Here is a 288,358-nt window from a genome sequence, read left to right as displayed (position 1 = left end):
ACAAGACCTTCATTTTTGGGTTTTGCTTTTTACTCCATTTACCTGTGCAGGACAGACATAAGCACTCCCTCCTCCCTCTCAATTTCCATATTTATTTCCTGAAACTCATTTCCCATGCCTTGTGTTTTTTACCCTTAAAGAGCTGAAACAGCCATGAGAAAGGAGACACTAATTAAGACATCCTGACTTCCAAGACCTTCCCGAAACAGAGCGCACTTGTTCAGGTCCCTCTGTTTCGGGAGGCCTTGCTCAGCATGACAATGGTCAGGCACATTTCTGAGCCTCTCCGGAAAACTGGATTAGAATCAAAGCCCAAGATCCCAAGTTTAAATGATGACAAAAGTAAATGCCTCAGCATTTGTGGACACCTTTGGTACAAAACAATTCTGTTGCCAGATCAACACAGAAACTGCTGAGCTTCTCTGGCAGATTAACATGTGTCTCTTCACTATTATTCTCAATGTTCATTATTACCTTCTAATGTCAAAGACAAAAGTGAGCAGACCCTGTAGACAGAACAACAAAAAAATCTTAAATTTTGAAGGGCATCTACTGTTAGAGGAGTCTGAAAAGGGCATATGGACTACAAAAGCACAGAAATCCCAGTGGTTGGCACATTCGTGTCCTGATTTTTGTTGGACATGCTGCAACACAGAGACACAGGGTCCTAAAATCTGTGGTTACCATCGTCCTGAAGTGGGGCATCCAGCCTGTTCCCTGTTTGGTCCAGGACAGCCACCAGAAATGGTGACAAATGCAAACAAGCTGAACTAATTGTCCCATCCCCATCCTGGTTTCCAGCACAGCCTTCTCCAGAATGATCAGAGTTTATAGGAATTGTTGTGTGCTTGCGTGGTAGAAGGTCGGTGTTCCTCTCAATTACCTGGTCAACCACAGCACTGAAGTGGACCCCATTAAAAAGGAAACAAGAAGAAAGTTTGGCCAGCTACAAATAACCTGCCAGTCCTGGTTCATCACTGGGTAGAGTATAATTAAGAAATGAAATGGACGAGAATAATTAAGAGATAAAGAAGATGAAATGTGGTTTTGTGACACTCCTCTGGGCACATTGTCCTTGCACTGCATCCCACAGCACTGGACAGAGCCACCTAAGAATCACAACTCCTATTAGGTAATGAAGACAAAGGAAGATGTGGACAACATGGAAGAGAACAGATAAATGGGTGAATCTTGGACTGCAAAATCAAAATAGGGCAGCAAAAGACCTCTTTCCCCAGTCCTATCTCACTCTTAAGCAAGCTGTGGAGGGCAGCATGTTTAATAAGATATGAAGAAAAAGCAGAAGTGAGATTTATTTGTCCTTGCAAGCTGTCAATCACCTCAACAAAAAAAAAAAAAAAAAAAAAAGGGGTTTCTCTTCTCTGTAGAGGACTCTGGTTCAACAGGCACAGTTTGACAAAACCTGCATCTAGCCCAAGGGGAAGTAAGGGTTGCAGGGCTTCAAAAGAGACCAGAGGATGGACTGAGTTAGGCTTTCGAAGCTTTTCTGACAAAGGAAAGGAAGTCAGAATATAAAAAATACATTATGAAAAATGACTTCTTTTCCATATTCTTCTACCTTTTAAACATACTTAATGCTGCTGTTCTATTAACTTCTTCTGAACTGCAGACTTCTGATTTGTTGAAATAAAGATGCTGCTGTACCCCCACTGCTATTGCAATATATGATAAAAGCCAGTAGTTCTCATAAAAAACCCTGCTGAAATCATTAGCAGTCTCCCAGGGTAAGGACTGTGTCAGGTAGTGACAAATCCTTTTTAAAAGGGAGCTTGAAATGAAAACAACTTTTTTTTTTTTTTTTAAATATGTCCATATGTCTGTGCACTAGAAGGAGAGAAATATTCTCTGCTGGAAACATTTTTAACTGGACGAGACTAAGATAGAAAGCAAACAAATAATAAGGAGAAAGGGGGAAAATGTTATTTACGGGAAGTTGGTGAGGAAAACACTGCACTGCTCTCACTCCTGCTCTGAATGTGTCTCCCTCGTGTGTGTCCCCAGCCCTCAGCACGGTCCCTGTGAGCCCCTCAGCCCCGGCTGGGTGAGGCTGGGGGTGTGTGGTGCTCCCACCGCCCTGGCCTGGGAGCTGCTGCCCTGCTGACCTTGGCAGCTGAAGGACCCAGATGCCCAGCTCCAGGAGGAATCTCTGCAGCAGTGTCACGGGGTGTCAGCTCATCTTCCCTGCCCTGCTCCTCGGCGCTGCTGACAGACCTGCCTGTGGGGTCTGGTGTGGGGTCAGCCGCCGCTGTGCTGCTCTGTCCTCCTTGAAGTCACTTTCCTTTGATTTCTGAGCATGAGGTGCGTTCTCTTGACAAGATGCATCTGCAGTGTCTGATTAGGGTAAAAGAACCGTGTGTGGGGAATATTCCCTATACTTTTATATGTAACTGCATGCTGGCTGCCAGCAGCCCAACTGGTCTGCAAGTGACAGATGAAACTTTGAGCCTTCTAGGAAGCTGAGAGGCAAAATATTCAAGAATAACTGTACATAGATCTTTATTTTACCGAGGGTAAAATAGCCAGCTTTTCACATTTCATGATTTAATCTACCTACTGGAAATAGCATAATGGAAACGTTAAATAAAAACTAATAGGCTAATAAAAGCCAAGCAGGACAGAGATATGTCTGTTTATTATTAAAAACACCATTACTAAAACCCAGCTTATTTTTCTACTTCTATTTGCAACAGTAAATTTAAGACTAGAAAAAAATTATACAACTGCTTCATGGAGCTTTCTTTGTATCTGAAGGGTCTATAAATATAAAAGCGTATCAGGGCCAAATCCAGAAGGTCTTACTCAAGCAAAACTGATTTTAGTGGAAATAAAGCCTGATGGACTAAAGGATTTGGTCAGTAATTTATGGGACCCTTATCTCTGATCCACCTTCTAGGAATGCTAGCTTGTGGTACAGAGCAATGTAATATGCTTAAATATCTATGATTAATTCGGGTAATCTGGTTTATAGAGCCCGCTTATGTAAATGAAAAGGATTTACCTTTATGTCTGAGATGAAAAAATTATACATCAGATACAGCAAACCACACATTACAGAAAATGGCCTGGCTGAATTGTATTAATGTCTCTAAAATGTTGAGAAATGCTGTATCTTCTCCTTAAGCCAGTAATCATAGTACCTACAAATTGCATATCTTATCCTACTTTACACATATGCAGAAGTGGGCAGCGGCTGTTTTGAAGGCAGCATATCTCTCATTTGTACTCCTTACAACACGCTTTTCAAAGCCTAACAGAGAACTGTGGCTAAAGACTTTCAAAATGAGGAGAGGGCTGTGAGGGATTAATGCTTTACCTGGGAAATGGAGCGGAAGTCAACTATCAAAGCAAAACAGCAACATTCCCGCGGGCCTGGTCTTAAGGACAGAAGGTTTTCATGTGATGAAGTGGTAATTCAGTTCAAAGTCTCAGGGAGAACTCCCTTTGTATGTCTGTAGAACAAGAACTACAAATTTACAGATAATAAGTAGAGGAGGGACCAGTGTGATCATCTTGTCTGAGACTCTCCAAAGCACAGTTCTCTGAGCTTGCTCTGGCTTGAGAAACAGGCTGTCTCGTGGTTCGAAATCCCTCTTCCACTTCCACTGACATCTAGGGATAATTCCCTGTGCTTCAGCGGAGCAGCTCTGAAGACACAGATCCTTGATAAATAATTCCCACTGGACTGACAGCTGTCCAAATTCAACAGCAAGGAATTCTCTGAATCACCCTTTCTCTGATATTTTCAGCATATGGAACAGCTCCATCTTTGGTAGCAGAGCACCACTAAAGAGCCTTCGAGGCATGTGCAACATGGAACAAACTTCAGGACAACTCTTCCTTTTCCCTGCTTCAGCAGGGAAAGTTTCTTAATGTTATATTATAGAATCAGAGAATGGTTTGAGCTGGAAAGGACCTTAGAGATCATCCAGTTTCAACCACCTGTACCATGGGCAGGGACACCTTCCATTAGACCAGGTTGCTCCAAACCCCATCTAACCAGGCCTTGAACACTTTCAGGAATGGGAATTTTCTATAACTAAAGCCACTTCCCAGCTCTAGAAGAAAAACCTGGTCATTTGCAATGGGTAATACTGATTTTAACATTAGCTAACACTATATAACATGCAGTCATTTCTCAAAAAGAGAAAAGCAGATGTGGTTTTGAAGAAAAATTGCAAATTCTGCATCTTCAGATGAAATCAGGAGAGAGAAATGAGGGGCAGGGTTTCTAGATCCAGCCTAGACAAGATGGAAGCTGTTTTATTCTACCTAGCATTAGTTGACAGGTAACAGCACCACAGTATTTCTGAGACGAACAAGATAACATGGTTGAATGGAGTTAGACTAAAACAGACTTCAGCAAAAGAAAGTTTAACATAATATTTTTTCCTCAGTACATCTTATTATATCTACCACACTGTGCAATGCAACCCCTGTACGCAATCCCCACAGCCAAAATCAGCTTAGTAAAATCAGGTTTAGTAAAACAATGTAAATAAGAGAAGACATACCAAAAAAACCCCTCTGACTTCATATTAAAGTGAAATCAACACCCTCAACCAATGCAGACATTCATAAAGAGATAAAACATCTCAAAGCAAAGCATCTGTGTTTGTGCTGCTATTTCATGTCAAGGCAATTACAGTGATGTTATTAGGAAAGATCAGGAAGGGAGCAGTGTTGTCATATAGGGAGAAGAGAAAACAAACCGTTAAGCAATCATGTAGAACATCTTAAAGCTGGTGAGGGAACAAAGCTTAGCACTGTCAGGGTATTGATCTGTTCCAGAATGTGCAGAGTTCTGCACCACTGTGATTGCCTTCCCTGCTGGGTTTAGAGAGGGCTGAAAGAATACAGTATTGATCTGGCCCAGTTCCTGAGAAGTAACTTAGTGATAAACACCGACTCCAGTCCACGGCTCTGACAGCAAACTGTTCCAAAACAGCAGAGCTCTGCTGTGCTCACGGCTCCTGTTTTGCAGATAATACCTGAGCAACACCACTGCCCACTGCATTTCCAGTGGGAAAGTAGTGCTGTCCAGCAGCAAGAACATAACATCTGAAGACTCCGTTACTGTTCCCATTCTTTTCACTCAAGTATGACAAGGTTTCTGAGGAATGCAGGGTATTTTATTATTTATTCCACATCCAGAATATATAAGGAGGCTTCACCTTAGCTGGAGCCTAGTAGAAAATAAAGCTAAAGTTCTGCATTTAACAAAATAGTTTTTCCTCTGTTTCTTGCCTTTCACTGTAATGCTGTGGGAAGACAGAAAAACACTCTCCTCATTTATTTTCTTGCCTATCAGTGAAATCTTGTCATTCTGTAACAACTGGGCACTCCAGAGAAAGCACTTCTACTCTTAACAGCAACAATGCTGTCCTACAGAGAGGTAAAATGCAGAGGTAAAACTCATGTTAGTAATTGCAGCCTGCACTTCAAAGCTCTTGGGCTGCAGTTACATCCCCTTTCTGGTGGCATCAATCCTCATTGGCACTAGAAAGCAGCAGACACAAGCAGGGAGAGAAGGAAGAGATTTTAAGCCCTGACGAATGAGACCACAAACTTCAGGCAGTTAAAACTACAGACACGATGGGTGTGGTTCAGGGCAGCTCTAGGAAGTGTTACAAAGCCTAAGTGTAGGGGCGAAAAGAAACCTGTCCCATGGAATCCTCAGCAGTTGACTTCTGTCCTCTCTCAGGCCCACCTGGAGAAGTCCATCAGCAAAGATGAACTGAACTACCTTCTGTGAGATGCTGTTGGCTTGCTCTGACTTATGGGGTATTTCTGTGTTAGTGCTGAAGACTTCTGGGAATTCCTTGAACTTTTATTGCCTTAAGCCCAAATCTTTTCATGGCCAGTGCTGATCATCAGCTTGACCTCAGGAACAACAAGAGCCTGAGGATTTCCCTGCGTGTAGATGCCAGACCTCGCCCCTGGGAGCCCAGGCTTCCATCTCTGTGTTTTTATGCACAGCTGAGAACCACAGTCACTGGGTCAAATTTTCACAAATCGTGAAGGCACTGAATTTCCAACGGGATTGCTGTGGGCTGCACATGCCCACTCCCAGAAGGCCCCTGGGAGAGCAATTGCTTGTTTTCTCTCTGTGCTGCACAGGTGCATAACCTCACCTGTGCTCCCCAGCTCTTCACACTGAAAGAATTTCCCCTCCACGCTCTGTCAGGTCTGCTGAAAGATGCTCCATCTTTCTGCTAAGCAGACATAGATCTTTTATCACATCAGTTCTGCAAAGAGCGCACATACATTTTTTATTTTAGGGTTTGTTTTTTTTCTCTTTTTCTTTTTTTTTTCCTTTTTTTTTTCTTCACAGCTCAGCACTGAGAACAAAAGAAAACTGTTTACCAGACACAGGCACCTGGTTTGGGTTTTGTTTTCCTCTGTTAGTCTCTGAATTCAACTCTGTTTTTAAATAAAGAGACGCAGAAGAAGCAGGAGACCTCCTGGGTCAGCCGGGTCAGCCTCCTCTATCGAGCAGGATTTTCCCATACACTCTGACCCCCTCAAGGATTTTATCTGGCCTGTTTTTTGAACACCTCTAATGATGGTGACTCAGCTACCTCACTAGGCAGCTTATTCATCTGTCTAGCCTAATTGCTCTTAGCTTCATTTTGTCTTCCTTTGTATGCAATGTGAAATTTTCCTTTTTTTTTTTTTTTAATTTTATTTTTGGACCATTTCTTTATCAACGGGGGAGGAGGGTATGTGTGTGTTAACAAAAATTTTGTCATCCTCAAAATAACCCCGCAATTTCTTCCAATCTGAAAATATCTGTAAAGTACGGCAACACTATTGTCATGTCTAATTTATTAACCTATGTGTAAGCTGGAAATGGTTTATTCAGTGAATGGGTTAATAACAGTAACAGCTGAAGAAGTCCTGGCACCCCTTTTTTTCCTGCAGGAGTAGGGATGGTATCATCAAGATAACTTCACCTAGATAGAGGAATGGAGTCCCTACTAGTCAGAACTCCATGTCTTGAAGAACAAGACTGGGAATGACAATCAAGCATCATCAGGGCAAGCAGACACTACTTCAGTAATGGTGGATCAGCTCTTCAGACCTTCCCCAAGGGGAAAACACTCACTTTCTTTAGTTCTTCAATCCAGGGAGCAGCATCAGCTCAGTATCTGGCAAAAAAGACTTTGGGATACTGGGGCAGAATGCGGGTGAGAACAACTCACTTGTCCCACAAGTGGAGATGTCACTCACCTCAGAATGCAACGCAACCTAAAGACTGTTAAAGGATTAACAGGGCACAGCAAAAGCTCCTCATCCAAATGTGAGTCACTCTGTCAGACCAAGAATTGCAAACTGATATCCCAAAATGGTAATTGGGTTGCAATCAGCTGGGACTCCCAGAGCAAGAGTCAGTGCCCTGAAGCCTGGCAGGGACATAAAGTGACATCAGGTGGAGGCAGCTCTGGCTGGCACCTGCAGCATTTTGAGGGATTCATTCGCAGCAGATTCCCAACTCACCCCTGCTTTTCAATTCAGGAAGAGCCAGGCGATGCTGCCTCATACAAGAATGCAACCCACATCCAGTGACCTTCTCTCGGTGAGTTTAAACACTAGTTTGAAATGAAAGTGCAGTTTGGGCCATGATCTTTACAAGAGTTCACATTGCTGGCTTACAACACTGAATAGCATCAAGGTAGAAAGCTGCAGAAGATCCAGCTAAAGAGAGGCATTGATGAGTATTTTAATTTTGTTTATCATTCTATTTTTCAGTTCATTTTGATTTAATCCTAAATTTTATTCAAATGCTTAAAACTAGGCTTGGGCAAGATAATTCTTCCTCTTTAAAAACAAAACAAAAACAAAACAACCAAAAAAAGACAAAGAAAACAAAATCATGGCTTGAAAAATTGAGTTAACTTGTAAATATTACTGGGTTCTGTTCCAGTCTAGAGAACCCACAAAGGATAAAAACAGAAAGGATGAATTGATCAAGAGATGGGGGAAAGAAGAAAAGGTGAAAAATGAAGCCAGATGGCAAAGGAACAACAAAGAGATGGTGGCTGTGGACAGAGGAAAATGCTCAGGTTAAGAAATGTGTCCTAGTGCCCAGAAGTGGTCAGCACAGCCACTCACACATCTCGTGTTTCTTGTCACCCAAACCACCTGAACAGCTTATTTCAGCACATGCCTTGTTTTCAGCTATCAGTCCTTCTGGAGTCAATTAGATAGGCTCACACTTAAACACCCTACAGAACCAAAGCTGCAGAGCAGGGCCTTTCCTCCAGTTAAGAGATCAGTCTGAAAATGCCCTTGACCAAAGCATGCAGATAAATTGGTAGGTGTTAGACTGGGAGATGTAAGTGCTACTGAAATGGAAGACTCATGGGGAAAAGCATGTTCTGCCATCTCCTATACTCCCCTACAAAATCAAACTCGGAGAGGTTTGTGAAAGCTGTAGGAAAAGGACCAGAAGATTCTTCTGACCTTAACTTATTTTGTGTTAAAAAGGTGGTAGATCAAGAGACTGCTTTACATGAACCAAGAGGATGCTCTACTCTCTCTGCCATCTATACAGGAATGTATGTACAAACAATGCCTTATAAAAGAACACTGCCAAGGGGTTGATTACTTTCTTATTAATTTCTTCATAAAATGAAACTTATTTTCCTAGTCTTGGCATGCAATGAATGTATTTAAAGGCCCTAAAGGAAAAAGAGGCAAAGGGAAGAATAGGCTTTTCCACGGCCACTAAATGAGAGGAGGGGCAGAGTTGCAGCAGAGTTACTGAAGTGAACAACCTTGATCTGACCAAAAAGAGTCATCTAATTTTAGGTACTCCCCAAAGGTTTTATTCCTCTTGGCCGCCAGGCCAGAAATGTCAGGCATGTTGAGATGGGGCACCCTGGAAAGTGCCGAGCCTGAAAGGCAGCAAACAGGTTCCGCATGACTGCTGTTAGGTCTGGGAGCCTCCACGGAGAGCTGAACCCTTTGACCAGATAGGTGTGAACCAAAGAGGGGACTGGGTCATTTCTTTTCAAAGTTTTCTTTGCTTTACAAAGGCTTAAAGAATTTTTTTTTTAATTCCAAGAAGCTCCAAACCTTCAGTTTCAAAGGAGGAAAAAAAAAAAAAATTAAAAATTGAAGCACTTTCTTTTTACAAATAAATGACACAACGGGGAGAAACCCAGCAGGGGAATTAAAGCTCTTTTTTGGACTGATCCAGCAGCATTTTTCTGGGCATTAGCTAGACTTAAAACAATAATGAAGTTTGTCACTATGTATGTCATAGAGCAGATCTCTCTAAACCTCAAGGTTTCTAAACTGTAATATCTGTCTGTGGGGAAAGAAATGCCTTCTGCTTTGGATATACATAGCACCAAGTACAACAAGGTCTAGCTCTTGACAAAGGTCTCCAGCTGATGTTGAAATACAAATAAGTAATGGAACAAGATGGAAATTGTGCTCTAATCCTCCCAGTGGCTATTGTATAATGAAATGAATGGGGACCTTGGGAGAAAAGGAACAGAATCGTACCCTGTGAACACACAGCTGCAGATTCAGTGGCTGGGTACTGCCAGTGTAGGTCCAGCCCCACATCCAATAAAACAAATGTACAAAAATGCTTGAACTTTCTTCACTAACTTGAGAAAACCATGAAAATTTCTTTTTGAAATGCATGGGTTACCAGTATGCATGAAGGCAGACCTGGTGACCATGTCTGTCCCAGCACAGGACCCCTCAATGTCTGCTGTCCACGATCCTCTGTGCATTTGTTCACAACCAGTGACTGCCAGGGCCAGGAGTTACTAAGGAAGCAAGGATTTTTGCTGATCCCAATCCCAAATGAGTGTGTATCACCAAAAGTTAGCATGCTGACAAGGTAAGCTGTTAACACATTAGCAATTGCACAAAGTGTCTTCCTAAAATTCCACAGGAAAGGGAGAATAATCCAGCCAATGGAACACTGTTCCATGATGGCTGAAACTGAAAAGTGTTACAGCTCCTTCATAGTCATACAAACCTATAAATAATGCTTACAAATTCACTTTTAATTTCAGCCAAATCCACATGGCTTTCTCAAAAACTCATGGAACTTTTATTGTGTGTTTGCCCTGCAAACAACTGCTTTATCTTTACACATGGCTTGACCCAAAATCTGCAATAAGACATAATTTTCCTGACCTACAGGTTGCAATTTTCACGTGGCCAAGTGCCACAAGACATATGCCATGACTCCCAGAGCCAGAGGCAGCTTTGGGAATGCCTCAGGAAGTGACGACAGCAGCTGCCACAGATGCCACCATTCCTTGGTGGTTGCAGCTGTGTACAAAGGTGACTTGACACTGTCTGGATAGTTACAGGCTGAGCCCACCACGTGTATTAAGCAGCATCTGCCTCAGCCCTGCTTTGCTACCAAATTCATGAGAACCCAAGTGCTGGAAAAGTATTTGAATTGTTCACAGATTGCCTTGAACAGTAATCAGTGTAGCATCTTCCATTTCCTTTATACACATTTGATAGACCAGTTTTGCAGAATTAGCAACGTTTGCTGCACATTTTCAGCACCTTGGCTTATTTCTATTAAAACTGAATTGCCATCACATTTCTGAATACCTACATGAAAGAGGAAAAAGCCAGCACAGCAGGCATCTAATGCAAAGGGTACTGAGATCGTCCAAGCTCAGTCTTGAATGTGCAGTTAATAAATTCTTTAAAAAAAAAATTCTTGCCCAGCCACAAGTACTTTCATGAAACACTCCTGGATTAAAATGCTAAATTTTCTCCTTTGAACTTTGTTTATAAGTGACTTGATTGTGCAAGATGCAGAGTTGCAAACTGCCACTGATTTGTACGAAAATCAGAGTATTTATCCTTTGCAAATCCGCCAGCTTTTAGCTGACAGAACAACTTGAGTGCTTCTAGTAACTTTCAAGAGTTCTTGTTAGTCCCTTCTGATAGAAACACTGTAAAAAGTCAGTTTGGAAGGGGAACAGCAATTCTTTACAGGGTTGAAAGAGCAGCAATCAATGGTCAATTGCCAGTTTTGCCACAAACTTTGTATATAATCTTCAACAGGTCATTTAATTTCCCCATACCTTGACTTACTAATGAACTAAAGGTTGTATCTACCTTTTCCCTCTATCCTTTGCTTACAGAGACTAAAAGCATTTTAGGTCAGAGCTGGGACTCCCATGTACCACACCATAATCAGACAAAACACATAGCTCAGAGAACTTACTGAATGCAGTATTTTAATAGAGCTGTAGGGGATGCCTACAGCTCAGTTCTGAGCACATGTTTTCATTCCTGGGAAAAATATACACATTAAACAGGAGTGGGAGGAGTGGAAGGAAAGAGATTCCAATTATCAGGTAGTGGGAGCAGAGTCAATCAGGAGGAGCCATTCTCCCTCCCTTCCCCAAAACAATGTAGGTGGTAGTGCATCAAATCTTCAGATTGCACTACGGGATGCAGAGCCACAGTTCAGCTTTCAATGTTACTAATAAAAGGTTAAGGTTTCAAGCTATTTTTTAATTTAGATCTGTTGTTTGGTAATTGGAATAAACATTCAAATTTGAGCATCAAATTTCTCATTAGTTTCACATCAATACCTGTGCTGAAACTATGGATCAGTGAACTGAGTTTCTCACTGCCCAAGTGAATTCATTAATCATTCTCTCCTAAGATGGGCACATAAGCAGACAGCTGTTCTAAGCAGCTGTCTTCTGATAAAACTCCTAACGTGGATACTGCTAAAAAAACCAAAAAAAAGAACAAACCACACACACACACAAAATCTACCTTTTCAACAGTCTGCTGCTGTCTTAACTCAGAGATCTACCTGCATGGGCAGAGAAAGGAACTGGATCCCCACTCAACAATGCATTCCAATTTGTAAATGGTCACTTTATGGTTACAGACAGAAAGTTTTAAAACCATTAAGACTTAGTTACCACTTCTTATCTGGGGTATCATGAGGAAGGAGAAATACAAAACCAGACACTGATGACTGTATTCAGTGGACAGGTATAATCTTAAACCAGATCCAGTTAATTTTTTTTTTCTGTCTATGGCCACATAGCTTCAATTCTTCATCCACTATTCCCATTCTTCTAATAGATATTTAGATTTATTTTCATATACCTTGATGGGCTGGGACAAGATAGCCATTATGGCACACGTTAGTCTCCTGTTTTCCATTACAGCCAAAACAAGTGCTTAGGTAACTGGAGCTTATCCTATTTAAATATATGCAATCAGGAAATTTGAGATTGCCTTGATGGACCATATAATATTTCCTTTAGAAGCTCCCTGATATGCCATCGTCTACAAGTTCATCCATACAGCAAATGGTCTCACTGGGTAACCTTTCCCCAGTTGCATCACTCACACCAAAGAAAGATGAGACCATTGAAAAATGTATAAACAAGGACTTTGGAACTGACTTTGTCCAAGAGACAGGAAAAGATTGTATAAACACACCTTTTAATACCCAGAAGCACTACAAAATCTTTGCTGTATGTTAAAATGGATGCTTTATATGTTTGGAATAACGCAAAGTTTAATGAAAATGTTTTCTTATTTTATAAATTGCCAACGTTTTACTTGGCAAAATTGTAGATTTATTGAAAATTGCATTAGCAGATGCGTTCAAACATATCTAGAAAGAGAGAGTGGGTTTTTTTGTTGAAAAATTAGCTTCCTGGCTGCATGCAGGACCATCAGACAAAAAAAATAAAGAAGTAAAATGAAACTAAGAGTCCATGTAAGCACCTAAGTCAGTTTTAACTTTAATAGAAATTTGCACCGAATTTTTATTCAGTTAGTCCATTTGGAAAACTCACCCTGACCACTGTACTGAGGGAGATTTCACATGCTCCTTTGTGTTTCACCAGAAAGCTCCAGAATGTGACAACAGAGGCACTAATCAAACATGTAGATGTGGCACCTGGGGACATGGTTTAGTGGTGAAGGTGGCAGTGCTGGACTCAATGATCTTAAAGGTCTTTTCCAACCTAACCTTCTATGATTCCACAGTGGAGGAGCTGGGCTGATGCAATAGCCCAGTGTGGTTCCCAAAACAGTTTGCTATCAAATACTTCTTGTTACTTGGAATTGAAAAAAAAAGGATAATCTTTAAGAAGGCAGTGTGTGTATAGCGACAAAAGGAGCCATTTTAGTTTCCTCTGCTTAAGTTACTATGGCAAAGTTTGTGGGAAGCAACAAAGTCTTTGATCTCTCTCCTTGCAAACCGTGCCCTGATCATATCTTCAGCCAGGCACTACCATGGTAACTTTACCAGTAAGTTACAATGAGCCCCTGAGTCTGGAGAAGCCATGGCCACCTGTCAGTGAAAAGCATGGGGGGACTGTTGAGAAATTTGTTTCTGGTTCTAAACTGTGTCAGTAAGACAAGAGAAGGATAACCATGAATTGCTTCCTTAGGATAGTTTACCTGAGTAAAATCAACATGATTCAGACCACTTCTGATGTGAATAACAAAATAAGCTCCGTTAGTGTCTTGCACTAAAATACTTGTGCTTCACAAGGCTTTCAAAACACTTTGACAAACAAGAATTACTTCATCCATCCCCCTTTCCAGGACATCAACATTTTATAGCAATTTATAGCCAATTCCCAGCTCAGTTGTGAATGAGAGCTTTGCCTGACTGCATACAGAAAGAGACTGAAAACAAAGTATTATATTTCATATCCCCTGAAATAATCAACCCTCCTTCTCTTACACGTAGAAGAAATTTGGACCTTGTGACATCCCTAATAATATTTTCATCCCCCCGATTCATAATGGCTATAGAAGGATCAGCATGACTTAAAATACATAAATAAAGAGATGTTCAGAAATTGGTAATTTTCTTTTTTCTTCTTTTGTATTAATGATTTTTTTTTTCAACTTATTGTAGGAAATCTGCATTAGAAAATGAACTCTAAAAGTAAACACTAGCTTACAAAAGCCCTATTAATTTAACACTGGGGTTTGTGACAGAGTGGAAGATCCAGGAGAAATGATGAAGAATTATGAGGAATTCTGCAGGACCTGTCCTGAACCGAGCAATAGTGTGCTATGCTTGGTATGAAGCCTACTAAGCTCAACTGTGGTTTCCAGATGATCAAAGAACAATTTCTCATCTCCAATGGCGTCACTAGGAAAGCTCATATCAGCTTCAAAAGGCCAAATTCTGATAGCTTTACTCACACTGAATCTTTATTTCATGTGTATTCCACTGACATCAGTAAAAGCAGGGATGAAGTAAGGGCTACTGAATCAGAATACAGATATCAGAATTTGACGCAAAGCAATTAAGTTGGGATACTTGTATCACTTTCTGACTCAATTCCTAGGTACTACTGGGGGAGATAAAGCTAATTTTATTCCATTTTCTAAGTTACAATATTATCTTAATTTCAGCATTTAACATGTTTCCTTCCTAAAAGGAAATGCACCTGTCCTTAAATGCTGATACTCAGACAATTAGCTCTTGACAAATCACCTGGAGATTTACTTTTTTTAAGAAACAATAATTCACTCCTCATCTAATTCCCATTAAAGTAATAATTTGTAAAAATGAGAATTACTTTGATAGCTTGACCAAAGCTTGTATCTATGGTTAAATATGTACAGCAGCTTCCTGAATGAGGTAATTGATCAAAATAGTTTTCAAGGGCTTTGGCTTTAAAGAAAAATGCCAATATCAAAGGATACAGTGAAATCATACACAACAGTTAAAAATAACTCTGTCTCCTGTTGAGGCAGTAACACTGCTGCACTTGGACTGTTTACCCCTTTGGCTTGGTACCACCCTAAGCATCAAAGGACACAGCATAAGGATGAAGAATAATCTGTCCTGACCTCTTCCTAGCCCCAAAATTCTACCAATTCTAATCATTTTATATGGTACAGTTAAGATTTATAAAATTTTATTTGTAAAATTTATATGGTCTTCCAGGTCCCACCTTCCTCCCTGTCATTTCTTTTCATCTCTTGTACAAAATGGGTTAAGCTTTGAGGTTACTGTTGTATTAACAAAATTTCAGAAACTTTCACCAGGGATCTATGGCCAATGTGTCACATACAGCACAAATAGGAAGAACATCCTGTGCAGGAGTTTTCAACCTAAACAGCAAAAACAGACAAGAAGTAACAACAAGGAAGACTTACTGTCCCATTTTAGAGATGGGCAGCTAAAGACTGGATACATGGAACTGTGCAAGGACATAGAAAACACCAGAGACAGCAAAAGAAATTAAGCAAAACATTTCCCACACAAAGTGTGGATAAATTCTTTATTAAGAATTTGTCTCCTACCAAGACTTTTCATGGGATCCCAACCAAGTGACACTGCTCTAAACTGATCTTTTTTAAAAACTTCCTAAAGGTGAGTATCTCCTTGGGCAAAGTGCAGACAACAGTGAAACAGTGCATGTGTAGGCTCAGACATAAAGGATCCTGGGAATGAGAGAGGTGAAGAGAAGAATGGATTTATTTTTATTGCTCAAACTAATGGAGTTTACAACTTAGGAAATGAAAATAAGTACAGCATATAAACCCATATTTTGAAAAGGATACAAAGTGTATCATAGCGATATACTAATCCTGTAATTCCTCAGAGAGGCAAATAACCTTTTCTCTTGATATAGGCATCAGGCATTGATCTGTCACACTGTTTGTTCTAGCAGAGCTCCCAGAGGTGCATTCAGTTTGAAACGTTAAGGCTAGTTCATTAGCCGTCCCTAGCTCGTTTCTCTGAGAGAATCAAGATAATACTGTGGTTAGTTAATGGCTTTCTCTTGTTTCCCCCAGAGCCTGCCTGTCTGAAGCCTGCAGGCCCAAGCAGCTTTCTTTTTTCCTCCCTTCCCTTCACTATTAGTCACAGCTGGTAAAGCTTGCAGGAGCCTGGCTTGTTTGGGAACAGCCAGATCTCACAAATGGTTGAGTCTCTGTTGCAAACAACCACCTTGGCCCCAGCTGCCAGAGAGGAGGGCTCCTGCCTGCACAGCAGGCAGGTGGGGAATGAGGGATGGAGGGAAGGGGAACTCCTCATCATCATGCTACAAATAGGTCTCCTTCAGAAAAATGCCAAAATTATGAAAATAAAGAAAATTCTTTTCTCAGGGAGCTACTGAGATCAACTATTCCTAAATAAAACTGACTTTTACAGGGAACTGCTATCTCCAGAATCAGGAAATGTCACCTGCCTTGCTCTCGGATTCTGTTGTTTACCATCACAGTTTGGAGGCTGGGTAGTCACAGACAAGAATCTCTCCCAAAAGCCATACCACTAACAGCTCCTTATGGATGGGCAACATTCCCTGTACTTTTGCTTTCTGCTTAACACATTCTGTCCCTCGTCATCCTCGCGTAAATGCTGAAGCAAGTCACCCACCTGGAGAGGTTCCAGCAGTGCTGTGAGCATGACAAGACTAAATGCGACAGCTTAAAAATGTGTTTATCTCTCATTTTTAGCTTGCATTTAGGCTTTGTAAAATTAATATCTGATTCCCATGAAAGCAAGACAATGGCAATATTGATGAGTGTCAGATATCTGCAGGCAGAGGCGGTAGAAGTTCCCTTTGCAGGCAGTAATTCTATCAGTGTACCTCAGTGCTGATCTGCAGTGTCCCTGCTATTCCGGTGCCTCACTCTTTTATCTACACATTCAGCACTCATTGCTGTGTTACCAGACACTGCCAGTCATGAAAGGCTGCATGATGATTTTATCTGCCTCCCAGTATATTACCCATTGGGGAAAAAACTTAGACTTGTAAATGTTTTCTCTTACAAGTGTTCTAATCCAGACATTTAGAGCTGCTTTTGCTCACCAAGCAAATAGCACCAAGCTATTTACAGAAATCCTGCTGAAGTTAGCAGTAGGCAGGGTGGTGACTATCAGATAAAACCCAGTCTGAAAGAAAACTCTTTCATATTGCCACAGGATTTTTTTGTTTGGAACACTAAGTACACACCCCCCCAACAAAATATAACGAAACATAAAAGCTGCTCTTCAGGACACAGGTTTATGATACTGCTGCATGAGCCTAAGTGTGAACTGCCACCGAAAGAAATGATGCCTCCCCATCACTCCCCTTCTCTACACAGAGAGTGATGGCTGTTTTTGCACTGTCTTAAAGAAGGAGTCCAGCAGAAAGTTACTTACTCCTTTAGCTGGGAGAGATTTTCCCTCATCTAGTTCCCTGAACCAACGCTGCAGGACCCACTGAGACCTATGCTGATCCAAGAAAAGCAGCAGCTCACTGTGAGACTGACTCAACCACAGGTAAAACTGATAAAACTATGTCAGTCACACAAGCATCTAACACCTGTCCCCCAAAATGTCACGGAACATGTACTATAGCCATGAAAACAGACAGACCAAGAGCAACATCTGACCCAATCACAAAATCAAGGCATCTCTTAGGCATTCACCAAAATTTATGTGAAAGCTGAATGCTAACAAAGAGAAAGAAAAGGTTTCCTGAAAAAATATTGGTACTTGATCAGAACAGAATTAGAAAAATAAAATTTGAAATAATGAACATGGTGGGTCCTTTTTCCAAATGCTCCAAATATTGTCCTTCCACTGGCTCCACAGTATGATGCTGGAATATTTTTGTTATGTCCAGAAATGAAAGGGCATAGCAAAAGCACATGAAACAAGATGGGAATGCCTGTGCTTCCCAAAACACAACCAAAACCAGTATTGAAGTCAACAAGGAAAGAAGAATGGAAAAAGAAAGTGTTGTTTCATCTGTGGAGAACATTCAGGTTCTTTAGAAACACACACCAGAGTGAGTTTTCATGAGCTTATAAATCTACCATCAAAAATGCAAAGCAGAAGCTGGTGGGGCAAATGTGTAACTAGAACTTGTCCTACATTCTCAATTTCATGATTACCTCAAATATAAATGCCGTGATTGACATCAGCCCACGACCCCTCAATCAACTTCACAAGGAACAATCTCTTCCTTCCATGCCCCACTCAAGAAATCCATTCCCAAAGCCAGCATTTTATCCACAGTTAAAGTCTCCCAATTGGTCTGCAAAGAAACTACTCGGCCTACAAGGTCTTAGAGGATTGAGAATATTCCTTATGAATTCAACAGGCCACAGATCTACTTGGATTTCTCCAATTCTTGCATTAACTTCAGCGTCTCTTTCACAACGCATTCAGTCACTGACTGAACAGTGAATTTGGTTGTATCAGTGGTGTTCCTTTCTTCACAGAAGGACTGTGACTTTCTCTCAAATGTCTACTTGACTCAAGCATTGTTTTTGTCAAAAGCCAATTTTCAGAAAGAAATAGAGAAATTTTGGTATAACTAGACTACTACTTTCAAGGTGAGATAGAGTTGGCTTCTATTTATCAAACCTCTGTTAAACGAAGGAGATGTATTAAGGAAACGGACAGGGCTATTTAGTCATCTTTGCTAAGAGCTCCATTTTCTGTGGAAGAAACATGCTATTTAATGATTAACTATTATTATTTTTATATCCTATTTTATGACACCATGTCTTGCTATAACACCTGTGATACAAAAAATGATAAATAATTATTGTAAAGGTTAACTAACCAAGTACCAAAATAACCGGAAAAGCACTATTTAACAAAATAGTACACAACAGGTCTTCCTATTCCTGTAGATATCTGACTGTTCATCATTCATTTAGAACATTTTTGGGGGTGCAATTTGGTAAATCACATCTGTGAATACTGAAAATGATGTAAATATGAAATAAAATGTTGTCAGGAAATTTGTGCACCTTTCAGAATAAAACCAGAACATCCTTTCATTTGCTGTAAGGGACATGCCAAAACATGGCATTTTTTCCTGCAGAGTCTGTGATGAAGATGTTTTTTAGAAGATCTGAATTTGTGACAAAATTAGGAAAGAGAAAAGTTCAGAACATTCAAGTCACTCGGCAATTCATTTTCAGATTTGATCTCTTTTTGTGTTTTAATGAATGTTGAAATTTAGCTGAAGTCACTAGAAAGGACACGAGCTGACGCTTCCTCGCAAGAAGGCCTTCTAGCAGAATCCGAGCTCATGACTTCTTTCTGTGAAGTCCTAATTGGTTAGGACAGAAGATTTTTTTTTTTTTGTTATTTCCCAAAGCAAAACTTGTTTCCCCAAGTGCTCCAAGAACAGTCACTAAAAAAGAAATTAACATGTAAAACTGTAACATTTCTAACACTCCTACATGACCAAAAGGATGCAATTTTAGAACTGTGATTTGGAACCTACAAACATTTTAAACATTTGTCTTGTGGTTTATTTGTAAACTAATGAGTCTTGATGCTGCTCCCTATGCTCATGCTGCAATCTGTTGTTGGCCTTTTTGCAGCTTTAAGATCTACACTTTGGAGAATCACAGGGGGTGTTGGAAAAATAAGCCAACAGAAGCAGCATGATTAAATTTCGCTTTTAACTTTTGAGGAACTAACATTAAGTACCATGTGTTTTTAATGCATGAAAACACCCTCGAAACCGGGGCACTACAAGTTGGATTAAGATCAGCATTTCCTTTTCCTCAAGACCTTGCTAGATAAAATAGCCTGGGCTTTTTTTTTTTTTCTTTCTTTTTCCTAAATGGCAGGTTGCCAGCAGCTAATTTAAACGTAACAATGGAAATAATCATTCTCACAAATTCAAGAATTTGTGTCTCTGCATCTATGGCAAACACATTTAAGCGTATTGCTAATTACTTTTACTTACAGAAGGCAAGAACCAACAGGATTCTCAGGCACATGTATAAGCAGGCAAGCCTAATGATGTGCTGTAGGATTGAAGGCTGGATGTGCTCATGTACTAAAATCACAAACTTCAAAGGGTTACATGAGGGAGGCTAATTGAAGAGCTTTTTTATATAATCTCGTACAGTGTATTTCCTTTTGCTTTTTGGGATGTAGATGGTGCAGCAGTGTATGCAAACTTGTAAAATAAAACTTGTAGTGTCTGTAAGAACTTCATTTCACATATGACCTTTTACAGTAATTGGATCTGAATTATAATCAGTCACCTGAGTCCTGAAATAGATAAAATAGTTTTTTAATGTTAAAAAGTTTTAGCCCTTCGTTGATTATCTATCAGTGCTTACAGTCCTGTGAAAATAAGATAAATGAGAAATTTGGTCTCTAATTAGACTTCACTAGATTTACAGCTTTTAATTTATACGCCAATGCAACTCAGGCCGGCACTAACACAGATAGAGATGGAGCCACAGTTTTCAATTGATTTAACAATTTAATTGCAGCATTAACATCCATTAACATTTAACTAACCTTTTAAACTAACCTCAGGCACAACCTTAAAGACTAAATGAAGTAAAATTGCATATAAAAAGGTACTAACATACAGCTGTAAGAAGCCAGAGTGAATCTTTAGGGAGATTTAGCATTGCTACTCCACATCAGCAGGAGGGAGTCTGTTTTCCTTCTTGCAAAATTCAGTAGGAAAGCATGCTCTAATTTATAGGAAAAGGAAATAGACACATTTGATGGTTATTAACTCTCATTTATATCTTCTTGTCTATACGTGATGTTTAAAAGACACAATATCCTTTACTCTGTTCATGCACTAAAGAACAATTTTATTACTCAGAGAAACAATATTCCTGGATTATCTGTGATAAAATGTGATGTAAGGGAATATAAAATAAGCCACTGAAGTTTGATATGAAAGAGAAACCTCATATTTTAGAAACAATGGACAAATAGGGCTCCTGTTTATTGGGTATAAATCTAAAGCAAATACACTGAACCTGCTGGAATTCCTTCAGGTTTACCCCTGTGGTACCACAAGAGAAAGTCATAGAAAATAAGCACGGGAAGTGCTTGATTTATATCTCTGGTGAGCACCCCAAAACTACTTCAAAGCAGCAGTAGCCATAGGTGTTTGGGGCTTCAGCAGGGAAGTCCTGAGAGCCAGACCTGCAGCTGTGCATCTTTGTTCCCCCAGCTCTGTTGCAGTGCAGGGCTGTTGAGGGGCTGACTCAAACACTGGGGGAGCACAGTGCACAGAGGCCATAAATCTGCATTCCAGCATTTACCACTGCACGTGCCCATAGACCACCAATAGGGCTGGGTCAGGATTTAAAGGTCTTTTGTTTCTCACATGGATGACAAACGGGAGTTTTGGGGACCTTTTAAAATGTCATTTAGGCATTCAGGACCCGTGTGGTGTCAGATCTGACATAATTCTCTGTGCCATCTGTGTAATGCACAGATACTGTAAAAATTCGTAATGCATTGGGGGGGTTGGTAGCACAGCACAATGTTTGGTATTTCCAGCTATTATCTAGCCCAGTTTCTTTTGGATTGAACCACTGCTTGCACAAATTATTTCAGTGTGTTCAGTAGGTGACTGTGTAAATGCTTATCAGCGCTGCTGAGTTTCACACTCAAGTTCTCAGCTAACTGTGCGTGTGCTGTTACCAGTTCTCTCTGTCTAAACGGGATTGAGTATTAGCCAGGGAATACCAAAACATTAGGATGGCAACTTGGAAACTATCACAACCTTGTGTCTTTTGGTGGCAGGCCTGGGCATCACACACACAAGGTTTGTGGTCTGTGTTGGCCTGCAATGGTTACATGGAGTGTAATACTGCTGTTCCAAGGATTAAGAGTCTCCTAGCAGTACATGTTGACACCATTATGTTGTAATGACTCCTCTGGAATTATTAGTCATTCCAATCAGCTCTCTGCTTACTGTTTGACCACATACACCATAAATGTATGAGGTCAACGATCTGGTTATTAGAAGCACTGATAAAACAGAACATGCCACTTGGATGGGTTTTTCAAGCACCTTGTTTGAATTCACATTGCCACACTCGAGAAATGCATCATATGTATGCAAGCCCCTAAAAAGCCTTTGTTTTCAGCTCCTCAAACTCCAGAGAGTAAACTGTAGGTTGGTACATAAAGTCAACACATTTATTGAAGCAGTTCTAGTAAACTCTGGATTATGACCCCTTAAGAAGCCATGTAATTCCAAGACAAACGTGTGTGGTGGTACCATCCTTTCTTGCTCCATTAAGACAAATACCATGATAGAAAGTCATAGGCAAGTTCAAACAAAATTTAAACACAAGCATCCACAATGGTATGAGTACTTTAGAGAAAACCTGAATCCCCAGAGGTAGCCCTGCTCTATCGTCTACCAACTACTTCTCTAAGGTTAAAGATTATTTTGCTGTGTATATCTGTGAATACTTTACCACATTCATAATATTTGGTTTCTTCTTTTACTGAAAAAGTAACCTTTTGAACTATAACATGTAGATTCATTGATCAGTGTTCATATAGAAAAAATAATCCCCCAAGCATCAATAAAACTTTTTAAGCTGCCACAGCTCCCTCTATACATCCAGAGGAGGTCAAACTTCCAAGATATGCACGTAACCCATCTGCCTCTTGTTTCTCAGATTCATCACTTCAGTACTGCAGCTTCTGCCATCAAAAGTAGGACTTCCATTTCTTTCTGCCTCTGCCTCTCCACAGCTCAAGTGTGGATGAAAACTCCTCCATGCATATTCTTTCCTCCTGTTTTGAAGCACTGTTTAACAATGTCATTATATTCTTTCTAAAATAAGGTGTTTGAGTCCATCACTGGCAAAATGCTGCTATATAAAACAAGAAAGTTTTGCTTTTAAGTTTCAGAAATATGAACCAGTATTCACATAGGTAACTGAAATCCAAGCACCAAAATATTATCTAAGATTGACATGGAAAATTGGTTAAATTAAATGTTTTACAGGAGTAAATGACAGATCAACATACCAAAAAAACCCCCAAAAAACAACCAACCAAAACCAAACCAAACCCAAAAAAACCCCCATCAAAACACACAAGTATAAAGAACTGTAAGGCAATAAACCTCATGTGTGTGCTAACAGGAAGATCAATACGAACTTACAGCTTTTAAAAGTGACAGTAACCTACAGGAACCTACAAGATGATTTTTCAGATTTCCTTCTTTTAAAAAAATCATTACATATTATTTACTTCAAATCCTCCCCTACATTAAAACCATCTTAATATCCTTTCAATATCCTGCTATGCAGAGTCTCTTTGATGGAAGGCTGCTGTGTGCCTTCCATCTTCTCTGTAGCTGGTTCAAGGGAGGCAATCAAAGGATGCAGTTAAGGGATGAGGTCAGAACCAGCCTGTGTTCTATAAACTGGAAATTATCAGCTGGTATAATAACATTCATCTAAATACAACCCTCGGGCTCTCCAGCAGTTCCTAGGAGATTGCACTCAGAGTGGGAAACACAGAAATGGTCTTGGGCCTCCTTTTCAGCTCTCAGGGTAGCACAGACTCTGGTTTGATTCAGATTCCAACTAGAGCCATCTAATGATATTTGAAGATACTCTGGATTTCACATCTGGCCTTCACATGTGACTCCTCTTCATATGACAGGAGTGTGTAATTCCTATAGGTTCCACGTTGCATTTTCCAGCTCCTTCAGGTCTTTAGTACCCCATAGCACCTCTACAAGTTCCCCTTTCTTTGACAACTGGAATATGAGTCCTGGCTCATCAGAATCACTGAATCGTAACACTCAATGACAAATGAGGTGGGACAGCAAACAAGTCTTTAATCACCCTCCCGATTTTGCAAAGCACCAGCATTTGGAAGTGGGATGTGTTACACCAGGATAAAATCCTGGATAAAAAAAGGCAAAACGCATCCTCCATATATAAATACACATATATATATACACACAATGCAAACTGGCAGCCAACTAACAAAATACTAGGGAATGACTCACTGAATCAGACATGACATCAGAGATGGAGAGGCCTATTATCTCATATATCCACTCTTCTGAATAGCCTTTGCATTGCTTTATTTAATTCTTTGTTCTCTTTGCCATTAAATATCCCTGCTGATTAGGTTTGCTCAATCTATCTCAATTAGATTTACCTCACTTTCCTAGTCAATTCAGTGCTTAGTCTAGGTTTATATAAATGAATTCTGGCCATGCAGCAATTGCTTTTGGAATTAACTAAATATAATTATACTGTAATTTTCAGACTGCAATAACAGTGTAGTTACATGTAATCATTGTATAAAGTTATGAGTAACTGCATAAAATTTATGTTCTTTTTGATTAACATATTAACACTTTTTCTTTTTTTAAATCATAAATTGTGTGGACTATATTTGGAAATTACTACAAATCTCCCATGCCTCAAAGTAGCATTTAAGACTCAATCCTCACATTACCAGCAATGAAGGACACCCTATAGGCAAAGACACCACTCTCAAATTTCCCAGTAGCTTCCATGGTGTCACACCACAGATTCCACTCTGAAGTGGGTTTTTTTCAACTTTGGCAGCAGTGCTTACTGGAAGATTGAGAAAATATGGAAAATATGTTCATAAAAATCACACAGATATAATTTAGAGTGATAGCATGATTCAGGCTTAATGCTCTGTTTTGGCCAAAATAAGCTTTCTCATTCAGAAATGGATTTTCCTTCTTTGTTCATGTTGTGCTAAACACAACAGGATTCATCCCTCAGCTGAAGAATTTAAGTAATGTAGAAATACAAATAATTAATAATAATTATTAAAAACTCCCTAATTTTAGATTGCAGACGTGCTATAACGTCTTTGAGCTTACAATCAGTGAGCTACAACATCATTTCCCACACTTTTGTTTTCTACACAGAAAAAAAAAAAGAGAAACAAAAAATAAAGAATGAATTTGACAGGAAACATGAAGTTAATTAACTGTATGCCCTCAATCTGATGCTTTTTAAAAGTTTCCAGAAAGAATTCCATTTTTTCCTAGAAAAGATGTGCAAAAATGACTTGTCTGCAAATCCAATTAAAGTTGATAAATAATTCAGTTCAGGTAGCTCAATATTCAAATTGAAAGCCAGCATCCAATTTGAGGGGGGAAATAAGCATTAAAAAAACATCTTGAACACATTGTATTACATTGATACTTTGCAGCACAAGCTGGACTTTAAATGAAATGCACTCTTTTTATTCAGATGACAAATTGCTCTAAACTCTAGTATTTAATAAATAATATTATAAAACATTAATAGGAATATAAATACTTAAATATTTATAACAATGAAGACCACAGATTCAAGATAGAGAACTAAAGGCAGACACAGTTCAGAGTATTTATATCTCAAGAACAGGCCCCCATCTTGCAGTGAGCTCCATGCTGTCACCTCTATTTGCCTTGCATAAGGGGCCTTCTTCAGCAAGTTGAGGGGCCTTGCATTAAGTTTTCAGGATCTTTTCTCTTTTCAAGATGCCCTAAATCCAAGCACTAAACAAGGCTGAAGAAAATTACTTCTGGGATTAGAAACTATTAAATACTATTGTAAGAATAAACCAAACTCCAGAAGGATCATTCTGTGTTACAGAATATGCAAATATCTCAAAGACTCAGGACAGAGATGACAAAGGCAGTAGGACATCAATTGATCCCAGAAATATTTTATAATTGGGTTTATGACAGAAGATACGAAAGAATTATCTTGATGACAGTTGTAACTCTGGAATGGAGTCTACAGATTGACTGAAGGTAAACTGGTGCTTCCAATTATCTGTATGAGCAATTGTGGTTGTTGTTATTGTGCACACAAATACAGCGTTCAGCTCCATCCATCTTATTACAAAATTTACACCCAAATGCATTATGAGTCTTCAATTACTGTAAGAGTTTCCTTTACTGTGTGCTTTCAATCCAGGTGAGCTTGCCTAATGAGCAATTAACTTCCAGCTCTGGAAGAAGGCAGAGGTACATCCAACATCACACAGCAAACTCCTTGAGTTTTGGAACAAGTCTGGGAAACTTCTGGGGTGTGTTCTTAAAGACATGCATGCCTCAGCCTCAAGAGAGTGGAGTATCCTACTAATATTTTATGACCTCAGGGAGAAGAAGGGGCTCAATTAAAAAATTCCAAGTGCAAGGCTTTGTGGGAATTAACAAGGATCTCTACTGGAAATTCATTCTCCGTAGCTGGAAATGAATAAGGAGAAGGAACTCCATGTTCTTGCTGGGAATCGTCAACAATCTGCCCAGGTGCAAAAGAATTCTTTTCTATTCAGCAGGTTAGATTTCTCTAGTGAAGGTGAGGATGTGCTAATTCCATGATTCCAGTTCCTACTGAGTCATTATCTAGCTTATGTTGCACACATTTGATCACTGATGTCCAAGAAAGAGTATTTCAATTCGGAAGGAAGGACCTGCTGATGGGAAGAAATGAGCCCATCTTTCAAGAGATGACTAAACAGGCTTGGTCAATTGAGCCTTACAAAATAAGAGGGAGATGATTGCTGGAGGACAAATACAAAATGAGACTGGGCCAGGTAAATAGAGAAGAAATAAAAATCATGGACAGTGCTGAGATAAGAAAAAATGGTGTTGGTGGGCAACATATCTACTCAGGAATGAGGAGGATGTTTCTAACAGTCTAAGCAGTGCTAAATGCAGCAGATGACTTTTAAGACAGAGCTCAATCATTTGATGAAAGGAATTCTATGATGAGGCAGCCTGCAATGACAGAGGACTGGACTTGGTGACCCAGGTACTTCCTTCCAGTAAGATGTTCCTGTGTCACCTTCAGCTCTCTAGCTCCTGGGAAGACACTGGAGAGGCCCCGAGCGCTTCAAATCTGTTCAAGATCATAAGATGAGGATTCATGACAACGTGACTGTGGTGGGAACTGCAGGAGTTTCAGAATCTAGACCCAAATGCATTATGATTGTTTGCAGAGAGCACACACTCTGGGAGCTGGTGTGTCACATGGTTCACTACCTGCCCTCCAGGAAAGCCAAGCTGGCATGTGCTTCTGATGGAGTATGTAATACACATGAGCCAAACCAACAGACACAGATAAAATAAACAAGATGCAATGCATGCAAATAAGATATATTTTATGCCATCATTATACTTACATTTTAATGGTATTTTAGTTTTGTTGTAGGATTTGCTTTAAGAATGTGTGTAAAAGAGTAGAACAAAGAAAGAACAGTGCAATTATAATAATGCATTATATATTTCTACTTGCTTCTTCAAGTTTCCCTACAGAAGCAAAATATGAAAAAGTCTCTAAGAAAAACCTTACATTATGTAGGACCACAATGAAGCAGAAAGAATTACATTTAGTGTGTAGAAATAACACACCACACCAGTATTCCTTAGCTGTTGAGATCCATATAGGATTTTTTTCTGGGTGGTGATTCATATTATCCTATCAATGCATTAGGGGGGATTTAAATTCTTAACACCCACCATCGCACCAAAGGCAGAATAGACTACTTAATATGAATAACAAGCACCAGAAGAAAAACACTCCACCCCATGTTTCTTCTGCAACTTTAAATTGGACAAAAAGAGGAGGAGAGGGGGGAAAAAAAGAGAGCAGAATAACAGGGAATTAATAATGGAGAAACCTGATTAGAATATAATTTGTCCTCATTAGTACAGCATTCCTGACATAAGGCCGCTCCTTGAATCCTGTTTACTTTGAAACTCCAAAGAAAGAAACCTATATAGTTGTTAACACTCGGCTTTTCAAGGATTGCTCCGTAATGAGGGTGGAGTGTATATGAGCCGGTTGGTTCTTTACCATCAGAGAACACTGAAAACACATCTGTGCAGTGAAGCATTATTGGGCCTTTCAAACAACCTCTGCGGCCGCTGCCTATAAATCTCTTCCCCTGTCATGTTTAACTAAAACCCAATACCCATTCAACATGAAATCCATCAACGTTATACAGAAAACAATGACAAAGCACTCTCCTTTGTGTCAGGAAAAACAAATAATTCTGCAGGAAAAAGAGGGAAACCTTTTTTTGGCAAGCTTCTACAAGGGTACAGGGATAGAAAGTGGCAGCTTTCTTTTAAAGCAACATATACCCAGCTACAAAAATAATTTTCAAGGCCAAATCTACACTGGGCATTATGGTGCCTGTTCCAGAAAATACACAATGCCTCAGAAGGATCTGTGTTGAGGCTTTTTATCTGAAGTATGTTTGTCATGAGAACAAAGTCAGCTTTTGCCACCCAGCTGCACAATCCTGTTAATAACAAACTGGGGGTTTTGCATTTTTGAAGCAAAATATGTATCAAATCTTTTCTTCTGCTGCTTCTAGTTCCATAGAAGTGCACACATGTGCAAGTATAAACTCATACAGAATGTGTTCACAGGGTGGATTTAGCAGGTTTTTTTAATTCTTCTAAATTCAACAGGGGGACGCAGGAACAATACAGGGAATAAGGAGGGCAGACACCTTCCATGAGGATTCACTAGTCAGTGTTTCATGAAAGCTAATTCTGGGAAACCAGTGTTGAATGGGAAAGACTGAGTCTCTAGGTAGGTGGTTGAACACAACTGGACATGAATGAAAGTAAACCAGACAACCTAGACCAGAATCAATCCCAATCAAGCCCTTAGACCTAGTATGAAAATAGAACTGGCAGAAATATCATTTTAAAATAATATATTCAGTGCCACATAAACAAGGAGGGTTTTGGGTGATAATTTTTGTTTACCACAAATTTCATCCAAAGCACATGAGCCTATAGTAAAAAAGTGACTCCCTGACAGCCTGTCCTGTCGATGGAGATGGATACCTACCCTGCACTGAACCTCTTCAACTCAGCTATAGGTGCAACACTTAACACTGCCTCTGTCTTTTAAGCATCCCATTACTGTAAAGACATTAGCCACTGAACTTAATTAACAAAATCAATCATAATTAATTCTTTCAGTGTTCACAGAGTCATCACAGACATTTCCTTTAGAGTTTTACTGTAATTTGCCATTAATGGAGAGCCAAAATAGTCAAATGATTTAGAATATATATAGAATAATGTACACCCACTGTACATAATAAGATGGCATTTTCATTGAGGAGGTGACAGAAGCATCATAAAGCAAAAAGTGCAGAGCTTGGATAGTTTGTCACTGTCAGAAAAGCTGCATGAGTGCTTCATCTGCTCCCTTTCAGGCTATTTTGCTCTTTGCTCTCATTAAATTTAGACTCAAAACCACCTGGTACTTATGAACGAAGAACTTTCTGTACACGACTTGGGCCTTCATTTTAAATGTCACGTGTAATGCATGTGGTGGAGAACTTTTCCTTGATTATAATAAAGGATCCTCCAAAGACACTCCTTCTGTGATCAGACACAAAGCCTGCTGTGTCCCTGTAAAAACACATGTCCCTGAGGTCACCATTCACTACTTTTGCATGTTTAATTTCAGATTTTCTCATTTTCCCAACAATCACACTTACTTATGGCACACTTTACAGTGAAAGTTTAATCTCAAACTTAACTAAGAAAATGCAATATTGAAACTGGGGATCACTCACAATTCTCCATAGCATTTCCTTACACCCAGATTATAGATCCTGATACTATGCATTCCTCTTCAAATGGCAAAAGGTCGACTTTTGGCTGGAAATGCCACTTTTGCCTCCAGGAGAACTTGCAAGACTAATCACCAAGTAGCTGAGCTTCTGTCCTTTCATTTAATCTGCTTCTGTTATGATGGTAGAATTAATTTCATTTTTCTAAAGCCATCCCTGATCAATTGGGCTTGAATTGTGCCCTGACAACTCTTCTGAGGAAAATTCCATGAGCTCTTTCTGTTGCTTGTCACATTTCATCATTCTCCCTCGATCCAATGATCTCAGCTATATTTTTGTCAAACCCAAGCAACTGTTCTGACTGGGGGACTTTACCTGGTGTTACTGGTGTTCCCTGGGAGAGCTACACATTGCTACTTAAGAACTGCATGAAATAGAAAGGGTTAACTTGAGTGATGGTTATTTACTTGATGAGACAGAGAGGATACATTTTTAAGTATATTGTATGTGGAAACATATTTACATGCTATTATTTTTAAAGATTTACTTAGGATAATGTGATTAAGCTGGATTTTTCCTCTTTTCCTTTTTTTTTCTTTCCTGAACAGCAGTCATTTTATTAGATACTTTTCTGCATTAGTGAAAACACAAATTAGTGAGTTCTACAAGCTGAACTTTAAATGAGCCATGTTACAGCACTATGGGTATCAAGGCTTTAAAAAAATGTGTCAAATAACCCATCAGGACAATTCCTACCTCCTCTTCTGAATGCAAGGAACAACCCACGATAGCTATCTCTCTGGTCTTCCTCCATCAATCAATATAATCCTATAAGAGTCCAAACTTAACACTAGGTACATGAGAGCTACTGAATTAGATAAACTCAATCATCACTGGTGATGAAATGATTATTTAATTACTGTCAGCAGTGCTTCCAATAGCACAGAGAGGAAATCCAAGAACATTGACAGTCAATGGTAATTTATTAATCAATTAAACAGTACTGCTTGGGTAAGCGTAAGTTGCACAATAAAAATTGAATTAAGTGCTTAAGTAAAAGGGGTGGCTTTTCTAACATTAGAGGTTATGACATACAGCAAAGGACTGCTTATTCAAAGTTTAATGCTCTACTTTCTAATCTCAGTAAAAAGAAAAACAAAAGGCTGGTGAGGCTGAGGAAGATGGGCCTGGCATTGCTTACACAGCAGTAACCACAGTGCACTGGTAACTCCAGTACCTTCTACGGGGTATTTTTTAAGTTTACAAGTCTAGGAAAGGTCAGTATCAGTCTCAGGATGTTTGTTCTGTGCTGGTAGTCAAGGCCATCCCCAGTACTTAGCTTGGAATGATGTTAACAGAAATTCCCTGTTTCTCAAGAGAAAAGATTCTCCAGAACTAAACTATTCTCCAATTCCGATGTAAACAGGGAAGATCCCAATCACAAACTGACTGATTGTTCTCAGAACATGGCAGTTCTTGCTGTCAGTCCTACAGTGCAGCACTGCACTCACAAACTCACTGCCTTCTCTGTGGGCTGCTTGTGCAATTATCCTTGAGAGGTCTTCTGCACCCATCTCTGGATCTCACTTGGCTCAGAGAGACTGTCGATTTATTACTTTCATGTCCTGAAGGCATGAAGTGGATGGATGACATCCGCACTCCTGCTAATTTGATTTCTTAATTACAGAACAAATGTATATTGCTCCACTTGAAGTCGAGAGTCCCTTCAGCTAGGCACTATTAGAAACTGCTAATAAAGAACAGGTCAGGGAAAAAAAAAATTAAAAACCAGAGCTTGAGAAGTCTGGTATGACTGGCACAAGTTCCCACGATGTATCTGTGATCAAGTGAGGCCTAGATCTGATTTTAGGGCTCTCACCAATCCCCTCTCTCACCCAAAGCTTTCCCTCACTGCCGCTGCCCTCAAGTGAGAATTGCCCATCTCCCATCTACTTTAATGTTATTAATAATACCATTATTAATACCGACCAGGAAATCAAAATATACCCACTGACCTAATATCCTTGATAGGTTAAACCGTTGAGTTTGGGCCTTTCTACCACCCTAAACTGAGTTTCTCTCTCAAACTAAATTATCTTCTCCTTGAAGTTAGTCCATTACATCTGGGGGGTTCTACGAAGTGACTTTAGATTTAAGGCTGGACAAAAGAGAGCAGAACTGTGTCTAGCCAGATCCTCACAAGATACCATCTTTACAGTCCTTTTCAGTGTTCATCCTCACTGGCTGCTGTTGATCTTTCACTTTGTCTTGCTTATCTAAAACCAATACCTATTCAAACTCCAATCAATCAATACTACATACAGAACGATGAAAAAAGACATCCAATTCTCTTGTTTAACAACTTGTTTAACATCTATTGCTTAGAGACCTTTCAGCATCCACGCCTCCTTACTTCATGGCTATCAGCCTTTTGAATTTAAAAGAAATTAATGAGAATTTACAAGAAATAAGCGGTAGGAGCCACCAACTTCGGCATTCCTGAGAGCAGGGGTCATGACAGAATCACCTTTAACCCTATGAAAATTTCAGTTACTTGATTATCACTGCAAGCAAAGCTTCCTTTAGCTATAGCGGGCTAGTCTGAGGTCTGCCACTCCATACATTATATGGAACTGCTGCCCTGTTTTTATTTTGCACAGTAGCTGAATTAATAGGAATTTTAAGAGAGACCAGAACTTTGTCTCACAAGATTGCTGAAAATCAAAGCACTGATACTGCTCTGCTGCAGCCTTGGTAGGAAATTAATTGCAATACAAAGAGGAAAAGTTCCAACAGAGCAATACCAGGTGGAACAGGCTAATTTTATCGTCTAATAAATGTCATACAGCAGAACAGTCTCAATCCAGTGAAAGTAAACTCTATCTAACAGGCCTGATTTTATTTATACACACAATAGTACTATTTTTAATAGTGCTTTACAGTCAGGCTAGCATAGATTTATACAACCAGGCCAGATCCTACATTCTCTTTGAGAGTTTACACTCCTATAAAGTTCCACTGGAGTTTAGTTACATAAAAGTCTTCTCAGACACAGGCCTAAGTGCAAAGCAGAAGACAATTTAGTAATGAGATTCAGGACTTGCTTCATATGCCTGAGGCTTCGGATAATTTTGCAAGTAGGTTTTGGATTTTCGTTCTTTTAAAGCAAATTAGAGAACATTGGCAAAATTCGCACTCAGGCTTTTCCCTAAATATGCAGGTTTCAACCTAGTATCTCTGTCCATAAGATCTGATCTTTTTTTCATGATCAGAGCCAGGTCTCAAGATCTTAAAAATGGCATCCCAATTAACAGAACAGCCATCATGGCTTGAAAACCTTGTTATTAAAAAACAAAAACAACCCAGTTCCCAAGTGCTGACGGCTTTAAAGTGGCTGTCACCAGCAAAGGAACTTAGATATGGATATAAAATAAAAGCACCTACAATTTCTTTCCTCCTTTTCATGGATACATTAATACTGTGCTGGAGGCTGATCTGGCTAACAAGTTCTGAGCTAGGAACTGAGGTTATAAATGTCACTGTTAAGATTTTTTTTTATATTGAATCCGATCTGTCTTATATCCAAGAGTGTTTTTTTATTGAAAAATCTACTCATCGAATTAAATGGGCTGTGACTGAAAATGAGGGGAGGCAAGTTGTGTTTTAAAATAAAAAGTGAACACATTTTGTGACCAGATACTACTTAATTTGCAATGTGTACTCTAGAACCATATGTTGTCTGATACAGTCAACATTCCTTGCCAAGCAGCATTTGTATCCCTGATCAAACACTCCTGTTCAATAGCAAAAAGATAGAAAACTCTAAACTGTTACCCTCCTGCATATGCATAAGATGCTTTTCTGTCCCTTCCAAGGTGCCTTAATCGATATAATTATTTTCATGTTGTGAAAAAAATATTGCATAATGACTCAGTCTAAGCTGGGACCTGGTCCTCCAAACACTTGCTGGTTGCTCATACGTATGAAATGCTGTTGTAAGTATGTCCTGCATCTTCCCTGGGCTGGCCAAATGCCTCATGTGGGGAATTTGCCCATGTGACCATGATAACTACATGGATATAAAAGTGATGTTTACATCCAAGCCAAAATTTAGTAGATTTAAATAGAGATAGGAGAACGATTTGGGACTTTTGCAATTTGGCTCATGAAAGCTCACAAACAGGTAGGCAAGAAAGGAGAAAGCAAATGTTAATCTCACAGGTTTCAAAATCCTTTGCAGGCTAAGGGAAATTAGGTTGTGCTGTAAAAGATGCCTGCTCTGAGTTTGTGCAGTTGCACCTACATGGAAATGCAATTTTTCACATGGCTTTTGAGGTCTGACATTATGAAAATTTAAGTAACTCAGGTTTAAATTTGAGCTCTCCAAAAACTACCAGAAAAATGAGGAGAATAGAGTGCCCTCTGTGCTCCACGCAGTGATGCCCACAAATGCCATTTATTTACCTCTGCTTCCTAAAATGATATTTTCACTCATGGAAATTTTCATAATTAAGCTTGTGACAGCTCCTGCTATGCGGTTCATCAGCAAGGAGGACATAAAGAACACAGAGCACTCATTACACACTGAGCAAACTTAACTCATTAACAGTACTTGGAGTGAGCAATCTCAGACCATTACTTTTAATGGGATTAGCCTTTCTTGTGTACAAAAGGCAGCACAGCTCCGTCTACTTAAAATCATTTCCATACTCTAACGACATGGGCTACATTCATGCTAACAGGGAAGTGTTCATTCTGGCTTTGCTCCTCATTGTCAGCGTGGCACTGAGCACCTCACCAGCAAGAGGAACAATAACTGAGTTATTCTCAGTTTATTTTTGTCACTCTGGTCTGTGCGTTTTTCTTTTCTCATTTTACAAGGCCCTACCTTTGATCATCAGTGAGGAACAGGATTAGCTTGCTAATTCTGTATTACTGTCAGCAAGATGGCATAGACTCAGTCCTCCACATTAAAGGGAAAAGAGAATCCTTAGAGGATATAAGGATGAAGAGTTTCCATGAGCTCCGAAAACCCGGCTAGCTCTATACGTCAACATCAGTGTGATATCACTGAAAAATTGCCTCTGCATCCATGCAGCACATTCCCAACCTGAACAGTCAGACATCACTGACACTTGTTAGACCTGCTTATGCAGTGGCAGAGGGAAGTATTGGTGCTAATGATCCAATCCCTTATTGCAAGCTGGGGTGGTGGTACTCCTGAGGTCAGGCAAACCCAAAAATCAGGAATTAAAATGACTGCCATACACATGGCAACACTACAACATGTTCCACTTCCAGCAGACTCATAAGAATCACTGTTTTTCATGTAGCATTAACTTTGATAACCCATTGCCAAGCCCTTTTACGATGCCATCTTTGTAAGGCCAGTAATGAGGCATTGCTACCCCATGGTGTGTATAAATAACTCTGCCCAGCACATGCACATCTGGCTAGACACAGAGAAGCGCCTTTAAATTCTCTCAAAATCAGAACCATTGAGACTCCAGAGCTATGTTTTTCTGCTACACAATGCTTGGTCTTGAATGAGTGTTCAATATGTAAAGAAATAAGTAGCATTTAAAACTCAAAATCATACCAGTATAGGAGTGTCGAAGGAGTATCTGAGGGGGCAAGAGGAGTGAAGACAAGGCATTCAAACCTAGTAAAGTATAAGCATATTTGGGAGGGAAATGCAACATAAACAAGGGCATTGACAGGCTCCCTATAGCATCCAGGTGCTTACCAACTCCCACATGCCACGTCTTAGGCTGGTCACTCACAGGAAGAGACTTTCAGCCAATATTTGACATAAATAAATATCATAAGTATTACACACATGCTCCACTTCTTGAGAGATCTACCCTCTATTCTATGTTACCTACTTGTGTCTTCTCCTATGCATGGTAGACACGGGTTTCTAAAAATATCCCAACTATTCTGAATAGCAAATGCAGAGATGAAAGAATGAGTTGCAAGCTAAAAGAAGAATCAGTCAGCTGCAGCAGGAGCTAAACTGCATCCTCTGCTCACACAGGTGTTGTAGCTGGTTCAATGCACCATGTAAATGCTTCCCCCAGGCTCAGCCAGAAGCTCCCCTTTAGGACACACTTCCCCTCACCAATATGAAAAGGAGGAATTAGTGGTACTCTGGAATTTAGTAGCAGCTCCCCAACATATTCAGAATATCACTTGTAGCACTATCAACCTGCAAGGTGAAGAACATCATTAACACCCATAAAAGAGGGAGTTTGAACCTCAGGACAAGGACCTTTTAGTACAAGATCTGAAACCCAGACACTTAATGACTAAAACAAAAAAGCAAATCATGGATTAATTTTTGGGGTAAAGTTGGATGAAATAAAGTTTCCTGTTGTCTTTCCATTGCTGGCCTAATAGCTTTCTCTGCCTCTAATGAGACTAGATTGCAGCACCCCACACAGAGTCAGAGATGGAATCGTTTTTAGAAAGGATTTCCACTCACAAAATGAAAGCCTTAGGAGTTCAGTTCAGAGACAAGATACCAATAGAGACATTATTAACATCACTGACATGCACACAAAGGAAGCCTGAGGCTCAGAGCTCTGCCTCTGTGTGGTTAAAAATGTAGGCACTTAGCAGGGAATGAAAATTACACTGGTCCAAGGTCCGGGACTTGCCATGTTTAGTCCTGGAGTGGCGCCAAAATAAGCATTGCTAGACTGGATGATCAGTGAGAGAAAGAGATTTCAAGTCTGATAGCATCAGGATTGAAAACTAACTCTTGTAAGATACTGGGGATGCAAACAGGACAAGGAGTTTCAAAAGAACAGAGAATTTCCTCCTAGAGCTGATACATTGGATCTACAGATCATACTTCACCTGCTTTCCTGCTTCTTTTTGGTCAGCAATGCAATCATTCATTTAGGGAAACTGACTATGGCTGAATTTTGGGGGGTTTATTTTGGGTTTTTTAATATCTGTTGTAAAACTGGCTGATGCTTTTTCCTACCCGTCTGATTTAATCAGCTGATCTCATCTTCTTGGACACAGAATTCGGATATTTTGCAGCAGCTCTGAAATTGGTTGTATTCATCTTTGAGCTGTGAGTGCCTTTGCTTTGATGATTGGGACACAGATGCTTGTGGATTATCTTGTAATCTTTTATGGTAAAATAGAGAAACTACCTTTTGACAACACTGGTCTCCTCTGTTACTCTTGAAAGCTTGAAATACTAGATGGGCCAAAGTCAGCCTTTCCCCTTCTTAATCAATGTTCTTTTTCACAAGGTGAAACAGATTCTTTTAGGGGAGAAAAAAATAATGTTGGGAGTACTTCAGTTCTTGAATAAGGACAGTCCATGGATCCACCATCTGTCAGGAAGAAAATTAAGCTAAACCTGAGGTTTCTGCACCTGCAAATATATAAGGACTATTAATACCTGGTCTATCAGGCAGAGATACACTCTTTCTAGTCTTTCCTCCTCCTTCCTGAAAGTAATGCAAATCACTACATTTGAAAAATGTGACCTTGGGCTGCCCGAAGCATGTCTCCCAACCAGAAACCCACTGGGAGTACAGGTGGAAAAATGTAGATCCTAAAGGGATTTTGGTGTGATGCTGAGTCCCTGCTCACAAAACATCTCTGATGTCACTCGTCTGTCACTTAGGATAGTGACTTTTGAAAACCTAGCTCATTTATTACCAAGTAAGTAGGGTACTCTCCACATTTTTATGGCTTCGGTTTAATGGCCCACAGAGTATTAAAAACAAACAAACAACGCTATTTTACACAGATGTTAAAAGATGTAGGAATCTTGCAAAGGGTTAAAGCAGTTAAATAGAAAGATATATGTTTTAACGGAGTTGTGCTTTAAAATTACTTCTAATTTATCCACTTACGAGACATGTATGGAGGTAAAATGATCAGTGGTAATGTGCAACAGAAAGATATATACTTTTTTAATTGTAGCCAAGAGGAATAAAACAGCATGGAATAACTTAATCGTTGCTAATTATAATATCACTGAGGTAATTACAATAGATTTTGATTGTCTCATTTTCACACCAGAGGAGGGCACAATACTGGCTTTTCTCTTAATACATATTTGTTTTTAGAGAAGAGCTGACAATTACACTAATTGTAGTCACAGCGTGAAACTTTGTTTTTAAAGAAAAATTTGTCTACGTGTCATATGAAATAAATGCATGCTTTTTGTTTTGTTAGGTGTAAATTAAAGACATATTAATTGCTTTGTTCACTGTAACAATACAGAGATCTTCTCATGCAAGCACGACTAATTCTGACAGTCACATCACTTGGAAAGTGTGTGACACCCCAAGTGAAAGTGGCAAGAATGAACCACCACTTCCCAGTTGTTAATATGGATTTGTTTGAATAGAATATTGTCACCTGGAAGGCAACATCCAGCAGCTGTTCTTCCTCTGTGGAAACCACTTGGATAAAGTAGCAAGAACCAAGATAACTGGGTCAGACTCACAAGTCTAAGTTGTGTAAACTTCTCTGACTTCACTTGGACTCTCTCCAACAGCTTCCAAACTCCATCAGACCTAAGGCTCAGCATCCTTTGTCTGGCCATGTCCAAACTTTTAATGGTCCAGTGCCAGATACATGAGATGTGAGGGTTTGCAGTACCAGCCACAGCCCTGCCCTGAGCACAGGAGGGGATATAACCACCTCTGAAAGTCATGTCATGCCATGTGCACCATGAGGAACCACCAAAGGAAAACAGCTAACTCACCTTATCAAAAGTCTGTACTTGGTAAGTAGCATGATTTATCTTTTGCGATATTGCCACCCTCCGAGCAAAGATTAAGGTATAATCTGTGGTTTAACCTCACAAAGTTACCCTTTTCCCTTACAAAAGCCAAGTTTATCAGGCTCTCTTGTTTAGATCAGCAAGGCACTACACTTTCCATTCCAAGTCTTTGAAGCTGAGGAGCAGTGCTCTGAGAACAGGACTTGCATCCACTCTGTCACACACCTGCCCTATCACGTGTGACACCTGCCCTGCCACCTGAGGAGTCTGCAAAGCAACACAGACAAGCAAGACAAGAAATGCAGTGTGTGCCACGTTTAAATAACCACAGTAGAATGTCTTAATACATCTGCCAGTCCCACAGAGGTGTGAAAGCAGGCTAGATAGGTACATTCTCCTAGCTCTAATGTCAAGAGGACTTAGAGATGCACTAATGTACTCACAGCAGATCCCAAGAATCTGAACAAGAACATTTTGAAATGACAATACGACAATTTTGCTTTTGTACTATTTAACATTTTGAGTAAGAGGAACATGATTTGCTGCTGTAACACACCATGACATCAATGTCACTTATGGAACCTCCCCACCTCACCCACTTACACGGTGTCAAAACACTACACACCTTTCAAAGGGGTGTTCGCTTGTTTTCTGATGCAAAACTCACTCTCAGTTAACATGCAGGCTACTTCAGATGAAATATCCCATCAGACTAGGCCATAACCACAGATATTTGCACCCTTCTGGTCATAACCTTTGGTCTTTCTTCCACTGTTCCCAGACCAAAAGCAAGAACAACAGTTGGAGATTGTCCTTTCTTTATTCCAACAGCTCCAATGAACACACTCCACACGGGTGGAATGGCTTTAAACTGAAAAAAGAGTAGATTCAGATCAGCTATCAAGAAGAAATTCTTCCCTGTGAGGGTGGTGAGGCCCTGGCACAGGTTTCCCAGAGAAGCTGTGGCTGCTCCATCCCTGGACATGTTCAAGGCCAGGTTGGATGGGGCTTGGAATACCCAGGCCCTAAATTTTAATTTAATAACTGCTATGGATTAGCACAAGCAAGGCAATGCTAACTCATTTCTCTCGTCAAAAACAAAACCCTTTTATCTTTTAATCGATGTATGTAAAATATATATGACCAGAGTCCATGACAAAGATATCCTGTTACACCACCTCAAATGTGTTCTGCAGGAGTCATTTTCCTTACTGCACAAGACTCTCATACTGAGAAGATAAGAAATAAAGTAGATTTGAACTTCTTGCCACTTTAGGAAACCTCTGCCTATATATTAAGAATTAATTTTTGACTTTTATATCTGTGTTACATATTCATATTTGCCACCAAAGACCAGCTAAAAGCAGAGAGTAGCTACAGATTTTACATACCAAGTTAATTAGCAATTCTTACCAAACAGAGTGTATCTTTTTGTCTTAGGGTTCAGCTTGGTCTCTATTAGACATATTTACGGGAAAAGTCAATGGATAAGACATTAGAGGCCAACCTCAAAGTCAGAATAAAGCAACCATAGACCTTAGAGAAGTGCTTTATTAGTCAAGAATTGGTTGGTTATTGATCTCGGTCTCTGTCTCTGGTCACAATAGCACTTACCCTAATTTTTCTAGTGTAAATATAAGTAAATTTGAATGGGTGTTGTTGAAAACAATCTGTAAATCTACATTTTGTGGTTTATGTTGTAATTGTAGTTACGGGAAGGTTCAATATCTGGAGCATGGTAAGGAGACAAGGCTGTGGCATGGCAACCTCAGCTCTGCAAATATGTCCTGAAGCACTTTCTCAGAGGTTATTAAAATGACTGGAGCTATCACTCTGCTAAGAAGCAGAGAAACCACATGGGTACTCATAAGAAAGGAACTGAGAAAAAACACTGTAAAGAGAAATGTTATGCATTTAACTTCATCTTTTCTTTTCACTGAGGTCAACCAGATAATTAAGCAAAACAGATATGCAGAGTTTCTTTACTTTTCTGCAGACAAACATTAATAAATTACTGCTTGTCTCAGCACTACCATGCTTTCTTTACTTTATTGTGCTTTTTCATTTAGTTTCATCTTTAAGATTTATTTGGAGATCATTTTCAACTTACTTCATGGCCTACTGCATAAGACCTCTCTACTATTTGTCCTATTGGGAGCACCTGTCTTGATCATACTTCTATAGGGTTAATGAGGGTTAATGACTGTTGTATTGCAGATTGATATTACCAAGCAAATTTCAAGTGGAAATACCAAAATAAGGGATAGCTGAATCTGCTGCAGCACTTTTCTCCATTTAGGTTAACACTGAATGGACTATAAGATACTGCTTTAGAAAACTGCACACAGACTGCAACATAAAACTGGAATTTTCACTATTGCTAAGTGTTCTTTCCTTCCAAAGTTCCCATTGTTGCTCAGAATCCATAAGGCTTTTATTCACATCACAACACATTGAGAGAGAGGCAAATCTCTGTCTTCAGTTCAGGCATATCATAGAAAACAGGACTTAAAAACGGGGTGGAACTTTAACTTTGTTGTTCCACTGCCTCCCAGGAGCAAAGGGAATGTCCTTTTCAGTTCTAGACTGGCCTGCAACATTGATTCTCCCTGACAGAACAAAACCATGAGCTGAGACTCTCCCTTGTCAAAAACATAAACTGAAGCAATGAGTTACCACTCCAGTGCCTACAACTAAGCACCACCACTGCTCACGTAGTCTGGACAAAATTAAATCCTGTCTAAAACAGACTGAGTTAGAAACCAGTTATCTGTTTAACTGACACATGATATGTCTAAGTCAGCTCAGGGGTCTGTTTTCTGTTCCTGCACCACACTTTCTCCATTGACTTGATAATTTCCATCCTACTCACGACTGCTATGTTCTATTGAAGCTTTTGTTTAACTGGAGGCTGACTGTGCAGGAGACAGGGTTTTCCCAGCAGCTCCAAGTGGGACCTGAAAACCAGGATTCACTTCAGGGAAACATAACACAGATTCTCAGAGTCAAATTCAATACTCAGCACCACTGCCTATGTCTTCCTCTGCCAAGCTCATCTGTCTCAAACATAACTGCAAACTAATTAAAAGATTTCTCTTACAGGTGATCTGATATGACAGGGATGAACAGTGGGAAGACCACCCAGAGGATGTCACACCAGTGCCAGAGAAGAACCAGAAGCAAGTGTGCTTTACATTCTGAACACAAAACAGCCTTTCACTCCTCCCCACCTGCTTCCACATAAACCACAACTAGAAACCACCAGCAGCAGCTGAAGTGGCTCAGACTTGCACATGCATCTATGTTGTCATTAAAAATATTGCCTTAACTTTATGAAAAATTGCAGTGATATTTTGCTTTGAGTTGTGGATCCTTATCACTGGCATTTTTTTTTTTTTTTCATTTGTTTTCCGGAATGAGCTCTTCATTACTTATCAACAGGATATGCAGTTCCTTCAGAGTCTATAACCTAGGCAAGGAACAACTTCTGCATAACCTCAGTAGACTGTAAATCAGGTTGTAATGAGAAGATACCACAGTCCATGACATGTGCACAATTCCAACTTTGTATTATTAAAAAAACCCCACAAAACAACCAAACAAACAAATACACCCCCCCCCCATAAAAAAATTGCAACTTTAAGTGCATTCAACAACCCTCAAGGCCTCTCTAATTAGGCACTGAATTTCTTCTCCATTTCATTGCTATGAATGATTCAATGGAAGAGCTGGTTTAAGAGAATTCTACCCCATTCTCCTGCTCTCCCAGCTGTTTTTCCTGCTATGCACTGGTTCATAAAGACCTTAACTGTTCCAGAAAAGACCAAAAGTGACTTAAACCATCAAAAGATTTGTAAGGTGGAACCTCACCTTGAGCAATTTGAGAGCTGAAGTAATTAGGGCCTGTTATGGAGCTGCACTAAAACACTTTGTAACTTTAGTGATCATCATTATTATTGTTCCTCTGCATCTTGCAGTGTAGTGAAAAACCATCTGGTCTTGGGAACTGTTAATGCCAGTGAATCCAAGAGGAATGAAGGGGGCTTAATATCTCACAAATGGGGCTGTTAGTACCCAGAATATGCTACGACATTGCATCACTAGCAGATATTGTTGACAAGTTACAAAATAGTATTTATATTTATTCATGCAATGCAAAGGCAGAGCTCTTTCTCTGTCTGCATCTCTAATGGCTGTTAGGAGGCTATGGATGAGAATAATCACAAAACCTGAATGGAGATAATAAAACCAATAGTGTTCAAGTGCTGAAACAAAGAGAATCCCCAGTGGGGCAGCGATCTTCTGAATGACTCAAGTAGTTCTGCACAAGCCTTTGAATTTCACTTTGACATTTAAATGAAGAAAGGGAGAGAAAAGCACAAGCCAATTTCATTGATTGGTGTAACTCAGGAATCTAACATAAAAGCATTGAGATGACTCACAATACATGCAACATCTGAAACCAAACTCCATTCTCTTCTATTCCCATTTCATTAAAATAACCTTCTCTTTTCTTCTGTCATAATATCTGGCTTGAAAAACCCCTTGCAGGAGGTTCAAGCAGAGCTTTTTTATGGAGCTCGTTGGGAGGGGAGCTGGCTGCAGTGTCCTAATGCACTTTAATTTTTTTTTTAAGAAACCATTTTCAGCTGAGAATTTACCATGTATCAGTTTTAAAAGTTCACAAACTCACAGCTTCCTCCCTGAAAATCAAAAAAAAATAGCCAAAGCATACCGTCAGTCTACTCACATAAGGACAAATTCTGTCATCAACTCCTTTTCCAATCATGCAGCCAAGGTCAATAAAACTATCCCAGCTCTTCAGAGGAAGTATCTCTGTCACAGATAGGCAGTGCAACTTACTCCTGCCCTTCTCCTACACATTTTGTACAGGTGAAGCTACACTGGTGAAGGCAAAGCTGTGGCCTGAGTGGCTGTGCAGAGCCAGGCATGGTCTGGACTCCACCTGGTCACGTTCTCAGTGCCACAGATGAACCACAGGACTGATTCTTTAGAGGCTTTTAAGATTTAGCAGAACAGATTGTAGACCAGAGCCAGAAATTACTTAGTGAGGAACTTTCCCTACACAGCACATTAATTGTTTTAATCTATTAAGCGTATATACGTTTGACTTCCACACGCAGTAAATCCAAGAGCATTACAGTCCTCCTGCATTAAGTCTGATACCCCCATGCACTTTTCTCCAGTAAAGTTTACACCTGCCTTTTCTAACACACACACATCTGTATTTGGAAGACCTTGTTTATGCTGTTTCACGTGCAAACAACAGCAGTTTCAGTGGAAGGAACAGCCCATTCCTGCCCAGAGAAGCAGATGGACCAGTCACCACAGTGCCTTGGCTACTTCTGTTGTTTAAAAAGTGGCTTATAGGATCTGAGACAAGCTGCAGGATTGTTTCTCAGCAGACAATCCATTCAAAAGAGTGCGCTGCATTAACTTATGGAAGGTCCAGACTATGAAACCATTACGGCAAATATCTTTGCTTTACTTTTTGACTGATAACCTTCATCATTAAAATTAATGCCAGTGTAAAGTCAGAATTGTACCTATTAATACAACTCTAATTGATACTATAAGCAGACAAAATCTCACTATGAATACAATCAATTCTGCACAGATCCTGTTCTTTATTGACTACTTGGTTCACCAGGGATAGTATGTTTTAGCATCATTTTTATTATTTTTCAGCAGTGATGCCACCATATAGGTCTGAGGCCCGGGGGTATTTGGAGATTTCATTTTGACTTCCTGTGACTTTCCCAACATACAGAACCAATATAGGAGGATGCTGTTAGTACACAGTCCCCTTGGGTAGCTAGTTATGAAACTTGAATTGCTGCACTTAAGCAAGCCTGTCAGAATGCTTGGCCTCCTAGACACCATGGCTCCGGCTCCATCTACAAAACTTTAAGTGGCACTTGCTAAAAGTATGGAAAAAACCCATATCCTGTCTTTGCATATACAGAACAACACTACTAATGGTGTTCTGTAAGAGTGTGTGTAGGCTGGGCGAGGAAAAATGGGAGTATTTTTCAGACAAGAGCTCATTTCTTGGATTCATACAAAAAAAAGCTGACGTTACGGGTGGGCCAACTGAATTATAAAATTTGTTGTAAAAGCTCATCTGTAAATTAACTCATCTTTGCAGACGAAATTACTCCAGAATTTTTTTTAGTTCTCATCTATTTTGGAAAATTTCCTTACAACCTGCATGACTTCTACAGAGAGTGTACCTGTACTTTTGCAAATACTGGTGTCATAAAGTAGTAACTGGAACAAAGGATTTCTGCTGGTCCTTTGAATTATGCCCTTCAACAACACTGAAAGGAACTTGGGTGTGTAGCAAATTTCTCCAGTAGCAAATAACATTCTTTTCTTTCCAGTTCTTACCTCCTTAAACAAAGCACCAAAACACCAGCCAACTGTTTTGAACCCTGCTAATTAACGAGGCAAATTTTCAGAGGTGGCAGGACCTTAGCAGATGCCTCAGCTGGGCCTGTCCCAAAGACACGTGGTCAGGAAACCACAAGAATGGGGTCAGTCTTGAAATGTTCCAGTTCTTGTAGTCACTGAAAATTCAGAAGGCATAATGAAAACAAGTGCTGTTATCACAACGATGGCTAAATGCAGGGCACTCATCACTGTGGCACCGAGCTGCGTCTACTGGAACCTGAATTGTCATTGTTCTGAGGAGATTGAAAGCACACCAGTCCTCCTGATCTGGGCTGCAGGGAGAACCAGTTCCCAGAGCTCAACTGATGATGAGATTCACACTTCAGTGTACATACACAGCGAGCCAATTTCAAAGGCGTGGGTCTGCTAATGAGATTGCCCTGCTGCCAGCATCTGCAAAGCTGTGCCCTCAGGAAGGGAGCGGGAGCTTTCCAGAGGAGCACAGGTTACCTGGTGGAACGGAGATGGTGCTAAGGCTCTTAGGAAGAGTGTCAGGGATTCATTAATAACCACCAGCACACAAGCATTTCATCTTAGAATAAAAGTGCCTCCAGCAGCAAACAGTCATCCTGTGTTTTGGCCTAGTGCTGAGGCAAAGGAAAGTGCTACCAAGTGACTCAACCAAGCTTCTGTTCTCTCTTCTGTGTTTTTGGAGATTTCACATTGGAGAACTGAGCTTATCAGTGCTGCTCAGACCATAATATCTGACATGTCTGATTGCAGCTCGCTGTGATAAGGCTACAGAGGAAGGAGATATTTGGAGTTTGATATCTACATATTTTTAACAACTTTTAAAAATTATTATTAATGCACATATCACTTAGCAGACTCAACTGCTTGCCTGAAATCTTTATTAACTGAAAGAATGCTTAACCACGTATTTTTTTCCTTGCTACCCAAGAGCCAGTCACAACCAAAGCACTTGAGCAAGCAGAATGTGCCTGTTGGGTCTTTCTTCTCATGCCATTTCCCCCTTCTCCAAGTCCCCTCCTCATTACTTTTCCATGATCCAGTAACCAAGTTGCCAAATTCTTTTTAAATTTATGCTTGCTTAATCAATAGCTCTATTAATGTCTGTGGACCTATGAGTTTTAACATCATTTTCAATGCTACTCACATCAATAAATTTGACAAAATGCATCCATGAGACATTTTGGAAGTGTATTTTAGAATCTACTGCCTTCAAACAATAAGCTGATAATCAGAAAAAACAAGTCTTTTTGAGAGATGCATGTGCACACATACACTTCAGGAGCTAAATATAAGGACATGTAAAGTCAGATTTTCAGCTGGTACAAATCAGCACACTCTCCTAATTTACACTGGCTAAGGATTTGACCCTTAAAATATTTTCCTGACACTTTTGATAAAGAAAGAACATTACATTTCACTTTATAATTGGACCCTATAGTTAAAAATAGCCAGATTCTTTCCTGATTAAAGAGACAGGAAGATATAAACCAGATTTATTGTCTATTAGATTTTATGTTCCATTTTCTCTTGTCACAAGAGAAGTAATTTTGTGTATATAGCCTGTCCAGCACAAAGTCATTTGTTCTCTCAGATACACTAATTCAAGCATAAATACATAGATCCATATTAATAAGCCACACATCCCCCAATCATACAGTTAGGGATCCTGCCTAAATGTTTTCATATTCTCTGGATTTGCGCTGTTCTGCACTGAAGTTCTGACTGAAGTTACCTTTTCTTTTTCCCGATGAAGTCAATATCCAACTGTAAAATATTTGCGGAGAAGACCGTTTTATATAGTTAGATTTTGTTAAAATATTTAACAATATCTTCTTAGTATTTTTTTTTTTAAAAACAACTGCTTTCACTAAAGTCAAAAAATACATTTTCTTTTTCTTTTGGGGATGAAAACTCCTTTTTTTTCTTCGGTGCACATGTGGGGAAGAATCCCATCCAGCTTTATGAATTATGACAGCCAAAATGAATTACAAGTTGGTCTTAACAAACATGTTCTCAAATACATTACCCCACTCCTCACTCAGCCCTCTATGTAAGTGCTAAGCAGTGGCAGGCAGCAGCAGCCCTGCCTGCAATCTCTGTAATTAAACATTCAAACACATGCCTGCATCTCTGCAAATGGGCCCCCCAACTTCCCCTTGCTGAACACTTTCTTCAGAAGGAAATCTCACACAGCTGTTGGAAGAACACTGCATGACATCTGCAAAATGTCTATTGTACAGACCAGGGTAAAACACCAACAAGCTGGATCTGACCACTAATTGAAGCCATTGTTTAGGAAAATTACTCGCGTGTGGTCTAACAACTCATCTGAAATTAGTGATTGCTGCAAATGAAAAAGCAGAATCACACACCACCCCCCATCCCCCACCTCTCCCAAAGGGAATTGTGCTAGAAACAAACATTTACCATCACATACAAATATAATGCTGGTTTATGTTGTGTATTTTTTGGTGTGTTTTTTAAACTGCATCAGATGCCAGTAAGCTGAATTCCAATGCATATTACTGATACTGTCAACAAATATTAAATAGATTTTTTTTTTTTGTAGTTTGTGAGATAATCAGAAATGTGTCCCTCGTTTCTGTTTTCCACCCAGTAGGTTTAAATAGAATAAGCCATTTGTAGCTTACTGTCTATCTTACACCTTATTTACACTGAATTTTTATCTTCCACTGCATCTTATTTTTTGTTGGCATTCCCCACCATGCAGTTTACATGGTGATGAAGAAATAGCCTTGCAGGCATTGAAAAAGAGATACAACATGTTAAGACATAATTCCCTGCAGGGCATTCGAGGCTGAATTTGCTGTCACAATGAGTCCAAGCTTCCATAACTATCCATGTTTTATGTGGATTTGAAACATAAAATTAGATTCATCTTAATCTTCTGAAACAGCAATCTTCCCATGAAAGCTGAGAGACAACAGCACATGAAAATTATAAGAGAGAGAGAGAGAGAGGACAGAGGGAAGACAAGAACTGAATAAAATGAGATGCTGCACTGTTCTAGTAAAGGAAGTGAAGTTCCCTTATGGGTAATAATATATCATGAAAACTTTGCTGAAAGGGATTGAGCTGCTGCCAAATTCCTTGTTTACATACAAGCAATCCCTACCGAGGCTCCTCGGCGAGCCAAGAACGCAGGAGCACCGGGGAAGGCAGCAGCAGAATAGAAATCACTGCTGTGGAGAGGAAGGTTTGTGACACGCTGCATTCCGTGAGCGAGGTCAGATTTATGGACATGGCCTCCCTTCACCTAGGCAGGGACACAGAGAACCAACCCAAGAGAGCTGAAGTTCAAAACAATAAATCTCAAGTTTCTTTGGTCAGTCCAAGAGCAGAGTTTAAGGAATACACTGCCCTAGTTTTCTGGGATCAGGCTTTGCAGCTGGAGTAACTTCAACTTTTTTTTTTCCTTGAGGGGCTTCAGATTTGTCAGCTCTGTCATATTCTTCTGCTGCCCTTGGGGCACTTAACTGGTTTTTAAAAAAATGTTCTCCAGAGTCAAAACTACTTTGCTCTTATTTGTATTCTTCATATTTAAATAATCAAAGAATATTTTATGGCATGTAACTTAAAAAAAAAAAATCACAAAAGCTGAAAAAATAAATGTAATGGTTTGAAGATTCAAACTGACAAAGGAAACACACTAATTGATATCTTCCCAAATAATATGGGACTAGACTGTAACTCTTTTTGTACTTAATTTAAATCATCTGCAGGTTGTTCTTTTAGTGCAATTACTTCCGACTTACACCAGCATGAATACAGTCTTACTTTTTTTTCCTCAAAATCAATGAAACACACAATAATTTTTTCCAAAGGGTTCAAATTCATTTATTTTCCTGCTTCACTCATCTACCTCACTGCTCTTAAAAACATAAAATATTCTGTACATTCTCACAGTAATCAGCTACTGACTTGCAATTTTCAACCATGTAATGTTCTAAATTTTAGAGAGAAAAGTAAGAACTAGCTAGGCATACAGGGCATTAGGACACAAAAAATAAGAATTTTCACAACTATCACACTGGCTACATTGCACATCTTTTTGGTAACACGGTCCTAAAACTGAGTTTTCTGTGGCATCACATTTTTTTGTTATTTAATTAAGACTGTCTCTGCCAAATCCAGTACCATATTTGGCCTAATTGACTTTCCTGCAAATAAGGCAGGTAAACTTATTTTCCAAGTGTTTTTGATGTAGTTAAATAAAACAAACCCAGGAAAGGCACTTAAGGACACTCTTAACTTTGACTTCTTGACTTTCACAGAAACAGTTTGTGTGGAATTGAAAATCAACCACAAAACATCAGGTGTTTGTGTGGACTGGGTTTATGAAGCCCAACACCGATTGTCCCCCCTGCTGTGGCTCCCTGGATGATGCTTCAGTGACAGGGACAAGAAATGAACATGTACTCCTTGCCTTGGGCCAGATCTGGCCACACCAGTGTGACAGGAAAAGCTGCCACTTATTTGAGAATCCAACCTCTTGCAGATGTGATATTTTCAGCAGAATATTCATGCCCACCACCATGATGTCCTACGTCACTTCCCTCTGGTACAAAAACAGGTTCCTTGCAGAGGGACTGTGAGGTGAGAACCCTTTTTCCTCTCCAGGCCATGAGGTGACAACCCTTCTTCCTCTCCAGCCACAGATTCTCTGGTTATCACTAAATCCTTGCACTGCCACAACCCTTCCAACTCCACTACACAAGTTATTTGCAGTGCCAGAAGCCACTTTCCTGAATCTCCCTTGCCTTCCAAGCTAGGATCCATCACATCCTTAGGAAGCAGTGCCTTGGGGATCAGGAAGCCCCACATCCCTTCTCTCCCCTGTTTCACACAGACACAAGTCCCAGAGGGCAAGGGACAGGGAGATAATGTTCTTCTCCATAGCAAACATCTCGACCCTAAAGAGCAGCGTATGTAAGTATAAGCAAAAGTACAGAACAACACTTATTGCTCTGTTTTTAGAAGGAAAAAAAAGTCAACTCATCAACTAAATTAGGAATAATTGGTGAAATGATTATGCATAAAACACACAGAGGCACTCCTCTAGGTAATCAGTTCTGCTGACTATTTCTCCTGGCTATTCCATTTGATATTCTCCATATCTAAGTTCTGCAGCCTCAGACCCAAAACTGTAATGAAATGCAGTGCTCTATTATTAACTGCTGCTATCCTAAGATCCCAAAGGAAGGAAATACTTCATTTAATTGTGTTTATGTTAGCCCACAATACATGCAGGGAAAGAGAGGCTGGCATAGGTATGCTGCAGGAGTCTTCATACACAACTTGCAGTGCTTTGGGTTTTCTTACATCGTATTTCAGAGAATAAAATCAGTGAACAATATTTTCCTATGAGATTTCAGCTTAGCTGTAGGGATAATACAGTACTATGTTTCATTAAAGTTACAGGTTCAACAAATGCTGACTGCACTACTCTATGATCTTTATTGGGGCCATATCATCAAAATAATTAGAACTGATCAAAATGGGTGAGGTAGAGTGAAGAGGGGTATGAAATTTTACATTTTCATAAATGCTCTTCTTTTTCATCAAGGTAATTCAGCCACACTATGCAAGTACTAACACAAGATTGTGAAATATGTGACTAAGAAATATTTAATTCAGTAAAAATAATGTATATGAAAATAGTTTCCTGTTACTGTGTTAAGCTACCTTTAACTGAATTCAGAATTCTTAGGCTTAGAGTTTGGTTTTGTGTTCTGGGAAAAAATAAGGACTACTGAACACTACAGTGAGATCTAAAACTTACCTGGAGGAAATCCAGATTCACTGATGTGAACAGGCTTTTTGATTTCTAGTTGTGTCTTTTTGGTTTTCTGCTCCTACAAAGTTTACCCCAAATTATTCAGGTGTATCTTAAGTCTTCTGTAATGAGAAGCACTGAAAAGAAAGCTGGAATTTTCTATATTTGTGCACAGTTGTCATGAAAATTGAAATCTGAACATTCAACACTGCTTTAGAAAATTGAATTTCAATACAAACCTGTTTGGTCTGATTTACTCTCCATGGTAAATACTCAAATATCTTACTAAAAAATTCCTTTAGCATACTCTGCATAAAAAAATTTCATTTCAAAGGCAAGAAATTGGTAAGATGGAGAGATCCCTAAACATTTATTTTCTGTTTAATTTTTAAGTTTGCACTGAATCTGACATAGCAAATATACAAATTCTGGGTCCTTCTGGAGGAACCAAAGCAACTGTAAACCTCTTTCACTATTTTTGGACACTCAAGATTTTCACCAAAACAAAAAAAACCCCACCCAAATCAACTTGTCTTGTAATTTCTGCTTCTTTTAGTTTCCAGATAAAATATTAACTGGTTTTCCAAATCAAACAGAAAATAGTGCAAAGCTAGTATTTCCGGAGATTTCAGTTTAAAAAAACCTCCATGCCTAACAACTTCAGGAGACTCTAAAATGTATGAAGACTCTAAAAAGAAAAAAAACTCTAAAACTAATTAAGATTTAAGACAAATGTGGGCAGTTTAAACTTTCACATGTGGAGACCATGCAAAATAGAACTTTTCATAAGCTTCTGTGAAAACCTTACTGGATTTAACCACAACTTGCTTTGCATTTTTGAGTGTTGCCCAGACAAGAATGTCAAAGTGAGGCTAAGTTTTGCACAAAAGAATTGATGGATTTGGTACAGCTCGTGCAAGTTGCTTTGTTAGTCAGGCTGATTGCTCTCTTTTTTTCAGAGATATACATAGAAAGAACTGGAGTAAGTGACCTCAAAAAAGAACCATTTAACCTTATCCTTGATGTAAACATCTCACACTGATAGCGCGATGTAGGTAAAGGAAAACATGGCAATTTACCAGAACAAGGTCAATACCACAATAAGGTAGATGCTTCCTTCTTAAGGTTAACTTCTAAGGGGATTAAAGCATTCCTTTCTAACATAAGTAACAAAATGGCACATACTACAAAGGTTTGCCTCTTAAAAATCAAACAGGGCAGTCACAGTAATTGATCAGTTTTGAAAGAGAAAGGTGTGCCCAGTTGTAAACTGTTCTAAAAAGTATGTCACTTATATTTGAAATTAATTAAGCAATGAACCATAGCTGTGTAAATGTTGCTTCTTTCTCAATCGTATGTGAACATGATACAGTACACATAGGTACACATTTATACATGTGCTTGCACACAGAACCAGAGGGAAAAGGTTAAGCATATACACAAATAGGCATAACAAAAACTGTGTTCTGGATATTCCTCTGTTAATGCACTAGAAAATTTTAGAATCATTAAGGGAAAATAGAACCATGACCACCCTTGGAAAACAAGTGTCATAGGAATTGTTCATAGGCAGTACCCCAAGCACATGTGTTACTACAATCTAGCACATATTGAGGAACCCTACTGCACACAGAAATTACCAGAGAACACTTAATTTTTGCATTCCGCATTTATGCAATTAATTAGAGAACACTTAACATTCTCTCTGACTTCAAGCTCTGCATGATCATGTTTGATCATGAGGGAATTTAAAATCATTTATGTAGCCTAGATTTAAGCACGAGAAGAAACGGAGATGGCGATGGTTAGAAAGGGAAGCTCGAATACATTAAGTGACAGGCCGAGCTATACAGAAATAAGAAAGCCAATACAGACACAACCTAATGAAAAGGGACGTTGATATATACTAAAAAAAGCCAAAAAGGCAATTTTTATTTATATAGGAAATATGCAGAGATATAGTTACATGTTAGGGGACTTTGCTGCATCAGAGAAGAAGACACAAGAGGTGAACAAATTTAGGAGATGTGATGAGTATTTAAAAGAGTAAGTGATACACCACAATAGCACTGAAACCAGCACAGGTTTTGTGGGCTTGGACAATGTTTTTAAGTACATCTCCCTGCTCTGGGATTTGGGGAGAAATGTCCATATCCCTGCCTGTCAAGCAAATGCTATGGTTAGAGGGGTCACAGCATCTGCAGTTTGTCAGAATTTGTTCACCAGCAACAAAAGTTCCTGGTATCACGCTGACTTTCCCTCCAATGTTTGTGGCACCATCCATTACCCACCTTCCCTGAGGGTTCTCTCCCTAGGACCTTACAGGGGTCTGCAGTGTGTGCCTCAGGCAGCCAGAGCTGTCTCTGCTGCCCCAGAGCATGGTACCCCCGGTGAATCCATCGATCAGGTGAGCCACCTTGCAGGCAGAGCCCCGAGCTTGGAGCACACACAGCAGGCTTAGCCACAGGATAAAGAAGGTCTTTAATATGCAAGTTTACTGTCCAGAGGGAACTGAGGGAGACATTTAAGGCCACGTTTTAAAGACTGATTTTGAAGAGACTAATGAGGACTCAGTTTAAAAGGTGCTCAGAGCCCCCACAACAGTTCTAAACCACATCAAATGAACCCGTTTCTAATTGAGCTACAATGGACATTATTTCTAACCCTGCTGCTGTACTGAACTCCTCACCCCTCGCAGGTACTTGGTGCCATCTTTCCCCGTATCCCTTTGGATACTCAGTGCAATCCAGACTGGATCTTGGCATTTCTACCACGACCACTCACTTGAGAGCTAAATAGCCCCAGTGCTCAGAAAGGAACTGGACAGGGATAATTCAAATGATGGTAATGGCCACATTGAGAAACATTACTGTAATGAATCTTTCTTTGAATCCCCAAACACATAGTCCAGAACGAATCCTCAGCTAGGCTAGACTGAGGAAGCAATACCAATTTCCACTGGCCCAGAATGCTTGTAATCAAATATATCCATTTATTATCTGTGACAAGGTTGGAAATGTTAGGAAAATTACTTTATTATTCTGCAAAAATACCAGCTTGTCATTAACATTAGCCTGTGTCTTTAAAACTGGAATTATAAGCAGCTTCTTCATCTTACTACATCATGCTATAATCCAAAGTGCCCTATTAGGAGATGTAATATTTAAGGTCTTTTAGCTGGTACCTCTACATCCTGATTATCCTTTAGAAATTAAATGCCTTCAATATACATTTGTAAGACAGACTAACAATTTCCTGCCACTTGAAGGATGAAGATGGTAAATGATGGCTGGGGTGGGGGCGGGTTTGTTGTTTCGATGCTGCCAGGCAGGCTGATAACTTTATATTCTGCGTCCATGGCTCAATGACCCACAAATCTCCTTTGATATGCCAGGCAGCAGAGAGAACCAAGCTGAACGGATCAGGAGAAAAGTGAAAACGCTTCAGCAAGGGGCCCCCGATGAAGCCATCATGTGACAGGAATCCTAAGACTCTGCTATGGAGGGGAGAGGCGAGAGCGGGAGAGAAAGAGAAAAAAAAGGGAATAGGGCATTGTGGTGGCACAGGCTGATAGAGACGTCAGAGACGCTTCAGTAATCTCACGACGCTTTGGCCCAGTGTGGGGGCAAACGAGGCCCATATTCAGCATGGCGTGACGGGTAGGACCACCCCGAAAAAGCTGCGAGGGGGCAGGCACTTGGACAAATCAAAGCAGAAGAAAGTAATTTTCGATAAATTAAAGAAATCTCCATGGAAATTAGCATGAAACATTTTCTAATCTCCCGCTTTTCACTGCCGACAAGGGTCACTGGTTTAACTTCTCTCTCTTATTTTATTATTCCCCAGCCACATTCCTCTGCTTTTTTATATCCTTCAATTTTTACTACCTCTTTTTCTTCCAGTCTATCATTTTTAGCCTTTCTTGTAGCAGCTTCTTAACCCTTTTAGGACTTCTCCCAGTAAATATTCTGGAGAATTAACTGATCCATTAGAGTTTAAAGGACATACTCCAAAGCAGTTGCCTTTTCTAACTATCTGCAGTATTTCGTCTACTGACTATGCCATCATTTTAACTGTGATCAAAGTCAAACGTTTCCTTCCCAGTGAAACCTGAAAAAGACTGCTTTCCACAATCTCCTTTGGAGACAGAGTGCTGACGCTGCTAAATACCAGCTGCAAATGCACTGCCAGAGGTAAACACTGCTAAGTCACAGCATTATGACTTCATGATTTTTAATTTTCATATAAGAAATTGATTCTTTTTGCTGCCATTCTGGTTTTGCTAACACAAAAGTGTCAGATTAGCACCTCTCCTTTCTCACCTCTGTTCCAGGAGGTCAAATTTGGAAGTCTGTTTTAAATTAAGATGGATTAGGATATTAAATACTGAGTTCTTTTTTTTTTTTTTTTTTTTTTAATAAATATGAAAAGCAATGAGGTTGCTTGATAAAAAGATAATGGTAGTGTGTACAGGAAGGATATTGAGAGAAAGAGATACCTGCCTTCTGACTATGGTAACTTCATGCTTGCAAACATAAAAATCAATAAAACTTCAGTGATCTGTGACTTATAATATGGAGACAGAAAACATGAACAAAATCAGCATGATTAGAACAATGATTTCCACAAAGAATGTTAGTTCAGCTTCATTTCTGAAGTAAAAAATTGCAGTTCTTCCTGCATCACTCATAAGGAGCCTGGGTCAAATTTACTATTTTTCATATTTATTTGAAGAATAGACAATTTATGCCATAGAGTAAATCCATGTCTGTAGTTTCCAAGGAACGTGGACTTCTGAGACCTCCTTCAGTAGCTTAAATTTCTAAAGATATCTAAATATATTTCATTGTGAAGAGGAAAATCTTTATCTAATGACAAATAGTAGTAACAAGCTTAATTAATTCTTAGGCTCTTTTTTTTTTTTTTTTTTTTGCCACTTGTAGATGCTGTTGGATCTGAGGATGGATCTCCACAAGTTTCACAGTAGGGAACAAAAGTATGTTCCCTGAAATGGTTTCTATAAAAAGTGGTCCAAATATGTCATTTGCTATCACTTAGGAAAGGAGCTGTATGGAGAATGATAACTGGTACAGTTTCTATCAGTTTTACTACTTGCACGAGCAGTGTGCTACATGTCTCTCATTTTCTTGAACAAGACAGATGCCTCTGGTGTGAAAAATACAGATGTTGGAGAATGCAGCAGACAACTATGGTTTATCAAAAATACACTACTGGCACTGACTGATGTCAGACTTAATCATTCAGCATCCTTGCAGGAGCGAGTGAATTATTGGGTCTTAGTCATGTGTGGTTTATGTTTAAAAAGTAATACGTCATCTTGTTTCTTCTTTACAGGGGTTGGAAACTATTGAGCAGACAGCAATGCCTGGGGCTATAGGTAAGAAGCTGAACAGAACCCAGAAATGAAGGTGCATGACAAGGAGCAGAGGCATGGACAAGTATCCATGGTTTTTTTGAAGGAAATGTCAATGAAGGGCAAAAAGAAAAAAAATCAGCATTAGAAAGATTGCACCAAGCAGGGGTGGGGGAATGGAGGAGCCTATGTGCACTTGATAAAAAATTTCCATATTTCATCTCAACAAAATATACACAACTTAATTTTGTGTTTAAATATAAGCATAGCTTAACAAACAGATTCTTAATTTATTCACTGCTTATCATATTTCAGATGATGTTTAAACAACACTGCACTGACACATACACACAAGCATAGGGAAGCCTGGTTTATTAGGCAAGAAGAATTCACCTGTGCACAGAAATTTCCCATCAACCAATTCTTTTGAGGACTATAAGCAAAGTGTTGGGTGCAACCCACTCTCACTTGAGTTTGTCAAAAGACAGATCTTTTCAGTCCTTTCTACACTCCCCTTTAGCCACAGCATTAAAATTTTTTGAGTAGGTATCAGTGAAAACCAAGTGAATCAAAATATACAGAGACAGTTCCCTGATACCCCTGATATCTAATACGAGACAACAGTCTCATGTGATCTAAATGGCACAATTTTAAGTTGCTTTAGGAAACAATTAAGGTGATATTTCAGGGACGAAAAGAAGGAAGGATCTTTCCCTTTAAACAGGAAAATTACTATACCACAAACTTGGACAAGGAGGAGGTGATGTCTCTTGCAAACATCACCCCAGTCCTGAAGCTATTTATATGAGCACAAGTCAAGTTTGACCAGTCAGTGGAGCCCTTCCCACAAGCAAAGGTTTATTCCATGTAATACTCCATGGGATGGCTGTGATCTGCTCACACCTTTAGCAGGAAGCAGAAATGAGGATGAGACGTGTGACTCATTAGCAGCCACAGAGCTGGGGCACGTTGTCCCTTCCAGCCTTTCACCATTATTGCCAACTGCCTGTGATTACCCCACCAGGATCTTGAGAAAGGTGTTTGTTAGACCATAACAAGCGATGCCTTTATCATGTGTACTCTTTTTTCAGACTTTTCCCATCAAGAAATACAATTTCAGAGTTAATGTTAGTTAGCCAGTTATGGGAAGTCAGGCTGTCATCCAAAATTCATGTGATACATTTTCTTCTGAATTATCTTCCTCCATGAACTTGTGATTAGGTAAACAGCATAATGCACAGAGGAAAAAGTGTATTAATCTGACTATTGCTTCTTCTCTCCCATTAATGGTGGATTTAAGTTGCCAGAATCCATAAATGCAACAGCTTCCTTTAAAAGCAGTAAAATAATTTTCCTCTATAAATGGAGACTTTCAGGAGATCATTATTGGGAAACTGACATATTCTGCACAGAAATAGGTCTCTTCTGGACTTCAACACATACCAACTACAAAATGTGAAGTCAAGCCATTTAGCATTTATTTCAGCAGAAATGACTTACCTCCTAATTGAAGAGCTTTAGTCAGGGGAAAAAAATATAATCATCTTCAAGCACTTTCACTGAACCGGTATTATTATGCACATTGCAGTGGTGCCTGAGACCACAGGTCATAGACCAAAGGATCTTTATGCAGGTTCTGTCTAATCCTACAAAGTCTTGAGCTCACAAGGACAGTAATATCCTGGTACTTAAGGGGTGAGAGTCTTTGCCTCTCGGTGAATCAAATCCAAATATAAGACAAATGCAGCCCAGAACTCAGTGCACTGGACATCTGCAAATCTGGGATCTATTCTGGCAAACTCCGCACCAAGCAAAAGCATCACTATGAACATAAGCACGTGCCACAGATCCTTGTCCCCTGCTTGAGCACCGAGCCCAAGCCCATGAGGGAAGATTAAGAGGAAGTAAAATGCACAGTTTGAAGAGGCAATCCATTAGAGCAACCTGCAAACAGGTGTCTGATATGCGCAAGCAGACATAGGGTTTTTTACTTGGGTTGGATTTTTTAGTTTGGCATTTTTAAGGGCTTCAGGAATAACACACAAAAATTAGGAACGTTTGTGGGATATATGGTGTTTCCCACAGGTCAGTATCACTGAAAGTTTAGCCAACTTTAACAAAGTTTTAAAAAGTGTATAGAGGCTTCCAAGGAAGAACTACATTGGGAAGAAGGTGAGGGATACAGCCCTTTTGGTTTACTTCCTTCATACTGGTACTCAGATTGACCAGGGCCTGGGTAAGAATTTAGAGCATTTAATAAATTCTGCAGCATCCTGTAATATACCCAATCTCAAGATTATACATCCCTTTACAGGCAAAACTTGTCCACAAATGGAAAAAAATACCAAAAACCTTCAAAATTCCTTAACACAAAACCTCATTTTCTCTCTAATTCAACACGGTAGTGTCATAAATTTATCTTGCACTTAAAGAGTCTCATCACTTTCGATTTAATAATGAAAGAGAAAAATTAAGTTATTCTTGTATTAAAAGACCCATTAACATAAATGTTTCTCTTAATAAGTGCCGATTTTGAGAAGTCACTTCAAGTGTCACTGTCCTCAGTAGACAGATGGACAGGTTTACAGCAGAAAAAGAAGTGTCTAGAACTAGGGATTACCTTTACTAATGTGATGCTTTCACCCCCTGAGGCTCCTTATTCAGAGACTAGAAAGAAGGTCTTGCCATCAAATGATTTTGACAAGGTTTCATGTATTATTTTTATCTTCTGGGGCATGAATTTATATTTTACACCAAACAAATATCTAAAGTGCGCAATTCACATTTGAAGATGTATCTATCCATGCACTCATATATATTTACCATTTTTCAATTACATTGGTAATAGAACATGGGCAGAAAAGCCTTTTCCACTTTGACAAGTAACAGGTTGCATATTAAAGCACGTTTTAACTTCCCAGTCTAGTTCACGCTGGCCATGCTGGTATTGCTTTCAGCCTGCCTGACCTCTGCTCATTCCAGCACTCTGACAGCATTACCCAAGTCCTCCACCACATTCCCTTGACAGGGATTTACCTAGACTCAGCTGGTGAGCTTTTCTAGTTTGTAGGGATTGCCACAGGAACATAAGGGTCACAGTGGTGTGCAAGAAGAAGAGCATGAAATACCAGGGACTGAATCAGTCCCTTTTGCTTGGCACACAAACCACTTGCATCTGTAACTGAGACTAATGATTAGGGAAAAGCATAAAAATGCAGAGCTGGCGTTCTTCTGTTTAAATGGAAGGCTCCTACACAACAATGAAATCAACTTTCTGCAGGGGGAAAAGTTACTCAAGAAGACAGAAGAGCAAGCACTCAGAACTTGTGACTCATTTTTGACTCCTACAGAGTCAGAGCTGGTTATAGGTACCAGTTTACAACTACCAGAAGTGGGAGAAAGAGGGATGGGGAGATGGGGAGATGAGGGAGAGGGATGAGGAAGGGATAAACGGATTTCAAATCAAACTTCAGATAAGATGGATGGGAATCACTCCACATAAGCAGATCTTTGAAAGGGTTTTCAAAAGAAGGTGTATTTGCTGACTAAATCTATTACCAAAGTGTGATTCTATTCAGTTACATCAGTGTTAATCAGCACTAACTCCACTGAGTGGTAGTTTTAAACTAGTCATAACTATCTTGAGTAAAGTGAACTCTCTGTATAAATATAGTGAAGCACTGAATACATGTGTAGATAATTAAACTATATTACCTATACCAGCAAAAAAAAAAAAAAAATATTGCTGTAGTGAAAGGTTGCTTAGACTTTTCTTTCCTGTTTTGACAAATTAAGAAGAAATGTACCATTCATATTCAAAATACAAATATCACTACCCAAAACCCATCATTTTTTCTTCTCCAGAGGACACAGAGGTACAGTCAATGGGAAAACAGGCCCCAGAGAACACTTTCACAATAAGGGAATATCCATATTAAATTAGTCTATGAACTGTAAATATTCATTTATCTGCTTGTTAATCATTTTGGTACAAGTTATCATTTTACAGTACTCATTTCAGACAGATGATGGGAATAGTTTTACAAACACCTAAGGAGAAACAGGAAAATAGAAGATTATTCTCACTATTCTAATTAGCTTGGCCTTGCACTGCTAAGTGCTCACAAAGATGGTTATCACAGGACTGTTCAAAGCTGAGCAAAGGTTGCTCTGCCCAACTGTGCAAAGATAACTCTTGTTAAAAAACTATCCAGGGTCACATTTCCCAGTCTTCGCAAAACTGACCCTTCTCAGGGAAACCAAACAGGTGTTACCCCTTCCATCACAGGATGGTATGGGAACACTTCAGCTCTGCTGTCATTTTCTGTGTCACACACAGGAGCCACTGCACATTTCTGGGCACTCTTGTGCAGCAAAACTTGCTTGTTGTCCCTTCCCTTGGTACTTTCCCATCCCCTGCACACTACGTGTGTTTTCAAGGTCACTCTTCACGTGACCTCTCTCCCCCTTTCCCTCGTCTTCAACACGCATTTTATTGTTAGCAACCTTTTTGCCACTGCCTCCACTGCAGCCCCAGCTCCAGTACAGGGGGTCTGTTCACCCAGGGTTGCAGAATCCACTTCATCTTTCCAGGAGCAGCGTGAGGAGGAGCGGTAGTGACAGACCACTGGCTCGGGCCCCGGGCCGTGTCTCTACGTTCATATCTCCCATCGCTTCCAGACTTGCCTATTAGTTACACCAGAGCCTCCAGCCCTTTGCAGTATGGGAGCTGGCACAAACACGGCTGGCTCTGGGCTCCCCTGAGAGCAGAAAACCCCACCACTCTCCAGGGCACAACTAATGGGGGAGCTGGGAGCCAGCATGGATTTCCAGCTGAGCAGCAGCTGGGCTGTGCTGACAACTCGCCACCTGATCTCCCCACATGGGAGGAGCTGCAGGGCACCAGGAAAAGGGAGCTGGGGGCACCTTTGGAGGGGAGATTGATGTGATCTGATCTGAACCTGAAAAATGGCCAGTTTGGTTCAGACAAGGCAGGTGAAGGGAGGTTTTAATGTATGCTAGCCCAAAAATGGGCTGTTTAGATAGCATATACTACAAGTTAAGAAGTAATTCAGCCTGGCTAATAGCTTTAGGGATGTGTTTGAAGATCAAGGATGCATCACACGAGACAGCTTTTTGGTTCACAAGGAGATACAGAGATTTTACACAGAGAGTCACAGCCCATTGCTTCCTTCCTGCCACATAGCTGTGCATTGTGTATTTGATCTGATTCACAACCTTATGATAAATAAAAACCAAAAAACCAACAAATGCTGAGGAGGAGTGTGAGAAATTACTCCTAGATTTGTTTATAAAACAAACCAGACAACAATCCATAAGCCTGTACTTCCCTAACTAGAAGGTAGGTACAATCTAGGAGTACACCCATGGAAGATACGGCTGTAGACTAATGATCAGCACGTTGTGACAGTACCACGAGTTTAACTGGAACGAGACAGCCTGACCCTAACACAGGGAATTCAAACAGCACAACGCAGCACAGAGAGATTCCCAAAGGCCCCAGTGCACACAAGGGCTCTGAGAGGTAAGGGTTAGGTACTGCCTAAATAGAAGGTGCATAAGTCACCCTTAAGACCTTAAGAAAATTAGATTAGAGCAATCCAGGTCTGAAAGGGTCATTTGATTACTTCAAGACTTGCCGGTGACTTTTCCCTCTTTCATTTTCACTAGGTTTTCATGACTTCTGACATTTTTATCATGACAAAATTACAGTCATGACATGCACATCCAGCAGGCAGGCAGGTCAGGAGACACCTTTGTGGATCCATGGTATCTGTTTGACACTCACATGCCTCTGTTCTATAAACAATCAGGGATGATTTTGTGCCACAAGGAACAGCCGCTAAATGTCCCCTTTGCTTTCAGCTCTCCTCAAACAAAACAACAGAACATACTCCTGCTTTCGCCTCTTGCCCTTCCTCGAGTAGTTCAGTGCTTTTTCTTGCTCAACACACGGCTTTTCTCTCTAGCTATAATAACATGGTGCTTTGTTTTAATTTATTTCATGCACAACAAGCATAGTAAATTGCAGGAATAACAAACAGCCACTAGAATTCCAAGACAACAGCCTAGCTGAAATACCAATCTCCCAACTTCAGCAGCCTCTACAGATGCCTGATGCACTTTCCCCCTGCTTGTTCAGCATCTCAAAGTGGGGCTATCTGAATGCAACAGAAGGAGACTACTCACTTCCCAGTTCTGGATTTATTTTTATCTCTGATTATGGACATGTGGTGCTACAATCTGTAGCGACTGGGGTGCAGGGGCAGTGAGGAACAGGAGTATGGTGTGTGTCATCCAGCATTGCTCACTGATCTCGCTCTCCTCTAGGCAACAGGAGCAAAAGTGCAAGGTCACTCACGAGGAAAATTTCCCTTTTAGGTTTGAGTGCCTCAGAATGGAGGTTGTACAGGGGTAGGGAATGAATTCCCCATCGGAGCTGCGGGGCTGCGTGGTGCTGGGCAGAAGAATGCAAATCTTACTTTCCATTGAAACATGAGCTGGAGGAGTGGGAAAGTAGGACACCACACCACAGTCTGTGGTTCTCTCACCTCTGCCCCACATGAGGTCTGACAGACACATATTTTTTTAATCTATAACCAATTCTGCTACTACAGTATGAAGGCTCAGGTTTACCAAGGTATCTGGGGATTATTTGTTCATTTTCACATATTCGTGATATATTCCCTTAAATATTGTGCCTAGCCATGGTGTCAACAAATTGGGGAAGGTAACTAAAAGCTTCTAATTTTGTTCCACAAAACAATATTAAGTTTTTACAGACAGCTGCAAGAACAAGTGAGGTTCATTGTTCCTACTAACTCACAGTGCACTTAACTCCTTAAAAAGAACTGACAGAGCACTGCAAGCATGAGAGAGTGACTTTCATCTTGGCAAGAAATATCTCCATACACAGACTGTCAAAAAATAATAGGAAGAATAAAATAAAAGAACTGGAATAGGGCCGATCTTTGAGAGGGGGAGGGGAGCTATCTTCACTTGAGAGAAATATTTTCTGCCTTGACTTATGTTCTGCCCGGTTTCTCATCAGGACAAGAATCACTGAAAAAGTGATACACATTAATTGCCAAATACATATCCACCACCCCATGGGCACTGTGAGCCTCACACCAGCAGCCTGTGAGCTGTTGGACACAATGATTCAGTAGGTGACAAATGTCACCCTGTGCCTTTACAGCCTTAAGCCCAAACCAACCTCAACCTGGCCGCAGAAACATGCCAGGAGGTGGCTGAAATAACTGCTGTGTTCAACATTGCTTGGAAAAAAAAATCAAACCAAAACCAAAACCTGGGTAAGATGCTTTTGTCCCCAGCTCAGAACATTCAGATAACGTGGTTCAATCACACCCTCATTTTTATCAGTTGGGAACTCCAGGGACAGGAAGATCACGTCTTGGCACATAGGAAATGGTGACAGACATGAATTATGGACTCTGAGATTTAGATCCCACTCTTTTCCTGCTATGACTACAATCTCCCTTCTTGACCTGCAATTCAGCAATAAATATTTTTTTTTTCAAGTTAAAGAAAAATATTAATTAATCTTGAGGATACTGATGAAATAAGATAATACACCTGGGCTACTGCAAAGCTAACTAATACAATTAAATCAGCTACAGCACTGATCATTTGGCTACTTAAACGGGGGGCATGTACCAAGAAAACTGGAGTTCTTTTACACAAAGTTAGGATGTTCAGGCTCTGACGCCAGAATTTCACCTGAATAACTTGAAGTGTGATTTGCACCTGGATTTCCTTGATCTCCTTGTTTCAATTTTGCTCTGTCTACGTGAGGCAACACTGAATGCTGCATCCTGGGAGGATGTTCAGCACTGACAGCCAGCGTGCTATTTTTATTTTCAGAGTGGCTTTGTTACATTCACACATTATATCTTTGCATGAGTCCAATCTAATTTTAAATCTATTGGACTGCAGTAGGATCTGAAAGAGCTGATCCTGTAGGATTTGAAAGTGAGTCTTTGAACTGAGATCTCACGAGATAAATGGCAAATACATTAACTTTGCCACCTCATTTTCTTTAGCTTACAACTTAATTGTATCTTTCGTAGACCTCAGCAATCATGTTTTAATTAGGTCCCTTTGTCTGATTCGATAACTTGTTTTGCATCCTCCTTACCTTAGCCCACTGCTCCACAGAGCTAAGCAGATAATGTTATGATCTGGTACTTATCTCTAACAATTGTTTTAGTTGAATAAGGTACTACAGGAACTTAGGCTTACTCAAAGTAAAGAACAGATTTACCAAAATTACATCTACATATTGGCAGCCAATGCTAAAATAACCCCCTACCTATACGATGCTATGTAAGACAAATGTGAAAAGGGATTCTTAGCTCAAGATAACTGGCTAGACAACCCAGTCTTAGAGATAGTTGCTGTTTCTCCTAAGTGATCCCACATAGGAGACCAGCAGGTGCCACATTTCAAATCATGTGAAATTACAAGTTAGCAAGCAGTCTCTCCCCATGGGCTCAAATACTACTTCTTAAAGGCTCAAAATAGGACAGAGACTGGAGGGGAATTTCGTACTCTCTGAAAGGGAATTTCTTTTGTTCAGTTCTGGTGACATTTGTGATCTTTTCTCCCCTCAAAACATCCCAAGAAATCTTTATAATTGAGGACACAGCCATTAAAGCTGCAGCCTTTTTTTTCTGTAAAACCATATTCAATATGTACTTCAACTCTGACAAGAACCAACAACTCCAAGAAACACTAGTTCTGTTTATTATTATTATATAGTAATGTAATTATTATATCCTAAATAGCCTAAAATTTTCACTTGTTCTCACATTAATAATCTTACTGAAGATTAAAAAAATGTCCTAGTCACTAAAGCAGCCTGTGGATTGCTTCAAAAAACTATTTCATTTAAGTTTCTTTCAAAATCTGAAAACTAGGCTTCTTTTTTTGATAAAGTTGATAATCTCCCAAATTTACTTCCCTTGTGATTTGAATTCGATCTCAAGCAACATTTTCTATTTTTTTTTTGCATCAAGTTCTATTTCTTTACACTACCTGTTCTTCAATTCTCTTTTGTCCCTGCTAAACCACATTCTAGAATGATTCTGCAAGACTACAGCAATATTTTAGATTTCACATAATAGAACTCAATTTTTTGTTTCAGGCAAAGTGTAATTTTGTCTCAATCAGCAGTCAGTAGCCACATTGCCAATTAGACTGAAGTACACTTTACAATAAAATGTGCAAAATTATTGGAGAAAAATATACAACCGAGAGAGTCTCTACTGTGGGTAAAATAAATATAATTGATGCATCCTTCAGTCTGCAGCATTGATTATTATTTATTATTACAAACTCTTCAAAACAGGATGATTTGATGTCAACATGTTATTTTAGGAAGTGCACAATTGAAGAAAGCATTATTTGCATGGATTGATTCATAAAATATGTTTACTGAGGAGAGATGTGCACTTTTACTTGAAATGATTCAGAATAATAAAGAGAAGTCAAGACAATCTTCCATCATTGTAGTTAAAAAGAATATCTAAGTTTTTAAATAAGCTTCAATTAAAAGAATAGTTTTTGTACAAAGCTAGAATCTATGCTCTTTTTTTGATTTTTTTTTTTTCTCTCTTTGTGCAGTCTGGCTAAACTTAAGAAAACAGTCACAGCAAATCCTGGGTCACTTTTATCCTGTGTCACCCACTGCATTTGGAAACTCCTCGTGAATAGCAAGGATCAGTCCGATCTCCTGGCATTGATCTCCTTTCCAAACTGAATACCACCATGCTTTGAAGTGACATATGGAATGAGAAAGAAGTAATAATGAAAATCAATGAGTCTAAATATTCTCTGCTTGTAACTCACCTGTTGTCTACTATGGTTATGTGTGTCCAGGAAAGAGAGGGATTTATATGCATCTGCACCTTCTTTTTCTCATGTTATTTGTAGCCCTATGCTTCGGCATTAAAACAAAAAAAAAAGCCACCTGAACTTATGTGAGAATTGGTAACATTTACACATCTGTGTGTGTATATATACATATATATATATACACACACTTTTTTTAGACACCCATAGTTCTCCCACTATATTATAAAAATCAGGGCCAAACACCACCCTACTATATCCCTATCATTACTCAATGTTTGCATGAAAAACCTTTTATCAGAATGTTTTAAAATTACTTTCTAAGAGTAATTACTATTGTAATCTATGAGTCTGCAAACCTGTCACTGTCCAGATGGCTCAGAGGAAAGCAAAGACATGGAAAAAATCCAGCTAGATCAGTTCAATACCACAACAGACAGCTACCACAAAATAAATGGCCCCAAATCAGTACAAAACAGGTGAAGAAGGTACTCAATTCATGTTGGAAGACCAGCAAAGCCCATCAGGTAGAGCAGTGGATCAGATGATTTTCATCAACTTTCACAAACTCCTGTCATGTCAACCCTCATCTCACCTGCTGCTCTAAAACTTTGCTCCTCTTTCCCAAGATCATGCTTCAAGAGCATCTTGGCTCTTTTATTAGACAATAAAAAAAATCTGAATAAAGTAAATGAGTATTTCTCTTCCCATGCACATACTGGTTTTCATTCTCATAACTAAATGACTCTGTGCAACAAAGCAAATTTCTTCCATCAAACAACCACTGCACAGAAAAATGACCCCAAATTAGTTAAGAAAAACTGCCCAGTTGCAACAGTGGGCAGGATGAGATAGACAGACTGCTAAATTCAGCTGGTAGTGCTTTGTTATAAACACCAGTAATATCTTCCTAACTCCTCAGTAAAGGCTAGAAAGTGGGTTGATTTTAAAGTTTCTTCCCGTAAGAGCCCAACTTTCCTGTGTTTTTGTGAATCTTTTTACAACTTTGGTTGGCTGGTTTTATGCATAGGAAACACCAGGTTTCATCTCTGCAGTCTGGGTGGCTTTTTTTTCTTTTTTTTTTTCGTTCAAGTGTTTTAGTTTTCCTGCAGATGCAGCCCCTGCAAACCTCAGCTGCCTTCACACAACTGGGAGAGCAGCACACAACTCTGCTGATCAGTAAAGCATCGGTAAATGACGCTATCTCACTGCAGGGTTTTATCAGGACAGGTTTTCTCTGATGGTTGTAGGGGGTCCTCGTTGCTGACAGCAATGGGGTGAGCAGTGGTCTCTGTTACTGTGCAGATCCACCCCATCACAGACACGCAAACCCACAGAGGTGGGTGCTAGAGCTTGGGGAGCGCAGCCAAGCTGTGCAAGGGAGGTTTATTCCTTCCCCTGCTCCCCACAGAGTTCCCCCACGCCAAGCCTCCACATTTGGGCAAGGCATGGAGGAAAGGATTTGCCCCTGAATGCCTTCACAACTTCATTTAGAGCATTACGAATCATGCCTGTTCACCAGACACAATTAACATTCTGGGCAAGCCCTCCACAGCATCTACTCCTCTCCACTGGGGCTCCAGGAACAACTGGGAAGAGAATCCCAGATCTGAGAGGTGTGCTAGGTATCCCTGAATTTAACAACAGTTTAAGAGAAAACAAAATCAGCAGATACTCAGGTGCTGTGCTTTGTACCCATTCGGATCTTGAGCTGCAGAATGAAATCCCAGGATTCCCAGTCTCACTGGGAATTGCAGAGCCCATATTCCCAGAATGCGGCACGCAGTAAGTGTAACACAGGCTTGCTTATACAGGCTAATGATAGGAGACATCAGCACATCCCATTGCCTGGATTTTGAGATCTAGCTCTGAGCTGGAGGCAAAGGGCAGCTGACAAACATTGGCAACCACAGCAGAAACATCCCAGGTATTTAAAACAAAACACTTTCCCCACCGTTTAACACTTACTGCAAAAAGAAAACTGTATTTCTGACCACCCATTTTATTTTCCCAATAAAACTTTCACAATGCTAAAATGCAAGACTGGAACATATTAACTTCAAAGACATATAATGGCAACTGATCCTTGATCTTGAATTCCATGAAATTTCAGGTCATTGTGGGGAAGCCAACAACCAGTTTAGTTAAATGCTTAATGACATAAAAACAGTGATTGATTGCCATAAAAATGGCTCCTAGGGATTACAAAAATGAGGTGACTCACAGAACTTATCCAATGCTTCCAACTAAACAGAAGAAGTATTTGGATACAAAGTTAAGTTCCTGTGGGCCAGATGGAACACTGAAATACATCTATTTTGAGAAAGAAAAGTAAGTTAATAATAAGATAGGCTAAAGGTTAGTTTTATTTCATTCGCTGCCTTTAAAAAAAATACTGAAGGTGAATATGAAATGGAAAACAACACAATCACTTTTAAAGCAATGCGAGTGGCTCAGAGCAGGGTATCTACTATTACGACTTACAAAAATATTTATCTTTTCTCGACTAAAAGCCAAGCAAAAGTACTCCAGGACCCCAGAAACACTTCGCATTTTAAGTAAGGAGCGGCTGGTGGCATTTCCGTAGGTGCAGGTCACCTGGGCGGCGGGGAGGTGGCCGGAGGGAGGGGGTCAGTGGGCCGCGGACACAGCGAGTTCGAGCTGCCGCAAGCGGGGGTTTTGTCTCCAGTGTCGGGAGCTGCGGAACTGCTCCTGCAGATTCCCAGGCACAAGACAGATGGCAGTGCAACCAAGCTAGAGCCGGGGCTGCTGGCGCTCCCTCTGGGTCTAACTCCTATTATCCACTTGTAAATTAACCTGTCAATTTATCAATCAACACCATCTTGATTCTCCCCTGTTCCACTGCCCGGCATCGCTGTGAATTTGCCTCGTAAATAACTGGGAGCCCCATGTTTGTTAGTATTGTGAATGAGTTTATTATCACTTTGATGACTGCTATGAATCACAAATGCTGCCGAGAGCCTGATAAGAGGGGGGGAGGAAAAAAAAAAAGTACATGCACACATTAACACAGTCGAAACTATTTGGGAGATAACAGATCGAGTTACGGTGATAGCAAATCATTTCAACTAGGGGAGAAATGGCTAAAAATTGCAGGTTTTGTCGTGGAGAAAAACTCGTAAAGTACAAAATATTAAAGGGTGCAGTATGGTGTGTACAGCTCAGCGGCTGCCACATTGCTGGGATACTTCAACTTGTTCCTAGAATTTCTCAGGCACTGTTAGATTTTATGCCCTATTTTCAAACTTCGGAAGGGGAGAAATATCCTTTGAGATGCAACAAGTATTTTGTTTATTTATTTTTGCCAGTTTAAGCACTGCATGGAACTGTGAGTAATTTATGATATGAAAAAGCTGAAGGAATTAAAATTTAAAAAATACATACTTTCAAAAGAAAGTTAAAGAGAATAGGAATTTGAATAAAAGCTTCTTTATGACATGAGAAAAATGCTGAAATAGTAACATCTGAATTTTTTATTTATATTTATTGTCCAATTTTGTTTCTTCTGATGGAAGAAACTTTATTTAGACTCAAAAAAGGGTAACAAACAAGTTTTGCTAACTTCTTTGAATTTAGCATTTAAATAATAATTATTATTCTATATAACTATTAATATGGAAAGTACAACAACTTTTCAGAAACCCCTTGAGAAATCGGGGTTCAGTGGCCCATTTGCTTTTTGAAGCCAAATGAAACGTAACTGAAATCTAAATAAATTATAAACAGCATGTTAAAAAAAGCAGATGTTTGGCTATTTTTAAATAAAATCAATCTTTTGCCAGGTATAAAAAAGTCTACATTTGGCTAGGATACATTTGAAATCTTAAAATACACAGAAGTTTATTTAGAAAGTATAAACAACATAATGAAAAAGAGATCAAACCTTTTATACGTTTTATCTCTGCAATTTTTGAGATATTGTAATGGAAGTACTTAGTAAACTTGAGTTAAAATCTGAACAGAGGTTTAACACAGAGAATTAAAAAGTCATGGGTCTTATAAAGCTGCTAACACACATTCCTGTCCTTTTCCCTGATGGTATAATTTTTGGTGGTTTTACTCCTTACTATAATTTTTCCACATCCTAATTCTTAAATACTTCCCAAAAGTTAGTAGCAAACATCAGTAAACCTTTTAATGCCTTTTTAATATATTTTCTTAATACTATCAGGCTGATTTACTATAGAAAATATCTAAGTTCCACATTATTTTAGAAAATGCGGAGTGATAAACAGACGTCAGTTATTTTGTTAGATCTGTTTTGCTACTATCTTTCAGATTCCAGATAAGATATGGACCACATTGTGAACTTCATACATTAAAAATCCTTATGGAATCTGAGCTGTACATATATTTTCAAACTGAATAACCCGGTTCAAACCAAGCTGTGCGTGTCGAACTACAAGCTATGAATTGTGCCTGTAGTAGAATAAGACTTAAAAGATGAAGCAAAATAAAATTTGCACAAATATTTTCTAAGCTTCTCTATAACCTCACTAAAATATCTAAAAAACCCAGTTTAAGGAACAAATGGCAAGCAACACACATGCCCACAGAGAAACAGTTGTCACACAGCAAAATCTCTGGCACAATTAAAGTAGAAGAACAGGGTGTATACTCAACATTGTTATGCCCAGTATATCATTGGTGGAAAAGTAATGGAAAATGAAATTATTTGTTAGAATGCAATTTAGGGAATCTGATAGGTTGTCCATTTTATTCAATTTATAATTAAGATAGTGTTTAAATTTGAAATGAATTCTATATATGCATGTTCAATAGGCTATAGCACAACAATAAGAATGGAATCACATCTCATTTTATCATAAATTGTGTAATAAGCGATAAGGTAAAAACTAGGGCTAAAATCCTTCCAGCAAAAATGAAAGAGAGCGACCTCAATTGCCCTAATTCATTCTGTCTTTTTTTTTTTTAAACTCTTCATTTTCCCTCTGTTCACATTATTAGCTTACACATGAGTGCATTATTAGAAAATAACAAAGCAAAACAGGGAAACTTGGAAGAAGCAGGAGATAGGATCCCCTCTACAGCTGAAAGGTATTCTCATTTCATTTCTTAGGAGTTGCAAAAATAGTTTTATTGCCAGGGAAGGACAATGACCTCTCTCTTTCAACAAGCTTGGTGGTTGGTCTTTTGATGGAAAAAACTAGGGGATACAACATCTGGTAATTTGTGTTACTGAGCTTAGCCGAGGTCTTAACGATGTAAGCAGATTATTCCCGAAGAAGAACAAAAAAAATTCCGGAAGACTCAATGAACTATTTAAAGTTATTAGCTGGTGCATTCTGGCACTTCAACACTCTTTTGGGATTCCTTTTCCCTTTAGACATTTGCCTTCTGATCAGATTGTTCTAAAAAATAGCCCTACCACCTTCCAACCTCACCACGCTTTTCTGGTGGTCCACGCATGTTCTGTCATGCATGCGGAGTCTCCCTTTTCTCCTCTCCACTGCAAGAAAGACAATTATTTTTGCTGATTAAATTTTCCCCTGTAGAACATTAAGAACTTATGCAACCACTCCTGAGCTGCTGCGTAGGTCAGGAATACTGAGAAACACAGACTGAGCCAGTCAAGCTCAGATTAAAAAAAAAAAAGAAAAAGAAGAAAAACTGGTGGGTGGAGAATGAAGAAAAAGATTGTGTACACTTGGCTGGGAATTTCATGCTCAGATATTCCAAGGAAAATATCCTCTAATTCTTTCTTGACACCCTTCCCCTGCTTTAAATAGCTTTGCACAATTTTAGCTCTGATTCCTCTACTCCTTGTAGACCTTCCAAACATTTTAATTGCCAATTGTGCGGTGATTTAAAACATCTGATGAGTTTCACTGTTCCTTCCATAGGCAATAGACCCATATGTACACATGTGAGACAACAATTTGAGTTTAAATTACAGACCTGTAGTTTGCTGCCTAGGAAACCAAAGTCATATTGTTGAGTGGCACAAATGACCAAGTTCCTATGAGACTCAATAGTTTCAGTGCAAAAATGGAGCAAAAATCTCAGATCAAGTTTAAGCTGAAGTCTATTAACAAGGATACTTCCTCACTGAGAAGGTTTTTTATATGTTCATTGTTATAAATTTTAGTATGTTAAACTCCAGGTTTTCAAAATGAAACTAGAGAATTACAGCAAATGAACAAATATTTCAACCCAGTTTCAGGAAGTTTCTGTATTAACAAAATCTCTCTGTAAACTACAAGTGTGAGAAGCAACACAGTCCTATAAAAACTCCTCTCCTCACGAGCATCCCTTGGCCTTTTTTAATAGTGAGTCCCTGCATCTTGCAAACTTGTACTGCAGAAGTCTCACAGGAACTTTTCAGCAAAGTTTCACTGAACTATTCAGTCTTAGGTGACCATGACATGGAGCATAGGCTGGTCAGCTATCCTGAGATAATGAGTAACCAAGCACCTCATTTACATTCATCCAGAGCTGACCAGACTGTGAAAGAGCACAATATCCTGAGACACTGAGCTTTAAACGTAGCTAAAACCACTTCCCAAGATTTTGCCAATGTTTTCTTTCAAACCGTTAAGTTCTCATTGGCACTCCTCCTTTCCATGGAATTTCAATATACATTGTGTATTTGTTCACTTTTACCTTAAACTCAGTGCTTATCTCCTTATGGAATTTGCTGGGTTTATTTTGGAGCATTATTGAATCTCCGGAGGAGGTGTTTTGTTAAATGGGAGTTTTTAAATCCTGTGCTCATAATTAAGAGCCACCTGATGCTAACAGTATTCTAGAGCAAAAATTTCTCATCAGGGACTTTAAAGACCTCTGCCCACACAAAAACTGGAGGATTTTTTTTAATATACTATATATATATATATATATAAATTAACACTGAGGAGTTTCAGAATTTTACTTGCAACACAACTTATGGCCATGGAATGGCCTGGTACCAACTTCAGTAAATCAACCAGTACAACTTCAATATCCTAAATCTTTATTTTTCCTTTATCGCCAAAAGTTAAAATTTTTAACTATTACAAATCTGTTCAACCAAGCTCTTTGCAGCAAGCATTTTCCACTTTCACTGAAGAATGCTAAAAAAATCCATTTAATTCATGGATGCAGAAATAGGTTCTATTTATTTTCTCTTTGTATATATAAATAAACTGATTTCATATGACTCAGGTATGTTTACCTGTAGTGTTTGATAGCTTTGCTGGCAAGACCATCACCCCAAAACACACATTTTTAATCTGAAAACTGATTTTCATTGGCACCTTAACTTCATTCTATACCCTAAGGAAGTTGGTCTAGATCCCAACAATAGCACAGCATATGCTGTTGCCCCCTAATATCATGACACACTGATTTAAAATGCTGGTTTTCTAACCCTGGTCCAGATCAGAAGGTTTACCAAAGAAAGAAAACTTGTGTTCTTGTCAGTGTATCAGAAGTACTATTTAGTATTTTAGTGAAATAGTATTTTCTATTTGCATTATTGGTACTGAGACCTTTGAACATGAGACAATTTCTACCATATTTCACGTGTCCCACGTTGGGAATTTTTCTGTGCAAGCTTGCTGGCTTTCACCTTTAAGGAGCTTCCACGTCTGCCCCTTGGATCTGACCAGCAAGCACCTCCCTCCATTGAACAGAGAAGTAACAAGCGGGAGCTGCTGGAATTTTAAAGTTCCGTGTTTACTAGCAAGATTCTGTGCCTGTTTTCTTTCCTAATAGAGAAATAAGAGAAAATCAAAGTACACAGTGCACTATACACATTGTAAGCAGCATGTGCTTCGCTTCAAGAGCCAACTCAAGGAGAAGAGAATTTAAGAGTTGCAAAGACAGATATAGCACACTGTCATCACCAGTTCCTTCTTAGTAGAGTGAATCCTGTTTTCCTGACACTTACTTCTTTGCAAGAGTGCTTTATTCCCCATTGTTTACTTTTTAAAAGCAGAGGATCCAAAGGGGTTGAATATTTTAATAAACAACAAAGTTTTACACTGAAGTTTTTCTCTTCCCACGCAGAGCAAAAGTCTCAAACCTTTCTCATCACACAGCATCATACTTAAGAAAATCAGCGTACTGCTATGCCATGATTGGCAGCCTAAAAGAAAACATATCCTTGGACAGAAAACAACAGGACTAAGAACACCTCTGGAAGATCTCAGAGGAAACAACAGATGTGTGTTTGGAACCAGGGTACAGACAGAAAGCTCAGCCTTAGAGGAATGATGCAGAGCAGTCTTAGAGGAGAGGAAGCCTTCAGGTAGCTGCTTATTCCCTTCATCTTAGGAGTGCTTGCTATGATAAATGAAAAATTATTGGAGACACTGGTTTGGCATCACAGACTACAACCAATCCATCTGCCTCTGTGCAGATATTGAACTACCCTGGGGATTCTCTTTGGTGAGGCTGTGTAATGCTCTTGTAGGGCAGCTTTCTTGTACAACGTGGCATAAAGATGACAAGCCTCGTGGATGTGAACAGATTTGAAGTATTAAAGCCAAATTTCGCATTCATTTACACTCTGGGCAACACTCAAAAGAGCAAAGAGGATTTCAAAAGGTTGTAGAGCATATATAGAGACCATTTTCTTCTTTGTAAACCAAACTGGTGGAAGTGCAGAATAGAAAATTACACTTCGTGGCTGCAAACTCTCATGCAGGAGATTTTTAGGGCTAAGTTTTTAACGGGGTGGAAAATCAGCCACGTTGTCAAGATGCACTTTTGGTCATCACAGCTTCAGGAGTGGGTGCTTGCACTCTACCCTTTCAAAGCCATTGTGTTTATATGCAATCATATTCACTTTTCCAGGCAAACCAAACTCTGCAAGAATTCACATTTACACTTAAAGCTGCCACCTTTACTAGCTGTCACAGATGTACCAAGAGAAAGCAAACTATCCCCTTCAGAATGAGCCATCTGACCTAGGTCTGATACATGTGCATGCTGCAAACTTGCACAGAAAGTAGAAACCAAGTAGTTTGCTCTTGGAGACAACGAGTTATTTCTTTTGCTGAACCTCTACTAGAGTGGGACAGAAAATAACAGCCCATTGCCCAACACTAGAATACCAGCACAGACCTGTAGGAGAAGCTGGATGTGGATCTGGGCAGTAACAGCTGTCAGGGTGTGTCACACTGAATACACAGAGGCATCTTCCTACCCATGCACTTCCACTTGTTTCTGGAGGACCCCCATCAGAGCAGAGTAGTACTCAACACAAAGTCGTGAAATTTAACAGCAACAACAAAACAGACGACTTGCATGGCAAGGTTTACGATAAGAGAGAAAACAGACAGAGGTGTTTGAGAAGGGGCAAAGGGTTTTTTCTAAAGGGCTACTTGAAAATATGTTTCAAGCAAACAAATCCTGTGACCCCTCCAAACACTCCTGCCGAGATTGACCCCGCACGGGAATGCAGGGTAAGTGAGGGATCAATGTGTATTTAGCCTTTGGAAGCTAAAGCAGCATTATCACAACTACACTTAAGGCATCTAATTGGTACAGTAGTGATGGCTTTTGAGATGGATGGGTAGAGAGCAACTTACTTATGGTGACATTCAAAACACAAGCCTGTGAAATACTTTGGAAACAGACCAACACTCTGAAAGATCCCAAATTTACTGCTGCAATATCATCATCAGGTCTTCATCATGAAACATCTATCTAAAATTGGATAGAATTTCCACCTACCCCTCCGCCCTGATCTGTTAAACACCATGAGACGAAGTGAGTTATGTCCCATTAATCTTTCTCGAAGAATCAGACAGATGGGCTGGATGAAGCGGAGGTGAATGAAGAGAAGCACCTGCTATTTTCAGGGAGTTGAGGGAAATTGGTAAGAAAAAAAATCACAAGTGGGTGGAGAGGGAACAGTATTGCTCTATTACTGGATATCTCCTGAAAAAAAAATGACTGATGGGCCTTATGCATCTATGATAATATGTGCTCACATCTTCTGGTGAGGGGAAAAAAATAAACAAACATCTCAAAAAACAAGGATGCCATTACAGGTCATGAGTCAAAGAGGCTGATGAGCTGTCAGAAGAAATTACATAGCAGTGTGAAATATATAGGAAAATGTCTAATTGCTGTAAAGAGTATGATGAAAAGGAGGGATGAATGTGTAGTCTTGCAGTGAAGGAAGATAATGCTGTCTGAGAAGTCATCTTTGCTCAGAGAAATCACATTTTGTGTCCTCCTGTGATTTACACCTTGAAAATAGAAGGGACTTTTCTAGGAAAGGTCCTGGAGAAGTTTCTCAATTATTTCTTTGCGAAACTCAGTATTTTTTTTACAAATACCAAATGTTTAAGACCAACATTTTACACGTTTGTTTCTGTCATGCCACTGAACAGGAGACTTTGAATGTTTGTGCCAAATGGTGAACAGCAGAATGTCCTGGAGTCCTACACTGCCAGATGAAAGGAGCTACTAAGGTTTATAAAGAAATCAACCTAGCAGATACACAGCTTGTTGGAAAAGTAAAAGAAATTACTAAATGATCAGTCAGCTTCAACAAATATTTTTGGGTGTTCTTTAACACAAAGGTAGCTCTAACTGACAAAGCAGGATACACATGGGGTCATAAAAGTGTAGCCTAAATTTCAGCAGGTGTAGCTCAGCAGACTCTGGATATTAACAGCTGTACCTCCATTTGGGATACCTGATGGCCTTAGTTTAGTGAAACATTCTTATTAATGAAGCTTACTAAGTTATTTGTTTATTGCCTTTGTAGTGCAATACTCAGATGAAAGGGGAGTATTTCTGTTAATAATAAAAATCAGCCTGTCTTTAAACATCTGGTAATACAGTTATTAAACTATCTGAAGCACCTGATAGATCACCGTACTTGAAAATAATCTCTGTAAAGCCAGTCAAAAAGCAAGAGTGACCAGACCTTTTAAAAGTCTGTTGGGGGCATCAGAGGAGTGAAAAGTTTGAATTCTAAAAAGGCCTCAGTTACAGTTTATGGCTTCACAATCTCAAGATCATTCTGCTTTACTGCATTTACTTAACATAATTCTAAACTGAGTAGATATTTATACACATTTTAATACTACTTTAAAATCCATTTCTAAGAATTTACTTGTCTTTAAGAGTGCTGTATTTAGTCAAGTTTACATTGCATCTGTTTATGTAATGTTTTTCTTTAAAATCCACTAAAAGGTGTTAATTAGAGCTGGGTGATTAGTTCATAATGAACAGTTTAAGCAATTAATGCTACCCCTTTTTTGACCCATGAATTGTCTATATGCAAAGAGCAATTTTCTTGAACGTGTTATTCAAAAAATATTAAAATGATTTCTTCAGATCTGCATCTCCTCAGTAATCAGCTGGCTGTATTTAACAGTCTGAGTGTGAGGTGTGTTGGTTATTCATGACTTGACACCATGTCATATGATGTTATTCCTATTCCATCATAGGTCAGAAAGATGCTCTTAGAGTCAGGTTCATACTATGCACACAATCTTTCACATAAACCAGCTTTGATACTTTTGCAAATACTCACAAGCCTGAATTTCATTCACAATTCAGTAAACTACTTCACTGGAATATCTCTGGTAGGAATACAAAAGTGAGCAGCAAGAGTCCAAAATCAAGAACTTTTGAGAATCAGAGGGAGGTTTTCTGTTGAGTCCACAAGGCCAAATTGGATCATAAGCCCAATGAATTATAAACGCTCACATAAAAACAGGGAATATTTGCAACACCTGCCTTGCTCTATAAAGTTATATCTATTTTTGGCTCAGTTCAAACACTAACCAACCCTCACCAGAATTACAGTCACAAGGAAAGCAATTCTACACAACTGAAAACGAGGCTAAGACTTGCTTTTCTTTCCTTTTTATTTTATTAATCTATTTTGCATCTCTTCAAGTTAATCCCCCTTCTTCCTTTAAGTGAGTACCTGCATCCTTTTTTCTTAATACCCAAGAAACCAGCTTCAACCTTGAAAATCATCACATCCCCTTTTTATTTTTTTTTAATTACTTCACCTAATGGAAAAAAAAATAAGCAGAACAGTGGCAATGATACAATCTGAAATCCACAAGTACAGGAGAAGCTTGTGTGAGGATACCTTCCTCAGGCACATCTGAAATTTGCTTATATGTTTTTATATAGACACATGTGAGAGAGAACATAAGGAAAACGGCATCTTCCATGTAACAAATTAATAATAATAGAAGATAGAGGTTTTGGCATACCTTTGACCGTGGCCAGTAACTGTTAACAGCAAGCAAACCAATGAACTGGGGGTTTTAGGACTGCACTGGCCCTCCAAGGAGGACTCTTTCATTCCCCATACTTTGTAACTCGCCATAGAGCTGCCTGACATAATGGACTTTCACAACGAGCTCAGAAGCAATTGGCAATTAAGTGGTTTGAAGGGGTGCTTCTGGGCTGCCGTGAAAGGCTTCAGGTGTGAAACGCTTGTTTTCAAGTGCACTAAGCAAAATGTATAGTTGCTTTCAGGGGCCCCCTTGTCCTTCTGAAGGAAGGGGGAGCGCTGGGGAAAGCAAGGACACTCAAGAGCAATTTGCTATTCAGTGCCTGAATGCTGTGTGCTTTTTCTCTCCCCCTCCCCATCCTTGTGTGGCTGGTAAGGAGGGCAGATTGCGATGGCACAAACAGCTTTCGGCACAATGGCAGATCAAGAGAGAGGCAGGGAAAATGAGGCAGAGAGAGAATGGGAGCCTGAATGAAGGAAGGATGGTTTGATTGTTAATTGTGGGTAAATGTGTTGCAAGAATGAAAAGGGTTCATGGACTACTTTACAACTATACCCAAGCAATAAGTACAGAGTGTGGGGAAATAAGGAGATGTTCCTGACCCTTGTAAGAGCTATAGTATTGCATCTGGCCCACTTGAAAAGTAAATTGAGAACTGTTAAAAAGATAGGCAAATACATTTGTGTGCATTATATACTTCCATTTCTAAAGGAACCCTGACCAACAAATGCACTGGGATGGCAGACACACAACATTCTTTTCTCCAAGGATTACTTCACCCACAGGACAAAAACAAAACAAGCTAAAAAGCGAACATGCCCTAATAGACAAATATTTAAAATACAGATTTTTTTAAAGGTGAATAAAAATATGTTTCTATTCTAGGACAAAACATATTTGTTCTAAGGCTAGCACAAGGGTAAAGAAAACTTCAAACAGAACTAAGGGAACAATATCCTTCATGAAGACTGTTTCATGTCACTTTTCCTTGTATGACCTTTACTTCTAACATATTGATTTTTTTCCTAACCCAGCCTTGCTTTGCAGAAAAAAGGGGTATTGAATCTTTGAGCTGCTTACATATCACTATTGTACATGCATTCTTAAAGGTGAAGGATCCCCTTTCAGAAGATGACTATCTGACTGACAATATGATTAGAATTGTCTGAGGACTTTTCATTTTAAATGTACTGAGCCACATACATCAGTTTGGAGCAAGGGGAGGAGATGTGAAATAGCTCGGATGGCGCTGAGTTGATGAAGTATTTGCGCATGAAATGTACTCAGTTATGGCCTTTTGTATTTTGGCCAGGAGGGTGATACTGCAGGGAAACCAGAAATATGTCTCTCAGACTTCAGTAAGAAACTGGGTTCTGCCTGTCGCTCTGCAGACCTCCCTAGATTCTTCTAAAAGGTTCTTCCTGTTGCTCCTGCATCCGACCAACCCCAAGGAATCATGTCCATCCTCCCAAAACTTTGCATGTTTAAGAAATTGCAAAAGCAGAGCTGCCGTTCATCAAAAGTGGAGAAAAGCAGCTCTGGATCAGAAAAATTCTACCAAAACAGCACTCGTTCCACAAAGTTATAGTACAGCTATATTCTCCCCTAAACCACGATTCTCCTGTCGTTGGTATTTCTGTGAATCAGAAGCAACAGTAACTCATTCATTGAGCCAGCCCTCGTGAAGCCGCACAAAGAGAGGGGAGATCGTGCCTCTTGTCAACCCTGTCTTTACTCGTCATGAGAAAAATGCCATTTTTGCTTGCAAGAAGATCCAGGAAATTCTACCAGCAAGACAGAAAAACCACGTTCACGCACGCCCGTGTTGAAAATGCACACGGACAAACCCTCTGGAGTTTAGGAACGGAGCCACCGCTCACAGACATCAGCGGGAATCTTCCCTTTGGTTTCAGGACATACCAAGCCCCTCTGTAAATTTTTTCACTCACAACATCCAAGCCACAGCGCTCCAAAAAAAAACTGTGCACACCAGGGGCTGTGCTTAGCAACCTCCACATGCAAGTGCAAGGCAAGGCACAGCACCTTTGGAGCCAGGGCTTTTCAGATGCAAATCAGCTCGCACTGGACTGGTTTTACCAGCTGTGGGGTTCAATGCACTCAACCCCCCACCCAGAAGTGAGAATGGCACAGAAAGCTGTAAACCAACTGGTGCTCAGCTGCAAGTGTGTTGTGCTTGCGCAGACTGTTGCATAAACAAAAGAATTTATTCAGAGCGTGATGGACATGAATTTATGCATGTAACCTCTGGCTCGGGGAGATGGATCTCCAGCCTTTGGCTGGTGTTTTGTGCATCACTATTCAAACTTTAAAAACCTGAAATGTGTACAGGTAACCCGGAGAGATAGATGGAAAAATAAAAATAAGTATATAAGGAGGAAAAGAAAAAACCCAACAAACCACCCAACAAGAAAGTGTCATTTCAGCTACTCTTCGTGTTTCAGTCAATGTTTTATTTTGAAAAAATAATAAAAAGGGAATCAAAGAAAACTTTTTAAATTCAAATAAAGTGTGATGAAAAGCAAGAAAATGAGAGAGAAGATGTTTCAGCACTGCCCTGACATTTCTGAATGCAAATTTTTAATTACCTGTAAAAATATAACACACTATTTTGGCACAGCAGAAGAGCTTTCTCCAGGGAAGACAGAAGTTCATTATAGAAAAAAACCGACTCAAAATGCAAATTTTTTTAAAAGTAATTTTAGAAGAAAATGCAAGAGTGGTACCTGTACAGCACCTAGCAACTTCATTGGACTATCCAACTGATATCCTGTTAATTAGGGTGATGGGGAGAGGATTTAGTTCTCTGCTACTGAGTGAAGGCACAAGTAGACTCTGCTTACTTACAACAACTAGGGGAGCACAAGGCATATGATGAATCTTATCCTGATTTCTTTGTACTACACAAAGCACATTCTAAACCACACAGAGAAGCATGTGCTGCCTGCAGCTATTTTAATGCAGGGGCCAGATATATTGAAGCTTCACTGAGTTTCCCCTATCAGATTGCACTCCAACTCCAGCACAGTTGTCAGACTTTCTACTGCTCTTCTTCTCCTGATTCTTTCCCACCACAATATGGGCATGCTGTAGCGTCTCTCGTCTGAAAATGAAAACATACACACTCTAGCCCACTCCTGTCTCTCCAATCACTGTTTCCTCTCATTTCCATTGTACAAGCTGTTTATAGCTGCTGTCAGTTCTCCTTCCATTTTGTCCTAAACTGTTCCTAATCTAATTTCTGCCCATTACACTCAACTGACACAGTTCCCACCAGTCTCCAGTCAGCTCTTCTGAGTCAAAGCCCCAACCACACCCTTCTCGTTTTGCCAAGCTCCTTTTGACACAGTTTTCCATTAAGTTCTTCATTAGAGTTTCCTATTCTTTGACTGTCATGACACCCGCCTTCTATGTTCTCCTCTCACCTGATCCTTACACTGCTCAGCTTTCTGTGAAGGTTTTTCCTTCTCACTTGGACCCATTTTTCTCTTCCCACCCTCATCTCTGGGCCAGTTCAGCTAGGAAATGCAATGATTTCATAGTGATGCCTCACAGATCTCTCTTTACCCCAGATGTGCCTCCTGTCCAAGTTAAATCCCTTCCCAGAACCTCCACACAGAAATTTAGAAACCAGCTCAAGCTTCAGTGTAACAAACAGGGAAGTTTGCCTGTGTCCTCCTTGGCTCCCCAACACCATCTCGTTTACTCACCATGGATATCACCCCTATCTGCCTATTCCTCAGCCCCATCCTTTACTTTTGAAGACGACCTTGTCCAAGGTACTTCTCAAAAACACAGCCTCGCCTGTGCTGGCCAAGTGTTGTCATCGTGCATCGTGATTAACAAAGCGTCTTTCTCCTCAGCTTTGACAAGCACAACCTTGCCCTGCTCGTATCCTTTCAGAATATTCCCATAAATGGGCTTTTCCTAGCCCACTGCTTTGACTATGTCACCTCTCTCTCTCCATCCCTCTGCTGCCCTCCCCCGCCAACCTGCATCAAACATAAGCTACTTGTCTTCACATTCAAGGCCCTTCAGAGATAATACCTATGTACCAATCATCTCTTTTTCTTTGTCAGGAAGCTGAACCTCATCTCCAAAGAGCCAATAATGCCAGCTTCCAGCACACACTTGTTTTATTTTTCAAACAAGCACCTTTCCACTGTCACATATCCTGCTCTTCACTCTTGGGAGAAAACATCTATAGAGACACTTCATTATATGTCTTCAAATCCTTCTTAAATTTCTTTTTCTTTTTGAGGTCTGTAAAAGCCCTGAGAACTGTCCTAGCTGCTGCTAGGATAAGACCACTGCCAAACATGCTAACTGGTATTAAGCTATGCATTCTAAATCCTTTTTGTATGCAGGTATCACCTCCCCTCCAACACGTAAGTTGTAAGCTCTTTGGGGCGTGGATTGTCTTTTTTCATTTGTGTTTGCACAGTGTGTAGCACAACAGAGTCCTGACCTTTACTAGATTCTATGGAAGTGAAAAAAAAGTGGCGAATGGGATGTTAGAGAAAGGGTTAATCAGTTTACATCAATTAGTTGGTAACTAGATACCTTTCCGGGACAAATTACAGGCTAATTAGACTGTCCTAATGATGTCATGTTTCCATCTTGCACTTTACTTGTTAAGACGTTGTAGTGCCCTGCTGAGAAAAGCATGTGGGTGGAACTTCTGTAAAAGTGATCTCTTTCCCCCTGCAATTTTTGAAATTTTAATTTATATTTTTCCTTTTCAATTATACATCTCCAAAAAAAAAAAAAAAAATTACATGTCAAAGAATTTGCAAATGTGGGTGATTAAAAATAGAAATATCCTTCCAAATTATCTTTCTACTAGTTTGATTCTGAATTTGTCTTTTATGATTATGAACTCTTTCAGATTGTGAAAGATACAACTATATTCTGTTCCTTCCTGAGGGTCTGGAGTTTTGTTTGGTGTCTTTTTTTCTCCCAAGCCAAGAATAAGTCTTCATTTTTGCTCCAATCATCTTCTACTATTAATTCAAAAACCTCAACAGAAGTAAAGACAAGTAACCACTTCAAGCCAAACAAGTCACTTGTTCAGGATGGTAAACTTTTTCATGTACATTGCTTTCTCACTGATTCTATCTAATATAATAATTAAAAGCAACCTCTAATAATAATACAGCCAATAATTAGTGATGAATGGAATAATTATCAACAATAGTTAGCACTGAAAAATACTCTCCATGCTGAAACTTCTTTGTGAACCAAGTGTTACCTCAGAACAAGCTGGTATTCAAGAAGAAAATTACCTGTATTGTTACATCCACAAGCTTTCATTTCTCTTTGGAAGGTATGTGGGTGTGATTTGTGCAATTCTTACTATATGTGGAGCAAAATATGACACACAGAATCTGAATGTGCAAAAGCACATACAGATAAGAGAAGCTGTATTTAGGGCTGTATTTTACCACTTGCAACATAAACTGTCTTTTGAAACAAGTTTTCCAAAGCAAGTGGCTGTCTCTATAGACCACCAGTGAACCATCACCACCACTTTTTTGTGACCATGGTGTTTACTAAAACTTTACCTGAAAACTTATTATCTGCCTTGTCCTCCTTGCAGGTTGAACTTCATCTGCATCAGCTGCTGGGAAGGGAATTCATTTGTGTACCAAAGCTCAGGTTTTGCCATGGGTGCTCTTCAGGATGTGCCAGCATGCATTGGTGTGAAAAACAAGGATAGAATTGAAAATATGATACTACTAAGTATTTAAACTTTAGAACATGCACATCAAATTCCTCTTCTGCCTCAGGGCTTTCAAACGAGTTGCTAATGCTGCCTTTTTCCTTAATCATTGAAACAAAATGAAGGGAAGACTAAAGATTTTTTTATTTGTCTCCTTTCATTCTCAGAGGTTTGGGTTTATTTCTCCAGGTATTGTTTATATTCTGGAAATGCTGGTTTGTTGCAGCTTTGGTTTCTTTCACAGCACATCTCCAAATATTCACCAAGGCATCAGGGGCACAACTCCATCAAGTGAGAGGGACAGACCCACCAGGACGTGTCCCTATGGGTGTTGATCTCTGGTCACTGTCCCCACATCGTCCAGGATCCACACAAATGCAGAACAATTAAAAATGGCTTGATTTCAGGAAATGTGGCCTAAACTAGTTTAAATATGTAGCATTTGCCCCAGCCTGTAAGTATGCCCATGCCTCGTTCCCACAGACCCGCTGATGGTGCAGATTTTCCTGCAGCTCAGCTTTAAATGACTGACTTCTTCCTTATAAAAATGATCTCATTAAGTAAAATTATCCCATTGTTTCAACACTTTCTTCCACAAACCCATTTAAGCACCAGTTTAAAACCTAACACCAAGCAGTTATTTCTGCTGTTACCATCTGTTGCATATAGACTTGAGCAAAGAATTTACGTACAGTCTGTCCAAAAGTGAAAAGGGCAAGACAAAAAAAAAAAAAAAATCCGTAATCCTATACCACCCCAGAGATCTTAAAATTGGCTTATTCTGGCTGCATTCAACTGGAACTATCAGCAATTTTTCAGGAAAATCTCATCTAATGACATTCCCCAAAGGTTCATTGACATGCTCTTTTCTGATCAGAATAAATGGTGGAAAAAGTCTTTTTCCTTTTCCTTTCACACCAGGATTTTGGTGGCTATTTAGCCTTCTTGTTTTTATTTTGATTCTCAGTGAACGTCAAATATTTGTGCTAATTCTTTGGAGCCAAACTGATAAAATTAGGAAGATGACAGGTAGAACAGGCAATGTTCTCACCACACTGAAATAAAAGATTTGGATATTTAAGTGATGATATCCAGCAAAATATAAGCATAAAACCTTTAAAATGCAGTCCTACCTTAGCCACATATTTCAAGCTATCATTTTTAGAATATTCTTAATGAATACATAGTGAGAAATAGTATACATACTGTCTCTCCATAAATAGGACTTAACACATCCTCAAGTGCATTAGATGAAATTCATGAATTGCTGAAGTGTTTTCAGAGTAATTACTGTACTTGGCAGGTCATATTGAAACATAAAATTCTCATCTTACTTCAACAAATTAATTAATAAATTATCCAAAGACTTGTATTTGTTTACAAATACATTTGAATATACATGCACATGTTTCCTAAAGTAGGCAAGTTAAATAAAAAATGTCTCAATTAAGTGGCCTCTAGTTCAAAGAATACAATTTTAAAAATCACCCTCTTGCCCAAGAACTGAATATCACTGTGGACAGACAGTTCTGCTGAACTGTTTCCTGTTAAAGATTCAGACTATTGTGCTACTCTTCTGCACCCCAATATCAGCCCTTAGGTGCTTTAAATGAATATAGTCACCTACAGAAGACATTCTTATCAGTGGGCTGTACTGAAGAATTGGGGTGCCAAATCAAGAGCAAACCTAGGATAAAGTCTCAGTGATCCAACTCAGGCCTTAAACAACACCTAATTTCTCAGTGCAGGAGCTGCATGCGGTTAAGCAGGATTGCCCTTAGGAATAGAAAGTGGGGGGGAAAGGAAAGGAATTTATGGCATCAAGATTAATGTCTGAATTGCTGATTCAGGCCCTGAAGAAGGTCTTCTGATTTAATTAGGAGTTCTGTTTTGGTGGGTGATGCAAGGAGGAAGAGGGCTCCTAGCTTTCGTGGTGCAATGCCACAGTACTTCCAGCAACTGCAGTAGAGCTTCAAAAGGGCCACAAAGCTGCCGCTTCGCAGCAGCATCCTGTTCTTAATTAACATTTTTGGAAACACTGCAATTCAGCTGTATGGCCATTCCATCTCAATTGATAGCTGACTGGAAGTGATTTTCACAGCTGGGCTGCCAATCCAATGCCCAGGGAGGATGCAATATCCCTAATTTTGCAGCCCTGTTTACAACCATAATTAATATTTCTGGAAGTGCTGCATGGCAGCTCGGTGACCACGCTGCCTCACTCGATATCGAGTTGGTTCCTGGGTTAGAACTGATCTCTAAACCCGGTGGTGAAACAGCACAAAGAGCTGATGCTGCCACAAGTCAGTTTTGACATCTCTGCTGGCAACTTCCTGAACACCACTGATAATTTATAGTTAATGACAAATCTTTAAAATTAGACATTCTTAGCAATACCTTAACCATGAAACAAATATTTACAGAAAAAAAATGCATCGGTGCCTATTACGCTGCATTACAGCGGCCAATTCCCAATCACCCATGTCCCATAATTGCAGTGCTCCCACTAAGTTCCATGGGACTGGGGCTGGTTTCCTGGTCCCACTGAAGTCCTGCTCCTCTAAGATGTTTAATAGTTCCTGTAACTCCTAAGTAGGATGGTAACAGCCCACTGTGTAAACATGTCTGTACACATACGAAGTGTTTATTACCGGCTCCTTTAGACTCCTTTTGGTCTCACACTGAAAGAATATTCTTCAATTAACGTAATTAGGCCATATTAATAATGTCTGACAGAACCTGCACGGGAGTTTAACACGTTAATATGTATTATTAGAATTTTGACTGTGGGATTTTTCTGCTGCATCATATCGAGTATGGGACATGAGACAGTGGAACTTCAAATGAGATGTGTATTTTTATGCTCCTGCCAAAGAATTCACACTCCTAAGGAACCCCATCAGCTTTACTGGACAAAATTAAGAAATGAAAAAATCTTTTTGGTTTGGTGATATAGCATGAAGCATACTGCTGATAAAACTGGAATATGCTCAAAATAGAAGGTTTGTGTAGGTGCTAATGTATGTCATATTTCAAAGTGATGCTTCAGTGTTTGTTACTGAAGGCGAATCAGGCCAAACTTAGATTACTTTCCCCAAGATTTCTAAAGTTCAGAGATCAGACACAGCAAGAGAGTTAAGTGAAACCTCATAAAGGGCAGTAAAACCAAAGTCAGCTGTGGCCCAAGTTGTGGATTTCTCATCTGATGCTTTTGTTTGTACAAGGCTTGTTTTCCCTCCTCACCATTTACAAAGTGTGGATTTGATGGCACAGATTCCCCATGTGTTTCATGCTTTTCAAGGCAAATTGCATAAAAGAAGAATTTGTTCTATGCCCATTCTGCTTTGTAACATTTGTAAGTGTTCCCTTGCTTACTTTATATCTCTTTTTTTATTAATCTTGTTCTCCTGGAATGAGAAAGGGCTCAAGAGTGGGGTGGGGTTTGATTGTTTGTTTGTTTTATTCTAACCACCAACCGAAACCAAAGGCATTAAAAGTGCCCAATGAGGGGAATGAGAGAAGATCACCAAGTCAGGCCACTAAACAAAACAAAAGTGTGTGTGTGTATGGGGGGAGGGAGGAGATTAATCTTATTAGGATCGTATATCATGAGGTTGTCAGGTGTGAAAGCAAACGAATGGCCTCTGTTTATCTGAGCTAAACCGTGTGGTTCACCAAAAGACTCACTCCAAGCAGGGTTGGTTTTTTTTTACCCTTAATAAATTGGCCAAGTCGGTGCAGAATGTTGATAATGAAGTATGTGCAAGGGAGGTCTGAGCTCTTACCTTCCAGTGTTTAGATGCAACCAAGCCTTTTTTTTTTTCCCCTCCTTTTTTTATCACAGCTGATTCAGAAAGCCCTTTGGAAAGATGAAGTAGGTAGAAATCAAAATAAATGGATTCTATTAAAACCAGCAATGCATCAACTGCTTGATAAAGTGATTAATAAACAGCTTAGGATGGTGATTGATTAAACTCTTTAATCAAAGTGCTAAACTGACTTAATATGGATAGTTTCAACATGTTCAAAGTATACATTTTCTCAGCCGAGGGTTCAGAGTTGTTTATGTAACTTTTCTGAAGTGTATCCCACGGGTCTCACCTGCAGATAGTGAGGACTGTGGAATGTGGAAGTACTATAAAGTGCCACATACATCACATTAGTTGCCGAAAGTTTGCAAGGAAATTATTCTGTTTTCACCAGACAAACATGGGGGTTTCTTGCAGTGAAAGAGCACAGTACAAAATAAAAATCAGTTTTTGAACTATTCCATGGAACATGATCAGGCCGAGAAGGAGTGTGTAATCTAAACATAACAGTGACAGAAGGGGATTACTTTGTGTAAAGGAGAGTTTACTTATTTACTGCAGAAGAACTTATTTCATTTGCTTCGATATCTGATGTCATTTTTCACACAATCAATCAGTCATCAGCTGGGTTCATTAGCTTAGTTCATTATTCCAGGATCCATAGAAGGGTCTGTAATTCCGTAGGCACACATGTGCCGAGCACCACCTACTCTCAAACTTTTTGTCATCTGAATAGAGTAGCACGTCAGCTGTCATTCAGAATTATAGAAGAAAAAAGTTTTGAAGGATGACCTGAATATATCAAAAATCTAAAAACAACCCTAAAACAAAATGCCAAAAGCAACTGTGGAAAACTAAAGTCTGTCCTGCTTTTGATGCCAGCATTGGGGGAGGGAGGAATCCTGACTCACAAGCTTCCAAAGCTGCCTAATCGCTGTGAACACTGAGATTAAGAAAGTTTTAAAAATCCCTATACAATTATTTTTAGAACATGATATGTGGAGACTTCCTTCCTTGATTTTTTGCTTTTAACTTAGTGGTGGGTATCAAAAATGAAAAGATAAGCTACCTCTTAAACTGGGCATTCCACACAGTAAAAACACGTGCTAAGAGGAAGAGCACCCACTCTGCTTCAATCTGAAGACCTGTGATAGCTCTGGAAGCCTGGCCTGTAATCTAAATGTCTGTAGCCTTGTAAAAAGTAATAAACATTAGTATACTTTTAATGCACCATAACAATTTTTAAGCTCAAACTATCAATCACTATTACACAGAGCCTCTTCCTGCATGTAAGCCAAAGTGTTTCAGGTAGCAATATAATTACCCTGTTATGAGCATATATAAAACAAACACCCCGTATAAGACCTTGCAAGAGCAAGGTACTTCACATTCAGAATCCCTGGAGGAGGGGCAATTCTGCAAGAGAAAACTAATAATGTGTAATGGTCTGAGCGAATCTGCACAGGGATTTCCAATAGTCTCATCATTGTAAAATATATGGGACAAACAAATCACTTAAATAGCTTGGAAAGTGGCTGTGCAGTGTTTTATAAACAATCAATAGAGCTTTAAAATCAATATTTTGATGAACCACCAGCCATTGGAGGCTATTAAGCAGAGTGACTTTTCTATAGGAATATACAACTGGAACAACTATTTGAGAACAGATTTAAGCCCACCTTGCTCCACCTCCTGCTTCCTCCACTGAAACAAGCCACATATCTATAGGAAAGCACTGTGCCATGCATGCAGTTCCATGAAATGGAGTAATTTCTCCCATATTGCACTGTCACCTCAGCCCTGAACTATGGAAGAATTTAAGGCTTTCGGCAGAGTTAAAAATATTACAAGTATTAGGTACTTACAATTTCCCATATTTTCTTACAGTGCTTTTATTCAGAGTGCCAAAAGACAGAAGAGAAATTAAATTTATACAGCAACTACAGAGTTATTTCTGAAGCAGTAATCAACAAATGCTTATTTAATATGCAAAAACTCCAGTGAATAACATGAACTTATTACACCCAAAACCAACCATTCAGAAGAAATTTGCCCATGGATAAAACCAAATAGAAGCATGGGTGAAACAGGGAAAGGAGGTGGATATGGAGACTACAAAAAGCAATTCCAAAATACAGAAAGCTGGGCTTTAGAAAGGATGTGGAATTCACAGAATCACTGAATGGTTGGGGTTGAAAGGGACCTTAAAGATCATCTGTTTCCAACTTCCTTACCATGGGCAGGGCACCTTCCACAAGACCCTGTATCTTGTATAAAGCTATTGGCATCATGTAAAGCATTGGAAATAAGAAAAGAGATGGTTTGATAGTTATAAACAAAGGCCAAAAGCCTCTCACAAGAGCAGCATTTTTTATTTCTACAGTGTAAGTACTTGATACCCTCCAGACTCAAGTCTCCTGGCAAGCTGCACTTAATTGACATAAACAATTCACAGCACCACCCATCAAATGAAGTTTTACAGAAGAGACCAATTAGATAACTGTATGCACAATTCTGGGATGTATCTGAGAGTCACATATGGTACTGCTTGCCACTGTTTTCAAAATAAGTCTGTATTTCAGACAACGTTACAATGCAATTAATACTGAGTGGCTGTATTTTTGTTTCTTCAATGTCTAAATTTAATAAGGGCACCACCATTTGGAGTTTCCCCTCTACTTACCTCCTCTAGAAATCTGTATCTCATTTCAATTTGCACATACTGCAAGACAGATTCCTTTTAATTCCTTGTGTTATGGCAGGTTTTGACAAGTAGGTGATATTCAACAGAGCACACTTTAGACCTGGAGGGCCATGAAGAAAGGAAGGTTCTTTCTCTCAGTTCTTTTATTATGCTTATTCCTACCATATCTGTCCCCCCTCCAATTACTCAGTGTGGAATTTACAGATACGTGCACCCATATCTGCAAAAACTCCTTTTTACTGAATAAGGAGAAAGGGTCAAAGATACAGCAGCATAAAGAGATTATGGCCATTCTCAGTCCCGGAGAGATTCCCCAGGACACTTTTTATGAGCACAGACTTGGGACCAGATTTGCAAATGACAGTACTGTGAACCTAGGTTAAGTTTTGAATACTATCAATTATCATAACAATATGAAAACAACTGCATAACTGGGAGTAATTTAATCAAACATCCTCAGTTTTTCTCATTTTATGTGACGTGTTTTGCTACGTGCAATGTCCAGAAATAATTAATACCTTGGGCAAAAATCATAAGCATTGGTACAGTACGAGAAAGCAATTGGTCTTGCGGTATTCCACATGCAATTCAAAACAGAAAGCACCAGAAAACGAGAGTCACCTTTGGCTGCAGCGTGCAATACCAGAGTACTTGGATTCATGTAAAACTTCCAAGTGAAATTCCTCTGCAACAGCTGCAACTCTTGCTTTCAGCTGGCCCTAACACAGGAGGTTGGTGACTTTCTTCTTCTACAGTCTTAATCTTGGGTTCATATGACTTTGAACACAGAAGTCTTTCCTCAGTATGGCATCCTTCACTGATAAAGCAAAGCACTTTCCATGTTTTTCCTGGCTGCCACTGGAAGAGCAGTGAAAGTCCTATTTTAGGCTCCAACTTCAGCAAAATACTAATTTTAGGATCTAAACCAAAGGGCGTGAAAGTCAAAAAGAACCCTTCCACCTCACAAACCAGAGAGAGTCCATGTGGTCTTTGACTCTCTTGCAACACATTCACCATTTTCAACTTTCTGACTCCCTTGAAAGTTTTATACTTGCCAGATTTTAAACAGTTTCATCAATTCACCTCTGTCTATATGTTCAAAGTTTTCTCAAATCAGATTTCCTTTGCTGCTATGGGAAAAAGTTGAGATTTATCCTTTCACTTTTTAGAAAAGCAGATGTCTGTAGCAAGATCCAGGACTCTCTATTCAGACAACAGAGAAGAAAAGAAGCATTTGCTTTCTGTCATCTCTAAACCACACAGCACATCAAAGTTCAAAGAAAGACTTTATCCCATCACTTTTCCTTTCAAGATCAACTAATGATCCCAATACAACCAAACTATGAATTGTCCTTTATAAATACATTCTAAGAAAGAAAGATGGGGAGACCCTATTTTTTAAGGGGAAACAATATTTCTGCATGTGTATGTTCAGGGCTAACGAGCAACACCATCTGCAAGGCTGGAATATTTTCACACTCCTTTCTATTATACAAAACAATAAACCCTCTCCAGCTGATTTCTCTCATTGTGGAATGCAAATTGCCTATAAAAGACCTCAGGGTGTGAGAAGACACTTATCAAACAGATATTACACATGCTCTCATAGCAACTATGCTATCAACTATGCAATTTTAAATATATTAAGGATAAAAAGGTATCAACAAACCTGCTTTTTTCGGTTATAGTAATCACCATCTGAAGCACCTCTGTGTGTCAAGCCACTGCTTTGGATACTGATCTCTGTCACTTTAAGTCTGAGATAGCATCTGCTTCATGTCAGGTGAAGAAGTAAATTTTCATTAAAAGGGCGGAAAACAAAATAAAGTAATTTTTAATGTGCAAAAAGGGAGTACTTCCACCTTGATGTAACAGATGCTACAACAGAACATGGAAAAGCTGCACCTTACACAAAAGTTTATTCTGTAAAGGTAAACATACTATTATAGAAACTGAGTTCATTAACATTATGATACAGAGTTGAATTCCCACAAATTACATTCACTGCTCCTAACTGAGTGGTGCACTTACGGAGTAACTGATACCCCTGAAAGAACCAGTTTCTTGAGCCTGATTGCAAGATTTTCCCTACTGAAATAATTCTGGAAATCAGGTGTGGATCTTTAAGAAATGAGGTCTTAATGAAGGAAGAGATTTAGCAGAACAAACCAGATTACTGTCATCAGCCTGAACTGCTCAAGCACAGTTACCAATTTCAATAGTGTGGGTTAGTTTTATTCCAATTACTTTGCTTTTCAAGCACACCAGTTAAAAGTCACAGAGAAGACTAACCATGGAGCTCTCCACAACCTGAAATTCAACTTCCTTGTTCTTACAGGGAAGCAATTAAGATCCAATCATTTTTAATGCATCATAAATAATCTTCACACTTGCTGTTAAGTTAATTAATATAATCAGTAATGCCAAACACATCAAAATGAAACTTATTTTGCAAACATGCAAAATGTTCTGCCTCATTGCCTCTCTATCAAAATTAAATGTCATTTTGCTAACAACTTTTGCAAAGTTTTAATTTCAATCCCTTTTGATCACACATCTTACAAAAAAATGATACAACTAATCTAAAGTATAGTTGTGTTTTTCTTATAGAGTCCAAGTGTCATGGGAACACTACTTGAGCACTTACAGCCTGAATTTGCAAAAAGTTCTGGGGTCAAGTTACTGATGTCCTTAAGTGTTTCATATCAAAGCATTGGGTATTATACATTGACCTTCACTGAATTGCCAGAAATTGCTTTTATGTGAAATGAGAGTGGATGGCTAAATTGTTCATTACTAGCAATGCATATAATAATAATAAAAAAAAATTATCTGTAAGAGTTACAAGAGGAAAAAACCCCTATAACGGGCAAGAAGCAAAATCATACTTTTGGAATAGAAAGCTCATAACTATTTTTATGACCACAGACCAGCACTCAGCTTTCTCATTCTGTGCACAGAGTTCACACATTCATATGATAATTGCTCAAAACCAAAAGATACAGAGAATAATTGTAGGGTTTATTTTGTGGTCCTGTGCACCCTGGGAAATCCAAGTGTGGAGAGGTTCACAGGCTGAGAGGCGCCACTGGGATGCTGTCAACTACATCAGGGGTTCGACAAATCTCCATGTGCCTGATGTGCTGCCCACATTTTGGGGTCTGATCTGAGCTCTGTGAGACCCTCCACTAAGGGGTTGCATTCTCTCCTCCTGAAAGCTGCCTGGAAGTTTGTCTGCAGAGTTTTATGCCCACCAGCAGAGTTGAGTTCCTACAAATGCCATGTTATTCACTGGCTGTTTTCCTGCATTGCATCAATATCTTACATGCACAGGAAATTTCATTAAATGATATTCAGGATCCTGCCAAAATGATAAAATAAGAAGAATCACCTAACCTTTCACTGTTGTTTCCACTCATTAGAAGATGGGGAGATTATTTAGTGGATATTCTACGTACTGTTAGAACAATTAGGCTTGTATGAAACCTCCACAGCTGGGCCCTCATTTTATTCAATGATCACCAGGAAATCAAGAATGATTGTCAAGAAAGTATGAAAGTTGCAAGACAGCAGCAACCCCTGTTTCCTGGCAGCTGACAGATTTTAGGTAATTCCAGGATAAATACAGTGCTTGGTTCTTCAAGACATTAAAATAATTAGTAAAACTGATATAAAGAATATATTTAGCATTAAACTCCCCTTTTTGTGGGATATCTATGTGCACATCATAGGTTTTAACAATTTACTTTAATTACAGATCTTCAAATAAACTTGCTAGCTGATACACTACCTTAGTTGTTCCTCATAGTGTCCATGGCAGGTACCAAGCAATTAAAAAGTTCCTAGCTGAATTGTGATATTTACTGCTAAATCACAAGTCTCTGTTTCTCTGAACAGGAATCAGTCTCCCTTCACGGCAAGTAAAGTTTCCTTCCAGAGTTTTCAGTGGTGCTATCCAGCAGTGCACCCAGTATAAAACCAACAACACCATTTCTAGTGGCCTTCATGAAATCAAGCTTCTTCTGTGTAGCAAAAGGCAAAAAAAGTTGTTCCTTGCACAATATTTTTGAATATATTAATTTAATCTTGCCCACAAATAAAAATCAAGGGTGAAACACAGAGTCCCAAGTGATTTTAACGGTTCTAAAGTTCTACATCGTAAATTTCTTCATCATCAATGAATCCTGCATCTCTGTAAAAGGCTTTAAAATTTAAAAAAAAAAAAATTACCGCTCATGGCCATTTCTTTGAACTCCACTTATGCAAATGTTCAGGAACCAGGACCACAGGGAAATGAACAGATCTAATCAAAACCTCAATTGCTTCTAATTTACAAGCAAGTTTTTCTCTACTTAGGCAAGACCCATGTCTCAATTCTTCAACAATCTCCCCAAAATGACAAGGAAGAAATTCATCCAGGTTTGATGTAGGGAGATCAAGACCAAGTCAATGCTGAAGCAAACACTATTGTTGGGCTTGAATTAACTTTTACTTTGTTTATTAAACACCTCAAAATCCAGGTTATGTGTGCAAAACCCATTCCACTAAAACAAACCCAAATCATAATACTTCCTGAAAATAAATGATGTTTTAAAATTGAAGTTGCTTGCCCATTAGCCACAAATCCTACAGCAAGTTAACTCAAACAGCAGGCAGCAGAGTACATCACACTGCTGGCACATCAGAGCTGTTTCCAGCAGCCTTTTTGTTATTGGCTGGGGTTTTATCTTGGCCTTTTTTAATTTTATTTTTCTTCCTAAAGTGACTTTTTTCACATCAGAAACAATTTACCTCTAACCAGGTTTTAAACCAGGGATTGCTTGTTAGTGCATATTTGCTTTCAAGTAATCTATTTTAAACACGTGCATTTCAATATACATAGGTTATGAAAGGAAGCTGAAGTCTTTACAAGCAAATACAAACCACAGAACACATCTTCAGTGCATGAAGGAATTCTGCACACCTTTACCAAAACCTTTCACTTCTAGTAGAAAAAAAAGGACTGAACTCACCCATTGCTCCAGAATCCAATCCAAAGTCCTCCAATAACACATTCCACCCAGGAAGGCCTGAATCCCACACCTGTAACTAGGGAAGTGCAGGCTGACCTGAACCTCACAACCCCATCCCACCTCTCCTTGCAGGGAGGAAATGTATTTTCCCTCTACTGCAGGGAATGCTGGGATGAGCACAAGTTTAGGCTGGTGGATCTGGGCATTGTAAACACCTGTTTAAACCTGAGGGGAAGGGAGAGAAGGTGCAGAGTAAGACCTTAATCTCTGCCACTTCATTGTTAGGTGCATCTATGCTATCTCTAACATGGGGAATGGACAGAATTCCAGCATAAGTAGGGCTGGAGTGTAATAAAGGGCAAGAAAAGAATGAGTTGAGGGAAGCTACATCAGATGCTGCAAGTTCTTTTAGCTTTTCTGAGAAAGCCAGTCTCCTGACACGAGCACAGTTCAGCAGGAGAGGTGGCCCTGGCATTACTCTCCCCTTGAGACAGCGACAGAACCAGTGTGAAGCCATGGACTTATGGAAAAGTGGATACAGCCCATCTGACTGTGCCTTCCCATGGGCCTGACTGCAGGTTGGAATAACAACTCCTTTGGAATGAATGTTGGATTTATTTTTCTGCCAGGAAATAATTCATCTCAAGTTGGGTAAACCCTGGATACCCAATCAGTCAGACCTGAAAAGAAGCTCATGAATTTTAGCCCTGGCAGATATAGACTCTCTCATGCTTCTTCAGCAGCAGCAAAAAAAAAGTTAACACTGCTTTAAATTCCAAATACACAGAGGCCAAGACACTCATTGACTTCTCGCGGGAGCAGAATCTGGCCCAGATACACGAAATGTTTCAAAGGGAGCCTTGGCTCACAACAAGGATCAGTCGAGACAAAAGTATTTGAGTCAGGGCATTGCCAGACAATCTTGCTGGTTGTCAGATCTGCAGTGTAATGACATGTCAATTTGATTCCTTTTGTGCATGAGCCTGGAGCCTATCTTTGGGCCTGAATTCTTCTGTACTTTAGTTTTTCTTTTGTTCCAGTGGCACTTCTCCCAACATTACTTGACAATGAGTGATGCTCCACAACCCTGATCTTTCACACCCTGTTGGTGACCTATAACTTTTCATGCATAACCTTTGACCTGGGCCCTGACAGTTTGATTTATTGTCCAGTGTTATGATTTATGAGTATCTTCTCAGAATAATTAACGGACAACAGGTGGCAGCATAATAATTTTGATTACCCAGCGGTTCATGAAACCACTACAAAGGTGACTTCATTTACTGAATAAGAAAAGGACAACAATTAAAAATTACACAAAGCAAGCCTTTTATGCCTTTTTGTTTTTCACCCTTTGTCTGTCCAACAGAAGACTTTATTTAGGCTCATTGCCTCCCTTCTCAAATATCCGGAACTCAGATTCTGTGCAGAAGACAATGGTGCCCAAATCGTGGTGCTAGAAGAATTATTTTGCTGTCAGGAAACACTTCAATCTCATGTTGTCAGTTTTTATAAGACCAATGAGTTATTTTAAGAATCTGTTTGCAAAGCTGTACAATGTGGGCCAAAGTTCATCCCAAACAGTACGGTTTTGTTTAATAATTTTGCATAATTGCTGAAATGTTGTCTTGGATTCCACTTATGTGAAGCTAAAGCCTCAAAAAGTCAAAAAAAGTATTTGCATGGTTCTCCTCTTATGTATGCAGTGCTTCTCTCTGAAGGTTTTAACCCACCTCTAGTGATCATAGAATGAGAGGAAGTTTTCACAGAATGGCTTTGGTTGGAAGGACCTTCCAACCTTTATCTTACCTTTGTGGTAAGATAAATTTTGCTGTTAAGTTTCTCAAATAATTGCTTACATTTAGGTTAAAGGGCAAGGGCTTACTACCGTGGCTTCAGGCCCCATGCTCAGACAAATCCACTTTAGCTAAATCCGCAATATCTACAGAATATCTAATTTCGCCTTCCATCACAAGCAGCTTTCCTGCAGTCATTTGGGCTACATAGAGGAGCAGCAGTGGGAATAAAGAATGCATTCTCCAGAATTATAGCAATGGTAATACGTATATTAAATACCACCAAAATAAATTGCACAGTGGCACAGATTTGTCCAATTCTATTTCTTAAAAATAGGCTTAAGACGATCTGTATTTACAACATGTTCACGTTTCCATATATTTGATGCAATCCATAAGGCCCCAAATAACTTTTTCTCCCAGAAACTTCATACCAATGTTGATGGATTGTTTCTCATCACTATTCTACATACACACTGCCCTCCTCCTTATTTCAGTTGATCACAATTTCTTAGCACTTTTGATAGGCATATGTTGACATGGAAGAGGACATAACGATATCATCCAGATGGACACATTTTCGAAGTTAATCAATAAGACTTTGGGTGAAGTCAGTTTGAGTTGCAAGTGTTTGAAACTTCCAAAAACTGAACTGATGGTGAGTAAAGCATGGAGCTGCAGCGTTTGTTCACAGGATATAAGTTACATTGCAGAACAAAGCTTTCCATTACAGGTTCAGTTATTCTGAAATATGGTTTTAAATATTGATTAAAATAAGTGGGATAGTGTGTGATTTCTTAATCTTTATTAAAAGATAAAGAGTCTAACATCTAACATCTATCAGAACTTGGTGCACTAATGCCAACAGACCACTGCCAGCATGCACCAGCTTGGCCAATGGAGCCAAGAGCTTCCTTCTCATCCCCCCTAAAAATAAACTAAACACATTAAAATTCTAATTCTGCTCTGAAATCTGACAGCAAAAATCGTTACTATTTGTCTGCATGCCCAAGACAGCATATGCAAAATGAATTTTGGTACTATCACAATGACTATATTATAGGCTTATCATTTTTAATTGACTTTATTACTTACAAAAATATTCCTACAATGCTGCTTTACATCAGTTCTGTAACAGTTTAACATGCAACTATGAAATATTCATTCCTGTTACATTCAGATTTTAAACCATCTGAGGGAGGGCCTGCCTAATAAATAAAGGCAAGTTCCCAGAATATTAAAAGCACTCAAGGTTTTGCAAGGGTCCTCAGTGGAAAAAAAAATAAATTACTGCTTTGGAGATCAGACTTGGTTTATTCCCCTCCCTTCCCCTGAGATCTCAAAGACACCCCTACAACCAAACACTCTTATAATGAAGCCAATTTTGTCCTTAGTAGTTTTATCAAACCTTTAATACCACATTAGCTGCTTAATATCCAGTGAAAGTAGTAACAGGAAAGCACCAGCACCCAACTGCAGTCTCAGAAGAGATGAAGGAAAAATTTGCAACAAATCATTTATCAGATTAATGCAGCTGCTTTTGCTGCTCATGAAATAGCCACAAGCTTTCTGCAAAGGGAATAATAATAATAATAATATTCACCAAAAAACCCCCCCCAACAAACAAACAAACAAACAAAAACAAAACAAAAAAACAAAAAAGCAGAGCATGTATGCCACAGTTTGTTCTAATTAACGACTTAATTTGGGACAGTGTCTCAGTGGTGATGTGTCTGGTCTCTCACATGACACCATTTTTCTCTTTGATTGGGTGTTGCAGGGGAATTCACGGTGCGGGGTTTCACATGCGGATCTTAAAGAGACGACTGCAAATAGAAATGAACACAACTGGGTTCCCCCACTAACACTCAGTTATGGAAATGCTGACAGGGTTTTAACTGGAATGGTTCATTTCAACATCAAAGAGGTTGAATATCTTCTGATTGTTTCCAACTTTTATGCTGCACCAGCTAGAAAGTAAAATTAATTTTAAAAATTAATAAAATAAAAGCTCCTACCATGAAATTTTACCAGATTTACATAGATAAATTAAAGCACAAATATTCTACATGTTCCATGTCATTGAGTAGAGCTTTTCTGGTGGGATTCTCACATAGGAAGTGGCAAGCTTTAAAATGGAATATGTGCTCAAATCATGATGTGATTTTAGTACTTTGTTTCCCATCAATTTTTAAATTAATTATCTGGAAGCAAGCAGCGGTTCATTTTTGGCCATAGACTTTTTGATTAGAAGCTGTGACCCTTTATGCCTTTTTGGCATGCTCTATACAACACCAATGACATGCAGCATGACCTCTGACACCTGATTCAACAAAAAGTAACTCCCGGACAGATCTTCCATATTCAGCAATCTCTTTGTTACTCTGGGACACTCACCCAATTCCATCCCTTAAAATCCACTATGTCTCCCCATTTTCTCCCCTACCCCCTCCTACTCAGCAACTTATTTGGTAGCAACATTTCTGTCCTTCCATTTGTGTCTCTCCTTCTGTTTTTACAAACTTTACACTATACCATCGTCCCATATGTTTGTGCTGCACACAAGGAGGTTTCTTTAGAAAGCGCTGATGCTAATTATAAATTTAATTTGCATTTTAATTAGAATGGTAGCAAATTAAAAGCGTGGCAGCTGGAGAATTTTGAACGCTTTGCAGAGATTTGGTGTCAGTATCTCCCTGTTTCTGACTTCGCTCTCTTTTCATTTTTCCCCTCACTATCTTTCATTCACACAAACATATTGGCAATTTTTCTCCTCTCTTGTTTCTTTTTTTTTTGGTCTATTTTTTATTTCTCCATTTTTCCCCCAAGGATCAAGTTATAAATTATTTCTTTTTTGTACTGATAAACAGTATACTCTTGTCTTGTGCCAGTACACCGTGTACTGTAGTGATAGTGCAGCTTTTAAGTGAGCTTTTGTGAGGCTCTGTCAGTGCTGCCCTATTTTGCTATTTATATCCGTCGTTTATTTACAGGTAGGAGTCTGTTCTATACCCCCTCGACTAATTTCAAATTCCAGACCATGGCAGCAAACTCTAGCCTAGTCCTAGACATTTCATTTTTTTACATGCTACAAATTTGCAGTAAGTCTGGAGAACCTTAACAAAAGCCATTCAGAATGCATGGGGGACTGCTCAACTTTATTCTTTACTTAGCAAATGCAGCTTTCAATGTGCTTTTGGACAAAAGGCTGAAGTAATCTGTCAGTCTTTTGGTCCATATAATGGCAAATATTCTGGCCGAAGCGTCTCCCAGTGCTGTCTTTCATTTGCCATGTAAGCATGTCTGGTTTTAGTCCTCACGTGAGCACATTTAGTCAGTTCTGTCATTTTCCCTATGTTGCATCTCCATGGTCATTTTCATTCCTTCTGTTCGCTTCCCCCACGGTGTCCTTGCTCAATAATTTTCATTAATTGATTGACAGCTCTGATAGACCCAACTAACCTCTATCTCACTCTCATGTCGGTTTTTAAATAAGTACTTGTACGTCCAATGACCTTGTCGCCTCATCAGATATCAGAAAATGAGCATGCAGATATGGAGGAAGCTGATTAGCAAAATAAGGAAGATCTCACTCCTGGCGTAAGTCCATAATAAGCTCTGACAACTAACTTTGGAGTTAGGCATTTAAAACAACAGGGATCTACAAATGTGAAATAAATAGACCTTAACCAGTTTCCTAAGTGCTGGCTGCAGTGAAAGCAAGATTTGGAACATCAGTAACATAACAACCTTTCTAAAAAGCTGGAAAGCAAGCTCTACTTCCAACATGGGAATTGTATGCTGGAAATACTCAAGACTTATTTTACAGTTTATAATTCTGTTTTCATGTACTTGGACAGCATTGTTTAGCTCCCCAAAATCCATCCATGGAAAGAGAAATGAAATAAATAAATGAAGTAAATAAAATTATAGTCGATTTCATTTTATTTAGCATGCAACTAAATTATTTACATCACACCAGTGATCTTTTCCCATGTAAAATTAACTAAACCTCAAAATATTCTGGGGTTTTTTAGTCATACACCCCTCAATCACCAGATGAACTTACATGGGGTATTCTAGGTATTTTAATTATAAATATTCCCTGTAGAAAATATCAGGCTTTAAACAGACAAAACTACCAGAAACATTTTATTGTTTTAAAGGTGGGAAACTGAGGCTCAATGACTCTTGCAGGTCAGAAATTATTCCAGCTCAACTGAATCTCAGTCTGCCACCTTTTCGACAGTGCCACACTCTTTATTTCAGATCACTGTAGCATTGTAGGTTTCAAATTTTTTTGAATACAGAGGTTTGTCAAGTGGTATTTCAGGTCTTTGACACAGAGGATGCCAAATGTCAGTCTCAGTCAATGTGGTTTAATGAGCCAGATTAAGACTGTTTACTAAACTGCAAAACCTACCCAGTTTGGAGCTGCAAATCTCCGAAGACCAGAAGATATGACAGAATATACTTCACTGGCAAAAAGGAACGAGTATGTTGGAATTTCACCTCTGCTTTTTCACCTGGGCAGACTTAGTCTGATCCTATGCCCCTTTTCCACATCTGCACAGCTGCAATTTTCATAGTTTCATTCCTTATTATTCCTACCAGTTTCATTCCTTATTCAGCTGGTAGGAGAATCAACAGCATGAGGCCTTGAAATAGAAATGGACTGAAATTGAGTCTAATATGACCTTCAAATACAGGGGCACCTTATTTTCCTCCCTACTTTGGCTTTTGCATAGGTGAAAGACTTCCTGCTTTTCTGTGTGATGTGAAGTTATTATTGACTCCCAACCAGACTGGAGGGCAAAGCAGGAAGATGGAAAGGCAAACTAGTCAAAAAGTTGTCTAAAAAGGCCTAGCTGGAAATCAAGAACTATGGACAATGAGAAAAATCAGATCATTACTGCTATTACTGTTGATTATAAATAGCGTAGGTGCATTCTAGTATTTATATCCAAGTATTTCATGGAATATTTAATTGCTCACTAAATCACTATGCTTTTTGGTGTGGTAGTATTCCTTGATTTTCAGAAAGCTGATGCCTGGGATAAGTTGAGTCTAGAGTTGCATATGAACAGCCAGATAGGAACCGTACTCAGACTGTCATGGAAGCACTCCACCTTGGCACATCAGTCATATGAACATCAAGAGCAAAAAGTGCTAAACTACCTTCAAAGAAACCCAGAAAAAGTATGTGACAGAAAATACTGAAAATTGTTTATAAGTTGTTAAGACATAACAAAATCTTGCTATAAAGGGCACTTGTCTTTCAAGAAATGCTATGTTTTTACAGATGCAATTTAAAAAAAAATAAAATCTTCACTCCCATGGGCAATTTCCAGCTGTACGAGATTCAAATCTCAGTGCCAGGGGAGTTGAAAGTAGAAGTTTATTCCTGAAAGGTCCCTTACAAGAATTTTGCTTGAGTAAGTGATTGCATTAATTTTAAAGCCTTCTGGGCTACCAACAAAAAATTCTGTGACCTCAGTGAAAGTAACCACATGGGTCTAGACTGACTATTTACAGGACTAAAGCTTTGCAGAAGCTAAATCAACTAAATTATCTTCAAGATCTAACTTCTGCAAGAGTTAAGAATCATCAGGCAAAATGTTGATATTTGGTTACCACAATTAACCTTGCATTTTAATCATATCATTGCATAGTAATATTCTAATTTCTGTTGCACTTTTACACACCCTCTGGAACATAAACAAACAAATCAAAACAAGTTCAACTGTTGGATGAGCTCTGGTCTACTGAATTTCTTTTAATAACTTTTTATTATGAAGTTGTCCGTGGAGGACACTGCATTCTCCAAATTACAAGACTTCCACCTTAGCACTTTGGAAAGGCTTGGATTTTATTTCATGTAAGTTTTTGCAGCTGTACAAAATACTTTCATTAACCCAAGAATGGATTATTTGGAGTGCTAATTAATTGATTCTTCAAAATGCCAATTGACATACTCCTAGGGAAAACCTGATCTAAGCAACTATGTTAATCAAGCTATTGTACTTATGGTTCTGTCTGAATATCAGACCATCTGAAATGAGGAGAACTTTGCCATTACTATCCTGGACCTCTTGTGGGCAGCTAATTAATATGAGTAGACTATGACAGTTGCACTTGTACATTCACTGTACTGCCTGACAATAACTCTATAAAATTAGATTTCAGCTAAAGAATGGAAACAGTGTTAAATACCATTATTTGCCTTCCTTTGATGTCTGAGAGTCATTATGAAAGCAATTACAGCAGTTTCTCTGTCTGTATGTCTACAGGGTATTTATCTGTATCTGTCTGAGTCCTTTGCCAGGTGGAGAATATATGGCATATTAAAGACAAGGGAATTCAGCCTCAATTATCAGACTATGAACAGAAGAAGAAACAAAATCAGAGTTTTGCAGATGATCCTGCCAGAAAACAGTAATTTAATATTAAAGGCAGGTAATCTGGGGAAAACTTGCCCAGTCTTTTTATTTTAATATCATTGATTTCCCCCTCCTTCCATTGTCCTATTTTGTTTCCTGTTCTTTTAGCTTCCATGTTTTTCCTAATACCTCTCCTCACTTTAAATAAGCTTATGCTAGGTTTGAGAGTCTCATCAACATGAGACTTTTTTGTAAGCCGTACGTTTTGTTTCTTAATTACACAGAGATATTCTGCCATCGAAGAACCTCTCAGAGGAAACACAGATTCTGGGTGGGTAAGGCCAGATTGAGGCAACATGTGGAAAATACAGTGAGGAGCTCTGTACTACCTACAGGAAAGAACATATTTCGTTCTGCCTGAGCCCAATGATTTTTTCTGCCCTCCATAGTAGTATGACAAAATCCACAGGACAGCAGATAGGTTAAAACAGTACCAACTTTACACACAAAAGTGCCAACACCAGATTTATCCCTTGGATTCCTTCAGCCCTCTTCCCACAACAGGCTACTGGACAAATAAAGACAATCCTCCCATTACTTTTCTATGTCACTGAGTTTAGAACTGACAAAATTTCGTTCTGCAAAAAAAACCTTTGAAAAATACTAATTTTTCAACCAAACATGTATACAAAAAGCATCAGCATTTTGCTTTTTCACTGGAAAAATGCATTAGTCCTTATCCTGTATTCAGTATATTGAGTAACATCCATTCATAAACAGCTTCATTGTTCCTCCATAATTTGCAAAACGTGGATATTTTACCACCTTGTCCTTCCAGTGCTCTCTAATAACAAACCTTACCACAAATCTCAACATGTCAGTTCCATCAAGAACTGGGACTTTTAGTACTGTCACTAAACCCTGGTGATGAGATTTAGTAACTGCACTAAACTGCATCAGTCTGCACCTGAAACATCATGGAGATCTAAGATTTGGGCAGACGGAAAAAATGCCATGGTATTTCCAAATTGATTGCCCAGTTGTACCATACACACAGAGGGAAGCAATACAGAGCTGGATGAAAGCTACTTTGCCTCGCTATTCAGGGCTGACAGGATGCTAATTTATCTTAGTTGCCTGCTATCCATCATCATTTGACAGTCTAGTGAATGTATCGATAAAAGCCAAAGATTCTCCTCTTTTGGTAACCCCAGATTTCTGATTGTTCATGCTGTCTTTTGTTTTAAATAGAAAGGCAAGAACGTTAGCAAAAGCCATGCTGACCATCAAGCACGATGCGTACTCTGAAACTTGGATTTATTTTTAGGAATAGCCTTTAATGTGATATTAAAAAATAATACCCCAGGATTTTTTTTTGTCTGTGTGGGGGAGATTTAATACCTTAAAATATTCTACGGGCAATTTAGATAAAAGGTACAGTAATGTCTGACCATGTCTACCTGTGTCTGGTAGGGTTTGACTGCATCTGCCATCGGACAATGGCTGACACAGTCTTCAAGAAATATCCATAACTGTGTATTTCAGTGCTGTGCCACTCATCCATCCTGGCAAAGGGCATGCAAAAAGCAGGGATAAAATGCAACCAGTACAGATATGCCACCAACTTTATTTCCACGTGATCGCGTTGGAGAAAATGAAGCTGGGGCAGGAGTTTGCCCGAGGTGAGTTAAGAACCTCTGCAGTCCATTCCACCCACGCTGTGTCCTGCAGGATCAGCATTGTCACTCCTGAGCCCCTCAGACAACTCTTCCCACGCCAGGCAGAGCCGTCCTGCTCTTGCTTTAAGGCTCACACTACCAAGGCCAGAGCTGGTACACCAAGATGTCATCAGTAATGAGCCCAAATTATCCATTATATGCCACTGCTTGTGCCAGGGCTTTTAATGCATTTTCAGTATTAGATATCATGTGCATCTCCCTCAAAATCCCTGGAATCTTTTCTAGCTGCAAAGTCTTTTTTTAACTTTTAAAGAAAGCAATTATTAGGCTACAGACATTTCCTTCTACCCTTCTCAGACATTTTACTGGCAGTGTCATGTTACAGTTTCTTTTCCATCCTATAAGGGCATATTCTGAACTTGGTCACTGGAAATCTTAATTCTTGCAAAATTAGAATGTTTAGAAAAAATGTGTTTGTCTGTGTAGATGCATATATATATATATATAAGCTACAAGAATTTTATTTTAAAAGATTAATGAATGACGTAAGTCTCATTAAAACCTTAATACCTTCTGAGCAGAGATACTGTGTTCCTTCAAAGAAAGAGGAAAGGATTTAATGATATATTAGACATTTTACAGTATAAATATATTCTTGATTAATTAAATATGTGTAGTCTATTGCCTTACCCTGAGGAAACGATGATATTCAACAATGCTTTTCTTAATAAGAATGAAAACCCAAACAACTTGCTTTTGATATTTAACCTAGGAGAAGAGACAGGGAGAAAAATATTTTATGAACTTGTATAAACAAAGAAATTTAATTCTTTCCTTTAATTAAAAAGAAACAATGCAACTTGTAAGAAACGTAAGAAACACACTTACTTTCTTCAAAAAGGAAGATTAATACAGGTTAAAAAGCCTTTCCAGTTTTACAAAATTAATACTGTGCTTAATTACATGAGATTAAAATTTCATTATACATTATACTTTAATTGGTATAGAAAGGGCCAGAGGTTAAAACCTTTGCACGAGTTACCTTTTGTACTGTTCCAATATCTAATAACATAGGAGTTTTAAATTATAAACCCTGACAACACTTAACAAGTTTCTTACATGTTTTAATTTTACCCTAGTAATCTTTTATGTGGAGCAGTAGTGTTCCTGAGGTCATAATCCTGGACAAGGAAACAAGCAGAGACAGAAATCATTACAAAGCCAAAGTGGCTGGTTGTTATTGGATTATGAGAAAGTACTACCTGGACTCCAATACCAACTATAGGTTTAAACACAGCTATTCACAACAGCTGTGATGGTTAAAACACACTGTGTGGGGCAGCTGTCTCCCTCCTAAACAGGCAGTTATACCTTCAAAAACACTGGAAACTTCTTGGGAAAAGATCAAAGAAATCTGGAGGGTCCTTCAAGTGGCCTTGAACTGTTTAAACCAATGATGCCATGCCCTACAAGTGGGATTTTCGGGGGACTTTGAGGGGTTTAGGCATACAAAGCCTATTGACCTCTAATGGAATTAGGACACCTATTCCACAGGTGTTTGGAAAACACAACACTTCTTAGGACAATGTTCCTGGAGCATAAGTAAGAGGAGGCAACTGCTTCAAGGACAACCACGCCTGATTTTTGGGAATGAATAAAGCCATTTATTTATATGTAAGAGTAACATTTTGCTGGTAAGCTAATGCCATTCCCACTGTACCTCCTCTCTATAATGAATCCCAAATGAATCCACCTGGTTGGTGGATCCAGGTGAGTCTGGAGAATGGATATTGGTCTGAAAATACTGATTTGCACACACACAAGTTGTAGTCTTGCTACAACTGATCACTTGAACAGCCTTTATTCCTGAACAAGTCCAGGGAAAAAAAGCTTTTTTTTGGGAGTCAGTATTAACTTCTGCCACTATGGGGACCCAAGATGCAATTTCTTCCTATTGAATTCATGATTATTGATTACTCTTTAGTATTGGCAAAGTCAGCGTGTACATGGATTCCTTGCTGTTTAAATGCCAACCACAAGAATTTAAGATTGAACCAACAAGAAACTGCAAAAAAACTTTCTAAACCATATTTTGACCTATTTTCCCCATCCTATACTTCTGGGCATGTGAAAAACTAAACAACTTTTTGCTTTTTAGGGCAAATCCAGGCAGCTCAGCATCTAGATCATACAAACTGCATCCACAAACAGCCCTGTTTTGTTTAGCAGCATCCCATAGTGACCAGGAGAAAAGGGGTGTTTGTCCATGCTGTTGTACTGAGGTGAGAACAGTTCTAATTACCTGTTTTTTTTCCTGAGGTAGTTTACAGTTGAATCTCATTACTGGATAACTGTTAAATCAACTTTAAAAAATACAGTATAATTAGATACAACATGAGGAAAGGAGGGAAGCAGCTCCAAGAATGGCAGAAACCTACTCAATATTTTGTGAAGATCTTGTTTGAACCAAAATTCAGGTGCTGGAAAATACACAGGTTTGTGCTTTTAAAACATTTAACAATCTTATACTACATCTTTAGACACTAAAATAGTTGTTCAGAGTCCCATTTGAATTAAATCAGCATAACTTCATCTAAATCAGAGATGTGCTGATTTGCCTAGTATGAGACTTTGACCCACACTCTTTTTTAGTAGCATACCAACTCTGAGCCTGATAATGTTTTCACTGAAAAAGAAAACTTCAAAGGGATTTTTGAGTGCTTAATGAAATTCAGGATGAGGCCTTCTGCAAGTAACTATAGAGAGTAATTTTAAAATATCTTCTTCATTAAAAGGACAAACTTTCAGAGCCAGCAAATGGAATTCTGTAATTAAAACATGTTTGTTTAAAAAAAAATAAATCTGGAGAGGTCTTGGACAGTGAAATAATATCCTTTAGATTAGTGTTTAATTGAAAACAGTATTTACTGCTCTATTGCATTTGATAGAGCTCTTTACTGTGCTTCTTTACGTATAATTGTATTTTGCAACCAATTTAAAATAACTAGATGAATGCAGTCCTTATATAAGGTGAAGATGAGTCCTTGCAAGGATAGCAACGTCTACAGGGGTTTCTTTCTAACAGATATGAAAAAGTAATTTCCATTCTGCTACTTTACTGTGATCCTTTCTGCATATAAAATGCCTTTCACAGACATATACAGACACAGGACTGCTCACCTGAGAGAAATACTTCCTAAAATACAACATAGCCCACTCTAATATTCTCCCCATCTCTGATTGAGGGATGAGTCAGATCATAACAACAATTATTTTCCTCTAAGAGCATAATTCGTTGCTTTTATACCTATAGTCTTATTAAAATGTGAGTGCTACAACTGGAACAAACAAAAAATAAATAGGAACAATTCTGCCTTCACAATGTTATGGGTAAACGGTACAAAAGATAACTCTAAACTTCCAAATTGCAAAGGGGAAGTTTAGGGTAAGTGACTCTTCTCCCTGCCTTAGAGGTATCACTGGTTTCACCAGATTTTTAAACTGCAGAGCTCTTTGAACTGCTCTTGAAGGAAGCCTGAGTACTCAAAATTTGGCCATATCAGTAGAAATATTAATGAACTTGGCTTCGGATGATTATGCAGCCTACTTCCTCACCCCACTGACAACTGCCTTGTTGCATCTTTGATCAACTTCAGTTTAGATACACTCAGATCAATGACCCTGTCTGTCCTCATACTCATAAAAGATGAGTTTAACATGATGCTATTGGAACAGCAATAATAATGCCCTGCCACACCAGGAAAAAAATGTGCTACAAATCAGAGCATTTCTTGGTAAAGATATTACATTTTTAAAGGTGATTTTAAAAGCAGAAGGAGGATCTCAGTATGACTTATTTGCATGTGGGAGACTCAAGCTCTTCCTTTCCATCCTCATACTCTGATTGCATTTAGCATCTCAGCCTATTGTTATAGACAAGAGAACGTCCAACTCTCTCAAGGTTAATTGACTGCTGTTCTTTGAAATATACATGAGAAACTGTATTGACTGTCTCACATCCAACCTCACCTGTCATGCAGGAGGAGAACACAAACGGAGGAAAGGACTCCACAAATGGATGAGAAGGACAAAGGTGAAATGCAAAGGGCAGCACTAAATTTCACCAAAATCCCTTCTCTGTTGTTGTCTTGCGTATTTTCCAAACCAACTCTTTGTGATTAGAAAGAATCTGTAATTTTAAGAAGAGATTTCTCCTATAAATTTACCAAGTTACCCAGTTCTCCTAATACTATAATGTCTCAAGGCAGTTCAACCCAACGAACAGGAATATGCAGATGGCCCAGATTCATCTGCAAAATTAAAATTTGTGGCTTTTCAGCCTTTCCTAAGGATGGCGATTTCATCACATATGGAAATACTTCCATAATATTTTAATGTCTATACTGATCAAACTTCCATAAATAATCATTTTACCTCAGATATTACAATAGCAGGACCTCAATTACCTGAGTCATGTAAGGCTAAAATGACAAACATCTTGGCATGATCTGACAGAGTCCCATAGGGAGACTGCATTAGACCAACATCCCTGAAGTGATACATGTAACTTCCTTAGCTTTTTACATCAAATTTCAGCCTTGAAATATTAAACCAGATTCTGCCACTATACCTGCTAAAAAAAGTATAAATTATCTGCAAGAGTTCTCTGAGGGGAAAATGTCCTTCCCCTGTGACTTCTGCATGTGGTCTGCATACAGGGATATCAGAGGTGCAGCATCTCCTGGAGATATCTCACAGAAGAAATAATACCACATAGGAACTGACATTCTAAATTGCAGTCTTTCCAGGCTCGTATCTTCAAGGGATAGAATTAAATTTGGCTTAAATACCATACAACTTCCTGTGTTTTGAATGTTCTGACACCAGGAGAACAGCTGGAATTGTTAAACCTCAACACACCTTGAAAATCATTCCACATAAAATGGAACAAAAGGGGTTCTTCTTTTCAGATAAAAAGCGTCGTTTTGTACAACACACTTGTATGCCACTTCACACAACAGCAATTATTGTCATGCTCAGATTGGAAAAGGGGTTTACCTCAGATTGCTGACACAGCCCTACCCACACAGCACATCCCCTGAAGAGGCGAGAGAAGCCAAGCGCACGTCTGATTTTCAGCTCGTTCCATGACTTATGTCTCCACAATGACAAGCCGGCATTTCTGATGACGAGATAACCCCTTGTAATGCCTCCACCATGATAACTGGATTTCTGCTAAGCTTTCCATGACCAAATTACAGCCATAATCATGACACACTGCACACCACTGCCAAAAGCATAAAGTGACACCTGCTTACAACAGCTTGAAAGGGAACTTGTTGGTACGACCAGAAACATTACCAATAAATAAGGGGCTGTTTTTTCTAAACCTAGCTCATATCGGATCAGGCTCAGCTTGGCAGCCTCAAAGAACCAAAGCCTACCTTCACACCAGGCAGAAAATCTGAGGGCAATGAAGCACTTTGTCGATGGAACAAAAAAAATACTCTCTGTATCAAATGAAGGAGTACCAGTCACACAGATCGAATTAAATCTCTTTGGATTACACTCAGCCTTCATCTAGACTCTACTACAGAAAATCCACACATGCAATCTGTGCAAAAGCCAGAGGTAGCATATTTTCATTCCTCAGTTCAGCACTAGGAGGTTAAAAATGCCAGTGTCCTACTCCCTTTCAAAATCTCTCATCTCCTACCCCCTACCTGCCAGCTTTATAGAGCATTTCCCTTGCCACTAATTCTGATAGCATGCCCTAATTAACTCATTTTATCTTTTGGTATAAATCAATTACAATTAAAATATAGTTTGTCAAACCTCAGTGGACTGTTGCTTCATGTTAAAAACATTTTTACTCATGAGAGAAAGTGTGATTAACTTCAATAGAAAGCTTGAAGTTCAACTTACTATGTGCTGAGGGAATTGAGCAGAATCCTTTGCAAAACACTCCAAGCTTCATCTCAGTGCAAGGAAATTTAAACAAGTGGAGGGTTTTACACTGGTCACTGAAAACATGAGCCAGGATCTAGGAAAAAAAACATTGATAAGTTGTTGGCTTGGGTTTGTTTTTCTTTAAAAACGTGTGGTGAATAAGATGATGAAAGAATGCCCAACACTTGAAAGGATCAAAAAGAGCTTTTTAGGCATCACATTTTTTGAAATATATTTTAAATGTGCAGTACTGTATATTAATTTTAGATGGGAGGTAAAATACAAGTCCAATGTTCCACCACATATAAGGGATTCAGTTTCTTTGGCCATGAGTTAGAAGTACCAACGGAGTCTGGCAGAGCTCCCTGTTTCAGCAGGGCCAGAGGCGTATTGGAGGTGTCCTGTCCCTGCTCTAATCACCACAGAAACCATTTTAAACACTAAATAAACAGCAGAAGAACCTTCCACACACTATAATGTGTTATATATAAATTACATAAGATCCTCTACTCCAAATAAATGTATAGAGAAAGTTGAAACAGAAGAAAAAAGTCCATACCTAGATAAATGGGGCCGTAATACTTTATTTGTTTTTATCCTAGGGCAATTTTGGTACCACATCCCCAGTTTCACGAATATAACGGGGAAAATCCTCACCTGACAGGTTTCAGTGGTTGCACTGGTAAGGGATAAGGGAAGGGGACCTGGTTAGGGACACATGCCTGAGGGGGCACCCTTGAGAGACACCCGTGGAGGATGCCACAGTATCACACACATCCTTGAGGGACGGCAGCCCCTGAGCAATCCATGGGACACCCCTGAGGAACTGCCACATGGAACATCAGCAGCCCACCCCAAACTATTGATTTTCAAGAAGAAATGAGAAGAAATGTGTTTGATAAAGATTCTTCCACCTGGTTCAGAGCTGTTCATAGATGGCACTATTATTTTCCCCTGCTACGTGACACACCAGGCCCCTCTTACTCCAATGCAGCTACATTTTCACCCGGTAACACTGGCACTGCTCCAACAGTCCACTTCAACATGAAGACCAGCTGATTTTAAAATCCCTAGCCATCATAAAACTGGTGTGTTCAAAATAGAAGATGACCTGGGGCATCTCCAGATACTCTGCCTGTGAGCTCACAGCCCGCCCAGCCCACCTCGCCCTCAGTTTTCTGTTCAGTGCAATGGTGTTCAGCATCCTCAGACACAGAACCCAAAATCCAGATGGCTGCACTAAAAGTCAGAGTTTTCATTCCCACAGGCACAAGTGCAAAGCAATTAAAAAAAGGGCATCATTTAACAACTGGATTTCTGCTGCACGCTTGCATTGTAATGAGTAAGATCCCTGTATTTATCATCAGCTGGGAGGCTGTGATGATTGCTGCTCTCAGAAGCTTGAAATATTTCCTTTATGTTTTTATCCTGTAAGATTCCATGGGTATTTTACTGCACATTTGTAACGAGTACAGCTCTAGATTAGCAGACCACGGTTTTGTTTGACCCCAGCTACCATGTAAGCTTCTAGTTTTCTCTAGTCTAAAGTACACTGAAGTATTTTTCTGCTTTCCTGCAGTTTTTAAGTAGATAATAAGTCCCAAACTTCACCAGCCTTTAGCTGAAAGAAGCTTGTCACGGTGGTTGGTAGCTAATGAAGATCCTTTTAGTTTATCTTCATCAATTGTCAAATATTTGAGTCCATGAAGTGGTGTGATGAGGTACAAAGACAGATATTTGAAGGGATTTTAACTCATTTGAGCAATTACATGCTTAACTGCCCTGCGATAATCTGTCAGTCTGAGTCTTTTCTACACAGCAGAAGTGGGGAGTATTAGAATAGCTGGATTTAGAACATAAAGGCCTGGCCTGAATGGAAGAAAGGCACCAGAGAAATTAATTGCCAGTAACAAACAGCAGGACTGCTTGCAAGTTATATATCACATAGTTACCTACCAGCAGTGGTAGGAGCCAGCTGTAAAATAACAGGCTGAATTGTGACAAAATAGGCACCGCTATGAAATCAGTGAATACCATGAAGAATTTAAACTAACATTGGCTAATCAAGTACCTTGTATTACATAAATTATATAGATACAGAGATAAAAATCTTGTGTTACATAAATTATATAGATACAGAGATAAAAATCTTGTATTACGGAAAGATTTGCTAAACCTAAATTTCAGTAAAACAAACATGGCTTTAATTATAGTTCTAAGAGTCTTAAGAGGCGATCCTATAATTTACCTGCTGATATTTATTTGTGCATGTGTTTCTACCATACTCAGAATATAACACTTCTGTAATTTCACTAATGGAGCAATGAGTAAAATAGAAAAGGAAAAAATATTCCTTTATGTGTTATTCTTTAATTTGAAATTTTTGTATTAGACTGAGATTATTACGAAGACCTAACTGACAGTGTATATCACTTATAATGGTTTAGTTACAACTTCCCTGGGCCCCAAAAGTTCCAAGAGGAGCCAGGAATAGAGGAGCCCTCTCACCTCAGTCCAGGCTCAGTGCTGCTCTGGGGCACTGTTTCCAGAAACATGGCTTACAGTCCTTTTTCTTGTCCCTCCTTTCCCTGTCAGATCCCTGATGTCATCAATTTGCTCCTTCTCCAGCCTCCCTCTCCACATCTGCACGGAATAGGAAAACCTCTCCAGTAGAGTCAGTGCTGTTGACTGCCAGAAGCTCAGACATGGCACAGTGGGAGCATCCCACAGAGCTCTGTTCCACAGCACCTTTCTCCTACACCCTCAGAATCCCATCTAACTCAGCCACACCCTGGGATTTCCTGTGCTGGGGAAACATCCATCCCAGTTACAGCCTTTTTACACCAGAAATTAGGCATTCTTCAACTTTTGCACATGTCTGGGGTTGCATTTTTTCCCCCTTTGGAATTACACCATGAGGAATGGGGACTTGAGGCTACAAATAAGCAAGAAATGTCAAACACACATAGTGGAGTCTCTTGTCGCCCTCTTGGTAACACAGACCTTAAATGACAAAGTGTGTTTCTATTGGGACAGGGCCATTTCTTTCCTGTTACCCATGCTAGTTATGATGTTTATTTAAGATTTCCTGTCTCCCTGAGGTGCCAGCTCTGAGGGAGCTGCTTAGCATGGCAGGGCTGGGTATAAAGCAAAAGCCCTTCACCTCAGGGACTGTGCTTCAGCTCTGACCTAAGGTCAGGAAGGAAATAAGATAGGTAATCTCAGCTCTGTCCCTAATGACCAGTATTCCACATCACAATGCTACACGTGGCTGTCAGCTTCTGCTCAGGAGAGGCCCAGGACACAGCCAGCATGGGGAACTAATTACCCTCCCATCCCAGGGAACACATGGGCAGGCTGGGATCAGCAGTGAGGTACGGAGCAGGCTAATAAAGTGGAGGAGTGTCACACACATGGCTGTGGCATACAGTTCAGGAGCCTCCTTCATTTTCCTTCATTAATGAGGATTTTTATTTAAGGCTTACAGTATCACATTAACATATTAAAAAAAGAAAAAGAAGAAGAAAAAAAATAATAGAGCTGATTTATTCAGTCAGCCTGGCATTGCAAACCTCACCTGCCTTTTGTTTTTACAGCCCTAATTCACATGGGCCAAATTAAGTCCAGACTTTTACGAGTGGGGCATAAAGGGCACACAGAGCTGCTTCCCCCATCAGAGGAAGAAGGAACCATAAATTGGCTCCTTACACTGGAGAATCCACAGGTAGAAATCATGCAGTGCCAGCAGCATTAGCTGGGTTACAGGCCACGTCTGAGCTGGGTGGACTGTAACATGTTCTCATTCCCTCCCAACTATACGGCAGGGAAACCAGTAAGGAAGCAAAGTCTTCAAAGAGCTGATGTTTACCACACTCCTCTTGCACTCCTGGAGCAACCACCACCCCTGGGTATCACTGCTCACAGTGCACAGAAGGGTCTCTCCCTCCATGACAGGGCTGAGCCTAATTAGCTCACAACCAAACGTTTATTGGGATGCAACAGCTTTCTGTAATTACAGCATCCACTAACTGCCTAGACCAAGGGGTAGCAATATCTGGCAGCAGAAACACAGGTCACTGCCAGTACACATACACACACAGGTGCTCACAACTCTGCTGCAAACAGGCAGCACCAGCAGCGCCAACAGGGCACTCCTTTTGCCCTACTAAAGCCCAGAATATAAGGAAGCTTAGAGCAAAAGACAAAGCAGTGAGCACCAGGGAAAGAGATATCTTTAAAAGGTTATGTTTTTATGGCTGTTAAAACAGCAAAAACGCTAATTAAAAGAAAAGCAGATGGTGAAGAAAGCAGAGATTGGGAAGGATGTGTCGTAACTGATAGAAAGTTACCTTCACACACAAGTACTATAAAGCCACATCTGCCTTTGCAGGGAAAAACCCCGCCACGTGCGAGCATTTCTATCCGGGAATGTCTGGTACCCTCTGCTTCCACCTATGTGGGAACCTGTGAAATGTAGTCTCTCAGGTGGCCCCTCTCTTGCATGGGTTCCCTTGACTAAATTAAATAACATGATTTTAAAGGATGTTAATGATTTATATGAATATGTGGGATGCTGGGCTCTTCCTCAATTGAAAAACAAATCCAAACTCTTTTGGGTGATGGGGATTATAAGCACATCTTTAAAAAAAACAGGGAGGTCTAAACAGGGAGGAAGCTAATTCACATTTATCTTGTCCTGACTCAGACTGAACTGTGTAAACTTGGGGTGTTTATCTTCTCATTTAGAGCTCTGAATTTTGGAGTAGCACTCTATGGATTTCATGTCTATCCTATATAAGCAGCAGCAGCATCAGAAAAACACCTGTAAGCTTCAGTGGTAATCAAGGACAAAGAATCACAGTGTTCTCACCCTTTCTGAAGAAGATAAACCATTGGCAACTTGCGCAGATTTTTTTTCAAACTATATGTCACATAAAAATGTCAAACCAACTGGGGATTAGATCTAAAATCAGGCTGGAGTCTGTTTCACTGGAAAACAGTCAGCAGCAGTCTCCATATATCTGTGAGGAAATCTGTACAGACAGACTGCTAGACCAAAGAAGACAGGCAATGCACCCTCGTGGGTTTTTGTGTTTTGGTTACAGCATGTGCCTCCACCAGAAATACTCATCTAGTTCTCAGGTCCTGAATTAAGCTTAAACATTAATTGTACTTGCTGCAATGTCACAAATAAATGCAGCAAGTTCCAAAACTGAATCACTCCATGTTGAACCCAGTCCTGGCAGATGCTCGTGTTTTCCTGGAAGAGAAACAAAACTGGCAGAATGAGGCACAGGCTGGACTTTGTGTCTCTAGTTCACTAGTAGAACTGAACTGGTACATTTAGAAATGAATAGTGATGAGACACAGATCCAACTCAAGGATGCCTGGTTCATAGTATCCCTTTCAGAGCAGTGGTCCTCATACAGTACAAATCTTAATTACCTGAGTCACCACAATATGGTCATAATTTGATAGGAAAACGGGATACCAAAGGTATGGTGGTAAAACCAGTTGGTTTCCACACTGTTCATTTAGACAATTGCAAATAAGCTTTGCAAACATGCATAGTGAATGAATTTTTGCTGTTGAATTCAGCAAGGATTTCACCTCATACCTTTTTAGTTTACCAGTCCAATGAGCTAGATTTACTGACATGCCGCAGAGAGTAGGACTAAAGCAGCAGGTACATGCTCATTGCTTTAATTCATTTAGTGAGTCCAGGTATAATAGAGATTTTCTATTATAGCCAAGCCTTTGTGACAGAGGCAAAACAATCTCCCAGTAACACTAAAAATTATTATCACTTTCATTATCATAGCACAGGGGAGCCTTAGCTGACAACTGGAACCTATCACAGACAAATACAAAAGACAGAGCAAGAAAGGAGTTTTCAGAATGCAGCATCTTCTATTTCAAGTGTCAGAGGTAGCCCTCAAAAAATTAAATCGGCAAGGAACGTGAGAGACAAGTTTTGCCTGAGATCTGTTTCATATTCTTATTGGCATCATTCCCCAGGGGCAAGTAATTTTGAGTGCAATACGAAGTTGATAATATGCTGAGTATAATTATAATGAGGACTGATTAAGTTGGTAGCCAAAGGAGAGTAGCTTTATATCTGAGAGAGCATCATAAAAGAAAAACCACATTAAAAGTTCTGGAAAAAAACCTACACACAGGGATTGACAACTAGTTCCCCAGTGAAATAACATCAAAGCTGATATATACTGTATGCAAAACAACCCACAAACAGAGAAATTATTCTAATTCTTTTAAGGGTCCCATGTCAAAAACTTAAAATCTGAATACATTAGGTGCTATAAAAGAGAAGAAAGTATTGACAGCTGTAGCTTTTCCATGCAATTAAGTTCAACGTGCCCCCTTTTTCAGTGGCTGTTGAACAACTATGTTTGCCTTTGGAATTTTCTTCTCAGTTCCTCAGGAACATTTGGCAACAGAAACAATTTTTGAAGAACTCTTTTCAGGAACTGATTCATCCCTGAATCTAGGGAAATTACAAGAGCTAACTGGTAGAAGGGCTGATTAAGCCAGTCCACTGTTTGAAAGTATTTCCTCCTTTTGTTTTCCGTTTTTATTGCACATTATCTGCAGTCCTTCTCTGGGTCTGACATCTTAATGTGTTTTGAGTTTGTAACAGTAAATCCAGCTGGATGAAGTCACACAAAATCTGAATGTTTCACATGCCCAAGTCCTGCTTCTTTGACAGGCAGAACTCGTGGATCCAAATTTTAATTATTATTTCTACATCATGCTCACTTAAACTACCAACAAAAGAAAAGATTACCTGTACCCAATATTGCAAAGTGGAATAATCACATGTGCTCTTGAGCCTAATTCTGTGATGGGCTGAAATAGCGGCCCCAAAGCAACAGTGAACTTTTTAAGTGCCTCCCTTTGTATGGAGTCATTCCAGTAAGTGTAATTATGGATGCTAAACTTCACAGAATGATTCAAATGCTGAATTTAAAGCATTTGCTTTGAAAAACCATCGTTATCAGACCAGCATGCTCCAGGTCCAAAATCATTCTAGTCAAAAGTGTTAAATATATGGGGGTTTTCTTTCCATTTTTAACTGTATGGCAGATATGGTACATGGCTGTGAAAATACAGCACTTTATAGGAACACAGGACCAACCCAGGGAATTCTGTCATAAAAAACAATTTTAAAGTAGTTCATGTTCCCTCTTAACTCTACCAAAGCATTTTAGCTCTATTGCTTTATCACTGCACTTCAACAGTTGCTCTTCTAATTTCCAACCTCACTGTATTTGTAGTTTATCATGTCCACTCTGTCCAGCTGTTCTTTCCCTAATATAATCCTGAGTTATGAAGACCTTGGATAACAGCTAAATTTTTTAAGAAATATGCAAGCATGTATCTTCATAGTTTACCCAAAATGCAGAGGCTTTAATGTACAGGATACAGCCCCATGAAAAAAATCCCTGGGGCAGAAGGGATGCTAAGTATCACTGAACTGGGTATTACAGAGCTGATGTATAAATACAGCATAAAAAAGGGTAATGCTGTCTCGTGCAGCGAAATGATACCAACACAATTAGTTTGATGCTGTTTTTAGAGTTTACTGAATATGACCTCTACATTTTTCATCTTCAAAGGTTACTCCTAATTAGCATCCAGTGATAACATGTTAGAGATGCTTCTTTAAAAGATATCACAGCTCTAGCAATGAGTACTGACATGGTATCTATCAAAGTCTCATGGTGCCTGCAATTCTGACAAAAGGCACTCCAAAGGACTGGCACGTATCACCTTATTTGCATTTTTGCATTTCATTATGCTCATAATTGCATACCACCACAGCAATTCTTCCCGACTATCTCAGAAAACATTATCAGCAACGTCTGAAATAAATGCTTAAATGTCAACAATTGATGAGCAAGAAAAGCTGACCTTTGCAGGATCTCATTCTTCTGAGAATTGCCCTGGTATGACTCACTCCTTAACTTTCTGTTTGCGTTTGATAACACCAAAAGAACAGAGTTTCCGTACAGAATGGCTCTGTGTATTGGAAATAGAGGGGAAGTCAAAGAGCTGTAAAAATGCGATCCATTTACACCAGCAGTCAGCTGGGATAGACTGAACGGTTGCAAAACCAACTCTTGAAGCCACCAAAACACTGAAGTGGACATTAACATTAAGCTACAATGGAATTTCTATGGAATTGCTACACCCACATTAGAATTAAAGAGAATTTATCTATGATTAATGTGATGCCGATGGACAAAATTTTTCTCCTACAAGAACTGTTTGGCAATTATAAATCGTTCATCTAAACCCAAAGAAAACCATTCCCAGTCATCTTACATACACTGCAATATTGACTGGCCTTCAGTAGCCTGAGTTAAAATTTTACTATCATTTGTGTTTCCACCATCATTTTGTGGCTCCATTTACCTTGATTTGCATAGCAATTTTGGTGCACGTTTTATTAAAAAAAAAAAAAAAAGAAAAACCCCACTAATCAATTTTAGCTTAAAATAAATTACACCACCACAGCAGAAATTGCTGCCACTGTCCAAAAATGCTAATCAATTTTGAAAATCTACATCATGGCTTGCATCCCAGATTTTTCCATCCAATCCACATCAAAAAGAAATGATAGAAAATTATGTTCACATGTTTGACTGCTTGTTTGCTTGTTTTAGTTGAGGCATTGGTTATGCTTCAATGGCAAACTAATCGCCTGTTTGGAATCTCATCCAGTTTGTGTTACTTTTTTTTTAATGGCAGTATGGAGATGCTGCAGAAGATTTCAACATGGTCCATAGTGAAAGATTTAGGTTCTCTAGCAGGAGAAATTTTTAACATTATTTTTAGAGGTATTAGCAAAAAGAAAATTAAATTGTTTGTTTTGACCAGTATTGGATTTCTCTGTGGAAGGACTTCATTTCCCTGTATTAAGTCTGTTCTAATGAGGCAAAGAATACAACAGACTAGTCTGGGGGAAAAAAAGACTCTGAGGAGTGTCATTTTTTCCAAGGCCTATACAAGATCAGTACCCACAAATCTAGAAGGAAAAAAAAAAATATACCTCTTGTTCTCTGCAATTAAAAGCACGTTGCAGAGATTCCTTGTCACAGTCTATGAACTAGCCAGTCTCAGTGTTCATATATAGGATATCATCCCAGGTGACTGAAAGGATTAGATCTGCAGGTAAATTCCAATCCGAGATTTTGCTGTAAAGTGCCTCTACCTTTAGAAATAACTGACAAAAATCACACTGAAGAAAATCCAAAACAGTAAACAAAAATATATCTAAGATTTCATTTATACATTCTATTTTGCACATTCTACAACACATGAAAGAGAATTATTCTTCTGGGACAAACCACTGTGTTGCATCAAGTCCTGAGGAGCTTCCTAACTCATTGGTTCACCTTGCTTGAACCACACATCTTTGCAATTATTGTAATAAAATACACAATGTCCAGATCTCTTTAAAGGCAGATCATGTGAAATAAGGATGCACTGTATGTTATATCACCCTTTCCTTCTTTAAATAGGAAAAAAATAAATGGGAAAATAATAGCAATAGACTTGGATCTACCAACTATATCCATCATCCTTATACCCCTTGACAAATGTTAGTAGTACTGACCAGCGTTTTCTGAAAAAAACTCCCAGTGTATTAGTTTTCCCGGTTTTGACATGTAAAACACCACTTCTAAAAAGCACTTCAACATGATTTCCATTTTAAAATCTCCTAGACCTCATTAAGATCACAGTCTTTGTTTCTGGCTATTGAGACAACTCAAATAAAGCTGAGACTCCTCATTATAAAATATTCTGCCAAATGATGTAAAACCAGGGATGAAAAACTATCTATAAAAACAACTTCCCACATGGATATGATTAACAACCAAGATGGAAGTGTTTCTTGTTGTCAATAACAACTTCTAGTAATGATAAAGATGGACCATTATAAATGGAATAAAAAAAACCCCCCAAAACAAAACATGGCGCATTCCCCACATAAAAAAAGAAATTAAATCAATCCTTTATATGAAAAATAGCATTGGAATTATTTTAAGCAATTCTTAGGTTTATGTCCTTTTTGTCCAAAGTTGGAAAATTAATCTTTTTTTTTATTATGGTGTGTTTACTATAAAAACATTTGTCACTGTTCTTCATTGAGAGATAAAATGCTGGAAATACACGGTGCACTTATTGGACAATTTAACATGCTCAGGTCAGGCACTCTGAGACTTCACAGTAGCACAACAAGAGCAGATATTTGAGATGCTCGAAATCCAGATTATGGCTTTCAGAAGACATGGTGTATTGTTCACCCAGGTTGAAAGCAGATGTATGTTTATATACTTCAATCTTGGCTCAGATGTGAGCTACCATGTTAACAATTTTGTTGCCCAGGCTGCCCTGGCTTGGGATTTAAATAAAAACAAATTACAGGTCTTAACAGTGATAGATGGACTTCTCTTACATTTGTGTAGAGTATTTTTGCCTTAAGATTAAAGGCTTACGCATTTATCTGCATAAACTAACCCCTGGAGTAGGGTACTGCTGACATTTTCCAAGAAAAATGAATATCCTAACTTATTCCAAAGAGAAGACTTGGTATTTGTATGGCCAGAGTGACCTTTGCAAGTGCCCTTTCAGATTAGGTGCACTACATGGAAAATTGTGCTCTTACAGTACTCCATAAATCATACCTACCAATTTTCTTTAAAGGGGTATGTAAATATCAGTGTACCAGGTGGGTAAACAACACTAACCTCGTACAAATGGCTTGAAAATTGAAGAAAAGCACCTTATTTTGCTGCTGAAATTGCTTTTGAAGCCCAGCATCGTGGCTTGGGTTGTAGAATGCATGAAATGATTTGTGCACTGGGAATAGAAAATGGGTTGATGATAACCACACTCGACACAGTTCCTATGTTTCTGAGTTCTTTCGATGATCAAAGATATCATTGCTGTATATTACTTTTCTTTGCCGATCCCAAATGCATGTGAATTTCAAGTGACACTCACATTATCTGCATGTTTCCAAAATGGACAGACAGCTTTTTAGTTTGTATTTCTCATTTGAGCTAGTTAATGCTTCTGGTCCAGATTCAGTCTGAGTCTCCTTGCAATAGTTATGGTAGCATTTCCATTTAATAAAACCAAGGCAGAGAAGTTCATGTGCAAAAGAAGAAAAAATAATGTGAAGTTACAGCCTTTGAAACTATCAGAAGAGTTATTTGAATAAGTACTGACTATGGAAGTGGGAAGATGTGTTAATTGTTGCTAAGCTATAACAGATAATAGAAGAGATTCTGGATCAAGAAAAAAGCCCTGGTTTTGGACACATCAGTAGGATAACAAACCACAAACATTAAAGCACCTGGGTGAAACTAAGAAAGAGCTTCAGATGTGATCCCAGTTTCAGTTTAACTCTTAACATTTGTGACTTTTACTACTTCTGAAAGTCTCTTTTCTACAAATGTGGTGGTGTTGTGCTGCTTTGCCCATAAGGTTCCAGAGATTTAGCATAAATATCTACAGAAAAATTTGGTAACTTGTTTTGGAATGGACATTGTCAAAGCAAAATTTACAGTGTTCTCTGCAAAGTCTATAATCCCAGCCTTACCTTTAGGTACCTGAAGAAATCAACCATTTGATTTATTGAGGAATTGCTTTGTTGACTATGAACCAGAGTTTACATAAAATTTAAGACGTGATTTGTATTTAAAAAATTTCCATGTCCTACAATTGAAGAATCACAGAATTGTAGAATTGTTTGTGTTAAAAGGAACCTTAAAGATCACTTGATTTCACTCTCCTGCCATGGGCAGGGACACCTTCCACTCCACCAGGTTATTTCTGTGTTTTCCTCTTTCAAAGTGGTGAAGAATGTAGCAGGGAAAACTTGCTATTAGTCATCCTAAATACTTTTCTAATAATTTTTTAGCCCTAATTCACCTGTGTCAATAAATTTATTTGGGATCCTTCTTTATCATGGTGAATGGGAACAGCAGGGACATACAGATTTACATTTCCAGAATTTCCGTTCATTTTGGCTTCATTTTTACTACAGAGATTGAGAGATTTCTAGAAGTCCTAGGTTCATTCAGCTTCAGTTGCATTTGTTGATGCTCAAACCCTCTATATGTGACCCAGATCAGCTCCTGGATAGTTCTCCTGTGTGGACCTTAACAGTGGGATCACAACCATATTAAAAGGAGTAGAAAATGGGAGTAGGAACAGGATGTGTATTTCCTCCTCTTACCCACTAAATGATGTTGAAATAAGCAGATGAAAATTGTAATCAGCCATTTGGAAAGATGAAGTGTGAGTAAGGAATAAAAACCATAATCCATTCTTAGCATATGCTTAAGAAGATACCTTAGAGTTATATGGTGTATCAACATTTCCAGTGTCTTCCTCTAAAATCCTTAAATCAGCTCAGCTCAGAGTGCCTTTGGGGCATAAGGCAGAAGACAGAATTGCTCACAGGGAAGTATCTGAAGCATTTTTGAAAACAGATTTATTTTTCACAAGGGGAAATAAACCAAACAGAGGGATATCATCTACCTCCCAAAGAAAAACAACACTGGAGGGAGAAGAGAGCTGCAAATGCTGTAAAGCCAAGATTGGAGCATTTCTCATAAACTCTGGTAGAAAAGAGATCATGGAGGGGATGAGGGTAGTGTGTGAGGACATTCCCAGCCTATGGACCTCTCAAAATATCAGTGTCTATATCCCAGAGCTGCTTCCCTGCCCCTCACTCAGTCATTTTACCACTGGTCCACCCAGTAATTTTTTCAGGAGGGAGAGTTTACAGAGGAGATCCAACAGCAAATTCAATGTGTTTGAGGCAAGATTTAACAGCAGGTTGAAATACTCATAAAATTTGAAGTCACAAAAGGCCACACAAACACCCCAGGGACACAAACTGCCTTGTTGGGAATGTGCCACAGATTTATCAGCTGTTCTCATCTCCTTGCAGCCCCTGACTTGGTGTGCTCAGCAGCACTCTGAACTTCTCAGAGCTTGCAGTTAGTTTGGAGAAGTGACACTGAATTTCTGCTCTACAGCCAATACCTCTAAGACATTTGCTTCCTGCTGTGATTCTCTTGGTTCTTTTCCTCTATTGCCCCTGATACTTTACATGAGACAGGGTTAAAAATGCTCTGAGAAGAAGTGGTAATATCACTAATGTACAGCATGGGAAAACTCTGGAAAGAATTTCATTGTGTCTGGGTTAACAGACAGAGTTGCTACAAGTTAAGTGCTCCACTCCATCTAGAATATAAGGATGTAGAATTTCTTTCCTTTACAATTAAATCAAATCCCTACAATTAAATCAGCATATTTCAGTGAGGGACAGCACAGCCGTATTTTGTTATGATAAAAGTACCTGACACACTTGAAGAAATTATTTAATCCTCAGAACCTTTTATTAAGGGAAGTCTCAGTTCTCATCTATGTGTTCCAGTGATACTGATTTAAGACAAGACCAAGAATAATTAAATTCAATACAAAGACTCATGTTAGTATGTGGAAACTTGCACCATTTCAGCTCTCTCCAAAAAGACTCCTTGTAACAGAGAAGTGAATTACCCTTAACTTTAAAAGTCATGAGGAAACACCTCTGAGAAACTCCACATTGTAGGAAAAGGGGGTTTTCCTACAACTGAGAGATTTTTAAAAGTTCCCACCTTTTACAAACACATTGCGGGAGAAATTTTCAAAGGAATTTGTAGATTTTACTAAGACGTGTCCAGGTATTGGTAGATTTAGATTTACTCACAAGTTGTTGAGAATTCAATGTGATTACTCTGAGGCATAAAAAGCAAGTAGTACACACACATGTATAGGCTCGAGACTAAAAACAACCCAAGACTCAGGGACAGGCAGAATATGAATATTTTCAAGGTGACTTTTTCACTTTAGAAGTATTTTCTGAAGGCAGCACTATGTTGCGCACAGTACAACGCTGCTGAGGCTATGGAAAATGTGCTATTTTCTCCAGAGGGGACTGGAAATAAATATAATGTTATTGTTAGTTATCCATTTAAAACATCTTTGAGCTTAAGAGAAGCTGCATCATGCCAAGTTTTACAATTACACTCTATCTCCAATCTCCCCAGATCCCAGCATCTGAGGTCTCATTCATTATCCTGTTAGGTTGTCACTGTTGGGAGAGAGAAAAGAGCTGCAAGTGCTCTAAAACTAAGCTTGGAGCATTCAAGGCCTAATCCAGACAAGTCAGTGATTCCACCATACCATAACAATGCAACTGAAGCCTGAGTTCTTGCTTTCTCAAAATCACCAATTAAAAAAGAATATCCATTGGCAAAAATACCATCGTAGGATGTATATTCTGCAAAAACCTTGGTAGGATGTAAATAATTTTCTGTTTACTGAAACCTCAAAACATCATATGACCTTGCATCTACTTTCACAACAGCTAGAAAAAATAAAAAACATTATATTTGACAGGCACTGCTAATACATGAAAATGTTTTTAAATGTAAGCTCTAGCTGTGTACCAATAACTGCCTAATCAGGGTTATGCTTTCCAAATTATATTGTGTCTTCCTTCACCTCCTGCCTATTATGTGAAAGAAAAAGAGAAGTGCTTAGGCAAATCCTTGATCTGTTCACATATATTTTTAATATTAATATGTCAGAGCAGTGGCAATAATGGTATTAGGCAAATGACGGAATTCTCCCCCCAGCTGGACATGTTAATTGAGAAGCCAAATTTTGGAGGCAAAGTTCACGTCTGTGCAGATGGCAGGACAATGCAGGATGGCAGCCCTAGGTCAGTGTCAATCCCAAACCCCACTCTAATGGCTCCCTTCTCTGCTTTCCCAACGTCAGCTGCTCCCTGGGGGGGGGGGAGAACTTGCGCAAGTCTGGCTCTGTGGTTTTTTTCTGCCCTTGACTCTGGTGCACTAATTTCACAGAGGGAAGATGCCACTATGTGTGATAATAACAAAAAAAAAGAGGAATTTACGCTTCGAGGCACGAAAGAGAGGGACTTTTCCAGTATTTCCTTTAGAGCTGATGCAGCTGCATTAAACCCAACACCAGACCCTTGCTCTGGCAGGGCATCCTCTGAAGTTTGCTGACATCAAGGGCAACACATTCCCCAGAAAAATCCAGTCACCTCATATTTCCTTACTTTAATAATATTTTTTGGGGTGGTGTTATTGTCTTTATTTGCATTTATATTGAGGCCACTTAGTATTTTGGGCAGGCTGGACAGATTTTAAGGTGCTTTTTTCTGCTTCAAGCATATAAAGGTATTTTTGCCCTTGTCAAAAGACCCTGAATATTGATCATATTTATATAAGTATTATCTCCTTTAACATGATCTGTGAATCAGAAGTTGCATGTATATACTCATATGTTTAGAGAGAAATAGATCTATACAGCATCACAAAAAGACTTTAATAGTTTCAGTTTCCTAATATAATTATTTATTATCTCTAATTAAAATGCAGAGCTTGGCGTTCTGCGTGAGAGTAGATGAAAAGCCTTTTTAATGAAAAGAGCAACTATGAGCTCTAAATTTCTTTATGGAAGAGATAACTTATGTAATCACTGGTAACCTTTTTCAAGAATATTATCTCACTGTTTATAAAACAATACCTTTTTACTTTTGAAATTCCCATTTACATATGAAAAAGAGCTTTATTTATTGATGCCTTTGACTGATGTGCATTCCTCTTTCAGGAATACCCTCTTTTTCCATCCTACATATGCCAGAGAGTGTACTTTCCTTATGGCATTACCTCCAGTGATATTTTAAAACAATTCTCTGCTTGAATTATCAGTAAGCACAAAATCAGTTTGTTCTTCAAATAAAATCATGTAATATATCCTTGGTTTATAATGTTATATTTCAAATGTTTTCTCTTCTTATGGGCAAAAGAATGCAACCTTTAATCACCAGCAGCAGGTACGAGCAAAGGAAAACCATCTTTGTTTTCATTTCTTATTGTAAGAAAATCTTTAACACATCCCACAACACACAAACAGACACATTTTCTGCTTTTATAAATAAATTAGATACTTTATGCATCAGAATGATATAAGGAACAAAGCACATGAAAGTACATGCCAGTAAAACTTGCCCACATGTACATTAAAAATGAGTAATAAACTCATATTAACATTACTTCTTTAATTTTCATATTGATAAATTCTCCCTTTAATTTCTGAATAAAAAGGGTTTTCTATCATTGGTGGGAGATATATTGAAATTATTCTATGATAAAATATCTGAAAATGTATGGATTACTATTTTTCTTGTATTGTGTAACTTCTAACACACCTACGACCCAAATCTGACCCATCTGAGGCACTAACATCTTCTGATAAATGTACAGCAAATATGTGAAGTGAAATAGTTTTATAGTAATAAAATACAAATATAGAGCATATCAGAGTGCAGATTCATGTGTGGCCTAATATCTTATGAATATTTCACAACCATGACAGGCTTGATTCCAAGCTCACTGTAGTCAAAGGGAAAACTTCCCCTGGTTCTACTGGGCTTTCAATCAAGCCCTTGATTATGTGTATTTTTTCATGAAATGGAAAAAATCATCATCTGTGGCATTGCCTGGTATGACTGAGGGCAGAAAGTGAGTTTGGTGATGCTGCATTTGTGTAAATCTGGGGAAAATTTGACCTTGTACTCTGGCATGTCAGAAAAGAAGTAGGTAATGCATGTAACTGAACATTTCTGTTGCGCTGTAATCATCTGGTCTTGTGTTTCACTAATTAATTACTGTGTAAAGCAAAAGAATTCAAATAAACATCATTTTAAAATCCATTTACTCTTTACAGTGCTTGCCTTGTAACTTTTACTGAGTATTGATTATCTTTTAACTTACCTCCTCTCTCAAACCAATCGTCATAAGTAATTCCATTTCTTTTCTCCAGAAAAGAAGCCACCAGTTTTGCTTAAGGACATAGTCCAGGGCAGATTTCAGGCAACAGACTCCCAGATAGCTGACTGATATTTTTCTAGGCCTACTGTAAAACCTCTCTGAATGTGAATACTTGTATATAAACAAATGACACACGTTTTCAAGTATATATGTACATGTAGTCCATGACATATATCCAGTTGTTCCAGGTTTAATCTTACAACTAATCTAGTCAAGGAATGAAAAGTAATAATCCATGTAAATCAGTTTAAACTTGGACAGTCAATCTGAATAACCCTGTACACAGGAAAATATGTACATTGATCAAACAAACAATTAATACTGGTTTATAGGCAGGAGATGGGTGTATACTAAGTTGCCTTTAATTTCATTTGTAATATTGTTAGCTAGACTTTATTCTATTTATTATTGTATAATAATTCAGATTCCACCACTTTTTGTGACTAAAGTCTTTAAACAATATTTACAGTCTGTTTAGGGAGAATCCATGTGCTGGAGCTACTCATGAGTTAATCTCAGATGATGCAGATTTATAAAATCACACCACAAGAGCCAAAAGGCAATCCAAGGAAATGTGGGGAAATTCAGACCATTCTTTCAATTTGTAAATCAGACAACATTACACAGGCTTAACATTTGACATAATCAGATATTTTTCAGCCTTTTTTTTCTGTTCCAGTTACTCTTAGCAGCAGTGTTGAACACTAATGCAGTTTCTAAGTTATTACCAATGGGAAATCCCTGGCATCAAAGGATTAATCTTAGTCTTTGTCTTGTTTTAGTAATAGGAAATAAATTTTACCTAGTCATTGTCCTAGTCAAGTCAAACAAAGAAACTGTATCTGCTGACAAGCCGTTATTATCACAGTCAAATAGATTAGCATTGATTTACTGTAGGTGAGAGCTGCTGAAGGGTCCGTTCTGGATGTGCTCTGTAGCAGCATGATTATTTACTGTAAACCTACCCCCTGATTTTCTCCTTAGGCCAGTATTGTTATTTTTAAAGCTAATTCACAGGGAATTATGGCAGCTCTCCTGGTCTACAGTCTTTGGTCAGAGACCTAAGCAGGTGTTTGCTTAATAATTTGGTCAAAGATCAGTGAGTGAAAGGTTAGGCCATAGAGGGGAAGAATGGAGAGGTCAGAGCACTTGCAGGAGGGGTCTGAGACTTGATCTTCCTGAGTCTGGGACGGTCGAACCTCAAGGTCACCCATTAGTGATCCTGCTTTAACGGACTGCGAGATGTCGCCCATAAATTCACCGCGCCAGCACCTTTAACCCTATTAATACTTTAACTACTGGAAATAAAAGCAAGGACCCAGAAGGAACCAGTCCATGGAGAATTATTCACAAAATGTCTACGAGATTAAGTTTATTTAATAAAGCTGCAAAACTTAATGCAGCTCTCCAAGAGAAAAACTTTCCTTCACTTTACCCTTTTATAGAAGTTCATTAAATTCTGTATCAAGGTGGTAGACAGGGACCCTGCACATGCAACATGCACGTACATGATTCTAAACAAACATATATTTCATAAGAGAAGATTTTCTCCGACAACTGAAGTAAAATTAATGAAAGTAGAAACAAAGCTGAACCATCTCCTGTTGCCAAAAACCTGTCCATGTATGTGCAGTCAAAATTTTATAATGAACATCCAGGACTAGAGGCTGACAAACACTGAGTAGTCACCCCCCTCTCAGCAGCAGCAATGTTTTCTCCTTTTTTTAGTCAATAACTATGTTTTGACAGTCAAGTATTTTTGCGTGTAGAAGTCTGGGATCACCAAACTGTAACTGCCAACTGGGAAATATGATACTGTCTATTTAGGAGTTTCACCTCAGAAAGTACTTCTTTCCTTCCACTTTCCAACTTCACTCCAAGCTGGAGGAGTTTGAACTTGCTGCATTAATCCTGAGCTAAAGGTTTCAAGTATTTTTACATCTTAGAAAAAAATAATTCAGCCTAGTACAGAGTTTCAAACAATTTCATATCAAAAATATGTGAAGCTTCTCAGTATCACCAAACACCACAATTCATTTTGGGGCATCTCAAGACCCTAGCAGAGTCATTTTTTGCTGTGTCCAGGATATTCTGGACTGCATGTGCCCAGAATGAATTCATATTATTAATCAAAATTGTCCTACAGATGCACACAGTGTTCATCAGAACAAATAAAGTCCTGGTTTATCCAGGAGATTACAATCGAGATCAGAGCCAGAAGTGTGTGTAGTGACTGTTCACAGAGAGGAGATATGAAGGGATGACTGATGGAGGGACCTCTCAGCCATTTAAGAAATCAGGGTATTTGCCCTCTAAAAGAAGTAAGATCACAGGCCAAGTTAGGAAAATGTCCACTCATAGGATTAGGATGTCCATGGGACAATGAGACATTGAACTCCATTCCAGAGAGTTCCCAGGGACTCCTGGCAAGCGGCTCCTTCCACTGCAGGATGACGATACAGGAACCTACAGGCACTGAAGTACCACGAAAGGGAGCAGAAGGGTAGGAAGGGTGAGACATAAAGGAACCATCCACTTGAAATAAATGAAGACATCACAGCAGGGTAAAAAGAGATAACAACAGACAGTTAGGTGCAGAGTGCTAATTGGGAGTCTGAACTGAATCAGTGGCCCCAGCCCAGCAGTAATGAAATATTCATAGATGGCCACACAACACTCTGGCAGTAAAGGACAGGTTGCTTTGCCTTGCAGCAAAGAGAATTTTAGTTTATCACTGTCCCCTTGTGTTCCCTACCATCACAACTCCGAGGCTGTAGGAAGGAAAGACATCCAACTGCTGTAAAGTATGCTTTCTCCATGAAAATGTCATACAGGGCACCTTGGCTATCCAGGAATTAAATTATATCCCCCACAGAAGCCAAGCACATAAGAAATTGAGACATTCTGAAACTTCACAGGTAACTTTATTTAACTACCAGCCATCTTTTCTCTCTTAGCAAATTTTAATTTCCATGTCTTCCCATCTTTTGGAATCTCTACAAACATCTGAACAGAAAGATTTTTTTCATATGTGGGCAGGAGGGAGCTCAGAGTTTCAATAGAAAAGTAACTCTGCTCTTGATAAAAAATTCATGGGTATTTCAAACTGAGAAACTAACCCTGACAGAGACTGTCATCTCTTATACAGCATGAAGTGCCCACAATTTCCACAAAGATCAACAGGTTCTGGGCTCCATCCAGATTCCCTCAGATCTGAGCCCTTCATCCAGAATACTTGGCTTCAATTCACATCACTTGAACTCACATTGTTCAGATGAGCTTAAATCTTTGCACAAACTGTTTGCTCAATTGCACTGCATACCGTGCATGCTGCTGGGTGCACCTGTTTGTTTTGATAGCAAGCACAATAGGATATTTTGTGGGTTGAAATCATCCATTGTAACAAAACAGTCTTTTTTTAATTAAAAACAATTCTGGAAATGAAGACACAATAAGAATATGTGGGGGGAAAATCCTTTTATAACGATTGAAAAGTAAAATGTGTCAAAATATTTTTTGAACCTCACAAGTATTTTGGTGACACAAAGTCAGTTTTCAGAGAGGAGTTGTGTTTTAATGGGCATGAGCTTCTGTCTTTTAAAAGATCTCTCAAAGATATTCTAAGTAAATCACTATTCTGTTTGAAAAATAAAGATAAAATAATTATTAAAGGGAACTGCATACTTACTGTGTTCTGTGTTCTGCTTGCTAATTAGGAAGGAAATGCATTTAAAAAAAAATCTAATCAGGAAATAATATTTCCAATCTACTTAATCAGTATGGATTGGAATCCATTCACAGAAAGCTGTATCTCAAAATACTTATGCTTGCTGAGTTTTCATTAATTAAAATAAGAATAACATACATAAAGTCTAAGCTGTAAGGCAGACAGATAATGTCCATCTTTAATATGAAATCTTGCACTTTGAGTGTTGTTTTTATAACTGCCTGCAAGTAAATAGTACTTTTAGCCCCCAGCCTTGCAGAGAACTCTACAGTAAGTCAGGTCAAAATACGAAGTACTGTAAGCTAATTATAACCATGAATAATTATTTTCTAGGAATAGTTTAATGCAGTTTGTATCACTGTAACACTGCACATTCAAACGTGAAATAACAGTGAAAACAGAGTAAATTATTCATGCAGAATGTTGTTGTAATAGATCATCTCCTCCTGTTCAGTGACAGTAGAATGGTCATTTGGACGCTGGTGCATATCACAAGCTCTTAAAATGGAAAACACCTTTGCAGGCATTGTCCAAGAAAGAATTATCAGTTCCCCTCCGGATTTCAGCCTACGCAAGCACAGTGAGCTCAGAAATCTTTGAAATAACAGAGAAAAAATTTTCCTAATGGTCACCACCGAGGTGAAATGAACTGAAACTTGGAAAAGGACAGCTGAAGATCTTGAGCAGCTCAGGAGGGAAATCTCCACACCAGCCACGTGCCAGTCGTTAGGCGATTTCCTGGCTCTGTAGGACAGAACTATTGGCTTCATGTGACCTCTCACTGCACCAGGGAAGGTGGATTAGCCATAAACCACGATAGATGTTGTTCTTTGGATTTGTGGCTTTCTTTGGAGGAGAGGAGATTGGTGTTTTCTTCCAGAAATCAGTGTCCTGCCCTGCACAAAGGCGGTGCCCTTTTTACCCCCGTTGCATGCAGAGAGAGGGGATTCGAACATGGTAAAATTCACTCCTGGGCAAGAGGCCAGAACATGGCCTGTGTACTATTAAGCCTTCAAAATAGGGTTTAAGTGGGACTTAAGTGGTGCATGAGCCTTTTGTTGGCTTTCTGCCCAGAAGTGAACTTTCCCCACAGAGAATATTACATGTTGTCCAAGCATTGTGTGCCATATATGGGTGCAATGTAATTCCTCTTTGTCACCCTGACAAAACACCCAGCACTGCTTAAACCCAGTTGTTCTAAATGGTCCTGCTGCACATAACACAACCGAAGTACTGCTAGCACAGGAAGAAAGTATGTCTTTATAGCGAAGGAAATTTAATTTTCTCAGGACTGCCATGCCAACATGGTAAACAGGAAGGGCCCTTGTTATAGAATGATGTGATTTCTGGCATTTACTCATACAAAATAGCGTTTTCTGCAGGTCTTTATTTTGAACTTACAAGAAGAATCTCGTATTTTGTGCTTATGTAGAATCCTTCATATTAAAATGTAGCTTGAAGTATTCCCACATTCTTCAATGTGCTTAATTTTACACACATGAGTAACCTTTCAGATTCAATAGAACTTCACAGGCAGTAGAAATAAATTAAAACATAGTCTGTGTCTTTACAGGAGCCTAAAGTTGGTTGTACTTGCATTCTATAAGTGAAAGCTTCTCCCTTTTTATTTCTATTTCTGTTTGAGGTTTTTGGTTTGGTTTTGTTTTTTTGTTTTTTTTTTTTTTTTTTATGGCATTAGAGCTGTTTCTTTCCTGATTGACTCATTTTCCTTTGAGAGTTGTTTAGATAGGTTACTGAGAAGGTTAGAAAAGACAAGAAACAAAGGTTTAATGACTTGCAAAATTATGCACAATACAAGAGGAAAACACACATCCTGAACATTTCCCAGCCTGATACAGTTTTAGCTGAAAAAAGGGTGATGAGGAGGGAAGCAGAATTTGGAACAGAAACATGAGATGTCCTGGAAGGAATAATAAATCATAATTTGGTATTGTAAATTCTACTGGCAGCTCTTAAAAATGACCACAAGTATTCTCTCTGATATCTAGAGAAGGGGTCCAGACCTGCTGACAGGTTTGTGTGTACCAAACTGATTAGCACTTTATATTATAAAGATGATTATTAGGGGTTTTAAATTTGAGTTCCCGCACTGCTTTTACTTCAAAGTAAGCAGCTGTATTTTTTTTCTTACGATGATACTTTCTCTAAGTGGCACGTGGAACGTGATGATTATCATTCATTTTTATTTAGTTAGCAGATGGCTTCCAGCAGCAATTCCTTAAAAGTTTCCTCATTTATAAAATATGAAGCGGCTGGCCTAAGTTAAACCAATTAGTAACTTTCCTTTATCATTTTTGCAGGTGCTTTTTTCATTAGGAGATATCAATCAACAGCAGGGCAGTAAACATGCTAGTTCTGGTATTTGTGGAATGCTCAGATCATCAATTGAAGTACAAGCAGTTCAAATCTGAAATATTAGCAGTTCAAAAATCCATTAAGATCAGTATCAGAGGAGTTGTTATAATACCCATATTGAAATGTGTTGCACAGAATCAGTATGTGACACCTTGGAACTGAAAGAAAATATTTCCTGTTACTACAATGTTCATACAAAAACTCCAGATTGCATTCAGAGGCCAAGATAAAATGGTTTTTCACCTGGAAAATATTCCCTTTTAGTAATAGCATCTTCATTAAAAGGGTTCAGCTTAGTTTCTTCAGCTATTCTATATCTCCAGATACAGAAGGTAGAGGAAAATGTTTCAAGTATGAAAGTATTCTTACACAACACAACTGGAAAGCAATTCACCTATTTCTTAAAAACAAATATTTGGCCTTATTTCTAGAACCAGCATCTTTCAAGAAGATACCAGTTTTAGTTTAAAAAATCCAGAGCCACATTATTTGAAATAATGGACATAATTCAGACTTCTACCCACTCTAAATTAGTAACACAGTGTTTCTGCAGAACTGTATTAGTTACCTTTACAGTCTGAAAATCCAACTGTCTTTTCAATTACACTGGAGTGGAATGCAGTTGCTAGATTTCACATCAAGTAGAAAACAGAATAGTATTTATATTTTCTGAATTGATGATTATTAGAGAACAACAAAATCCTGATTCTGTAAAGCTACAGTATCAGGTAAGGCTTCAACTCATAGGAACTGGGTCCTAGCAGGATCAGGCCAAACATCCACCAGAAATGTTGATGTAATAAATTTGTGTTTTGGAAAAAGGCAGGTTAAAATTATAAATGTCAAATACTAGTAGTTCTTTTAAAAAGGCATCTCCCCTGACGCCTCACCCTCATCCCTTGCTCTCCCCTCCACAGATGGCAACGAGGTGCACAGTGGAAGAAATTAAGATGATAGTGTGTTGACAGGAGCAAGGACACTCCAGTTTTCATCCCTGCAGACAACAGAAATGACATCACGTCTCCCCAAACTGACACATTAATAAATTTAGTATCACCTGAACTTTTCTGGAAAAGAGAACCTTTTACACCAGCAAGTTATCTGGTGTCAGCAATAATAGGATTCTGTATCCTATCCTGCTCCATATATGATGGCAGAATTACCTTTTGGGCCCTAACAAGTTGACAGGGGTTCATTTTGCTTCCTCTTTTAATGACATCTTCTTTGCAGGTGAACTGCAGATGTAATGACTTCCTCTTTTGCTTCTGAATACTCCTGAAATGTCATCATGACCCAAGACATCTCAATCTGGCTTAATGCAAACGGGAAGCAAAGGGTTTTTAAAGGTGAAACTGATCTTGCTAATGAAGAAGTATCACTCTTCATCTGGACAGGGAGCACAAAGCTTGTTAGATCGAGCTAGGTGAATGTCACAGGTTAGAGTTCAAGCATAACACAGAATTGTGACTAAAGATGTTATCTTCCATTTGTGTAGACATACAAAATCAAAACAAAGTACTATAAGTCTAAATCTAAGTATTTTGAAACGACACAGTGAGATATGAAATAATCCTTTGCTGGAGAGATCAGCATTTTGAGGACCTTAATCATGAAAAGTTCAAATATTTTTTTAAAAAGAAGACAATAATGATGTAAGAATATATACCTGGGTTTTTTTTTGTAAAGAGAAGGAATAAACAGCAAAGGGAGATATTGGATGCTAGTGTAGTCCATCTATTTCTCCACGCCAGAGAATTAATGCAAAACTATTGGATTTGTGTGTTTAGCTTCAGCATTTCAGATGGCAAAAATACATTCATTTCTAGCTTGTATGGTACAAGGTATGTACATACTAGGTTGTATGTACATATATATTTTTAATGCACAAGAGGGCAAATTAGGAGGTTCAGGTAATGCCTGGGCTAATTTTCCATACCAGGGGAAAGCAGCTTGTCCTTTGGACGTACAGAAAGTTTCCTAAAGACATTGGAAGCTTCTGGGGAAAAAACCCCAAAACCCAAACCACAGGCAAGAACCAAACACACAAAGATCACCTTTGCTGACTTTGCCTCCCCACACTACCTGCTCATCCCAACTTTTGTGGGAGATCACAGCCCTCCCATTGGGACTGTAGAAAGCATTAACTTTCAAAGCCTTTGCTGACTGTAGAGAAATGGTAGCAGTAGCAAAATTTAGCTCCCTTCTTTGCAGATATTTCCTACATGTTTAATTCATTTAGTGTTTTGTTTACAGTCCAGATCCTGGTGATACTTTTCTATTTAAAGGAGCCTACTGTTTGCAGGATTGCGGGATATTTCAGATGGACACATTGTGTGAATGGGCCCAGATTGAAGCTAAAGCAGAAATTGTTCAATGATTCACCAAGAGAAAATAAAAAACAAAAGCCTACTGGATTCAAACACTTGTCTGATTCAGGGAACATTTTAAAAACACCACATGAATATTTTAAGTGCCAAAACTAAAATGGAGATTTGAAAATAAAGGCTCAGATTTTTGAAGGAATATTCGCACCATTCATTCAATGTTCTTGTCTACTTAGAATAAAAAATACTGGTTTTAATATGAAAGTATATTTAAAATTATCTGATTTAAGTTTTTTGAGCATTTTTTTCACAGACAAAGCAGAATGTGGTTGCAATATATTTTGTTTAATGCACAGTGACTTAAAAGAGCTTTTCCATATTTACTTTCCTGAAGATGTTAAATGGAATTTCCTACTATGAAATATAAAATCAAACAAGAGGGGATGTAAAAAGAAGACTGATTGTTTGTAGAAACAATATCTATGACTAAATATGATGAGCTCAGGCCCTGACTGATATCCATGAAGATCCTTAGCCAGAAAAATGTACATAAATTAAACTATATCATAGTAAATTTTACCCAAAACAATGAAGTCAGTGTTTACATTAAAAACAAAAAATTCTTTGTGTATCAAAGCTTAATACTAAATGACTCAGATGAACAAAATGGAACAACTGGGGGTTATACTCCACAGCAGTGGGTCAACTTTGCAAAAACTATTCAGCAGAGTCCTCTAAAGGTCACCACAAAAGAGTATGACAGAGGAGAAAGAACAGTGGGTTCAACAATCAAAACTTAATTATGGAGCCCAGAAATCTGCTGGTATGGCCATGCCATCGAGATAAGAAACGGCTTAAAATATATCAGAATCTCATACAATTCCTTATTACGCAACTGGGAACAAAGAGCAGCTTTTATGCAGCAGCAAAAACTTCCAGGCCATACATCATGCAGTGGGTTGATGCTGGAGAACAGACTTTATTCATTCCAGATCAAGGAGTGCTATAGAATGGATGATAAACTTGCATGTTGAACTCTAAAGTTGCTATTCAAGTTGCTTCACGACAAAAAACAAGGGGCTGAATACAAGATTTGATTATCTAATTCCCAATACAACACAGAAAATGTGGTACTTTCCTTCTCACATGTCTGAGGTAGAAAAATTGGCTAATGAGTTTAATCCACTTACCTCAAAAGAAAAAGTGAAGTATTTGCAAATAAGTTTAAACAAATTTTCAATTAAAAAAAATTATGAGTCATGGCCTCTGTGTTATTTTAGGAAAAACAAGCAATTACACTTAGTTCTAACAGGTGGAATAATGACTTTTTCACCTGTCAACTGACAGCTTAAAATTCCCACACATGTAGCCCATTTCTGTTTCATCTTTTCTTTGAATTTCAGCTGCTTTGCTTTTCAATGCCTGTGCTTTGCTGGTGTCTCCTTTGTGTCTGAAACTCTCACACTGAGTTCCGCCTCTTTGGTGCTGGGCTTTCTTTTCACAGTGACATTTCAACATAAACAGTCAATATTCATTACCTCAAAGGAGACTTCCCTCCTATTGCTGACCAATTAAATACCAGCTGAGTTAGGCAGACAAAGGTAAAGAAGTTGGAACACAAGACTGGCTGGGGTATATTTCTTCTTCCCTTAACAGCGAAAAAATGGATTCAAAACAAAGAAATGACATTATTGGGAAAATCTGAAGCAGGGCAAAACACTTTCTTCAGAAGTTATGCTCCTCCTTTTTATCTTGCGTGTTCCTTCCTAGTGTTATTTAGTCTGTAGGAAGGAACAATAAAAAATGCATATGTATCACAGGGACGAAGAGAGATCACAGGTATTCCTCTCCAATCCCAACTTTGATGAAATAGCAAGGGTGTAACAAAAAATAACATCTAATATTTGATGCCAAGAAGAAGGGCTTTTCCCTTTTCATTCCTGAAATGTGAATGAGATTCGGATATGTTTTCAGTGCTGTTGCATTACGTTCAGTTCAGCGAAGGCCGCTTCACTCTGCATTATGTAAGGTTCAGCTCTGAGAAGGAAAATACCCACCTAAATAGATCATGAGCAAGGGTGAAAAGGTACGCTAAACTTGTGGCTTAAGAGGACAGCCTGCTGTCAGACTGCCTGGAGGCTGATCAACCTCCCCCTCTTCCACAGAGTGGGAGGGGATGGGCATCAGTATCATTCACTGCCTCCCAAACACAGCCTTTAGGGGAAGGAGCAGTTCTACCCACAGCACTGCAACCCAGGGACTCACACAGCGTCACCTGCAAAGTGCAGGAGCACTGAATCATAAAAATACCCGGCTGAGAAGGATTCAGAAAGCTCACCCAAACTGCACACTTGCCTCTAGGCAGGAGCAGACACCTGAACTCCTCCTGACACATTTATCTGACCTCTTGCTGAAAACCTGCAGCAACAGAGACTTGACTCCTCCCTTGGTGATCCATGCCAGTGCTTAACAAGTTATCAAGTTCTTATACTGTCGAAAGTAGATCCTTTTTGCTATGAAATAAGCCTGCATAAACCCAAATTCGCACACACCCAAATGGAATGCAGAGACAAGATCAGTGGTATTTTGGCCCATAATATTTTTCAAACACCTTAGGCATATACAATAGGTGTTGGGTGATGAGGTTGTTTAGAGACCAGTTTCAAAAAAATACAGCAACTTTTTATAAGCTGTAACAATGCAGAAACTTCAGCTGCTTTTCTTAATAAATGTATTATTAGAAGAACCTGCCAAAGAGAATGAAACAGTTTGGGATATGAGGGTGCAAACATCAGCACCAAATGTGATGCTAATAAAAACAAGTCTGAAATCAAAGGTCATAATGATTGCTCAGTACAGGATCAGGCTGAATTGTCACTGTCTGAAACAGTGTTTTTAATGATATTAAATTTTTCCAAAAACACATAAACAATTCTTTTTCTTCTTGTGAAACAGGTTTCTGTAGCACAAAGGGGCCCAATCCCACAGCCTGCCCTCAGTGGGAGGTTTGCTTAACCAAGAAATGCAATGTCAGGCTTTCTCAGAGGAAAAAACAATACAAAGAATTGGTGTAGATGCTTTATGTAAAGGTAACAGCTTGAATCCCTGTAAGCATCCAGATGATTTTTACTTAAATGGATGTGACACTGCCAAGAAAGAAACTTTATCCTCATGAGAGATCTTTATTAGCCAGGGTACTTAACCCTAAAGATGAGGAGAATTTAATAATCACAGGGCTGTTTTCTCCCTCTTTCTTTCATTTGTGCAACCAGCAGCTAGAGGGCACAAAAGAATGCTTTTACCTTATGATCTATCATATAAAAGAGCTCTACAGACTGAATAAACAAAAAAAAATAAATCAGTGCTAATATCATAGCATATTACATGTTTTGTTTAGGATCTTCATCCCTATTCTCTTTCGCAAGAAGCAGCAGCAGTTCAGAGACAATGGCATGACAAGGCAGGGGACTCATCAAAGACCTTTGTCCCACTAAGAATATGTATTTAAACCCAGAATGTAGCAGGTATTTCACACTGCACACACTCGCTGTGAATATGGTCATCATTACTTGCCTTAACTGTTTTGCAAAGCTCTTTGTTTAAAACTAATATAAACACGTATTTAACCTCCTTCATTCTTACATCTTAAATATTAATGCTGGCTGTGATCCTGCATTAATAACAGCTATTATTTTTGCATTAATAAGGAGCTTACAAGAATAAACATGGAAGTCATAGTGCAGCCTTCCTGTCAATTAAAAAGAGAATCAGTTGTAGTTGCAGAGTGCTTTATCTTATCATTTCACTCAGGACACTCCCAGGTTCACAGATCTGATCTGAACAGCTCCAGTGATAATAAACATGTAAGTACACAAAAAACCATCATGGCAAGAAAGCCACAAAGGAGGTTATCAGTGAGTTGCCAATTTTGGAATCCCTCACTTTGGAAAGAGCCTTATCACTATAAATGAGGTCATTTATGTGGACAGTGTGAGCACAGAGCTTGACATTTTTCCACCAGAAATCCTCATAACCCCAGGAGGGGTCACATCTGCTGCTCCACGGTGAAACAGGGGGGACCTGAACAGCTAGGTGTGTATTTGTCTGTGTGTATATGTACCCATATACTTAAAAAGCAAAGCAAAACAAAGACCCTTCCCTTCACCCCTAATGAACTTCCCCAGCCCCTTAGGCTGAAATGACTTGGATCCGGATAGAGTACCATTTGCCAAATTGTAAATTGCCTACATTTATTTTGGGAGTGCACTAAACAGAGTGCTAATTGCCTTGTTTAGCACTTTTCCTTCTTTCATTTGCACTGGTGTAAAATCTTAGTAAATTAACTCAGGATTTTATTATGTAGGTAGCATTTGAACAACTGAATCAGTGAGAAAGCAGCATCAAAGGACTGATAAAAGAGGAGTTGACTCTACCCAGAATGCCATTTATATGTCCCTTGAATTAAAAAGGATGAAATTAACTTTTAATCCTTTTGCTTTTCATATAGCTGATCTTAACATAACATGTATTACTCAGTCATTTTATTTGCATTTACTCATTTTAAAATGTTAATAACTGTGGTTGCAAAGCTTACTGTATGGGAATGTGCAATTGCTTGTATTCATATACATAAGTGTGTACGATTCCTTAGTAATTTTTTTGAACTGCAGCCAAACACAGACTTGAGGCTTCTGTTTATTGTCAAAGAGAACACCCTGAAGAGCAATTCCCATCTAACTGTTCAGTGGGCTATGCAAAATTAGCTGGTGGTCTCACACTTGTACACAGCACCAATGGTATCTTATTTTTACATGAAGTCCAAGGAGAAAATATGGGAAGTGGGGGGGGGGAGCAGGGAACAATCACCCTGTTTTCTCCTCTACAATAATTGTCTTTCCCAGAGGAAAATGAGAAATTTTTCATTTATTCTGGGAGCATAATCAAAGATATTACATATATAAACAGGGTGTTTTAGGCTATAATCTCTCACCAGCAAAATTTCCCCCTAAAAGCCATAGGCTGAGGATTTTAACGTGGTAGCCCCATTGCTTGGGAACAAAACTTCATGACAAGAAAATTCAGACTGGAGACCTCCAAACCCATACTCAGTAAATCTGGGTTCTGTTCTGAACTCACCTACTGGAAAATTTGGATGGATTTCAAAAGCAAGGACTTATTGGGGGTGTTCTACTAACTGAACCTTCATTTTCCCAAGTTCAGAGAAGCCAGAACTTTTGTCTTTGGATGCAGCCAAAAAGTCTCATAAGTTCAGAAATGATGGATGAAAGCCTGTTTGTTGCTGTCAGTAAAACACTGTGCTTGCCAAAATTTGATGTATTCTCTTCTTCCAGTTTGTTGTCCTTTCAAGTCATGTATGTGCATACATGAGGAGCTCAGAAAAAATAAAAAATAAAATAAAATAAAATAAAAAAATTTAAAATTATTTATTAATGTTAGAACAAATTCAATAAACTGTTTAAAAGAAATAAGAAGAATTTTCCTAGTTTCTGATATATATTTTTAAAGGCTACTTTACTGATTATTTTCCCCTCAGTACTTCTGATTGTAATGGGAACAGGAAACACAAAGCAACTTAACACTAAAAGTCAGCAATTCCTGAATCCTTAGCTTTACATGTACCTTTGATTAAAAATTATGTAATTATTTTCAGGTACTCAAACCTCTGTACACTAAGGTACCTTACAAGTCACAAAAAGGTGATTACTTCAGAAAGTAGCTTTTTTAATGATATTTTTTAAGCTCAGTTTCCAGACCAACATTTTTTGGGAGGGTTCCAGATAAGTATCAGAACTTTTGGATGCTTCTCCCAATCCAACCAGCCAGCCATTTGATGTAACTCTATTATTATTTAACACCTGGCTGCACTGCTGTGAAGTGCAGTGTGAATAAAATATGATTTAGAGTGTGCTGGCAACTATTTGCTAACAAAACAAAAGAAATGTTTTCTAATGATTCTCTGCACATAAATTTATAATAGAGATCCAGAAGTGACTCCTTACATTACAAAGGTGAAGGAAGACATGCCAGATGTTTCCACATCCAGGATTGGGACCACATCTTCTTGCTGCAAGAGTTAGTAGGTAGGAAAAGAAGTGGGTTACAGATTTATTTTTATCTGTGCAAGAATATCATAGTTAATTAGGATGTGATATCCCTGTTACTGCTGAGATTTTTACATTACAGGTAACACATAGAACTCATTCAGGCACTAGAAATCCATGATCTTCCCTGCTGATAACACAGGCAATGAAAATGTCAGGAAGTTTTTCATTATAATCTGAAAGTGTTGAATTTAAAGTACTGGGGAACAGACACAATGGGCACTGGAGGGGATGTAGCCACCGACCACGTAGAGCTCTGTGGATACGAGTCTTTCCTCAAGAAAGCTGCATAAATCTGGCAGAGATGAAGTTCACTCTGTCAACTCAGTAAAGAAGTGAGCTACTGAACCCACTGAGAAGGGAAGAATATTTGCTGCAGATGGACTATCTATCTAAGACACAGGCTGAATAGTTCTGATAAATGAGTACAGAGGAGCCTAAGAAGAGGATTTTGGTTTTAACCACTGTTTGACCACTTTGGCCTTAAAGTTTCAGGAATTTATTTTTAACGAATTCATCTAATACTGAAAAAGAAATGGAAACAAACAGGTGCTTTCAAGTCCTTTGAACTTCAGTATTTACTGACATGAAAAAAATTAATATGGCAGAAAAAATACGCAGAGGGGAACTTCTCTGTGGATATATAGATTTTTAGGTTCTAATATAGTCACTGATCTCAGGCAAAATGAAAATGCTATAGAATCTCCACCAATAACTTCCATGCAGAGGTGTTGGTCACCATTAGTATTTTAAGCAAATCCTGCCCATCTTCACTTTGTAACAGAAGATCATTCATTAAAAAATATACATTATTGCAGTTAGAAAATACAAATAACTTTGCAAGCCTATCAATATAGCTCCTTCTCTGCAGTAATTTATACTTTATGATACCAATAGGATTCTTAAAAGACATAGTCTTCAAAATAGAAACACAATGGTTGCACTAATAAAATAAAACTAACCCTATCCAGATATCTTCCAGGAACAAATTTTGATATTCCTTCATTTATTAAGACTTTTAAACAAAACTAGGGTAATCTGGATCTGCATAGAAAATATTTTTTGTTCAAGTAGTTATAAGTGTGATTAAGTCATGAACTAGCAATTAAATGTTATAATACAAAGTCCTAAGAACCTGAGATGTGTACATCTGAGAGAAAATAATACATACAGCTACTCCAGTTGCATCAACCTTTTCAGGATGGTAGAGGATGTAGTAGTAACTCAGTGAAAAGTGACTGCATAGTGGCTATTCTGCTCACCTGGATTTTTAGGGACATATTTTCTGTCTTGCCACTTCCTTCCTATTTGCCCCCTGCCCTTGTTCAGCTTCATTCAGCTGTTTTAACTCATTCAAATCATTGGTATACCTGGAAGATAAAGCACCAGTTTTAATCAGTCTTAGTACTTGTGATGCTGAGTCAGCAGGGCTTTGAGATGACTCTGCTGTATCTTTTTCTTCAAAAAACCCAAGAACCCAGTGCTATCCTTTTAAATGCCAGGGAGAGTTTTGCCTAAACCAGGCACAAGACCAACGAACTCTTTCAAATGAAAACAAACTCGGAAAAATTGAAGAACACAGAAAACAGAACGAAAAACTGGGCAAAATTCTCTTGTGTCCTAACAAAGTGGGTCCTTTCCAGCAGGCGGGCTCTTGGATCAGCAGCTCAGTGACTTTCTAAATGTTGACAGGCTGTGCACAGTCCCCTGGCTCCCTTGGAAGCCCTGGGCATTCCCTGCCAGAGCCCTGCCTACCCTCTGGCCGCAGCGGCACCATGGCCTCAACCCTCGCTCCAGGGTCCCTTTTCCCCTAACTTATCTTCTGTGATCATGCTCAGATGCTCTGGAGGAAGGAGCAACCTCCCCTGACTGCAGAGGGCTGATGCAGAGGACAGCAGTCAGGAGAAGTTCAACATCTACGGTAGCCTCCTGGGCTGTGCACACATGCTGGCTTACACATCATAAACTGCAAATAATAAAATGCAGTATCTCCAGGATATTATTTCATAAATTACAATCTTAAAGTGATTCCACTTCAGTTTTCCAAGTCTGCAGGAAAGCAGCTTTCCTCAAGGGACCTGCTGGAAATCCTGCCTCGACCTGGATCCCAAGGGAGGCTGGAGGGTGACCTTGGCAGAGTCTGGACTCCCCTCCCTGCTTCCATTGGTACAGGGTCTTACACAACAAAACCACCTATGAGAGCAAGCCCCACATTGCCTCCACGCTCTACTGCCACACAAAATAGGACTATTTTTAACCTATAGAGCACTTAACTTGAAAACTGCACTGTAGTAGTTGAGAGCATTGGTAAAAGAGCTTGGTATGATTTGTCATATTTCATGCCTGTAAATGATAGGACAAATTTTAAATTACTTATCCAGTGCTAGAGACAGATTAGTGACAGAAAACCAGAGGCATCCATAGGTCTTTACACCCATTTCTGATATTCCAGCAGCAACCAGAGGTCCCCCCTGGGTATGCCTCAGCAGCAGTGGATGTCAGCCACAAACGATGGCAGCACCAATGGGAAATGGTTAACAAAGGTCTGATATTTCATTTTGGGGGGCAGGAAAATTAAATCTGCAGTTTGTGACTCTTAGGAAATTAAGTCTCTATTAGGAAAGGGTTAAAGACAGATTATGTAAATAGGGATATTGTTATTTCTCCCATATGTAGCACTGTGGAGTGAAGACTGCTTTCTCTCCCTGCCTGTTTTTTTCTTTTTTTTTTTAGTTTTTCTTTTCCACAAATTGAGAGATTAACCTGGTCTCAATTGAAATGGCAGCCCATATCATACCTTCCCTTGATCTCACAGCATGGCTAATAACAGCTGGGGCCTACCAAGCAGGCTTCTTTATTTTTCCTTTATTGTTCCAGGCCACACAACCGTGAACCTTCAGCATGTTATGTACTTAAGCATGGTCAGGTTGATGTCATTATTTTCTTATTGTTGTGGAGCTCCCTGGGTGTTTGCCCATATTCATAGAGAGGGGCTTCTGTGCTCTTTGTAGGTTAACCTTTTAAAAAGGAGATGCTCGACCACTTGCAAATGTAGCCCAGGGCTGTGACATTGCACTGGCCGATTGGTACGCTTCAAAACACATATTAGCACCGCTTGTGCTATTTTATCTTTCTTTTTAATTTTAGCCCAGTCTTGTTAGATAAATCTTATCTGCACCACAAGTAAATGCTTGATAGAGCACATTTTTAAAGCCTTTAGAAGAAGGGGGAGAGAAAAAAAGTGTGGTTTGTCTGGGTCACTGTGTGCTTTGTCTAAGTCTAGGCAGAACTATTTGCCAGTTTATCTGTCCGCTGTCCCTCCATCCATCTCACCAGCCACCTCACAGCAAACAAGCCACGAGCATTAATGCTGAATTGTGAGAGCTACAGGGAAAAGTGCTTCTCTGCATGAATCCCAGCCACAGTCAGCTTTTACAATCCTATAAAAACTGGTCTACTTGCTATCAGTTCAGCCTGGGAAGCAAGCACAGCTCTCAATTGCCTCCAGCTTTGATGTAAGCACCCCACAATATTTCCGTTTTAACTATAGTGGAGAGAAGACACCTATAAAAATATTAATTAGCTCCAGTTGACACCAGATGCAGTTAACATACTGTGCACCAGCTCCAAAATACTAGAGTTTTTATTAGGTAAGCTAATGTTTATTAGGATCATTAAAGTCTGAGTCATAAAATGCTGAGCATAAGAAAGATGTTCCAGGTATTATTCCTACCACGTATCAAATGTAAGTTTGTTAAATTGTACTTCCAGTGTTAATTATTTTGGAATTCATTTTGCAAATACAAGCTTTCAAAGAATTTGGCAAGGTTTTTTTAGGCACTCAGCTGGCCAAAATGGAAATAAGTGAAGGGGTAGTTTTTCCTTTCCTCCCTCTTACCTCCACTGGTTTCAGTGAATTTTGGCCTTGTAGCTTTTAAATGAAGCAGATACAAACTGCAGCAGAGATTACAGGCTTAATGTCTGACTTATTTCAGTAGAGTCAATTATGATAGTGATAGTCCTGACACCAGTGTATCCTTTGCTGCATTTTCTTTTGTAGACTGGTTGATCCTTTGCTTTTTCAGCCTGGGAGGTCAGGAAGGTGAGTGGTACAGCCAGGCAACCAGCAGCCTTATGTATCTGGGTCACTTCAGTGCCCTAAAGGTGTGCCTAAAGTTACTGGTGTGATGGGAAGCACAAGGCCACCTGTGCTCCAGTGCATGAGGATCGGGTTTATAGTCACCACCACTCCGGATGCACAACTTGCCCTCTGTAAAACCTGTGCCACTCAGGCAGGAGGTGAAACAAAATGATGCTGAGATCTTACAGAATGGAGCACATTGGGTTCCACATCCATAATGATACCTTTGGAACTTCCTTGTGTCTTTACCAGCTACAACCAGGATTGTCGCCCTAATGCTTCTTTCAATCACTGTAGAAAAGACAACAAATAGACTTCATTTTTCTTAATTTTTGAGGTTCTTATTTACAACAGAGTTCTGATTGCATAAGCCACCATATGTGCCTATGTCTAAGCATAAGGATATGTGGTCTGAATCCCTTTCACATGACCATGGGGTTTTGCATGGATCATGGTTTTACTCTTCAGAATGGAGTTTCTTGAGCCAAATAGAGCCAATCAGTTCTCTCTCGTGTCTGTAAGGAAAAAATTGAATATGAGCCACTCCTTTTATGCAAACCTCCCTGGACAATCTGGCTTACTCTGGAGTGGAATTAGGAAGGCCAACACTTCAAAGTTGGAATGGTCATGGAGTTTGATCTTGATGGAAGTCTCAAGTCCCAGTGAAGATGGAAACAGCACTGAACTGTCACTGTGGGTCCCCCTTTTTCATTTTCAGGCTTTATTTTTATTATCAAAAGCCCTTGTTTAGTCTCCAAGACAATACTTAGTAATACCCTGAATTCATTTTTCTCTGACATTTTGTACCTTAGTAATTTCTCCTCTGCAGTGCAAGTAAATTTAATGTTCAGGTAAAATGGTAATTTTCTCTTGACACTAACTCTGAATATTTCCTTCTATAATGAGACATTCCAAGTAACTGTTTTAATTCCCTAAAATGTGTGGAAAACTGTATGTATAAATATAAATTTATAGGTATATACCCATATATATGCCTCACTGAAATGTGAATGCGTCAGGCGTATCCTTACTTCAACTTTGTTTAAGCAAATTTATAATCAGAATCACAAATGAGTAAAATTAAAATAAAATTAACATCTCTCCCATATCTATTTTAGTGGTGTGGTTGTAGTATAGCAATGAACTGTGAATTCATTAAAACCTCAACAGTCTAATCTTTTATTATGTTACACAAGATATCCCCTGAATTGATCTTCTGTACACTTATAGTACCCTATTTAAATGAAGCCCAGTTTTTAAAACTACCTTAATATTTTCCCAGATCAGCACAGCTCAGCTATGTAAAACAGCAAGTTACACCACCATATTTATTTTGACTGTGACACTTCAGGATGTTTTTATGCCAAAATCTAGGATCGCATTTCCTGGTGTAGGAAACCCCTAAAAAAGTAAACCTGTAGAAAAAAATGAAGGATTTAGTCCAAAACCTTTCCTCCATGTAAGTATGATAAATTTTTTGTAATTTTTGTGGGCTAAAAGAGATTTCAGATTTTACTGAAAAATTTCCAGTGTCTCTTTTCAAATCCTTTGGTCCTATCAAAACCCAAGAAACAACAATATTGCCAGAAGACACTATTTACTAGGAACCATGGGCTACCATTTGGAAAATATGACTTGATCAAGATGTCCTTTCAGATAGCACCATGCTCTGTCTCTGGTTCCATCAGGTCTTTGCATATTTTAAATGATATTCAGAAATATGCTTATGCTTTTTTTTTTTTTTTTGAGATCTGATTTTCTTATCTGAACTCTTTTAACAAAAGTATTATGCTAAGTATAAAAGCTGTCCAATTTTTTCCAACCTTTTGCTTCTCTCTAAACCACAGTCATTTTGTTAGACATTGAAAATGTCTTGATTTAGTTGTCTTGCTATTTTGGGCCTGTCCTGCCCCCTGCAGTGGTAATAAGGATGGGGCTTCCTGCTGGGTCCTGAAGAATACCATTTCACGGCCGCCACATAGCTGGCGGCTTTTATTTATGGAGCCAAGAAAATGAATGGGTATTAGTGTCCAAACATTTCAACATGCTCCTGTGGCCATGCACAAAAGGGACTGATTTGCAGCAAATTTCCACTTATTTTCCAAAAGTATTTACCTTGCAGAAGCTTGGCTGATCGCTATAATGGCATAGCAGAGGGGAAAAATGACCATTTCAGAACCCAATTTTTATATATGTTTCTGAACCTTAAAAGTGCTATACTTCTTCTGAATAAAGATAATACTCTTGGTTGCTAGGCTTTTATGGATATGTGGCTAATGCCAGCCCTTTTTTCATGTGTGTCTTTACAGCAGATGAAATAGGCATTACCTAAAAGCGAGACGCTTACTCTGCAATGGGGACTGCATGGGTGAAAGCTCTTGGGAAAGACAAAACTTCTTTTGAACCCTGCAAATGGCACCGAGGCACCTCCAAGAGGGGTTTCCAACACCTGTACTTTTATCTGCCTGCTGGGGACAGCACAGGGTGTATTGGATACTTTTCCTGAACTACCCCAGTGAATTTTGGGAAGGACTTTCAGCTGGTACTTCACTAGGTAACTGCACAACACCTGCACCATGATGCTATCCCGGAAAAATGCAGATCTTGACCAGGATACTATACCAACAAAAACTGGTGAGAGCCACACATGCCCTTTAAATCACTGAGATCTAATTTCCATATGAGGCTGTTAAGATACACTTGCTGACAGTTCTGTCCAGACTCTGCAAAGTTCAGGAATGCAAATCAAAATCTTGTGCTTGGGTCTTTAAGCAGTTCCAGATGAGCTTTGTGGCAGCAAACTTTTAGGGCAGTCAGCATGTGGGTGTTAGATGACAGAAAGGCTTAGTTGGATAAAATGAAAACTATTCTTAGTTCTGCAGGTGTTTGCAGGTACCCAATTTCAGGTGCAATTCCATGTATACACATGCACAGGTGGAGACTGTATGCTTGAAGGTCCCCACAATAATATTTATAGGAAGCCACAACAAAAAGAAAAACTGGATTACTTGTACTGTAACATCATTTCTTGGAAGTTCCCAGCAGGTAAGTTGTGAAGTCTGGATAATAGAATCACACCACTACAGTAGCTGCTATACAAGTTTATGCAGGTCACCAGATTTTGCAGTCTGCAACCCCTTTCAAAAGAAACAACACAGGAAAGAAAGACTTGTCTGTAGCAATATCTTTGCGATATTTTTTCCATTTTATATTTTTAATTGAGATATTATTCAAAATATAAACTGCATTACTACTGTGTATGGTTACCTCGCCTGCATTAAAATGCAAAACAAATTTTTTTCTAATTGATAAGTTGAATGTTGCTATCTGTACTTTTTGCCTTTTATCCTGGAAAGTCATCTGGCAATTGTAATAACACTCCTGACTTAGCTCCTGGTCTTCGGTGTACCTCTTTTTCTCCTAAAATCAGTTTACATAAATGACAAAACTAAAACAAGAATTCTATTTGACCACAGTGTTTGAATACCTTGCAAAGTAAATAGACCCATAAGGAAAAATATCTGAAATCCTGTATGTGCAGCAACCCATCTGGAGCTGCTTGATAGTTGCAGCACTTGCTCCCTACTCTTTTGTTTCCTATTCAGATTCATTCTAGTCAGAGTCTCCGTCTCCTAAATCTATTCTCATTCAGGCAATCCCAAAGAAACAGTACACAACATGGGTAAATCCTCTGCAAGGAACAACTCTACCTCCTCCTGTTATCCCACATTCAACTGCTGGTATCAGTTACACTATATATATGAAAAAGAGATGGGGGAATGAAGTGGTGGAATAGAGAGCAGGTAAATAATCTCATCTGTTTCAACATCTTTCAAACTATTCATGAGGCGCACCAAGAGAAACAGCAATGGATAGTTGAGAGATGCTCTTTCCTTTTCTTGCTCCCTAGAGTTTTGTGAGATTTTGCTCCTCTTCACATTGCACAGCTGAACACACCATGCACCAGAGCAGCATAGGAAAGGGATAAATAAAAGGTGCAGCTGGAGGAATATCTATGAGCCTCCGGGAAAGGAAAAACCCTTTCTGTGCGCCTCAGCCTCTCCCACTGGAGAATTGATATTCTAAGGTTCCCAACAGAGTATTGTGAGGGTTTGCTATGAATTCTGGAGGCATTGGGTAATTTTTAAATTTCCACTTAGTTTCTGATGAAACTGTAGGTCTGTATGATACTTAACGAAAACCTTAGAACACCCTTAGAAGCTACAAAGTACTTCACAGCTAATGTAAAAATTTAATTTTCCTAAGCAATCAAGGCCAATCAAATACCAGACATAAGTGACCTGTTTTAGAACAAACGATAATATTAAACATTTTAAAAATAAGAATATGCCATTAGTCTCCTTACCTTGCAACACTGCCACTAAGACAATGAATTGGTGAATTATTGTATTTTATCCTGGTTAAGAATAAGCTGTCCTGAAAACTCTCATAAAAAGTAGTGTATATCAAAACTTATTCATTTCACTATGACTTGACTTCATTCTGTTGTCATGAAGCAGGCAAACTTTAGTAAAAATGAATACCTTGTTCTCTCTTTTGTTCCCTTTCTTAGTGTATCTTGGTTTATCAATGACTGAGAAAGTCTATCAAATCCTGCTTGAGGTCCTTTTTTCAGTCATTAGAAGTGACTCATCCTCAAACCTCCAATTATTATAAAGGTTTTGTCTTGTCAGGGAAGCAAAAAAAGAAAAAAAAAAAGAGAGAGAGAGAAAGAAACAAATTTTGCTTTTTTTTTCCTGAGGTTAATAATTACCTCTATCAAACAATGGCTTTGCATGTTACAGCATTAATTTTGCAGTAAATTATAGTGCAGGTAGGTGGAATTGCTCACATTGCTTGACCAAAGCGTCTGACCCAGCCAGACCTCTGATTGATGGATAGTTTTTCATTTTCTACTACCAGTTCTATCAGATAGAATCGAAAAACTGGATGAAAAAGATCCTATTTCATGTAATAGTATTTTGTTATATATCATTAGCACTTAATTCTGTCACCAGTGCCATGTCTGTGTTAACTAGGCCTTTCAACTTAATCCCCTCACACCTCAGTCTGACATACAAGGATGTTGGGAGGTTATGCTGGGAGAAAATTAGAAGGGCCAAAGACCAGTGTGAACTTAGTCTGGCTACTGCTGTAAAAGACAATAAAAAATGTTTCTGTAAATACACTGGCAACAAAAGGAGGGCTAAAGAGAATCCCCATCCTTCGGTAGATGCAGGGATAAAACAAAGCGACAAAGGATGAGGAAAAGACTGAGGTGCTTCTTTGCCTTATTCTTTAATAGTAAGACCAGTTGTTCTCTAGGTAGCCAATCTCTTGATCTGGAGGACAGGGAGCAAAATGAAGGCCCCATCATCCAAGGAAAAATGATCAGTGACCTGCAAGACCTCTTAGACACACAGAGGTCTGGATGGGATCCACCCAAGAGTACCGAGGGAGCTGGTGGCAAGTGCTCAGCAAGCCACTTTTCATCACTTCCCAGCATTTTACTGGGGAGCTCCCAGCTGACATGAAGATGTAGTGGACTTGGCAGTGTTGCGTTAATGACCTTGGACTCAATGATCTTAAAGGTCTTTTCCAATCTAAGCAGTTCTATGATTCATCTTTGACAATTGATTAACTAAAACTCTTGGTACCAATCAGTGAAATAGTTCAGAGACCACTGCTACATTGTGACTTGGTCCAGACCCTACAAAGGGATCTCTCTGAAAAAATTAAAAATGTGATTAGAGCATGATTAGAGCTACCTTTGATGTAAGTTCCTTAAGTATCAGTCCCAGTATATTCTCAATTGACTGAGTATGAGCTCATGAAACTGGCTACTCACCTGAGTAACAACTGCATATTGAAGTTCATGCGGCTGTTACTCCAGTACTGTTATCCAAGGTACTTGCTGTAGTTCAGACACATCCACTCAGGTGTAGTATTACACCTCTTTATGGCTGCAGAGAACTTCAGGCTTGTTCAGGACCTCTTTTTACCATGGCTTCCATGTCTTGGTGAACTTTATGTCTCTACATTGTTTTTTCTGTTTAGGCCACAACCCATGCTTAAGTCTGAGCTTGCCTTATAAGCAGAACTATTAAGGAAAAGGTGGACACATGTTTTACAAACTGAGCAATCATGAGAATGAAACTCACTTAAATGCAAATATTACCAGGTGTTTTTAACAGAGTTGAATTTAAGTCAAGGTAGACGAAGGGTAAACTATTCAATGAGTTTGCTTTGCTTTGCAGCTGCAGTTTTATTATTGCCAATCTTACTGCTTGAAAGGGGAGATAGAGGCAGTAACTAATAAACTAAAAAGAGCACACAGCTCTGGCAGCAGGAATTTCAGTGGGTGGCAAAGCTGATCAAAAGATAGTGAATAGATTTGTGAAACTTGAAATGTTCTATGTCAAAGGACTCAAAACTTACCAATTTTTCATCTTTGTCAACATTTCCATGACTTAATCAGAACCACAAAGTACATGTAAGAAATACTTATGTTCTGCAGAAAACTATATTTCTTGTATTGTAGTTTTACACACGCATATTACATAACAATTTTTTCACACATTTAAACTACCAGATCCTGCTTGCAGGGTAGTAATAGTTATTCAGATTATCCCCATTGCATGGCATATCCTCTCACATTAATCTGCCAAATTATCCCAGAGACATTTCTGATTTTAACTTATCTTCCAAAGTTTTTCCCTTAAGAAGCAAACTAACAACATTGTTTTCTTTGGTAGAAGTTTAGTTATTCTCAAAACCAGAGTTCATGGAAGAGGCAATGATCAATTCAAATGACCTAATTACAGGATATAATTGGGGCCCTAATATGTGAGGTTTTATTTTTATATTTCACCCTACAACAGCATTTAACCATGTTTTGCACACGTTTTCCTTTCCCGCCAAGGACTATTGTTGTGGTGTCTCTACCTTTGTCCCCTTCTGATGGCAATATATGTTACTTGGATGACAAGTTCTTTGAGACATAAACTGGATATTCCTTAACTAAGAAATTATGTATTCAGTAAAAACACAAGGTAGGTAGCAGGCAAAATCTGGTGTCATAGGGATGTATTTTTTCACCCTTCTCTCTATGGAAGTATCTACTTAATTTTGAAGATTCTCTTTCTGACTTTTATCCTAAGTGTAACTTCTTAGTGGGTTGGGTTTTCCTTTGTTCTTGGGCTGGGTTCTTTTGTAGTTAATGGTTCTTTTAACACCTGGCATCTGCCATGAGTCTTTAGTCTGAACCAAAGATATGTTGCAACTGCCTTACCTCAGCCACACTGAATGTATACTCAGAGACATTCCATTGGTTCCATTGGCATCCGTCCATATGTGCACAACTGAAACATGACATGAAAAAAATCTGGCCTCTGATATGAAAAAGGCTATTTATGCACTTTCACAAAGGACAAAAGTCTTATAACTTTGGGTCTACACAGAAATGAGACACAAATATGTTAGTGAAAAGCCCCAAGTTTTCTAAATGTAGATGAGCACAGATTAAGAAAGCAGTAATTAATTTCCTTTGACCTCAAGCTGAAATTCCTTTCGAAAGCTGTCATAAAGAGAAAGAGGCCAGAGAGAAGAAGTGAAACTGTGTAACAATGCAATTAAACCCTTGTAATGAGGTCAGCCATTGGACTTGTTGCAACTGATATCATTATAGCAATGAGGAGGCATTACACGATGGCCTGATTTTTTACAGGATTCATTTTTTTCTTTAACTCTTTAACAGTCAGATATGTATTCTATAGCATTATAAAATAATTGTTGTTATAATGACCAGAAGAACAGGCACAAGCTCTACTGTCTTACTGTTTCTTAAGTTCTTGTTATGGATGCATAGAAAAACTCCATGACAGTGGAACATGGGACAGCTTTGATGGAGGCAACCTTCCACTCAGACTGTGTCATATTTGCTGTTGGAGCTTCCTCCCAGAAAGAAAATCCACTCCCTTCCACAATGAGAGAGAGTGACTTCCAGCAATCTGCTGACAGCTGGTGAAGGGGAATATTTGACTCATGTGGGAGTTGTGGTGCTCAAGGAAACATGAGCAGACCTGTAGGACTAACCTGAATCCGAAAGAATCTCAAGTAGTCTCGATCTCACTTGAAACTTGTTGATTCATTGTGGGTTATGGGAAAAGAATCTGCTCTCCTGGAAGAGTATTCATTGGTTTCACGTGTTCTGCAAACGTATGTTTCAATTGGTTAGGCATTAAAAAGAAATAAAAACATGGGAAACTCAGATTTGGGTATAGATTAGAGGACATATAGATAGGGTACATTTTATATGAAGTGTCATTAAATTATCATTTTTTCAAGTGGAAATCTAAGCTGAAGATATTTTCCCTTTTTGGAGGGAATGTCTTAAGTATTGGATATGCAGATGACAACCACCAGCGTTACTACCTCTCTGACTCACCTGAACTCATGTTACCCTTTTCCTCAGCAACTATTCACATATCAGTAAATAACAATAATTTGAGTGATGATATTAATAATAAGAAGAAGCTGTGGTTCTTCCTCCAGCCTGTGCCTATGAGTGAATCCTTACTAGTGTTTGTAAGGTAGGGGTATTTATGTTTAAAAAATGGTTCAGGATGATGAATCCAAAGTGGCCACAGATCTGAGAAGATGGACATAGCTACAGGATAAGGAGAAAAAAAATTTAATGAGGAAAAATGGTAGCTTACTGGGATATTAAATATTCATATCTCATTTAGTCCTTAAAAACAATTGGAGTAAATCTGAAAAGGAATAAACTGGGAGACTTATAATGCCATATAGAGGAGATGATTTCTTGATGAAGAGTCAACTCCTTGATTTCAATAGGCCAAGGAGATTTCAGACTTGAGCTGCCTTTCTTGAGGCTTCCGTTCCTGTGGTCCTTCTGTCAATATACATATGAAGGCATAAAAAAGATATTCAAACTGATATGCCGTATTTCTTCCTCTTCCCCCTCCGTTCCTCAAATTGTGCAGCTTAAACCAGATTGAACAAAGAAGTTTCAAGCACCTTTACCTTTTCTGAATAGGTTCACTATCCCCTGTGTGCATATTATACTTTTAAAAGAACTATTAGAAGATGGCTTACTAGTTGGAGATAAAGAAAAGGCACCATTTTCTTGCACTCAGAGGACTGAGTCACCAGTTCAGATCCCTTTCCTTTTACTGGTGCACTGAGTGATTATGTGCCTCAGTTTCCCCTCAATGAGTATAATACTACTGACCTCTGCAGAGACCTGTAAGCTTTCTGCGAACCTCTGAATTAAGTGTGAAGCCACAGCATTATTAAAGATATTTTATACAGAGGCAGCTGAGTGATGTCCTATAAATTGTCATTTCTCTCCAAATGGATCACAATATAACATTTCCCCCAGAAATACATTTATTATTTAACACTTTTCTGTGAAAGGTTTCTTTTACATTGCAAATGCTCAGAGTTCTTTCATAGGTCTCAGACTATTGACCCTTTACCTTAAAACATGCTATTAATGCTTAACGCTGTTATTAGTATTCAGGGAAGCAATGATTGGTACTAAAATGGAAATGTGCAGTAAAAACACCTTCTATTTTGTAAAATAATTATGTAGCCTAATAATTATTTCATATGATTCTTTTTGATTGATAGGGAAAGGGCACCAAGAAGTTTGGAATCATGATTCTTTAAGGTCTACATTCAAATCGCAGCCACCAACACCATTGTTTCCGACAGTTACATTTTCCAAGAACGGCAACGGGATGATCCCTGGTTCTGTTTGGATGAGGGTTACATCAGATAAGGGATACTTAATTAGCTTTTTTTTGTTTGAATGGCAAGGAATTATAATTCTATAAAGGGCAGCTCTGTGTTCTTGCGATTTCCAAGTAAGTCACTGGTACCCTGGAGGTCAAATACAGTTCAAGTCTGCAGTGAAGTGAGACTACCTCCTTCCACTCTGCTGTCATTCCACCTGACCCTAACCTGGTAAAAGCATCCCTAGTGATGCCAAAGAGGCCTTTCCATTCTCTGTATACCAGCTACACTGGTCTTTCACATTTAAGGCTGCCAGATAAATGTCAAACCACAATGTTCTTGTGATGTTTAATGGGAACCAGGCTGAGAGTGCTTGAACTTGTTTCACTTTAGAGAAGTTTTTGTCACTTTGGCTTAGGTGGAAAAACAATTTTTAGATCAATAATGTCCATAGATGAAGTGCTGGGTTTTCTTAGCTGATTTGCTGCTGGCTGAAAAAAAAAAAAAATGAAAATCTACCTGGGGGCTTGTGGCTGTGTGTAGTACAGAAATAGCTGCAAGATTATTGTTCCATGTTTTACAGAGTCACTTAGTTCTAGCTCTATTCTTTTTTTGAGTGCATGATATTAACAACTTTTATAGTTGCTTTTCTCACAGATTTTCAGATTCAGACAGCTGTAGCTGGGTGTCTGCTTGCATGTATAACTATTTTAAACTATTTTGCTGGGCCTGTTTTGTTGCCAATTTTTCCTTCAAATGCTGTATTAAAATTTCAAATAAAAAATTTAAGCCAGGCTTACTACTCATGATACTACAGCAATGAACTGGAAATGAAAGGAAAATTACAGCTGTAAATAAGCAGTATACGTGTACACAGACAAATTAATTGTTTGTAAATAATTTTAAACAAATGTTAACATGAATTTCAAAGTACTGAGAAGCCCTTCCCATCATAATGCTGATGAAGACAAGGACTTCTGAGCTTTTTCCCCTCTACATTTACCAGCAAAGATTTCTAACAGAGGAACCAACATCCAGCAACTGTAAGATTCCTGCTCATCACTCAGCTAACCTGGGAGCTGTTCAGATATTAAAGCGATAACTGCCACAATAAAACTTCAAGGCCTGTTTAAGAGTTGTTAGAGGAAGAAAGGAGACTCTCCTGCCAATTCCACTGCAGCTTCTCAGCCGTGAATGTGCTGGGTGGAACACAACTGCTGTCCTGGATCCCTATTTCAGTTCTTATACAACTACTGAAAGACATCAGCAGTGCCAATAAAAGCAGTAAAACACCAGCAGGATCAGCAGTAGGAGCAACAGCTGGCCAGATACAAGAAAGGAAATAAAATGTACCATCTGAGGGTAATCAAGGGATTAGTTATGATTCATGAGCCACAACTCCTTTCTGGACAGACTCCTGCTTTGATCTAGCTACATATGGCCCTTTGCTCTGGTTCTGTGTCGAAACAGCAAAAGGAGAAACAAAGGAAGTGTTAAATGGAAGCAGTAAGTGTGAGATATTCAGAGCTATTTATATATTCACTACTTTGGAACACTTAGTTGGCTTCAAAATTATATGGTTTACTACATAATTAAAATTCAGATAAATTTTTACTTTTGTGGAAGAGTTTACAAAATTAATAAAGAATGTCAGGCACCTGCTGAGAACATGACCAATGATGTTAGGAAGAGTGAAGATCTGATCCCTGATTCCCATCTAGGGATAAAAGAAATTTCAAATGTTGTATGAATATTTTGTCACATTTCTCTTAACAATATCACAGTAAGTAATGAAATATTGAAAGTATCACCTTATTTCAAATTTGAATTTTTCTGTTTTAACTTCTGTTAGCTCTAATCATCTTGGGGTTTAAGCTACAGGAAAACCTTTCTGTCAGCAGTTAAAAATATCTTTCGAATTTCAGCAGACCAGGAGTGAATAAGCTTCTAGGCTTCTGTCAGATAAGTTAACTAAACTCTCCAAGTTTCTCCATAGGAAAAGTATTTTCAAGATCTCAAATAATTTATATCTCTCTTCTCAGAATCCTCTTAAATGTTTTTGTTGTGTTTTGGTATTTAAGTGAACTTACTCTTTTTCAGTGTTCCCTTTCTTGTACACCCAAGAATCTCATTTAGACACACATTTTTAGAACAATTAACTGATTTTAAATCTGATTGGTAGGGACTACACTGATTTTTTGTAAAGAAGCAGTTCAGCATCAAATCATCCACAAAATTCTAATTCTTTCAGAGCAATTACTTTTACCTGTTGGAGTTGATATAAATTTTACAATTTTTAATGACATAGTAAGTCTGATAGTGTTATGTTTTCAGTTGAACCTGGAACTAGTTCACAAATCACAGTCTTTTTTCAGTTCTATCACACACAGTACAACTCCTCCTCCAGATTACACAACGATGCAAACGTATATTCCAATAATAACAGTATAGACGTGGTTTCATATATGCCAAGTATATAGAGAGCCTATATATAGAGGGCCTATATTTAGCCTCTACTTCCATCACCCTGTGAATGTAGCGCCAGAGGGAATAATTATGGGGCAAGACTGGTTGACCTAGACAGTGGTTGACCCGCCCAACAGGCTTTCAGACTGAATTCTCTGGTCTGCTAAAGAAGAAAGCCTCACAAAGTGTCTTTAAAGCAGCCATGGAAGACAAGAAGACGGCTCCCTAGTGACTCTGCGATGATGTAACTCTGTCAGAGATGGCTCAGCTATTTGCCATCACAAGGCATTTCCTGCCCCCAGCAAAAGAGGACAGTCATAAAGTCATATATGGAAGGCAGAGTGGGAACTGAATGTGGTGAACTTCACTACCTTAGATCCTTTTTCAGCAAAAGTAGACTTCCCCATTTGTAACCAGAACCATGTGAATCTGAATCTCCAGACCCCTGTGGTTTCCCACTTTGTTCTGTGGCTTTGACATACCAGGAAAATATGGCTTGGTGGTCGTCTTACCCAAAAAATAAATCCATCTCAAGCAACAACCTGTCAGACTTCTATGAAATCTGAGTTAGGCATTACCAACCTGTTTTCAAAATGGTTACCTGCCACAACCCACTCCAAACAAGAAGACTTCCACCACCAAAATCTGTTTGGTGTCTCCAACTAATTTGTTCCTGAGAGCTATGCTGAAGCTGTGCCAAAAATACTGGACAGGGCTGGCACTGGAGTTCGACCAGAAGGCTTGTGTGGAGACTCATCATTTCACACTACCACCACTACAGACAAGTCATCAGATACCACAAACTTCAGTTTGCTGATTGAAACAGTCTGAAGGGAATCTCCAAATCTACTCAGAGATGAAAGTCCCTGTGCCAATTCATTAGTCATCTTTGGTTTATCATTAGGAAATGTAAAACAGTACATGTGCAGAAAAGGTATTCGTTACTATATCCAGCTGGAGCCTTTCAAGATCAGAGATTAAAAAGCACATAAACTCACTCCTTCCAATTAGGTACAAATGTCTTCCTCTCCTATCTTCCTCAGCAGCCATAGGACTTGCTCTGGATGTGCCTAAAATGGCACATTTTGGCCAACTACCTGAAAACATTTCTGATCACACAACTAACAGATTCAGTTTATCAATTTCTGTCCTGAGTTAAGCCCAGTTATGCCCCCTAAAAGGCTTCTACAATATCCCTTTCCAGAACATGCAATACCCTTTACAGGGTAACTTTTTCCTGAACTCTCTAGCAATTTCCCGCTCAGGGAAGAATGGAGGATATGGAGTAGAACTCAGTCAGATCTGAAAAAAAAACCCCAAAAGCCAGAACTTCCACAAGCCCAGTTGCTTTGTAATGAAAATTGAGGTTTCCAAGCTTTCCACAGCAGATGATCTCCAAATGACATTCGAGAAAATGCATTAGATTTCAGGCATGAATAGTACAAGAACATTTTCCCATTCTCACCACATTTTTTATGATTTCTCTTACTATATCCTAAGTATTTGGAGGTTTTCTCTCAGTTCAAAGGCATGTGGCTTATACAGTCCAACTTTCTCTAGAGAAGGCTACCATATTTCAAAGGCACAGTTTATAAGGCTGCTTAGAAGCCTGCTAAGGAAACTATATGCCAAATTCTGCCTTATGATTAAAGCTGAATTCCAACGTATACTCACTCGTGATCCCCGTAGAGCCAATGACACTTCTGCAACTGATCATCAAGTTTCTGCAACTGATCATCAAGTTTCGGTTCTTTGTACGTTACCATTATTTTTTCCAGTAGGTTTTTTTAAAGCCCGTTTTCAAATAAAGGATGAGGTTCAAAAGGAAATGTTAATGCTTTTCTTTCTTGAATGTCTGATCAGACTGGCTGGAAGAAGGAACTGGTGTACAATTTTGTTCCTGTTAATTCTGTTAATAGCCTTGTGCTGCAACTTGTCTAGATGCTTTGTGACTAGTGCTGGTCTTTTCTCCTTTTTTCCCACTGACATGCTCTTGCCAAGGATATCATTATGACATTCTGTAGTAACAAGCATTCTTCTGTTCAAATTTATATCAATTAGTTTGGGACAGTAATTCAATCGGACGGCCCACTGGATTTTGAAAGACTTGCAACAATGTCAAAGTGGCGACCTTTTTCCTCCACTCTCAGCCAAAAGCCATTTTTTAACAAGGAGCTCTTGAAAAGAAATGCCACTTTGATAATTAGTTATTGATCACGGACAATGCAGCGACGAATACCATCGGATTAGCCAGACGCCAGTGGGTCGCGACACGAGGGTTTCCTTATCGCAATAATCTATGGCCAGAAATATAGAATAAAGGTCATTAAGGCTTCTGTTTTGGGAACATAACCCAGATATCTTAACTTCCGTATTAAAAATAAAAATACCAAAGCATTCTGGATGCACTTAGTTTTGTCATGAAGTGTTAAAAAAACTTCTGGCTAGGCAAAATTTGTGAAGTTACACTCTTTAAGCAAGTACGTTTAAAATTATTTTGATAAATTAGCCCTGCTGTGGCCAGCAGTGCTCCCTCACTAAAACACCATTATCTTTCCTCCCCTAAAATGTCCATTAGAAACTATTTTGGATCTGTGCATAAAAACACTGTAACAATTATAGACTTAAAATATAATGGACTTTTCTTTCATCTGATTTAGGAAGCATTTCAAGGCCTGCCTGAAATTGCTTCATGTAAGTTATTTAATGGAGAAAAAATGGCAAAGAACAATTTTATTGCACTTAAAAGAGGAGAAAGGAGGAAGGAATCCATTAGTTTTAGGGTTTCTTTCCAGAATATTAATGAAACATAGCTTTGCTGAAATGTGCAAGAATATACAACTACCTGCGCTCTAATTTTGGCTGACTTGAAAGACCATTAGATTAGTACTGAAGTAATACAACTATTTTTGAGATATGTAGGATAATGTTAGAATCCCATTGTAATTGAACTCTTATAATACCATCGGTAATACCCACACATGGCTGGAGTATCTAGTACTCTACATTAATAAATATATTACTTAGAGATCATAATTTCAAATTCAGCTCAGGTCTTTACTCCTTTATAGACTTGCCTAGAATAGATATAATTTCAGTGTGACAAAGAGATAAAGAAAAAACATTATGCTCAGAGAAAAAGAAGTCCAGAACGATTGACTTAAATAATGTCACACTGGATATCAGAAATCTGCAAGTCTAAAAGTCAAACTCAGATTACTTTGTTTCTCATCATATAAAATTATTTTCTTATAAACTGATAAATAATGGCATTTAAAAGTGTGAATAGTCTAATTCTAGTGAACACTGCCCAAATTAAAGTGACATTATATTCACTGACCATTGCATATTTCCTGTTTCAGCACACAGCATTATAAAATGGACACCAAGACAAGCAGAACCTCTCAAACCTGGAAGTTTATTCCTATAGACTTGGATTCATATTGATGGGGAAACACAATGTACCCATTTCCTAAGTAATAGGCATCCATTCTTTCCAGGGAAAAAGAACCTCATTTAGAGGTTTTTTTTTTAGACTGATGAACCTATCATGAAGGCATTATTAATTTCTTCTTGTAGTCAGTATTATTTTGTAAAGTTCATTATTAATTCAGTGTCATTTTATTGTTGTTATTAAATTACAATTATTTTAATTTATGACAAATTAGCTTTTCAAAGAGCTTCCAGAGATTAATTTTTATACTGCAATGTGTATGAAAACATTCTAAAACTGTGTGCAAGGTAACAATTAGAACAGTTACTCATTGGCTTTGAAAAGGTAATCTGTTCTAACTTCTGTGATCTGAAGGTTATTTCAGTTCACTGCTGTGACTGCATGAAATAGTCATAAGGAGGAAACTACAATTTCTGTACTCTGTGCCCGCAACAAAAGGTAACATGATACAAAAGTTAGAATTGTCTCATGGATAATTCTGCAAGGGGGATGTTTATGATCCTTTTCTGATGTTATCTGGTCATGGAGACTTTGGCAACATAACTCACCTTAAAAAGGCTTCATTTTCTGCCTATTGTGAGCTATTACTTTATGGGACAGATTAAGAGCATTAAAAGAATAATTCTAGCACTGTTCTGAGCTGCTAGAGGGAAATTTGAAGCAGTCCAACTGATAGCATGCAGATGGTTTCTGGTGTTCCCAGTCTTTTTTTTTTTATAAGCAGGAAAGACCTCTTTACCTCCTTCAGGTAAGAGTATGATGCAGATGGACATTAGTACCTCTTACTTAACCACTACAGCTTATGCCTAAATTTGCTCACTACGTACTAAAAAAAGATCAAAAGATCCAAGATACACATGCAGAATCTCTTGTGAACACAGAAAAAGAAGGATAAACAATTCCAGTGCAGTATACCTATCTAGGTATGCTGCAATTTTTCTCTGCTTTTTAGTATCTGGACCTTAGATATTTCAGAAACGTTTTCTTCCCTGACATGCAGACATGGCCATTTCTATGAGGACAAATCACAAACACATGGGACATCTCTCCTTCCTGACCACTGGCCACAAGGTCTGGAAATCTTCCGAAAAAGATGATGTTATTAATATAGATATGATCATCATTCAGCAAAGCAGAAGATAAATCTCTCTATCTGAGTTTACACCTATCTCACCTCTGTGCATCATAAGGCAATAGAAAGAATACTATCTGCCAGACAGTTATTTGTGTAGATACCATGGTGATGGGTGTGTGATAAGATACGGATTATTTTTACAACAAGGCAATAATTCTTACTTACCTATTTCCTTCAGGGTGTTTGGAGGACTAATCAGTTAATGTTTGCTCAAATCTGTAAAAGGCCATATAAGTAGCAAGTATTATTATTAGTACCTTATTATGGTATTGACTTTACCACATCAGACTGCAGTACTTTCCTCTACTTAGGTGTAAGATTACCATGAAGTGTTTATATTCCCATAATGTAAATGTTTCCTTTTAAAGGTGAGTAGAACAGCTTATTGTTACATGTGACCCACAATATAATTTATTTACATGAGCCAGGAGACTCTAGAAATACATTCCAGGGACCTTTCCAGTTAGACTTAATGCTTTTACATTCTCAGTCTGTCCTGAGCAGTGTTTGTTGACGTGCATTTCCGAAAACCCGTTTGGCCAATCCATACAGCCCTCTAGGGCCCTGTGTTTTGCTGCACCAGTAGGCGTGCTGTCATTACTTTGGCACTGAAACACAGCTGACTGGAAAAGCTGCTATTCCACTGCTGAATTCACCACATTTGGAAGTGCCTTGTCCTGAGAGCAAAGGCTGGACAACTGTACAAAGTGTGCAGTCCAGATCAGCACTTAAACCAAGAAGACAACCCTCCGTCCCTCTCCCCCAAAAAACCCACAAAGCCACCTGATCTGTCAAGTTTGCTCTTAGTATCCCTATTCTAGGCTGACAGATATTTACTCTCTCCCCCCAGCCCTTACATCTGGATCAATGGGGACAGTCTTTCCACCCCTCAGAAGATTCACTTACATTAAGTGGCGAGGTGGAAGCCGTGAATGAACAATAGATGGCTGTCAGGCTCGACAGCAGGGCATGGATGTATGAGCATGGAGCTGACAGCAAGGGCCTCAGAGGGTAAACTGCTTTGCTGGAACTAATTAAACAGATGAAATTATTACATGAATATGCAGATGTTGTTTACATTTTACCATATGGTATTATTTCAGGTAATAACTCGCAGGAGGATCCCTTCCTCTCATCAAGAGGAAATGAGTTGAAAAGGAGGCTCCACGTGTCACCTTTCAGTTGCTAGGCAGACATTGACATGGCAGGCTTCTCTCCGAGTCCTGGGGAAACTCTGCTCCTTGTAGCTATGTGACACCAGAGAGGATTTGCATTCCTCCTACTATGTCGTGTTGGAAAAGATTATCTTTTATTAAGCGTGAATGTTAGAGTTGCAAAATTTTTACTGTTGCACAAAGAAGGCAAGCACTTTTCCAAATGTTGATTCCCAACATGTGCTTTACTGCTGAGATGCTGCCAATCTGTAGACCATAGGTGAGAACTGACAGGTCTGTCCAACTCTGTAGAGGCTGGAGGGACATTTCTGCACTGGCTGAAATGTGGCTGTGCTGCTCAGTATTTACTGCTCTGCTAACCTGAACAGTGAATATAGAGGTGCTCCTGTTCAATAAGTTTACATTCATCATGCTGAAATGTTCTCTAGAATTACAGAGACACAGGACTACCAGTGGTACAAAAAATTACTAGTTACATGATTTAGGGTGGGTAGTCAGCTAGAATCTGACACAACAAAACTGCTCTACAACCTAGGCAAAGATACAGAGCGAGACCAAGCAACACTGAAAACCTTTTTAGAAAGTGTTAACTATGGAAGCAGGACAGTGAGGAACCATAGGCAATGCACTGGCTGCCTTGGAAGCTGCTTGTTACTAGATAAATTCAGGGAGGATAAGTGTAGAAATGTAGCCACACTCACACCGTCTGCACCCAGTCTCTAACGAAAAACTGCCACAAATCTTCAACAAATAAACACAACTGTCAAACAGGTCTAACAACCCTACTCACTAACTGATGAATGTCTTCTGCTTAAAGACAAACATGCAACTGTCCTGTCTTTTTACTACTATTCAAAATTCCCATCCTAAAACAATTCAATATTAATGTAAGCGATAGCTCTTTTGGGCTGATTCAGCATCTCATTTCTACAAGGACCATTTTTATACTCTCCCAGGGATAAATGGCACCACCTTTTTCATCATATGCACAAAATATCTTTATATTACTCTCTTTATTGCTTCTTCTAAATGTTCCTGGCTGATATGTGGGCTGACCATATTGATCTTTCCCCAAAGACTCAAGTACCAGATATGTTTCCGCAGCTCATTGATAGGGGATAATGCCAAGTTACATCACCACTGCACTGACAGATTGGTTGCACGTTGCCACAGATACATTTGGCTTTCAAATATCTTTCTTAGGTACATCATTTTAATAGATCATTGGGGTCACTGGTGACCCATATCATTTAAGATGCAAAGACGTGATGTCAGTGGTGCAAAATGTGGTTTTGGTCAAGCTATCATACTCTATTTTTGAAATAACAAAAATGTTTTCTCTTTACCACTCACTCCCCTGTAAAAAAGATCCAACTGAATAGCCAGTATAAGTTCCTCTGGCCATTCCGAGTGCATGGAGAAGAGAAAAAAAACCACCAGGTCTCCATGACTTAGAGGTAGCTTTATAGAGAGCCAGTGCTCTAAGCTCAGAAAGGATTTCTTTGACTTAAGTCTTCTGACATAAACATTTAGCAGCGTAACATATATATCAAAACAAACCAGAACAGTTCACTTTATATACATTCCCTTTGGAGAGGAGGTGAGAAAACAAACACAGAACAGATGTTAGTCATGCTTAATGTACTACTAGAGGGTACTTGGATACTAAGGTGATGAATATGGCAAAAGAAATAAGTATTCTCTTCTGCAGCTGCTGTTCCTAACTGGCAAAAAAGCAATGAGAAGTGCTTCATTCCTCTACTCATCAATGCACCACCTAACAACCAAACACTGAAGAAAAACACTCTGGATTTTCCTCAGGAAACCAGCACACACAGCAAATGTTGCTACTAATTACTGACTGATATCCACCTTTCTGTCCTCATATGGTATTGTTGAAAGTTACCTTTGATCACACAAAAATTCACACTCTTCTTCAATAAAATAAATCACTTTAGCAGTTAAGAGAAGTTTCTGTAAATTCCTACAGATTTGTCAGTCTTTGTCTTGTTTTATTCATAACATCACATATTATACTACACAAAGAAATTTTGTTTCAGAAAACTATACATTTTTCACTAGAAGTGAGTCCTCTGGGTCACAGGGCAAACCACAGGTTTTGCTGGGCAAACAAGGAGCTCATTTATCTCATCCCTACCCAAGACTTGCCACTGCACATTTTTGTCTAACCACAGCCATGTCTTTCCTGCTGCAAAGACACCGGATTGTGCAGCAGTTTTGATCTTTCCTTATGAAGTTTGCTGTCTGCCCACAACATGCACTGGTCCTACTGAAAAAGAACCCAGGGAGAAAAGCAACATCACGGAAATAAATTCAAGAACTTCAGGATAAGAGAAGACCTTGCTGCGAGTGATCAGAGGTGTGGACAAGGGAACAAATGAAACAAGAAGTGCTACAAGAGGAGCTCAGAATGTTCTGTTGTTGGCATCTCGGGAGGTGGAGAGCGACTGCTCACAGATTACTGAGCAGGCACTGCCTAAGGCTGTTATCTCTGAGCAGAAATCATGATACAGCTATTATTAAAAACAGTATCATAGTGCTCAGAGGTCTTTCAATGGTGTTAGAAGCAGAAATGAGACATTGGATGAGGCCTGGAGAACAAGGTCCTGCTTTATGGCTTCGTTCTTTTCCCATTTACCTCTGTCAGAGAGTCTGTCAAAATCTGCATTACTTCAGAACCCTGTCTGTTGTATCATCTGAACACAGACTATGTAAGTAGTGTGTAAATGCAAGAACGTAAGCATATAGATCTATCTAATATCCCTAAAATTCACTTCTCTTTTCCTTTCCTTTCCTTCTATTTAGTACAGCAATGAATCACTACGGCTCACTCACTGGACTTTTCCCTGCTCACTAACATGTCTAAAATTCCCCATCTCAGTCTTCTGGCTGTCACACTGTTCCTTTAAAGTTATTGTACTGCTCTCCCCAGCTCACTGTCTGGGTGTTGTGAACTCATGTGGACACAACTATGCCTTCTTTATGTTTGGAAAATATCCAGCACGTGAGTGTTACTGAAAAAATAAAAAGTAGGTAAACTTTGTTTTCATTTCTCCTTACTCATCTTTTGTTCTTCTTCCAAGAAGCCAACTCCACTTGGCAGGCACTACCTGTGTAAGATAAGTTACTAACACTGTAAGACATACAATTAAAAGTAACATGTTCATTAAACGCACATAATTCATCATGCAGATTGAGCTAAACTATGGCTCCTTACCTCCACTAGAAAGTCCCAGTGAGCAAAGGGCAACAGAACATCCATTCATTTTCCTCATATCAGATTCTGTTTTGCAGTTTCATACTTTAGTACTTTGCCACCTGAGGTTTAAACTTTCTCTAGTGCATGCAAAATGAAATAAATCAAGCCAATATCAAAGACACATTTGACCTGAAGTCTGTTGGATGAAGGCCCAAACCTAAGAGATTAAATAATTCAGAAAACTTTGCATTCAAACTAAAGGAATATAAAGGAATTTATGTGTGTTGTTACATGGAAAAGACACAATTGTGTAACATTTCTGTTGTCCTGATCTGTGCTAAAGAGGAAAATCTAATGCCAGATACAGAGCTGTGTTGATTTCAAATAGAGTATTTCCCTTTAATAGAAGCAAGATATTAACCAGTTTTGTCTTTTGTGGGCTTTTGCAGAATTGGGTTTGGTTTGTGCTATGCTTACAAAGTAAACCAGAAATCTGCAAAACATAACCATTGTCTTAAATACCATTCCCAAAATCTCCAGGTCTTCTGAGAGTTGCATTTTGTCTTTCATGTGTCACTGAAGCAACCATGGATTTGTTTCTCACTGGACACTACTCTCTGCTCTGTGCTGGTCTGAATATATATACCTTTGAAATTACCTGTGTTCTAATTGCATATACAAACTGTAACTGTGGGACTGCTGTGTAGGTCATGAGTCCCTTAAACTGACACCATCCACATCATCCTCCTTACCAGTGTTTTTCAAAAAACCTTTAAAGAGAAACTCTAACTTTTTAATGGAATGAAAACAGTATGGAGATATTATCATCTTTGTTAAGTTTCTACTCCACTACAGTCACAAATACAAAAAATCCCCATGCTTCTGGAGGCATTTTACATAGTGACTAATGCAAAATATTTCAGCTGTGTCAGCATCCATCCAGTTCCAGATTACATTTTGGCATTTCAGACAAAAGACATCCTGGCAAAAATTAAACTGAGGAACATGTAATATGATTTTGACAATTTATATTTGTAACAGTTGTGAGTGGCAGCATCAGTGCTTGCTAATCCTTTGATAAATTTTGTTACCTTTCAGTTCCCAAAAGTATCTGTGTAAGTGTAAAGCACATTGGAGGCAGATGCTGCAGCAGATGAATGTGCTTGCCAAGCGGTGCTTTGTTTGTTGGGTTGTTTTTTTTCATCTAGGTATTCTTAACTGTCATGTCACATGCACCAAATAGTTCTTACTTCTGGCACACTTCATGCACTGCTCTGGGACATGAATAATGCAGCTGGTGGTTTCTCCCCCCCCCCCCCCCCCCCCTCCTCCCTATTCTCTTTTCCACATCTTCATATCAGGCCTCATCTTGCAGCCTTTACTTAAATGAGTAAAACCATTTACTCCAGTGGCACTAACCTGAGTAAAACAAATAGCAAAAAGCTTGAGTGAACTGCACAGTAACTCATATTTTAGTCAATCCAATAAAGCTTTTTTTTTTTTTTCCTCCTTTCTTAACCTTGAAACACTATAATGGAATATAACAAAACAGAAGAAAAACTGATTTCAAGACAACAAGTTTAAAATTGTGTTTCTTTTACAACAGCTCACATGAACAGGATCACCCAACCTGCTCTATACTTTTATATCTTACAGGCAAGAGTGGGGGGGAAAAAAAGCCCTGGAAATCTTTACTTACTCACATTACATGAATTTGGAAAAAAATGTCCACAAAAATACAACTTATTAACAAAATTGCATCATTTACAACTTATTAACAAAGTTGTATCTTTTTGCAGTTTTACACTGTCTCCCATTATTGAAAAATCAGAACTTTTATTACCTAAATTTAATAGGATGGGGCTTGCTGGTGTCTTTGGTATTCACCTGTTCTGCACCATAAATGCCTGCAGGGATTTGAGTGTGGGTTTTTAATGTGTTTTGGAATTCATTCACTTCTATTGTTGTTATCTTCTGTAATTAAAGAGGGGTTGGTTGGCTGCACAGTGATCATAGAAAGGGCATCCACCTCATGCAATACTTTTCAGACTGTTTTTGAAAGTGAGTGTACACACATGTGCATGCAGGTGTATCTAAGAGAGCACGCATGGATGCAAACCATATTGTCACAGAAAAAGGCTGGAAAGGTTTGGGAGCTCAAAAGAAATATCTTTCCCCTCTAAACTGCTTTATTACTGGCATTCCCTCCCTCTTGGGCATGTGTTCAGCTGAGACTAGGCCAAATTGGCAGTCATTTCCAAAGCGCTTGGCAGCCCTGTGATCCCTGGGAGTTTTCAGCTGACATCTCTCTCCCCACCAGTCTATGTGAGGGTCAGGGGGAGACCTGACTCCCAGGCCTGGGCTTGCTCTGGCTGTGTCATGAGTCAGGACCAATAGAAATTAAAAGCTTAAAGCCATACTGTGAAGGCATTCTTTACCCCCTGAGGTATTTTTTTTTCCCTGTGACAGATTGCCTTTCTACTAGTTTCCTATTTATTCGTTCTTGGATAATACAGTAGCAAGTATGCTCTTTTGAGCTGAATAAAAGGGGAACATCTGGCAAAGAGAGGGTTAAACTTCCACCAAATTTTTAATATTTTTGGTAGATTTGTTGATGCTCAACAAGCAGGAGTGAAATAATAATAATAATACTAGGGGCTGCTTATCACTTACAAACAATAGTCCAATGACAATGTTCACACTGACGGAAAAAATGAGAGTAGAAATTAATAGTGACAGTCCTGCAGGAAACAAGGGAGAAATTGGATACCAAGTTATAAAATACACACTAATCCAATAGGCACATGCTGCTGTTATTATATTAATATTGTTAAAAATATCAAAGCACTTTAAAAATGGAATTGTACTGTAGGTAGATAGACAGTATTATTTCCACATTTTTTTAAATAGAAATTTTCACTCCTTGTTTGGCTTGGAGGCATGGATGTAATTTGTTGCTCAAAAACCAGTAGCTGAATGTTGTGAAAAATAAGACTCAGGATTAAAGCCTCCCATCTAAAGAACAGAATCAGGCTACACTGAGAGCTCTCTCTGTTATTAACAAAACCATCTGAGTCACAGCAGATATGAATTTCACTGATGTTGTTCAAAAGTGGGGTGGGCTGTGTTTATTTAGTTAGTTAGATGAACAGGGAGAGATTGGTTTTCCTCTGTGCAAAAATAAACAGTGAGAAACCCAACCAAACTCATGTAAATAAAGAAGTAAACATGAACCTCAACATATCTCACCCATTGATGAACCTAATCCCACAGCCCAGGCTCAGATGGGTAAAATCCCTCTAAAAAGAAGAAATCACTGGGTTCACCACATAGATAAAGTACATAATATGGGCTGTACATCCTGGAGGAAATGACCACAGCATTGGCATTAGTGATTCAGGCCGTTGCTGCAGCTGCTGTGCTTTCCTGCTATGCCTGTGCAGCACCTTGCGTGGCGGGGGCTGACTCCAGACACACACACCAGAGCCTGGATAATGATGCCTCACATGAGTGTAATTTCAGCTGAAATCAGGGGATTAGGGAATCTATGTGGCTTCAGACAATGCCTCGAGAGGGATGGGGCTGCCTGGGACAATGCAAGGAAACCCTACAAGAGGCTTCTCCAGGTGGAGGTGGAGGATAACTGCTGCCTTCACTGGTTCCCCATGAGAGGGGCTGAAAGGAGCCATGAGAAGCAGCATGGGTAGCCGAGGCTGGGTGACAGAGGCAGCACAAACAGCAGCTGGGAGCAGGTGGCTCCATGATGCCTTAAAGACCCGACCAAAACTCACAAAGCAAATGCTCTATGTTGCCTCAAAGCTTGTTCTCTTTTTCAGCTGATCATGAATAAAAATATCTGTTCCCCCACAGCAACTTCAAGCCAAGCCCACGATCTGCTTTCTCTCAAAGAGGTTTCTCCATGCAAATCAGCTCCCTCCCTGCTTTTAGCAAGGATGTGCTTCCTTCCTCTCCTGGTGCTCCGTCAGATAGACCTTCCCTTCCCACCAGACACCGAGACTTGACTTAATAAGCAAGGGGGGTAAAATATCCACTCTTTACACGTAGGGTGTCCTGAGGTACATACAAGCATCACTCTAAGATGTGATAAAGTAATCCAACGCCAGGCCCAGCCTGCCAGTTCAGGCCTAAAGGGATTTGATTCAGTGTCAAAACCTTTGGCTCAGGAGGTCACTCTCTCCTCTTGCTTTTCTTATAACAAAGGCAGAGGGGTTGGGGGGGGGAGGGTTTCCTCCTCGTCTTTTTTTTTTTTTTTTCCTTTTTTTTTTTGGTCTTGTGAATTCATCAGCTGCTGTTTGTTGAGCAGCGGGCCTTTATTCCGCCTGCTGAAACATTTTCATTAGATGGAGGCCTCTGAAGTGCGCTGGCGGCTGGGACCGCGTGAGGACAAAATCTTAGGCCTCTCCAGAAGCCGGCTGATTGAAATCAGCACTGTGTCAGGGGCTGTCATATCTCAGAAAAGACATAAAACACACGGAAACATCAATAAGCAACAAGCCTCTGACAGCTCTGAGACATTCCAGATGACAAGAAGAGAAAAGGGGTAAGGTTAGGGCTCATGGGGGATATTTAAAATGCCTAACAGCCAGCCGAAGTGTTGGCAGGCTTCAGGGAGGCCCAGAAAAGACAAGATAAAGTCTATCAGGTTATCACCTGGTTCGAGACGGATCCCTCACAGCAAGGCCACAGGGATGAGACAATGACACGACAGCTTTTTTCCCTTTTTTTTTTACTATTATTATTATTCTTTTATTATTTATTTTTCAAATGTATCAGAGAAACAGACTGCATTTACACTGAGGTTACCCAGACAACGTTTGTGCTGGAGAAGATTAAAAAAAAAAAAAGAAAAAAAACGGAGAAGAAATGTAAAAGAGGGAGGACAAAAAGAGAATCCTGCGAGTTAAAGAATTCTGCTTCCAGCTACCATGTACAGAAATCAAAAAGGATTAACAAGTTTTTTTTTCATTTAATTTCCTGTACACCAGACGCTTTTGTTAAGAGATCAGAGATATTGCTATTTATTGAATTTTTAATATGATCTTTATTAAAAGGCAGCACACATGTTTAGTTTTCTTTTTTTTTCTTTTTTTTAAACATGCATGGGTATAAAAATCAAAGCACAGGAATGAACCATGGTTGTTTGATTTTGGTCTCTTTATATTATGGTGATTCAGACTCTTATTTAAATTTTAAAATAATAAAAACCCAGCCCACATAGAAATAGTCCCTTATCCTCCTTTTAACTCACACCTATTCTGCTAAGTAAGCAATGGGCCCAGAGCAGCACTTTGACCAATCAGATAATGAATTCTGCTTTTGGAGTCAGTGTAAGACCAAGGAATGAGGTGTGTAGCTGAGTAGAAAGGGCTATGTATAATTAAATCACCATTGTATGTGCTCATTTGTTACATGCAATACCCCCAGGTTAGTCTGCAGTGTAAATTGTATCACTGATGAAAGGAGTAAAAACCAAACTTATATGACCCCCTCCCACCCCATAGTTCTGGGTGCTAAGGAACGGGGCCAGTTTTGTACTGGAAGAGCCAAGATTGCTGGATTTACCCCGTCATTTACAAAACACATAAACCATCCTCTCCCACTGACAGTTAATAGCAATTCCAGTCTTTCTTTCCTTAAATATTTAGCATGACATAAATATGGTGATTTCTTAAGGTTAGTTTTGTGCTTAAATCTAAGCAAATATCCTGATCTTCTTTTCTATCTTCAGCTCTACAGATTTTCTTCAGAACCTTTACAATCTGCAACCATTTAAGAACCAGACTAGACTCAGTCTTCACAAAACACCCTGCTTGTTTGTTACACTGCTCATATTGAATCCACGGCATTCAACCTTGTTTTCCTGTGTGTAAATACTATTGTGCTACTCTGAAGCTTGGAAACTGCTTTCTTCTGCCAGACTTCAGTTCTGTATGACCTGTGAATCACTCAGTTTTTCTGACAAAACACTCTGTAACCTGAGCCAGTAAAGCTCAAGAGTGAAGGTGGACATGATCTACCACCTCATGTTTAGTTTCCTTTTCAGCCAAGGTTTTCACTTTCTGGAATGCCAGCTGGATTTCATAGTACCTGTAATTCCATACGTATTTGTGGACAACTGCGTTGGGAAACTTTACAACAGTGGCCTTGTGGGTTTTGTTCATCATAACATCGTAGCAGGACATACAAACTAGAGGGAAACTGCTGGTGCAGCCCTAAAGAACCAGAAGTGCAAAGGACAGCTCTGAGGAAACCCCAAAACCTAACCATTATGGACAGGCCTTTCTTCTTCTTATCTACAAGTTGGTGCTGCACAGCAGCGTAAATGCAGCCTCTGGGCTTCACCTTCCATGACGTGACTTGGGAGTGATTCTCCCCTATGGCACTCACTTGTTCTTAAAACAAATTACTCATGAAGTTTGAAATCTCTGGATTGTGTGGGTCACATATTTTAGGAGGATATAATGCCTGGGATTCTCCAAAGTGCCTCACACAATGAAGGGAAAAGCTCAGGACTGGCTTAAAGATCTATTCCAGTACACAGCAAGTAGTCAGCCTTCTATAGAATCAAGGGAAAACAGGGTAAAATAAAATGCATTTACATAAAACACTTCCACACAAGCACCAGGTTTATAAAAGAAAATTAGTAAGAAGTCAGCAATTCCTACTTACAGAAGGCAAAGATGTGATTTTCCCTTGTTTGTTGGAAGGATATATTCTTCTGACCAGCACAGCACCAAGTTACGAGCACCAGAGGATGCGGATCACTTGGGTTCTTTTCATCAGCCTTTTAGATCAAAAGCACACTCACAAACGTGTCCTAAGCTGAAGTGAGGACGAGTCAAGTCTCTTGACTGAATGCAGCATGTGTCAACCTGGACACCTTTTGACCCACCAGGTTACTTCTACTTCTGGCACCAAGAATTCCAGAGAGGATATCTCATCTGTGTCTTTTCTTTTTAATGGAAAGTTGGAGCTATATCTAACATCAGAAGTAATTACTCACTGTATCAATAATTGCAAAGGGTGGTATGCAGATCACAGATGGCCTGTGGGGAGCAGCAGGCATAGACAGAATGGTCCAGGTGCTATTTGATGTTGGTAGAAGTTAGAGCCATCTTCCAGCTTGGAACAAGTGACTAAGATTACAGGAGTGCAAAGGTGAGCTTTCATATAGTCCCACACCTGAACCATGCTTTCTAAAAACCACCTGTACCTAAGGATCTAGTCAAAAATCTGAAGTGATATGGGCTTTTGTCTTTTTCTTTTTTTCCCCCTACAGACTTTGACAAGTATTTTTCCAAAGGTAAATGCTTTTAACTTTCCAGAAGAAAATAGTTTTTTCTATAGTTCAAAATAAATGTCCACTTTTTTCCCCAGTGTTTTGAGGAGGAAGTTTTTTTCAAGTACAGTGGTCAAAACAGGATTCTCTTCTATCACTGAAGAAAAGGATACCAGGTTTGTTTTTTTCTGCTTTTGTCCTTTCTTACTCTTCTTTTGAAATAATTTTTTGAAGGAATAAAAGTATCAAAAGACTTATTTTCCCCCCTTGAGATAAAAAAAATGGTACCAGAACCCCTTACTTCTTGAAAGACATCCACAAGATGAACTGAAACACGAGGTTTTTGTTCCTCTGTGTGAAGACTCCGTCTGTGGAAGTAGCACTGAAAACCTGCCAAGAAACCTTCTTAGGCCTAAAAAAACAGGTTCAGTGATCACTTCCTTTTAAGCGTGTCTGGCAACCTGCACTATTTCTACGACTCAGACAGGAAACTGATTTCTATGTAGGCTATGATTATCAGACATTTAAAACCCCCTAAAATGAGATAGGAGATACAGAGGGGCTTCTCACTGCAGTAATGAAAATCTTTTCTGAGCCACTGGGTTCTTAGAACCTCGAGTAGATCAACTTGAGACTGCAGCACCAGTGAGCTCCAGCTTGTTTCACATGAGGAATTTTACATGGAAGTTTACAAAACAATGTACTGAAAACCTCAGTGGGTAACTAAAAATTAACAACAGTAATACATTAATAGGTTACTTTTGTCTCACTGCATTTGAACATAATACAGAATTGTACTGAAATTTTAGATTCTCATGGGAAGCTAGTCTGAACCATCACTACAGGTAACACAAATTGGATCCATGCCAGAGTAGAATTGGCCCCATTCCTCTTGCAGTAATGAAGAAGTGATTTCATTAGAGGCCAACATCATTCATTAACATCAGTCATTATGTATTAATACAGGATAATATGGTCAGAAGTGGGTTTTCTCCCTCTTTTCTTCAATGCATGTGAAAATATGGTCTGAACTGTGATGACCATCCTGGTGAGATCAGAGCTTGGTCTGAAAGCCAATATTTTGTCAATCCAAGAAGAGCCAGGTCAGCTTATCGAGCCCCCTAGACTAGATGAAAAAATCCCATGAAGTGAGGTGAGAATAAGGAATAAAACGTGAGGAATTTACAGATTAAAATAATAGTAACTCTAGTGAAGAAGGCTGTGTAGCTGCTGCAGCAACAATACACAGACATGTATGACAGGTATGTATGTACCTCCTCCTGCAGAATGCTTTGCCCAGGACTTTCCAGCTTGTTGCAATGTGGTCTTGGCTTTGACTGCAAATACAGCAGCTCTTGGAGTGCCATCACTAGTAAGGTGAGCAGGATTTACTATGCCTTAAAGTAATTACATGCAGCTTCAAATTCAATGAGTTCAGTGGCAACGAAAGTCCAACAAAGCATCCTGTTCACAGGAACACGTGCTCCCACAGTGCAACACTGTAGTCAGAACTGCGAAAATACCTTTACTAATGTGTGTGTGGAATTAATTCTCATGAAATGGGAGTGTCATCCTGCTGAATTTCCCCACACAATCTGAGTGCATGCCATCAAGTACCACTTCTTGAAGAAACCTGTTAGGTTAGCTAGTGCCAAAAAAAAGCCACTCATCAAGCAGTGTGACTGTTGCAATTTGGGATCTGTGCTCACTGTACTCTATTTCTTGATTTAAGAGCATTATGAAACTATGTCATTTTGGTGTAGTCTTTTTATTCCCGTGGTAATTTATGTCTGTGGGTAAGCATTTTATTTTATCTAAGCCATGGTGCCAGAGTTATTTTCTGAAGCTCTTGAGTTTCCCTTTGATGCCATTGAAATTAAAACTAGAGCTGCAGATAGTAGCCATGCTGTTTGCCACAGAGTCAGAGGTTAGAATGCATTTGCTGCTATTTATTGTGGCTCATCGACTGCAATCATTGCTGCTGCTCTTCTCATCATTGATACAAAAAATATTAATAACAGCCAACAAGAGTGGCACATAACTGACTTTGTCTGGCACCATCAGCATTACAAAAAACACATTACACAAGTATCAGCAAATCTCTCCATGCTACAGTAATCTTACTTGCCTTGGGAAAATTTTAATTAAAAAGATGAATTCCAACCTTAACTATTTTATTATTTAGACAAACAATTTGCATCTTTAGTAAGTAAACACTAAAAGATACGTCTGCATTTCCTACGTATAGATGATGTGAAATGTTATAAATTTCTAATTTATAACTTTCTAATTATCTAATTTCTTTCTAAATTACATCAAAATTTTCTATCTGTGCTTAAACAACTAATCATGTAAAGAGCTAGGCTACCTGCAACTTAAAAATTGTTTCTAACTTGTCTTCCTGTCTACTTGGCCCATTCTAAGAAATGGCACTTCCTGAGAATTTTATCAGGAAAACACTGGCAAGGCTTACATCAATAGATCAGTAATGGCCACTCACATGAACTCCTCCAAGGGCAGGTCTGTAACACAGCCCAGGGTGAAGCAGCTGTGAGTGATGACAGTCACCAACAGGTAACAGTGGCATGGCCTTCATCACTCTGCCTGCCTGCAAACCTCTGGGAAGCATCTCAGCCTATCCTTGAGTGAGAGCTGAGCAGAGTTGCTCCTCCAGCAGTCTGCTTGCTCCTTATGGCACAGGAGACCTTGCAGACATCTATAGGTGCAGGAGACCCTGCAGAATGTTACTTTGGGATTTTAGTTTATTTTCACTCAATTATTTTAAAGTAAACAGAAGCTTGTCACGTTTCTGAGTCTCTACTGCGTTGAGCTGGTTTTGCCCAGCTGGGAACTTCCAGTCCTCAACATTTCTTGGAGCTTTCCATGCGGGTTTTGGAAAAAAAAAAAAGAAAAAGGGATTTTTCCTATTCCACAGGATGTCTTTGCTTCTCTGGGTCCTCTACTCAGACAGAGGCACTAATGCTGTCACTCAGCAAGATCCCTTTATGCCTGGGGACCTCTACTTTGCTGCAACAACTGCAGAGCGTGGCCCCACAGACCAATAAAGGACCACAAACCACAGCCAGGAAGCTTCACTCTGGGACATGACTGTGAACACTTGCCAAGAAAGGAAATTCAATGCCTGGAGAGAGGAGAGTCTACAGTTTACAGAAGCAGTTTTTATAATCCCCATTTGTAGATGCCTCCAGCATCAAGCCCCAGCCTTTTCTCCCCAAAGGTAAGTCAGAACAGAGAGCTCATGCAAAAAACTGCAGCCAGGAAAAATAAAGAATGCACATCAAAAAATTAATAACAAATGTACACTTTACAATAACATATAATTAGCCTTTCTTAATTACCACTTCACTACCATTTAGAGAAAGGTGATGGAAGTTCAATAAAATGAGATGCTTTTATTCAACACTAGTCAAATTAATTTATACACTCATATTCTCTCTAATAATTCCATGATACAGTCGATTTGTTTTATCCAAATTTTGGAATTTATCCATGTAATAGTTATCTCAGACTGCAAGTACAGTTGCAAAATACTGATAAATTCTGGAAGGAATATTATTAGAGGAGGAAAAGTCATTTCATTACTTGCCATGAGTCTGATTATGCATCCTACAATTCAGTTAGAAGGTAGAAGTGCTCTTTCCTTTTAAAAGAGAGAAGAAAAAGGCCATCAGACCACTATAGGAGATATCCCATTTTTCTAGTAAGAATATACTATCTGCAGCAAATCTGCTTCCAACATAATCTTTTGTTGCTCTTAATTATCTCAAACATCCAAGCCAAAAGCTTCTGCCTCCTCTCCATCACTGCAGAGGCATGAATATTTTCAATACCTCATATATCTTTAACTCTACTAATATGCAGTATCAGACCTGTCTGTTCCACCTGAGAATACTCTATTGCATCCTTTGATGGCAAGTGCCAGAGATGCTATTTACCTATTCTGTGTTGTCTTTACACCTAATCTTGACTGAGGTTTCAATAGCAGGATCTTGTAATAAATCTCTCTTTCTGAAGGAAAAAAAGCTGCACCTACAAGCATTCAAGTGAATGACTTTTGATACCAGTCGTGAACTTAGAGATGTTGCACTGAGACATAAAAAGCTGCTTCTAAGCCTAATAATTTGCCTGTGATCATCTTAATAAAAACTTCACTTCAGCTCAATGTACAAATATATATTTACCATGCAGCTATCTATGCATGATCATAGAATATTAATGCACGTAGTCAGAGGGCAGAATAAATGTTATATCTAAAAGAATTTAAATACGATTTTTTTTCCCTTGCAGATTTACTGGAAGTCTTTAGTGCTTCTAAGTGAAGATTCTGGAGAGGGAAAAGTCAATTCTCTGCACTGACTGCTACCTTTTGGCTTCTCATTAGGGCTCTCTGCTACATAAAAACCAGGAGTGGGTGCCAGCAGATTGGCTTGATCACAATGAAATTAGAATATATTTTCTGCAGGAACTCCTAAGTTTCACATCATTCTGATCCATCTTAATAGTTCCTATTTTGCTGATGACTCACATATAACTCTGATTTAAATAGAGCTAAAATGGAAAATATCATTAAAAGCTTTGTATTTTTTTTTAATTTGCATTTAGTTTCTGAACTGTTTCTGACCTATGATATTTTCATAAAATTAGACTGAGACTGATAACTATAACACTCTGCACATTCCCAAGGATAAATGACAAAGAATTTCTTCATTTGGAAAATGCCGAAAACCAATCAGGCTAATTTTGCCTGTATTCTATCCAACATCATAGGCCCAACCTAACAATACCATGCCATTATACTACCACAGTTCCATTATGCTGCCAAATCTGCCACAAACACTAATATCCAACTTTTTCCAAGGTTTCTATAAAGACTTCATGTAATATTTTCACATGCACATGTGTATGGTTACCAACTGATAAGAAAACTAGGAGCATTCATTAAGTATTGTTATAAATCTCTCCACTGAAACAGCAATAATATCCCCTTCCAGCAACCACAATAAATGTAATGCTTAATCTCTCTCTGTGATATTGTATACCTCTAGCCTGCAGCTAGACTTCCACTGTAGGTGGTACTGGAGAGGATAACTGCAGTGACAGCACACGATGTGTCCCTCTTTTCCACTACGTGGAAGTTACAGAGTTTGAAAGACTTTTTTTTTTTTTTCCTTCCAGAGAAAAGCCAGGTTTTAGACAGGGGTAAGGAAAAAGAGATAATCAAAATGTTTTAAGTGGCACAATACCAGTCTTAGTAGGAACTATGAATTGTATTAGATTCTTTTTTCTCTTCTAAGGATACATACTTGATCTATGTCCCTTAAATTTCACCTTGTCCTCATATTTGAGGCCCTTTATAGATCTCTCTTTGCTTTACCCTTCTCGAGCACATTGAATGCTGTAACTACCAAAACAGGTTTTGTGGGAACTCACAGATTTTTTTTTCAAGCACGTTCTGCAGTGGCCTGTTTTGACCAAGAAAATAACAAAGTCAAAATATCTTTTTCATTACAGTTTTCAGTGCCAGATCACAGAAGGCTAGGCAACTTCAGAACAATGTCCAGCACTTCTGGGAATGCTCATCCACAAAGAACCCTTTTCTTTTTTTAATGCCTGTCTAGTTTCTATCAATACAGTCCCTGTTTCCCAAATGTTTTCATTTCTCACCATCAGCCTTTGCTGCAGTCAGACACGAAAGCAGGTGTTTGGTGTATCCCCGTGGGCGGTGGGACTGTCCCACGGGGAGAGGTCCCCACAGAGGAGCTTCCAGCACCAGCATCTAAACTGGACATCTGAACTCCACACGAGGATAAGCAAGATGTCCCTGCTGTTTATCCTCAAAGGGAATTCTGACCCCTGCAGCATTTCCCTCCCAGGATGTAAGGTGAGGAGAACAGGGAGAGAGAAGCAGCATCGAGCATCCTTGCAGGACCGGGGCCACCCGGTCAGGGCAGGACACGCGGCCGCCCCGCAGCACCCGAATAAACCCTGCTCTGCGAAAAGCGCAGCACTGGCCCTGGGCTCCTGTGGCCGCAGCCGAGACTGGGACAGCCAGCTCGGGAGCTGGCCAAGCCCTCCCGGGGCAGGGGCTGTCACAGTCGCCTGCTCCCGCTCCCCGGAATGTCAGGCTGTAATCCTGCCCTGCTGTTTGCAGCCTCTGAAGGCAAAGCTTCCTCCCTCCTGCTCTGCTCTTACCATAGGTGTGTGGCACAGGGCTGGATTTGACCTAAATTTGATTTATTCATTTTTTCCAATGCTTTACAGGGTACTTAAGCCCTAGGTCAGCAAAGCACTTAATCACATGCTTAACCTTAAGCACATGCTTAAGTGCTTAATCAGAGCCTCGTTGCTATATAAAGCACAAAGCTATGACTCAATTTGAAGAAACTGAGTTGAAAAATTGAGATTCCCCCCATTGTCATTTGCTTACCTTGACATACAGATATAAGCCAAATTATTCACATTAAATATGTTTAAATATATCCTGGTTTGAAGCCTAATTTAGGACTTTACAATACAACTTTAATATTGGGGTCCCCATAGGATTTGTGCTTATTAAGAGAATTACACTCCTGGATGCAGAAAATGATGCCCTTCCACAATGTAACTGTTGCCATATACTAATATTCTCCTAATTCTGATGATTAACCTAATAAAATAAAAATTTTGAAAACAGATTATCTTTAAAGGTAAACTCAAAGTGAGCAATTCACACGTAATACAAAGATACTACTTACAGCAAGATGCACCCATATGCGCTCTACAGCTACATATGCAGTCTCAAGATTACTATTTTAAAATGTGTACTGCATCCTTATCTAACTTGTCCAGTAGGTGCAATTATTTGTAGAATTTGTTCTACAGTTCAGCAGGAAATTTTCCTTTTGCTCAAAGAGTTCAGATTTGCCTCTGCTGTGATTTTCTTCTGACTAAACATCCTCTAAAACATTTTTTTGATGCTTCCCAGAATTACTGGCACTCTGACTACAATATCCTGTTGGATGGATACTATGAAAGCTGCTAGCTTTGGTAACTACATCTAAAATGTGCAGAATGTCATATAAGGCAGCTTACCAAGGGGAGGAAGCCTGGACTTTAAACCAATAATAATTTTCTGTGAACTGGGAATGCTTATCAACATATTTGCTGTTTCATATTGCCTTCTTTGCTTCTGTTTAACAGGAACATTATACCACAAATATTTGATACCATTATTAATTAGGAATTATTGTGGTCCAAAAGTTTTACATAGGACTGGTAAAAAACTTCCGTATTTATTTTCTTTATAAAACAAAATGCATTTAGAAAACGCTTCAGCCACACTAAGACACAATTAATGCCATTCACAGCTTCCCTGATGAAATCATCAATTCAGCATGAACATGATAAACCACTTATAAAATATTTTCCACTACTCCATCAAAGGAGCATATCCTCAGCATCCTTTAGAAAACATGCAGTATCCTTTCTCTATGCTATTTCTACATGACATAACTTGCTCTTCTTCCCCTGACTTGAAGGGAAATAAGATAGTAGAATCCTAAGTAGTCATTCACATTAGAAAAGTTGTCCCCTCCTGACCTCCTTTCACCACTTTAACCACTTGTTCCAGGCTGAAATTAGCCGCTTCTAAATTTTGGTAAACTCCATTCCACTGCAAAACGATGATTACTTGTTCTCCCTAAACAACACAAAACTATACAAGAAATAGGCACGAAATGGCCATGTCCTGCCTGTTACAGAGAGAAAAATCACATGGTCACCACCCAGCTCAGCACTGTATTTATTCTCTTCAGCTTCATACTACACCCATTAGTTGGGGCTTCCCAAAAACAACCATCACTCTTAACTGTCCTTGAATCACTACATTTCAGCAGCTTTGGGACTTTTTAAGACAAACTGTTTGTTACAGGGACACAGTCAGAAGAACTATACTCAGATGGAGCAGGAACATGAGACTGACATGGGAACATTATCTTCTGACGTGGACTGCTGCTGGGAAGTGGTTGAGGGATGAGGGAGCTTCTGAGGGATAGCCATGAGGCCCCTCTTTGGGTTCTAGCCCAGAGTCAAACTCTCAGGTTTCTAGTAGGGGATGAAGCTGGAAGGCTTTTGCTGTCTGCCCTGACATTTTGATACTCATATTTTATTTTTAAAACAGCCCTGAAAATTATTCCAAACAAACTCACAGCAGTTTCACCCTTACCTTTTCAGTGTTGTGGACATACCTGTGATGTGTAATACTGTTAAATAAAATCATGCTCTACTCGGGGGTGGTAAAATCAATGTTTTCTATTACAGGATTGGTGCATGGTTTATTTCCACCCATTATATTCTCAGCACAGCAATAGCAGGCTCTCAGTAAGGAGATGAACCCCAACCACTTATTAGTTCATGGCTGGAAGCCATCAGCTCCACATTATACAAAATCCCCGATTCATCACTGACTCTCTCCATCCTCACACCTTTCAACTCACGCATCTGAGATAAATACAAAGTAAAGCAGTGGGAAATCAGAACCAAAGTTTCTATAGTGAGTTTTACTGCATTTCGCTGCCTTCTTTTCATTTTTTTTCATATCCTTAAAAATAAAAAATGGCTGTTTTCTTGTGGGTTTTTTTCCTTCAAAGATAATAGTAGAGGCTTCAACAATATCTCTGCCAAAAAGGAAAACTCCTTGAACCTTGACTTTCTGTCCTACTACACATAATGAGACAACTACTTAAACTGCATTTAAAAAGTGCTGAGTAGATGAACTCAATGCCTAATGATGTTACTCAGCTTGTCGGCAGCTGATTGACACTAAAAGTAATAAATTAGAACAGAAAATGATTTTACAAGATCCCTGGGATGACAGACAGGCTAAGTGTAATATCCTCCATTACAGTTGTCACTAGATTTTATACAGTTCAGATCTGAACAGCCTCGGCAGGAAAGTGGAACAATTTCATGAGATAGATCTTCGGATGATATAGAGTAGCATAAATCCTCTGAAGTTAAAGAAGCTATCCTGATTTATGCAGACAGGGATCTGGCTCTATATCTTTATACATGCTTCTGCTCAAGTATTGGAATGAAATCATTTGTTTTCCCATGCAAATCTGGGCAGAGAAAAGCAGAAACCCTGTAAGAGAGGAATGCTGAGGGCTGATGTCTTGGCTGTGTTTGTTTCTATCCCCCCCCTTCCTCTTTTTAAAAGGACAGAAAACAGTATTTAGAGCATGGCATCACTGATTTTGTTGGCTGCCTTCATTTCAGGGAATCCCACTATAAATCCACAGCTCTGCAGAAGCACCTTTTGAATCGTTAGCATTCACTGTCAGAATCCTTTGTAATGTCTTAGGATATGTAAAAGCAAGACAAAACGCAAGCATGTGGATACTCCACCAAGCTCAAATAGCCAATATTCTTTGGGGTTAATGAAAAGAAAGAATAAAAATGTGTATCTGAGCTCTAGCTATCCGTAAAGTCTAAATGATTGGTCTGATTTTGGGGTGGCTTTTTGCTTTTTTTTGGTAAACTTCCACTCATAAAACTTTTCTTGAGAAGAAAACATAGTCTCTTCGTGTACAGTTTATTCCAAGCTCAGGGATGACTGTGGGTAATTTTAATTCTGCTTCATTCAAGGATCTCTTCTAATGTAATGATTTTCTCAGTGGAAGACCTTAACCACAGTGGCCATTTGCAGCTGATGAATTTTTTTTTATAAATAATTTATTAAGCTATTGCAGACTTATACTTTTTGCACCGAGAGAAAGGAAAAAGAGGAGGGGGGAGGACTGCATCTTAAACTCTATTTACAAATTTACCTTGGCAGGCCCTCTTGCTGCCAATAGGAAGCCATGTTGCATATTTAATTTGCTCTTTTGTTACAATGGGGCTTAGGTTAGTTAATTTCAATTTTCGATTTCAAAAGCTATCAAATATGGCTCAGATGAGAAATCAATTTTTCTCAGCTGCCTCTGTTTTTGTCATGGGGAGGTTTCCCATTGGCGAGGGGACAGCCACGTGGCACAGCAAGAGATTAGTTCACTAGACCCCGTGTTTCAGCCACCTCAATTACTGGCTGCCTCTTGTAATTTAGCCTTATAACACCTAATTTCAAGATAGAACTCATATTTAATTCATGAAAGCTTCCACAAGAGTAATTGTGAAATAAATTGCCATAGAAAATATCCATTTGTGACTCGTTTTAATTTTGTATGCTACTAGCACGCTATTTGTTCTACTTGTTTAACACTTTAGTACAAACATATTTTATATTGAACTTTATGGACTGCTAATAGGTTATTATTTTTCACTGTTTCCCCTTCACGGACACACCACTGAATGTCCCTCTCCTTCATGCAGCTCTAGGTCTGGTAACATTGAAATAGATGCACTAAAACACAAACTTGTAATCTCCTAATTATTGACTGGATTGTTATGATCTGTTCATAACTTTAAAAGTAGCAGATAAAATCACAAGTGATGGTTTGTAAATGGTAGTTAGATGACAAGGATCATTTAAAGGGCCAAGGAATAAATACAGTTTAATTTCTCTAATGTTTTAAACAAACCCATTCATTACACATATTGATGTTGCATGCTAACAGCGGTATATGTATTTTTAATTCTTTAACCAAAATAAATGTTTCCACTGTATACACACCATTTTGTCCTTTTCCTCCTTGTTGCTATGACAACAAGGTGGGTGAGGCCTCCTCAACTGCCAAACTCAGCTGTCATCCCTTCACCCTAAAAGCCTTATAATTGCTTTTATTTGCATACGACAATTAGGCAGGATGGCTCACAGCAAGAAAACCAACCTTTCTCTCCCCCAGTGCACACAACGCCAGCCTGTAATTTATAAAAGATACACGCCATGTGGTGGAGCACTAAAATAGAGTGATGAGTCCTTTCATCTGATTGTAAGCTATTAACAAAAGAAAACATCCCCTTTCAGGCTGTAAAAAATGCCTATCTGGTGTGAACCTGGAGAAAGAAAAAGGGGGTGGGGGAATAAAAAAAAGTTTTGCCACCTCCTTCACATTCATTATCATGTTGAACTCAAGGAAAGAGTTTGAAAGTAAGAGTTGCATTTTGGTGCTTTATGAACAATGGAGTGTCAGCAAAATTGATGACGTGGTAAAACTGGATGGAGATTTTTTTCTTGGGTTACATCACACCCAAAGATGCCAACATGAGATGATAGTTTCTTGCTGAAAAGTGCTGCAAGGAAACCATGAGATGGGTCAGCATGTCAGATGAGGACAGCATCATGAGAAACTAGAAGTTCAATACTTTTAATAGTTCTGTTTGTGGAAAATAGCTGTATTGCAAAAAGTACTTAAGCCCATGCTTAAGGAAAAGCCCCTCTGCTTATATGACAGGCTGATGTTGGGACCTAAATGTCTATATAGCTTATTCATATGAAGAGTCAATGTCCAGAAAACGTTTTTATTCAAGCTTCTTAATCGCTTGCTGCTGGTTTTAACTTTCATAATTACAAAAGTATCTTTCTCTAAGCAACTCCTCCACAACAGTCTCTCATCCTATCTACTCTCTTCTGGAAGCTCTTTATGCAATATTTGTAACACCTGAGCTGATTTAGTATCTCCAACCCTCAAAAATCCTAAAAAAGACCCCTCTTTCCCTTGACAGACTCTACATCTACAGTTTCACTGATGAAAGCACAGTGCAGCTAGATTGATCTAAAAACAGACCAGCTAATACATTACAATGGCATTACAGCACACACATTTTTAAGCCACTCTGATTTACCTTCCTCCGAAGGGCATCCCTTTTGAAACTGGGTGGGCTACATAAAGGAATAAAGCAGAACAGATCCAGCCCAGCTGAAACACAGGACTGACCTGTTGTTTCCCTGCAGCCACCTCTGTGACCTGGCACGAATGAAGAGGATGAGGCGGGAGAACAGCTTGCAGGTATCTCCTTCAACTTTGCCCACCTCACTGCTTCAAACTCCCCTTTAGCACACAAGATTTACCCAAATCAGTTCCAATGAGCATGTGGAAGAGAAGGGCAAGTTTGGAGGCAAAGTGGAAAAGAAAACAAGAGGATTCATGTTCAGACATGGGACATGCACTGCCAAGTCCTCTCCTGCCCTCCCTCCCTCATTAGCTCAGGCAGGTACTCACAAAACAGCATACAACTTCGAGCAGCACTTTTCTGCTTTTATCAACACAGGGAGCAAGAAAAGTCAACAGAGCACACGTTTCTCAGTACAAAGCTTGAGCAAACCAGCAATTTTGGCAGCACCCTGAACTGGCAGCAGGTTCAATTCATCTAGCCTTGCCACTGACCCACAGGCTGAATCCTGACAAATCCCCATGCAGACTTCAGTTTCTGTGGCTGCTCATACGTGATATTGGTACTTTTTTTGAAGTTGTGCAAAGGACATGAAGGTCAATTCAATCAGCAGAGGATTTTTTCCTAATGCAATTTACTAATATTTTGTCTATTCTGGCTTTACAAGATCCAAGTAACACATTTCTCCATTCAGCAGTACTTGCCTTACCCTAACTGGATTTGATCTGTTTGTCTTAAATTTCAGGCTGTATCTTCCTCTTCTAACTCTGTGTTTCTCTAAGCATTTGCCTTACTGTTCTGAGTATCCTGTTTCTACCTCCAGTGCTTGAAAAATATCTTGGAGTATCAAGTAGATTCTCACAAACTGCAATATATAATTTTATATTTTAAGTAATTTTTTTAAATGTGCCCTTTCGCATTTCCATCTCCTAGTGCTACTACAAAGTCAGTTGAACTCACACACTGATTTCAGAAAGAATTTGTACCTCTCTGTTGAACGTTTTTTTTCATTGCATATTTAATCTCAAAACTAGGATATTGCTGAGTTGATCTTTTTAAGTCTGAAACCAAATTCTTCCCTGGGATAAGTGAGTGTTGAGGCTGCTAGACTTTTTGGTTTCAGAACTGCAATTGGCCCCCGAGTTTCACAAGAGATAAAAACTTGATTATAAAAATACTGTATCAAAGTACATAAGGAATAGAATGCAGGCCTTCCCTAGGATCAGAGGGAAGTATTATTTCCTTCTCCATAAAAGACACTTGCCTTTTACACAAGGAGGCTTGTTTTGAGCATAGTAAGTTTCTTGCTCCATGCTCAATAAAACATAAGGACCTAAAGATAGCAAGATTTCTTAAAATGTAGAAGCAGAACAAGATGTAAATTTTGTTTTAGGAGGCTTTGCAGTTTTAATGTCTTTGCTCTCTGTTTTGGAATGCAGACACTTCTTTAAAGAAAAGCAAACCATGAGCAATTAGCAAAATTTTACAAGATGAAGCTCCCTTGGGATGGTCCTAAGATACACTCTGATCATTTACTGGATTTTATGCCATTATTGGCTTTTGCATTCAATAGAAACACAATCCAACAACACTAACACAGCCCCGTTCATCACATTCACCGAAGAATTAGAGCTTAATATGCTTCTCTCTTAGCCCAAAACTTTTTCTACCTAGATGGTAAAGCCTGTACTTTTGCTAAATTTACTACAGCTTCCCATCAATATAAAGAGAGGAATTTATTCTAAAGTGAATGTAATACATAAAATTCTGTTTGATTCTGAAGAACAGACTTGTGCTAAGGAATAATATCTCATTTTGATACAGCTACTGATGAGATGACTTCTAAGGTATAGGAATAAGGTACAAGGATCAATGCTACTTTGAAGATCTGCATTTTGAAACCTAATTTTCTAATATTATCTGAAAAATTAGTTTAACTTTTTTTTGATGGCTCCTAAAAGCAAATTCCACCAGCTGGATTTTGTACTCACACCAAGGCATGCATCAATATTCACAAGACAGGAGGAAAAGGAAAATGATTCATAAAAGCTGTGAATATCAGTAACTGATACCTGGGAAAATAAATAAACTTTTAGGAAAACAATTTGCTAATGGCCCTGCAGATACCAAATCAACCTTTAGTAATGGAACAAGTAGGAAGTGAATGAGTTTTACTTCCCTTACATGAAGAGGCTGAGACACTTCTCTGGTTCCCCTTGCCTGGATGGCAGAGACAGGTTTGCCACGCTTTCACCATTTTTTTCTAGTGAGATAAACAATAAAGTTGCTCATTTAGGATATTGTGAAGTAAACACAAAGCTGCTACTGAAATTTAAACTGAGAATGCCTTCAGGTATTTTCTATCCAAATTTACTTTGCAGGCAGAAAGACCCAGGTAAATTTATAAGAAAAAATTTGGTATTCCCACAGACAAGAGGTAGGATCGAGCTCCCACTGATGTTTTGATTATCACAACAGAAAAATGCTGCTAAATAATCGTTGATGCAGACATTATACAACAGTTCACTGTACTTTAATCCATCTCCTTTTACATTTTTTTATTTCCAATAAAAGGAGCAACACACACTCGACATGAACTCTAAGATTTAAATGAAGCTTCATGCGTGCTAATATTAGAGAGACATTAATAATAAATTGGGAAGCAGGCAAGTCGAAGATGATTTCTGACTCTGTTTTGTACCTCAGACACTAGAACTTGAACTGCAGAGTTTGACACTGACACTTTTTAGGGAACAAAGTCTCTCTCCTACTACCTCCTCCACCCCCCAATTCAAATCTCATCTGAGAAGTGCTGAAATGAAGCTGTCACTCAGGCCTGCTCAGGGACCTGTCAGCAAAACATTGAGCCTTTTCATTTTGATGGGTCAGCCTGCAATCCCCTTGAAAGAGAAGTCCGTGCCGCTGTGGTTTTTCTTTCTGCAGGAATTCTGAATTCTAATGAAACTCCAAATCGCCCAATAAAGGCAGGGGCATGGGGAAGTAATCCAACCCAGATCGGAATGAAATTTGTATTTTATCTTTTTTTTTTTCCCCAGACCATTATTCTAATAGCATTCAGAGAGCGTTGTAGGTTTTTTTCTCCCCCCACAAGTCGTCCTCCCCCCCCCCCCCTTTTTTTTTGCAGGGCAGGCGCAAACGGAATGATGTGTCCTTTGTCTTGATGCTACACTGAGATTAGGTAGCAGCTCTCTGAAAATGAAAGGGCATGGCTCAAATTTTCTTGGGTAAATATCCATCCACCTATTGCAGTCTGCATTTCCACTGCTACAAATATCTCTAATGTATGACTGTGCTGAGAGAAAGAGAAAATTTCACATTAGCATTTCTTCCCCAGAAGAAACTGTCTTTCATTAACACTGCACAAAGCTTTTTCTAGACAAGAAGGAAAACTGTACCTTTCCTTTCCCTTCTGTTCTCCTCAACTTTGCTTTCCAGATTAGTTGCTACCTATGACTTGTATCAGGATGGAGGGGAGATGATGCAGAGAAGTGAGAAAATAATTTATATAATATGTTGATGTATTCTCTTTAAAGTGCCTTTATTAACACACGTTTTATGTTTCTAAAATATGTATGAATTCAGTAGCTCATTGAAGTCTGTTTATTTTAACAAGGAGATAATTGTATTCTGCTAACTGGTTAAAAATCAGAATCATTAGAGGAGGAATAGACAGCCTGAAGAGAGACAGCATTTATGACATAGTCAGTGCGAGAGTCTAGTGCTCTTTATATATTTTTGGAGTTAAGGATGACTCCACTCTATTTTTTTAAACAGAGTTCTCTGTAAGGTGCACAATAATTTTAAGAACAATTAAGACAAACAGATTAAAAAGTCATATAACTTGGAAGTCAAGAAAAAAGATCTGGCTGAGTATCACACACAAATGCATTGTGTGAAAAATACAAACATAGTTATCATTAAATAATATTTTATGGAACTAGAAAATAAAAATGTAAATGGAAACCTGGCTAAAAACTTTGAAGCACAAACTAAGCAATGATGTAAAGGTATCAATTACACAATGTAACACTGCTAATGGCATAATGGTAAGTGTTCCTTAAGTCTCTTCATTGTCTGGTTAACCTGCAAGTACCCATCAGCGATGTTTCGACAGTGCTGCAGCAGCCCTCCCACCCTATAGTTATGTTTGTGTTACTCAATCTTGCAGAATCACCATCTTCAGGCTCTCATCCTCTCTCTGCAAGACATGACCCAAACATCTCATCTTCCTCTGCTCTGCCTGTCCAAAGAGAATCCATTATAACCCCAGGTGCTGAAAACCCCAAGTACTATTATGTAGTACACAGCAAACCAATGCACATAGGTGTGTGTGCCCAGTACAAATATCTTCCTGCTATTTTCTTGAGCATTGTGATCTAACTTGGATGCCAGAAAAAGTATAGTATGTAATTTTCCTTGGTGATGACCTTCAGAGGTTTTTTTTCCTCTTGATTGGCACTCGTCTCCATAGGAAATCATTATAATAGACCCCTATTTCTCTACCTACACCGTCAGGGGCTGCTAAAACTATACTTCCTTTACCCTGCTCTACCTCACTGTTGCACCATAGGCAGCGTGTATGATCACCCAGAGTTCTGCTGCTTCATTACATCTGGACATCCAGAAAGCAGTTAAAACAGTGATAGACACTGCTTCCTTTCTTTCTTCTTTAAGGACATTAATAGCATTTTCTTTATTCTGTATTAAATCATTTTCCCTCACCCTCTTGCTCAGCAGGTAAAGGGCAGAGACTTGGACAGAGCAAAGGTACTTAACTTTTGTCTTGGTTATATACATGTTAAAGATGTATGTTTAATGTGTGCAGTAAAAAATCCAACATGCAGTTCAGGATTGACATATCTATGTTTATATAAACATAATTTGTCAACTAGATATAAATATATACATACATGCATATGAAGGACACACATATAATCTTTTTTAAATGGCTAGATGCTTGCAAATCTCCCGTTCAGTAGGTGCTGCACTTCATAAAATGTAGGTGTCACAAAGACAGCCTTTGGTGTCATCATGGCTATTTTGATGTATTTTGTGTGGTTTACCTTTCCAGTATGTTCAATGTCTCACAAAGCAAATGTTAGCTCTCATTCATTGTCTAGTACCTGATGATTGCTGGCTGCAAAAGCTTAATAATGAAAATTCTCCTTCCAGAGCATCAGCAACAGTTTGTATTTGCATAACAAATAATTGAAGAATCTACCTTGAAGACTTAACACTGGCTACAATGTTCCGTGTAGAAGAGGGCCTTGCTTTCACATCATCTGGCAGTGCTCAGCCTTGAGTCTTCTAAGATGAGAAGGAAAACATATCCTTAACTCATGTGCGATCTTGATCCAATACCAAAGACAAGCTGAACACTGCACTTCTACAAAGACAAGCAAATATTCTGGATGAGACTGAGCTAAATTAAGCTATTTTACTCAAAAATCCACCTAATTGCCACCTTCCTTTCACTGGTCCAAGTCCAATTCGTACCTTGTGTAGTTTCATCTACTTCAGCCAAATTCCCTCTGCTCCAAGCTGAATGTGTGGAGAAATCAGAATGGAGCACAGCTGCACCTCTGGTAAGGGTGATACTCATCCTGTCTTCATGGGAGCCTGGGAATCATTTCCAGGAGGTGAGGCTGCCAATGCAGACACCCACAGTCTACATCTTCCCATATTCTTTCTGTTCCAGCTCAACAGAAGTTGTTACAGTCCAGCTTTTCCTTAAAAGCTTGTAACCAGCCAGTTCCATATGCATCATCTCTTCCTGACTCAAACAGGCAGTCTGACCTCAGTTATTAGCAATCGCAGAGCTTCTGTGGAGTGTTTTACCCTAAATCAGACGATAGCAGTTCTTGTGAGCACAAACATCAGGGTCTTGCTTCTTCCTCTGACCCCAGAAGGTATGGGATGTGGAAAGGTTATGAATACAGTTTAATGGGAGCTATCAGAAATTTAAAAAATATTACATACTTATCAAAAACTCACTTCATAACTTTAGCACCCTTTCCTTCTCACCTTTCTCATGTAAATTATAAGGTAACTTGAATTCATAAAGTTGTCCAACAACTTACAAACCAAACGCATCCAAAGAAACCCCCACTGTGTACACTGCCTAAATGTGACCAGCTACTCATAACACAACTGCTTCCCTCACCTTTACTCACACTGAGTAACACTTACCCTAATGAGACCCCATGGAAAAGTCAATCTCCATGTGAGACGTGAAGGATCAGGTCCAAGTAGCAAAACATATTTAAATGGGCTAAGTTAATCTTCAGGTTAATTAATGCCATTCTAGGTTTATTCTAGCAATATTTCTTTCTAGTTCATCCTAGTACTATTCTATTTCCCCTAAGAATCTTAATATTTTTGGGTTATTTTTATTATGAAATTTCAGTCTCCCTGTGGCCTGGTATTAATTACTTTGATAGAGTTAAGGCTTAATTTACACTGGTGGCTACTTTTTGTGAGCATAAACAATAGAACATTTTGATAAAATTAAAACTGTCATTACCTTGTGAGCTGGTAAGATTTAACAAGTACAAACAATCTTGCCAAAGAGAATTAAAGCCTTTTTTCGATTTCACTTAATGAAGTGGTGCCTTTATCTGTAGGTTTTTACTTCTTTTTCTTTTTTTAAACTTTTAGCGTATTTTTAACTGCAACTGCAGACCCTCCTAAGTGTTAAAAACCACAAGGATAAACCCAGGAAGCACTCCAGATACATCTCCAGTAGCATAAGACCTGTTCCTCCCACCCCAATCCCCTTACAATTGGTTTTGATGTTCAATATAAGGGATAAATGAGTGCCCCTCTCCTGCTTGCTCACAGTATGCCACAAAACCCTGAAAGGGTTAATTGGCATTTTAAGAAAAGGTAATTGTAAAGCATATCTGCTGGGGTTATCCCCAGAATTGGGGGGGTGGTGCATAGGTCTCCCACCCACTGGAGCATCTCACATCTTGAAGAGCATGCTGAAGACAAAAGCAGTCCTACTGCTGTTTCTTGATTTTCACTTTCAGCTCTAACTGCTAACCCCCAATGTGCTCTTTTGAGTTTACTATATCAAGCTAGTACTTACAGCAGAGTATATGTACTGTGTCTTGACTGTAAAATTATACTGACATTGTAAGCATAAATATAAATCTCTGTGTGTGTGTGTTTGAATCATACATAATTTACTGCTGGATTTATTCATTGCAGAGGAGCACAATGACTGGAGTGGGTGCTCTAAGAAAAATTGGATAGAGGGACTGGCTATACTTTTATATTTTTTAGGTAAACCAAACATTTCACTGAGTAAAATATATAACCTGACATATAAAAACAAATGTGGTTTTAAGTAAGTGAGAAGTCGAACTGAATCAGAGCGAGGTCATGGGTGGTCATTTTCTTACTATATCAAACTTTCTCCCACTTGTTTGGTGATGCTTGTAGCATATTTATCCTCTGAAAATATATATTTCATTTCCACTTTTGCCAATTGGAATTTTTTCCAGGATGTTCTTCTAATGCATTCCAGTGAGTAAAGAAAAGTCATATGCATTCGAACACAAAGGAAATGCTTGCAGCTTTGGGCTGACAAATACCTAAGAGCTAACACCAATTTGGGGGTCTTATTCTAGCAAGGTTTTTCTGGGTACAGGAGTTGACTTCCATATTACTTTTCTTTGGAGCTTGGCTTTGGTATTCAGTTCACAAGAGGCAGAATTCCTGCGTGTGGTTTTTTATAGTGTCACCCATCACAGTGTAAAATAAGGGGTGGCTTCAGCCCTTAGCCTTAGATTCATCAACCTGTATGATCAGCAATTCTGCCCCTCCTGCCATGTTCCTGCTCAGATTATGCCTATAAGGTGCAAACTATAAAAATGCTCACTGTGAGAAGGATGGCAGAATATGATCACATGTATTTTCTACTCATGTTTTGGATTAAATTCACACCCTTGAAGAAAACTTTCTATGAAATCCATGGAACTATTTTTATAGCCATACGGAAGTGAAGGAAGGCTGCATACCTATTCATTAGTACCTTAAATCTTTAGCATGAGTTTCAGTAAAAAAATCCCCAAAACTATTCCAGCCCTCTGTGCTAACCCCCACCTTTATCTCCCCACTTTCTGAAACCACCCCACCCCTCAGCAATAGCTCTAAATTAAAGAATGGTTTATTTCTTTAACAACAGCAGTGCTGTTGATTGCATTGTATCACATCCTGCAACAGCTTTACAGCTGGACAATTTTTAGTCCTGGTGTTTTTCAGAGTGAATTTAATGCAGCCCTACTCAGCTAACCAAGAGGCTGGTCATCCTCATTCCACATCATCATGTGAACATACAGGAAAGCATGGCTCTAACAACTTCTACATTACATAACAAAATGTAAAAACATCTTTTGCTAAAGCACTTAGAGAGCATAAGAGTTTTCTTACATGCAGATGAGAGTTACAACTGACTTTCAAATTTTCTGGCAAGGGAAGTTTTTATCTATATATGTTGGGAGCAAAACACCTCTCCCAAGTAGGAAACTCGAGGAAATGCTGAGCCTAGCAACTCTTGGACAGCATAAGCATTTGTTTTGTCACATATTAAAGGCCAGCGGCATTTTTCAGAATATTGACCTATTTTCCTAGACCATTGTTAATATTTAAGAGGGAGTGTTTGCCTCTGTATTTTTGAAGAACAGCTGACGGAGCTGGGAGGACTTAGCCTGGAGAAAAGGTGGGTCAAGGGGAACCTTCTCACTCTCTACAACTCCCTGAAAGTAGGGGGCAACCAGGTGGGGGTCAGGCTCTGCTCCCACATAACAAGTGACAGAATGAGAGGAAATGACCTCCAGTTGTGCCAGAAGAGGTTTAGATTAGATATTAGGAAAAATTTCTTCATTTCTTCACCAAAAGAGTTGTCAAGCACTGGCTGAAGCTGCCCAGGGCAGTGGTGGAGTCAGCACCCCTGGAGGTACTTTAACAGATGTGGAGACACAGCACTTCAGGCCTTAGTTTAGTGGTGGGCTTGGCAGTGCTGGTTAACAATTACACTCAACGATCTTAGAGGTCTTTTTCAGCCTAAACAAATCTATGATTCTACAACTCTAAATACAAATTAGCTGCATGCACCTTCAGTAGGTATTTCTTCCAATACACCTCTTTAGTGGGGTATTCACTCGAGAGTCCCAGTGAAATTCTTGTCATTGTCGAGCTCGTCTCCTAGATCCTTTCCTATTTGCTTTCTGCATTTTCACTTCTTCGTGAAGATGCTTAATGCAGTATAATTGAAACAATTTTATTGTCTCCAGCCATCCATTCTACTGTTTCAGTGGCAGAAAATACTGGTCAATCTGACAAGTTAATATGACTTTAGTGGTCATTTGAACTCCTTTAAGCCACTGGGTGCTAAAATTACTTGTCAGATTCCTACACCTGCAAACTGAATGTAACTTGTCCATAAGAAAAGGAGGGGAAAATTATTTTCTGCCAAAAACCTTTCCTGAAAGTAGTAATTGCAATTTTTACTAATTGATAGGGCATTGACTTTTCCTATAGCAGTTCTGAACCATGTGAGAGCAATATTTGGTACTCCTACCTGGAACTCTTGATGATACCTTCAAACTACCTCTTTTTCCCACTGGGCTGGATCATTAAATACAGAGTGGGTTATACAGCCATTTCAACTCTTCCTTTGGTATAGGTCATTTTTGGTAATCTAATTTATCTATTAATTGGATGCCTATTGTTCAACATCCAGTTCAAGTTTACACTTAGGCTTACTGTTCTGACAGTACGTAGATATGTGCAGTTAATAATTCCACGTAGATATGTGCGGTTAATATTGGAGAAACTGCCAAAAGAAAGAAAACATTTCCTCCTCCCAACACCCCTCTACAAGCATACCTAATTTGCTTCACACCCAATATCAGTAGGTACAATTAAACCAAAAGCTCAACTTTGGAGTTTGGTTTGGTTTTTTAAGTTCTGCTTCTGTGTATATCAATAACACGTTCATGATCTCTCAAGCTACCACACAAACAAATTACCAGGTAACAACAGGAATTATATGAAGGACTCAGCCCCATATCCCTAGAATTCAATAACATTCCAATTAAATCAGCTAGACCCCACCATATTTTTACCTTAGCTCTATTTTTTAGGTTATGTTACCCTATATAGATTAGACCATTTGCTCTCATAACATCAGCAATGCTTCCCATTGACTCATAGCCATGGCTACCAGAGAGGTACCACTGTGAGTTCCTGACAAGAGGTCACCCTAGAAAGTTTCTGACAAATCAATGGGAGCTTTATGGACTGGTTTTCTTCCTTCCGGGAATAAACGCAAACAGTGTCACTGCCTGGACACTTCTGAATCAAGACTAATTCACCAATGTGCTGAGAAATTCCATTCTGGTCCATCCTATTGCAGCCTTTCCCTTCAAGTTCATACATTTCAGTTCCTTTTCTTTAAAAAACTATTCAATAGGAGAGCACAGGTACTGTTAACCTAACACAGGTTTCTTTGTGTCATTCACACTACGGTGCAAATCACTTTTCAAATCACATGAACTTGCTAATTTTAATGGGATCCACATAACAAAGCATCCCACTTTGGAAACTTCCCACCTTTGTGTCTTTAAATATAAACTTCGAGAACACATTTAGCAACTATAATCTTGTTATAGGGATAATACTCTTTTCTTTAACAGTGATTAGCAGACTCTCTTAAATAACAGCAGCAATTTTTCCTTACAATGCCAACACAATTACTGCTCTGGAAAAAGGCTAGATGTCAGAAAAGGTAAGCTAGCTTCTCTTCCTAAAAAACACACATCTAAATTCTTCTGCTAGCATGGTTGCCTACAGATTTCTGTCCTTTAGCCCTTGCTCCTCTATCTCCTCACCATACGCTCCGTTCAGAAAGCACGAGGAGATGCTGCAGCCCGCCAGCTGTTCCCAAAGCCAGCGTGGAAAGGTTGAGTCCTGCCCACCTTCCCCATGGTGGGGGCACTCATTTAACTTTCTCTCCTCTACTGATTTTAACCAAACTTATAAGAACTTAATTATCACCGACATTTCTGCCCTTCTGTCAAATTCAGTTGAGAAAAGCAACCGCACTAGGAGGGGACTGAGAGGTAAAGCAAATGATTATGTAAAACCTCATTTTTGTACATCCGCAGCCTAAAGGATGCCATAAAAATCTACAGAATGTCTGAAGCCCCCTGTTAGAAATACTGCAAGCTACATGATCTGAGTTAATGCTTCATTTGTATACGGGTGTGTATTTAAAGATAATTAATATTAGCTGTGACTTTTGAGACTGGTATTAACACAGCCTCCCTTTGTAGTGCCTACAGTTTTGTAAATGCAAATAATTTTTAGTTCCGTTTTGCATTTTTAATTACAAGCAGACAGTTTCTTTGGTATTTAACTGCCTAACCATGACTCAGGGTAGGGACACACATTCATGGCATTAATTGTGACTAGGATTTGCAGGTGTAACGAAATCAAAGTGCTTTTTTTAAATTAACCCTCAAGTGAATCTTGAACAGAAATACTTGAGATGCACAGGCCCAGTTTTATTTTTTAAAGCTTTGACCACGAGATTTCTCTTAGTTGAACTAAGGTAGTGTATGTAATATTAATATGAGCTCACACTGTTGTGAACGCTTACTGTATAGTATTGGATGGGAGGAGATATACTGTGATATTAAAAAAAAAAAAAAAAACATTATTTCGAGGTAGGCATGCCAAAAGCAGTTCTCTGGAACAGAAGGTGGCCTAATTATTAAAAGAAATGGCTTCCATCTCTGTGATGGTCTGACTGTTTGTGGATAAAATCCTACAACTGTGAAAGGCCTCATGCACTGCAAAAAAAAAAAAAAAAAAAAAAAAAGGAGAGAGAGAAAAAAAAAAAATCAAAGTGTTCAGCAGCCATACATCAGAGAGACTATACAAGAAGGGTATCGTATTTTTAGAGACCCCAGAATTCCTGAGCAAAGTAATAGTTAGTACCAGGTCTACATCAAAAGAAAACAACATTCTGTGTCATCACTGGCCTCCTCTGTGATGTTTTGCCCTCAGCTTCATAATACTCAAAAAGTCATGGTTGAAAAAGACTGACTGTCCCTTTAAAATTAGATCATCCCTTTTATTAATATGCAGAATGAGTTGTCAATTGACCAAGCAACAAATGTACATCCTCATATCCTCATTTTCACTTCTATCTATGAATATTTTAAAACCCTAATGTGTGCTTGGCCATTTGGGTTTTAAGCAAAGACTTATCACAGTGTAAAACCCCTCATTTTTATCCCTTAGCTGAGGGCTTCTTTTTCCCTTTTCCAGGGTGTCATTAAAAATCTGATGCCAAGAGCTGGGACTTGGCAGGGTTTGCGATATAATTTGCAATCTGCAGTGTTTGCTGGCTAGCCCCCACCTGCCCCCCTCTTTTTTTTTTTTTCCCTTTTTTTTTTTCCTTTTTTTTTTTTAACCAGCCTGCCTGCTAGAGTCAATAGGGGGCATCCCTCATCTGTCTAAAAGAAAAATAGCAGCATACTAATTAGAATTCTATTTGCCAGAAGCCTCGGAGTTGCTGTGCTTATAGATTTCAAGCTTCTTTTGTTTGAATTAAATTGCCAACTTTTCCCCCCCCCCTCCCTTCCCTTCTTTGCACTAGGCATGAGAGAGCGGGTGCCTTATTTGATTGAAAGAGGGGTAGGGGGATGGGGAAAAGGAAAGCCTTAGCTATGGAAATGCTGAGGAAATGTCAGGGCTGTGTTTAAAAATGCCTGGTATGCTTTTCAATGCCTGACTCCTGTCTTTCTCGCAGGGTTGTGGAGGGAAGGAAAGGGGGCCTGGCATTAAGCACAGGCACTCTGCCCCTTCTCCCTGACACTGAAATTCTGGGGGAGAGCCTGACATGCTTTTCCCCAGCTCAAAGCCAGATGGTTCAAGCTTGGATAAAACCTTGGGATGAGATCACAAAGCTTGTTCATAACAGAACACACAACATCTCTGTTTTTCTGTTAATACCTCCTTTTGTACACGTTGTGTGGGGTGAGGGAGGGGCCAGGGCATATGTCATAAATCCAAAGGAAAATGTCATATTTAACATTAATTTGTTTTCATAACCCCATGAAAGAATTCAAGCTCGCCCCATTAAAATGTCATAATTAACCACCGAGAACTTTTATTACAAATAATTTTTTAATTTAACAAACAACTAACCGAAAGGCACAGCCCAAAGTTTTTCACTGCCCTTAAGCATCTGAACATATACAGAATTTTTTTTTTTTTTTTCTTACATGCAAAGAAGAGTTTCACAGTGCTTCAAGCATGGCCACATTTATGCAACTTCCTAAGCTTAGGTGATTAAAGAATATGAAGCCAGAGCTCAGTTTCCATCGCCAGGAATTCTGCCCATGCACAATACGGCCATTGACTCCAGCCATTGACAGTCAAGTCTCATGCACTGATTCACAACCGGGGGATAAGCGAATCATGGGGACAGAATAATGCACTCGATGATCTTCATATTCCTCATAACAACAGAATGCTTGCGAAGGCATAAGAATTCCTTTCAAATGCTTTAATCAGTCAAATTTACTTGACATTTTCATGGATTTGCTTTCTCCTTACGAATTCTTAACAGAGCTCACCTAGAGCTGTGATGGGTGCTCTCGGATGGCACTGCTGCTGTTCCCTACCCAGACAATGTTATATTCCTTACTTGACTTCTGCCACAAATACTGCATTAATACTTACAATAAGGCATATTTAGAATTTTTGTACATATCAGCTTAAAGCTTCCTTTCCTTACTATTCATTCACCCCAATGTAATTTGCTTCATAAACGTCCGCAAAACAGCAATGTTATTTTAGACAGGAGTATAAACATGAGAAAAGGAAATTAAGGCTAATTCTAAGTTTGGGTTGTTTGTCTGACAGTACTTTAAATTAGTAATTTATAACGCAAACTTCTATTCCTGAAAAATTTGACCCTCAAATTTGGTGTAAAAATAATACTGAGATATGCCATCGTGTTTGACACAAATACTGTTCTATTTTTTTTCTTTTAAACTGGGAAACCTTTAAGAATGAATCATGCTGTAGTTTTTTCATGGAATTCAGGATCATGCCTGAAATACTAGCCTTTCATTTAAAAAAAGAATTATATATACTTTACCATAGTATATTTGGTTTTGGCTTAGTAGATGCTGCAATTATTTTTGCACACTCCTTCAAAATAAATTTCCTGAAAAAAACCCACAGAACTAAAGTACCAGCTAACCATTGCATTTTTATGTATTCATTAAAGATAAGATCTTAAAAGAAAGAGGGGGGGAAAAAAAGGACATTAGAAACTCTTACATATGCTCCGGTATGTGCTATTATATTTTAATTAGCACAGTTTGCAGGCTGTAACCTTTCCTAGGCCTACATGATGCATGAATATTTTATTTGCATTACTATAAAGTAAAAATAATTTGATTATCATTCATACTATTTATGATTACATGTTTCTAGACATGCCCATAGTCTCTATTCATAGAGGACTTTAACATTCTTAAATAGCATAGAGTGCTGACAAGCAAAGTATTGATGTTTACAGTATCATGCAAACCCTGAAGCCAACCATGCTCACATCCCTTTGAATTACTTTTCCAATTCGAAGCCTCTAAGAACCCAGTCCTCCTTTATCTCTTCTCGTTATAAAAAGTGGCAGGAGGCAGAGTGGCAGAATGACCCACAAGATGGCACCTGTCACCAGTGGGATTTCTTCTGCCTTCTGCAGGCCAAATTTTGTTTGAACTCACTATGGCCTCTGTCATATCCTCATTTTCCCTTCCACTCTTGCCTCTCCTCCTTAATCCCCTTCGTGCAGGCTCAGGCTCTGTTTACCCAGCTTCCGAAACCTTTTTTCTGCAAGAAGCCAAAGTAAAACTTTATTGAAAGCGAGGCTCAGGATTAAGAGGCAAAGCTCAGTGAGGAGGAAGCCGACCACAGCACCTGCTGCCTTTGCCTAAAGACAGTTCCTCCTATCCACCATTACCAGGCTCATTCTTATAGATGTGCATCTGAAATACATGATTACTTTAGGTCTCAAAGGTGAGGGAGCTGATTAGCTCTCTAATGAAGCCTTTTGTTATTACTTACAGACAAAGTACATCACACAGATGGAACGTACCAGAAGACCGCTTCCTTATGTCGGGCAGACATATTTTAACTGGTAAGATCATCCAGAGCAATGAGGTGAAGCGGTTTCTATAAATACAGGATCAGTGGAATTTTTAAAAACCAGATTAAAGGCAGTGACAGAAAACAACAACCAACCACTGTAAGACCATTATGCCTAAAGCCCCAAAAACGAAACTGGTAATTCATCTGCTGCACAAGTCATCCTATACTTTGTCCAAAATTACATGGGGTAGCATTAACTATCTGCCTAATAATAGATTTATAGTTGCCTATTAACAGAACTGTGGTCAGTCCATAAAGATGTTGATGGACATTCCTCTTCTCTTAGAGTACAGAAAGGGCCAAATCAAAATGCTCTTAACAGAAACACAACACACAGAGAAAACCCCTCAAATTGCAGGTCATTCCATCACCTCATTTTACCAACTGCAACAGAGAATTGTTCTTCTACACAAAATTACACAGCAGATCACAGGGACCTACACAGAGCCTGGAGCACCAAGCAGCTCTTCCTTTGGGGAATGCCACACTGGCTGTTGGTTTTTTCCTTTAATGACTTTGTCACTTGGAAAGGGAAACTATCTTACAGTCTGTTCCTCATCATCCTCATTCCTCCTTTTATCAACTTCAAAAATTCACCTAATTATCCCAAAGCATAAACAGGGTCTGTGAGTAGCCACCAGCAAGGGCAGGAAGCAAGAATGGTTCACAGTTTTCCCTTTTCTTAATGAAAGATGGCACAAGCCTTGAGTCTTACCTAGGGAAACATCTGAAATCATTAAGAATCTCATCGTTTCATCAAACCTAGTGAAGAAAGTCTTGTCTACATGTTATTTTTTACCAAGACAAAATTACTGAAAACAGTGCAGCTACCTGTAGACAGTAGTTAATTACAGTGTTAAAAATAATATTACTATTACTATTGTACTATATTACTATTGTGAAACCTTTAAAATATTAACATCACCCCAATGATTAAGGGTATCCTTTCAATAACTGTCCATGATTAACACAAAGAGCAGATTGCATTTCTGTAGCCCGTAAGTTGCTTTTGCTACAAACACCAGAAATAATTCTCACCTCTTAAGACAAACAATCAGGCCATAAATACATATTTTACTGAAATTCATCAAAATCTGGGTATCAGTACAGTTCCCTAGACACCACCTTCATTTCAGTGCCTCCTCCATAAGCAACTGAGGGATAATCTCAGGGTGTTTGCAGAAAAACAAGGAAAAAACCAAAACAAAATCCCAAAAAACCCTGAAATATCAGTAGTCTCCATTTGAATTGGAGAATGTGGACTAATAAAACTGAAGTGAGTTTATGAACCCTGCCAGTTTGCCTTGAATTTTTGGGGAGGGGGAATTTGTTTTGACCTTTTCGATTTTTCATTTTGAAGTGACTTTTATTTCAGGCTTTTTCTGGTAAATTATGAAATCAAGCAAGTCCAACCCAGAATGAACCATTTTGATCAATCTGAAAGGCAGCTTTTTTTGAGACTTTTCTTCTGCCAAGAATTTGAAAATGTCACATTTCATTCCAGGATGAACAGAAGCCAGATTTCGAACTCTCCAAATCCTTTGCGAAACAAAATTTCTGCCTTTTTCACAGCTCCAAAATTAATTTTCCCTCAAAGACTGCAGGGTGGCTTAAGATAGTGGTCAGCAATTACAGATAACACGTGGGTGAATTAGTGTGGTAGGGGCAAGGGTGGGATCGTGGAGTCAGAGCATCTCGAGGGAAGAGTGGAGCACCAGCACACCCAGCTCCTGGCTCCCAGTGAATCCCAACTCAGGCGAGCTGGGCTCCAGTGCCTCGCTTCAAAGCAAGATATAGACGCCGGAGCGAACGCCAGCATTTCCTAGCTCCCACTGAGTTTCTATCAATATTCTTAAACTTTAAAAAAGAAAAATACAATCTGGTGTAACAGCCCTAGAAGACTGCTGACTGCTGCTACAAGAAACTCTCTACAACTGGAACCTATAGAGGGATATAAATCCAAGGGCTGACCCGTAGCTTTTCACCCAGCCAAGGAAGCTATTAAATTCTTGCTGATTTAAGTTACTCTCCAGTAATGTGCCACTTCTTGAAAAGGAAAAAAAAAAAAAAAAAAAAAATCTCCCAGTGTCCCTTCAAAGGGCAATTACCTAAGGATTGTAATTTTTGCCTCAGAACTATTTAGGAAAACTTGAAAGTCATGAGGCCAGGTCTGCAGTGGTATCAAGGCATTACACTTTTTCCTGTGGCTCTGCACAGGAACATCTCTCCCTGCCTTAGGCCTCTGGAATTACTCTGGCATAGGCAATAGCACCACTCAGGTGAGAAAGTATTCTCATGAAGGTCACACAGCCACCGTGTCAGGCATGTAAAAGCCATGGCTGCCCTTTTTTACTGGATGTATTCCACAGGGATCCAAGGACAAAAACACCATTCTCTCTCCCCAATGGACCAACGCCACCCCACCATCTCCCAACACGGGACAGTCTCCTTCCCATCCACTCCACAGATCCCAGGGCTTGCTGAGGGCACAGAGCTCCCTGCTGGGCTTTGCACAAGTTGCCTGTACTTTACAATAAAACAAGATAAATTCTTTGCATGTCAAGGACAGATATCATTCATGCTTTTTTTATCACTGCTGTTTCACAGCTCTATTGCTTCTGCCACTTTTAACTTCCATCCTGCTCCCTGGGAGTCATATTTAAGGTCAACCAGTACACATTAGTCCTGCCCAGAGTAAAAATTTCTCCCTCACATTGAAAATGACAGGCCTGTAAAACAAAACATGAATTTAAAAAAGCCATTCATTATTTATAAAAAAGCAGAACGGTAGGGTTGTCTTTTCTTGCATTACACAAATCCAGGATGAAAACTCTAACCTGTATATTATTATAAAAGCTCTGTCCCCTGTAATATCTCTTTGTTTTTGTAATTATTTTAGGCTTTCTACTCCGGAGGAATAAAAAGAGCTTATATTTTCCCAGCACTCTGATGAAATAACTTTGAAATCATGCCTTGTAGTTTTCTTTAGTATAATTAATCCAAGATGTCACTCCCCCCACCTGCTATGATAGTCTCATTGGAGTGGGTTGTGGGGGACAGTCAGGGGAAGGATATTTTGGTTTTTTGGTTTTCAGCCCAGTTAACCACCCTTTCTCCACAACTAGATCATAAAAATCAAACAAAACCTGCAAGAGATAATCCCCCACCAATAAATTTATCAAGAGTGAATTTTCTGCAGGCTTGCTAAACTGTCATAAAGGGGAGGAGGTAGAGATCAAATATACTGTTGAGTAAGGAAACAGAGAGCACAAACTTTGTCCTCAGCTCGGGGACAATGATGCTCAAAGATTAACCCACCCTCTCAATTAACACCTCACACGAAAATCCCAGCAAGGTCATGGGATCTGTGCTGCAACTCGGTCAATCAGCATTGCCTGCCTCCATACAAACCAAGATCGAATGCAGAATTAACACTGGTCCCCCAAGCCCTCGCTCACAGACTCACGTCAGATTAAGCCCTTGCATGGAGGAGATATGAAAAGCATTTCTAATTAGGGTCTGAGGTTACTGGTTAAAATGCAGTCGAGCAGTCTACCAACCATTCTTCTCCCTCTTTTTTTTTTATAATTTTAATTAAACTCAGATACTATTTAATTCCTACCTGCATATATTTAGTACTACTTGAATGCAAACCTGATAAAGAATACTCCTGATCCCCACTTAGCTGCCACAAGCACTTATTAAAAGGAGGGTGACTGTCTTCAAGATCTTCCATGGGTCCCTTTGCAATAATTACTTTTTCTATCAAATGAAAAGCATAATATTTTCCTGTAAATAGATTTTTTTTCCTTGTGAAACCTTGACTTCCCTACTCTTGCGACAAAATTATAATTATAACCTCAGTGTAGTGGTGAGTTACTGTCATTCCAGTGCATGAGGAGACTCTTTTCTATATATGTTCTGCTCTTCTTATTCCATTGCTCATAGGATTCTTCAGATGTACACTTGAGGACATTTTGCACCCCTTTATTGTCACAGAAGCACTGCTGTACATCCTGTATTTTGGGGAATGGGAGAGAGGGGATTTAGCATCAGTTAGATCCCGTTAAATTATTTGTAATTCTAGGGCACTCCACGACATTCCTGCCATTGTGTGATTAGCAATCTAGATCTCTCCATAACAATTTTTAATATCTACCATGACCCTGGAAGCCTGAGTGCTACATCTACAGCATACTAAAGCCTTGTGACTCCAAATTATAGCCCTGAATAATTCAGGAATTGTAACGGTAGCTCAGTACTTATTAAAGCACTGGGAAAACTTTGGGATTCTCATATCTACAGGCTCTTCATTATTATTCTGATTATAAAGATGTTTTAATATATGCTGTTGCTATTCTTACACATTACCACAATACCATTTGTGAGGAATCCATAAGTGATTCAACTCCCGTATTAAGCAGCTACACCTCAGAGTATCAAGGGATGCAGTAAAATGAAGTTTCGTTTCTTTTCTGGGAAGATGGGAATTATCTAATAATCTATACATTAAATTTTAAAATCACAAGTTATGCCTTAGACATCACAACAAAAATCTAATACCAAACTTACTTAAGCAAAACAAAATCATGTACATACAGAACAACTCGGGTTTTTCCCTGATAGACTCAATACCACAAATAGGGACAAAATTAAGTCTAAATAGTTTAATAACATATTAAACACATTCTGTCTTCTGTGCTAATCCCAAATAAGCGGCTCTAGTAAGCCTTAGTGACAAGGAGGATCTAATGAAGAGTTGAATTTTTCATAGAGGTTTTATTAGGTTCATCAGCCTCCTCCAAAGTCTAGGCCTTCAGTCATGACAGCTCTGAAATCTGGAACAGATTATCTTCAATTTACTGAGAATAAACACCTCATTTCCACAAGGAAAATTCCATTTGATGACAAAATTTGTTCGTATCCTAAACTTTGAAACCCTGCCACTGGATGTCATACTTGAGTAGCTCTGGGTAAATGTAAAAATTATTAAAAGTCTCAATAATATGAAGAAATCCATGAGGCGTTTTCAGTGCAAGAGTAATATATAGCACAGAGAGCATCCAAAATAGCATTTTGGCAAGTTTTATTAATTTTCCCAAGCTGTTGAAAGAATTTCATTACTTCCTGGACAGTCAGGCACCCAGATTTTTGTATTGACTGTCCTCATCTGACTGCCCCACACTGACTATGGCTTGGCTAATGGTTTACCAGAGGAGATATCCCACACTATTAAAAGGAGTCCTCTAAATTAATTTATAACTCAAAGCATCCTCTTCCCCAAACCTTGTGAAATATCAAATGTGTTGAGGGGGAAAGTAGCTTTAGCCTGTCGCACTAAATAAAGCCAGTAAAGTGGGTCAAACTGAAAAATGAAATCCTAGTGTGATCACTGCTTATGTTCTCAGGTTTAAAACAGGTGATAAGGTTTTATTTACAACCATACTCATAATACCTGGCTTGGAGCAGATGATAAGGTTTTATTATTGCTGCTTACTTCTGAAAGAAATTACTTTCCATGTGTGTAAAGCTGTACATTAGAGGAGCTTTAGGCTGGGTAGGAAACCTGACTTCCCAGGAAGAGGGCAGGAAGTTCCACCATGTTATAGCTTTAAGGGGTGGGAGGTAAAAACTGGCTGCCTGAACCCCTCCCTTCAGGGTAAAACAGACACTGGACTTTCCTGTGTGGGTGCCTCAGTGCTCTGCAGCACAGCAAGAAGGGGTCGTGTCCCCATAAATTGTGTTCAGTCACCAAAATACCAGAAATCTGACCTGAAATCACTGTTAGGATGGCAGCCATGCACACACAGGCTGGGAAACAACTCTGGCATCTTTCGGTTTTCCTTAATTCCAGTTTATGAATAAGCAAATGAAAATGCCTGGTCTGTACAGCCATCAGCTGCTCTCAGGCAAATGACACTGTCACTCTTCCCTACCACAGCAGGGGAACAAGCTTCTCAATCTTGATAGGTTGTAGATAACTGTCTTTTGTCCATCCAAAACAATTTCATATTTAGGAAACATCTTCCCCCATCCTCCACAGATATAACCTGTTTGGTGGTTGGGGGCTGGCATTTTTATTACTTTTCTAAACTAAAGTTTAGTAACTTCATTGCTTAATTATCTTTTAAGCTTCAGAAGGTGTGGAGGTGTTTTGGAATAAAAGCACATTAAAGGTTCTTCAATAAATTACTAAAAAAAAAAACTGTCTGAAAACTATTTCTTTTGATACTGTTTAAATGCACCAGTTAAAAGAAATACTGAAATTTTTGCAAAAACACCCTTAAAAAGAGGAAAAACAAATTCTGGTGCATTCTCACAGTGAAATCATCTCCAATGATTTTGTTCCTGGAAGATACCACAAAATCCACTGAATGTTGCAAAGCAAGGCAACAGGAACAGACAGCACAATCAGCACCCTAGAGAAGTCCTCAAAATCCTTCAGGATTAAGGATGCATACATCATAATGGGGTCTGTGTTTTAGCTCTAGAGCATTTACTTTTAGTGAAAGTATGTCCTGATCTGAAACAGGCAGAAACAGTATCTTACTACAGGAAAACGATGACATTATTTTCAGATAATGGCAACAAACTTAAACCTGCAAAACTCTATTACAGACAGGCAAGGAGTAAACCAGGAATTAACCATGACAGAAACAAACCAAAAAAATCCCCTCCTGACAAAAGATATTTCAAACGTAAATGCACCATCACTTTTAATAAGGGGTGCTGTGTCACTATTATTTATCCTCAAATTACACCTGCCCCTTACTCATACTGATTCAGTTTAGCATGCAAAAGCACTGCTTGCCCCTATGGATATTAGAAGAGCTCCTGTTAAGATAACAGAAAAACCTTATAAGAGCAAAAAACTTTAGAACATGTTGCTCTTTTCTAAAGCTCGTCTCTCCCATTCAGCTAACTAGTACTCTTTTCATTTAATCTACTCAGGTAAAAATAACCATTAAGTATCACCTAAGTATCACTTAAATTCTATTTTGGGGATTTATGACTAGGATTAGCTTTGTGTCAGCTTTCTGTCACCTCTTAGTACAGGGCTGAATGACAGAAATTCATTTAACCACAGTTTGAATCCCATTTCTTCCGTACCTTTGGATTCATGTACATTTTTCTTTCTAACATATATTGATCCTGGAAACCCAAAGCCACTTTTTAACACTTTATTAAACACAATATATACAAAGTAACATATTGAAAGTATAATAATGAGGCCATTGGCAATACAATAATGATAGTCGAAGCTCTATCAAATATGTAATTAATATTTTAATTATATACCTCATATATCTGCGCCCCACTGTGAAAAATAACCGGGCCTAGCAATTTTCATGGATGGTGACAAGATTACTATTACTAATGGTCTGAGGTACAAGTGTTTATTTTTAACATTATTAACGGTACTAATTATGATGAATACGATTATTTAGAGTCATTATGTGGTAGAAGAGTTTGATGATTCACTCAGGTGCCTAGAATTTAACATTCTCCATCTACCATCTATGGAAATTAATGACACAGTTTAACTCTGTGGTTATCGTACTCACTGCCAAGAAAATTGCTTTTAAAGAAGAAAAAAGCAGAAGATCACCCAAGTGTGCTGCCCATTCCTTTATTACCATGCAAATATTCGTGTTTGAAAATCAGTAAGAAAACCTGATAAGATGCTTCACACTGGAAAAAATGAGACAGTGACTTTTACAGATGAAGGGACAGGTTCCACAAGACTTCTACACAGAAGTATTATTTTTATTATTGTAGGGCTTGGAATCAGAGACCTTGGGCTAGGTGCCAGATATCCAAAAAGGCTTATATAGGCATGACAGACAAAGGAATATTTTGTAAAGCCCATTTCACAGATGGAAGCTTACACCACAAAAATCTGAGGCCTAAGACCATCGAGTTTATATCACTCAGAGCATCTTCATGGCCTCTCACCTGTGAACAGGGCATGCTTTACCTCCTGCACAGTCTGTCCACCTCAGTATCTTCACAGCTATTTCATACATGGTGATATTGCTGATGTATTTGGGCAGACAAGGTGCCACATGAGCTCAAGGACACACTGCAGCTGTGCTTGCAGCCTCACAGGTAGGAAAAACTCTTTCGGTGGGCAGCATTGGCCTTGTTGTTGGCAGAGAGTGCTGACAGAGGCAACAAGGCTCTGGCAGAGACAGGCACACAACACACATTTCCTAAAACCAGAGATGCAGGCTTGGCATGAGGCCACCACAAGCTCACTGTCACAGGAATCAATGCTACCCACCCCCCCATGGCATGGCCTCACAGGGCTCAACAAAATACTGTCCCAATGAGCAAGATGTAGATATAATTTTGCCATTGATTTTGAAGCGAGTTGATGCTTAACCCTTTTCAGGCCTCAGCCAAACATCTCCCTTACATCCCAGGGATTGCTGACGCTTCATCTGCCCAGTGACAATAAACAACTGCCACCTCTGCAGCGCAATTCCTTGCAGCACACAGGAGAGAGAGGGCAGAATCATTAACTAGTTAAATCTGATAAATACAGACTCTCAGCAAAAGGAGGAAGAAAATGGACCATTCTCACTTTGTAATGCATTTCCATCGGTGACTGGCACGCTATTAGGATCGGGATCAAAGGGGGTGGGATGCTGGTGACTGTGGATTTGGGCCTTTCACACTGTCTGATTGATGGAACTGAAAGGCTTCTGCTTGTAAAGCAGTCACCCCAAGCAGCTGTCTCCTGCTCCTGTCCTCCTCTCCATTGCAGCATATGCAGTTCAGATTTCATTTACCAGCCCCTTTGAATAGCAACGCTCTCACCGTGGAAGTAAAGCCTCGCCTCAGAGAGGATGCCCGGCAATTTGCATGCACAGTACTGCTAAAAGCATTGTGTGCTGTTAGTTGCCAAAGGACATGCAGTAACGTGTATCTCCTATCTTCTGGTTTCTTAAATTATCAGTGTTTTACTTCCCTTTCATGTTCAAAGCATAGCAAATTTATTTGATATATTCTGAATGCTGGAGCATGCCAATGACATCAATCAAACTACAGACCACTGGGAAAGCTGCTATAGAGTAATCAGAATTGACCATAAGCTATAAATATCTAGTGTCTCATGATTCTCTTGGCTGCTATGCAAACTTTGATCATTAGCACTGATCAAAGATCATGAGGGATAAAATGGCATTATGATATAATGGCATGTATGCTACAGCTGATACTGAGGGCTATAGATGACCTATGCTTGACTATACTGTCTTTCTCTACACACCAGAAAGAATCATTAAAATGGCAGATTTCTTTTTGCTGTACCTTAGAGGATATGTAACAGAAAACCAGAGTGCAATCACAATTGGCATAACTATTCATCACAGCCTGAGTGGTCTGTATTTGTATTCTCTGCAACACAGCTCCTTATAACACTGCACAGGTGACTCTCAGACAACATCTAATTGTGCCTGAGAGGCCACAAAACAGAGCTAATGACTTTTTATTGTTTTATTGCTTTTAGATGGATTGGATGTTTCCTCTCTAATAGCAGGACATACCAAGCACTTCCACAGGTAGAGCTTGTGTAGCAAAGTTACACAAGTTTGGTTTCGCATTTTAATCCAATCATTACTCATGTGAGTATGGTGTCTTAATGAACACAGACTTCATTCATTTGTAAAACACCTCCCATGCCCAAATTAGGAAATAGAATATGGGGTCTCCTCCCCTGCCTGCCAGCACTTTGTTCTTTAAGTATTTAAATACCTTACCTGAGCTCCAAAGCTTTCAGATAGACCAAAGCAGTATCCAGCCTCGCAGCTGTCAAATAAAATGATATAGAATTGCTTTGCACGAAAGGAATGAGATTAATTAACTTATGAGTATTCTCACAGAAAATCCACCCAGAAAGAACTGTAACTGTTTAAAGTTCTCTTAATCATCTACTTTTTCTATGAAAATTAGAACATCTGTCCTTGAAATTTAAGAGTTAGCTTACACAGTCAGGGACAAGAATGTCCTATGACTCACATGGCCACACGTATTTCAGGACTCTTATCAATAAAATCTACACAGTTAATCTGCACAGTTTAAATTAAAATTGCTGGATACACATGCACAAGCCAAATTACACCTCAACAACAAATCAAAGTGCATCTTTCAAATGGAAGGCTACAGTTTTCTCAGATATGTTATTATTCAGCATATAGATCTCATTCTACTTTGTTAATACCACAAGCTTTCTTGAGGCTGTAGCTCCAATATTTCCAAAAAAATAACTAATAGACAGATGAATACAGTTTTCCTCACTTTATGCTGCAGAAAAAAAAAAAAAGGCACAGGAGAGAGAGGTGATCTGCCAAGAGTCTTACAGCAAGGCTGAAAAACAACCACTAGCACGGATCCCAACTCTCCCGAGTCCAAGCCGAGTAATTTAAACATAAGATCTTTCTTCAGCTGAATTGGGGAAGGGAAACCAACCAGTAGGTGAACACATTCTCATTAGCTGGTTCTGTGTAAACCATGTTCTCCCACCCTCCCCTCAGACTTGCTTGAATTAATAGAAAAAAAATCATTCATACAAGTTCTTTGGTGACATATGTAAAACAGCTGAATCATATACAGGCTCCACACGCTGGGTCAGAACAAATTGTCCTCAAAAGCAGCACGGTTAAATTGAGTGGAACTAGCCTCCACCAACTTCCAAGGTACATAATATATATTATAAACTTGTCTTACTTGGCACCAATTTGACAACCTCAGTTTGAGAGAACAGAGAGTGAAAATGAGTTTTAAGCATTCAGCTACAAAGAAGTACAACATTCATTTATCCTTTAACAGATTGCCCAGATTGTGCAGGCCTTCAGCAGGCTTGAAATTGAATCTCCTTGGTGCAGTTTTACTCACTACATGTACCACTAATATATGGCTACTACTACAGTATAGATTACTGTTTAATCCTGAGTTTCTTACGTTTTCCATGATGTTTACCACATAAAACCTGCTCTAGTCATTCATGGATCTACAAGGCAAGAAGCCAAATTCCACACCATGTATACGAACCTGAGAAAAAGAGTTGAGGGTCTGTACTTATCTCAAAACTGCCCAACAGTGGAGTATCAGCCACTTTGAACCTGTCCTGGACTCTCACATAAGGGCTCACTAGCATCCATCAGGTCTGCCTTGGTGAAAAATTCTGTGACAAAATGTGTTCCAAAAAAGTGATCGAGAATCATATGGCCCTCATGCCATGCAAAGGTGAATTCAGCACTACAGCTGAATCCCTACAGATACAACCCAAAATGGTTCAATGTGCCATTTCTGATTGGCATTTGTGTAAAGGAAAAAAAAACCTGTCTCCTGGGTAAACATCTTATTGTGCCTTTGATTCTTAAAACAGTTCTTTCTTTGCCCATTTTGGGAGGAGGAGACTATTTCATGTGGTTTCTTCTCCCTCTGCTTATTACTGATTCTCTTATCTTGCCTAAAAACAAAATAAGAGAAAAGTCAGAAGTGTAATTTGCCTTTTTCTTTAGGTCATTCTCAAGGTCACTCTGGCAGCAGTCTGATAAAATAAACAGCATAAACCAAGAGGAAACCTGAATTACAGAGTCTGCTCCAGTGCCTACCAAAGTCAATGCACATCCGCACTGGTTAAACTGGACAATTGACCAGGCTCGGGAGGGAAGAATTTGGCACTCAAAACCACTTTACCTTATTTTTTTCCTAATTGCCATTACCTCAATATCTCTAGCATAGTTCAGTTTTGGGTTTACATTACATGCAAAGTCCCACAGTGTTGTCAGAGACAATCACTATGCTTCTGCAGTGCCTTGATTACATCCTTGTGCTTTTATCTACTGCACTGGTTCCTGTGCTGGAAGACATGATCACTTCCCACTGAGTTGTTGGTGTGATTTTCTTTTAAAGCCTTTCCCACCACCATCACTGAAAGCCTAATGCTACATTCATAAAAACAAAAAAGTAGTCCTTGTGTTTGAATGGCAGATAATTCAAGTATTGGCTTTAATGTATTTCAAGTATACTTAACTTTGCAAAGTAAGTTTCAGTTTCACAACTCAGATGGTCCACAGGATGAATGTATTCTTTAGAAACATACTTTTTATCCAGTGGTGCACTGAGGCTGTGTATGTATTGTTACACATATACACCTGTATCTACCCAAATACGGAGAGCATATCAAAGGCACTTGTGGCTGGATTCTGCCACTTTGCCCCTTAGTCAGAGGAAGGAATTATCCACAAGAATTCTAAAATCCCAACTTCCTTAATAAAGTTGCCGTCTAAATCTTTAATGGATGCACAAATGGAGAAGAGAACCAAGTGATAACAGCTATGATAAAAAGCTTCTTACATTTGAAGCCTGTGAAGAGGAAACCTGTGTCAACTTATTTTTCTAAGCAAAAGATCTACGGTAAACCTGGAAGTATGCTGTAAACCTAATTACATCAGGTTTTCTCAAGCAATAGTTTTAAATTGCTTTGAAGAGAAACTCCCATCAATGCAAACATCCAGGAGTCATCTTTTGAGTTTGAAAATTGTCTTTTCATCTGCCAAACAGGAAAAATGATTGCGTTTTCACAAATTTGATCCTTCATTTTTAAACCCAACACAGGACTTGTGAAAATGTTTCTGAGGTAAGGCACAGTTTCACTATATTCTGTTTCTTTTCCAAATACATATGTGCAATAAATATTCTGACTGTTCCACTTGCCTCTTTCGTAGGCCACATTATGGGACAGTCTGTTCCAAATGCTTATCTTTTTCTTTTCTCCAAATTAGTTCTATATAATCTTAGAATGTTACCCTGTGTAGAGCAAATGTAGAGACATGTTTTACTAATACCTTTGCATTTCTCCATAGATTTTTATGAGTTTAACAGCCCTCTGCCTCTCCCTTTGCTACCTAGGGATTACAAACACTACTCCAGTTATCCTCACCATTCTAAGTCCCCAAACATCCCAGAATATCAACACACACCCTTTGATTACATTACATTCTCCACATCTGCCTAAGTATAAAACCGCACTTATCCCCATCAAATCATAGGATGGTTTGGGGTTGGAAGGGACCTTAAAGCTCATCTGAGTCCACCCCTGCCATGAGCACACCCACAACTAGATCAGGTTGCTCCAAGCCCCATTCAAACTGGCCTTGGATACTTCCAGAGATCCAGGGGCAGCCACAGCTTCTCTGGGCACCCTGTGCCAAGGCCTCACTACCCTCACAGGGAAGAAATCCTTCATAATATCCAGTCTAACCCTCACCTTTTTCAGTTTAAAGCCATTCCCCATTGTCCTGACACTCCATGCCCTTGTCAAAGGTCCCTCCTCAGCTCTCCTGTAGCCCCTTCAGGCACTGAGAGCTGCTCTAATGATATGATAATCATGATATGCGGTTTTCCAAACCAAAAGCAGCTTTTGTAATAACTCTAGATGTTGATATGTGAGTACATTAAAACTGCCTTTCTTCTCTCCTGTCCCAGTAGTTATCCTTCACATAAACTGCTTGGAAGGATCTCTTGCAATCATGCTCACACTAACCACCTGTACAGAAAGTTTCAAGTACTGAGATAGCATAATTTTTATAAAAATAAAATATAATGACCATGGTAGTGAAGAGGAAATTTAATTCTTCTTCCTTGAAGAAAAAAAAAACTTTGGCAGTAGGATTTTAAAAAAAAACCACTACATTCAGCTTTTTTTCCCCATTTTTTGACAGTTCATGGCAAAGTTAAACAGCACTAATGCATTCCATTTATTTCAGATAGATCAAAGAAAATGTATCATCGAGCAAAGTTTTCACACGCTCTTGCTTTCCTAGAGGATTTTTTAATGGAAATTATTGTCATTTAGCTCATAGATTACCTTGACTGAACAGGAGAGCAACACCAGGTCATGCAATCACAGTCATGCATGACCTTGGGATTTCTGAACATGCTCAGCCCATGAACATGCTCCTCACACCTTTGCAGCAAGCCTCACCTGAGGTTTCTTATCAGCACCCAAGTCACTGCTCTTCATTAAAAATCTAAGAGTAATAACTTACGAGGGATAATGAAGACAACTAAGCATCTGTCTGAATGCCTATTCAAACCTTGGTATTTACCTAGACTATGAAACACTGCAAAATATGTTCCTACTTATCTTCTACCAGCCAGTATTAGCAGTTACTGTCAGTTTGAAATATTTTACAAGCCCTTTAAACACTTACTTCAGGGCAAGGGTGCTGGCCTTATGCTGGCCAGCAAACATACTGAAAATAAGCCTTGGCAAACAGTTTTGACAGAGATATTTTGGGCTTCAAGTTTTGTTGATAATGCACAGACACAATCAGTACTACATGATATTTTTATTAAAACCAATTGTACATATGTTAAAGGGATTGAAAACTGTGTGATGGCTCTCAAGATGTTGCTAACAGGGAATCAGTCAAAAAACAGCATTTCTTGATCCACTACTGCAGAGTGTACACATCAACAAACCTGAAGGAAATAGAACGGGTATGCTCACAAATTTTCAAAGTAGATAAGAATATTATGAATCACCAGCTGTGACTAAAATTTGCTTGTAATGCTTGGATGTATAAACAGGGATGAAAAACTAAGGAGGGAGAACAAGTAATATATGTAGCAGTGATATTTAGTAATTAACAAATTATTTTATATAGAAAACTAAGATCATTTCTCCCAAATTTTTAAAAGAAATAGTCAAAGTTTGGAAAACCTGATGTGCAGGAAGAGATCTAAAATGCCCTCAATCTAAACAGATTGTGTACAAAACTTAAGAGTTAGCCTGACTTTGAGGTAGAAATATTATATATCTGGTGAGCAAGATGCTTTTCTATTCTCTGAACAGAGTCATGATCCTTAGAGGTACATCACATGCTGCTGAATGAGCATGTCTACGGCTTCCAGAGAACAGTGTGAGACAGGAGCTGTGACAGGAGACAGGATGAACCTTACTCTGAATCTTCTCCCACAGCTCCAAAACAGGATCCAAGTGGGGGACAAACCACACGTTCAGATTTAGTTGCAGGCCTGACCAGTTGAATTTAGCTTCCCAAAAGAGCCACTCCTGTTTGCCTTGAGGATTGTTTTAGGGGAAGCTGTTCATCATGCCAATATAATTCCCTTCACACAAAAGCACAGTTCTGTACTGGATACTAACAATCTATATAAAGTGATGTTATTACCAGAGTCACTATGTATATGTTGGCAATTACATATATTTTTCTTCTTTCCACTGTATAAATTTCCTTTCCCTAATAAAGTGTGCAAGGTTTCCCAAAGAGTTTAATAACCCAGACTCACTGAAGTGTAGCTGTTAAAATAAGCTAAACTGGTTCAACTTCTGAGCTGTCAAACCTAATTTCAAATGATGAGATGTAACCACTGTTTTCATGTGAATTGCTAAAATTAGGTAATTTCCAAACATATGCAATAAATACAAGACAGAATGTCAAAGTTCAGGGGTTTTCGTTCTGAATTTGCTTTCTTAAATGAAATAAGTGGCCAAAAAAAAGCCATTAATTTATTAAAATAATCTAAAATAGTTAAAACTGTTAACATACTAATATAAGCAATGAAGAACAGTGCTCCTGCAATCTAAAAAAGTTAATTTTCAAAAGGTATTTTAATTTTTTTAAGCTATCTGGTTCAATCATTTTTTTTCTTTCAGACAGTAAAAGCAAATGCATATGGCATGAAAATCTGTTAAAACATAGTACTTTACACCTTTGTTTGTACCTGCTCCAAATATATTTGTCTATAAATTAACTGCACATGGTGGTTTTCACATTGGCTTATTTTATCCATGTGTTCAAGAAATTTAATACATCACTTGTGTTCCCTCAATTACAGCTCTATTCATCAGACAAAAAGAGGAGGAGTATAAACATAGCTACGTATTTTTGCATTTTTATATGCAATTTACACTCAAGGCATCAGCCATATGTAAAAAAGGTGAAAAAGTAACCCTGTATTTCTACTGCATTTCGAGAGCTGAGCTCTCCTCAAATACCAATGTCTGAAGCAAGTGGTATCTGCCCCATCCCTGGAAGCGTCCAAGGACAGGCTAGACAGGGCTTGGAGCAACCTGGTCTGGTGGAAGGTGTCCCTGCCCATGGCAGGGGTGGAAGGGGATGACCTTTAAGGTCCTTTCCAACCCAAACCAGTCTATGATTCCATGATTTTACAGACAGAAGAACAGAGCTATGCCTTTAGTGGCAGTGGTCTGGAGGGCAGATCATCCAGCAAGACCCACACAATAATTCCATGGTGTCCATACCAACACCAACCATTCCTTCATGCACTCCAGTAGTAATTAGCACTCATGTCAGCAGCTAAACACTCTAATTGGGAGTTTTTCTTAAGGAAATCCACACACCCCAGGTACTTCCTTCATGCTCTAAAGACACCCCAGGCCTGCCTCCTGCTCCTGTGAGCCAGGGTCCCTGTTTAAGCAAGGCTGTATCACAGAATGCCCCAGGCTCTCCGCCAACTCCCTCAGCACACGCTTCCATGCAAAGCAGGACGGATGTTTATTACATGTGGGCTGGGTCACCTCACCCCTCTCTTAATTTTAGCGCATGTGAAATTTGCCATATGGGCAGCTCTGAAGAGTGAAGTCCTTCACTTACTTGCAAGAGTAGTAGAGCACAATCCTTTCCATTACTGTTGCTTTAATGCATCTCATCCCTTAACATAACTTTTTAGGGAAACTAAACTGGATCACCAAGTCTAGTTTCCAGCTCCTGCAGACCCCACGTTCCTTTTCACAGGCTAATCAACCTCTAGCAAGAACTGCCTGGCTTGAGGGTTCACTTTCTCTGTTCCCACCATTGTTCCTACTCTCAAGTTGCTTTGAGATTCACTCTTTGAACAGTTCAAAGATTTGTTCACACTTCCACCCTTAATTTAGCACCGTGTTGTTGCACCAATAATATTCTTCATGTTACGGGCAGGCAAGAGAATTCAGATTCTTCTTACCATTCCCTCCTTGCAGTGGAAGCCTCAACTTTCAGGTACAGCAAGTCCATCTTTCTTGGTAGTTAGGCTGTGACCAGAAATCTCATTTCATATCACCCTTGCTATTAAATCAGCCTTCTCTGGATTCAGAAAGAAAGTTGAGATTGAACTCTGCACTGCTTCACCTGATGCAATGGTACACTTATTTAAACAGGTTACATATGGAAAAGGTTAATGCCACAATCCTGCAAAATCTCCCTTAAATGCCTAATTTCAGGCATATAAATAATTCCATTAAATTCAGATTACTCAAGCCTACTGAATTCAATGTGTCTATGCCCATGACGAAATTATAAGGCACAGGATTGTGGATGTAGTGATCGTTATCCATGACCCATTTTGGTGGGTCCTCACATAAATCAGATAAGCAAATCCCTTTTGCTCATGTTTGCACACTGCAGAATCTTTGGAATCCTGGATGTCTTAAGAGATGAAAACAGGGCAAAGTAGCCAAGTATGACAGGCACTAGGGTGAATTTTCAACCATGGCCTCATCTATTCAGTTTGGTCACTTTTTAAGAAAATAAATATGGTATAAGCAAAATTCAGCACAGTTTCTTGGTGCTACTTACATGAAAAGATCCATGTTCCAAATTTTAACTAAGCATTGCCTTACTGTCTTTAGGAGCTTTCTTTAATTTTCTCTTCAAAGCTTAATGGCATTACAGGAAATATTTGGCTAAGGTGTGGCTATTCATCATGGTATCTATTACCAGCATCATCAGGGAAGTTTATGTCAATTTTTCATTTTAACCTGGCTTTTACTTTTGCAATATAATTATATTCCCTCATTTCATTTATGTTATAAAAAGAAATTACATCTCTTAATTTTCTTTTACTAAAAGAAAAGCTTTTTCTTTAAAAAAAACTCTGTAGTAGTGTGCAACATATTTAGAGCTTACGATCAGCAATTTCTCTAAAGAGGAAGATTTAAGGAAAAAAGTGACTCTAAAAGTAATTTCAGCAGCAAAGTAGATTAAATATCCACCATATTAGTCACAGAGTATTAGATGGAATTGGATTGACTGGGAAGAGGTCAAAGAGTGGCTGAAGGTTTTAGCCCACCAGAGGAGCAATAAAATTCAACCATACTTAAAATCATTAGTTTTAAACCCTTTGATATTAGATCCAAACCTCCAGTGCTCACAGAAGGAACCTCCAAGCACCATGCCAGGCCAAAAGGAAACCCTTTAAGACATCTACATTTCACGGAAACCTTTCAGTGGAGTACAAGAGTGGCAACAGAAAGAACCTGCACATGCAAGAAAGACTGAGCCACAAATAGAGGGGAGAGGAAAATGCAGCCTTTAAGGGAAGTTAATTTATAAAATAGCAAGATATTCACTTTAACAGGTAGTAAATGGGGGCTGGGGGACATTTTTTAGATGACAAAAAACCCCACCCATCAGTTCCTCCGCTTTAATTCCTTGCTCCCAGTACCACCACTCATTTCTCCCTTCCTTTTCTCCTGATGACAAGGCACATTCCCCCTCACAAAGGACATGTTTTCCGAGCAAGTATGGCACCAAAACGAGACAACCAGAGATCTGAATTGCATGACATGATAAAGGAAAGACACTATGTGCTGACAGCAAGGCAAGGAGGAAATCTAAAAACGCAGAAGTCATCTAACACAGCAACAATCCAAAAGAAAGAGAAAAAGGCAGAGGAGTAATTAAAAACCCTGAAGACAGTGATGGGTCTCAAGTTTTTGAACTGACTCCCTATTTAATAGAAAGGATGGTTTCTACCCGAGAGAAGAGAGATAAAAGAGGGCCTTTGCTGTAACTAATAACCAACTGACATATTTCTGTTGGTTTTGTACATTTCTTCACTCATTTTGAAAATGACAAGTATAATTAAAGTTGTTAAATACATCGAGAGACTTGTCAGTCAACTAAAATATCAACTCTTATAAATTCTCCACAATAAGCACTGCACACAGCACAATGCAGAAGAAATTAATCTCTCACCAGAAAAATTTAGTCATTTGATGATGCTAAAAAAAAAAAATCCCAGATTTTCTATTTCCTGGGGCAAAATGAACTTTTCTTCATGTGTTTGCAGATATAAAATGCATGTGTTTAATTTAACTTTCGTAGTAGAGCAAAATGAAAATCTCAAGAAGAATTTTGATACCTATTCTGAAATATTTGGGGGCCTTATTTTAATGCACATCCTTCATGGGAGCATATTAGGTTTGGGTTTTTTTTTTTTTGCACAGGTATATTTTTCACAAAGGATAAAACAAAAGAAAAAAGGATGTTCCAGAAAGGTGCCTTTTAGGCAGTTCCAGTGGAAAAAACCATGCCTGTGCCCTGCCACAAAGCTCAAACTAAATTAAACACAACCCAGGCTATAATTAAGTTTTGTGTTTGCTATGTATATGCAGGATGATTTTAACCCCAACACACAAAACAGCTCTTACAGCTATAGCTTTGCAAGCCATTCAGAAAGAAGCCAAACCCTCAAAGTGGGATTTCAGCACTCAGCTAATCCATGTGTGCTAACAGGTATAACATGATCCAAAAGGCTAAAAAAAGCTGGTCAGGAGAGAAGAGCCCATGGAAACACATGAATACTTCAGAAAAAGCGCTGAAGGAAGCAAACTATCCTGGAAAACATGCTTTTTCAGTATTTGATAAGAAATAGTGCCTCAAAGCAGCCACCACCACCCTCCAGATTGTTTCCACATTCTGATGAAACAGTGGGTTAGGTTCACGTAAATTCACAAGCAACTTGTGCATGTGCTGGAACGCTCTGCTTCAGCCTCCTTGCTGCGCACAACGCGGACTACACAGATTTTATAGTCTCTGCTCACCACATGTGTGGGAACCTCCCACTGCTCCAAGCCCTCTGGGGGAAATGGGAGCTGGGCACAGCTCGGGGCTCTCGCGGCTGTAGGGGGCAGTGCAAGGCCAGCAGGGCAGCAGGTCCTCCCCTCCCCTCCCGAGTGTCCCCATGCAGACGGACCGTCAGAGAGGTGGGGGAAAAACGGGTCCCCGGGACAAACTAAAACTCTTCAGGGAAGCAAAACCCACAGGAACATTAAGTGTATTTCATATAATTCAAGAAAAATGTTAAAAAACTCATTCAAGTTTACAGCAGTCACTGTAGTTGCTACATAAGTGTAATCAGAGAGGAGCAAAAAAAAAACAACCACAGGAAGATTTAGCTTGGCCACTAAGACACACATTCAAGAGCAAAATCAGTGTAATGGAAGAATAACTTCCACCTTGTCAAAGCTTTCAGTAAATGATCCCCTTCCAGGCTGAATTCCTCTTACTCCTTCTGGGACAGTAACTATGAGCTTACTCTGGAGGCTGGAATTGATGCTATTGATGCTGTCTAAATTAGCACAACTGGTGCTACACCTGGGTTCTCATGCTATAAATGAAGTAACCCTGATTATAAAATAAATTTTAATTCTTGCTCAAAACCAAACCCTTCCCCCGCCCCCCCCCCCTTTTTAAAGGCTGGTTTATGCTCTGGCATTTTAGCACCCTCACTAGTTATAGAAGAATTTTTGTTGAACAGTTTCAAAGATGATCAGATGGGAGCCAGACCAGCCTCTCCCCTCCTGCCAGTGGAAGGTCAAACCTCAAAGCAGCTCAGGCTTTGTTGTTGTTTAAACCTTGACAACACTGCTGGCATTGTCAGAAATAAGTAAATGTTTATATACAGGGGATACCTGACCACTTGGCGCTGGATTGGGATCTCCTGTACAGACCAGATTATTGATGAAGTTTTGACAAATATGCTTTATAAAGCAAGACTGTTTCTTTTGCACTTCATAAAACTAAACCTAGAGAGGTTATAAAATTTCTTTTCCCTGATGGAACATACTGCTTTAAGCCATTTTGATGAGTAGGCACCAGTGTTGTAGTAGAGTAAAATGTGTAGACACAAATATTAATATCTGAGAAAACTCTTAAAATATCTCCAAGGATTTTATAGTCTAGGTAGACTACACTATCATATCAAAGCAGTTCCTGTGTTTCATAATTTGAAAGAGCTGGAAGAATGAGGCTGGAGTAATCAATTTCTTTTCAGGGATAGTGACTGAAAGAATAGTTGACATTTCATAGGTTTTTTAGTGCCTAAACCAGTGTGTTTTCAATCTCTGAAGGCTTATTTTTCTTTCTAAAGATGGCATGGGGCCTGGGGGACACACTTAAAGTTTCTTGCCATACTTGGCCAAGAAACACCAAGTGTTGGTGAAGTATAAACACAGAGCCCTTTTTCTTTGACCCATTCTGCAGTGTGATGGGATAGTGTTGTTAGTTTATGTGAGAGAAAATAGCATAGGCTTTCTGAAAAAAAAAAAAAAAAGTGGAATTGGATTAAGGCCTTTGTGCAAGCCTCAATGCTGAGGGGAATTAGCAATAGTTGTAGGCACTTAAAGGAGCTCTCATGCTGAAGCTTATCCCAGATTTTACACAATAAACATTTGAATATCAACAGTGTTTTGCAACTTGCAGCACTAATGTATAAACTTCTTCCTTTTGAAACTCCCAAATCCCTCCAAACGTTCGCAATACCCTCTACATAAACATGTAGGGCCTATAGTGGAAAACACCCAGTCAGGGATGTAAGTCTGATTTTATTTTTCTTTTTCATCCCTGGAATCTAAAATGAGATCTAGTACCATTAGCTGGTTTAAGCACTTCAGAAGTTCTGTATTTTAACCAACTTTTTCCCCTCCAGCCTTGCTTTCCATTTAAAAGACAAAGATGTCAATGAGACATGAGCTTGACTTGGGTATCCTAATATTACATATTTCATGCTACAATAAAAAGGCACTACAAAACCTTTTAAGTAATTCATTAAAATACTGATCTATCCCTCTTATCAGAATGTTCATAGCATTTTTTTTTTTTTTTTTTTTTAGCTCAGCTAACGAGCTTAAACCACACTACAACATGAACACGTGGGACAAGCATTCATTTCCCTTCCTTTAAACTCATCTGCAGGTGAGCAGGACTCAGAACAACGAGGAAAAGCTGGACTCCTTGCTGCTGGAGCTCTCCTAACATCCATGGAGCTTCTGTCATTGGCTTAAAGTCAAGCTTGGCAGTTAATGACAGACTGAGAGCTTATAACATTAGGTGTATGAATCCACACTGCCTGTAGTTGGGAAAAAGATCCCTCTTTTCAGATAGTGATCAGCCAGATTTGCAGTTGACATGGCATTTCTACTGGCTTTTCTAGATGCCACTTAATTTTGGTACCCTGTTTAAAGGATGACAGCTGATTCAGGAACAAATTACTTCCGTGCTCATGGTGTGAGCCCGAAGTAAATCTTCTCAATACAGTATTTAATTATAAAAGATTCCCCCTCAAATTCCCTTTTTAACTCCTGTTAGGTAGGTATGCATGTAATCAATTTTACATCTTTGTATCTGTAGCTGTCCACTAAAAGATGGAACAAAGAAATAAGCCCATGGTGAAATAGTAGGGTGGGAAAAACTTGGAGATCATTTTTTGTTACAGTGTTTGTTTTGTGCTTGAAAGGACTGCGATAAGAAACTCATTGCATTAAGAAAAAATGAAGACATTACTGCCCTGTCCAGCTCTGAAGCATGTTGAAGCAGTTTGCCTATTGAATTTGATACAATGATGTATAGATGAATAAAGTTATCTCTAGTATTGAATGGGACGGTGTCAGTGGGAGGGTAAAAAGGGAGGAACTTGGAATCTGAAAAGAATACTTTCCCCCCCTCTTTTTAAGAACTTGAAGGTCAGGGTCCAGCTGCCGTAAAAGGCTAGAGGACAAACAAAATGCTGCACAGGCCCAAATAAAGACAACTATAGACACATAGCAGAGGTTTCCTGCTTCAAGTAGCTATTATATTAACCTACACTTTAGGCAAAGAGCATTTTAGGTTTCACACTGAGGAAAACATAGGATGAGCAGAAGCATCAATAAAAGTTGCACCTTTAATGAAACAGATGAAACAGGCCAGCAAAGGTAGGAAACAATTTTTTAAAAGAGGAAATTATACTGATTCTAGTTTACTTGAAACTCTAATTATTTTGATTGAGATAAGGCAGCAAACTTGCTTTTCTCTTCTTTATATCCAGCCAGGAACAATTCTAACAAATCTGTTGCCTAGCTCCTTGCAAGGCCTATATCATAAACAGCAAGAAATATGGAGTCTTGAAATTTGAGGTAGTATATGAAAAATATATACTTGAACTCATTGTTCATTCATCCATGTTTATAAACTGTTAATATCCTGATAAGCTGTCTTTCACATCGTGGTCTGGGAAATAAGGGTAAGAATGTTTACTGAAGTAGTCAGAAGGGTTAATATCCCTGATGAGAGGGGAAAACTGCGTTAAAACATCAAGTTGAGCTGCATTTTGTCGTTCATGCTCAGTGCTGCTTATTGTTGTCTTGTAATTACTCTAAATTTAAATGTCCCCCCATAAGATGAGAGAATGGCTAGTATCTTTTTTTTTTTCCTGAAGAATGAAAACTACTAGCCTGTTCTGTTCAGCAGGGGGGAGGAGGGGGCTGGATAGACTGAGTTTGCTTGGCTTTTTTAAAACAAAAAAGAAACAGGAGAGTTAGAATAGCCTGATGATGTCAGGTTTTTGATATACATAGGAATAAATTTGGTAGCTTCAGATGACCATTATAAAACCTAACCCAATTCACTAAATTACTGTTTTTCCAACACTGGTTGGTTTTAATTGTTTGGGGGTTTTTGCTGCTTGTATTTTATATCAGTGGCATAAAATTCTACAAAACTGTTCAAATTAATTCAGTTGATTGATTTAGCATATACATTTTGCAATAAACAGATCTACTGATGCCACAGAATCTAATAAGCTCTTTCCAAATTAACTTCTAGACTAGATGTTTAATCATGTAAGTTGGCAGAAAAGGACAGGCAGAAACTAAAAAAATCTTCAGTAAAAAAAAGTATACTCACCTTCTGACAAAAATGTTTTAAGAAATAAAAGCTGGAAATAAAGGTTGAAGTATAACATGAAAAGAAAAAAAGATGCAACAGTTAAGCCTTAAAACCACTGTTTCCAGGCTAATGCATGTTGTAGATCATTAGCCGAATGCATTGTCTAATGGGCATAAATGAGAGCCTTCGTTTTGAAGTTCCTCTTTCATCTGCAGTCAAACTTTGAGTTTGACCCAATCTATAAAGATAAATCTAGGGATTAATCTGGAGGTTTAAATGGTTTAGCCAAAGGTTGGTCCAGCTTTATAATAATGACAGCTGATTTGTGTTACTTTCCACTGAGATTTCTTTTTTTGGATGACCCCCCTACATATTGCATCTTGCAATTAGGCTGTTGACAACTCTATTATGCTGACAGCAGAGGTAGAGCTACGTGGGGAATTATACAGCATGTTGTGAGTAAATGTTACTCACAGATGTCTTAAGAGACCGCAGTTTGTCCCATGTGCTCCTATCTCTGCTGAGCACATCTCGAGTTGCAGTTGTTCAGTCAGAATTGGTGGCATGCTGAGCCTAATGCATCTCTTACCAACAACTTTTCAAGATTAGGAGCCTGTCAGGATGATGTCAATGGAGGTTTAAGAAGTGCTTTCTGAAGTTGTTCTGAGTTAATAATTAATGGGTTGATTATTTTACTCCCTTTGATAGTTCTTTTATATTTGGATGCAGCTGGCTGGAAATAACCACAAAGGGAAACTGATTGTATTTGCCATTAATTTTGACTTTACTTAAATTATCCTGTGTCCCACCATCACAGTTTTGCTAATCTGGCTGTGCTATAATGTGAAGATGAAATCTTTGATTAACAAAACAGATTAATCACTTTCTAGAGTGTTTTGGGGTAAGATGCATGCACATACATCTCCTCCCAAGTAGTTTTCCAGTACATGCTTAGAGATGTGTTAAGTGCTGAAAGCTGTCGAGCAATCAGAATGTTTTTGATGTAGGCTACATCCTCCTCTTGTAGAAGTAAGTGTTTTGCCAACTAAAGCAGAAACATTTTGTCTGCACAAGGTGAAGATTTGGCAGTGCATACTGGAAAATACAGGTTTGGGGCTCAAACCTTGTATTTTACACTCAAATCAGCTTTACAAGTGCAACTAATCCAAGCTAATTTCCAGTACTACTTTTTTGCTATGATAATGCCCACAGATGCTAAATGCTGCCTAGATGTATGCCAAGACTATGGCCTACCTTAAATAATTGCTATTTTACATTGATTTATTTTCCAGTACTTGAAATATGTGCATATGTATCCTACCTACGCATTCCAACTTTGGCACAAGAGCAAATTCACACATATATGACCTTACTTTCCTTACAAGGAAAAATGCTGGAAGATTCAGCCCTTTATGAGATCTCTGCACTGCCACAAAAATGTAGTTAATTTACTTTGCAAAATACTTTTGTCAGACTGACCTAGTCTATTAAAATTACCCCATAAAAGAAATTAGGGAAACTGAACCAGAAGGAGAAAAAAAAAGCCTTATTCTGGGTCTTCAGAGATTTTATCTGAAAATTTGTCTGTTTTGTTTGAATATTTCCATCTACAAATAAAAATAGACTAAAATTATACCCTTAAATTAAAAACAACACTTTTACAGTTCAGGTGAGAAAAAAAAAATCTATGCAAGAGATGCATTCGAACGCATTTGTGCTATGTTAATATAGAAAACTAAGTTAAGCATATTTTATAATTACTCACAAATTAAGAATCAAAGCAAAATGCAGTAGTTAACTAAGAGGTCTGTTACTCTCCTGGGTGATCTACCCAGTGTAAATGAAATCCTATTGAGACAGAACACTTTACTAGTCAGATAATGAACAAGCAAGTTTATTGTATTGATTTTTAGAGAACACACATCTCTAAGTGGCATGACTATACCATACTACCAATTTTCTAGCTATTAGATATTTGCCATTCTGTGAAACAAGTTTCGAGTTCATAACAAGCACACACTAGAAACTTTTGCAGTAAGGTCAAGAAATAAAAATAGAAACGGCTGCTATGCATGAGGGCACTGCTGTAGGTCCCTGTAGATGCAATAAATCGACATTTTGGTCCCCAGTTTGTAATGCAGCGTGTGGATTCAGCTATAGAAATGGGTATCACCTGTTAGCAACTCTGAGAAACTTCAATACTAACAGAGATATGACTCCCCCCTACCACCAGTGTGCATCTCAAACACTTTTGAGTGTTTGAACATATTTGTGAACTTTGAAGGACACCCTTAGGAGTTAAGAGAAGCTTGACCACCATGTCACAGTTCTCACTGATCATCTGTAATTGAAAAGAGCTTTTACTCTCTCTGCATTCCCAACCACAGCTTAAAAATTGTTTTAAAAAGTTGACAGGCATCAGCAGGGAAGCAGGGACAGTGGGGTTTTTAGATTTTTTTTTTTTTAATACATCTGTACCTGTTTAGACAGATTAAGTCAGGAAAAGATGCCATTTCAGTCACCCTGAGAATTTGATTATTATTTGAGCTGCATTTGGTATTTATCAGTAATGTGCAAGTCAGAAAAACTTGCTAAATCTTGGTGAGGGAACTGTAACAGCTTTTTTTAACTTAATAACAAATAAACACATACCTCTGCCTGGTCTTATATATATAGATAGATGCATATGTTTATCAATAAAACACAAAATACTTTGAACTGCACTCAAGCATAAGCCATTATCCCCTGCATTCTCTCTCCCATTTAAAAAAGGACAAAGATAACAGGGAATTGTAAGGATTTTTGTTAACGTGCACTCTATAAAACTATCTGATTGAAACAGTATATTCTCCTGAGAAGCTTTAAATCTGGTGCTCTGGAAAGCACTCAAATTTTAAGATAACTACAGATAACTGACTTTGAAAGGCAGCATTATGAAAGCAGAGCTCATAATATTTCAGTGCGCACCGCTGGACCTCACAGCAGCAATTTCTCCATGACTTGTTACTACTTTAAAATTAAAGTTTGATATTAAGGGAACACTTCAGTGTTTAGTTTACCACAATGTTAAATTTTAGCTCAGTGTTGTGCTTTTAGATGCAGAGAAAACTTACTGAAGAAAGATTTCTGAACAAATAACTCCATCACTTCCAAACAACTGCAGAAAAAAACGTGCATTGAGGGTGTCTATACCTGCACTTCAGACTTATCCAATATAAATAAATATTTTGTGCAAATTTTAAGATATCTATTTTTAAACTGCAAAAAACCATTTCAGATAAATGAACAGCTCACAAAGCACATAACAACACAGGACTTTTCTAGTGTTTTTTCTAAGAATATAAAATATCCCCAACATCAAAATATTTTAAATTATTTAAATAAGCAACCACTTAAAAGCAAATAGTTGTGTCCTACGTATGAAATTCTGAACCTCAGTTCCAGATGGAAAATATTTGGTTTCTAATATGAGCAAATATGTTGACAAGTGATTTTATATTAAAAAAAGACAAAGGAATATTTCCTGCTGTGTTAGCTCTGTTTCACTGGTGTGGCTAAATAGATTTTTAGCATTCACCACTTCTTAAACATACATATAACCAGGGTGATGACAAGATATCTGTGTCACAGTAAATTGGGAAATAATTATTTTGTTCTTTGATTTATTACATCAGTTGTAAAGTATTAACTCGAACTGGACACTGCAACCTATGCACATGTGAATACCTCTCCTGATGTTGTCTCAGTCTATTCATTTGGTTTAATTACTCACGGGCATAAAGATGAACAAAATTTGGACCTCAACTCACCACTTTACCCCTAAATCTTTATTAGCCTCTGTCTACAAGGCTATACCTGTGTAGCAAAGAAAGGAGCAAATTACACAGTTGCTCCAGTGTAATTGTTTTAGATGTTTTGAGCTTGAAATAAAAGCTGTGTTAATAAATGCACAGTTGAAAGCTTCGCTTTCTATAGCGCCCAGACGCTTGTTTGCATTTGATGAAAATTATTAATACTAACACCAAAATGGTTTGGAAACCATTTATATGGAATACATACCTAGCTCTTTGGTTAAAACCAGTGATCCATTAAGGCTTTTCTTGCTTTTTTCCAAGCTGTGAGCATACTGCGTATTTAAGTGTGTGTAAGAGGGAAGGTGGGGGGTAGGTTTAGCTGAATAAAAGATTGCTTGATATCTTGAAGTCCTTTGAAGAGTTTTATAGGCTTATAAAGCCCAGTGTGAATGAATGACATTTTTCCCCCCTTTACTTTTTACATATGGAAGTTTGTTAACCTGCGCTTCAATTAGGGAATAATTATTAATTATACTAATTACAGGTTTAATGAAAACCACATACTTTGCAAAAAAAGTTAAGCTTAGGGCTGAAATTGTAGCTGCAGACAGTGATGCTCCAATAAAGGCTGAAGCAACACTTTCATGTGGAGGGTTTTACATAAATGTATACATTTCTTTAACAAAACAATAAAGCACTAGAGCAACCTTTTATAAGAAAAATGCACTGAGAACATATATCCAATAAATTATTTTGACAACCCTGGGCTTTTTTCACCAAGAGTAATAACCATTTACTTTTTTTAAATCTAAAACTCCACCAAATTCATTACAATCCTTATACAAAAAACTCAAAGCTGTCTTATTTGCTTATTTAACTATCCACGCAAAAACCCCCAAGAACAAATTGCAAGTACCCAAGTGCTAGAAATTATAATTTATTCTGACAAAAGAAAGCATTGCCTACATTATTTTAAGCTCACAATCATACAGTTACACTGAAAAGTCAGAAAACTTAGATCTAATGCTGTAATTTTGTCCTGAACAACCCCCTTAATTATACTTCTCCTGACAATCTTTAAATTCCAAGCAGAAGAATCCTTAAAATGAAACCTTTATATTTTTGAATGTCAATTTCTTTTTTTTTTAATATGCTCTGTCAATTATATTTTCAAATAAACTTTTCAGAATCTTGTAACACTGGATATAGCTTCTCCCTGGGAAAAGACACCCTCAATGTTTTAAGAAATGTACGTGAATTAGAAGCTCGTTGTTTACAATTTTTGCAAATATACAAAGTAACAAAACACTTCCTAGAAATCAGTTACATTTTAATCTAGTGTAATTTTTAACTAAGGATAGAAAGTAACATGACTAAAGATCATTATTTAAAAGGCTTAAACTGTCATTACTGCTCATTCATTTTTTCATAGTTTACTGAATTTTCAGGTGATTTCAAAATGTTAAATATTACTAATATAAAACTACTGTTGCTATTAAAAAAAATCTTTGCCCAGTTTTTTCTGGTTTTCACACCAGTTTTCTGTTGTCTCCTGGATTCAGTTAAGCAAGTGTTTTAAAGCACTGAAAACTGTTTCCATCACATTGTTACACAGCAATTGAGACATATTTGCATAATGAAAAATAATTACGTAGATAATATCAATAAGTATGATTAAAATCATCCATTGGGGGGGTTAAGTGGGAAGATGTAACTAATATTTATAAATTACCATTGTAAAATTAATAATGTTAACCATTTTTTAAAAATAGCATGCAAAGCAGACAGCAATTGTTTTATTTTAAACCTCTTTTTATAATATTGTTGTTGCATTTTCCACAATTAACTGGAAACTTAATCCATCAAAAGTACATACAATTAAATCAACGATACAGAGATGAAATTACTTTTCATATTTCTCTTCCCATGCAGAGAGAGAATTCCAAAATTAAAGCAGATTAACTAGGTTATTGAAATCCACTTGCAATCCTGATTTTAGACTTAAACAATATTTTAGCAAATACTTAAACAGACAATTACTGTTTATATAGTAAACAGAAAACTGCCTGCAGTTTTAGATGAACCCGATTCACTAATATTGACAAGTAAATAACTGTTTGGATCTGGAATCATACTTAATTACTGTAGTCAACAACATTCATTATTGAAGGCAGCATACAGCTTATATTAACATTATATATTCACATATTTGTTATTTGCCTATTTTTCCTAATAAGATGAATTAGAAAAGATGAAAAATGTATAGGATATTTAATATGCTGGTACTAGAAAGTGCAAGTATTAATCAAGTCAGCAAACTAAGATGCAAAAATCCTTTCTGACGCAACAAAAATATTCATTAGGTCCCTGTCCTGCAATCTGCCCAAAATCTTTCTAACAGTCTCCCTGAATTCAGCAGGGCTCAGACCAGGATCCTCAAGAGGCTCACAGAATTTCTTTCCTTTGATTTGAGCTACTCTCAAATTGAAGAATTACTGCATCTTAACTTTTTGCCACAATTACTTGAATTTTCCGACAGCAGCTTCATTTTTTTTCTTTTATACTCTATTTTAGGATTAATAATAATAATTAATACCACTGCCTGAGCATCACTGACATTAAACAGCATGAGATGTGTCTGTTCCCAGGGTTAGAGTCCTACTTTTCATTGTACATTAAGGCTCTGAGGGAGCAATCTCTGGGAGGCTGCCCTTGTAGAAACACCCTGTTTCAAGTCATTTTGGGCACACTGTGGCTTCTTTCCCTCTTGTCCCTCTGCAGAAATATTGGTGCCCAGGGAGATTTCTCCAAATACACAACATCAACCTGCACAGAGAGGTCCCTGCTGACTTAGCCCAGGGTGCAACTCCCTCCTACTCAACAGCAGCACAGAAATAGTTGCAGCCCAAAAAAACCCACAAAATGTGACAGGTCTGGACAAGCAGCTGGTGCACACATCACACCAGAGCTGTAACATGCAGTAGCTCTCAGGGCATCACGGCAGACTACAATAAAAGCAGACAGCTGAAAAACAGCCAGCAGCAACTTTGGGCATGGACCTGTCAAAGAGTCACTCACTGAGGCTCCTTGGTGAGTCCCAGCAATGTTGTGGTTTCTGTGTTGGGGGGTCTACAAAACCCCCTGTGAGCACTGGGAAGTGCAGAGGACCCACAAGGTCTCCAACAGCACAGTAGAACAAAGCAGTCACGTTTTCGTACAAGGTGTAAGTTTACATGCTAGAGCAAAGAAGAAATGGCCGAAGTCCCCAGAAAACACTGCACACCTCTAATTTCCACTTCAAATCCTTTAGCAACCCACAAACCTTTGCATTAAGCCTGTTTTATAGCCATTCCCAAAAAATTCATGCTTCACCTCCAACATAGAAAACACTTCTAGATCCTCTAGCTGTAAAATTTCCCACATCCAATGGATTACTCAGACCTGAGTAAAAAGACTTGAATAGTTCTAAATTCTACCTACCTAAGCAAGGATCTCCTTTCCACCTTTACAAAGAGCACTGCAAAAGGAAACAACCATACAGAAACACTGCACAGAGCACACCAAAAGCAAAGCAACCACGGCCCCACTGGCTGCTCTCAGGTTCGGGAGGTAGATTTTCCTTTTCAGTTGCCTTATATGAATAATGTGAATTTTACCACACAGGGGGGAACTGACAGTAATCAATATATCCAAATTATTGTATTAATAACACAGCAATTCACAACTACTGTGGGCTGGAGAAGAAACACAACAGAAGCACGTCACACCAAGGCTTACTCAAGGCCTGCACTTCTCTGTATTCAGGCATAACATCTCTGAAATCAATGGGAATTTGCTTGAGTAAGGATGATAACCCTGGAGTTAAAATATCCATTGCTTCACTACAGACCATTTCAAGGACTAGGTCTGATTATTCTTCCTCAGCAAAGGGAAAAGCTATGCTCTCACATTTCAAAATCAGGGGTGGGCTGAGAGGGCTGCCAAGTCTCCTCCAGCATCATGGCACCTCATTGTTAACAGTCTTCAGAAGCCCCTTATTTCCATTTACATGAGTTCATTAGGATTACACAGGTGACTGATGTTCTATGCTAAGTGTCTCCGTGATTGCACAAAGTGCCATATTAACAAAAATCAAAATAAAAATGGTTTGTCAAACACCACACAAAATGCTGCCGAGTGCTTCACGGGCAACTGTTTTAGCCTCCATATGCCTGCACACTATGCACAATCTTTAATTACATGATCATATAGAAAACTCCAGCCTCAGTGGCAGGAGCTCTACAACATTACAAGCAACAAAACCCAAGGGAAGGAGCACAAGGGGCTGTTGCTTCCCACTGCTTCTGCACAGCTAGCGCTGCACCAGCACCTCCTTGATCTCAATTCTTGTTATTCTCAAGTTTTCACTAGAAGAGAACGTTTGCTTCAAGACTTCAAAATGCAAAAGCAGCTAAAAATTTATCTTTACATCACCAAAGCCCAACTCCCTTTGAATTTTGAGTCAGGCCCATCCTGAACATTTTCTAGCTGGATTACTGCTGTCCTTTTCTCCCATCCACGAGGAACATGAAGTCTGCTTCTATAAACAGGGTCCACTTGCAGTTTGTCCTATAAACTCCAAAATTTTCTAAAACCCAGAGGCAAAATACTCAAGGAAAATGTTAGCAGCAGTAGAAACCAGAAATAAAAAGAGTAGATGAAAACCACTGGGTTGGGTGCATGTCAGGGATGTTTTTCTCCTGCATTTCATAGTCCTGACAAGCAGCATGTGCCAAGCCAGTCCCAGGGTAGAGCTGGCATCCCCAATCCTGGGAACAGAGCAGCCCCAGGGGGACCAAGAGAGTCCCAGCAGGTAGAGGAGACTCATCCCACCAGCAGCCTGTGACTGCAACTCCCCTAAAAGCTTCATGTCAGGGCTATAAGCCCTTTCACTTCCCTCCTGTGACTCTTCATGGCCTGCTGCCCTTTTCCCAAGGCAATGACCAAAGCATCCAAGGTAATCAATTCTACCAGGAAAACAGCAGAGAAGTTAAAGCTGCCTATACATTGCACTCCATATGCTTTTAGTGTTGAATACACACAGAGGCAGACAAAATAAAAGTATACAACTGATTCATCCCTGATCCTAACACAAGCCTGTATGTATCTTTACTCCTAGAAGTAGGCCTACCTACTTCACCAGCAAAATAAAAAAATCCAGACAAATTAGGTCATATTAAGCTTTAAACTTTGCCATTTTTTCCTTCACATAATTTGCTGATTGATTCCCGAGTTGGGGTCTTTGAGAATTTTGCACACTAGGCACTTGTGTGGCAGGCAGAGCATCAGTGAGCCTCAGGTGGATTTCTGGACAAGGGAATAATATAATATCCTGGAGTCTGCTTGGTGCCCTCTCCATGCACAATAGCCCTGAGTGGCAGCGCACGGTAAGCAGATGAAGCAGGAAGACGTGTATGATCTGATGAGCTTGGCTAAGCTGGGGGAGTCTCCTCTACTCTGCTAAATTAAAAACCTCCCTGCAATTTCAGTCCTAATCACCCCCTCTGATGCTGTAATTGATGATGGTCAGTTAACTCTTTCACTCCCAAGGCCATTTGTCAGAACCTAGAGAACCGTGCATCAGACAGTGCTTTGTGACTTAAATCAGTTCAATGTAATGGGGGTTTCTGGAAATTTTAGGGATTTGTAAGTGATGAAGAATATGGGAAGTTGCAGCATAAATATTTTATGGCAGGCCTTTGGATACTTCAGATCCATAATGCCCCACTCCCAAGTGGTACAAGCTGTCTTTAAGCCTGGTTTGTGGTACTGAGACATACATTGGCTTCTCTGCCACTCTCCTCCCTGTGGCTGGCACAGGCAAGGAGCCAGCAGCATTATTACACCCTTGCACCTCCCAGCTGGCAAAATGGCCCTTTGCAGCCTTTACCAGTTGGTGCAAGCTGCTCTAACTTGTGTTGAGAAACCAAACCAGAAAAGAAACTCCTATTTGCATTTTCAGCCTGATTCCAGACACAGCCCCTGTATGCTCTACACACAGGCTTACTGTTGGCTCCTACACAACATGCTCCAAACTTAATAACAAAGGTGTGACTGGAGCTGTTAAAACGATCCTGGAGATAAATAATATCTTTCCATTCCACCTCCTCTTTATGAAAGTTTTAGAGAATTGTCTGTACAGTGCATTGTTCTCTTGCAGAATTCTTTTAAGTCTGTTTCATGCCAAGAAGGGGGGGAAAAAAAAATCTATAAGATGTGATATATGTTTATACTCCGCTGAATAAGAGGCTTCACAGCATTGGGAAATCTATAGCATGAATTATTCTAACTGATTTATAATAGACAGTGATGCCTTAAGGACTCTATTCTGACTATTGTGCTTTCATGACAGGGTTGATGTACTACCTGCACCATATTCTGTAACTAGAGCATTCAAAACGGATGCCCATATACCTGCTTTACCATTACTGCTTATTACTGCACTTTAGAAAAGGGCAAGAAGCTTGCCCTTGTTATATTTTTAAGGTTATAATTTTTAAGGTTGTGTCTCAAAAGACTCAGATCTCAATACAACTGGTATTTAATATAGTTCCAGGATTAACATCCAGTCATCAACCCTAGATTTTTAAAACTCTTCTTCTGTATTAAAACACCAGCAACTGCTAGAATCTGTTCTTTTATTTCTGTTGTGTTGCTTTGCTTCCTTTTCTGCATGGAGAATGAGCTACAGAGTCCTGATAGCGTGAACCTACTTAGTTTGCAAACCCCAGCTCTGCAATTCTGTGATTAGGACACCAACTGGCTCAGGAGACACCTGGGTATCAAGAGTTGAGCCAGCTCCAAGGAGGCCAAGGCAGAGACCCCTCTTTGTGGCCTAAGTAGCAGAGGTTCAAAGCTGCCCTCAGAAGATTTCAAGACAACTTTACCCAGTGATTAACACCTGACTGGTGGTTGATGGGAAGAAAATGGGGTGAACTGATAGACCTTACCACCCAAGACATTCCTTGTAGCTGCCTGCAGAGGAGGACTGTTATTTTCTAGATGCTCTGACAGATCAAAGCATTGATTCTGGAAAGCCATTCCTACTCAGGTCACTGATTCATCTTGTGGAGAATGCAATATTCTCATAACACTTCATCAGTGACCAATATTAAAAAGAAAAAGTATTGCTTTTCACTTTTCTGGATGCATGAGGACAGAGCCCTGGCTGCTTCCCAGCAGCCTTTGGTCAAGTCCAACACTAAAATAACTGATGACATAGCAAGAGGCAAGAAAATAGTTTTATTAGAGTCCATCTTGCTGCTGCTACATTTTGAAGAAATAATTTCCCAGGCCCCCAAAGTAACCAACCACATCATCCCTCTTCCAATACTGCCTGCAGTGTTTGACTAATGCAGCACAATACCAAAGTTCATATTAAATGAGGACACAACAATTCAGTCTCTAACACACAACAAAACAACTGGCCCTGAAGTTCTTCCAGCACAACCAGGATCCACATGGCACTGAAAGGTGGAGTGTCTGCCAGCCAGTAAATGAATTCAATTAGGCAGTGGAGTGCTGGTCTCATATGGCTGGAACTGTTGAGTGTAGGTGTGTGTGGACATGCACTCTCGACACATTAGCAGAACTCAGCCCAACTGCAAGAGAATCCATCAATTTCTCTTGCAGCAATTAAGCCAAATAGACCACCCTGACCATGCCAATAGGACATCCACTGGACTTGACTTGTGGGGAAACTCCTGTAAGGTTGAATGGGAACCCACAGGCACACCTGCAGGAAAACACCAGAATTCCAATTTCTATACAGCTTCTATATGACTTATATGGAATGTTTTCTTCATTTCAAAGCCATTAAGACAGAAGACAATTGAGTCTGATAATGAAAAAAATAAAGAGCATCTAAGAAACACATCTGAAGATTAGACTGTCCCTTTTACAGGACAGATTTGATAGCTTTGCTCAGAGAAAAAGCATGAAAGGAAATGTGTCCAAGACATTGAGGAAACTATTCCATTTGCTGGGTCAGATACCTGTGTGCAGCTGTGCTTCCATATCCAAATGGCTTGCAAACTACTATGACTCCATGAAATGTGAAAGGTAATTTAATCACTTTTTCAATATATGCTTTTATACATATTACTGACAAGCTCTCTGCACCTCTTTGGGTACTAATACCAATACAGCCAACACCAGAACTCTTTCCTTCTGCAGCTCAGGGCAAGGGAGGCAGGGGCCTCAAACCAAATTAATTGGCCAGTGGGGATTTCCCTTAGAGAAGCAAGTAGTCTTAGGGTACACAGGGCTGACACCTTCCTCCCGTCCCCTTCTGCAGTCTGTGACAGGAATGAGTCTTCAGGTGACAGGCAGGACGCACTGCCCATATGGATACAACTCTTTGTGTTACAGCTTCCAAGGGCCAACACATCTCCTAAGAGGACAACTGGAAGCCACAATAATCTGGTGCAGCCCATCATCATACACCTGATGTTTTCCCCCAAGAGTTCTACAAGATGGAGAGACAGCCCCATGTTACCTTTGACCTTATTCCTAGGCAGCACTTGGGGAGAACACCAGATGAGGGACTCCATCTATTCTGCTGGCCTTTGCTGGCCTTCTATTCTCACTTTCTTATTTTTAACAGTTTCATTGTAAATGAGTAAAGCATTAGAACATTAGCTTATATTGTACTGCAAAGCCTGTTCCAGTAAACCTGTCAAAATTGGCATCATTAATAATAATACTTAGCACTTACATACTGCTTTACATTTTCAGAGCACCGGAGACATTAACTTAATTAACAAGTGACAGTTTCACAAGTAGAAGCTCTCCTTGCAGCACCAGCCTGTGTGTCTGAATTTCTCACAAAATCTCAAAGTCTGCATTAATCCACTTGTCTTTCATCCTTCTAAAAAGATTATCTTCCTTTTTATTCGCCTACTTTGGATATATACATGCATGCTTTTAAAAACCCAGCTAATAAAAATATTCAGGTGGAAGAACACTGACTTAACACAAGCTAATTAGAAAATCCACATTACCCTACTTTTCAGCCTAAATTACTCAAAAATCAGAGCTCTATAAAGCACATGTCTGAACAGAATAGGGCTCTAAATTGGTGTAAAGTGTACTTAATATTGATTGCTCTGCAATTTCCAAAACTGTTCAGAAACAGAAAGACATCATTAGGTTTTATTTGAATTTTTCCTTCAGCTTTAAAAAGAAAGATGGCAAAAAATCAATATAGCTACAGAAGTAAAGTAAGTGAAACCCCGTCTCTAGCAATTTAGAGGGCAAATTCACTGGGGAGAACAGTATTCACTTCCTAGGGCCACATTTCAGAGGTCTGTGCAGCCATTACTAATTTCCAGAGCTGAAGTTTAGGCATGATGGTGTCACATCTGCCTTGCTTTCACTTGTAGCCCACCAAGAAAACCGAGCACCCAAAGGACGCTGTTGTACCACACAGAAACCCCTGCTTGGCCCACTAACGAGGGGAGGTCCTTACTCACTCCGCCCTTCATCACAAAGCTTCAGCTTACAAAGGCAAAGGGAGAACTTGATCATCTGCCCCAAAAAAACCCTTTTCTGAGGCATTTATGAACATGGTATTCCACAACCTGTATGTGTGTTGCCGATGCACTCCCTGGCAGAGTGAGCCACACAGCTCAGTGTCACAGGGCCACCACAGACACCACCATTGCCACATCAGGCCAAACAGAAAACACAACCCAAATACCTGTGCAAGAGGTTCAGCTTGAAAACACAGAGGTTGTTGTCTCTGCCCCACCAGGACCATTACCAACCCCATCTCCTACAGCTGGGTGCCAGCTTCAAACCCCCCACCACTACTCACTAGGACAATTTCCACAACAAAAAATGTGTGTCTCAAGGGTAGGAGCAGCCAGAAGTGCTGCTGGCTTTGGTAAAGCACCCCGAGAGCCCCCAGCCCAGCAACAACCTGGCATGTTCAGCCCCTCACACAACCAAAAGGTACAAAAGGTCTTTGTAGACTCTGGGTTACTCACATGTTTGCTGCATCTCTCCACGGAGGGAACCAGGCCTCGCAGAAAGGTCTGCTCTGAACTGTTTCTGGTTCCTCATGTTGGAGACTGATAAGAGAAGTGAGCAGCCCAGCCCCAACAAGCTCCTACCCCACAACTGTCCATACTCATGAAGGAGCACCACAACTCCCCCTCCAACAGCCAAACCCTACCGGGTCTCATTCCACCTCCCATATGGCAGGGCAGGGTGGGGTGGGGTCACAGCTAAAAACCTCCATCCCCACCCACAAGGCAGCTGTGGGAGCAGGAAGGGGGTGTTCCCAATTGGTGTTGGCCCCACTGGGGGGAGATGTCCACCACATTGCAGCACCTTGATGTGGGCCCTGCCAGTTCCCGGAGTCAGGAGGTTTGTGTGTTTATAGTCCAGTTCGTGGCCATACTAGTTGCTTGAAAGTGTTGGTGGCTAAAGCTCTCCAAATATACACAGGTGCTACCAGGAAAAAAAAAGCATTACACATGCCTTTTCATTTTATATACACCTGGAGTCAGTGTGGGGTCTTCATTTCCCCTTCCCACAAAGTGCCCAGGCTGTGCCCTCACCTCGCTGAAAAGCAGCTTCTCCACGCAGCGCAACTGCTATGTGGGATTAGCCATACAGCAGTGTTAATTGATAGCATGATAGTCATACTGGGAAGTGATGTTGCTTTTCAGCTGCCTCTTGTGTAAAAGGTGGCACTGTCCTGAGTGTGCTCCAAGTGTGACAGGCAGGAACTCAACAGCACCAGGGAAATTGCTGTGAGCTTTTACCAGTGGTACTTCCCATTGGACAAACTCTCAGCTGATGAAAATTGCGCCACAAAAAGTGATGAAAACAGCAATACAGGCTGTTTCTTCCAACAAATCCATTTGTTAAGGAGTGTGTCATAAAATCTAAATGTCTGCTAAATTAACTGTTCTAGATCCAAAGGTTCTTTTTTAGACATCTAGTGCTGGTAAGTCGTTTGGCCTCAGTGTATTTATGCACAAACTTGCACACAGAAAAACAACCAAACCAGCTTATACAGCTGAGACAAGGGATTCCAAACCAAACTGAACTACCACACCAGTGCACAGTGCTAACAATAATTCAGAATTTCCCTTCCTCTCATAGCTCAAACACTGGCGACGCTCCTATCAGAGCATTAAATATCTGCTGTAAGCCTCTGTTTAGCAGGAAGTTTACATCCCCCAGATTTCACAGTTCAAAAGTTTATACTGTCCTGAGCTATTTATAGACTGCTGACACTGCCTCTTCTTCAGTGCAGATATCCTGGGGAAAAAGTAATAATAATAAGTTTGAGCCAGTTTGAAACAGGGTTTCAAAGAGCTGTTTTCTGTTGTGAGGACCAGCTCTCAGTCCTGCATCAGAAACTTGTCTTTGCTGGCTTGGGGTTTGTAATTAAGTATTCTTCTGACCTGCCATTAAACTTGACACTTTGAAAAGAAAGTTAAAATTTAGAACTGGATAATCTATACTAAAATCAACAGATCCTTTGCTTCTAGTTAATAATTTTCTGAGAAGGAACAGGAATGGCTTTTGGGAAAGAAAAAACAAATTAAGGAATCCACAGGTTAAAAATTACTTTTGCCATAGCAGTGATCATGAATAGAATGACCAATTCATCTTGTACATCCATATATTTAGTTTTCAGTTCCCATTGTACATCTTTTCTCTACGTCTTTCAGCACATAAATCCCTCAAACTCTCTCTTGATGCAGGACTGCTTTCAAAACCCAAAATAGATATTTCTGTGTCATCTCCATGTAGCCATTTCCAGAGAGATAAGACTCAGGCCTTGGTCTTATCCCATTTACACAGATCAAAATCAGAATTCATTCCACTGGAGTGAGCAGAGTGGCACTGCTGAAAACCTGCCCTGCTTCTTACTTTTGGCAGTTTTGTGTGTGATGCTTTTAACACATCTCTGAACCAACTGATTTGAATGTGTTCTTTAATTAGACCTCTGTTTTAAAATCAGGTGGCACTCATGCTTGTGAAGATCTCTGCCCTGCCAGTGCTCTCAGGTCAATGTCCTTCACACAAAGCCTCCATCCAGCCTGACCCTGCCCTGATCCAGGGTTGGCAGTATCACACTGATTTGCCTTTTCTTTCCTCAGTGCAAATGATCAGATTCCTATTTTATGGTTGTACTGAAAATGGAAGAGGTAGAGAGAGGGGAGAGTTTTGGAACAAATCAAATGCTTCCAGGGATGGTGATCCCACTGCTTCCCTGGGCAGCCTGTTGCAGTGCTTAACAACTCTATCAGGGAAGAAATTTTTCTTAATATCCTACCTAAACCTGGTGCAACTTGAGACATTTCCTCTTGTCCTGCCAGTTCTTACTTGGGAGATGAGACCAGCTCCCACCTGGCTGCACCCCCTGTCAGGATTATTGTGTGATTTATGCAGTGCAAACCTCAAAGCATTTCTCAATATCAATACTTGCTCTAGTTATATGTAACCATCTTTCAACTTTCAGAAATATATTCAGGAGTGACATTAAATATTTCATAAAACTGTAACGAAAAGCTGTTTGTAGATTTTGGCTGACCTGCCAAATCCTGAGGTGAGAGGAAGTGCTTCAAGGATGTATTAATTTCAAATAATTTTAAAGAAGCCTTGTGTTTGTTGGATATCTGCTTTGCCCAGCTGAAAATCAAGGCCAGGATGACTCAGTCATTATACTGTAACGTGAATTCACCGTCCTCCCTGCATACAACACACACAGCATGATCCAAGGTTAAGCATAGAATATCAAAAGACTCAGAGCATGGGCAATTTTAATGGTAAAGGAACCTTGACTTTTACTGATTATATTAGTTCAACTAAAACTGACCTTCAATATATGAAGATTTCATTTTCACAAATACATGGTATGACTGATGCCTTTTATTAGGCTTACAAAAAAGTAATCAGAACTGAAGCTTTCAAGGCCACAATCTCTTTTTTCAGCTCAAGTTACAGATAAGGGAAGGAGAGACATAGTTATGAGATCTTAAAAGCCAAACTAATCTTTTTTGTTTGTTTGTTTCTTAATAAAAAGCGATAGCATTGCTATTTATCAGGTCCTGCGAGCTGGCATTGCTGCTAAATAACAACAGGCCACTTCCCAGCATTATCTCCTGAGTCGTTGCTTGTGCATATTTATCTAGTTAATGGGATGGATTTATTACAAGTATTGGATAATTTGAACCCAGCCTACACTGATGTATTTTATGGCATGTGGTCAACCCAGCTATTACAGCCTGGGTCTGCAACTGCTCTGTAAACTGGAGGATGCAGTCATTAAAATGAATGAGCACAAGTGTTTGCTATGCTGGTTTTAATTATATGTTTATCTCTTTTCTCTTTTATACTTCCATTTTATTTATACCACCTGTGGTCACATATGGGCTGTAGATGTCATCTTAGGGGGTTTAGGCAAACCATAGGCAAGCAGCTTTCCTTATTTAACAGCAATTATAGGGCTATATATCTTAATTTATGTACATATTCCTGATTTTTAGTGAAGTCCAGGTTCTAGAGATGAGGGAAAAGGAGCAAATCTTCATCATGTGGAACACAGTTTTTGAGAGGGAATGTTTTATGCTTATAGAGTCATAGAATTCTTTAGGTTGGAAAAGACCTATAAGATCATCAAGTTCAACCATTATCACAGGTTAAACACAGATTTATTATACTTGTTTACATTATGACTTGGAGATTTGATGAAGAACCTCTATAGAACAGAAAATCCTGGGGAATGAAACTCATAGAACTATTAATATAATAAATAATAGTTTAAAATTGTACTTTAAGGCACAAATAAATGATACTTTCAGGGCTCAGTATTGTTTTCTGCAAGTTATGACATTTGGATAAATATCATTCCCTTTTACACTAACAAAAACTAGTCTGAGAAGAGAGTACAGGTATTGTAGGACATCTCTGATAGCACGGTTCCGTCAAAGGAATGCACTGGAAACCAGATTCTGTGTTATGGTGCAAGAAATCCAGCAGAATGGACCTGCTCTGCAGGGCATTCACAACCTGTTAGGTCTGTGGTTTATACCATGAAAATCTTTTGACTTATTAGTTGGCTTATGGGTTTACTCTTCATGTGACTTTATTGGTGGAAATGGGCCAAAAGGCCAAAAGGGGGTTGTAAGCCCACTTTCAGAGAGTTGTACAGCATTGAAATTTGCTTCCTAGGAATGTTAATGTCAGAACCCACAATCTTCTAAACTCATAAAAATCAAAAACATTGTTTTAAAGCCTTATAGCTCCTTTGGACAATTAGGAGTCAAAGAGAGTAATGTCCAGACATGTGAAAATCTGCAAATACATTACTTTCTTCTTTGGGTGAGCTATCTATTCCCAGCATTGGCTCAAGGCCTACATCTTTCACATGACAGAATGTGAACAATTTATGCATTTAGCTAAATCTGCTTAACCTGGGTCAAACTACACCCATGTTGGAGCTCTGCCATCATAAGCGAAAAAGAATTATAGATCTGATGGTACATGTTCTGATGAAGGAGAAACAGTGACACTGAGCTGATCAACAGTTTAACTATGACACAAGAGGCTCCCTCTGAGGACAGGATCAGGTCTATTGAAATGATCAATTTAAGTTTTAAATTATACTTTTAATTATTTAAAATAGAACGTCAGCAGAGCTAGGAAAAAAAAATCCCTTTGTGTCAAACAGTAATTACATCTGACTTTTCCACCGAAAACTCTAAGTGCTGTAGAACTGCATTAAAACTACTTAAAAGTAGAAGGTTCTTTCTTTTGCATAGTTCAGACTGTGCGCTGAACTAGATAGCTTTGTTAGTAGGGCACACGGCTCCTCGTTCCTGGAACCCTGCTTGAACTCTTTGCTTAAATGAATACACTGGTTTTGCTCAGTCATTAGTAGGCACTTACTCATATCAAAATGCACTGCATTTAATTCAGGACAGTTGGCAGCCTCTGCACGAGCGAGACTCCAAAATGAGCCAGCATATAAAGGAGGGGAATGTCTTCAGCTTAGAGCTGGGGTTACCTCTAGGGCAAGGAGAGGATTTTCTCACTCCAGCTGTCTGCTTCAGGACTGGTATGCAGTGCCCGGAACTCTGAGACCTGCAATCTTGGTGAGGGAAGGGGGAAAATATAGAAAAAAATAAATAACCACTCAAATGCTCACTAGGGGAACAGAAAATTGTAAATAACACAGACAAAAAAAATCAGAAATATACCTGCTCATGCATCAATCACCTCCATTTCAGACGCGATGCCAAACAGAGAGGATGAATGAGGGTTCAGCTCAGTTAGGGAGAGTGCAAATATCAACAGCACTAAAGCTACTTTTCAGGTTAGCATAATCTTCTGTCTGCAAACACTGTGTGGTTTATCTGATTTTTTTTTTATTGGACAGCTGTGATCTTCTCCTTTCAAAACCTTGTCACTGCCGTTCAGCAGAAATGTAAGTGATATGATTAAGGAACATGGCATCTTGTATAATCGGTCGTAATCATTATCTAGGGGTTTCAGTAACATGACACATGCACAGCAACAGCAGCATGTGCTATGGACTGACAGATATCTCAAGCTCAGGATGATGGAAGCGCACTCAGGGATTTGTAAACTTGTCTTGGCTAATGCCACTACCCTGATGTGAACCTGTTGTTGGCTATGCTGCTTAAAGGCCAAAGATTAAAAATGTTTTATAAAGTTCATCCTGTGTTTCATGAACCTCCGTCTCTGCCTGGTGTGGGATGTGTTACCTTGGCAGACCTTTCCCACTTTCACTGATAGGATGGTACTTTTGGAAGTAGCTGCAAAGAGCAGAACTCTATTTTTGTAGTGTTTCCTCACTGTGCACCAGGTTGGTCTTTTACAAACACTCAGTACTGGATTAACTGTGTTTCCAGAGTAGTCAACAAAGCTGAATTGCATAGTATATGCTCTGGAGGTTATAAACGTGAGGGGACAGATTCCCAGCTGCAGGGACTCGTAACTGTGACCTGAGTGAGTGCCACGGTGTCCTTGTGCTTGCTGAGCAGCTCCGTACCCTCTGTATGAGCTGAAGACCACATGGCCCCGGGGACAGCAGCCTTATTCTGCAGGCTTCCAAAGGGAAATCTGAAATCTGTTTCTTCCTGAGCCTTCAGAGACTAAAATCCAATCTCTCCCTTTCTGCATGTGTCCCCCAAACACTGCACTATTAAAGGTCTGGGAGAAGTGGAGATGAGAGATGTTTTCCATGCCTCCTTGTTGTAACAGAGTCACTGGAAGGCAAATGGCAGTGAGCCAGGAGGAGAACAAGCAAATTAGAATCCTGCCAGAAATGGGACACATGCTTTTTTTTTTTCATGTTTTTCGATTTGGCAAAATTTAGAACAGCTGTAGACTGCATTAATTTACTCTGAGGTCTGAGTGATTGCCAAGGCCGTGGTTGGGGACATCACTTTTGCCCACCAACTGTGGAAATTCATCATTCCTCCATGTCAACATCAGAGGATTAATACTTGGGCATTGTTCCTTTATTGTGACTCCAACATTTTGGTCACTTCTAGACAGGATCTTGTACTCAGCCTGCTCCATTCAACTTGTTGTAAACATTACTACAGCTGTACTCCTGGTACAATTACAAGCTGCCAGCCAGTGGGCAGCCTGAAGTCAGGTTCGTTCTGCAGTGAAGCAAAACCCATTTTTATGCAAGCACAGCAGTTTATAAGGATAAGGTCCATCCAGACAGGCTTCTGTAACAGTATCCTTTATTTGCATCTGCCATACATCTCAGTTCCAGGGGTCTCAATATAAAATATTCACAATTTACAGATCCTGAGTAACATTTAGGATTATTCACAAGTACCCAACAATTATGCATAATGAGTGTATTGAAAAAAGTGGACAATCTTTAAATAGGTTAAATGCGTACGTGTCAGCATATTATATATATTATATATTCATTGTACTCCTGAGCAGAACTACAGATTATGTTCCATCAAACCATGTTATCAAAGAATAGCACAACTAATTGTTCCAAAAGTATTTATTCCCCTTTACATTTTTCAGGCTTTATGGATAAGGATTTTTAATAAAATTTTAGAGCGTTATTATTCCAATTTTGTTACTCTCATCATGTAGGACTTTATTCCCCAGATTATCTCCTTAGATCAGTTTTTTTGATTATGGGATGGGTTATGCTGATTTATACCATTTGAGAATCTGGACCATCAAGTTCAAGAGGATAACTAACGGAGTCAGGAGCTCATCAAGTTCAGCAATGGCATCAGAATCTGATTCTGCTTGTGTTCAGGAACAAAGGATTGATAACTGATGAAAGCAGAAGCAATTAGTTAACCACATTTATAAGGGAGACAAATACAGAATGCAAATGCACTTGCCTCTTTAAGGCTCCCTCTGCTATTGCCTCATGGAACAAAAAAAAAAATCATTTTCCTTTATTCTCAAATACAAACATATTGAATGATTATTTCCTAAGTGCCAGATGACTCTTCCTTCTTGCTTTCTTGCAGGTCAAAGTTTGAAAGAAAAATATGTGTATAGATAAAACAGGCACAGATCAGATGTAAAAATCCACCTGCTCCATTTATTAATGCAACTCTGCATGTGAGCATACAGTGTCAGGTATTAGGTAGCATATGAAAGTACAGATAGATAAATTTAAACAGACTTTTGAATAAGGATACATTTGGGAATATGAAACGGGATGAGATTAAACATAATGTAATAAAAGGTAGAGAAAAAAATTTGACACAACACGGCAGTGATCAGAATTTCAGCTCTTAAAAATTGCATTTTTACTGAAGGCTTTGCCACAGGTGAAGTCGCGATAGCTGCTCCCACCTTGTGCACGGGCACGGGCAGGTGCTCCTGCCTCCTCTTTGCCTCTGAGACAAACACCTGCTAATATTAGCCACCTCCTCCCCGTCACCACCAGAAGGAGCTTAGCAGATGATATTTTCATTGGATTGTGCAATAATGTGAAGTCTTCTCTAATCTTATTTGGCACATTACCCATTGGATTTATGGAAATCCTCGGTGAGCTCTGACCCAGAGGTGTGGCAGACGCATAAACTCTGTGCATGAGTGCTGCCGCGGTGGTCACAAGGAGTGCCCTTGGCTTTACCTACTGCTGAAGTTTTTGGCGAGGCTGACAAGTAACCCTTAAATCCAAAGGGAATGGAGTATAAAAATCAGTCTTCCAAACACACAGTGCTTTGGCTGATTAGCATGGAGAAAAAGGAATTAATAATGAGGAGAAAAAAAAGATAGCCAGAAACTACAAACACCAGGGAGCCCATTTCAGTGTTGCTTGAAAATAAAGCAACAATAGCAAGACTAGTCATCTCATTAAATAATAATTTGTTATTTCCCTTTAATGCTGCACATGTTCTTTAATGCTTCTGACTTCTTAAGACAGTTGGACTATAATTCCCACATATTTATCAATAGGAAACTTGTATAACTTTTAATGAGTCCTTGAACTGACCACCTGTGAAAAAGGGGTATCATAAACCTTGTCTCTTCAAATATGAAAAATAATTTGAGCATAAGTTTTCCTTGATGTGGCTGATCTAAAGTGGGTTGTGAAACTACTGGCAGAGAGCTCAAGCCATTCTCCCTACAAAATTAAGACATGGCTTCTCCTTTCCAATGGCAAGGAGTGGAAGTTGTTCTCATTTCACACATTTGGAAAATTCCAGGTAATTAGAGAGGCAGGAAAAAAAAAACAACAAGCCAACTCTATTTATTAAAGAATGGTTCTTCCATTAGAAATATGCATTGATACATTTCTTTGTGGTCAGAGTCCAGCCATCAGTAAAAATTTCCAGTTGTTGAAACTAGTCTGGTGGTCTTTCACATCTTCATGTCTCGTGACAAGAGATGAGTATGTGCTTTGAGCAGGATTCTGGGCTCAGGGGAATTTCATTTTCATATGAAATTAAATTCATATAACTTCCTGCACAATTTCAGAAAAAAATTATGCGAAGAATGTCATTTCATTTCAACTGAACCAGCTTGTAAGTTTTACCAGCTCTATCTGCAGTGCTCATGACTGGTTATAAAATGCAATCATACTTCATTTTATTCTTATTTATGTATCATCTGTCAGATTTTCCTGTTTCACGTTGACTTCACCATTCTGATTAAATGTTAATATTTTGGTTTTAAATTACATATCCTCTGGCATATGATGCCACATGGAGAGATTTCTTTTCCTGTAGCACTTTAATGAGATGATGCTGTAGCAATATATCTGCATGAAAATTTTCAAGAATTAGGAAAGAAAAATGTTATGTTTTCAAATATGAATTTTCAAATATATTGAATTAAAAGGACATTCTGTTCTAAACCACGAAATATTCAGACAGCATTTTCAATACAGAAAATTTTGTTTCAGCATTTGTTGTAAGATAGTTGTGTTGATGCCTCCAAAGCTAAATATTTGCAAGGCATCCTTTTTTTTTTAAGAGATTTGAAATTCTGCATTCTCGTCCCAAATCAGGAAGAAACAAAATAGCATTTAAATTCCAGGTTTACACACAGTTTCGTAATTTTTAGTCCATAGGTATCAGATCATCCTGCTGGAACAAAACGCATGTACTGGAACGCCAGTGCCATTTTTGGGAAGACTGTGGATACACTAAATGCATTTCCCAGCATGATCTGCAAGGGAGAATGGTAAAGAAGCCAGAAAAAGAGAGAAGCAAAACCACCACAAATACACCAAGTGTTTTTGCGTAAATAATGGCATGGCCAAGGTACCTCCATTCCTCCCTCCGACGGAAATCGCGTCACAGGTAACACAATGTTTTCGTGCTTGGGGCAGCACTGCAGAGATCACCTCTCCATGACAAATAGATTTTCAGCAATTTTTCCTGTGTGCTGGCCTGAACCTGAATTTTCTTTGATGTTAAACATAAATATCCGAGCATTGCTCTTATTTTCTCCTTGCATAAATAAAGTGTTTACAGGCAGAGGGGAGAGGTACTCGCTGTTGCGTTTCTGTTGTGACAGTGTCAAACAAAAGCCATGCTTGGTGTTTTCCAGAGGGCCATCTTTGTCTTACAGAAAGCATAATTGCACCCTTTTAAAATATCATCCTGGTGCCACAGAGCCTTGTGTGGATGCATTGAGTTATTTACTGCACCAGTGATAGAGTCCTTTGGTTTTCCAGCAGTTCTAATGGTGATATGGAAAACTTGGGGATACACAGTTCTCCTTTTGTGCTGTTGGTCTCAAATGAGCTTGGTGCCTCATTTTTCCATTTGCCATATTAGAATGAATATACAGCGGGAGGAACTGCTTTACATTTTCCATTCCTCATGTTAAACATAATCTCCCAGCCTAAGTGCTGAATCACATCTCCCAACTATTTCCTGCTCCAACTGTGCCTACACTTGTGTTGCTTTTATTTACCGTGTCAGCCTGCACCTCTCTTAACGGTGTTGCTTTTCTTCCCCTTCAAACAAATATATCCTATTCTCTGTGGCAATTTTTGAGCTGTGTGCTCAAGTCAGGGGTTAGACAAACCTTATCAGTATGCACGTGTACTTGTGTATGTAATTCAGGTATTTTCTCCTGCTGAACAGGACAGTTGCATTGGGAAGCTGGTAAAAGCTAGAGCGGAACAACAGCACAATGCATCAAAGGGGGAACCAAGATTCTTTTTTTCCATAATTTTAGCTGAATGCATCACAAAATGGCAATTATATGGCACATTTTTCTTCTAAAAAATTGGCCTCGTTGTGCCTCTAGACAACAAAACAGCATGAAGAAACCATACAGGCACAGCTTGGTTCCAAATAACCATGTTTACCTAATATACACAAATATGCCAGGCCTAACTATATAAATCTTGCTGTTCTGACTTATTTCTGGAAGTTTCTAAAACACATAACGTGGTGAGTTGAAAAGAACATTCGCTATTTATTTTCATTGTAGGAAAAAGCAGTAAGTCTCATGTATAAATATATTTGCAATGTGATAGGGAAAGATGACAGGAGTATCCATGGAGCATTTTATACCCACTCATATGGTGAAAAACACACAAAGGAAAAATAGATTTGAGGTGTTCGAATTTATATAAGAGGCATTCTGATATATCTAGAAAATGTTTTCTATGGTATTTAATTTGAATTGATTCATGCCATGGATTTTCTTTCTTTTATAAAATATTCAAGAGATTCTCAGGGTGACATGAAACACTTTTAAGAGAACTAGCAGTTATCTCCTCTTTTCTTATCTCTTGGGCAGCTTTTTCCAGCATTCAGAACTAGTGCTTGAGTTTTAAAGCTCCCTTCCACGATTGCTGTCAGATGAGGTGTATTGACAGAGAGGTTTTGCTCTGGGGACCTAATGTAGTATTTGAATGCATCAGAAATTGCAAATGATGCAAAATGACTCAAAAAAATATTCCTAACAGAGCTCAGAAAATTCCCAGCCCGGAAGCGTGACTGCTTTTAACAAACAACATATTAAAAACGTAACAAAAGGTAATTTCTGTCTGATTCCAAGGGAGTGGATGACAGATGACTCTTAGCCCGTGGCACGTGCACCTGGCAGTGCTCTCACAATGTGCCTGTGCCAAGGGCACAGGGCTGACATGCCAAACCTGGCCGATAATGGGATTAAGGAGTGTAAGAGGCACCCACTACCTCTTAGTCAGGTTTTGACTTGAATTGCCCTGTTGGTGTCTTCCATGAGGATTTGTACAGAACAGAGTCATGACAGGCATTCCTCACTCACTGGGAATTTTCCTCATTTTCAGTTTCTGGGAAAAACAGGGATTTATGGAGTCTCACTCACCCCTCAGCTGGTGCAGAGTTCAGGGCTGAGATCTAGCAGATATGACTTCCACATGGTGCTGAGGCTGCCAGAAACTGTTACTGACATTGGTTTCCAGCTATGCCAATCTTTGGGATGACAATTGGATGAACTACCAGGAGCTCCTTCTCCATGTCACCTGTCCCGATGCTCTCACAGGACGTGGGCTGAAATGGTGGAGGGCATGAAATGGTGGAGTCTTGTTCCATGTCCCAGTATAAACTGGTTAAATCAAGGCATGTCTGACCCCATAAAAATGAACATCACTGTCATTAGAAGCAATACAAAGCAAAAGAGGTGCAAGGAAAGAATGCTGGAGGGAAGAAAAAGAGTATTTACAAGAAATGCAAAATGGGAGCCCTATTCATAGCTTAATTTGATGTTTTCTTCCAAGATATTTCTCACCATAGTTCAAGTCCTGCAACTTATTACTGTAAAAATACCAAAAAAAAAGTCTCCTCCCCTTTTTGGCATTTCTTTGCTTCTTAAAGCATTTGAAACAACATGATTTGTGGTTTGGCTTTTTTGTTCTGTTTTTATTTGGTGGGTTTGGTGTTGTTTATTTGAAAGGACAGAGGTGGCTACTCTTTGTTACTTTTTTTTCACCTCTATTTTTCCACTCTAGAAACTTCAATATATTCACTCAGTTTGGAAAAAATTATATTCTGACTAAAAGATATCTTTGTCTTTCCTCTGGTCACTTTTCAAGAGCCAGAAAACACTTTAAAATTCTGTAGGAGAAAAAGGAGATTTGGAAAAAAAAAGTTTAAAATAAGGAAAAATAAATCACTAACATGCTTTTGCATTTTTTTCCCCATGCAAATATGAAACTCCAGAATATTTTTTAAAATCATACTTTGGGAATAGACTTTTAAAATTTCAACTTCAAGTGATGGTTTTGTAGTTTTATTCTACAGTTCTGTAGAAATTATTTTTGACTGCTAACCTATTCACTCATAAATACATAGCCTTCATTAAAAATAGTCCTCAAAAGGTATTTTGACGGGAAAAAAAACAACGAATGTGTCTAAAAAATCCAAAGTATAATCAGTCTTGAATTCTATATCAATTTGCTGAAGAGATGAATCCACTTTTTTAATGTACAGAGCCAAAAATCAATAGATTTTTTTAAAGAGAGCCTTTCCACTAAGAAACATGGAAAGACCTCATTGGATAGTTATTCATTCAGGAGAAACCATGAATATACCAAGAGAGATATTTCAGGGGACTTAATTTAAAAATCTGATTTCTTAAAAAAACATTGTCTAGTGTAGATCCTTCCCTGCTGACACCTTTTTGGTGTCAATCTCCTGCTGTTGAGTTTCAAGTTTTATGCTCCATTGAAACCAGTTCCATCATGGACGTCGTCTAATTATAGCAAAATTTAAGAAGAATTAATGGATTATTTTAGGTTAATTGTTGGATATCTTAGAGGTCTTTTCCAATCTTAATGATTCTATTATTTCCCTTTTTGCTTGTTTTTTTGAATTTAATAATGAGAATAAACTCCTCCTGCTGAGATAATGGATGGCTCTGGATTTGTCACACTTCTTAGACTTATTCTTTTACTTCTTTCCTAGAAATCATAAATCCTTGATAACGTGGGTCCAATTGCCTCAAAGCCACACATAAACATCGTTTTTCCAACTATTTGATTTAAGTTCTATTACTTTTTCCCAGAGTTCTGCTCCTTATTCAAATTAAAACAAACCAAACAAACCAAAACAATCTTTTTATTCCTTTCCCTTGTCTGCATGCTTTGCAAAGCAAAGAGAAACGACAGCTTTGATCTGGGGAGAGCATGGATTTTCTTTCTTCTTTTAACCAGGCAGAGGATATTCGTGCAAGGGAAGGATCAGGGTCAGGCCAGGCACAGCTTGTAAGTGAAGTTGTCTATCTCCAGGCCACACAACTCTGCTGCAAGTTTCCCTAATGCCTTGGCAGCGCTCCCTGGCCCAACCTGGAGACACTGAGCTCAGACAAGGAAGCCAATTAGGTTATAACCTGGAGATGGTTCAAGCCCAGGTCCTGTCAGTGAGCTCTGGCTGCCTTATCTACTAAGCTGCCCTGAATCAGTGTGAGGTTTAAATAGGAATTGTTTGTTTTGGTGAAAAAAAATCATAATTTCCATAAAAACCAGAAAAGGATAAAATACTGTGAGAAAAATGCAGTTACAAAAGCTATTTTGTTTTAATTTATCATCTTTGCTGTTCCTCTTGCTGTAGATTCTCTAAGAATGTGCTCCTAATTGCATCATTTCATTAGCAAATCTCCTGTTTTATTTAAAAGCCCATATATAAATGAGAACAGTATTCAGGGGAAAAGAAAAAACATTCTGGTGTATTTGCATTTGTGGAAAGGGCCAAACCATGAATGAATGCTACCACATTCGCAATTTCTTCTATATTCCCCTATTTTCTTAATATGGGGGGGGGGGGGGGGGGGGTGGTGAGTAAACAAAAATTGAGACACGAGCACGGAACCTCAACTTCCACAAATTGGCACAACTCCATCCAGCTCAGTGGAGCTTCTCTGATTTATGTCAATCGAAGATGTGGGCTAAAGGTTTATAGGAGTAATGGGAATGGGAGGATTTCAGCAGCACTTCGCTGACGGAGGAGAGGAGATGCTGCGGGGAGCTGCACATGCAGCGCGTGGCCATGACTGCTTGCACACTAATTAAACCAGTTTTATATTTTGGTACTGGAAAGATGGTTAAAACCATCTGTTTCTTTTTAGAATATTCTACTAGCTAAGGAGAAAATGTGGACAAGATTAGATCTAGGTAATAAATAGTTGTTTGGGGTTTCTTTCTTCTGCATCTGAAGGTCAAGATCTAAATAGGATTTGCGTCAGTACTTAATGACAGATGTAAAGGTTTATTGCCATGTGACAAAACAACATGATCTTAGGTAAATCTCCAATGTTTTGTTTCAACCAAAGCAGTGATTTAATTTATTTAGTGTTCTATTTAAGCTTCCCTCTTTCTGCATATTTTAACCCTTGCAATGTGGAAGCATTTAATATAGCTTGAAACAAACATTGAAAGAAATATTCCCGATTTTTTTACTGAAACTAATTGTGGAATATGACCCAGTCTGAGGCCTCTTACACACCAGGCAATCAACAGGCTGATGCCTCAGTAGAGTGTTCCAGCAAATTACCTGGCACAGCCATCGCAGGGTAGCTGTGCTGGAGCACATCCCTGGAGCTGAATTAGAGGTTGTAAATTGCCTCCACAAATCCCTTCCCTCATAGTCACTTATTGTCCCACATAAGTAGCTATCATTTTAATTGACAGTCTTGTGTGAGGGATGCAAAATCATGAAAAATACGAAGTGCATCATACAGAGACAAAACACAGCTCCATTGAAATTATACCTTGTCAAGAGGGAAAATATTCTGGTTGGCTGAACATGAATCAAAGAATTTGGAGGACCAGAATGCCAGAATTACCTGGTCTCAAAAAGTAGAGATAGAAAAGGGCCAGGTTTTCTTATTTAGACTTATCTTCCTCTCGACTTATTTTCCTTTTCTCTTGGTCAAAAAGAAAGGGTGAAACTTTGAAAAGGAAAAGCAGGGAAGAGCTAAAATATAAATAATGATAATTTGTATTTGTGAACTAGATAGTCCAGGAGACAGATAATGGCACAAAAGCAGTTCCCTGGGGAAAACAGCTTGAACCCAGCCAGAGCCGGGAGCGATGGCCATCGCAGGCTGTTGAAGGGCCCAGGGGTGGTGGGTCTGTGGGCTGTGTCGCTCCCCATATCGGGGTTTCAGTGGTTCACAGGCTCTGCATTGGCCTTACAAACAAAGATGAATTTCACTCTCTGAACACATCTGTCATGTTAGGGCTCTGACACTTTGCATGATGGTGCTTAGCAGTCGTGGTACTGTGCACACGAGAGATGTTAGCACTGCCTTTTCTCCTCTAAAACAGATACTTAATTTAAAAATAAGTACATGTACATACCTGCAATCACAGTTCTGACATCTTATGCTGCAAAGCCACAAATGGAATATCTTGTTCTCATATCTTTCTTGTCTTTGTTTTCTGCTCCAATCTTTGTATTGCCCTTTGAAACAAGTGCATTAATAAAACAAAGATCAGGGCTATTTTCTCCCACATTAAAAAATATTAAAATTAAACATACATGACCAAAAGGCTGAAAATGTGACAAATCAAAACATGTTATCCTCCCTGAGTTCTGTTTGATTTTTACGTCTCTATATCCTTTGCTGACAAGGGAGAATTATCTTACACCACAGCAGAAGTCAAAGCTATTTCTCTCTTAAAGATTAAGGGTAGAGGAGTTTGTGACTTGTTTTTTTACTGAAAAGAGAGATTTAAAAACCAGTTTACATCATTTATTGATTGATTTATTTATTTAATCCATTCACCTATAGCACAGAAGCTTCTGCTTTAGCACTTCACTGCTGCTGCTTGACTGAACTATAGAGCTTACTTTTTTTATGCAACCCTGAAATCAGCTTCAACGTTGAAGCAAAGGTCATGACATTAGAGATTTTCAAGTTGATGGAGTAAGAAATATTGGGTTTGTGTGTATCAGTGCAATAGGTGTTGAAAATATAAAAAAAGAGGACCATTGATCAAAATAATAGATAGAAGCATTTTTTAATCTGCACAAGTCCATACATGTTTGTATCTCCAATTCTACACACACACACTAAGACATGCAGAAGTGTGTCTCTAACTCTCAAAGTATTTGGCATTCTATATATATTTCAGCTTTTACCTGACTTCATTGACAGTTCAGTCAGAATATCATTTTCCCTTCCCTTTTGGAAAACTATACATGTTAAGCCTTTTATTTTTTTAACAGAGCCCTCATGTTGTTTTCTTTCTTTTGCTTGATATGTGTTTAGTTTTGCTCTTGAAGCAGAAAAGCACAAGTTCTCAAATAGATTTTTGTTGCCAAAAATCAAGTGTGTTTAAAGTGCATAGATGAGGGTGTGCTTGAAGGGCAGAGGGAGGTTTCTCCTGCTACCCCAACAGCCCTCGTGTTGTGTGTCAGCCAATGGAAAAGTCAGTCTGAGGGTGAGGACCAAGGAGTGAAAACCTGAAGGACCTTGACGTCTATGATTCAACCACTAGGACAAGGTGCTTTGCTGAGGTACAGCCTCAGGAGGAGGTCAGATTTCAAGGATAACACTTGCACCTACAGAATGGTGTAAAAGAGATTTATTTTCTCACTACAGATATTTATTCAATATGTTGTGAGTGCCACCAGTATATTTTCTGCCCTTGCATTCAGAGCACTTTTAAGAAGAATGTGTATCACTGTAAACAGTTTGTGGATGAGTAGACTGAGGCACAGCAAAAGCTAATGATCTGACAGTTCAAAATTAATAACTAAATAACCAAAACAAGTTGCAGAGGAACACAAGCAACTGGCTGCAGTGGTTTGTTTATTATTCTAAATACATTAACGTACCTCAGGCCTGACTCCTGTTCCTGAAGGCAAGGCTTTTCTGATGCAAAGCCTCCCAATATATCCAATTTTGCACTGAATGCTCTGGGAAATAAGAGTTAACTTTAATAAAACCGTTTGTGCTTTAAAATGTCATATATATAGCCTGATTAATGGAAGGAGGTTAGAAAGAAATATATTTTAATATGGAGAACGTAGTTACCAGTGCACTATCAGAGCACAACTGACATGGGACGCAGTCTAAACAAAAGTCAGCAGCTACTAATGAGGCTTGTTAGTGATGCTAATCTATGTAAATGTTATTAATTGAGAACATCTATCTTTTATCTCCAACATTTGGTAATCAGGCAATTAAAAAACAATGACATTCCCGGCGGTTGTTCTCCCAGTTAAAAAAAAGTGATCAAAGAGTCCTGAATAAGGAAAGGGAAAGTCCCTTATCAAGAGCTGGGCCTTGCCTTGGGCTACCAGGGCTCATTAAAGGCAGAAAAGCTCTGTTGATCACCAATTAACCTGATTTGTAGGAACTCTGATAAAGACCTCAAACAACATGAGTTTTTTTAACTATAATAAATGACACAGTTTATTGACAAAAATAAAAACGTTTGGTTTGAAAAAGAACATAAAGGAGCTATTCAAATTGGATAGCCCTACCACATACCAGGCCTGGAAGACGTGGGATGGGTTTAACTTCACCACATTGGTGGCATATTATCAATGCTAGATACAGTCAAACCTATTAACAGCCATATACACAACAACCAAATATATACATATTTGGTAGCTGTCACATAAATTTCTGTCATCTCTAGTCATAACAGACAGCAGATTGCATTAATTATGTATGTACTATGCTCATGAATGGAAATGCAGCGCTCTAGGGTGAACTCTGCATCTCGAAACACAAAAGTAAAAAAAAAAGGATATTTTCTTGAGGCTTAATTGGTGGACATTTTGTGATTATACTTTTTATTTTTTTAATCTTAGCAGTTGCTTTAAATTATCCCTAGTGTAAATTTCCATATGGCTTTTTAACTCATTCTTTCCTTTCTGGAGAATTTAATTCTTCCTCTCAGGTATTGTTCATAGTGTCACAATGAGTAGGTATAACACCACAGTGTGACTGTCAACTATAATCGTAATTATTGCCAGTGGTTCATTAATTCACATGGTGATGGCCTGTCCCTGTTTGTCTCTCTGGAGAAAGGGAATAATAACTAAATGTAAAACTTGGGCCTTGAGTTGAGTGGAAAAGTAGCACGAATATGGTACCAAACTCAAGCATTCTCTGTATTTAAAGGTTAAATGGTTTTGGTCTAGCACTGCAGCTCTTCCACCAAACCTCTGTGTTGTGAAATTATCTGTTACAAATAAATTGTCTGCAAAGTGGGGATCTTGCCAGCATTAGCATGTCTTAAATTATACACCCTGGGCTTACATTGCTTTATATGCAACATTTTTAAGTGTGCTTTAGGTTTTCAATGATAAAATGCATTTGAGACTGTGAGATTAAAGCTGCCTTATTAGGTCTATCGAGTAGTTGATGTCCATGATCTTTATGGGCCGGATTTGACTTTGATAAGAATCAGATTGGGTCATAAAATGAAAAAATACCACTGTCACTTTTTCTGACATATCCATTTGACACATGCAGGACTGTATCTCAGGTTTATACATCAAAAATTCAGCTCACTTTTCTTCCTCATGATGGACACCTTCATCATTTCCACAAAAATATTTTCCACTACAAAATATCTTTTCCTCCTCACATCTGCCTTCTTCATTCTCTGTTTGTGTCTATTCAATGCAGAACAGAAGCAGTAAAGAAAATCATATGGGGAGGTCCAACGCCTTTAAATGAGCAATTTTTAAGAAACCTCAACTCTCATACACAAATTGATGATATGTCGCGTTTAGCAGAGAATGTTTTTGGTGTCAGAGGATGTGTCTGAGAAGAAACAAAAAAGAGACATGGCAGTCAGGGTAGCATGAAGTGTCAACAACCCCTTTGAAGCCCAGACCCCTTTTTATTAAGATGATGAAATGAAAGATCAGCTGCTTAACAGTGGAGCATGTGAATATTTTGATCTGAGATGACGTCTGTAGTTTTGCTTTTTTAACTAATGCATTAGTGCCTCTCCCCCTCAAAAAGGTATTAGTTAGTGATATCATGGGTGAGCTTTTATCTTACCATATAGATCTGAACATGTTTTACAGCAAAGATAATTATCTCCAACCAGTGATTTTGGTTGGTCTTTGATTTAGCTGTTCAAGCAGATGCCACCATAGAGATTCTATTATGCACAAACAATTGTATTTCATTGGTAAGTGCCCCGCATGCCTACCTCATTATTAGAACCCAATTAATTTTTCTTTGTAATAAAATGGAAAGACTTAGAGCTAACAGGAAGACTAATCTAAAGATATTCGGACCAACCGCAAAGAGTACCTGGAAGGAGCATAAAGAAAGAAGAGCGATAATTACGTGACACATGCACACACACAAAAAAGCAAGAACATGAATTGAAGTTTCAGAAACAGGCCCAGGGAGCACAGATCGCAATCTGGCTAGATTGTGAAAGTACTACTAAGATGTCTTAATTATATGATTGATGTAAGCTTCAAAAGGAAACTCGATGTTCACAATGGCTACAAGGTTAGGAGTGTTATCTAATGTATAAAGAAAACTACCACTGAAGGCAAACAGTGCACGTGAAACTTGAGACCTTTCTCTTTCAGAACCAATCAATAACGTCTTATTTTTAATCTATATTATGTTTAAGAAAATGTGATGACATCCTTGATTGGAGATCACACAAATAATTATGCTAGTAATGACTGACTTTGTAGGATCTACAAGGGCTGGATCTACAGAACTGTCATTTGAATTCCTGTGACACTGCATGCGAGGGGACCTGGTTCAATTACCTGATAGAAGTACGTAGGCTTCTTGTTTGAGACCAACTGGGGAAAGCACTGCTTGGGGAACTGATTAACACATTCTAACACAGTTCTGATTACTTTAATCCAGTGACTTTGCTTACCAGCAAATTATCTATTTTCAAGATAGTGCAGTTAGCTGACTCTGGGAATCTCATCTTGCAGGGAATTCTGGTATTTCAAACATTCTTTTCCTCCAAATCAGAACAAAATCTCTTCAAATTCCATTATTTTATGAACCTTTTCTTTTTTTTTTTTCTATCTTCTGATTAGAATTTATTTTTTAATCACTTTTATCATTACAATTGTTATTATCAATGGAAAATAAAGAAAATTTAGAGAGGAAATATTTTCATAATTTGGGGTTACAAATTCAATGAAGAAATCAATACAAACCTTTTTTTTTAGTCAGAAAATCATTGTATTCAAGAAGGATATTTCTTCATTTGAAAATTGTAAGCGGAAGGTGGTTTCTGAGCTCACTAAAACTTTGCAGAAGGTGACCAAATGCTCTGCATGCACCAGGCAATAAACTGCTTTTCTGCCTTTCCTTTGGTGCTGAGATATTTGTTCCAGGGGATATGAGGAAATGTTACCTTTCCATACAAATTGCCCTCACCTCTGTACACTTAACCAAGTTTATTCAAAGGAACTAATAAATGTTTCTTGGTGAGTATCCAAAATGATAGATGAGATAGATGGACATGAAATAAGTCTTTATCCACAATGGACAGAAGAATGAAATTAAAGCTATAGAGTCTTTATGGCAGAGCATACGTTTTTAATGTTTTTAATGCAAGCATCCACATAAACATCTTCTGAGATGGGTTCAAGTAGTCCAGACTACCCACTCTTGTCAGGGCTTGTTATTGAAGGGTAACTCATTTGCTTGGAGATACTCAAATAAAATCATAACACAGTTGGCCCAATTCTATTTAAAAGTCCTTTTATGAGTCTTGATTGACCAGGCATGGTGGTAATAGAGTGAGAGTTAATGCTACAAGCATTACACAGAAGAGGCAAAAATAAAAGCTCTACTGTGCAGACAGGAGGGGTGAAGGGTCCATTGAAAATCAGAGAGATTAGCAACTCATCACATTATATGCGGGTTATCAGGAGACAGAGGTAATGAAAGTGAGACCTATATCCTTGATCAATAAGAGTTTGACTGCATTTTGAGTTCATTTTCCCCTGCTGAGAGCGAGACAGCAAGCTTACTATTGATCACAGTGTTAATCCATAACTAGTCTGGGCCCTAGCCTAGTGGAACAAGGAGGAAAAATAAGATAATAAGCAGGAACTCTTGATCTTTTATTATGGTGTGCTAGATAAAGAGAGTGCAAGGTTCAAGGTGAAATACTTTATGGTTAACCCCTTCTTTGCTGCTTAACTCCAAGTGCATGAATGAAAGTAAATTAGCCAGGTCTCATGTTTTGATATATATTGACCTTGAATCCTGTTGACAAACCGTTTGCTATGAAACCCACACATGTGTACAGGTTACCACTCCACATCTCTTCAAAGCCCAGGGGATGGAGCACTCACATGGCATCTGAGTGATATTGGGGTCATATCCTCAGCTGGTGAAAGCCTCTGTCGTATCCCTGAAATATGCAGGAGTGAGTTGCTGTAGCTGGGATGAGGAGATGCATCCCCAAACCTCACCTTGGCAGGATTGTTTGAAAATTGAAGTTGCTGGTCTTAAGACAGGAAATCGTTTCCTTTACTTGTATATTTATTCCAGCCTTTGTTAGAAGCACATCTAGATATTCTCTGGTCTTTGCTTTTGCCTGTGAGTTGTCTTTTTTTTTCCTCTGATATTTTTAACTGACAACATGTACAATTAAGACAACTTGCTTTTTCCCATGGCAACACCTGACTGATGTCAGAGACAGCCACGTTTTGAGGTGAGCAGCTGATGGGAAGTATGGCAATTACCTTTTAATAAATCCTGGGAAAAGGAGGAAAATTACCGTTGTTATTGCAAATATGTTTTTAAACTATTAATATTTCATCAACCTCAGCTTCAGTAAAATTTTTAAATATCAACATTCCCTTCAAGAGTAAAATGAGCCCTGCTGCTTAATTAAAGCTTCTATAAAGCATTCAAATGACAAGTTTTGAGTTCCTTCCACTTGGAGGTGAGGAGCACACCCAGAGCTTAATCATGTTGGAAACATCTCCTCTGGCTCCTGGATAGGTGCAATAGAAATATTTGTATTTCTATAAGCATTCAGCCTTTCTGCCTCATGTGTGATCCCATCAGAGATCACCAGATAATAGCTCAGTACTGGCATTTCCAGCCTGAGTTAAGTGACCCATATTCCAGCAGAGCGGTGCCATTCCCTGTGCTGTTGGAAATGTCTTTGGGATGTGACTGAGAGAAGCCTTGTAAATGTGGTTTGTGAGGAATTGTTTCATTCTCTTTAAAAAATAAAATAAAATACACATAACTTCTCTCTATTCCTTGATTTTTTGGGGTCAAAAGTCACCAGTTTGGTCTGCCTAGGTAAAAATTACTTAGCTTCTGTAGACTGCATCAATGCCCATCATCCCTGGTGAACGGGGAACACAAAGATGCCAGCACACACATGGCACTGGAGGAGGACTTTTACTCACCTCAATGTGAGTCTCACTTTAGTGTTATAATTTGATCCTATAACTCGGCCAAATCATAATTATGCTCTGCCTGCTAATGACATGTTGCTGCTTTGGCTGGGTAATGTACTTTTCAGCTCTCCCAGGCTACACCCAACTCATTCAGATAGCCCATACAGCTAATTTACAACCTCTCTGGAGCTATCTCACAGTTAGCTCCTCTTAGTAGTTGTTAAATTATCCCTATGTATCATTTACATGTTGCATTATTTGGTTGGGATAATTAATGCCTGCAAAGCACTCTGAGGTTTTGGGATGAAATGTACAGTAGAATTACAATGAATTATTCTGGTGATGATGATGATGATAAATAAATAACTGCAGAAAAAAAAAACCTGACAACAGCTTTCATATGCAACTAAAACCACAAACCTGTAGCTAGAATGCTCTTTTCCAGCTGTGGGTGCCCTGTAGTCTCAGATATTCAAACAAAGAGAAGATTAATCTTCAAGTGGTAGATAGTCAGTTATTCTTTAGTGTTCAGCATGTTTTACACAAGGGTGTGTAATTCAACTATTCACTGTAACATAAATCAATTTATGGACAAAATAAGAGGGGGGGGAAAATCCCATTGTTCTTTAGCTTAATAACACACACAAAAAAATAATAAAGGGGAAAATGAATTGTAGGAGTCCAAATAAATTGCAAGGGTGTTTTTAGACAATATCAAATGGTTAAAATATTGCTGTAGGGAGCACCCACAGGTTAAGCTGAGTGATCCTTCCTGCGCAGAAGAAGAGAAGCAGAGGCTCCAGCAGATCAAAAGCAAGCATCTCTTTGCAGTTTTAGGGGCTGTGTTTACTGGACTTTTCTCCTTTATTTTATAGTATTTCAGTAGTTCAATGAATGTTATTAGTTTTGCATTCTGAAAACACAGCTTTGACTGCAGAGGCTCAAGTAGTTGATGCCTTTAATTCAAGGTGTTGGTTTTCCCCGACAAGGAGGTTTCCCCAAACTCTCTCATCTCGTTTTTGTCGTGCACTTGAAAGCACTCATTAAGTTTGCAATGAAAGGAGGTTGTTAGAGCAGAGGAAATTGTAAAGTGGACTCTTGCACAGGAGCTGCTTTTATAAGGCCATGATCTGGACTGGACACTGATGCCTCGAGTTTCTTACACAGCTCTTTATAGATGCACATGAACAAGACATAGATTTGTGTGCTTTGAACGACATCCCCTAAATCTTTATGGATTGTGTTTTCTGACTACAGCCACCATTTATACAGATGCCAATATTTAGTGCAATCCCTGCACAAATAAATGTTATTGTCTTCATCTAACCAAGGCAGCAACCTTAAAAATATCACTCATGACAGATGTGTGTACAGAGATTGAAACACACAGATAAAGACGTCTGTGTTCCTCTTGCATAACGTGTGCCAAGCCAATAATGAAATGCAATGTAACATTTATAGCCAGATCAGAGCTTTGTGGTTTTACTCTCTTGAAAGTGCTACAGTTCTCAGGCTGACATTTCTGCCCAAGCTGCCCCTGGGGAGGGCTGCAGAGCCCTGCTAAATATTGGCAAATTAGTCTACCCCTTGTGAAAGTCTAACATGGAAAGTTTTGCCTTCAAACTGCAGGGTAAATGTTCATTAAGGAAGGAAGACCACAGTCTGGAGCTGGAAGTCTGTTTTACTCTTTGGTAGGAAGATTTCAGCATGTTTCTAGAAGTGAGACTTCAGAGCCAGCCTCTGGAGACAGGGCAAGTTTGTGATTCTGCATTTGGAGTTATGCATTTTGTTCAGGGAGGAAGGATGTATAGGAAAGGAAGACTTAGAAAACCATTACAAAAATAATTAAAGTAAGATGAACTTTAATCAATTTATGGTCTAGTTTTCACACATAGAAAGCGTCCAGAGTGAAGACCTAAAGAGGGTCCCTCAAGTCTGCATCTGGTGCATTCTTCCTTTCCATGCCCAGCTGTCAAATAAGTTAGGATAGGTCATTAACTGTCTCACAAAACACTTTTTAAAATCAGAATTTACCCGCATGACATTTTTTTTGGCAATTTGTCAAGTTACAGCTGAATTTCCTTAGGCAAAGTTGGGCCCTCGGTTCTACTGTGTTTGACATGCTCCAAAAGGACCAAGACAGATGTGGCAGAGGCTGCCAGGTAGGATGGAAAAATGCAGCCTTAGAGGACAGCAACCAGATGCCAGCACAAATCACAGAGTATTCAAAGAGCAGCAGCCTGCACAGACAACAGCAATAAAAACAAAGTGGTGGAAGATGTCAATTATATTTTTATAGTTTGGAGCTCTTGGGTGACCTGTGCAAAATGTGTTGATCATAATTATGTCCCCAGTCCATTTTGTAAAAGTCAAAGCCTGGACTTGCTGGGATAGCTGGCATAAAAATTAATTCTCCTGTACACACTGTAAAAGTGGCAGTGGGATATTTTGCTGTAACAGAGACTGTAATCACTCTGAGGAATACTGGCATGAGACGTTTCAAAGCGGGTTTCAGCTCCAGATTGTCGAAACTAACAATAATTTCTGTAATTATTTTATATTAATTATAGGTCATCTACTAATATCTTTAATTAATTAATGCTGTAATGTGATTATGTAATTTATAGTTACTGTTGAAAAAGGTTAATTTGTCAAGAAAGACACAAGGTAAACAGAAATGTTATTAAAACCCTGTATAAACATTCAATTGAAAACTTGAACTAAACTAAAAGCAACAGCATAAAGAAATAAATGCTTAAACATCTACATATACACAGCCATCTAGCCACTGGAATTTCATAGAATAGTTGAATTTTTACAGGGGTTTTTCTCTCCTTTGAAATGAAAAATCAGTATATCTTTTTCCAGTGGGAATTTTAATTTTTAAAAAAATAATTTTCTTGTACCTTTGAAGAAATCATTCCTTTTCCCAACATTTTAGCCAAAGGAATTCTTTTTAAATATATTAAAGGTATTATTGTGCTTTCATTTACATGGAAAACTGTTCTTATTTAGGACAAATGTAAATGAAAAGATAGGGAGCTCTGTAATCAGATCAGTCACATTTTTGTAAAAAGGTTTAATTTTAAAGTCTTTGAACTGTAAGCGTTTTTTTCTCTCTATCAAATAGATATATTCAATGAGTTGGCAATTTACCTTATTATCAGCCCTAAAAAAATATATTTACCATTTTCTTGGCTGAATTTCCAATGCCACAGGTCTTGGGAAACCAGAATTATTTTCTGTAATAACCAGAAATATTTTCGGTAATATTCAGAGATCATTCCCAGAGCTCCTTTCCATGCTCCAGGTGGGCTTTTAGCCCTGAAAGCCTTCAGATCCCCTTTTCCCAAGGTATCTTAGGGCCAGTGCCGGGTTTCTTACATCTCTACTTGCTGCTGGATCTCTCAGACTGTTTTATGCCTGAATAACTTAGCTCAGCAGAATATTTTTTCTGAACTCACTGGAATTGCTCTTATTTGTTTAAAACATGGCAGCTGCTGAAGTTCTTGGGAGTTCTTTGAGGGATGTTGCCTCTTCCTACATGTTTGTGCAAAACAAAGGGTGGTTTGGGTTGGGATAGTGAAGGAAAAGAGGCAAACAACTGACAAGAATCAGGCAATTGAGAGTCACGATGTTAAACAGGTGTAGTGGGATCAGAAGCCATCCCTAGTGTTCATTACTGGCATATGCTAAAATACTATCAAATTATTTCAGCAACCTGATGTGAGAATGGGGTGTGGGGTGGAAATTTGCAGATGGTAACAAGGGCAAAAAATGCCGAATGAATTTTAAATCTGCACAGCATAACATTTTAGCATCAAAGTGAGCATTTAGTACCAAATACCATTAATTAACATTTCCATGGGCTTTTTATTAAATGCTTGCTCAGCAAGTCAAGTGTCTTTCAAGCTCCGAACAGCTGTGAATGTATAAAAATATATTGACACAGATATATTCATGCATGCAAATAAATGTATTTCTTTCGTTTGTTGTGAATGATTGTTATTATATTATAGGGTTTTAACAAGTTAAAAACTAATTTGCATTATCGATCTGAGCAGCTGAAAGGGGGTTATACATGAATACCTGTCTACCTGTCTGTAATCACTCTGTAGCATCTGGTCCCAGCTAATTCCGTTTCCTACTTGTTAGTAACTCACTCCAAGGCAAGGGGAATGGGCCCTTACCCAGATTTCATTCCTGCATCTCTTTTAAGGCTACTCAGATACTCATTTAATAGTGTCTTTCCATCCGGAAAAGTTGGTCAATGCCATAAAAAGGGCATAAATTAAGTTTAAAATAGTGCATTGCAGTGAACAGTCCTACAGTAAGTGCAGTACTCACAGCTTAATCATCAGACCCAGTCAGTAGTCACCTGATAGCTTTTATTTTCACCCTGTGATAGTAACTAAATTAATTTGTTTCCTAATAAAATATTTCAGGATGTTGCGAAAACACAGATAAGTAGACAGAATCCTTATTAGGATCATCAGTATTAACATAAAATCCTTTTGTGCTCATTAAAGGAAATACAGTCAATTTAATTAATGCACATTAATCCCCAGTTGACATTAAAATCAGCTAAAAAACAACACCGATATAGATTATTAAAATGAAACCAAAAAAAAGTGTATGAGGTAGCCTCTATAGGAAGAAAATAATTCCTGAAGACCCAGGGCTCCTTTTCTTTTTTTTTTTTCTTCTTTTGGAAAATTATAATCTGGTTGCCTGTCCATTACTACCAGGAGAGTTTGCAGCCACCAGTCATATTTTCCTGTGGGACTCGGGGACAGAGAAAGAAACATGCTGGAGACAAACATCTGTCCCACGCAGGACTGATGTGGAAAACCCTCTGTCATCCTTCCACTAGTCCTTGCTGGAAGTGCACTGCTGGGTTTGGCAGACACTGAGCTGGGTTATTTTCAGGACTACTGCTAAGCCTGAGAAACTGCTGTTCACCTTGTTTATCCCATGTGTGTTCTTTGTACTTTGCTGCCCTGGCCGTGATCCAGCAGCGTGTTAGGACATGGCATGATCCCGAGTGGGTGTGAGCTCATCCCTGCTAAGCAAAGCCCAAACATTTTCTTTTGGGCATGAGGTGCCTCAGTGAAGTCTGTGAGATCCTTCATGTGGCATCAGTTAAGCAACTGCTTAAGAGCAGTATCATCAAAAATACCTGAGTGACTCAGATGTGTCAGACTGATCTGCCAAAGTATAGTAGGTGTTCAGGCACCTAAATCTCCTAAGCCTTACATGTGTGTTCAAGCATATCCTGTGCTTGGATGTGTGAGTGCACATGAAATGCCCAGGCTGGGAACATTGCAGGTATTTGAGCCCCACCTGATTAGGAGCTGTTTGCTGGCACAGTGACAGTGCCAGCCGTGGACAGGAGTTCTTGTTTGCTCAGGGACCTCTAAACCCAGCACTGCACTGAGCTCCACGGGAAAGCTGTGCCAAACCAGGCTGCTCTGGGTGAATTTTCAGTCTGTCCTCAGGGATCTGTCCTAACATGTGGTGGGAATCAAGGGACCGTTCAACATTCAGTCCCGTTCCCTTATGAGCTGGAATGATATCAGAAACTGGGGAGTTAGAGGGCTGGGATTTGAAGCAGCAATGCTTTAGGTGCCTGAAGGCACAGGGGATTCCAGACTTACCAGCTTCACCCAAGAGCTACATTTCCTCCTCTCTTTCCCTGGTGCTGGCTCTAACCACTGAGACACGGAGCCATGCTCATGTTTGCATTCTCTCTGGCCCTGTTTTTCTGCAGAATGCTGCCATTTCAGGAGGAACTGATGAAAATGTGACCCATTTCTCTTCATTTGCCTACAGAGATGGAGCAGGAGTTTATGTCCTCTCCAACAGAGGAGGACCTTGAGCACAGACCACCATCTCTCTGGGTCTAGTCTATCCCCTGAAGGACTTATGGAAGGGCAGGGAAATCACACCTTCCAGGAGGGAAAAGCCAGCAGGTCACTCCTCCTTCTTTGCCCAGCTCATTTTCTCTTTTAAAGACCCACTGGGCAAGCACAGCAACGTCATTTGTGAAGGGCTCAGAGGAAAAGCAGAAAACACCAAGCTGTTCAGCCCTGCCAACGGATAGAGAGCCCTAGACCTGCCCAAAGGCAGATTCTAGGCACTTGCCAAGTTTCAAGGAAAAAAGCTGCAGTGCCTACAAATTCTGTGTTTATTTTCACCAGCAGCTGCACAGGCATTTTGAGAAGCTGCATTTTAGATATGGCTGTGTAAGTGCCTCTGTACACTAGACTGAGTTGCCTTTGAAAATTAGTTTTAGATGGCTCTGCAAATATTATCTTACTACTTTTTTGTTGAATGGGGACTGAAATAATTTTCTTATAGAATGTGTGTGTTGAGGAGAGATTGATCTTCAAAATGTAGCTTAGATTTCAACTGAAGATGGCAGAAAAGTTTCCTGTAAGAAGAAATGTAGAAAGTTCTGGTTTAGAATTCTTGCATATATAGCAAAAATCACTTCATTTTCATAGAATGAAGGACCAATAATATGTACCTGTACTCCTGGACACCAGTATTTCTAAAATACCGTTCGAGTCACAGCAGGTCTTATTTAGGGAGTAAGTTTTGCCATTGATTGTTTGGTTACACTGCACTTTGTATTTCTTCATCAGTACCTGGTGGTTTTATTTTGCACAGATTTTACATCCAGAGAGACAATTTTTTTTTCCTTTTCCTTCAGGATTTTTTTCTCTATTAGAACCTTGTGCCCTCCCTTCCCTATTGATTGCACTCAGACTCTTATCTTCAGCTTATAACTTATTTTATTAACTGCTTTAGAAAGTGAAGATAAAACATGAAGGAGGAGAAAGGGAATTGTGTGGTTATCCCATGAACAGGCAGGTTTTATTTTTAGAGCATACCTAGGTGCTAACAAAATAGAAGAATTATTTTTCTTTTTAATGGCATGACATGTTCCAAACTATGATAAGGTTTTGAGCTAATTAAATAAGAAGTAAGGTCTGTTAATGTACAGTTTTTATGATAGATGTTAACATGTTGAGTCTTTCCTTCTTTTTGCTTCATATTTTAAAGTTTCCTTTTATGTGTGTGAAAAATGAGTAAAAGTGTCAAGTCTTATCACACCTGACCTTGCTTTTTGGCTAGCCTCTTTCCCTTATCTATCGAACACATTACTCTCCCCATCATAACGTGGTAGTGCAAACATCGCAGCTGCCCAGCAAACATGACCAAAGCTACCTTAAAGCTACCTCTAGACTCTTTAAACTCAACTAAAAGGCTGATTAGGTTCCACCTCTTTGGTCATTATCTCATTCCGATAGCCACGCAATGAAAAAGCAATCTAGTAAAAAGCTCTCTCCTAGGAAAACTAGTTAAAGTGTGTGCTTGCTTAGGACGGTGTACTTAAAGAAAACAATTTATTCGTTCGTCAAAACCAACTGTGTAAACTAGTTTAGCTGTTTGCCGAGGCTTGGAATGAACAAACGTTGTTGTTTTCCTCCCACAGCTCCTCGGGGAGGGGGAAAGGGGGGTCGGGGCGGGTCCGGCCCCGGCGCTCCCGCAGCGCGGGGCGGGCAGGGCGCGGTCCTGCCCCGCACTCTGCCAGAGGCAGCAGCCGTCGCCTGCTCCGCACCCTGCCAAAGGCGACAGCCCTACTCTGCCCCGCAGTCCGCGGAGGGTGCTTCAGCCCTTTCCTGGGCAGGGAGAATCGGCCCCTTCGCGAGAAAAGCGATGGGAACCCCCGGCCGCGCTCCATCTCCCCTCGCTGATGCTCGCCCCGGGACTGCCTCGGAGGTGCATGACCCTCCCCGTGCTGTTTGATCCGTTCTGCCTCCCCACCTTCCCAGGAATTATCTTCTTTTTTTTTTCCCTAAACAAATTTAGGAGGAAGAGATTAGACAGGGGAGGGAGAGGCTGGCTGCGAGCCTGCAGCCGGCGGTGGAAGGGAACCACAAGCCTTTCTCGGGCGGTGTTTGCTCGGGTTCCTTTAGCAAGCGCGGCACAATGGCAACTATTCAGGAATCAGTCAATATGACCTGGCACTAACAAGCCCTAAAAACATATATGCTTCATTCTCACAGAGACTAGGAACCATGTTTTTAAGTGGGATTTACTTTACTTTGTCAACAGAATGGGTAATGCGGAAAGTCTCCGCTGTAGAGTAAAAGCGCTCCCCGTGCCTTCCTCCGAAAGACACATTTGGACCATAAAACCACCTTTCCTGAAGAAGTGCCAGCACAGGTGGTCCTAAGTGACAGGATTTCCCCAGAGCAAAAATAAGCTGGGAAGGAGAAGTGCGCTGAGAAATCCATCCGGCCTCCCCCAGTGGAATTTCCCGAGGGGTGAGGGGACAAGATCACATCGGTACCGGGAAGGTGGACAGGGAGAAGGGCCCCGGCCACAAAAGGGTTACGAGCCCGGAGAGTGGAGCTATTTGTCACCAGCACCCACCAGAGGAAAAAAAATAAAAAAATTACTGATTAACGTGATCTGTCAACACGCCTCTGCCCCGCGGCACTGCGGGGCTGGAGCCGATCCATTACCTGGCACCTCCTTTGCCATCTCCCTCACCTTGCCGAGCCCCTGCATCCCTCGCCTGGCCCTGAGTCATGGGTAAACACCGCCGGGTGCCAGGCTGCTCCCGGCCCGCACCCAGCGCGGGGGGTCAGGCTGGGTTTGGGGCCTCCAGCGGGACAGGGGTGCAGCCTTCAGAGAGTAAATGAGGGAGCTCCCCACTTCTCCAAGGGACACAGACGAGCCAGAGGGGGGGGAAAAGTCCCTCACGGACACAGAGAGACGGCTGGGGGGCGAAGACCTGCCCATGAGCGTATCCCTGACCCGGCTGCAAGAAGGGGTTAAAAATAGAAATAATAATTCTTTAAAAAAAAAAAAAAAAAAAAGTTGGAAAACGTTGCTTTCCGTAGCAAAACGTGGCTGCACACAGGATAAACATGAAAAAAAGTAATGCCTTAGTTAAACCTGCCCTAGATACCCCGCAGCGGGGCTGAGAGGGACGGCAGGGCGGACCCGCACTCCGCACCTCTCCCTGGGTCGCTCTGCTCCGGCCCCGCCGCTGCCCGGGCAGGGACCAGCAGCCCCGCTGCGGGGAGCAGCCGCCGGGATCCAGACCTCCCCGCGCAAATTAATTCCTCACAGAGCTTGTTAAACAATTTGCAGGGCGGGCATGATGTGGACTGTGGGGGTTGAGGAGTTTGGGGGGTTTTGGGGGGGGGAGGGGGAATGAGTGTTTTGTTTTTATCTCCTCTCTGGGGCCAAACAGCAGCTGGCAGCCAAAAGACTTTCTGAACTGTTTCATTTGAGGAAAGTGAGGGGAAAACTGGCGTCTGACTCTCGCCGCATTTTAAATATGCTTGAATATAATTGACCGACTGCTGCTATGGAGCGTTTGACGTGCTTGATGGTGCTGCACCCGGCTGCTCCGAAAGTCCCGGGAAATGCTCATTTGCAGGAAGAACTTGTTAAAAATGAAGGGCTTGGATTAAGTGCAGAGGCTAAAGGCATTTGCGTGTGCCACCGTTCGCATCACGATTCTGCAGGCGCTCCTCCACCTCTCCCCGTACATCAAATTCTTAGTTCAGAAAAGCCTGGTAGCTGTGCGGTACTGGCTCAGAGAAACCCCTCACTGCATTTCACGAAAACCTCCTCTGTGCTGTAGGACCTGCTGTGTTAAATTATGATCCAAAGGCTGTGGGGTGGGAACAATCAATCAGAATACCTGGGGTAGTGTGTAATGTGTGTGCTCTTGCCAGCGGGAGCAAGCGGCCCCTGAACACAGTCCCCCAGCAGGTTAAATAAATATGATACTATAGACAAACCGAGAGGATCACATGGCCGCATCAATCAGCTGTTGATAAAATACAGTCTTCCTTTAATACACGCTGGGAAAGTTATTTAACACTTACAAAACCCGAATTCAGTGCTGTTTCTTTTAGTAAAACGGGAGAAAAATATTCTTTGAAAGTGCAACTCTTCTTAAAAGGCACGGAGAGGTGACAGTTGCATTTTCCTGGGGGATATAATAGAAAGCTTTTAATGAAGCCACCGACACTGTGCAAAGTACGTGAGCCACGATGCTGGAAAAATACAGAAGCTGTTAAAAGAACAAGTCAATGTAGAAGTGGCCGGAGTTGGTTCCTGGCTGCGCATTAGGGTTTATTTCCTTTTCATTCATGATTTCACAACCCGGGTGGCTAAAAGGCTCCCGAGAACTGTTTCTTCTTGGCATGCAATTAGGGACGAGCCCCGCCAAGGAGGAAGCGACCGGGGATTCTTCCTTCCCAGCTCGGCATCTCTCACAGCTGCCGGACAGCTGGAGCGGCTGGAGAAGCAGCAGACACGCGTGCTTAGATTTTTTTAAAGAGAGGTTGTCAGAGAAATACCAAAATATTAAATTTTTTTAATAGAAATCAGTTCTCCCGGGTATTTGTTGAAATAAAAGTTGTTGGTAGGGGCTGATCACAGGACTTTTGGTTGGGTTTTTTTTTTTTTTAATGTAGGAAGGGATGGGGTTCTAGGGGTGCAATGTGTTTTTCCCCTCTCAGGTGAGAAGTTTTGCCTACTGAGATAAAAAGAGCTGTCGCCCGAGTAGGCTTTGGGATTATCGCCCATTTGTTAACTTCCCGCTTTCCGCTCACTTAAGGGTCCCTTTTGAATTGTCTGCGCGGTGCCTTGTCCCACTTCCCCACCTCTACCCCTCTTTCCAACAGGCCCCGATTCTGCGGGCTCTCCCTGCGGGCTGCAAAGCCCCCGGCACGTTTGCGGGGCTGGCGGCAGCAGTGCGGGGTTCAGCGCCCTCTCCGCCCACCTGAAGCTCCTCAAAGCACGGGAAAAGTCAGCACCGAGCCCCGGGGAGACACGGCATAAATCACTGGGCAGCCCAAACCTCCGTGGGGAAAAGCGGGAGGAAATTCTGACAAGGTTTCCCCTAACAAATGGAGATTAATGCCCGCTGTAAAAAGGAAGCGGTTGGAAGTGATGTTTATACAAGAAAAATCCTGGAAATAGGGGAAAGACTGGAAAAACCGCAGTAGCCTGGGAGGCTGTCGGTCCGGGGCTATGTCAGCCAAAAAATACGGAGCTGAGGAACCAAAAAGGCGTTTGACTCCCGGTGCTCTCCTTCGCCTCTGGAGAACCCCACGCCCGCCGTGAGGCCGCCCTGTCGCGGGTGGGCGTCCCGGGGATGCCCCGACCCTTGCGGGTGCCGCCGGTGAACCTCGGAGGGGAAGGAAATGGCCGGGAAATCACAGCTCGTGGGGACAGGGCACCCACGGTGGGCGCGGTCACGGGGGGAGGCTCTGCCCAGAGCCGGGGGGACGGCAGGGTCCCCGCAGCCAGCCCTGGAGGAGCTGCGGGCGTCTCCGCGCCTCGGATGTGTTCGGAAAGTTGCGCTAAAAAGCTCTTTACCTGCACCAGCCACCCTTAAGCACTCTCCAGGGGCTTGTTGGGCAGATGTAATGGCAAGGCCAGGGGGTCTTGTTTGGCGAGACGTGGGGACATTTGTCATGGCTGACCTGTGAACTTCAGCTTCTGAGCCCAGGACTGTAAAGAGAGGCTCTGGCTAATGTAATAAAGCAAGAGAGACAAGAGGAAAGGCCTATCTTGCCCCAGGGCCACCACATGTTCACTCCGTTTTACTGTCAGTGCTACATGGAAGCTGTGGCTTCATTTCATATTCTATTAATATTTACAGCGGCGATTGAATTTCCCATTACAAAGTTCACCATACACGCACTGCTAATATGAAATATTAATAGTATTGTACACATTATGAAAATTCTTATTATTAAAAAAAATATATATATACCGGGCAATTTGCACGGGTAACTTCATTTGCTGTGTCCACCTGGCGCAGAGGGGACCTGCAGCCCTGGCCCCGCGGGGGTGCGGGGGGATGCGCGGGGCACGCGGGGCGGAGTAGGGCTGCGCGGGGAGCAGCCCCGGAGCCCTTGTGTCACTGCAGGAAGCAGCGTGGCCCTCTCAGTGCCACCTCCACCCACGGGGCTGAGTCATTTACTTGTGAAGGGTCACGTTTTCCATCTGGTCTGGGGCATCCTGAGGGCAGGAAATGCCCAAAGCAGTGAGGGATGGGGCCGAGGAGAATCAGGTGGGTCCGATGGTGACAGAGGGGTTTAAAGTTTTTGACTGCTTCTCCCAGATCGACTTTCTGAGACGGTTTAAAGTCCAAGCAAACCCTGAGTGTCTCAAAGATGAGTAATCTGGCATCCCCTTACTTTGCAGACCGCAGCTGAGTCACTTTTCAGTTCCTGCTCGGGGCGGATAGAGAAATCCTATCTCTTGTGAAAGGAAAATTTGCCTCCGGCGTCCCAAAAGTGCCCCGACGATCAACTGAAATGAAAGTAAACCGATAATTTCCAGATCGCGTGGAAAACAGAGAGGTATCGAATCTAACCACCGCAAGCTCAGCCCAGCAGGATGAGCTTGTCCTGGAGCACTTTATCTCGCTCCCTTTCGAGGGAGATGCCCAGGTCATTCTGCTCTTTTTTATTATTATTATTTATCATTCTGAGCAAAAACAGCCCTTCCTTTCGCTGCATTGCAAATCTGCACGTTCGTGGCAAAATATAAACTTGTCATTTGTGTGTGAGGAAGGTGCAGGGAGAGAAAAGTCTGGGGGCTTTGGGGAGCCCCGCGTGCAGCATCCACAGGTGTTTATTATATTAGGAAGAAAGTTGGCATAACTGGGTTTTTAGATTTTTTTTCTCCCGGATAACTCTTCAATTACTCTGATGCCCGTCTGGAACTTAGATTCCATTAAAAAAACCCCAGCCTTGTTTTCTGTTAGGAGGGGAGCTGTATTGATTTACCCGGGTATTTACTCTCTGCTGATTGCAGTGAGAAAAAACAGCTCTAGAGTCGCTCTCTTCACCTTGAATCCTTGGTGAAGGTTGTGTTTGAACTGGGAGTGTTCCCACCTCCCTGCTCCCCCAGATTTACCGCTTTCCCATAGCTCTGGGCCCTGGCGAATGGGTAACCTAGGGGTTTTCTCTGTCTTATTTTGACCATGGGAAGGAATCATATCCAGAAGGAAGTCCCTGGCCGACTACAGGTGCTGCAGATGTAGGTATAGAGATCTGTTAGCCAGCAGATCGTGGTGGCTCCTCTGTTTTCCCAAAGCTTCTCCCACGCACAAGGAATAGATGCTATTTATGACTCCTAATAGATCTGGATTTAGGTAATTTAGGAATCCTTAGGTTAGTCTCTCAGCTCGGGAAGATGACAGGCGCTGGGAGGTACGGATGGGTGACATTTCCACCATGAGATCCGTCCTTCCCCCTCCCTGCTGCCCCCCTTCGCGTCCCCCCCTTCCAGCCCTAAATGTGTCATGCTTTGTCACATCCTCTGCGTGTGTGTTTTTAGAGAACATTTGAATAAAAGGCTCGATGCCAGGTATTGGTGACACAGTGGGTGGAATTTGCAGCCTTTCCACAAAGAGTTGGAAGCCTCCATTTGCATAAGGTCAGGGTACAGCTTCTCACAGAACTTTAGCAGCATCTCTGTCTCTTAGCAACACTCTTGCACTCTTGGTCCCTGCATTAAATTGACTGGTCCTTTCCTTTTCTTCCTTTCATAGGGAGGCTTACAATAAAATGTCACCCTTCCAACCTGTGCCTGTCACCCAGTAGGTCATCTGTTTCTCTTACACCTCCTTCCCCCCACCACCACTTCATCTCCAATTAGGGGATGAGATTATTCACTTGGTGGATTCCCAAAACTGCTTCATTTTTTATTTTGTTAATTAATATTAATAACATTTCTCCCTTTGTATTAATAAAAAGGAGCCCTCATAAACAGTGAGGAGATAAGGAGCAAATTGCAGGCACCTGCAAAACAATGGGCTTGGAGTGGGGTAATAAGGCGAGTGGAGATAGAGAGAGCAAGGTTTAGGTCATCCTCTCCACCCATTTAGTTGATGCAGGGTTGAACTCAGCATGGAAGCCTTCAATGTGCTCAGAATATTAGAGTCACCCCTCTTGGCTCCGGCATGGGAATTGGTGACAGAATACAGATGCTGATAGGTGGTGTTAATGGAGGGTCAGGCTTGGACAATAGTATCCATCACTTGCCTCGTGGCTCTGCTGTCAGATGGAGTCATTTCTGACTGCTCTATCACCAAGATTTGGGAGAGATTCAATTATTACCTTAGGCTTGGCAGCGGTAGATATAAATCTATGCCCAAAGGACCGGAAAAATCACCCCCGTCTTCTTCTCTCCCAAAGTGTTTTTCCCCTTCCTAAATACAATATTTTTTTTTTTCGGGGGGGGGAGGGGGAAGAAAAAAGAGGAAAATCAATATCCGTGCCATTCAATCTGTCCCTCTGCTACGAATTCCTGGAGAAAAATCAGCCAATAATTTGCTCGGCCTGAGTTACCCGCCAGTTCCACCACACTGTCAAACTTTTGTAGGGAAGGTTATGGCAGAACCTCTAAACTTTGGAGCCTGTACCTAGAGTTTGTGCTTTTTCCCCCCGAGATTCCGGGCGCTGCATCCCTGGCAGGGAACTAAATCCCGTCTCTGGGTGCCGGGGGATGAGCAGGACACACTGCAGAGCCCCTCTTCACCCAGGGCGGATGGGGAGATTATTTACCAAGAGCCCTCGTTAACTTTAAGAACGGGGCTAAAGGACAAACTTTAAGCACGCTAAACCTCTCCATTTCCCCCTTTCTACTTTTTAAAGGTATTTAAGTGGTGATAGCCGTTTTAAATTCAGTCCGGATTTTATTCCCTGGCTCCCTGTGGCGACCTGATCCACTTCTAAGGAGGAATGGCTTGTTTTCTCTAACACATTATCCACCTCTTGAGTGGTGCAAATGCTAAGGTGAAACCTGGTGCTTTTCAGTGGTATTTCTTCAAAACTCTTATTCAAACCCTCCCCTCCCTCCTCGCTGCTCCTCCCGAAGCTTTCAGACACCGTAATTCCTGCAAGATAAATTCTCAGGTAATGGGTTCTGAGAAAAAGCAACAGAGGTTAGGAGTCAACTGCCTCCTCTTTAATAATTCACATGTCATATTTCTTTCACTTTGTCAAGTTGGCTAAAGAAGATGGGCAGGGCTGAGACAAGCAGACACTTGAGTTTATTATCCAAGGGCTGGGAGGACCCAGGGAAGGGCGATGCCCTCTCTGCCTTTGGCAGAGGGGCAATTCCTGCTGCCTGGCTCCAGAGTTGTGTCTTCTCGCCCATGTCTCAGAGACTGAGCAAAGGAACTCCTGGTTTCCAGCAGCTGCCCTCCTGCCTGGCTTTCCTCTTCCTAGGATCCCTCATTCGCCTCTCCTATTTACCTTAAAAGCTGTTGCTCGTCCTTTCGATTCTTTTACTGGTATAAAAACTAAAAACAAAATGTAAAACAGGTAAATTGCAAATAAACCTCAGCGAGAACCCGTACTTTATTTTATTTAATTTTTATTTTACTCACCGTGCTGTGATTTGCCTCCCTGAGTGCTAATACATTTTTGCACGGGATATTTCTCTACTCAGATTTGTAAAAGTTTCAGGATTCGCTGGCTGAAATTCAAACAGTTTTGGATAACCAAAGCAAAGCTGAGATTTAGCAGTGAGGTGAGGAAGTTGAGTTTGGGCTCTCCTCCCCTAAAGCAGCGGCGCAACAAAACACCAGCCACTGCAAATGTAGGCAAAAACTTGTCACTGGAGGGGAACAAACAAGTAGTTGACTCTTAGGAAATTAGTCACCCTTCCTTAAATGATAAAGGTCTCCGAAAAGAGTTCAAAAATTATGTGTTATAATCCCAGGAATCCTCACTAATTTGTCTTTTCAGATGGCTTTTAGAAAAACTTCCAAGATTTTCTAGATTTCCACTTTCCTGCCTCATCCTTGACACATTCTTCCACCACATTCCCCAGCCCTATCTTCGAGTGTGAGTGCGGATAATGTCATGTACCTGTGAAGGTGTCAGCTGCATTTTGAAATAAAATAGAAGAAAAGGAGAAGAAAAGCAGTTCCCTGAGCCACACTGCCTGCTCTGGAAAGTGCAGATACAGGTGAACACACGAGTGACAGCAGAGCAGAAAGTGTCTTTATTCTTCTGGGAGCTGCCTCTTTTCCCCTCTTACTATATTATTATTATTTTCCTCATGCTATCGTTTAAAGTAAAACCACTTTTTTTTCAACAGTCTTTCATTGAAGCAGCAACACATTTTAACTGATCTTTTGCAGTGTGGTCTCTTATGTGTGGCCGTAAGTCTTATCCAGAAACAGTAAATCTGTCTTACCTGTCAGATTTTGGTAACTTTATACATGAAAGGGAAGAGCAAGCAACTTTGAGGGATTTAGCAAAAGGACTTATCAGTCTGAGTAAGAATAACAGCAAACCCTGAGGCCCATGGGAAGTTTGCCCTTGTGATACTGGCCAGGGTTTGTTACATTTTTGGTTAGAGGCTCATGACTTTCACCCTTTCTGCAAGCATCATTTCCAGAAACAGCCAGCTCTGCTTTGCGGTGAAGATTGCTCTGGGATTTCGTTGGGGTTTGTTTTTCCTTCCGAGAAAACCCCTTGTGTTACTGGGGCTTCAACACTTCAAAAATAAATATAAACCCGAAACAAGACCCATGAGCCAAAGAGAAATAACAAGCTGACAGTCGCCCGGCCGGCTGGAGAGGGCTGGGGGAGCATCCTTTGGGAAAGGATGCAGAAGTGCTTCGTGCTTTGATTTCTGCCTTCAGCCCTCCCGATGAAACCCTGTGTGCCTCATGGCTTGCACAGGGGTGACAGGCTGGCACAGAGGTCACCCTTGGGCTCTTAAAGCACACGAGTGTCCCCAAACTGTCTGCGATTGTCGCGTTTCTCCCTTCCTCGAGGAGGGTGAGGGGCTCCCCGCGCAGTGCTCACCTGCCATAAGGCACAACATTATCCCGGCTGAAACTCTTAAATTTGCAGTCTGACACTTCAAAAGTTTTTTTAAAAAATTATTATTATTTCTTTTCCAGACACCAGCACTCTTTTTTTTTTTTTTTTTTTTTTTTTTTTTTTTTTTTTCTCCAGCTCCCGAGATGGGAGCTGATTTTCCCGGTGCCAAACCGCTCCCAGAGACACCCGGCAGGCGCCGAGCAGGGCTCGAAGGGAGAGACAGAGCCATTCTCCATTGGCAACCAGCGATGAAACGCACTTGAAAAGCTGCCAGGGAGAATTAGGATGGTAGCCCTATCCTGCAAAATCAGATGGTTTGCAGTGTCCCTGAGCAGCTGTTAAGCTTGTTGAGGTTTTTTTATTAGTATTAGTATTAGTATTTTCCGGCATATTTTTTTAACACCTGCGAAGTTTGTCTATGAGGATGCCACTAAAGACAGAAGTACTGAGTGCTTGACAGACTCCATAAAGTCCTTGGCATCCTTCTAGATACGTGACAGGTCCAAGGAGCGGGATGCGAGAGCCGCGGGGTGAGCGCGGCCCGGCGGAGCGCCGCTCCCTGCCCACTCCGCCTGGCACGACGGGGCGATACCACCGCCCTGCAGCCCGGCAGAGATGCCCTCCTGGCCCCAAAGCAGGAGAGAGACGGAGGGCTTGGGTGGGGAAGCCACCTGCAGCCGGTCCCTCCCGCCTCAGTCGCGCACAGCATGTCCTGCGCGGTGCAAAGGGACAGAAGCTCTCTAGGCACGCAGAAAGCACCGATTTAATAGGGGAGGGAAAGGAGGTTTGGTGCTCCCTGCTCCTTGTTCCCCGATGAGGAGCTGGCGCTGGTAGCGGGGCTCTGCCGGGCAGCCCCCGCCCCGCTTCGCGGAGTCCCTGCCCGGCGGAGGATGCGCTGCGCTCCCGCCGGCAGCAGCAGCGTCCCTGCTCGCACCTCCCGTCTGAACTCATCTTCCTTCTGCCTGCCAAACATCTGCAGCATCCCCCCTCCTGCCCCTTGATTCCACTTGCTGTTTCTTCTTATTGAGTTCTCCGAGTCTCTCTGCAACTTGTCATAACCTGTAATAAAATGCCCTTTTCGTTGGGAGTTAAAGTCCGGAGGGCATCAGATCCATTTCCAGCTGACAGCGGAGAAGCCAGGCAAGACAGCGGCGGGAGGATTGCTTTTGTGCGCCTCCAGGGCTTTAACTACTTCACAACGAGGCACCCCGAGGGCAGCCGGTCCCCACCCAGCCCCCCGGGTAGGGCATTGCAGCATGTCGTGGTCACCCAGCACCACACTGGGAGCAGAGCTGGGGGTCCTGGGCAGCCCCTGCCCTGGGGAAGCCTGCAGGTCCCTGCCAGGGAGGGCACTAAACAGCAGAACATCCATGGCCCAGCACGGATATGTGAATTATTCTTATTTATTCTTATTCTCATTGTCATTGTAATTCTCATTCTTATTAATTCTGACTCTTATTTTTATTCTTTATTTTTATTGCTAATATGTCTAGAGTACACTGGAAGAAAAACGACCACAATATGATACAGATATATATTCTATTATATATTATATAGTAGGCAACATCAGACACCTGCAATGAATATTTGTTCCTTTTACGTCCTCATTCCTGTGCATTGAGAGTATTGCACGACCATAAATATGAACATCTATAAGTGCTGTGTATGTATTTACGCTTCTATACATGTGTACATTAATAAACATATAACGTACACGTGTGTTTGCACACAGAGGAGGTGTATGTACATGGAGACATAAACACACATTTTCCTTGTGTTGTACTGCACAAAAAAATGTTCATCCTGCCCAGTCTGCTCCCTCCTCTGCTGACAGGGTTGTGTGTAGGACCAGAAAAGCATGTCAGAATATAAGGTGCAAGAGGCCAATAAGCCCTTAAGTGGTTACACACGATTTATTTTCCTTTAAAGCCCAAGCAAACAAATAACAAAGAGGAGGTTGGTTAAAAAACACTCCCAGCAAGGTGCTCTGTAACCCCAGCATTGCCCAGCATGTCCTGGCAAGGGGTCAGGCTGTGGGGCTGCTGCTGGGGCTGAGCCTCTGATCAAGTATTTATGGCCACTGCATCTTTGCATAACATTTACTTTGCTCTCTTTAATGGTTTTCTCCACTCCTTTCCCCGCTCCTCGCTGCAAACAGCCTCAGTCAGCCCCAGCGATGATATCAAGAAAGGTTTTTCTTTTTTTTTTATGGTCCAGCCAAAGCGAGGTCATTCTAATAATACCCAAGGTCACTGGTGGGAGCCACCGAGTCTCTCAGTCATTTTTCATTTGCTTGCAACAGTTAATGACAGTCACAGGGATGGAGCTGGGAGCTGATGGCCGTGTGATGTCACCAGCACATGCTAGGGGATTATAAGGGCAGGTACAGGGCAGGGTTGTGGATTAAAAATGATGGGAAAAAAAATCACTATTAACTGCTTCACTCCAGCAGCTTGGTGAAAAAAAAAAAGGTACAGACAAAGGAGGGGAATTTCTTCCTCCCACCCCCCTCCAAATCAGTCCTCTAAAATGCCAGCTCAACTGCTCCATTTTTTCCTGATTTGGTGACTCAGCTGGAAAAGATCCGTGGAGTGTGTGAGAGGACACACTGCTTGCTGTACCAGCTGCTGGGCAAGAGGTTGCAAAAGCAACCTTGCAATTACCTGGGGGCGTTCCTCTCCCTTCCACCCAAATCAGAGGCCTCATCCCTTTCCTCCTTCTGCCAAGGACAAAGCCTGTAGTGCTACCAGAAGTTAGACCTAGACAAGTTTTTTGATCTGGGGAGTTTTTTGTCTGGGGAGTTTTAACTCATGTTTTCTATTCTAGCTGTCCACTTGGGAAAAAAAGAACAAAAGGGAAGCAGATCCCCTGGTTAGATCCCCCCAGTCAGGCTGCAGTGCTCTGTGGCTGGAGGAGCCCCGGGGAGGTGGGTATTCATTAAACCATGAGCACCAACTGCGAGGTTCATGCTGCAAAGTGCCCCTCACACAGCTGTGGTCACCCTCAGAGCTGCCCCTCGCCTCCAGAGAGTCACCCCAGGGGTCCCAGTCCTCACGTGTGGCCCATGGCTTAAACCTATGGGCTGAAATATTACACTCTGGAAAGCCAGGAGTGTGCACCAGCCTGCAGGGACCAGGGGAAGAAGCTACAAAATCAGCTAGATACCAAGTTTACTGATAATTTAATAAAAATAATCATATTCTGCTCCAAAAGGTGCAGAAGCAAGAATTTTTTAACCTGTAGGATAACTAACAGTTTGGACAAACTGCTCTTTCTCACTGAGAAACAAACCAAAAGAAAGATGAATTACATATTAATCTTCACTCAGTCTCTCGTCACTGAACTACTTTGTCTTAGTTATCTCATCTTTTCGTATTTATTTATGAAACATGACCTTCTCATAGTCTCTGTTTCCACATTTTTATTCTTTTCTGACATATTAACTGTATAGTGACCATCAGTTTCACGGTTTATTATTGTCAACATGTATCTTTTTAAAAAAGAATTCCATGGAGAAAATTGGATATCAGTTGAAATCTTCATCCAATGATATTTTTTTTTATTAGTTCACTGTACAAGAGCAAAACATGGCAAACCAGAACAAAACAATTATAACAGAAAAGAAAAGGAGTGACTGGTTTATATGAACACCTAATTTCTAAACCTGTTTCACAGCCGCCAACCATTTATGAAACTCTCACTACTAAGGTCAGTGGACTTTGGATCGACTCCTATTTAAAGCAGAATGGATCAATGGAGTGAAGAGATGAGTTCAAAATGATGCAGCTGTCCAAAATACACTGAGATGCATAAATCCCACACTTCTGTTTTCCGTGTTTGCTATCTTCCCTTAATGCTCGTTCCTGCAAGTAACTTTCCCTGAAAATCCTGTATCTTGTTTGAATGAGAAGGGAGAAACAGGTGCAGCTGGAGGCTGAATTTTTGAGCCAAATTGTGCTGCTCTGAACAGTCGTGGCTGCAGTCAACTCCTCTGAAGGATGCTGAGCTGTGGCAGTACAATATCAGCTCTGAGATGTGTTGTTAAGGATCTTCAGGTGTTACCTGGTGGATCCTGTCAGAATCAAAGGCTGATGGATTTATTTCTTTTCCCTGGGAGGACACAAACCCATGTGCTGCTCCTCAGATGAGAAGAACGTGGCACATTCTTCCTTTCTGCCTATTTTCCACAGAAATGCTTCACGTCCCGTTTACAATTGGGCCTGACTTGATTTATCGTGGTTAATAGGATTAGAGCATCAGCCTTTCTGGAGGATATTGAAATGCAGGGGAAGAGTGGTACTGAGTTGCTGGTGTCTTTCTTCTCCTCCTGTGATGGGCAGAAGGACACACCTCCAAGCAGAGGGGATTTGTCCGGTGGGAGCAGGCAGATTATCTGTATCTAGTGAAACAAGGCATGCATGGCAACCTTTGCCAAGGCTCAAAGCCAGAACCTACTCACTATAAAATAATTGTGTCACTACCTAACCAAGGCACTCTTCATGTTTCATTTATCTTTTGACTGTAATTGAATGGTTGAAAAGCAAAAAATGTAGACAAATTCCAGCTGTATTGAGATCTGTTTCTTTCTCTGCTACCATGGCCCATCATTAGATAGTTTCACTCTCTGTACAGAAGGTCAGAGAGTATAAATATAAATTGCATTTTGCATTACTTCTAGATGAGTGAAGCTGTCAAAGCAATAATATAAGCTTTCAGTCCCACATTCTACCACTTCTTTCCCATTTTTTGGCCAGGAGGTCATGTGCAAATTGAACGTGACAGCCCAGACGACATGTCCAACAGACTTATATTGTTAGACAGTTCTGCCATGGCACTCACCACAAATTAAACCCACGTCGGACTTGGAGCTCTTCAGGAGCTGCTAGCAGTAGCTCAGGCTTCTTGCAAAAAAGTTTATGTCCATGTCAAGCCTACACAAGAAAAACAGCAACTCTTTTGGAGGATCTTGTCGAAAAATAGAGAACACGGGGGAAAAAATCCAACAGGTAAACCTGAAAGAGCTGATCACAGTAATGCAGACTTTTAGTTGTTTGAAAGGTGGGTACATATATAGTGTGTGTATGTGTGTATTCTTCACTTCTGTCAAAACTCTCTCCTCCAGTCTATTATTAATAGGTAATATTCAGTATTTAGTGGGTATTTTTGCTATCAGTATTCAAAGGAAGGGGAGCAAACTCTTAATTTTCCACCTCTTTTTATGCAAGCAAAGTTAACTTCGTGTCGGTTGATAAAACACTGTGTACAGCAGTTAATACACTGTTGATGATTTGGAAATAAATGTGTATTTATAGCATTAAACTCCGCATGGGCAGCTTCCACTAGTACCTATTTGGGTAATGTAGTCTAAATTAATATGTGAAAATAGATGCTACTGATTGTTGTGTTTTATATTAACTCAGAGCACAGTTTTCTACACAGCACCAGAAGGATGAGATTGAGGTTGTTTTCTTCAGCTGGAGTCAAATCAGGTGTCAAAGTAGCTTTACAAAGTTCTTTGTGCTGCGAATAATGTTGGAGAAAAGATAATGCTGAATGACAGTGAAACAAGATCGCTCTGGGGACAGAAAACCAGATTTCCAGTCCTTTACCTTTAGGTGTCTAAAAATGCAGCACAGGTTGTGAACGACTGAAAATTCTTAGCATCTGGCAGTGTCTGCTGGCCCGTGCTAAAGGGCTGGTGGTCTTGGTCCAAATCTTGGCAGAGATGAGTTCACATTATAAATGACATTATCTGGCAAATCTTTGCAGTAGTCTGAGCAGAGAGGCCAAGAACTCACTTGGCACAGAACCTCCTGCTTTCCCTCATGGCAGAAATGTTCTCCCTAGATAGCGGCTGAGTATGGATCAAGAAAATTCCCTGCCACTCTTGCCCTACCAGCTCCCCATGAAAGAACAAAGAACTTCATTTTCAAGGACTACCAGGTTTTTTCTCTCTCTTTTTTTTTCAAGGACTAAACTTAGAGTGAAGAGTTTGAGCCCCATCTGGTACAAATTGGTAGGGGCTTTGCAGGCTTCAGTAGAGCTACACTGATTTACACCAGATGATGCTATTAGAGGACTGAACTATCCAACAATAATTATAAAAAATGTCTTTGGTTATGCATGTGCAACAACTATTTATGTTTACATTGCAGAGATTTGCATGTAGCACAGTGGGGAGTATTTTATCTCTTGAAAACATTGCACCAGCATAAATAATCCACTGACATTCAAATGAGCAAAGAAATACCCACGTTTTACCACAAGATGGACCATAAAGGATGTTCTTCACGCATCTTTTTCAAGCAGATTTGTCAATAATCCTCAACTGCAAAGTTCATTCTAAAGAAAGAAAGATGGGAAAAAAAAGAAAAAGGTAAAAGTTATGTTCTGTTCCAGGTAGTTACACTACAGATTGCTCTGAACTGTGGGTCTAGGTGCAACCAGGTGATCCTGCACTCGGGAAGGAGGATGGGGGAACCAGGTGAAAATAGGACATCAAAAATGCCCCGCAAAAGACAGTACCATACCTCGTTTGACAGCATTCAAAGCAGATTTTCAGGGAATGTGGACCAGTTCAAATCCAGAGTGAATTGAAGACAAACCTATCAAAGGCAGAGATGGAGATAATCAAGTGAAAACTGGGCGACTCTGCTGAAGTACCAGCCTGGAAGAGCACAACAGAAATTACCATTGGGGTAATTACACTGGCATTTAATCTTTCAGAATAGAAAATGCTTAGAATATGCAGTAATATGTTGTATCTTTGACTCACAAGAGGAAAGGGAGATGAAAGCACAGGTAATATTCCTTTGATGTTTGAACTACATACTCAGGTCTCCTGCCTTGAATTCTGGGGGTTTTTTTTATTTGCTAATTGTACTTTGGTAGTGTTTCGAAGGCATTAAATTTCTCAAATTAAGGCATGCTGCCCTACTCCAGATATAGCTTTCCTCTTGAGAACAAGGGAGAAGAGTGTTGCTGGCATTTTAAGTTCAAATGCCCAGCAGAGAATTGGAAGATACACAGACATCATTTGCACAGCCTGGCTCCCCCTTTTCACCTTTGCATCTTCCTGAAAAACAGGAGATTCTCCCATTATACCCAGCAGAAGAAGACTTTTGTCCCACATGGGAGACTGCACAGCACTGAACTCACCTGGGTAGTTTGGCAAAGACTCCACTCTCTTGTCCTAAAAACCAAATTGCCTCAGTTTCCCTATCAAAGGAGTGAGAATGTGATGATGATGATCTGCCTCTTGGGAGCACTGTGAACAGTAATTTGTGGTTTTATTAGCTCTTCCAAGATGAAATATGTCACATAAATGGTCAGAGTTATTAAACTGAGCTTAATTGGCAAGGGCTTGAGGAGAATTTCTATCACAAAAGGGTGTCTTTGAACAAGTGAAGGAATTGGTGGACTTGATTGTGGCTCAAGGCTTCCCTTTTGTGTGGCAGAGCAACGCAAGTTCAGGATGGGAGAAGGTGAACCATCCCACCCATCCCACTAGGTCCTTAAAGGAGAGCTTAAAAGGATAAGATAAGGTATATGCTTGGGATCAGCCTGGGAGAGAAATCGCAATTAATTGCTGAAATAAACAGGGTGAAAGGGAGTTTCCCAAGAATCCTGGCTGCTCAAAGCAATGCAAGAACATTAAAAACCAGTCCCAGGTTCTAGCAGAGGAAATGTGACAAGGGGAACACAGGCTTAGCTGGGAGATTTGGAACATCAGTCAGGTGGGATAACCCTACTTTTGTATTTTTATGGATTTGGTTTTCTCCAAAAGCAGGGCTCTGTTTTGATGGCTGGTTTGAGGGAAAACTAAGCTACTGTCATTAAAACCCAAATTGTAATCCTAGCAAATTAGCCAAACCTCCAGGCACTCTGCTCACCAGAATTTCCTTACAAGAGGAATCTGTCACTTTGTCACTACAAAATGAGGCCAAATTTTCAAAGACGTCTCAGCAATGAGACTCAGAGGTCTGGTACTAAGCCATCAGGAGATTTGCATTCACAGTTTGGGTTTCCAACATGACAATAAGAAGTTTAACTCCAAACACAACTGTATTGCACGAGTGCATTAAAAAAAACAAAGTGAGAAAGAGCCTCTTTTCATTTTCTGGGACAAGCATGAGTAAACTAAAGTGACAACTGTGCTTTTGCTTTGCAGGCAGGATTCCTTTGATTTTTTGTGAGAGACTGGGCACCCAGAAGCTGTGTTCATAGGAGCTAATCAGGAAAATAAAACTTTATTTAAGTTTAAAAACTTCTTCTGTGTTGAAATCAATGGATGTTGAGCACTGAAGTCACCTAATGGGTAAAAATACCATTCTCCTGAAACTTCTTCTGTTGATTGCAAAACTGCCTCTAGATCCTTAGAGGGGATATAGATGTTCAAGGTATTAGGAATTGTAGTGATAGGATGAGTGGTAGTGGTTTTAAGCTGAAAGAGGGTAGATTTAGATTAGCTATTAGAAAGAAATTCTTCCTCGTCAGGGTGGTGAGGCCCTGGCATAGAGAAGTTGTTTCTGCCCCTTCCCTGGACGTGTTCAAGACCAGGTTGGATGGGGCTTGGAGCAACCTGGGATAGTGCAAAGTGTCCCCACCCGTGGCAGGAGGGTTGCAAAGAGATGACCTTTATGGTCCCTC

At 39.5% G+C, this 288,358-nt stretch overlaps 3 long non-coding RNA genes across 3 annotated transcripts in view; 2 read left to right on the top strand and 1 right to left on the bottom strand.

The window, feature by feature from the left end:
- Window positions 1–197,668: 197,668 nt before the first annotated feature.
- Window positions 197,669–203,476, top strand: LOC116450704. Its single transcript, XR_004242923.1, has 2 exons — window positions 197,669–197,745; window positions 202,106–203,476. It is a non-coding gene; the product is annotated as an uncharacterized LOC116450704 (long non-coding RNA).
- Window positions 203,477–283,115: 79,639 nt separating this feature from the next.
- The window catches only part of LOC116450513, a 7,661-nt gene continuing 2,418 nt past the window's right edge, over window positions 283,116–288,358 (bottom strand). Inside the window, exons 1-3 of the long non-coding RNA XR_004242812.1 lie at window positions 286,240–288,358; window positions 285,964–286,051; window positions 283,116–284,730 (exon numbers count right to left, since the gene is read on the bottom strand). The exon at window positions 286,240–288,358 is cut by the window's right edge and continues 2,418 nt beyond it. This is a non-coding gene — a long non-coding RNA (uncharacterized LOC116450513). The remainder of the gene's footprint in view (window positions 284,731–285,963; window positions 286,052–286,239) is intronic.
- On the top strand, window positions 284,684–286,432 carry LOC116450514. The gene is made up of 2 exons (XR_004242813.1): window positions 284,684–284,767; window positions 285,865–286,432. It is a non-coding gene; the product is annotated as an uncharacterized LOC116450514 (long non-coding RNA).

The sequence above is a fragment of the Corvus moneduloides genome, chromosome 13, assembly GCF_009650955.1.
Source record: "Corvus moneduloides isolate bCorMon1 chromosome 13, bCorMon1.pri, whole genome shotgun sequence".
In the NCBI taxonomy this organism is placed as follows: domain Eukaryota; kingdom Metazoa; phylum Chordata; class Aves; order Passeriformes; family Corvidae; genus Corvus; species Corvus moneduloides.
Note: the sequence above shows the minus strand (reverse complement) of the source record. Positions and strands in the feature narration are given on the sequence as shown.